The 243,793-nt window shown below is 38.7% G+C and overlaps 6 protein-coding genes, 1 long non-coding RNA gene and 1 other non-coding gene across 18 annotated transcripts; 5 read left to right on the forward strand and 3 right to left on the reverse strand.

Annotated features, from left to right (window-relative positions):
• The first annotated feature begins 4,872 nt into the window (after nucleotides 1-4,872).
• On the forward strand, nucleotides 4,873-6,338 carry LOC110840319 (uncharacterized). The gene is made up of 3 exons (XR_002546826.2): nucleotides 4,873-5,071; nucleotides 5,180-5,322; nucleotides 5,507-6,338. It is a non-coding gene; the product is annotated as an uncharacterized LOC110840319 (long non-coding RNA).
• A 1,642-nt stretch (nucleotides 6,339-7,980) lies between these two features.
• On the forward strand, nucleotides 7,981-8,062 carry TRNAS-GCU (transfer RNA serine (anticodon GCU)). The gene has a single exon. It is a non-coding gene; the product is annotated as a tRNA-Ser (tRNA).
• Nucleotides 8,063-12,197: 4,135 nt separating this feature from the next.
• Nucleotides 12,198-32,013, forward strand: LOC110840324 (uncharacterized). 2 transcript variants are annotated; one of them, XM_022085273.2, is made up of 16 exons: nucleotides 12,198-12,342; nucleotides 15,941-15,994; nucleotides 16,736-16,943; nucleotides 18,011-18,179; nucleotides 18,503-18,894; nucleotides 19,876-20,222; nucleotides 21,276-21,440; nucleotides 21,700-21,875; nucleotides 22,780-22,894; nucleotides 24,162-24,297; nucleotides 24,501-24,643; nucleotides 25,339-25,545; nucleotides 26,781-26,933; nucleotides 28,024-28,178; nucleotides 30,170-30,392; nucleotides 31,384-32,013. In XM_022085273.2, the coding sequence occupies exons 1-16, from the start codon at nucleotides 12,336-12,338 to the stop codon at nucleotides 31,533-31,535; spliced, it is 2,802 nt and encodes a 933-aa protein (XP_021940965.2). In that variant the 5' UTR covers nucleotides 12,198-12,335; the 3' UTR covers nucleotides 31,536-32,013. The 2 variants fall into 2 exon arrangements, with proteins under 2 accessions (XP_021940965.2, XP_087216437.1); XM_087360311.1 differs by having other exon boundaries at nucleotides 15,944-15,994.
• Nucleotides 32,014-34,080: 2,067 nt separating this feature from the next.
• LOC110840320 (uncharacterized) lies at nucleotides 34,081-47,197 on the forward strand. Its single transcript, XM_087360370.1, has 15 exons — nucleotides 34,081-34,407; nucleotides 35,284-35,482; nucleotides 35,704-35,872; nucleotides 37,076-37,185; nucleotides 38,490-38,773; nucleotides 39,318-39,488; nucleotides 39,690-39,871; nucleotides 40,003-40,117; nucleotides 40,669-40,780; nucleotides 41,635-41,786; nucleotides 42,758-42,958; nucleotides 44,059-44,211; nucleotides 44,518-44,666; nucleotides 44,952-45,147; nucleotides 46,589-47,197. The coding sequence occupies exons 1-15, from the start codon at nucleotides 34,353-34,355 to the stop codon at nucleotides 46,774-46,776; spliced, it is 2,436 nt and encodes an 811-aa protein (XP_087216496.1). The 5' UTR covers nucleotides 34,081-34,352; the 3' UTR covers nucleotides 46,777-47,197.
• A 649-nt stretch (nucleotides 47,198-47,846) lies between these two features.
• Nucleotides 47,847-121,581, reverse strand: Roc2 (Regulator of cullins 2). Its single transcript, XM_087360535.1, has 2 exons — nucleotides 121,397-121,581; nucleotides 47,847-48,235 (listed from the first exon to the last, which is right to left on the reverse strand). The coding sequence occupies exons 1-2, from the start codon at nucleotides 121,545-121,547 to the stop codon at nucleotides 48,051-48,053; spliced, it is 336 nt and encodes a 111-aa protein (XP_087216661.1). The 5' UTR covers nucleotides 121,548-121,581; the 3' UTR covers nucleotides 47,847-48,050.
• Nucleotides 84,514-120,052, forward strand: LOC110840322 (facilitated trehalose transporter Tret1). 3 transcript variants are annotated; one of them, XM_087360377.1, is made up of 9 exons: nucleotides 84,514-84,776; nucleotides 94,679-95,056; nucleotides 105,151-105,273; nucleotides 111,662-111,785; nucleotides 113,099-113,272; nucleotides 113,755-113,889; nucleotides 114,390-114,628; nucleotides 116,262-116,568; nucleotides 117,745-120,052. In XM_087360377.1, exons 1-9 carry the CDS (start codon nucleotides 84,711-84,713, stop codon nucleotides 118,020-118,022), a joined length of 1,824 nt encoding a protein of 607 aa, XP_087216503.1. In that variant the 5' UTR covers nucleotides 84,514-84,710; the 3' UTR covers nucleotides 118,023-120,052. The 3 variants fall into 3 exon arrangements, with proteins under 3 accessions (XP_087216503.1, XP_087216514.1, XP_087216521.1); XM_087360388.1 differs by lacking the exon at nucleotides 84,514-84,776 and adding an exon at nucleotides 91,718-91,879; XM_087360395.1 differs by lacking the exons at nucleotides 84,514-84,776; nucleotides 94,679-95,056 and adding an exon at nucleotides 101,596-102,090.
• A 1,130-nt stretch (nucleotides 121,582-122,711) lies between the features above and the next one.
• Khc-73 (Kinesin heavy chain 73) lies at nucleotides 122,712-223,427 on the reverse strand. 4 transcript variants are annotated; one of them, XM_087360344.1, is made up of 36 exons: nucleotides 223,018-223,412; nucleotides 218,916-218,985; nucleotides 189,790-189,953; nucleotides 177,664-177,818; nucleotides 177,394-177,507; nucleotides 175,875-176,122; nucleotides 174,757-174,871; nucleotides 173,467-173,700; nucleotides 171,281-171,371; nucleotides 170,330-170,478; nucleotides 169,249-169,495; nucleotides 166,921-167,067; nucleotides 166,512-166,686; nucleotides 166,052-166,214; nucleotides 165,636-165,782; nucleotides 164,484-164,648; nucleotides 163,875-164,003; nucleotides 162,805-163,027; nucleotides 162,430-162,544; nucleotides 161,534-161,776; nucleotides 160,989-161,122; nucleotides 160,181-160,363; nucleotides 158,530-158,721; nucleotides 158,144-158,346; nucleotides 156,660-156,750; nucleotides 156,020-156,162; nucleotides 155,386-155,575; nucleotides 152,855-152,869; nucleotides 142,916-142,984; nucleotides 139,683-139,942; nucleotides 138,912-139,033; nucleotides 137,364-138,204; nucleotides 135,054-135,252; nucleotides 134,615-134,812; nucleotides 134,164-134,331; nucleotides 122,712-133,093 (listed from the first exon to the last, which is right to left on the reverse strand). In XM_087360344.1, exons 1-36 carry the CDS (start codon nucleotides 223,070-223,072, stop codon nucleotides 133,005-133,007), a joined length of 6,246 nt encoding a protein of 2,081 aa, XP_087216470.1. In that variant the 5' UTR covers nucleotides 223,073-223,412; the 3' UTR covers nucleotides 122,712-133,004. The 4 variants fall into 4 exon arrangements, with proteins under 4 accessions (XP_087216470.1, XP_087216479.1, XP_087216484.1 ...); XM_087360353.1 differs by lacking the exon at nucleotides 152,855-152,869 and having other exon boundaries at nucleotides 223,018-223,411; XM_087360358.1 differs by lacking the exons at nucleotides 142,916-142,984; nucleotides 152,855-152,869 and having other exon boundaries at nucleotides 223,018-223,391.
• A 595-nt stretch (nucleotides 223,428-224,022) lies between these two features.
• LOC110834574 (thiol S-methyltransferase TMT1A) lies at nucleotides 224,023-236,616 on the reverse strand. Of its 5 annotated transcripts, XR_015538529.1 has the most exons (7): nucleotides 235,989-236,093; nucleotides 235,052-235,090; nucleotides 234,534-234,820; nucleotides 234,168-234,421; nucleotides 233,395-233,695; nucleotides 230,279-230,666; nucleotides 224,023-228,957 (listed from the first exon to the last, which is right to left on the reverse strand). XR_015538529.1 is itself a non-coding variant. In XM_087360506.1 (5 exons), exons 2-4 carry the CDS (start codon nucleotides 234,808-234,810, stop codon nucleotides 233,441-233,443), a joined length of 786 nt encoding a protein of 261 aa, XP_087216632.1. In that variant the 5' UTR covers nucleotides 234,811-234,820; nucleotides 235,989-236,105; the 3' UTR covers nucleotides 224,023-225,012; nucleotides 233,395-233,440. The 5 variants fall into 5 exon arrangements, 2 of the variants coding, with proteins under 2 accessions (XP_087216632.1, XP_087216628.1); XR_015538526.1 differs by lacking the exons at nucleotides 235,052-235,090; nucleotides 235,989-236,093 and adding an exon at nucleotides 236,100-236,616; XR_015538523.1 differs by lacking the exon at nucleotides 235,052-235,090 and having other exon boundaries at nucleotides 235,989-236,105.
• Nucleotides 236,617-243,793: the final 7,177 nt, after the last annotated feature.

Genomic DNA, 243,793 nt, shown 5'->3' on the forward strand with positions numbered 1-243,793 from the left:
AGGATATTTGGGCCTAGGAGAGAAGACGATGGGGCGTGGAGAAAACTGCATAATGAAGAGCTTAAAAATCTGTACTGCTCCCCCAGTATTGTCAGGGTGATTAAGTCGAGAAGAATGAGATGGGCTGGGCATGTAGCGCGCATGGATGGGACAAGAGGTGTGCACCGGGTGTTGGTTGGGAAGCCTGAGGGGAAGAGACCTCTGGGGAGACCTAGACGTAGATGGGAGGATAATGTCAGGCGGGATCTATGGGAGATAGGAGTTGAAGGAGACTGGATTTTGTTGGCCCAGGACAGGGTCCGGTGGAGGGCTTTGATTAATTCGGTGATGAACCTTCGGGTTCCCTAAGACATCTAGTTAGTTAGTTAATATATTTTATGATTTGAGTCGATCTGAGCTGGAGTGGTGTAAGTCAAGAAAAATACAGAAGGCATATTTATTGTTATATCAATCTTACGTCAATAAAAGTTATTACATAAAAATATATCTGAACTACAGATTAGCTTTTTTCAACAAAACCGTTTATGACAATGCAGTCTCTAATGTTAATATATCTTTATCAGTAATATAATTTAAGATTATACGCATTCATGCAAGTTTAAGCGTGCAATACAGTATCTTTACTGATGATAATAAATTCGCACAGGATGTCACAAAAATATGTATACATAATGCTGACGTATGTAATGATTGTGTGAATATATCTTTTTTGGGACACGCTGTATTTACTGCAAGTAAATTTCAAACTTGAGTAAGATACAAACTTCTCTTCTTTTGCGTGTCTTCGAGTCGCGTTTCGTGACGTGCTCAGGCACGTCTTTGGAGCATCTGAACCAGCACACGAGATAATTGTACTCAAGTCTCAAATAAGTGATCACGTCATTTAACAGGAATCTGTTAATGACTGCAATTTACAACACCCACATTATTAGCACAGTCGAAGGCTTTTGTGAATACGGTAATGAACCTTATATCATCTTCTCAGGGACCCACCGAAAGCTGTGGGCCGATCGCTTAGCACTCCTGTTTTGTTTTCCGAGGTCCCGGTTTCAAATTATAATCCAGCGACCGCCTAAATGGATGAAGATTTTTCGTTATTTTTCTCAGGCCCTCCAGGCAAATGCCAGTACGGTACTTACATTGAGTCATTTATACTTCCTTCAGTATTCATGTCAATTCATCATGCATTACTCATCTCTTTTCCTACTGCTCGACTCTGCTCCTAACTAAACCCTAAGCAAGTGTCCTCTAACTCCATCCATGTCTCAGAGCCTGTCTTACACGCAAGGTTACTACAAGGAACGAACAACAACAAAAAAAGCTTGTTTCCTGTTTATCGACATCGGCGAGCAGAATCAAAGCTGTTTCTTGTGGTCTTGAGTTCTGTTGTATCCAGACAAAATGAAACGGGTTTCTGACGTCATCTGTCCACTCCCGTCATCGTTTCAATGGTCGTTCACAGACCAGCAGGCCAACTTGAGGAAGGGCACACATCTCTGTAATTTTTTGGATGCGCGTTACTCATCAAGACACAGGCACGCATGCTGAAGTCCTGCATTCGAATCCTACATGTACGTTATTCGTGACAGTCGAGAGAACCCCTGTTTTGCAAGACTATTTCGTGTACAAAATACACGTCTGTAGCTAAGTTTGTACATGGTCTTCAGCTACGAGTACAAGCTCGACATTACGAATTTTCAATTTAGGGGTAATCAAGGTCACTTGCTTTCTGTAGCAATCTCAGGAAACTGAAAATCACTGAGAAGGAGACAAACAGGACTTCGAACTGTAACCGGATATTACGCTCCTGGGTTCATCTTCACTGTGCAACATGGCCCTGCTTACATCCTGTGTCGGCCCCTGCAAACGACAATTTATTGAGAAGAATTTGAGGTTTTCAGGGCGGTAAATACGAAGGCGACTGTCTTCTTATTCTCCTTTTTCCAAGTGTAAAAAAAAAAGAGTCACGAAATGTGACAAAGACCTCGGAATTGGGCAGATTCCGACTAAACCAACAAACCTGTTCACGATAGGATCCAACGGTAGGTTTTTTTTCTTCAATGCGGTAATCAAATTTGGGGATTGAAGCTAACCACTCACCTCCATCAAGTTCCAAGGTTAAAAAACACGTAAAGCTCCACTGCTCAATAATCTGCGACAACTTTACTTTACCATGCCCTAAAAAAATATGACACGAAAAGTTGGTTAGAGGTCACAGACCTCTTCAATTTACACTTTTCCCAAATTTACTCCTACCAGGCCTGCATCATTTTCGACTAAAATGTTCTCCCTTCGAAGTCAAAACTCTTCTACACAGTGTCACACCGATTCTACTCGTGTTTCACTGCTTTGTGTTCATTCATATCGTTTTTAGGGGTAATTCGGTTAGACGTATAAGTATCACCCATTCTCTTCTGTATCCCCCTCGAGCTACGTAACCCTCCTGTACCTTAACCACCCCGTTCCCTAGTCAGATTACCACGTGTTGCTTAGCACAGTAAGTATCAGCCCCTCTGTCAGGGGCACTCACCCTCAAACTGAGGGTTCATATTATCCGCTGTTCGACAGGAAGAACGCGAGGGCGAGGAATAGTTAACCAAACAACGAATCAACTAATTATACAACTAACCAGTTAGCTGACTACTGATACTTACTTAGAATCTTACTATATGCAGAAGATTTAGATTTTGCAACCAACACGAGGCGTCCTTGTACCTTTATTATTATTATTTTATTATTTAGTGTTCTGTCTGACGACAGGTCCATATGAACAGGATCCTTCCATCCTTTTGTCTTCTCGGACTGGGACCTGTTCATATACGTTCTTGGCAGATGATCCAGAAGTGGTTTGCCATTGCCTTCTTCTGTGTGTGAATGGAGTAATTGTTGGGATGCCACGGAGGAAAACTCCGTGTTGCCTAGACCACGGCCTTGCCCAACACAAGTTATAAATCTGAGCACCACCTGGAATTGAACCCGGGACCCCAGGATTACAAGGCTAGTGTTCTGACCGCCTTGTACCTACATGACGAAAATCGCCGATTTACAGCAAGAACCAAAAACATAGATGAAGGGAGTGGATCCCTAGTGAACGCATGACACGTCTTCAGGTTCGGACAGCGGAAACAGACTCCAGACATGCGAATATGCGGAATAAACACGAGTGGACCGTCCAAATGAAGTGTTCCTCCAGTTTAGGATTTGATGGTGGAAAATAAACCCTCCCGTTGTAGAACTAGTGAAATGAGAAAGATATTTATAGTCGGAATGCCTGAAGAGGCCACTTATGAAACCTAGATTTATCTAAATGCTTATTAAAATACATCATAATGAAATATGGTACGGAAGTTTTAACTGGATTAAACTAATTCCGGTTTTATTTTAGCCAACGACAGTAACTAATCACCGTTTACCCTAAAACAAATTATCAAATATATTATTTTATTTTCTATTTCTAATTTATTAATATTCATTTAGTATTTATATTATTTATTTTACAGGATGATACAAAAACAACATCAAAACATTCACCCACACAAAAATCATGTTAAACACGACGTACATATATACGAACAACTTCGAATACGATATTAAAAAATACATAAAAATCTGGAAGATAACATCATTTGAAATTTGAAATCTGATAAACATCTGACTAAAAGTTACATTTAAGAAATTATATTTAACTTTATATAATTTTATACACCTGAAGATGGTTCATTTAGAACTGAAACATGTCGTGTAAAAATTGATGTTCTAATGTAAATAGAACATTTCGATAGAGAACATCATTTAATATATTTTAAATGTTAATTATAGTAATATTTTAATATTTAATAGGAATTTTATTGTGATTAGACTGACAAGATTTAAACAAATATATATTTATCATCTCATAAAACACTCAATAAACTGAGTGACTATCAGCTTCTCAACAAGAACTCTTCTATGCAGTTATTTACGGACGGACAAACACGACCTATCCATCACGCGTTCACTTCCTGCAAGCTTACGTCGTCCACAGAACGTGGAAAATTGCTTCTAGTTTGTTACTTCAGAGCAGTAGCACGTGTTTCACATCAAATAGGTGAAGCGTGAAGTTCACGCCGTTCCTTCACTGTGAAGGATTGGAACGCGCATGCGTCTGACGTCTCTCGCAGCCCCAAGATACTGAAAAGTCTTCAGACTTCAGAAATGTAACTACATTTTCAGAATATTATGCCAGTTCGGACAAAGAATCCCCTTCCAGGTCAGTTTATTCCAACCACATATGCATCAATTCATCACACATCTATCCAAAGACCTACCAATTCATATAAGCCATATGTATGTACATATATATATATATATATATATATTTATTCTAGGTTGTGGGATTTCTTCAATAAACCAACCGAAAGACCTGGCTCAGGGATCGGAAACACTTTGTGGGAGAAAAGTAATTTTTTACAGTACTTTTACAAAAAACGCCTTTCCAAGAACCTCGTGAGAAAAAAAAAATCCTATTTCTTTCTAAATTCACGCCAGAGAGATTTTACACCATCGCCGTCTTAAAAGCTGATGCAACACGACACAGAAATACTGATATTTCCACTATTACCTGTAAAATATCCTGGCTTGAATTATAACAAAGTTATAATTCAAGCCAGGATCTCTCAGTGTATAGACAGACCGTCCTTACCAAATGCCATCGAAATCGGATACATTACATGGGCTGACAAGGAAATGGTCGAAATGTATTACTCCGCGAATGTCTCTCTCTCTCTCCTTACGACACATCGCTATCCACATCCGACTTCTACCTCATATAAATTTCGCCTTCGTGAGCCACGCTACGTGTTTATTGGCCAATACGTCACAGAATCAGTCATGGCATATTTATTATCAAGCTATAGTCAGCTTTACGTACAACTGGTCTTCGTTCCGCGGATGAAAAGAAATCCTTGTGCTAATTGGTCATTATACTGACTAGAAGAGGTCCTCGTGCTGCTATCTCTCGATCACAGCCGGTACTAATGTAATATCTCCGCAGCACTGGGGCATGTCACGTGACGTCAAGGCCGACAGCGCTGTAAGTAACTGGCCTTTTGTTGTGGTACCGTGATTTTCGCGTTTCCGCTTCCTGTCCTCTTCTAACATCTTACATTTATTTATATTAAACCGTAATCTGGTGTTCCAGGGCTGTGGGTCTGGGAACTCTGCCGAATTATGAAGTGGAACGACTGTTTGATTGTGCTAATGGAGTCTTGGCGTGATCTTTGCAGTTGTCGAGGACAAAATGAAGGAAAATGAAGGAGAGAAGAGAGGAAGGATACGAAAAAGGTGAAAATAATAAAGAAAGAGAATAAGACGACCTCAAAAGAGGCTATAAACAGCCAATGAATTTGCTCGGAGTGTTTTGAAGTCGATGTATTTTGCACAGGAAACGTCTTTCAAAGATTTTTTTTTTAAAAAAACATTCGATATTTTTGTATCACAAAACTGCACTGGTCCCGAAATGTTCTAGGTTTCACGCAAGTGCGTGAGTCACGTAATGGATGAGACGCAACATCATGGACCTTCAACGAGGAACGTCTGTCTGTCGACCCGAAACCATCAACGGATTTCAACGAAAATTCGATTTGGAGAGATTTACCATTAGAAATTGTAGTGAGAATATCTTATTTTGATTTAGATATATCGAAAACATTTCATCACAGAAAAATAGTCATACAACGTACACGAGGAGCATTCCAAAAGCAATTTCAATTAAGTTTCTGGTGTGTTAATAATATCTGAGTCCTTGACGAGAAGCTAATAGTCGCTCAGCTAGTCAAAGACTCCCACATTGCCTTACAGGAAACCTGAAGTTCATTACCGTATCCACTGGTCCCTATTTCGGAACAGATCAACTCAATTCACATCGTCACAATCTCATATATATCTCTAAGATCTATTTTAATATCATCCTATAATCTGCGTTTAGGTATCCTTCGGATTTTCCGACTAAATTTTTTTTTTTTGGAAAATTTTCCATCCCTCCCATGCCCTTATATCTCGCAGATTTTCTCATCTTACTGATAATTTGGTGAAACATTCATCTTATACGCTAATCGTTATGCAATCTTCTCCAGCCTCCTGTTACGTCTTCCTACTCAGGTTCACGTTCTTCTCAACAGCTTCGTGTTACGAAATGTTCTCGATACAGAACTTGCATGGCGTCCAAACAATATCAGAGGGCGACTACTGCTTAAAAATTAAGAACACAGGTAGAAAGATACGAGAGAAAAGAAAACTGTTCGTATTATGTAGAGCGTATTTGAAACTTATAAATACTTAATACACGAAAAACGAAAGCATTTCCTTCAACTTGTTTATTACTGTCAATAAAATTCACTATTGACTAAGAACTTTCTTTCTTAAGTCCCAAAGGTACTTAGTCGTTTCCCGAACAATTTTAAAACTTTCTTTCACTCACGTTCTTGTGGTGAATTCGATCGCTTTACCTTGAAGCACGTCTAAATATATGTTATATTTTATTGGTGCCAGACTAGGGACTAGTAACCCAAAGGTTCACAAAAAGACTACATGTATGTTACAGGTACGTATAAAAACAACTGTCCAACGTTTACGTAATTTATACTGGAGTAGAATCACACAGCTTCAACAAGAATGGAAAAGTGTAGTCGTTGGAACAAACCGATATTCCTGTAGTGGTCTTCACGTCGTTTGTAGCGGTACTGACACGAGCCAAGGTCACGCCATTATTGCACTGTCATACGAGGTCATGCATATTGAGTAGCTCGCGAAAAACTCAACAGATGACATACATGAACCGTAAGGTTTTCTTCGCTCACACCGGAGAGTGAACACACACAAAAGAAATTTACTTAGTCAACCTCAAATCCAATGGGAAAAGCCCCCATATTGATTCTGTTCTCCTTCCTACTACAACACCTGTTGATCAAAGTAAATTCGAATTCAACACCCCCCTACAAACAGAATGGTGTATATCAAAGAATGTGTTAAGATACACGGACACTATCTGACATCTGCGAACAGAATGTGTAACTATCACGAAACATGCAACGCAATCTGGAACCTTTAGTGTCATCTACAATCACTTTTCGGTATTACAAGAACGAAGTCCTTCACGGCATCCGTTGCTCACATATCAAATGTCTGACAAAGGATGAAAAATTCCTGCTTTGACTGCAAGGGACAACGATTAACCGTCCAAAAATATCCTCTGTTTGTAAATCAAATATGAACTGTTCAGTTATCATTTAATAATCTATACTTTTGCGCTCTAGCACGATCAAAGAACATCTTATGGGCCCGTCCATGTCTGCCAATCGCGTTTTCCCTAGGAGGTAAACAACCTGCATGACCCCGTGCCAATGTTGGATAACAAAAGCAACAATCTGAAATGGGGTCTTGTTGGAACACAAAGTTGGGCAACAATTACCGTGATCACATTTCGTTCAAGGTTGAGGTTGATTAATAAGGAAAGTATCAAGAACTGCCCTATTTTTTTTTTATAATTTACAGTTCTAACACTAAATATTATAATAATTTTGCAAATTAAAGGACAAGATATAACCTTCGCAGAAAACTTAATTCCGAAAGGAATTTGCATTCGTCTCGAAGTTCAGAAAAAATCACAAGGCCTAACAATACTTTGCCGTGATAAAACAAACATGCATGATGGTTAATATAACAATTGATCTGGCTGTAAGGCATGTGCAAATAACTATAACTAGGCCCGCGAGGAGCAGGGCAATCGCTCATTGATTGGAGAAGCCTCTCAAAATATTACGTCTTATGAAAGGGCTGATTTACCCTTCATCTTATCTCCAATCAGAAACAGAATCCGACATCCACGTAGACACGTATGGAAAATGGAGAAAGATACACAACAGAAATGTTAAACACAAATACGTAATTGAGGAACGTCAGTGATAATAATGACACTAGTCTTTGGCAAGGCAGCTTCGCGTCGACGAGGTGGCCGAGTGGTTAAGGCGTTGGACTGCTAATCCAATGTGCTCTGCACGCGTGGGTTCGAATCCCATCCTCGTCGTGTTTATTTTTACACGCAATTTTTTTAACTGTCAGTAGCTCAATATTGCAATTCGAGCGTATTATTTTTTAATACGAATAGGTGCCCATAAAAAAAATTTCACTCCACTAGGAGTGGGCTTCAATTCACGCGCCTTGTTTCTATAGTGAAACACCAACTGACGCTGATGTTTATCTTCAATTTACATGAAGATTTCTGTCTTCTGGGTTGTTGCGCTGTGTAGTCTGGTCGATGTTAACCAACGTATCAGGGGTCATACTGCCTCCATCATCAGGGCGATTCTTAGTATGAAGATTTCTGTCTTCTGGGTTGTTGCGCTGTGTAGTCTGGTCGATGTTAACCAACGTATCAGGGGTCATACTGCCTCCATCATCAGGGCGATTCTTAGTATGAAGATTTCTGTCTTCTGGGTTGTTGCGCTGTGTAGTCTGGTCGATGTTAACCAACGTATCAGGGGTCATACTGCCTCCATCATCAGGGCGGTGAGTATGAAGATTTCTGTCTTCTGGGTTGTTGCGCCGTGTAGTCTGGTGGATGTTAACCAACGTTTCAGAGGTCATACTGCCTCCATCATCAGGGCGATTCTTAGTATGAAGATTTCTGTCTTCTGGGTTGTTGCGCTGTGTAATATGGTCGATGTTAACCAACGTTTCAGAGGTCATACTGCCTCCATCATCAGGGCGATTCTTAGTATGAAGATTTCTGTCTTCTGGGTTATTGCGCTGTGTAGTATGGTCGATGTTAACCAACGTTTCAGAGGTCATACTGCCTCCGTCATCAGAGTATAAAGATTTCTGTCTTCTGGGTTGTTGCGCTGTGTAATATGGTCGATGTTAACCAACGTTTCAGAGGTCATACTGCCTCCATCATCAGGGCGATTCTTAGTATGAAGATTTCTGTCTTCTGGGTTGTTGCGCTGTGTAGTCTGGTCGATGTTAACCAACGTTTCAGAGGTCATACTGCCTCCATCATCAGGGCGATGAATTCATACTCACCGCTGTGAAAACCTAAAATCTTCCATTTACATATTGGTCACTTAGAGGTTTTCCTACCAAACGTTTCTTATTTTCTGTAAGTACGCTGTATGTCCTACCAATTTAATCATTTTGACTTAATCACTATAATGAGATAAATTATGCGAATAAACTGAATGAAAACTGTTTTGTACAGAGCTGTAATGACAAATGCAACATCGCAACCATAAATGTCAACTGCGTTATATGATAAACATATCTACATTTTTTGTGTGGAACATTTTCACTTTAAAATTACAAAAATGGCGACGAGACGGAACGACAACGATGGACGATGTAGGCTTTAACCTCATTGCTGCCCTCTTAAGGACAAGTCAGGAGAAAGTCACTCAACCCTGAAGGCGGAGGTGGAATGTTGCTCCGAAACGTCGGTAGCCTCCACCCCGACTACACGGTGTAGCAGTCCACAACACCACAATCTAACTGAAAGATCCAGTTTCTGTGGGACAACGGTTGTGGAAACAGAACTTGTACCAAAAAGACATTAAAAAGTGAAAATTCATTTGTTTTAAGCTAATTCTTCTAATATTCGTTCATGTCTTCCTCGGTTTCAATGTCGAAACTTGTGCAATCCAGTGTCAAAGGTTTAATGGAAAGGTTTTAAAGAAAAGTTAGTGGACATTAACGTGTTTAAAAAATATTATGATTGCATCTGCGCATTACAGTTCTGGACTTACGTTCCATCATTACTTTTACCAGGTAAATTTTATGGTTCCGATGGAAAAAGTAGAACGCTACGGCGAACATTTTTAATAAACCATTATTTCTAATGAGATGATAAAGTTGCGTCATATTGTGATAAATATATATTTGTTTAAATATTGTCAGTCTGATCACAATAAAATTCCTATTAAATATTAAAATATTACTATAATTAACATTTAAATATTTAAAATATATTAAAATGATGTTCTCTATCGAAATATATATTTGTTTAAATCTTGTCAGTCTGATCACAATAAAATTCCTATTAAATATTAAAATATTACTATAATTAACATTTAAATATTTAAAATATATTAAAATGATGTTCTCCATCGAAATGTTCGATGTAAATCGAACATTTCGATAGAGAACATCATTTAATATATTTTAAAATATTTAAATGTTAATTATAGTAATATTTTAATATTTAATAGGAATTTTATTGTGATTAGACTGACAAGTTTTAAACAAATATTATTTATAATGTTACGATGCAGTTTTCTAATTCGTCGACCACTTACCAGATAAGCTTTCGTGACGAGAAAGTATTTCTTGTAAATGTTACAAATTCATAGCGTACTAGATAAGACTGATAAAACGCTGAATTACGTATCACGCATGAATCAACTCCTGAAACTACGTCCTTACGATTTTTACTTGATTCTTGCCCAACGAATTACTCACGATGACCCCAAACACCAGACTTCCTAACAGGTAGTAGTCATGGTTTTACTCCGTTTCTCCAAACAAATTATAAGGGTATTACTTTGAAAGAAATAAATACCCGTTTCCGTCTATATATTTAATTAATCGTCATGTAATTTGTGCAGCTGAAGAAACATAGACACAAACTATTTTCCACACTGCAATTTTATTAATGGAGACAATTTGCAGAAGACCGTTTTATATAAAGTGATTCGCATTCAATTTTGTTTCCTTCAGATGCTTGTTAGGCAAACAAACAATGTTTTCAGTGTAGACGTCCTCTGAAGCTAACTATGTGGAGCATAATCTTTCTAGAACTGACAATGAAACAGAAGGAGTTCTGGAAATCATACACACGTCACATCTTTCAGAAAACCATCGTAAAATATTCCGCCACTCCTTTAACCGTTATATGGAATGTTCTGAGGATAAAAGCCAGGTATTGACATAAAATTCTCTACGCCAGTGAGAAAATTGTTTACATAAGATGATTAGATTGTGTTATCTCTCGTTAGATAACTAATTTTCGTACAGTCTACTCCAGAAACGGAAAGTTGTATGAATGTAATAGCTATAATTTTACAAGCTGCTTCATAATGGCTGTGAAAATTGGTCTCCAATCTTTGTACAAAAATACAGATGAACGGTGTCTGAGCACGTAGCAGCTTCAGACCTTGTACTCTTTACCGACTATAAACCATCGAATACGGGCAAAAAGAGTATAGATGTGATTTCTCCGATCAGTGGCGGGATACAAAGCATGCAAACACATTTCATAAATCTGGTTTAGGCAGATTACAGACTAACAGAAATATATATAGATGGACGGTATAGTTTTTCGCCAAAGGAAATCAAATTTAAAAATACGTACACGAGTAAGATTTGAGGTTTTCACAGCGGTGAGTATGAAGATTTCTGTCTTCCGGGTTGCTGCGCTGTGTAGTCTGGTCGATGTTTACCAACGTTTCGGAGGTCATACTGCCTCCATCATCAGGGCGGTGAGTCTGAAGATTTCTGTCTTCTGGGTTGTTGCGCTGTGTAGTCTGGTCGATGTTAACCAACGTTTCAGAGGTCATACTGCCTCCATCATCAGGGCGATGAGTATGAAGATTTCTGTCTTCTGGGTTGTTGCGCTGTGTAGTCTGGTCGATGTTAACCAACGTTTCAGAGGTCATACTGCCTCCATAATCAGGGCGATGAGTATGAAGATTTCTGTCTTCTGGGTTGTTACGCTGTGTAGTCTGGTTTACCTCTGACCTCGGAAACGTTGGTTAACATCGACCAGACTACACAGCGCAACAACCCAGAAGACAGAAATCTTCAAACGTACACAAGTCACAAAACCTGAAGAGAAAAGACCTCTAGGAACATCTAGACCTATCTGTTTGTTAACCAACCAGTCAGTCAGTGGGACAATTTTTCCGTCTGTCAGTTAGTTAGTCAATCAGCCTTTAAGTCAATTCGATAAGCAGACAGTATATTAGTCACTAATTAAACAATAAATCGAGTGAACAATTGTCAAACTTTTCAGGCAATTGGAGATCTACATTTTGAAATAAAACTCGAATAACTGCGTTAAATTAACCTGAAAAAGTTTGACGTTTTATCTATTCTGAAAAAAAAAATATGCCGAATCTCTTATCTGTCCCTTAAACTGATTAAGAACTGAAAGGATATTTCATCACCGAAGTGTACAAGCAAGGCGAGGCTCTGCTCAGCTCGGCAACATCCTAATCTCTTCTCTCTGGCGAAAGAGCTTCACGCTGAGTCGCGTGTTAAAGTGTGCTGTTGTAACGTACAGGTTCGTTCTGGAACAGTTTGGACTACTAATGGGAGGTAAGTTATAAAGTTACCTTTCAGTGTGAGTTTTGATAGATACCACTTTTTCCGTTCTTCGTATGAAGTGCCTAGAATAAATGTACACTGGGAAGGTCCATCTGTCCACGTGCTTATTCTCAGACGGATTGTAATACTGGGGGCTAATTTAGATGAACTCTGAAGTTTTCTGATGATGGTGCATTATAATCTGTAAAAATTGTTTTATTGGGGTTTTCAAGGCGGCCAGATTAACGCTGGGTTCCGTGGCCGTGTCGGTAGATTCCAACGTTACAGATAAATATTCTGTCTCCTGCACGGCGCCGAAACTCAGAATAACAGTAGAATTAAACTGTAATAGTGTTCAATGCGAATAAGATTCATTCCCGTCAACTTTACCGGATCATCATACGCTAGCTTATTGAAAATAATTTATAATTATGAAATGTGATCCTTTGGTAACAACACATTTGCAATAAATGAATATCAAAATGGCTGTCTTCTAGGTTGTAGCGTCCTGTAATCTGGCAGAAGTTTATCAACATATCAGAAGTCCCTACTGCCTCCATCATCACTCATCGCCCTGATAATGGAGGCAGTAAACGCCTGAAACGTCGGCAAACTTCTACCAGACTACACGGCGCTACAACCCAGAAGACAGAAATCTTCATCGCCCCGATGACGGAGGCAGTATGACCTCTGAAACGTTGGTAAACATCGACCAGACTACACAGCGCAACAACCCAGAAGACAGAAATCTTCATACTCTGATGACGGAGGCAGTATGACCTCCGAAACGTTGGTTAACATCGACCAGACTACACAGCGCAACAACCCAGAAGACAGAAATCTTCATACTCTGATGATGGAGGCAGTATGACCTCTGAAACGTTGGTAAACATCGACCAGACTAAACGGCGCAACAACCCAGAAGACAGAAATCTTCATACTCTGATGACGGAGGCAGTATGACCTCCGAAACGTTGGTTAACATCGACCAGACTACACAGCGCAACAACCCAGAAGATAGCCATCTTCTGACTGACAGCCGTGAAAACATCGAATCCTACCATCCTCAACATCAAGGCCAGGAAATATGCAAAATCGCATAGAAAGCATTCGACTAGCCAAAAGTTTTGTGGCTTCACATTTGTGTTGACTGTACCAGAAACCTGAACATAAAGATTGTACAAATACAATAAAGCTTATCAGACAGCGCGATTACGAAATATCTGATGTGTCATGTGGTTCTGAATCTTCCAGCGTTACGTATTTGAAGGAAAAAAACCTTATTTCGGGGCTGTGGCATTACTGTAAATGTTAAGGACTTTACAATGGTCTGATCGCCCATCTAGAGTCGTTTCGCTTGTTAAAAGGGACTGAAGAAAAAATAATCCGGATGCTGAACCGAAGAATAACAAAACGGCGATGATGATACGTAGTAAAGTACCCGGCAGAGAAGACAATTTTCATATATGACTAAATTCTGTTTCGTTCAGGAATGTGGCGGGCCGCGTCTCGAATACGTAACCCTTCAGATAACGCCATAAACATAATCGGGGGCTGTGAAGTTGGGAGATCTTGGCGGCCATTTTAAATCACGAAACCGTGAGATTATACGACGCGTTATCATTTCGTGCAACATGTGATGTGACGCCATCTTGTTGGAACCACAATGTCGCATGTGTGATCTCAACAAAACTCCTATGCGTCCTCTATGTACATATAGCTACTTCAGAAATCAAGACGCAAACTACAGGAATGCAAGGAAATGTTAGTGTTGAATAAGAATATTTTAAATATACAACATTACTGGACACTTTTCCATACATGGTCTAGCGGTCAGAACACTAGCCTTGTAAGCCTGGGGTCTCGGGTTCAATTCCCGGTGGTGCTCAAATTTATAACTTGTGTTGGGCAAGGCCGTGGTCTAGGAAACACGGAGTTTTCCTCCGGGGGCTTCCCCGGTTTCTCCGTGGCATCCCAACAATTACTCCACTCACACACAGAAGAAGGCAATGGCAAACCACTTCTGGATCATCTGCCAAGAACGTATATGAACAGGTCCCAGTCCGAGAAGAGAAAAGGATGGAAGGATCCTGTTCATATGGACCTGTCGTCAGACAGAACACTAAATAATAATAAGATGAGGTGGTCTAGCGGTTAGAACGCTGGCCTTGTAATCCTGGGGTCTCGGGTTCGAATTTATAACTTGTGTTGGGCAAGGCCGTGGTCTAGGCAACACGGAGTTTTCCTCCGTGGCATCCCAACAATTACTCCGTTCACACACAGAAGAAGGCAATGGCAAACCACTTCTGGATCATCTGCCAAGAACGTATATGAACAGGTCCCAGTCCGAGAAGAGAAAAGGATGGAAGGATCCTGTTCATATGGACCTGTCGTCAGACAGAACACTAAATAATAATAAGATGAGGTGGTCTAGCGGTTAGAACGCTGGCCTTGTAATCCTGGGGTCTCGGGTTCGAATTTATAACTTTTGTTGGGCAAGGCCGTGGTCTAGGCAACACGGAGTTTTCCTCCGTGGCATCCCAACAATTACTCCATTCACACACAGAAGAAGGCAATGGCAAACCACTTCTGAATCATCTGCCAAGAACGTATATGAACAGGTCCCAGTCCGAGAAGAGAAAAGGATCGAAGGATCCTGTTCATATGGACCTGTCGTCAGACAGAACATTACAAATAAAAAAAAGATATAAACTTCCTACTAAAGTTAATTAAGCTTTAGATAAAAGAATTATACTTGCATAATTGATTAAGCTGAGTAATTAAAAGGAATTTTCATACTAAAACACAGAAGACTACACAATGAGAGAAAGATTAACAACCGATAAGTAACAACTGAACAGATTATATTTCTTAAATAATCATGGAGGATAGTATGAGACAGATTACAAAATAAAGAATACCTAAAATGTCATACGCATAAGCTGTCAGAGAAAAAATAGTTAAGGAAAGACCCACAAACAGATTGCAAGACCAAATTAAATTCAGAATCTCAGAACAGGCTTCAAATTCCCCAGTACTTAAAGATGAATAATAAGATACACTATATCTCATGTTGTGTAATTTTGTCGTCATTTGTACCACTCTTTACATATTTTATAAATTACACTTTTATTATGATCCGTGGCGTAACAGCCCTCTGAGATCCAAAGCCGACTAGCTTGACTGCTGGCCTCACGTTCACATGCCTAAGCAGAGGTCGACGATCATCCAACCAGATACAGGGTGACGTGTGGTCAGCACGACGAACCCCCAGTCATTGCTAGTTTTCATGACCTGATTACGCTACTCATTGTAGCTCCCCAATTTCCTCACGATGCTGGGTTGGCACCGGTCCCATACACCGATCGAAAGCTCATGAAAAAATTTCTTCTCCCCCGAGACTCGAACCAGCGCGCATTCCGTATCGCCGGTCCGAAGCATACACAATTTAAAAGTGTGTTACACCTTGAAAAGAAGATGACAGAAAACAAGACACACACTAAAAAATCCTAGTGCTCTTTCATCTTTCCTTGTTTTATGTGTCAAAATACACTTAATGAGTGCTTTATTTGCAGAATTAATCGATTACTGATACTTGGTTCTGTTTCAGCAGGTCTCATTATGCAGCTGGATAAAAGCTTCTTCCTAGTGGTGATTGTCTCTGGTGAGAGTTCCTTTTGTATTTGTTTTTGTTATGAAGTGCTTTAACTACAAAACTGCTCAAAGAGGGAGAAATTAAAAGTAATATTTATGTATTACAATAAATATATATACGACACTGACCACTCCCATCCAATGCTGAGGTCAGGAATGAGCAGGAGCTATACCTCCGCTCTCCCAACCACCCCTATGGCATGTAGTTTGACTTTAAAGCTACCAATGTGTACATGTGTCAATGCAATTGTTCTCTGGAACTTCTGAAAATATTTTGAAGAAACCTGATATCACGACTCTACACTAAATGTCAGAAGAACTTGGCCTTTGGTGTGCAAAAAATAGCAGATTTAAATTCCTGTACCATGAGCTACTGGTCAGATTTTAAATCTGCGTCAGTTTAATTGTAATGGTACGCTACAGTAACACATTGTCAGCTGGATTGTGCATAAGAAATAATGCATGGCCAGTAAAGATAAGTACTGATACGTATCGGTCTAAGTGAATTCGATCCATCTTCTTAAAAAATTACACATTGGCGCATGATATTAAACACTACTAATACTAAGAACTATAAAGTTATTTAAGGCATTTTTAAATAAGAATAATTTTTCATCAAAATACATAAATAAAACTGTGTCTGAAATACATAAATATGTAGTCAAAGTTAATAGATCACAAAAGACCATATTTACAAAATATGTACTCTACTTCTCTACTCTTGTTAATAATGTTACTTCTCTGCCTCTAGTATGCGCACTTCTCGTTCATGGACAAGACAACGCGCAGACTCGAATACCCGATAACTTGATCGCGTGTTATCGGGATCAATCTCTTCGACATCCAGAAAACAGGCCTCCCATGTCCATCGAAACTTTTATTGATATTGTCAGAAAGGTTGAAAAATACCAGAGAGGGACAGTGGATATTAATACACTGGCAACATCAATGTTACACAGGTGAATGTTCTCAATATATATAATTTCAACTTATGTTCTAATTTAATATTTTCCATGCTATGTGGTCCTGACACTCTCAGACCATTTAATTTACAAGTTCTCTACACTAGGGGTTCTCAACCCGTGCCCTGTCAAATTGTTTTATGTTGCCCACATATATTTTTTATAATATGATGAAAAATAATCACTTAGTATTGGGAACCGTGCTATGTTTAATGCCTTCAGCAGTATCCTTTGTTACGAACTACTGTATGGGTTAAAGACGACCTTCAAATCAAGCAGTACTAAGTTGTGCTTTGCTGGTGAACACTTGAAGGAAAGATTTGGGGTTTTCACAGCGGTGAGTATGAAGATTTCTGCCTTCTGAGTTGTTGCGCTGTGTAGTCTGGTAGATGTTTACCAACGTTTCAGGGGTCATACTGCAGTATGACCCCTGAAACGTTGGTTAACATCGACCAGACTACACAGCGCAACAACCCAGAAGACAGAAATCTTCATACTCATCGCCCTGATGACGGAGGCAGTATGACCTCTGAAACGTTGGTTAACATCGACCAGACTACACAGCGCAACAACCCAGAAGACAGAAATCTTCATACTCTGATGACGGAGGCAGTATGACCTCTGAGCCGTTGGTTAACATCGACCAGATTACACAGCGCAACAACCCAGAAGACAGAAATCTTCACTTGAAGGAAACATGGGAATCATACCAACAAAAATTCAACATTATAGTGAAATATTAAAAGAATAAAACATTAGTCTCAAATATCTCAGTAATGACTGAATTTGTTAAAGAAAATGACTGAGTAAATTGTGAACATTTTTGCATTATCAAATTCATAGCGTGTTCATGAGTCAATAAGGGAGGATTAGTGTGGTCCTAGGTCTGGAAAAGGTTGAGAAGCCATGGAATATACAGTACATTACAGTTTCTCATTCTTATGTGTCATTTTCAGCAACTGGATGATCAATGGTGATATTCAATCTAGAACTTTCTTGTAGACTAAAGTTAAAATTGCATGGTAAGAGAATGTTTTTGATATGGTGGGCTTTCTGTTCTGCAGCTTTCGACTTGATGGCATTGAAAGAAGTCAGGATGTGTTGGAAATGGAAGGGGTGATACCATACGCAGTTAAGGGCATACCATTCTATAAGCATCGCCTTGTTTTGAGATACCTTGTTCCCAGCAATGAATACCAGTTTCCAAATGAGAGTCTGACACAAGTTGAATTGGTAAGAACCAAGGAATTTATAATACTCATGATTTTTATCAATTCTTACAAAATGCTAAATTCTATGCTTACTGCAAGGTATTTGCATGAAAGGAAACAAGAAAATAATTTAAATTTTTGCTCCTATAAAACAGAAAATTATCACTTAAAATTTTTGTTTTGGTACAAATGGGAAACCAATATTAAAAATGCACCTTACAGAAACATACTGTAAAGACGGTGATTTTGTATTATGCTATTTTATTGACTAACTTAAATTATATATTTATTCCCAAAACATGATAAATAAAATAACCTGTAGCTTTGAATTATTTCCTCTTTCAGTGCACATTACATTTTATGCTGTCCCATTCCATCGACAAAACACAACGTGGTGATGAATCAACAGTGTGTGGTAGACTGTCCAATTATGAATCAGGCCGTGGTAGTCGTAAACCACGAAACGCTAGATTCAGAAGACAGGAAGAGGCTGCCATCAACAAACAATCCTTGGGGCCTCAAGATGAAAACCAAAACTCGTCTCATTCAGAAGAGGGAACACAGAAAGTTGCAGATACGATAGTTCAGAGTTTAGCAGAGGACGCGTCAGAAGACACATTAAAACAAACTAATGAAGATGATCCACATCAAGGAGAAGAACCACCAGAAACATCACAAGAGGATGAAAATGCAAAGAAAAAAGAAGATGAAGTAGAAATGATAAAACAAACAACCACGTAAGTCCTTTTCCTTCCACACCTCTTAACAAAGGCGTGGGAGACAAAAATTACAATTTAATTTTATTTGGAGAGATAACATTAGAAAGAAAGAAACATATTAAAACAGCTAATTTCTTAAGTTATATTTGTAACTAATGCCCTGTGCAAACTGTTCATTTTGAAATGCTTCTGGTAAAATCCGCTGTAGTAAATGTTTGACATTTACAAACTATTACAAAATTAACTCCACTGTTTGTAAGTTCAGTCATTACTTCCCTTTTGCTCCACTTAGAGAAATACCAACATTTTTGAAAACATTCTTTATACGGCTTACGCTTAACGATACACATGGAAAGCTAATTTATGTCTGTATATAATGCAGTATCTGTGCTATTGATCTCCTCTGTCAATTTGCAATAAATGTATACAATATTTTTATTTTCCGTCTATACACAAACTTAAAATAATGTTGTTTAAAATTACTTAAAATTATAACATTCTCAGTAGATACTGCATCTTGTTACATTTTTTTTGTATTGACGACATGTTTCAATGTGTATTACATCATCATCAGGTCTATCAATTTTAAAAACTTAAAATCAAACAAATCAATATACGCAACGCAAGATGTACAACAGTTTTTAAAATTGATAGAACTGATGATGATGTAATACACATTGAAACATGTCGTCAATACAAAAAAAATGTAACAAGATGCAGTATCTACTGAGAATGTTATAATTTTAAGTAATTTTAAACAACATTATTTTAAGTTTGTGTATAGACGGAAAATAAAATATTGTATCGATAAAACACAAACATGACACAATTAAGATATAAAATAAATGTATATATATATATATATATCAAGGTTACACATATAAAGATGTAAAGACTTAAGAGATTGGAGGACATCTTGTATCTCTTTTAGCATCATCTTCATTAGTTCTCTCAAAACATTTAATTTCAGGTATTTGACAGTCATATGATATCTTACAGGGGAAGTGAGTTGAAGAATGGGAAGTTTATCTTTGACGATGATAAAGAGAGTAACAATTACCCACAACAAAGGGCAAAAAATATAATGGAACCAACAACAATCAAGAACCAACTGCCACGTGTTACCGTCTCTACCGTTGAGAGCGACTGCCCGGTGGAGAATGGTGTTGTGAGAACTGACTGGGGGACTGTTTCACTAGGAACTGTACTAAGTGGAATTGTTGCTGGACTATTTCCACAACAGATCAGAATTGCCGATCTTGTTCAGAAGGCGATGCATTCCAGAACTCTAACACCAGAACTAAGCTCTGCTGTTGTTGATAACAAATTTGCCGCTACTCTTGTAGGTATGAGCAGTTTTCCATTTGATTTCTTTTTCAACCAAATAAGTGAACTATATCAACTTCCATCCAGTGATTTTTCATAGCTGTGAAAGCAGCTAACATCACCCAGATAAGTGGACATCCCACAGCTGTCTAAACATGTCAGTAGTTTAAGATAACATCCTAGAATCTGGCTACATGGGTTGAGGAATATCCACAAAATATCAATATTCTTGGATCAAAAAATCACTACACAAGGAAAATGTGATTTCATATGCATTATATCTGTATATCTATTTGAGAGCACATTCATTTCTGAAACTACTCAATGATAATTTAAATTGTATATCTATATTAAAATGTTTACATTTAATTTAAATTTTATTCCTGGAAGTTCACTTTAATCCCACATTTTCATGAAGCTCAAATTCAACTTTATCACTGATTTCAAAAATGGCTGATCATATCATTAATTCTGGTTGCTCTTAAGATGGCATAGGCTTATCTAGAAATGTTATTATAATTTCATAAGATAGTGTAATTGCATCATATTGTGAATATTCTAAAAATTATTTATTTTAATCCGTCTTATCACAATATTTAAAATTTCTTATAATTAAGATAATAAAATATCATTGATGTTCCATATCGATTGATCGATTTACATTTTGGAACATCTTTTACACAACATGTTTCAGTTTTTATAAAACCATCATCAGGTGTAAAATATTTACGAACTTAAAACTCAAATATGATTCCATTTGGTGATGTTTCATGCCATTTGTTTTTCAATTTTGGGCGAGGTGTTGTCTTTTCTTAAATTTTATCAGATGTACATATCGGTCTGTAAGTAGAAGATTGAAAGAAACACTAAAGAATTTGAAAGAATTTATAAAAGAATTTAGAGAATAAAATGCAAAATATATAAATTATAGTTAGAAAGATAATATAAAATAAAAGTAAATCTAAAATAAAACATACCATAGATGTAGGAGTGATTGTTATTAAGCCAACTGCTTATACATTCTATTCCACTGTGTGTAATCAATTAAGAGTCTAACAAATTTTTATTTTAAGGTGATCTTTCGGAGGTTGCTTTGGAGCAGGGTCCCAAGAGACTTCAGGATATTAAAGTTGGAGTCTCTGGTGGATGGAACAGCACAATTTTTCCTCGTTGGTACTTTGACAAAGAGAAGGAAGGTCATGAATTAACTGATGCTGAGATCCGAGGTGGCCTCGATGGTAAGAGACTAACTGTCTGCAGCGGACTTCTGGCTTGAATTTGAATCAGTCCTTTCTCACAAATAATTATAATAAATATCAAAATAATATTCTAGCTCACACTGTTTGTGCATAGTCTTTCTGTAATAAATATAAATCAGATCAGATTATCACGTTGTAATGTATGAAGGAAATTTCAAGTAGAACAGATGAGATGAAAACTGATCCCTTGCCAATAAAATAGTGCAGCTAACTTTATTGGTCTGTTTTAATTCTGCAGGTTTAGTGATGGGAACTTACATCCAGAAGTGGAAACAATTTGCACCATCACTGAAACTTTCCCAACTATTATCCATGTATTATTCAGAAAATGGAGTGTTTGAAACTCAGTATCGTGCCTGCCAACGCAGGGACTTATATTCTGAAGTGGCCCCAAATACAGTAATGGAAGAACAGGTAAGAAAATTCACATATATATTTATTATTCAAGTCATATACACAAACTTTTAAATTTTGATGTTACAATTTAAAATTTAAAATTTAAAATTGATATTCTGCGCCATTCATCGTTATCTCGATGTTACAATATTGCGCTATATACTACTACATGTTTCGATGTCATAGCATCATCTTCAGGTTTTTATATTTAAAACTATTCTATATTTATTAATGCAAGCTTTTCGTTGATTGTAGATTGTAGTTTACTATTGTAGGTGTTTTCTTTGATCTTCTTATTATTTTGCATATTATGTTATCAAATATCAATTTTAAATTTTAAATTTTAACATCAATAATTTAAAAGTTTGTGTATATGACTTGAATAATAAATATATATGTGAATATTAAACACAAACATGACGCATCAAAACTATAAAGGTAAGAAAATGTTTTGATCTCTCAATAAACCACAGACCAAGGTAATTTGAGCAAAAACTGCTGAGAAGAACATTTGGACATAAGAGAGAGAAGAATAGAGAAAATAAAATGGGACATTTCATCTAATATTGTTAGGGTGACTACATCAAGAATAATATGATGGGCTGGACTTGCAACATGCATGGGTAGATGAGAAACACGTACAGAATTTTAGTTAAACAACTTTAAAAGCTCGATGGACCTACGTGTAGATGGACAGACAATATCAAAATAAATCTTAAAAAAAGATAAGGTGAGGGGAGGTACTGGATTAACTGATTCATGCTAGAGTTAAATATTATTTAATGTGAACATATTAATAAACATTTGAGTTCCATAAAAGAAGTGAATTTATTGCTCAAATAAAAGTTATCACCTGCACCAACGAATTAGTTGGTTGGTAAGTTCAGATCACATTTCTTTATTTACACTTTTATATTTTCAGACTTACCGGTTCACAATTGTTCTCGATCAGCAGTCGATAAGCTCGGCGAGTGTGGATAATGCCCGAGTCAAGACATTTGCAGAATCAGCTGTCAGAAGTCTGGGTAGCTATTTACGTAAGTATATGATTCTGAAGGTATGCTCACCCCCTGGAAATTAGTGTTTGTTGTGAATAAGGGTCAATATGTATGTTACCAGGTGTTACTACTTCAGTTGGGTGCAGTTTCTCTTGTGATAGTTTTGTGTATTCATTGTGGTTACCTTGATTTCTTCTGTCTTTGAGAACAAATGTTAAAAATATCTTCTTGTGGTGGGGGTTGTCTTTTATTTTGGACATGTTACGTTGAAAATAATGAGGCATGTTGTCATGAAACTTTTACCAAAATGAGTAGAATATGACTGACATAAACTACATCGTACCCAAGTGTAAGTATGAAGAATCAGAAAATGTGGCTGTGTATTAGTGACACTGTTGGAAGTAACAGCTCATGATAATTAATAGCATTTTCTAAATTATTGATTAGTCAAAAAACTCTAAGTGATTTTAAAATCTATAATGTCTAATCCTTGAGAACTGTAAATTGACCACACCGATATAAACACTTTCAATATGTGTCTGTTTATGTACTGTTAATATGAGGTTTATCATATAAATAAAGATAAGGTGCACAAAAATACATATGTGAACAACCATATAAATATTTTGCTTCATAAATCATTTTTATAATTAATGCTGCCATCAACTTCATTAAATGCATATATTTATTTTTCCAGTCTATACACAAAACTTGTTTTAAAATAATGTTGTTTAAAATTCTATAACATTTACAATATATAATAATATAATATATATATATAATATTACATCTTTCCAGCGCTTTTGATTTTTGACGACATGTTTCGATGTTTACCACATCATCTTCAGGCTTATCAATACATACATTTTAAAAACTATTGTACATTTTTGTGCATTGCATTTATTGATTTTTAGTTTTCTGTCTTCATCTTGATTTGGAGTATGCATTTAGATGTTCATTATCTGTGAAATTAATTTTTCTTTTTCAAGTTCGTGATTATGGATTTTGACATAGGAAATATAATAACAATTCAAAGAGTGTAAGATTGTAAGCGCTGGAAAGATGTAATATTATACGACACAGAAAAGCGCCACAAAATATAAAATATAACATAATTCAATTTATATTGTAAATGTTACAAAATTTTAAACAACATTATTTTAAAACAAGTTTTGTGTATAGACTGGAAAAATAAATATATGTATTGATATAACACAAACATGACGCAATGAAGATATAAATTCATTAAATGAATGAACCTTTAGCAGCTTCATGATAATACTGTGTTTCTGTTCTTCTATTTCAGCTGCAATGAATGAAAACTCTTGTACAAGAGCGGGCACTCCTCGTGAAATATCTCCTGCATCTTTGACACCGTATACCAATGTGACTGTTGTAATTGATAAAAACTGGGCATACAGTGACATCAAGAAGATTCTATCGTAAGTATGGGTCAGAGATTACAAAGCATACCGTGACCATCAAACAATAAACACTAACTTTAGACTGCAGGCAATGTAAAAACATAATAAGTGTAACTCTTCAACATAAGATTAATTTTTTAGTACTATGTTAGATTTTATCAAAATTCTTGATGGATAATTGTCTAGTTTTGTTAATAATAGTCTATACATTTTTTTTGTAGCTACTTGGTGAAGAAGCTTGAATTAGGAGAATATGGAAGTCGAATCACTGTGCTCGATGGAAAAAAGAGAATTCCATTCGTCACTGATGTAATGTATACAACTGATTTTGATGCAGAATTCAATGAGTCTGCTTACAACACTCGTAAGTTTCTTACTGTTTCCCAGTCATCACTAGAGCTTCAAAATAAAATAAAATAAATAAACTCATTATACATAACAAATGTGGTAAAAGAGAAATTTTTTAGATTATATAACTAAGTTCATATGACATGATCTTCCTTTAAAAAGTTAATAGAAAAACAAAGAAATTCCCTGCCTTCATGGAATCAAAAGTATTTGTCATTATGTTCACAAAAGCCAATCACTGGACCACATCCTAATCCACTGAACCCAGTCAACGCCCTCTAAGGTCCCTCATAGCTGAAACAAGAAGATGGGGCATCAGAGTATAATCTGTAACTACAATTCCTGAACTTCATATAAAATAATTTAACTTGTTATAATCCTTCACCAATTACTCAGAGTAATTAAATTTCTGATATAAATCTAAAGTTTAAACTCCACTAATAACAATGCCCACTACCACTACCAAACATGCTTCTGTAACATTTCTATCCACCTTACATCCTCACAGCCTGCCTCCCTAAGGTTCCTTTTAATATTATACTCTCGTCTCTTTCTCAGTCTTCCAAGAGGTTTCCCTGCTAGTAATTGCTTTAGTCGCTAATTTATTTTATGGATACAAGGGGTGTGACCCTCTTAATATCAGCACCGAACAAATGCACATCAGTTGACCCGTCTGGTTTTAAAATTCAATGTGAACTAAACTCTTTATAGATGAAGGCGGAATGGATATCCCAAGAGCACTTGAACAAGAGCTTCAGAAAAACATGGAGGATCTTCTCATAGCAGAGGAGAGGAGTAAAACAGCTGGAGGAAGATCAACAGTTATTGTGTTCATACCCCGAGAATCAGTCAACCTGAATAACAATGATTTAACAATTGCAAAGGAGCGAGTCAAGCATTTTAGAGAATACCTTCCAGGTTAGTACCTTAAAAACATTTTAGTGTGGTTAAGTGTCACAATCCATCTCATCTCTGTTGGCACTACTACCAAATTTAGGCCAAAATACATTTTCTAATCGTCGAGTTAGCGGACTCTGGTTCAAAGATCAGACCATCGCAAGACAACAATATTTAACAAGGTTAAACAACAGTAATGCTCTAGACTTGTATTCAAAAGGTACAAAGTTTGATTCTTGGCTGGGTTATGGATATCCTGAGGTATTTTGTGGTCTTCCTCAGTCTGTCAATGCAAATGCAAGGATAGCACCTTCAGACAGACTATAACTACCTACTTCCAAATCCCTACCTGCACATAAGTCAGAACTAACTTTCTGTTTCATTTAATGCTCTGTAACCTTTGCAGCTGAAAGAATATCACAAAATGAACCAGTGAACAATAATCGTAGGACAACATACAAAGAATTCAAACATCCCACTGTCTGAATAGCCTATAATAACATGCATTACCACTGAGAATGTTCACAATGTGTGATATTTTAGATTGCGTTTTAACAGAAATGTCAATATCCCCACGTGCTCACTGTTACGCCTTCTCTGCAACAAAATGCACAAATATTTGGAATTTCATGTTTGTCCTTCTGCATCTGTGAAATTAATAAATGAATTTTTATTAAATTTTGTATCGAAAGGTTCATAGTAAAATTTGCTGTACATATATTATTTTTTATCCATATCAGTCCAATACGTTATCCTTACATTACTTTGCATTAAGACTTTATGAAGTTTCTCAAACAGCCTACAGATCATAAAAAATGCTACATAATATAAAATACAATTTTTTTTAATTCTACAAGTTTTATATAAAATTTTTATCAATGTAAGGAATATTTAATAGAATATAATAAATGATTTCTGTGCATTGTGACATTTGTAGCGAGATAACTTTCCTACATTAAATTTGTGATTGCAGTGAATGGAGACGAAGGCTTCTCTTTTCTTTTACTTCACACAGAATATTGTAAAAAATATAAACATGTGATTTTAAAAGCTTTAGAAATAATGATATGCGAGCCATTGCAATAAAGAGTAATTAAAGATCATTTTCCTTTATCTCAACTACGTTAAAGTTTCTTAAGCTAAGATGAGGGAAGATGTCAATGAATAGTTATTAATTAACTGTACACCTTTATAAGAAACTTCCAGACTAAGCTACATTTACGTTAATTGAATGATTTGAATTTCATTTGTTTCAGATGTTAAATTCCTGTATCTGTCTCCTGGAAACAAGGACAATTACAAGGAGCTAGTAGACAATCCCTCAACTGACATCTTTACATTTATTTACCAGGGAACTGAAATTGAAATACCTGGCATTGTCGATCCACTTGTTGACAGAATTAAGAGGGGTAAGCTTACCTCACTTAAGTACGAATTTCAATTTACATAGTGAGCAGGTTGGTTTAAGGGTACTACTCTAGATTTGTACTGGAAGTTATGTGGTTTTAGTCTCAGCGAAAGTCACTTAATAATAAGAGACCCCAGGCAAATTTACATAGTACAAGCCTTGATGCACATTTTACCCAGAGAGATATTTTAACTTTGTTTTAGTTCTGAGCGGAAGCTGTGAACATTTCAGCATGCTAAAAAAAAAAAAATAACCATTGGTATTTGATTAATGAGCCCCAATAGTTCAGACACCAAAGCGAATGACTGGCCATGGGCTGTATGATCAAGGTTCAATTCCCTGCAGTGGCAGAGATATTTCTCTTCACAACCACAGATTAGCTCTGGGGAAACCTAGAACTCTCATCTGATTGGCCACCCTTTCCTTGGCGGTAAAGATGATGTAGCATGAAGCTGACCAGTCACCTTCATCTAGTATCAAAGTTAAAATGTGTAGATTTTACCTCCACCCCCTTATATCTTCATGGCATGGTGCTTATGCGCAGGAACTTTAACTTTTTTATGTTATGCGTCTGTGTCTTTATGGTGTATGGCATTTTGTATTTGACTTGTCAAAGACCACTGTCATAAAGAGGTGAATCTGGTATTAATTTTTTTCTAGGTGGTATTAATTTTTTTTTTTAAGTTAAGTACTTTAGGTTGGATTGTTTTGTAATTTATGAGTTGGTTGATTTTGAGTGGGATGTGTTGTTTTGTTGTGTCTTATTGTTTTTGTTGTGTCCTTTTTTTATTGTTTTGTTCTGTCTCTGTGTTGATGTATCTCATTGTTTGTTGTGTCTTATTGTTTTTTGTGTCCTTTTTTATTGTTTTGTTCTGTCTCTGTGTTGATGTATCTCATTGTTTGGTGTGTCTTATTGTTTTTGTTGTGTCCTTTTGTTTATTGTTTTGTTCTGTCTCATTGTGTTGATGTATCTCATTGTTCTGTTCTGTCTCATTGTTTTGTATCTTATTGTAGGTCACTGCCACCGGGTATAAACCCATTTGCAGTCAATAATAAATAATAATAAAAATGGTTATTGTTTATTTTACTAGTTCCACTGAGACTGCAAAACCCAACTTGTGGTGCTGATTGGAGTAGGGAAGATTATGGCACTGCTGAATACATACATTCTGTCAAGTCGAAGGGAGTGAAATATCATCGACTGCATCCCAACTACTTCTATGGGGTAGAATCAGCAAAAGTCACAGTAAGAATAATTCCTTCATTCAGATGATATGCAGTATCTGTATTCACTCTTACACAGCAGCAGTGGTGCTAGGTAATTGTCACACGAGAACTATGTCACAGTATAGTTTTCGTTACGGTCAATAAGAAAGAACAAATGTGGTACTAGTACTTCAAGACAGTCGGAACTCATCTACACCTCTCATCTCTGGCTGATATAAAAAAACATCAACAAAAACATTCACCAACCTAAAAGTTTATTTGAACACGACGCACATATATAGAACACCTTCAAATATATTAAAATGGAATCTGGAAGTGAACATCACTAATAACTGATAAACAACTACAAAAAAAGTTGCATATAAGAAATTATGATTAAGTTTTAAGTTTATATAATTGTAATTTTTACACACCTGAAGATGGTTCATCTAAGAACCGAAACATGTAGTGAGAAAGAGATGTTCTAAATGTAAATCGAATGTTTCGATAAGGAGCATCACATGGTATTTTAATTATCTTAATTTTAAATTGTGATTAGACGGACACGATTAATTAATTAAATATATATTTTCACGATATGACGCAACTCTATCATCGCAGGTCTTGAATTTGTCAGAAAACCTGTTTTAAACTGTTTATTAACCATACGACTGCTTTAGGCCATCATCTTGACATCTTGAGAGTATGTGTATTACACATAATTATCAGCCTTTCAAGCGACATGCATTTCAGTTTTATGTCAAATACAAAACCAAATACCCTTCCACAGAAAGTCTACCATTAAAAAAACAAAACAAAAAAACAATTATTCTTGATCACTGTGATGTTTCCAAGGGAAAGCAGAACCATTTATTGACAAATACCATAGCTCTATGTAAGACTTGAGGTTCTCATAGCGGTGAGTATGAAGATTCCTGTCTTCTGGGTTGTTGCGCTGTGTAGTTTGGTCGATGTTAAACAACGTTTCAGAGGTCATACTGCCTCCATCATCAGGGCGATGAGTATGAAGATTCCTGTCTTCTGGGTTGTTGCGCTGTGTAGTTTGGTCGATGTTAAACAACGTTTCAGAGGTCATACTGCCTCCATCATCAGGGCGATGAGTATGAAGATTCCTGTCTTCTGGGTTGTTGCGCTGTGTAGTCTGGTCGATGTTAACAAACGTTTCAGAGGTCATACTGCCTCCATCATCAGGGCGATGAGTATGAAGATTCCTGTCTTCTGGGTTGTTGCGCTGTGTAGTCTGGTCGATGTTAACCAACGTTTCAGAGGTCATACTGCCTCCATCATCAGAGTATGAAGATTTCTGTCTTCTGGGTTGTTGCGCTGTGTAGTCTGGTCGATGTTTACCAACGTTTCAGAGGTCATACTGCCTCCATCATCAGAGTATGAAGATTTCTGTCTTCTGGGTTGTTGCGCTGTGTAGTTTGGTCGATGTTAAACAACGTTTCAGAGGTCATACTGCCTCCGTCATCAGGGCGATGAATATGCCAATAGGGTGTGAGGTGCTGAAACGTTGGTTAACATCGACCAGACTACACAGCGCAACAACCCAGAAGACAGAAATCTTCATACTCATCGCCCTGATGATGGAGGCAGTATGACCTCTGAAACGTTGGTAAACATCGACCAGACTACACAGCACAACAACCCAGAAGACGGAAATCTTCACCATAGCTCTAGTTTGAAATATAACCAACGAGAAGAATGTTGAAATAATCTGCTGTAAATTATGCATCTGATAGAACCAAAAGAGTTTTCTAGTGTGACAGTCTGTCGTGCCATAACACTTGAGCATGTGAAACCCAGATGCAGAGCTTAGAGTCATCACTCTTTTAAGTTAACTCCCTATATCCAAATACTGATACACAAAATGCAAAGACAAACAGTTATTCCATGATTCAATCTTGACCTTTCTTGAGTACTGATTATTTAAATATGATTGCCAGTTCATACTTTGTGCCATTTAAATCAGAGCATGCAGAGTTAATTTTTATAATATGTCTGTTTCAGGTCATAAATTCCAATTCTGATGAAATTGACGTGTGCCATTCGAGAAAATTAGAGTACCCTGATAATGCTACAACTGACGTAACATGTAAAAAAATAAGAGGTGAAAACGTTGAAATACAGCTAGTCAATCCGTGCGATGGGTTTGAGTTCATCTCGCAGTGCCCCCCACTCTTCATTTCAGTAAAATCTACTGACACAGTCCTGCAGCCCAGTTGTAATTATGGTACGTAAAACTGAATTCAGTTGATAATAAAAAATCCTTCCATAGTCCTTAAAATAGTAACTTCTATTCCATGACAAAATCCTCTCGGACAACGAGTCATGTCAGTTCTGGAACAGAAGCCAAACATTTTTATAATCTTCTCTGCCTTCATCAACAAGGGAATGATCGTTCCTGACGTGGCTTGCTGCCCGAGAGTATTTTATCAAATTCAGTCACCATGAAAGTTTCAAGTTATATATTAATCTGTGCTTCAACACGTAGTCATAGAAATTTCCAAATCGACTAACCAGATATTTAAAAATTCAGTTCCTACCACAGAGAAACCATTGCAAAAATAAACTGGTTACTATGATTTAGGGAAATAATCACAATTTATTCTGAGTATCATATGAAGCCAATAACAAAATGCAGTTACTGAAGCTAAAATATGAAGGTACATAAGTACAAACATTTTACAGTTTAACACCATTTTAAGGGTATGTAATACACAGAAAAGTGTCAGAGTATTAAGTCTGAACAACTGCAAATTCTGAAATAATGAATTTAAAAGAACAATTCATTTTCATAAATTTCAGTATAACATCACATGATGTTTTTACACTTTGTAAATTGTCTAGAGACTCATTTGAATTCAAAATTTTATAATAAACTTTATGGTCAATTTTTATTGAGGTCCTGGGCTCAAACCTCAGCCCAAAGACTAGCTATCTGATCTAGCATTTTTCACAGTTTCCTCAGTACCTCCACGAAAATACTGGGGGCAGAACCTCAAATTAGACCACGAGTACTTCCTTCCGTATCCTTTCCAATTTATTATTCGTTGATCATCTTATCATTCAGTGCTGTACTGTCTCAGCGACTGACAGCATAATTAATAAACCATAAACAAATAAGTAAATATAAAAAAATTGTGGGACGCCAATTGAGAAAAGAGAGTTGGTTGAAACTGCTACTGGAGATTAGGTAAATATTTTTTTTTGTGTGATTCCAGATTGTGTATATCCTAACGATGTCCAGTATACAATTCGGAATGAAGGACTTGGCTGCACAGCAGGAATTGGTCGTTCCCTGAGCGACTCACAGCTGATTTCATTTGTATTCACCGTCATACTACTGCTGAAAAGTTTGAGTGCTGTTAGTTAGCATGTGAACTAGTAAGGTGTTTGCCTAGAATTATAGTCCTTATAACACAAATGACTTACAATTGTTCTCTCTTGTGCCATATAAGGTAATATTAATTTAAAGGTATTTGTATTGTTTAATTTAAAACTTTTAGGGATATAAATATACTTTGTATCTTAATATGTCATTAAATTGTATAGCGGACATACTTTCAGTTCATAAACTTATTACAGCTCTTATGCATTATATTTTGATAATATAAAAGAAAAAATAATTCTATATGTAATGGGATATGCCAAGACTGCTTTTGACTAATATGAAGGAATGGTAATACAATTTTAATAATTCCTCTGTGTACATATAGTATGTACACAAGACTACTGCAGCGAACTTCTGTATTAAATTTGTGTTTTTTAAAATTCACTGTAATATTTTCCTGCAATTTCTTGATTTATGTCTTTTACCAGTGTGTTCTGTGCAATAAACTCCATTACGTGTACTCTCCTACAACAATTTTTTGTCTTCAAGATGGCTGTCATCTGGGTTGACAGTGCTGTGTTGTTTGGTAGAAGAAATTGAAATCCTACAGTTCTGGCCACGTTTACATAATACTTTGAATGCAATGAAAAGCCCTGCCTGTTGGTTCCTATGTGTCAAGTCCACTAGTAGGCTCTGTGTGCAATCCTTCGCTGCAACACTGAAGTAGTGGTTATTCTAAACTGAGTTCCATAGTAGATCCTACCCGTTGAACATCTAGGCTGGATTTATGTTTGTTACCTCCGACTACAATGTAATGGCTATGATCTACAGAAAATCGACAATACTTTTTGGCCCTTTATCAGGATTTGTGTGTTATTTAGGTGATTATTTTTGCTGGTATTCATAACATTATGATAATGTATTCATATAAACGAATAAACTTTTTTCACCGCATCTAACCTATGCTGGTAACCCTTCTTATATTCATTTTATGTTTTCATATAGTCCAGATATTTTATTTCTTACTATTTAATTCAATATAAGTTATTTATAAGACAGTGTAGTTGCGTAATATTGTGATTTATTAAATTAAAATTAATTATTTGGTTTTCCGTCAAATCACAATGTATTTAAAATAAGATAATTAAAATATCATTCTGTGCTCCATATCGAATAATCGATAATCGATATGGAACACAGAATGATATTTTAATTATCTTATTTTAAATACATTGTGATTTGACGGAAAACCAAATAATTAATTTTAATAAGTTATTTATTTAAAGTAGTCCTCTTCTAATTCCTGAACTTTCAACAGGCTGTTCATTTAAAACTATCACAGGTTCATTCATTTACTGAAATTTTGCTTATTATACTGTAGTGTCATGAAGGCTGAACACGCATATTAGAAATTAAAAGTTAAGCATATAAGCGGTATATAATCATGTTTCAAGTCAGGTCTCGATAATATTCATTGTCAACACGAGGTCGTACATTGGTTTTTATCTGTTTGTTTTATTTATCTATGGATTATTTAATGATGCTGTTAGTATCTCAGACTATATATACTGTCAAATAATAGAATAATTAATAAATTGGAAAGGATATTGAGGAATGGTCATGTCCTAATTTAAGGCATGTGCCTGGAGTTAAAACATATAAATCCTCAGTTAGGATAATTGGTCTCTGGGCTGAGATAATAAGCTAGGACCTTCATAACATGAAGCAGGAGTACTAACCACATGACTGTGGCACTGGTGGTTTTATGAAAATAACATGAATAGTTTTTATTTACAATTTACACGAAGACATTATTAGTTCCGCACAACACAAAGCTCTCAGAATGCCTGTAATTCTGGCAGTGATACTTGCAATCCAATATATTTACTTTCAAACATATTCTTAACAATCTGCTGTCCTTTGTTTATAAGCACCTGACTATGTAAGAAGATTAAGTAACAAGGGGCAGGGCAGAAACAAAAATTTTAAAACTTCCTGCCAAAATGACAAAGTATGAACTACTTTTACTACCATGTTATGGAAGAAATGAAACTTCTTTCGACCTACTGACAGAAAATATATTAAAAATTAAACCTCATACCAGTGATACCATTTGAATCAAAACCAGATATTATAGCATATTTTGTCAAAACATGGTCAATGCTGCATAAACGTATTATATGCTCTACTTCTATCAGATAAAATTTGTACGTTATGACAGACAATTTGCAACATTAATGATAAATCAGCTACCTTTTTTACATTTACAAATTTTTTTCAAGAACACAGATCTATCTGAAATTTAAAGTGGCAAACTTTTTTAATGGCCAATCTCTGGTCCAAGGAGTTCTACCGGGTGTCAAAAAGACTTTGAAAGTTGGTGAAAGTTTGCAGAATGCTCATAGTGGGCTGTAGAGCCAATTATGATGATAATAACAACACTGTTTTACCTTTTGTATTAATCAGTTTTAAGTCTAGTTTCATTCTAGATCACTAAACAGTGGGGCCCATTCTGTCACGTGCAGCTAACAACTAACAAATGAACCAATCACTGCCTTAATTGAGTACCATATACATTTCATCCGAATTTATTCAAGTCATTGACAAAAAGAGAGAGTACCAAGAAATTCAAAAACCATTTCATTGGCCAGGTTAATCTTATCTCATGTGTCGACTCAGATTATACTATCTGAGGTTATGGGTGTAATCGACTGCACGTTTAGTAAAATCCACAGTCTGTGATGACTGAAGTGTCTGAAGACAATAAGTGACTAACTTTAGAACAATGAAACACAATTTTCTTATTATTTCTGTCCTTCATTACTGAAACCGGTACAAATCTGGGTTTAAAAGAACAACATGAACATCCATGAGCTGACAACATGGGTAATGATCTTCACATCACTACTGGCTGGTAAGCTGTGTTAGGCGTTGAAGTTACAGGTGAGCCATGAGTAACAATGTCCTGATCCGACTGGCAACTAAACTTATTCTCTCATTCCATGGGAACAGCACACCGAGGTTGTTACGATAGTTCCAAGAAGAATATTTGTATACAATATCAACTACGCCGATAACAATGATGGCACTGTGCAAAATGTTGGCTTCTGCAGCTCTGGGATCGTCGGTTCACTTTCCATTCGAGGCATGGATATGTTCCCGAGTTGTGAAGTGTTCTTTCAGGCTTTATCGTATGTGAATACCTTAACGTCTAGTTCGTGACTCCATATCGTAGCGTTAGTATACATCACAGAATCGTCAATAACAGTAACACCAACGTGACGGATGCTCAAAGTCGTGAGATCGGACAGTGACACCATGACCCATTAGCTATTTCACATGATGACGTCATTGTCCTTGTCAAGCTAATCTCTAGATAACGTTTAAATCGTGTGTGTGTGACACAAATAACACGTTTTGAATTTTCGTGTACTCCAAAGACGACACTTTCCCAATCTTTTTTTCCGTGTGGTGCTGTTCCTGTGTAGATGTGGGCTTTGTGAGAGGCCGAAACTCGCATTATCCCCCCCAACCCCATCCAAACAGTTCTAAGAAACATCGAAAAAGCTTTGAGCTGTCAAAAGATTCCCCAGAAAAGGGGCTACAGCGAATATGCAGTAGTTATGCCTGAAACTGAGCAACAGCCAATGACTTTTGCGACTGAGCCAAGTCGGACGAAACATAGTCAACATATAACTGACTCATAGTTATCGCTGACTAACCTCTGTAATTGATATACCATTGTTAAATAACCTACAAATTAATCCGCAAGTAATGTGTAACATTTTAGGGCACGCAGGTGGACAGGAGAACACAGGAATGACGATTCCGGCGTCGCTTAGAGATTGCTATGGGAACGAAGATCTTTATTCACGGAACAAACGACTGCCAATGACCATGGCAACACTCATCGAGTTGATACGCAAGGTGGAACTGTACAAAGGAGCATATTTCGATCTTCGGACTTTGTCAGTGACTTTACTGCACAGGTAAAATAATCATCACCTCTTTCACCGGGCTAAATGCTAAAAACGAGATTGATTTAACTCGTTTAGAAAAAATTAAACTTCTTACTTTTAAATGTTAACTCAATGAAACAAATCAGGAGAGGCGGTCTCAAAGATGATAATCGAACCTGGGACCCCCAGAATACCAAGCGGAGTACGAACCATGCGGTGGCGACCTTATAAAAGTTGTCTGTTCTTTAAAGGTTCCGGATGGACGGTATTGAAAGCATTCCGGGTGTTCCGGCATCACCCGGAGTCGTTCCATTCCGGCTGTCAGGACATCAGTTTTCAAAGCACAAGGTGCTGTTCGAGCAGCTCATTCCGGGCAATGCCTACACCTTCCCCAACGAAAGCCTCAGCAAACAAGAACTGGTGCGTATTTAACCCGAATTGCAGACCAACTCCTCTCTATTCTTGATTCAGTTTAGTTTATCAATTATAACACAATAGACTGTTTTAGTCAGTCAGTTAGTTAGTCAGTTAACTACCTGACTGCTTGTTAAGCTGAGTCTGTCAATCACATATCTGGTAAGTTAATTATTAAGTACGTAGGTGGGATTTTTCAGGTTCTCACGGTGACGAGATATTGACCGATGTTTCGGATGTGCTAACTACCTCTATCATCAGGGCCATAAGACAGTCATCCATGTTCATACTCGCCGTCTGAAATACCACCCGATATAAGAAGTTAACGCCACGGTGGTCTAGCGGTTAGAACGCTGGCCTTGTAATCCTGGGGTCTCGGGTTCGAATTTATAACTTGTGTTGGGCAAGGCCGTGGTCTAGGCAACACGGAGTTTTCCTCCGTGGCATCCCAACAATTACTCCATTCACACACAGAAGAAGGCAATGGCAAACCACTTCTGGATCATCTGCCAAGAACGTATATGAACAGGTCCCAGTCCGAGAAGAGAAAAGGATGGAAGGATCCTGTTCATATGGACCTGTCGTCAGACAGAACACTAAATAATAATAAGATGAGGTGGTCTAGCGGTTAGAACGCTGGCCTTGTAATCCTGGGGTCTCGGGTTCGAATTTATAACTTGTGTTGGGCAAGGCCGTGGTCTAGGCAACACGGAGTTTTCCTCCGTGGCATCCCAACAATTACTCCATTTACACACAGAAGAAGGCAATGGCAAACCACTTCTGGATCATCTGCCAAGAACGTATATGAACAGGTCCCAGTCCGAGAAGAGAAAATGATGGAAGGATCCTGTTCATATGGACCTGTCGTCAGACAGAACACTAAATAATAATAAGATGAGGTGGTCTAGCGGTTAGAACGCTGGCCTTGTAATCCTGGGGTCTCGGGTTCGAATTTATAACTTGTGTTGGGCAAGGCCGTGGTCTAGGCAACACGGAGTTTTCCTCCGTGGCATCCCAACAATTACTCCATTTACACACAGAAGAAGGCAATGGCAAACCACTTCTGGATCATCTGCCAAGAACGTATATGAACAGGTCCCAGTCCGAGAAGAGAAAAGGATGGAAGGATCCTGTTCATATGGACCTGTCGTCAGACAGAACACTAAATAAATAAAATAAAATAAGAAGTTATGTGCTTTGTGTTCACAGTGCACACTGCACTTCATGCTGTCCAGCACGGTGGAGCCGTGGGAACGAGGCGACGAAGACGATGTGTGTCCTCTGAATCTCTACGGGTTACCAACAGCCGGCAACTGGCTGTGAGTTCTCATACAAAAATCTGTCGATGCTGCACTCGAAACCTTTCAATTTTACTCATGAAATGATCGATGGTGTGATTTTACGCAATTATCAGGACTGCGTCTAATGCAGAGAAGACGTTCTATCCTTTGTACCTTTTCCAGAAGTCTTTTACTCAGTGCCAGAGACGAGCAGCTCCTACGTTGCTCAGACATTAATAACACGAACCTTAATACGCCTAAATGTTTACCATAGAAATAGTATTATGATAGCAGTACAAATGAATGCAAAAATTAACTGATGAAAATAACCAATTGTACGAGGTGCGATCGGAAAGTTTCAAGACTGTGTCAATAGCGGGCGAACCGGATGTAGTACGAGCTTCTGCCGCTAGGGGGTGCGGCCTACATTCATAGTGAATCAGTGTGCCAGCCGGCATCATCGAATTAGCATTTGTTTCTTAGTTACGGGCGTTTTGGTAGTGCATTACACCGACCCTCCTGCGATTTCCGGATGGCGTGTGCATCAAATTTTGCCAAAGACTCTCCAAAACGGCTACGGAAGCCTATGAAATGCTAAAGCAAGCATTTGGGGAGTCCGCAAACTTTTGTGTGGCATTCACGTTTTAAAAATGGCCGAACCTCTGTCGATGATGACGAGCGTTCTGGACGACCATCTTCGAGCACAACGCCCGAAAATGTTACGAAGATTCGGCAGGCCATTCACGAAGATCGACGTCGTACCATCAACGACTTGTGCGACATTGTTGGGATAGGCTATGGGACCTGTCAGCTGATTCTAAAGGAAGAACTCCACATGCGACGCATCCTGTCTGAGGACCAGAAGCAGAATCGACTTGACTTCTCGTTTGTCAGGAGCTCAAAGATCTTGCAAGAACCGACCCCAACTTCCTTTCTAAGCTCCGTGTGACTTCTTCCTCTTCCCAAAGATGAAAATTCAGCTAAAGGGAAGGAGATTTGAGACGATAGAAGAGATTCAGGCAGAATCGCAGATGGTGCTTGACAGGCTGACAAAGAAAGATTTCCAGGGATGCTTCCAGGCTTGGCAGCGGCGCTGGGATCGTTGTGTTCACTCCCAGGGGAACTACTTCGAGGGTGATGGATGAATTTAATACCTGAGATAAGTGTACGGGTTTTTATACGCGCAGTCTTGAAACTTTCCGATCGCACCTCGTATCAGCAATGTTTCAAGTAGAGAATGCCCTCTCGAGGTTCTACGGCCCGCGGTCACCCTCCCTTCCAGTAAAATCAAATTTCTTATCCGTGATCTATGAATTTTCGGATAATAAATTTGTGGTTTGCAGTATTCGAGGTCCTGACTACCAGAAGGCGAAACTTCAGGGCGCGAAACTGAGCCGCTGTCCTGTAGAAGACGGCGTGGTCCATACCTCGAAGTGGGGCACAGTGGGTCCCGGGGCTGTGTTAGCAGGGATAGCATCTGCGCTTGAGCCCCAGCAGGTTCAAATAACTCTCCTGCTGACCGAACCAATTGAAACCAGTGACACCGACAAATTGGAGAAGTTTGATCGTTACAGGACGATGTCTTCGTCCGCTCAACTACACAACACGTGGGCCGCTACTCTGGCAGGTAAAGTAAGCACTTTTCATTCCACGTACGCGTTTCTTGTCACTCCGACCGAGCTCGCTGTCTTATTATTATTATTATTATTATTATTATTATTATTATTATTATTAAGTGTTCTGTCTTACGACAGGTTCATTGCTCTGCCCAAACAGAGCTCTCCAGTTGTCCCTATTCTCGGCTTCTCGCTTTAATTCCTGGAACGTCATCTTCTTTCCTTGTTTAAGGTCGTCGGTTAGCTGTATCAATCTTCTTCCCAGTCCTCGCTTTCCTTCAACCTGGCCTTCGGTGATATCACTCAGTAATCCATTCCTTCTCATAATATGTCCCAGCCAGTTAGCTTTCCTTCGTGAATGTTTCTTTGCTCGTTGACTCTCCTCAATACTTCTTCGTTGGTCACTCGATCCGTCCACCTGATCTTCTCTATTCTTCTCCAACACCACATTTCAAAACTCTCCAGGTATTTCTGTTCCTTCTTCCTGAGTGTCCAAGTCTCTGCTCCATACGTCACACTTCACTAGTTAAACAATATAAAATTCCTCGTTGCTAGGCGACCTGGCAGAAGTGGCTGTGTACCAGGGACCACGACTCCAGGGCAATCTGTACATCGGGCCAGCTGGCAATTGGAACGACACGGAGATACCTCGTGTCCGGTACATGGACCAGAGGAACCAGGGTCTGTGGCAGATGACGGACGCTGAAGCCCTAGGAGACATTGATGGTACGCACTGCTGGTACATTCGAGAGCTTCGTAGCCCAGGGTTTAACATATATTTTCTTGGCGGTACGATTAGTATATTTCTGTTCTATATTCTGGGGATGCAGGATGACAGGTTTTTAACATGATTTCCCTCAGTCCCTCTAGGAAAATTCCTTAAATTAGACTACTTCATTATGTATAAATTACTTTATTGGACTGCAGGACTGATCCTGTCAGGGGCAGTGCAGAGTTGGAGAACGCAGCTGAGTAGCCTGCGTCTGTCTCAATTGCTCGATATGTACTACTCTCATCGCGGGGTCAACTTCGACCCCCAGTATAGTGCCTGCGAGCGGCAGGCCAGACTGAAGGAGCTCGAAGAAACGAGCGACTTGTTGCAGACAGAGGTAAATCGAGTCACAGGACCTATCAGTGCTTACAGAGCGTCCTTACGAACGCTCAGTTGGATTTATCTAATGCCCATCATGCATGCGGGTGAGAGAGGTCACGATGCCTACCATTCTCTTTTCTCTCGCAGACGACGAACTTCGCTCGGGTGTTGTCCTACAAGTCTCCGGAAGCCGTCCAGATCTCAGACGAGAAAATCCAGGAATTCAGCCTTAAAGCCGTTCAGGCTTACAACATTCATCTATGTAAGAGGAGTTAAAACTTGCTTAAACCTTTCCATACTCAGCTTTTAATAGAAATATATTCTTGTTCAATTTTTATCAGTCTAATAACAATAAAATATTATTATTAAATATTAAAATATTATTACAATTAACATTTAAATATTTAAGATATATTAAAATGAAATATAATGTAAATCGAACATTTCGATAGAGAGCATCATTTTAATATATTTAAATGTTAATTGTAATAATATTTTAATATTTAATAATAATATTTTATTGTTATTAGACTGATAAAAATTGAACAAGTATATATTCAACACAATATGACGTAACATTATCATCTCATAGAAATATATTATTTAGTTTTTATGTTCACGTAGCCTACAAAATCGCAGAAAACTGCTAAGGGTTGGAATAATTTTATCATGTTTTATCTGCACGACAGGCTTATTACATGTTAATAAAAATGTTTCCATTAAAACAGGGAATTTCTTGAGTGTCTGAGCAACTATCGACTGTCGATCTCTATTACTTGAGTCAATGTACTCGTATTCCACCCGTTGTTCCAGCCACTCTCTTGGGGGGCATCCGCTGTGACGACCAGTCGCCGCCCACGAGAGTCCACCTCAACGTGATCCTGGACGGCACCTGGACAACGTACGAAGCCACTCGAGTCCTGGCGTGAGTGGTTATGTGACTGCCAACTTCTCAACTCACAGCGGCAAATTAACTGCCCAGCAGGGCCGAAATCAGGGGTTCTCAGGCCCTTTCCAGAGCTGGGCTACATTCGTCCTTTCTTTTCTTCTCGCGAACCGCAAAGTTATACGACAATTTACTGAAACATCAAATTTCTCTCCTTTGTTTTTCGCGGCTGGATTGCTGGCATAGAATGTTGAAATTATCCATCGCTTCGACAAACATTACAGTTGCCATTTTCAGGATAAATAAGCAAAGTATTTTTTTGGGGGGGGGGGGCAGCCTTAAAAAGGCCAGACAGTTTTCTGATACCAGGTAAATATATTTCGGCATACTCACACAAGGTGACACAGTATAGAAAAGTGTACGCGGGCCTCATGCGGTCCGTGGGTTGAGAACACCTACTTTAAGGGTTCCATCCTCCACATTTAGAACCTTCCCTTGAAATGTCTAAGATGATACGTAATTTTATTCTGCTACACTGGCCGTAGATAGATAGAGCCCCATCTCCGAAACGTCGTTTTACGTATTATATTTTATTTACTAGGCGATGGATAATATCCAAGAAAATTTTTATTCAAATGACTCTTCACCATCGTCAAGAACTTTTAGATTTGATATAGTCTACAGGTCTTACGTCAACACATAATGGACTGAAATTCGCTCGCTCGTCATCTTTAAACGTGGAATTCTCATCGAAATCTACCGAGTAATTTCGTAGGCGAAACATGTATATGGTTTGAGACACTATCATTAACCCTTTGAAGACGCGAAATTCTGTTGACTTCAGGATCCGAGAATCGAGGTGAAAATTACATCATCGCTGTTCTCATTTTCAGACACCTGGCACACGAGGCCGATGTATCACATTATGGGAGCAGCATGGCAGTTATCAACGGGGAGGACGGGTCGTGGATTCTCCGAGAAACACGCGCTGCCTCGGACTTATTTAAGCTTCGAAATAGCACAGCCAACTCCTCTGCGGTAACATGTAAGCCTAGTGCTACAGACTATGCAAAGACTGGCATGACGTTCAATTACAGTGTAATAGTTATTATTATTATTATTTAGTGTTCTGTCTGACGACAGGTCCATATGAACAGGATCCTTCCATCCTTTTCTCTTCTCGGACTGGGACCTGTTCATATACGTTCTTGGCAGATGATCCAGAAGTGGTTTGCCATTGCCTTCTTCTGTGTGTGAATGGAGTAATTGTTGGGATGCCACGGAGGAAAACTCCGTGTTGCCTAGACCACGGCCTTGCCCAACACAAGTTATAAATTCGAACCCGAGACCCCAGGATTACAAGGCCAGCGTTCTAACCGCTAGACCACCTCATCTTATTATTATTTAGTGTTCTGTCTGACGAAAGGTCCATATGAACAGGATCCTTCCATCCTTTTCTCTTCTCGGACTGGGACCTGTTCGTATACGTTCTTGGCAGATGATCCAGAAGTGGTTTGCCATTGCCTTCTTCTGTGTGTGAATGGAGTAATTGTTGGGATGCCACGGAGGAAAACTCCGTGTTGCCTAGACCACGGCCTTGCCCAACACAAGTTTTAATTTCGAACCCGAGACCCCAGGATTACAAGGCCAGCGTTCTAACCGCTAGACCACCGTGGCTGTTAGTGTAATAGTATTTCGGATTTATTTCTGGCTCCCTCTTTCAGAACTACAAACTTAGTAGTATTTAAAGTAAAGAATTGAAGGCATAAGATTTGTAATAGCTACTGACGTATGCATTAGAAAAGTACGCTTTATGAGTTCTGTCCTCAACACGTTATCTTGTAAAGGCACGAACATTTTAAATACCCACTGTTATCACAAGACGCAACTGAGAAAAATCTATCACTGTGTGTGATAAAGGACACTTGGTCATGACCTGCCACGTTCTTGCAAAGTCCTTGATATTAAAAAATATTTGGTGAAAGAATCGTATTTAACTGATGCAATGTTCTCCAGGGCCAAGAAGCCTGGATCTGAAACTCTCACTGGCCACGTTCAGCAATTACTTAGCTGGGCGACTACAAGACGAGAGAACAACAAACGTCATCGGTGGCTCCAGTCACGTGATCCTCGTACTTGGCTACACAGCCACAATCAGTGACCGCGATTACACGGAAAGCTCCGAAATAATATCCACGTTCAAGCAACAAAATCCAGGTAACACGCTTTTCCACCGAAGCTAAATGTATTACGTCTGTGTACTTTACGGCGTAGGTTCCGTCTTCACTAGCCAATTCACCTTCTACGTCCAAAAATACGTCTGTAACTACGTTCACGCACGTTTAGGCAGAATGTCCTATTGCCACTCGAGAGGTTAGGATTTGACCCAGCCCAGAGATCGGTTCTCTTGACGTTTCTCGTCGTTTACCTAAGACCTTAAATTAAGTCAGACCTCTTCCTTCCAATTCATTGATCATTCTATCATTCGACGCTATACCAAGGTGATTCAAAAAGGACTTTACAACTTTGAAAGTGTATAGAAATTTATTCAGAAGGCTTACAGAATCGGTTGAGGTGTCATTTTGTAGCAAAACAATTAAAGTTTGACTCACGTTGTGCTGTAGTACCGAATTCCGTCACCGCGAGCTCAAGCGGCAGTGCATTTGAAAATGGCTCGAAAATTTTCTCACGCCACAGTTAGACGAAGATGACCAAGAAGGACGCATTCACTTCCAGCAAGACGGCGCACCACCTCACAGAAGTCCGGGATTTCCTCAATAACAGTTTCCCAGGTCGGTGGGTTGGTCGAACAGGGTCGATAGCATGGCCACCTCGTTCTCCAGATTTGACACCTCTCGATTTTTTCTTATGGGGTTTCATTAAAGATCGTGTGTATGTTCCACCCTTACCTGCCAATTAAGCTCGAATCACCGCCGCAGTTGCAGAAGTGACACCGGATATGTTGGATCGTGTTTGGCAAGAAATTGATTTCAGGTGGGATGTCTGCAGTATCACCAATGGCAATCACATCGAACCAAAATTACTGTTTGAGGTAAAACTTGATTTGTTTTGCTACAAAATGACACCTCAACCGATTCTGTAAGCCTTCTGAATAAATTTCTATACACTTTCAAAGTTGTTAAGTCCTTTTTGAATCACCCTGTATAGTCTGAACTACTGAAAGCGTCGTTAAACAAGCCAAGTATAAAGGCAAAAATTTCTTGTTTTAGTTTTCAAATGTAATTAACACATTACCTACAATATCATAGCCCACACTAATCACATAAAACTTCAAATAAATTATTCGTATTTTTCAGACGTGAGATTCGTTTATCTGGCATCAGAAGTCAACCATTATCGTTTCAAAGAACTGTCGATGATCGACCCTTCTTATCCTGACGTGGCAACTGCTTCTCCAGATAGTAAGGTTGAAACGGTGGTTTCAAAAATCATCAGCAGTATCTCGACAGGTAAGTTCATTTAAAATGGGAGAGAGGATTGATTACATATCTTATTTCAACATTTTCCGATACTACGGTGTATAATTAAAATATCAAGCATCTAAATAACATTTAATAATTATTTTCTTTCCTCAAAGAAAATACAAAGAGTGTTAATTGGTTTATTTTTTAAGACTACTTATAAAAATAATAGTCTACATTTGTAAATACAGAAAAAAATGTCTAAACTGTGCAATATAGAAGAAATAGAGCTGACCAGTATTTTTGTACGAAGATTCAGACTCGGTCACTTATATTTTATTCATCTAATTTCAGTTCCCGGGAGGATAACGGGCGCCTACTGCGACGACGATAAAAATCAGGATACACGAACGGGATTCGAAGGCTACGTCACACCTGGCTTCCCCACCAAGTACCGCATACACTCGCTCTTCCTCGAAAACACAGAGGAAGTCAGACTGAAGGTAGTAACTCCTTCCACGTTACACACAACGTCTGTCGTTTACGAACACGTAACTTCGGTCCCTTTTCGTCGACAAACTATCTGGCAAATCCCAAGATGTCGATATTGGGGTCTTCTGGGTTGTGATGCTGCGTGGAATTGTGTGACCAACGTTTCGGAAGAACATACATATCTGAAGATGTAAGCAGAACGTTCCTCCGAAACAATGCCATCCACCTACTAAGCCACACTGAGGAACAACCCAGACGACCATGACCCTTCGTATTCACACAAAAGTAATATTCAGTTTCAGGGAAGTGGTCACGGAAATCTACGCACGTGCGTGTCGCGTGACCAGGGAAGTATCGGGACGAACTGTATCGAGGTGAAGGACCTTGAAGAGGCGGTTCTCAAGATCCCCTCTCCTTGCGCTGGTTACCCCTACCAATGTCCACCAGCGTACCTGACCGTCACAGTAACAAGAACCTTGACGCGGTGTGCAGGTACGCACAATTCCACAACAACAGAATTCAGGTGTTCTGGAAAACTTTTTGAGCAAAGAGTCGCTGTTGTTAATAAACTGTGCATTCTTCATTCGTTCCTGCCTGTTGAAGGTGGGGAAAAGCTTCCCCCAATACACGATCAGTTACTTACTGCGAGCTGTACTGAGGACATGACAGCTGTTTTACTCAGTTTTAAATAAAATCAACCTTCTGACATGTTTCCCCAATCTTTCTACCGAAGTTATGACGTCACAAGTTAATTTGCACATTTTTTTAACTGATCGTGTATACATAACCTCTTAGGTAGGAATTGCAAATACGCGGGCACACGGAACTGCATGTTAATCCATACCACACATGATGAATGATTTGAGAAAAGTGATGTTTTCTGTACTCACCATCGACACCCCAGCCAGTATGAAGAACTCTGGAATAAGCCATCATTCTGTTTCTCCGGAAGAAATGAGTATCACTTTATGCACCAATTGAAAATCTTCACCATTTCCACACACTACACAACACTTATCAACAAACAACAACATCGAATTTTGTGTTCACGTAATTTGGTTACACGGAAATATCAGACCAATACTTATCAGCGAGAGATCGATTCGTAGTCACGCAGATGTCATTTGTTTTAAGTATGAGGCGGAGACATTTTAAGACTAACCCTACATGTTCACACTGTTGTCCCGAAAATAAACAAACCTGATTAGTCACACTGCCATTTTGTCACTGTGGGCTGGGATACAAAAGTGAAATCACGTATTATTTGTACACTGCACATAAAACTACGCGAGTCCGGCTAAAATCTGTTAAACAACCCCCATTCTTCCCCATATAACGTGGCGCTATCTGCATGTCATCGCTCCAAACAAAAACAACTGAAACACGACACCGCTCTGTGGCAGTCAATTGTTTCAGAGTGCGTTCACTTATTTATGGCAAGGTAAATGCGGTCATGTGAGGGTGGGTTCAACTTGGTTTCGACATATGTAATACAGATAACATTACACTCTGCAGCTACTAATATATCAATCATAACCAATTATAACACAAAATAAACAAAATTTTGGTTTCTGCCTCCAAATAAATACATTAAAATACCTTTACAAATATCAGTCTTTTAATGATGTTTTAAGAAGTTTTGAGACAGACTTTTTTAGATAAAATATTCTCGCCTGGATCGTAGAAAACATTCTCTTAATTTAATATATCTTCTTCGTGAAAGTAATTCTGGTTTGTCATTGCCATTTTAAAATAATTTATTAGCTATCTTATATTTAGACAAACCTCCTTTTAAACAGAGATGATCTGATTTATAAGCACGTGAAGTTAATACCAAGTGTTTGTATTGGGACTTTAAAATAAATGTCAGTTTCGTAAACTAAGTTTATTAATTATAAGGACTCTGACCAGAATTGTGTTTATTCCGTTTCAGAGGACGACTGCCGATATCCGGATCAAGTGAGATTTCTAATGCGTCACGAGGGCCTCAGATGCTTCAGGAGTCCAGATTTTACAGACAGCAGTACGGTTGTTGCATCTGGGAATTCAAACCTTTATCTGTACGTGGCTTTCCAAACTTTGTCACTCTACGTGGTTTCTAAGATAATCGGAACATTTTAATAAGGTTACATCACATCTGAACAATAAAATATTCATAATGACTTTTATAAAATGAGGTGTCTAAAAGAATTTCAAAAATACGTTAACTTATATTTTCAACACTGCCAGGTAAACAAAAAATCCAACGCTCTTGTACCTAAACGAAAACAAAACGTGCAACAATATTGTTTACAATTTTCTGAAGAAAATATTTGCACGCAAATCAATATTGCATGAAACATATCTGCGTGGTTATATGGGTACTGTTGTATAGTATATGATACGCCATTTTCAAAACACACAAATCAAGGTGTGACGAAGTCCATGGTAACAAAAAACTTGATGTATTCTATAAAATACCTTCACACAGTCCTTCAGTATTATGTAACACACTTATAAGAAAAATAAATTACACAGCTCGCTCCTTATCGCTCACGTAGGACATTGCCTTTAACTAAATTTCAATAGAATAAAAATTATCTTTTACGTTTTATATTTACTAGACGATGGATAATATCCAAGAAAATTTGTATTCAATTGACTCTTCACCATCGTCAAGAAGTTTTAGATTTGATATAAATTTCAATAATTTGCAGAAAGTGACCATCAAAGTTAATTTGATCAATATATAAATCGTACTTATTTATAATGTAATACAATATATTTCAGCTATTAGCTTGTTACATATTACAATAATTCACACACGTTTCATAACAAAATGACAAGAAACAGTTACATATATCAGGTGCAATGGTTCCTCGAACTTAAAAATTAATTTTTGTGTTCATTACATTCTACAGTTTGGTGTGCATTTTCATGACCGAACTGAACATAACATAGATCATAATATCAATATTTGTGCAATACGTGACTGAAATGCCTAAGAAATTCAATATCTGACAAAATGGTTTCACTACCATCTTCAGGCAATAATTGGTTGTCGTGTTGGAATCATTTTTATTTTTTTCCAAAATTCATCAGATACTGTCATCATTTCTGATTAATTGGCTTCGAAATAGTTTTGTTAAGTCAGAAAAGAGCGTTTTGTTTCGGGGGGGGGGGGGGAAATTAATCAAAATTTGAAGCTCAAAACTAGTTAAATATCGTTTAATGTGACCAAGAATTACAGGTACGTTAAATTAAGTGTTGTGAAATCTACCATTAAAGTATACATTTATACATTTTAATTATAAAAATAGTCTATTTTATTGGTTTCAATAACATGTTAAACAAATAAAGAAACTTGACTTCGTGAATTCTTCTGAACTTGGAAGCTGACCTCCAGATAACACGGGTTACTTGCCCATACGCTGAATAGACCACTCTTGCTGACACAGGGGGCATCGGTTGTTCTGTTTGACCCACAGCGACATACAACAGTAATGGAATGAGTGGTTACACTCACCCCAAACCACCACACAGTCCTGACGCCCATAGCGCGAGTCCTGTTTGCTCTCAGCCTGACATCTCAGGCAAGCATCTGTTGAACAAAATCAGATGATTTGAGGTTAGGACGCCATTCCAGAAAACAAAAATACCACGCATTCAAGCATCTAATGGGGCAGTCGTAAGTATTATCCACGTACTAACCTGTAGAAAAGGATCCCATTCAGAACACCTAGAAAATCAGCTTAGATTCTATCAAAATATCTTTCAAATACAAATCTAGAGCAACTTCCTGGATGCAGGGCTTTAACATTAATTCCTAGAGATGATAATGTTGCGTCATATTGTGATGAATTATAATTGTTTAATTTTAACCGTCAAATCACAATAAAATATTTTATTAACATTTAAATGTTAATTGTAGTAATAATATTTTAATGTTTTAATATTTAATAAAATATTTTATTGTGATTTGACGGTTAAAATTAAACAATTATTAATTCCTAGTGTGAAATGGCTATCCTGATTACAGTTTTTCGTGGTTTTATTCAATCCCTCCAAGGAACTGTCATAATAGCACCTAAAATTAATCCATGGCAATTTCCTCCGAAACTACACGATCTCGGATAGCTCTGACTGGGTTAGGATAGCACAGCAGACACGACTCAGTTCAGCACCAACACAGAATATGGGAATCAAATGGGGTTCGAGGATAAATTTGACCATACCTTAAACTACTGTTTCTGTTATGTGCTGCACTATGTTGTACTTACAGCTTTTACCTTCCAAACCAGATCATAACTTCATAATTTAATACAGTCTGAAAAATAAAACCCAAACACTAACAGTTTCACATGTGCTATCATGTGGAAGTCACATGGAATTTCACAGGGTGGGGACCCCAGCCAACTGCCGCCAGGATGATACGTAAGGTTTCACATGGAACAGAGAGATTGTAAGACTTTATACAGCAGGACACACTAATGAATGGAAATTTACTGTGAAAGTTGTCCTGAATTTGCAAGTTACCTCAAACACAAGATAAGGGCACAGACAGTACCAATTCTTAGTAGTGGGGGAACATAGGGCTGTCAGTTCTGGTATCGAAAAATATAATACAGTGAAAAGCTATTCAATATCGATTTGGATTCAGCAAGTCACGTAACTTATCGGTACCAAAATATTGCTAGTGTTACGTACTTAAAAAATCGTAACACCGTCCACTACATTACAGATATGACAACGTTGAAGGCAATTATAATATTTAAACTAATTAACAAGTTTAAATTAAAATTAAAAATAACTTTATAATTCATATGGAATAAACGACAATTCGTAACATAAATAAAGATAGTTCACAGTGTTTAAGGCTGATTAGTATTAGGTACTTGTCAATTTAAAAATTATCTAAACCGATAAGACGAGCTACTGACATCGTCGTTAAATAACCCCAAAATAAATAAAGACAAATTAATAAAATGTATAAAACAATTCGAATCGATACGCACGTCTTCGATATAAAATTCCATATCGACTGGAATTCAAAGTAAACATAAAAACAATGATGTCTGCGCGATTATGCACTACACCAGGGGTGGCCAACCCAAATGATCTTTCGGGCCACTTTGGAAATGCATCATAACTCCGCGGGCCACATATAAAATTATATATCCCCATATTAGATTTAGATACACTATAGACATTTTTTTGGAGTGAAAAATTGAAACATAATGAGTTATTATTATTGTGTTTACTATTATTCTTACATGTAAACATAGATAATATAATAATAATGATACTAAGCGTACATTGTAAAGAAATATATAGCACTAAAAATTAAATATAAAAAATATATAAATATAATTTTTGAATATATGGATGCACAAATAATGTATTTTTTAATACATTGATTTTCACTACTTTGGCCATTATAAAATAAATATATTTTGTAAAAGTGTGATGAATCTCGCGGGCCGGAAAAATGTTCAAGGCGGGCCACATGCGGCCCGCGGGTTGGCCACCCCTGCACTACACCATGAAGGAATATATTAAACATGGAAGGACGTGAAGCTTCACAAAACAAGATCTCACACACAGATTTCTTTATTCCTTGTAAACTGGGTGAGTCCGAGGCGTATAAATACATGCCCCTGTCCAAAATCTACTGCCCAGCCTGAAATAATGTAAATAAGGTCTCATCTTGTAGACCCTTAAAAAGATGAGCGTATAATACAGAAACTTCATACGCCCAGTAAATATGAGCTCGGTGAAGTTGGGTGAAGGATTGAGAGAAACATCGAAGACTGTACAGCGGTTTTGGAGATGAAACATATTAATGTATAGTTATGACCTCCAGATTACGCGTCAATTTTATGCAAACTTTGCACAGAACACACAAAAACACGCTTCGTATTATAATATGGTAAGATGCATAATTTAAGAAAATAATCTTTGTCACAAGGAAGTTTGTTCTGTGACGCAAATGACCTTATTATCAGCAATGAACTTTGACCGCTGTGGTGATTTTGTCCCGGAACAAGGAGCATTTTAGAACTGGAATCATCGTTTCCTTCAAATCCACTCATCCCCAGCTGGCCTTGTAATCCTGGGGTCTCGGGTTCGAATTTATAACTTGTGTTGGGCAAGGCCGTGGTCTAGGCAACACGGAGTTTTCCTCCGTGGCATCCCAACAATTACTCCATTCACACAAAGAAGAAGGCAATGGCAAACCACTTCTGGATCATCTGCCAAGAACGTATATGAACAGGTCCCAGTCCGAGAAGAGAAAAGGATGGAAGGATCCTGTTCATATGGACCTGTCGTCAGACAGAACACTAAATAATAATAAGATGAGGTGGTCTAGCGGTTAGAAGGCTGGCCTTGTAATCCTGGGGTCTCGGGTTCGAATTTATAACTTGTGTTGGGCAAGGCCGTGGTCTAGGCAACACGGAGTTTTCCTCCGTGGCATCCCAACAATTACTCCATTCACACACAGAAGAAGGCAATGGCAAACCACTTCTGGATCATCTGCCAAGAACGTATATGAACAGGTCCCAGTCCGAGAAGAGAAAAGGATGGAAGGATCCTGTTCATATGGACCTGTCGTCAGACAGAACACTAAATAAATAAATATGAAATACAGAAGCAGTAATTGTGATGCAATAATTTATTACTCATAACTGGATTTGAACTTATATAGTTGTCAATATATCCAGATGTTCAAATGTTGAAAGTACAGAGCTCAATGAACTTTATATGTTATGTCACGTGCCAATTTTGTACGATAAGTATCCATCGAATAAATTCATAAAACTACATTTGCTCCTCATGTGAAGTCGGATTTAAATTTTACCAACATTAATAAGTCCAATTCAATGTTCTAATATCGGTGTAGACCCCGCGAAAATAAATTTTATCCAAATTCGTTCCACAGCTTCTGAGAGGCGGTCATATAAACTTACTTCCTGCAAATAACAGATGAAATATACACCAATACAAAATTATTTGCAAAAAGATTATCGAAAACTGCGCCAGAGACCTCATTTAGAAGCGATAGCTGTATAAACAATTTAGATACAAAGCGTATCATGTGAGACACGTCTGATCGCCATGTCAAAACAGTATTAGATGAAGTGTTCTCGTAATGTGGACACTGACCTCTTCGTTTCTCCTGTATTGGATAGGTCGTGGACTTGTTATCTCTGAAAACATATTAACAGACAATACGCGTCTATAATGGTCGATTTCAATATTTAGGCTGTACCAGGACCATCAGTGTGTTCAGTCCTTCATTCTGAGACCGTGGGGTACGTCGTCTGAAAATAATTCAGAAACGCTGTCGTAAATAAACATTTTTGGACCTAAATATGCAATCAGTGGGCTAATTAGATTTGTGCTGTACAGTGCGAGACACACAGGGTACCAGGCTTCAGAAACCTAGCGTTGTTTCACCGATAAAATATATCAAAATTGACGGGAAAAGTTTAATTAAAATTTTGAAGCACTGTTCACAGCTTCGAATAAAATTACGGGATATGGAGTACCGAACGGTATTTTCTCTAGGACACCAGGTTGATGGAGTTACTTTTACCTGAGTATTTAAGCGACACCATTGACTTATTTGCTACATATATCATGATCCGTAAGTGTGTAGTTTGTACGGGTGTCGAGATCTGGACACAGTCTTCCTGATATCAAGAAACTGTCAACGAGATCTAACAATTAAAAGGTAAGAATACAGATGCCATTTCTTTAATTTACTCTTTATATATTAACGTTCAATATTTTCAGACTTGTCTGACGAGACAGTTGCTATAGTCAGGTGTTTCGACTAGCTTGCGGATATAAGGAAAATAAACGGATATACTACGTAAACCAAGGACATTACTGGCATAGGAACTGAGACAGCGAGCCACTGGGACAAATATTTACAGAATGGATAGTATATGCTCCCTTATCTAATACCCCTCTGATCTCCTTGCCATTTATTATTAACGGGCCTCGAGCGCACAGATTCGCCCCGACTACAATAAACCTAGATTTCACCTATTGAACTCCGGCTAAAATTTTCTGACGACAGTTAAACCAAGACTTCGCCTGTATCACAGATCTTCTTAAACACGACATGACAATCATAACGTAGTTCATGAAAACTGGCAAGTATATAGAAAAAAAATACTCATATCACCGTTGGGTGAAATTCATATAAAGTGCGGCAGAACATAAACCTAACCTAACCTAACCTAACCACAGCCGATTGTTAATAAAGTCCACTTCCGTGATTACCAAATGGCAATCGCCTCGAACTAATACCGTTGTTGTTGGGAAGAAGGCATCGAAGAGCCAGACAACGTAGTTCTCGCAATACTTCAGAGATGGCTCTGAAGATGAAACAAATCTGTGGCATTTTCCGCGCGCGACCAAGGTTCAAACTGCACGGTGCAGAATGGCCTTGAGTGGCACGCACTACGCTTCAGTGTTCATGAAATTCCCCGCCTCTGATGAAACAGCAAGGTATAACCGTCATCAGAAGAGCTCGCCACCGCCCCATATCCCGAGGGACAAAAATCCATTTCCAACATTATTTCATCACGATCCATGTTATTCCCATCTACGTCTAGGTCTTCCGAGTGGGGGTCTTTCCTTCAGATGTTGCTGTTATTCAATCCACCTCCCTTCTCGGGTGTAAGTTTCGCATGAAAATATTCCTCAAAAATAGCGAAATATGACCTAATTTGTTATGAAAAAATTTTTGCTAAAATTTAAAAAATCGTCTTGTATTTCAATCATGTTATTTATTCTGAGGAAATACTGACACTCAATAGATGAACTGAAATGCGGAAACACAACTTCATAGAGTCAGGCGGTACAATAATTATTGTCTGAGTTAATGAACTCAGTATTGCTTTCGTGGCAGACAGAGTTATCACCTGCAATCAGACTGACAGCTTAATCAACGAGAATAAAAGGGCATTTGAATTGTTTCATTTTAGGATACGACTGGTTGACCGTGAGATTCTTAAGAATGAAATAAAAAATAAGAAACACATTTCTAAAGGCAAGGTTATCTTGGGCGGAGCCACTCGATTATTCCGCGATTTATAATTCGGCAAAAGTGGTCTTACTTCGCGCACAAACGGATGTTGAAATTCGTTGATATCGGAAATCCTTATCTTTCCTGATAAGACAGTTTTAATGCGCTAATGCATTCTTGGAATAAATTGCATAAGGAAATAAATATTCGTCGCTTTGCCACGCAAAGTCGATACCATGTTGCCGCGCGTGGCAGAACGAACAATGCCGCTCTCGAACGTGCCGCGCGTCGAGCCAAATCGGAGCGGTTCTTTGTCCCGCGGCAAAGGGATTTCAGTGTGCTGTGTTCTCTCAGTTGAGACGGTCTTCCGTCGTAGCAAAAATGGAGAATGAAAAGTGTGTAGCTCTCATACAGATTTATAAATCTAAAGAGGTGTTGTAGAATTCAAAAATTGTTAATTACCATAACAAAAGTAAACTCTTCGCTCGATCAATGAGGTTATGTGTTCGAAATCCGATAATGACGTTCGAGTAAAATTTTTTAACTGTATCCTCCACTAATTCAAATGTCATATTTGCATATTGCATTCGCTGACGATACAATTCCTTAATCCACCAACGCACTTTTCGTTTCGGTTTTCTTATTTTCTTCCAAAATGTTGAACATCAACATAAAGGCAGCCGTTGCACGTGCTGTATTCGTGGTGATCTTGCGAGAACTGCCGAACAGCGTCGATCACAGCCGAACACGGCTGCCGCGCTCGATGTTGGTAACCACGAACACGGTTTTAAGGCTTTGACCGGGATGTTCTTTTGTTAAATCTTATGTGGTACCGCCTGATTCGACTTCTAATGGTTAAGTGAAGTGTTTTCTTCGCGGTACGGTCTGGATTCGTAAATAATATTCAGACGATCTTCGGCTTCAAAGGGTTAACCAGCTGATTTTCGTAATGGTGAGGTGTAGTGTTTTCTTCGCGGTACGGACTGAATTCATAAATAACATTCAGACGATCTTCGGCTTCAAAGGGTTAACAATAAACGAACGAACGAGTTTGCCGCGCATGAACAGCTGCGCGCGGCAGCTGCGCGCAGTCGATACACGGCTTAAACAGAGTGCTTACTTCATGTACGAGCCAAATTCCTTCGAATTCAAAGAAACAGTTAGATCACTAACTGCTGACGTATGTGTGATGAAAATCGATGTTGTGGTTGCGTCAAGAAGCTAGTACTATTTCACACTTACTACGTTTTCTGTGTGTTTATGGCGTAATCTGCAAATACGACTGGTGCCACCTGTACAATCACACTTCTCCTTAACATGTCAACACAGAATGAATACGACAGAACATTCATTTAACTCGGGACAGAATCGGGTGGCTCGTGAACATGACAATGAAATTTCGGATTTCATAAAATACTAGGAATTTCTTGACTAGCTGAGCGTAGGCTTACCAACAGCTTCTCAACGACTCTGCTCCATTCATGTGTTACGTATGACTGACAATGTTATCAGTAATGATGCTAGATGATAGAATGTCCTATTTTACAAGCGCTGTGACCATTAGGCAGCTTTTATAATCGCTTTTAATGGAAATAAAAGTACGAAATGAACAACAAAAACGTTTCAAAATAAATAATTCTCGTTGAATTTCATAAGGGATTTTCCAGCAGAGAATAATTAGACAGTGCCCAGCGCAAACAAATAATAGCATGGAACTTTTCCATTGTTTTTTTCCAGAACAATCTTTGATCGTATGATGATGACCACCGACAACTGCAATCATTTTAGCTGAGTTTCAAAATACTTCCCAGAGAAAGGACTGTGTATATATGCAGCTCCTTCACACGGAATATGCATTACAGAATTTCCGTTCCTCCTTACGGTCAATATTGAAACAATTTGACACATGTTAAGGATAAATTGACTTCAATAACTCTAGTCCCTCATAAAACATGACATATCTCCATTGAACCTTTGTGCTTCAAGATTTATAAATGATAATAAACACTTTGAAAGTTGGTTCTGTGACGTCAACAGTCTACGAATGATGGGCCTGCCTTACTAACAACCAATGGCGTACGTGTCTAAAGCCACACCTCCACAGACGTACAAAAATTCCTTGTTGACCTCTTTTGTTGCGTCAGCTGAGCGAACGTGGCTGACATCAGCTGCTCGTCTGGTGATTGCAGTTCGAGCAAGCACAATTACGATATAGAGCATGCTGAAGGAGCGATTACAGCGGAAATAGTCCACCAACACGTGATTATGAAAGTTATTAACGACAGAAACACACAGCACTGCCACGCAGGAAAAAACGCCTCACTCTTTTTGAATAAACATAGCCACGGTGGTCTAGCGGTTAGAACGCTGGCCTTGTAATCCTGGGGTCTCGGGTTCGAATTTATAACTTGTGTTGGGCAAGGCCGTGGTCTAGGCAACACGGAGTTTTCCTCCGTGGCATCCCAACAATTACTCCATTCACACACAGAAGAAGGCAATGGCAAACCACTTCTGGATCATCTGCCAAGAACGTATATGAACAGATCCCAGTCCGAGAAAAGGATGGAAGGATGCTGTTCATATGGACCTGTCCTCAGACAGAACACTAAATAATAATAAGATGAGGTGGTCTAGCGGTTAGAACGCTGGCCTTGTAATCCTGGGGTCTCGGGTTCGAATTTATAACTTGTGTTGGGCGAGGCGGTGGTCTAGGCAACACGGAGTTTTCCTCCGTGGCATCCCAACAATTACTCCATTCACACACAGAAGAAGGCAATGGCAAACCACTTCTGGATCATCTGCCAAGAACGTATATGAACAGGTCCCAGTCCGAGAAGAGAAAAGGATGGAAGGATCCTGTTCATATGGACCTGTCGTCAGACAGAACACTAAATAATAATAAGATGAGGTGGTCTAGCGGTTAGAAAGCTGGCCTTGTAATCCTGGGGTCTCGGGTTCGAATTTATAACTTGTGTTGGGCGAGGCGGTGGTCTAGGCAACACGGAGTTTTCCTCCGTGGCATCCCAACAATTACTCCATTCACACACAGAAGAAGGCAATGGCAAACCACTTCTGGATCATCTGCCAAGAACGTATATGAACAGGTCCCAGTCCGAGAAGAGAAAAGGATGGAAGGATCCTGTTCATATGGACCTGTCGTCAGACAGAACACTAAATAATAATAAGATGAGGTGGTCTAGCGGTTAGAACGCTGGCCTTGTAATCCTGGGGTCTCGGGTTCGAATTTATAACTTGTGTTGGGCGAGGCGGTGGTCTAGGCAACACGGAGTTTTCCTCCGTGGCATCCCAACAATTACTCCATTCACACACAGAAGAAGGCAATGGCAAACCACTTCTGGATCATCTGCCAAGAACGTATATGAACAGGTCCCAGTCCGAGAAGAGAAAAGGATGGAAGGATCCTGTTCATATGGACCTGTCGTCACACAGAACACTAAATAAACTAACTATGTAGCGATCATGAAGTTAGGTCACTTGTTAAATCGGTCCGACTCACCAGTCCATAAATGTCCGTCATTGTTTTCATAATTCACGTGGGTTCTAATGTTTCAATAATTTGGGAAGTCTATTTTTTCTGTCAAAATGTTGAATTTATATTTAAAAAATATTTTCTGTCTTTATTTATTTTAATGTCTTCGTTTCCTTTATGATATACTCAAGTCAATGTCACCTTTCCTTCTCATGAATTCCGTTTCAGAGGCTGTAATTTTCGTTTTATTTATTTTTTAAAATCTAATTCTCCAATCCATACAAAAGTGTCATTAAGGCTGTGGCATTATAAATCCTTGCTCTACGATGTTTCTGGATTTTGATAGCTTTAAAATCGATAATGCCTATAAAACTCTTAAAATTTTTACAATTTACCTTCTACACCTACTCTCCTTAGAGAACATAATAAATAATAGAAAGGATAATAATTTTCCTAAAATCGAAGGACACGTAAGAAATAGACCAAAATATATAAAAAAGGATCGAAACAATACAAATATTATGTAACATCCCCAGTTCGCAGTAAAAACAAACAGAAATGTGAGACTTCTCGACCTTGGAACAGAGGGTAAGAAATAAGCATCCTTGGCGCCCATTTGAACAACAGTGTCTTCAAGATGACATCTCATGCATCGGATTCAGACCAGGGTTACCGAGAGCCCTTAGAGCAGAGCTTCCTGAACGGTTTTGACATGAAAGGAGAGAGAAACCGCTAAATTATCAATAGACGATAGAGTTATCATAACAGGAAGATCATCTTTCGTGTTCCTGTCAATCATGTATTGCGTTCTCTGTATCCACCTATTTAGTATTAATGACGACACTGATTTTCCACCATATTTTATCAGCACTTCGAAATGATACTTACATATCGAGATATTCAAAATTATCACAGTGGTGAAGATAATATTCTAGATTAAATCACTGTGCCTCTGTGAGGTAATCTTAAAGCTGTACCCATCAGAACACATGAAAGCCTGTCGTCTGTTGTTCGTTCAGTGGTTGTGGAACGAATGCTTTTAGGATGGGTCGTCACTAACCGCGAAATCTTGCGCATGCGCGTATATCGAATTCCTAGCAGGGATTTTCTCCTGATCTGTGGACTGTACTTCTGTAAAGAATGCGCACCAAACTGTCCGATTCAAAGCTTTAGAAACGGCGACTGAATTTCTGGGAGCTGTCAACGGTGATAAGGAAATATCACGTCCTTACGAAGTATAAAAACATTTGCCGTAGGCAAGAATCGACATCGAAATATACTGAACAGAAGCCCAATGTTGTTCTGGAGACTTCCGGCTTCTTCAAGGAGCAAACAACATGCAAGTCATAAGGTAGTTTTATTAACACTTTCATTGTAGAGTCACAACTTTAATTTTACGATCAGGAAGACTGTTATAAATATCATCTGCGATGAAATACAGAATACGTTTATAATAAGAAGGCAGTTTTAATACATGAAACTCAGCATCGAGAGAGTTAAACATGTCATTTGATTCTGGAAGAATTTCGTACCCGCGCTGGACGAACACTGTCTACAATTATAAACAGATGGCGTTAATGCAAAACAGAGTTAACCCACAACTTGCACTTATCGGGGAAATAAGGTATGAATTTAATTAAGGCTTTGACCGGGATGTTCTTTTGTTAAATCTTATGTGGTACCGCCTGATTCGACTTCTAATGGTTAAGTGAAGTGTTTTCTTCGCGGTACGGTCTGGATTCGTAAATATTATGAAGACGAGCTTCACCTTCAAAGGGTTAACCAGCTGATTTTCGTAATGGTGAGGTGTAGTGTTTTCTTCGCGGTACGGACTGAATTCATAAATAATATTCAGACGATCTTCGGCTTCAAAGGGTTAATTACAGAAGATAGAAACAAAATTTAGTAACAGAAGAGGCTTTCGCCTACGTTAAAATATTTTCCCCGAGTAATTAAACGTCTTTTTAATTTTCTGAACCTTCAAACCTTATTTTTCCCCAAAACCGCAGATTGTGAATTAATTCCTTTTTTGTGTAAGAACATCCAGGAATAGTCTCACGTTACAATAATAATTAGTTTAACTCATCAGCACTGTCTGATTAATCGCTTACTTCTCACTTAACACTAATTAATTTACACTGTCAGCACCGTATTCGTACTTTACACTAATTAGTTTAGCGTGTCAGCACTGTATGATTAAATCGCATAGTAAAATCTGTGCTTCATGAACAAGGCCTCATATAAACTATCACCGGCGCCACAAATCTGCAACGCCTTTCACGACTATTAAATTAATCGGTCGAATTAACCATGGTCAATATGACATCATCACTAATAGCCGAAAGCCCTACCGCAATTGAACTACGCAGATCTAGAAAGTTCCTGCCTTGAAAGGACGATACAGACCTCTATCTATTAGACGCATAAACACTGTTCTTGAAAACAGCTTCCTACACTTAACACTATTCGCTGCCATAAAACACATTGAAAATGACACTTCCTACTATATTCTCCATGACGTTACACTGAAATTAATTAGCCCACATGGACACTGTCCATTTTCTTGTAATGAGCAGGATTATACCTGAGTATATAAATTATTTCACCGGATGCAATGTTTTGTTGAAACTTCAAGCTCTCAAAATCGTTAAGTAATACTCGCCACCTTGAGAACCAAGTACGAAGATAACTTCTCAAAAGATTACCGATGTTTCAGAGGCACCTGCTGCCTCCATCATCATGACAATGAGTGACTCAATGTTGTTCTATAGAGGTTATTAAAATTTAATTTTAAGGCAATGAAAGAAATGTCAGAATTACACTAAATTTAGTACACTGGCCAGTTATAAATTATAAATAAAAGAATCAACAAATACGTAAAATGGCATTCACATGCGATAATTTGAATTGTAACACAAACAAAACAACAAGATACAAATGACGTGAATGCTCCCATTTAGGACAGAAAGACAGACACACATACATATACCTGTATATTTCAAAATAAATTATGCGTGTGTAGAAACAGAACTGGTAAGCCTACGCTAAATAGATCATTTTATTGAAACGTTTAGATAACATTTATTCAAATTGGCTGTCACAGGCCGTCATACCAGCATCCGGTAGTCAAACATGACAAAAGGATTAAAGATTTTCAAGGCGGCGAGTACGAAGATTGCTGTCTTCTGGGTTGTAGCGCCGTGTAGTCTGGTAGAAAACCCCCCTCCTGCTGGCCACGTCCCCCAGCTCCTATTGGGTCCAGGCCCTCACGCGACCCTGACTCTGCTTCCCCATTGGTCCGGCCAAAGCTCAGCCTTGACCAAAAGTTTCCTATATTTCAACCAGATTCCACACTCGCGACTTACTCATCGCCCTGATAATGGAGGCTGCAAGGACCTCTTATTTTTGCTAATACTTATAACAGTCATAATATCCATTTAAAGTAAAAAACTGCATTTCTTCTGCATCATGTTTTTCTGCACTGTAAACGAGACGCGGATTCCGATGGAAAAGGGGTACTTACTAAAGGACCAACAGGACATTTCTCTCAGCGCCGATACGAAACGTGTTCTGGAACTTGAAAATGAGTTTCCTCCTTGAAGGACAAGTTGTTCGTGATGACCGTTGTTAGAAATAAACGTTATATAAAAAAAGACAAGTGTGCAACCTTTTCCAGAGACGGATTTCTGTCCAGGCACCAGTAAAGATTTTGTTCTTTGGGTACATGGGAAAGAGATGAAATGATTGTGCCTTAAGAGACAAGTAAATAAGTATCTGCGATGAAAATTGTACAGAAAGGTTTGTTCCTTTGTTCAAGTTCAAACGGAATTTTTGAAAAAACTTCCACTTTCCTCGTTGGAGAGGGGGACAGATGGGTGTGGAGCGAAACTGAATAACTCGGAGACAGACTTGTTACAGTAATCTTACCCGATCTCACCCGGAACTGAAACCAGACCTCCACGTTTAAGAAGCAAGTTTCTAGACAATATGGCCCAAGTTACGTTGATAATGATAAATCCTCAAGAATTCTACATTCTGATAAAACTCGGACCATCTACAACATTCACTTCATGATCCTATCCCGATAAGATTAATAATAAATATGTTAAAAATAAGTCAAAACTTATCGATTATGGAAGAATCAGCTGATAAGATATCATCACCTAGATATACAGATTGCATGTCATTATGTACTGATACATATTTCCTCTACTACGCAATGGGAGACGTACCACCATAGTCTATATTTTTCGTATATCAAATCTAAAACTTCTTGACGATGGTGAAGAGTCAATTGAATAAAAATTTCCTTGGATATTATCCATCGTCTAGTAAATATAAAACGTAAAAAACGACGTTTCGGAGATGGGACTCTATCTCCGTCTTCAGGTTCCTACACAGTTGGGCCCACTAGATAGAGCTAATCCCCATCTCCGGAGATATCTAGTGGGCCCAACTGTGTAGGAACCTGAAGACGGAGATAGAGTCCCATCTCCGAAACGTCGTTTTACGTTTTATATTTACTAGACGATCGATAATATCCAAGGAAATTTTTATTCTATATTCTTCGTGTTTTTCTCAGTCTCCCCAGGTAAATCCTAGGGGCAGTACATCAAAATAGGCCACGATCTCTTCCTTCCGCATCCTTCCCAATTCATACGTCATAAAGTGTCAGGGTAAAGAGCCGTAAGTCGTGAGAGGAAAAGAAACACAGTTTTCGCAGAAGTCATCATAAATCATATTTACTAATTTTACAAATATTTATAAGAAATATGATAATTCTATTAAACATGAACAAGGCTGAAACAATAGTTCAGCTTCATTACAGGAGTTCTAATATGAAATATGGGTCTTTACCCTGACACAGGCGATGACAAGCAGTTGATAAAAATACGCCACACAACAGAGAGCACAAACAACAGAAACTGGGTATGATGATTAAAAATAAACACCCATGAAAGTCAAGGTCTTGTGATCGTTGGTTCGAATCTCACTCGAAGTACGTGTGTTCGCAGAAGGCCTTGCAATGGGCATAAGCCCCTACAACTACCACGTAGTTCTACGAAGGACCTGTAAGGCCCCTACAACTACCACGTAGTTCTACGAAGGACCTGATAGGCCCATACAACTACCACGTAGTTCTACGAAGGACCTGATAGGCCCATACAACTACCACGTAGTTCTACGAAGGACCTGATAGGCCCATACAACTACCACGTAGTTCTACGAAGGACCTGTAAGGCCCCTACAACTACCACGTAGTTCTACGAAGGACCTGATAGGCCCCTACAACTACCACGTAGTTCTACGAAGGACCTGATAGGCCCATACAACTACCACGTAGTTCTACGAAGGACCTGATAGGCCCATACAACTACCACGTAGTTCTACGAAGGACCTGATAGGCCCATACAACTACCACGTAGTTCTACGAAGGACCTGATAGGCCCATACAACTACCACGTAGTTCTACGAAGGACCTGATAGGCCCATACAACTACCACGTAGTTCTACGAAGGACCTGATAGGCCCATACAACTACCACGTAGTTCTACGAAGGACCTGTAAGGCCCCTACAACTACCACGTAGTTCTACGAAGGACCTGTAAGGCCCCTACAACTACCACGTAGTTCTACGAAGGACCTGTAAGGCCCCTACAACTACCACGTAGTTCTACGAAGGACCTGATAGGCCCATACAACTACCACGTAGTTCTACGAAGGACCTGAAAGGCCCCTACAACTACCACGTAGTTCTACGAAGGACCTGATAGGCCCATACAACTACCACGTAGTTCTACGAAGGACCTGTAAGATTCACCTTCACGGTCACGTTCACTTAACACGCAAGCAATCAGCTGGTCAATACAAGGCAGGCCTTGCCGGTAATCGCATGATAAGACGAAGAACGCCCTCACGGGCGAGAAACGCAATTACATTATACATTAGGCAAGACAGAATGATGAGGCAGCAATGCACAGTGGCGTCAGAACACGGTTTATTACGTCAGTGCTTCTCAACATTTCTAGTAGCGCGGGTCCTCCACCCAGAATGATTTTCCCACATTGTGATAAAACACAATACAGACCAACTAAAACATGGCTGTCTTGTGAATTACATCCATAAAACAACACAATTAACTACCAATGGGCCATATAGAGTGAATGACCAATCCTCAGAATTTGTGTTACGCATTCCCACACAACAACCGTTACACACTCTTACTTGAAAACATAATTCGCCTTAATCTGTATCTTCATTTCTAAACGTTACTATTTAATTTAGTGTTCTGTCTGACGACAGGTCCATATGAACAGGATCCTTCCATCCTTTTCTCTTCTCGGACTGGGACCTGTTCATATACGTTCTTGGCAGATGATCCAGAAGTGGTTTGCCATTGCCTTCTTCTGTGTGTGAATGGAGTAATTGTTGGGATGCCACGGAGGAAAACTCCGTGTTGCCTAGACCACGGCCTTGCCCAACACAAGTTATAAATTCGAACCCGAGACCCCAGGATTACAAGGCCAGCGTTCTAACCGCTAGACCACCTCATCTTATTATTATTTAGTGTTCTGTCTGACGACAGGTCCATATGAACAGGATCCTTCCATCCTTTTCTCTTCTCGGACTGGGACCTGTTCATATACGTTCTTGGCAGATGATCCAGAAGTGGTTTGCCATTGCCTTCTTCTGTGTGTGAATGGAGTAATTGTTGGGATGGCACGGAGGAAAACTCCGTGTTGCCTAGACCACGGCCTTGCCCAACACAAGTTATAAATTCGGGCACCGCCGGGAAATCGAACCCGAGACCCCAGGATTACAAGGCCAGCGTTCTAATCGCTAGACCACCGTGGCTACTTTAAACGTTACTACTCCATCACAATGTTTTTACAAAAGGCTGTATACAATCAAACCGGCAACTAGCTCTTGACGGTTAATGCACAGTATACAGTGTAGTAGCGCTACGTTATAGTACGAAAGACTTGAAAGATTTGTGGACGTGAATGCGCACTACACCACGTAGATAAATAAAGAAAGTTCCCCAAGCCTGAGATTGAGAAAGCGTTTATCTTTAGTACAGATTAATGCAGGCGAACGGAAAACGTCGAGCACATCTGATGCAACCTCCACAAACATCCAGATCTAATAACGCTTATAATTCCAGTCTTTGAAGCCATGGTGACGATAATGATTGCGATGGATATGCAACAGCTTTGTCAATCAATGTCCTGTGTTATTTCAGTTGGCAGGAACAAATTTCGCAGAACCTTGAACAGCAGCTTGCAATTCATGTCGAAATCGAATCTCAAACATCCGCACCTTTAAACCTTGGGATGAAATAACAATCTGAGTAACATATGAAAGAATCACCTGTATTTAGAATCCAGCGCTCCAGATTGCACCTATCACAAATATAACTCGCGGGATATCTTGAGGTTTTCAGAGCGGGGAAGATTATAATGTTTCTCTATTTGGTTATGGGCTTTTTTGTGTGTTAGGCACATAGACAGCTTTACCTTGAGCCCCTAAACGTAACATACGCCAAAGAAATTCGTTTATACACACTAAGGAATGCATAATCCTGGGGTATCGGGTTCGATTCCCGGCGGTGCCCGAATTTATAACTTGTGTTGGGCAATGCCGTGGTCTAGGCAACACGGAGTTTTCCTCCGTGGCATCCCAACAATTACTCCATTCACACACAGAAGAAGGCAATGGCAAACCACTTCTGGATCATCTGCCAAGAACGTATATGAACAGGTCCCAGTCCGAGAAGAGAAAAGGATGGCAGGATCCTGTTCATATGGACCTGTCGTCAGACAGAACACTAAATAATAATAAGATGAGGTGGTCTAGCGGTTAGAACGCTGGCCTTGTAATCCTGGGGTCTCGGGTTCGAATTTATAACTTGTGTTGGGCAAGGCCGTGGTCTAGGCAACACGGAGTTTTCCTCCGGGGGCTTCCCAACAATTACTCCATTCACACACAGAAGAAGGCAATGGCAAACCACTTCTGGATCATCTGCCAAGAACGTATATGAACAGGTCCCAGTCCGAGAAGAGAAAAGGATGGAAGGATCCTGTTCATATGGACCTGTCGTCAGACAGAACACTAAATAAATAAATAAAGGAATGCATAATCCAACGATATTCACCAGGAACAAGGAAGTCTTAATGCAGTTTAGAATGTATTTACTCAATACATCGTAAGGTTCTCACATAAATAAACGTATGCTTCTAAAACGATGATCAAATAATTAACAGACCGGTTCCTCAACTAGATCAAACTAGACAAAATTACTATGACTTAAGGGCTAAATAATAAATTAAACAATTACTCAACAACAAAGCAACTAAACAAAAGACTAAATAACGACTTTGCCGAATAACTCACAAATTAACTAACTACATAACAATATTGGAAAAATATACTCTTTTGAGTACACTGCAAATCAAAATGTTTCCTTCAAACAATATCACGCGTCTTGATTCAAAGCCATTGTTTTGCGACAATGCGTTCAAACAATAACTTTAGTTACTTCCTTCATATTCTATGATGTAAGCGCAGGGATGTCCATGTCTGGTGGCCAAAGTACGGGGTTGGCGAAACCCAGCAATTGACACGATCACTGAACTTAAAGCGGTGTCCACAGACCAGGAGAAAATCCCTGCTAGGATTTCGATATACGCGCATGCGCGAGATTTCGCGGTGAATGACGACCGATCCTAAAAGCATTCGTTCCACAGCCACTGAACGAACAACAGACGAATGCTTTTAGGATGGGTCGTCACTCACCGCGAAATCTTGCGCATGCGCGTATATCGAATTCCTAGCAGGGATTTTCTCCTGGTCTGTGGACTGTGGGTGTTGCGATAATATTCTAGATTAAATCGCTGTGCCTCTGTGAGGTAATCTTAAAGCTGTACCCATCAGAACACATGAAAGCCTGTCGTCTGTTGTTCGTTCAGTGGTTGTGGAACGAATGCTTTTAGGATGGGCCGTCACTCACCGCGAAATCTTGCGCATGCGCGTATATCGAATTCCTAGCAGGGATTTTCTCCTGGTCTGTGGACTGTGGGTGTTGCGATAATATTCTAGATTAAATCGCTGTGCCTCTGTGAGGTAATCTTAAAGCTGTACCCATCAGAACACGTGAAAGCCTGTCGTCTGTTGTTCGTTCAGTGGTTGTGGAACGAATGTTTTTAGGATGGGTCGTCACTCACCGCGAAATCTTCGCGCATGCGCGTATATCGAAATTCTAGCAGGGATTTTGTAGCAACTATGGAAAGAACATACAAGTCGACCTTGTCAGCCAATCTTGCAAACTGCTTATGCACTTAAAAATAAAGTAAAATAAAGACTGAGACAAGCCCCCACGAGTACTGGTCTCTGATTGGCCAGAGACAGTAGGCTCGTCGGGGGTCATTATAAGGAGTAGTCGAACGTCATTGAAATACGTCAACGAGTGACAGGAAAAGGTAGCAGAAAAGTGTTTACCGGGCACACCTGACACGTAAGGTGTTTCATCAGCAGGCCGATATTTGCCACATTAATATCAATTAACAAATGTTAAATACTACCAAATACGTTTCCGTGTAAGAATTGGTTAAACTTTATAAGTTCAAATAATTTTGTACGCTTAAAATTCGTTCATATTATAATTATATTAAATTATAATTTAACAGTTTTTGGTGAAACACGTGGAGTGCATGATTTTCACTGAACATGAGCAAACTTCTTCACCATGTTACCTACAAGGTAAGTGTCCTCATTTTGCTTTGCTGTTTTTTTTTAAAGCACACCAGTAATTCTGCACATTACAAAGATACCAGACCGGTTAGCAATGGAAAAGTACTGGAATGCAGTATAAATACATTTGCAATAAAGTTCTCTCGAGCTACCAGCCGCGAAAAAAGTTGTCAGTGGAACCACGGTTCCGGAGAATTTGACGTAAATACGTCTATACAGAAAGGAAGTTTATATATTGGCTTTATTCTAAATATTTCCTTTATACATGCTTTAAAATTGAGTAAAGTTTGATTACGACATTGCTTATTTAAGTTGAATTAGTTACGCTTAAGATAGGTCTGTGGTAGCTGAATGTAATGTAATGTAAGGTGGTTACCTAGGAAACTTCGTCTGTTTTTTGTTGACAAATAAACAATGGTTAATTAGTATTACAAATGTTGAGGCCCTGTGGAACGATTCGTCACATGTTGGCATTCTTTGCGGTGGGGAGTTGTTAAACCCTTGCAAAACTAACAAACTGGAGGACCACCCCCTGTAGGCAGTCCGGGAGTTTTTTTTTAAAATATATTCGAAGGTGATGACATAATTATTACTGAATTTTAGCATCGTGAAAAACAAAAATCTCAAAAGGATAAATATACTTGATTTCTAATTTTCTCCCGGGTGATTAGATTTATACCAGTATACAGGCATACCTCGTTTTATTGCGCTTCGCAGATATTGCTCTTTTTTTTTTAAATCGAAGGTGTGTCGAGCAAATCTATCGGCGCCATTTTTCCAACATCACGTGCTCACTTCGTGTCTCTCCGTCACATTTCGGTAATTCTCGCGTTATTTTTAGACTTAATAGACTACAGTATAGAGTAAACATAACTTTTATATGCACTGGGAAACAAAACAAAAATTCGTGTGACTCGCTTTATTGCGGTGATCTGGAACCAAACCCGCAATATCACCGAGGTATGCATGTATTTGCATCTTTAACGTGAATATATTCAAAATTAAACTTCAATTAGATGAAATCAGCCTGTAAGAGGCTCGATTTGGGCTGTATGGAACTGACTACGGGGCTGGCGAGACAGTATTTGAAACGTCAAAGTTTTTCGGTCGATATAAATTATAGTCTGTACATATATTTTACACAAAAGACATATACCTCTGCCCCTTTCTTTCGTCAGCCATGTTTTAGATCCCCGTGATTATCTCAGGAACCTTCCGATAACTATGGCAACAGTTTCATCAGCTAAATTTTCTAGCGGGTTGATTACCTGAACGGCCGTACGTTTAATGGTATATATCAGTAACCACGTGCCTAGTTTTAATCTGATAACATATTCGGTAACCCCTGAGAAGAGTACTGACGTCCACTCGATATGCTTGCGTCATGTACTTATCATGCCCAAGCTACATAGGCAATATGGCATCATCTATCAGAATTACTTCGAATACATGTGGGCTTAATTGACTGTTAAGACACAAGGTCAAAGTCGTTTGATAATTCAATTGGATTTGCTGTATTAACCAATAGGATATTCGCGTTTTAATGAAGTTTCAGACACACCTCATTTTGTGGGCGTTTCCCTTTTACGTATCGCTCTTACGAGTTTTATCAAAGTATTGCACAACGCTAATTAAGCACACCAACATAATTGCTGTTAAGAATAATTAGACATGAGAAATAGGAAGTAACATTAGGATGGGAACAATTCCACGATGAGAATATTTATAATTTGTATTATTCACCTAACCGTGTCACAGCGATTAAAAAAGAGACAATTGAACGTCGCAGTCAAGTGGTTTGTCCTGGTTCGTATTCCGGAGGTTCCAAGTTCAAATACCGACAAGGCCACCAACTACGAGGTGCGATCGGAAGGTTTCCAGACTGCGCGTATAAAAACCAATACACTTATCTCAGGTATTAAATTCATCCATCACCCTCGAATTAGTTCCCCTGGGAGTGAACACAACGATCCCAGCGTCGCTGCCAAGCCTGGAAGCATCCCTGGAAATCTTTCTTTGTCAGCCTGTCAAGCATCTTCATACTCACCGCTGTGAAAACCTCAAATCATACAATATTTACGTAACTTCAATAAACATAAAATATTAAACTCAAATCGTATCATATTACTCGTATTTCGAAATCATTGCTTCAACAATCTGCCTGTTTCCACAACGTTTACCGGTGATTTTACTTGAAAGGTATGGGACAACAGTATTTTCACTTACTACGTGATCGAAGTGATTTGTTAGAATCGACTAAAGTTAAAGTCGATTAGGTGGTTATTCGGTGCAGAGGCAATTCTTCCATATTCAGAGTAATTAAAATACAGACGTGTCTTCTGTAATTAGAATGTGCCATTTCTTTTACACCACGTGTGATTTTTTTATACCACCATTAATTTGCATTCTGGAATTATATAGTGACGTTTGCTTCATTCCAGATGTAATGAATGAAATACCATAAACCTATATTCTCCAATTAGGTATTTAAGCAGTTCCTCTGCTCGAGATAAAACGAATATTAAGCGATAATAAGTTCATTCATTTGCGAAAGTGATGTTTAATAAATAGGGCATAATGCCTTATTTATTCAAAGCTGAACATTTAAATACTGAGACTTTTAGTATTCTGTGAGCTGTGAACTAAAGTTTTATATTTATTTCTATCACGACTATGGAGGCAGCATGTTTATCCAAAACTGCCTCCATCATAAGGCCACTTCTACCATGAAGGTCGAGGCAGCATGTTACGCTAAAACATCGATAACAAGTTAAGGTTGCTTTGAACAACAACCAATTACACCAAAATTCTAAATTTCACAGCATCGCCGTGTAAAACTCAAAATTTCATAAAGTTTTATGTTCTGTCTCCCCCCCTTCAGCTTTCATGAACTTGGTCTCCTCCGTTTCAGAATTAATACAATCTTGACATTACTCCACTGGACTGAAAGCAAGTAGTCTCTAAGACCACTTCACAGCAAATACGGAAAATAGGAATACTCTTTAAGACCACTTTCCCAGTCTTGCCACATTAATAATAAAATGAGCTCGTATTTTGTGTCCGTCACAGCGTAATCGCCTCCTTGAATGTCCTTCAGAACAAGTATGGACCAGGAACATTCAACAAAAGCCATGCCAGTTTATGGTTATCTAGTGTCACAAGAAACTGTTTATCTCAAATTACGTAAATCAGCCACGTGTAATGTTAGATGACATAATTAATCTGTCATGTCGATAAATAAATTCCGCTCTTTTAGTAAATATCCAGTTCTCCTCTTGTACTGTGAACATTCAGGCATCATAGGCTGATTGATCCTCAATCCAAAAATAAATGCGTGTCGATAAGATCCACTAACTCTGAATTAATTTTAATATGGACGCGGGGAGGGTACTTCTGACCTCACAACAGATATATTGTACTGCCAAGAAGTGATACTGTCTCCTTTAAACTAATTTTAATTCTTCTGACATATCTATTTTTCTTCCTGAGATCATCCTAACCGCTGTTAAATTTAATGTTTAATACTAAAACTTGAGATAGAAACTAAGTTTTCTTGAAGAATAAAACAGTCACGATATATAGCATTTCTACCAAGATAGATGCTAGAAAACACATACCGTGGGTATATATTAAATCTTGTCCGTCTAATCACAACAAATTCCTACTAAATATTAAAATATTACAATAATTAACATTTAAAATATTTTTAAAATATTAAATGATGTTCTTTATCGAAATATTCGATTTACATTAGACCATGATTTTTCATGTTTCACGACATGTTTCAGTTCCTAAAAGAATCATCCTCAGGTGTATATAATTATATAAAGCTTCAAAACGATAAATAATTCAAAATACAATTTTTCATACATTATGCCAGCGTACATTTTTATCAGATTTTTACCAGATATTAAACGATGTTCTTTTATCAGATTTTTATTCCATTTATTTTAATATTTAGTAGGAATTTGTTGTGATTAGACGGACAAGATTTAATATATACTTATTATATCACAATATAACGCAACTTTACCATCTTATAACATACCGTGGGGCTAAAATCCATCAGATGTAAATTAAGCTTAAGTGGTAAGAGCGAATCTCAAGCTTGAAAACTGCCACAATATTGGAACCAAACAGGTGAAGATTTGCTAAAGCAGCTGTCACCAAATTGCATGATTCAAGGCCACAAACAGACTTCAACCACCCCCCCCCCCCCAATACCGCGTAGCTCTAAGTCGCAAATACTGCGTTGCTAGCTTCGCTACGCTGCTAGTTCCGAGCAGTCTTCACTCACCTGGGCTCCGCTGTTCGTGTTGCAACGTTGTATGATCTTATTTCAGACGCAGCTTCATCAATATCACCATAATTGCCAAAGCCTTTATAATCCTTAAGTACAACGGCCTTTCATACGTATTTGAAACTAGTGTGACATCTGCATTCGCTCAATTCAACTATCGCATTGAAAAGGAAAAAAAGCTGTGTTCATAACCTTATTAAATAATATGCAAAGAGACTTCCGCACTTCAGAATAACAACACATTTCTTTTGTGTCGTTACTGCCTGATAAGTTATTGTTAGTAAACAATACAATCAATATACATGTGAATTAATATCCCGCTAATAAGGTCATTGCTCCAGGTGGGATAACAGAATCAGCTTGCGACATATGAAGTAAGACAGAGTAGAGAAAATTTCTCGAAGAACTTAAGATACCTACTTTTCTTTAAAATTTTCGTCTATACACACAGCTAGCAGCAGTTAAAACTTCACAGTTGCACAACTCACTAATCCATCTCTAGCAGTAATTTCTTCTAGGATAGAATCAGTCTGATAAACGTATTGTACATATTTTAATGACTTATCGTTATGAGATTAAAAAATAAAATAATCATGGCCCCAATTGTTCTCCTGCCCATCTCTTAAATTCGCACAACAACGTTCTTTATGTCCGTCATCAGGGCGATGAATTCATCGCCCTGATGACGGAGGCAGTATGACCTCTGAAACGTTGGTAAACATCTACCAGACTACACGGCGCAACAACCCAGAAGACAGAAATCTTCATACTCATCGCCCTGATGACGGAGGCAGTATGACCTCTTAAACGTTGGTAAACATCGACCAGACTACACAGAGCAACAACCCAGAAGACAGAAATCTTCATACTCATCGCCCTGATGATGGAGGCAGTATGACCTCCGAAACGTTGGTTAACATCGACCAGACTACACAGCGCAACAACACAGAAGACAGAAATCTTCATACTCATCGCCCTGATGATGGAGGCAGTATGACCTCTGAAACGTTGGTAAACATCTACCAGACTACACAGCGCAACGACCCAGAAGACAGAAATCTTCATACTCATCGCCCGGATGACGGAGGCAGTATGACCTCTGAAATGTTGGTGAACATCGACCAGACTGCACAGCGCAACAACCCAGAAGACAGAAATCTTCATACTCATCGCCCTGATGACGGAGGCAGTATGACCTCTGAAACGTTGGTAAACATCGACCAGACTACACAGCGCAACAACCCAGAAGACGGAAATCTTCATACTCATCGCCCTGATGATGGAGGCAGTATGACCTCCGAAACGTTGGTTAACATCGACCAGACTACACAGCGCAACAACACAGAAGACAGAAATCTTCATACTCATCGCCCTGATGATGGAGGCAGTATGACCTCCGAAACGTTGGTTAACATCGACCAGACTACACAGCGCAACAACCCAGAAGACAGAAATCTTCATACTCATCGCCCTGATGACGGAGGCAGTATGACCTCTTAAACGTTGGTAAACATCGACCAGACTACACAGAGCAACAACCCAGAAGACAGAAATCTTCATACTCATCGCCCTGATGATGGAGGCAGTATGACCTCCGAAACGTTGGTTAACATCGACCAGACTACACAGCGCAACAACACAGAAGACAGAAATCTTCATACTCATCGCCCTGATGATGGAGGCAGTATGACCTCCGAAACGTTGGTTAACATCGACCAGACTACACAGCGCAACAACCCAGAAGACAGAAATCTTCATACTCATCGCCCTGATGACGGAGGCAGTATGACCTCTTAAACGTTGGTAAACATCGACCAGACTACACAGAGCAACAACCCAGAAGACAGAAATCTTCATACTCATCGCCCTGATGATGGAGGCAGTATGACCTCCGAAACGTTGGTTAACATCGACCAGACTACACAGCGCAACAACACAGAAGACAGAAATCTTCATACTCATCGCCCTGATGATGGAGGCAGTATGACCTCCGAAACGTTGGTTAACATCGACCAGACTACACAGCGCAACAACCCAGAAGACAGAAATCTTCATACTCATCGCCCTGATGATGGAGGCAGTATGACCTCCGAAACGTTGGTTAACATCGACCAGACTACACAGCGCAACAACCCAGAAGACAGAAATCTTCATACTCATCGCCCTGATGATGGAGGCAGTATGACCTCCGAAACGTTGGTTAACATCGACCAGACTACACAGCGCAACAACACAGAAGACAGAAATCTTCATACTCATCGCCCTGATGATGGAGGCAGTATTACCTCTGAAACGTTGGTTAACATCGACCAGACTACACAGCGCAACAACCCAGAAGACAGAAATCTTCATACTCATCGCCCTGATGACGGAGGCAGTATGACCTCTGAAACGTCGGTTAACATCGACCAGACTACACAGCGCAACAACGCAGAAGACAGAAATCTTCATACTCTGATGATGGAGGCAGTATGACCTCTGAAACGTTGGTAAACATCGACCAGACTACACAGCGCAGCAACCCAGAAGACAGAAATCTTCATACTCTGATAACGGAGGCAGTATGACCGCTGAAACGTTGGTTAACATCGACCAGACTACACGGCGCAACAACCCAGAAGACAGAAATCTTCATACTCTGATAACGGAGGCAGTATGACCGCTGAAACGTTGGTTAACATCGACCAGACTACACAGCGCAACAACACAGAAGACAGAAATCTTCATACTCATCGCCCTGATGATGGAGGCAGTATGACCTCTGAAACGTCGGTAAACTTCTACCAGACTACACGGCGCAACAACCCAGAAGACAGAAATCTTCATACTCTGATGACGGAGGCAGTATGACCTCTGAAACGTCGGTAAACTTCTACCAGACTACACAGCGCAACAACCCAGAAGACAGAAATCTTCATACTCTGATAACGGAGGCAGTATGACCGCTGAAACGTTGGTAAACATCGACCAGACTACACGGCGCAACAACCCAGAAGACAGAAATCTTCATTTTAATATTAAGGATTCAATTTTTGGTGTTTTTATATGTGACAAAATGCAGCCTCTCTCTCTTCAAAGCAGTATTTACACTGAATGATTCGCTGGTTATTTGTTCGTGATTTGCGCGGTCTTAATTACGTGGGCTTTGACAAGAATATTTAATCTTATTACGAGGGGAGAAACTCGTCTGACGTTCCGAGTTATAAATTCTGCACTTGCTACATGAACAGCTAAGTCTGAAAACTTAATTCAGTACTTCGTGACTGTTTTGGATACGAGGGTGTTGACGGTCCGACATGGTTTCGCCATTTAATTTTCATAAAATGCAGGAAGAAATTATGGCCACGGAACGACTTTTAGATCGCGCTGGAATCCGTGCCGTTCAAAAGGTAGGATTACTTAAATTCTATCTGAAATAATGTAGATGATATTTAAGAAACATAACAAATTAAATTAAAACAAATTCCAGTATCTAATTAACAAATCAGAAGTAGAGAGCAGATTGAATCTGATTAAAATATATAATAAAATTCAGGTCAATACACAAAACAATACTTTATTTAGATGTTAAAATTTAAAATTTAAATGTTAAAATTTAAAATTTTAAATTTGCTCTATTCATCACTATAAGGATGTTACATTTGAGCGCTTTCAATGAAAATTTAAAATTTAAATGTTAAAATTTTAAATTTTAACATTTAAATTTTAAATTTTAACATTTAAATTTTAAATTTTAACATCTAAATAAAGTATTGTTTTGTGTATTGACCTGAATTTTATTATATATTTTAATCAAAAACACAAACATGACGCATGTAAACCTTAAAGATTGAATCTGGCAAATGCCTGTTACCATCCTGAAACAGAAATATGGGATGGCATACACCAAAAGTCCTCCAAGTGCAAAGGTAAACGGGAAATGAAGAAACATTATACTGCCTAAGGAACAGTCTTGAAACCGACATAAAACTTCAAGAGCTGAATAAACAGGCTATACGTTTCACCCGCAGGGCTTTTCGTGTAGATAAAAGATATCAAGGTTAGGTTAGGTTCCATGCAAGAATATTAATAGTTGCCTCAGGCTTCTTCAGAAACTCCGAACTGGGTTTATTACACGCCTGAATTGCTCCTACTTTAAATTCACTTTCGGGGAGAAGGTCTCGCGTATAGTCGGCTACTTAATTCGGTAAGTTTACCGAGGGCAAGAACATATATTGTTATTATTATTTATTACGAGCAAAGTAACATAAACTGCACAACCTACGGTCAATGTAGAGAAAAAGAATTAAAACAAACAAAAATCTATAATTAAAATATCAGTGTTTCAAAGTGTGTTCACATTTTGGTGTCTCCTTGGCGAAATGGTCCGGGTACGGTGGTACTCTAAACCAATTTCCGGCCGGATGGGAATGTTTGAATCTGTTTCGCTGTCAATTATCCTACAACGAAACTCTTTCAGTTCACAAAACCGATGCTAATTCTGTCAAATGTGGTCACTCGTCTGATCAAGACTGTTTACCTTTTATGGAACCCGAAGATTCATCACCGTTTCACTAGAACCCGCCAATGGTCCCATTTTGAGGCAGATAAATCAATTCCGAATTCTCAGGTCTCCCATAAAACATCAACCCTACAGGATCTCCAATTAAAATTTTGTATCATTATCTCATCAAGTACATGCCCCGCCCACCCCACCCTCGTTAATCGCCCTTAATCTCTGTTATTTTCTCAGGGTAAGAGATAAAAATTTCGTACCCAAACAAATGAACGGAAGACACGATTGATAACATGGTACAGGAATCATGTCACATGTACAACGGAGCTAAGCTCTGTAAACCACTGAAATGTGAGCAAAATTTGTCGTTGAGTCCAAAGTTTAACACTGGCAGAGTTCATCACTGCAGACATTCAAACACTGGAAATATACTGGAGCTATTTCGAGATTTATAAAACAATGTGCACTGTAATACAAACCAAACAAACATGTCTGCACTCACAGCCGACTTACACGGTATTACATACATTCCTAAAAACCGCTGAGTAAATTAATCAGACTCGTGGTTAAACATGGGGCCACGTTCCTTCATTTAACGATAATTTCTAAACTACACGTAACATTCCTACAGCTCAAAAGGATAATGGGGAATTGTGAGGTCGTGGCCTGTTGTAGGGTACTATCCCAGCATTTTACTGAAGGAACAAATAAAACAAGGACAAGCTCGAAACCTCACAGCGACAAGAATTACGACGGCTGTCTTGTTAGATGTTCCGCTGTGTAGTCTGGCCCTGATAATGAAAGTAGCAAGCACCTCTGAAACGTCGGTAAATTTCTACCAGACTACCCATAAGACAGCCATGTCCAAATCAAAACGTCTCGCTCACCCGTATTGCCAGCTTTTGCAAAAGAACATCAGTCCAATCACTTAAATGTCAGAGCTCGTAACGCGTGTGTACTGTCCGACAGACTTACGTAGGCGCCCCAGTTGTAAACCAACGCGCGCATGCGTAACTACACTATTCCTAAACGGAGAAAACTGGCCTCGGCACAAAGATATTTCTCACAAGTGTTTGTTCCTTTTCGTTGCTCCAACATTCGTAGTATCGTCAATATTTTATAATGGTTCCAGTGTTGTAAAGTATAACTCACAAAGTTTACATAAAATTGGAATAAGAACGACGTTTCTTCGGTCTGCCAGAAGTAATGTAGCACGTGACTTCCTAGTTCGCATTACGTCACAGGATTTTTATTTCACTCTCGTGAACAGTAGTGTGTACGAGGTGCGATCGGAAAGTTTGAAGGCTGTGTCAATAGAGGGCGAACCGGATGTAGTACGAGCTTCTGCCTTTAGGGGTGCGGCCTACATTCATAGTGAATCAGTGTGCCAGCCGGCATCATCGAATTAGCATTTGTTTCTTAGTTACGGGCGTTTTGGTAGTGCATTACACCGACCCTCCTGCGATTTCGGAATGGCGTGTGCATCAAATTTTGCCAAAGACTCGCCAAAACGGCTACGGAAACCTATGAAATGCTAAAGCAAGCATTTGGGGAGTCCGCAATGGGTCGTGCACAAACTTTTGTGGCATTCACGTTTTAAAAATGGCCGAACCTCTGTCGATGATGACGAGCGTTCTGGACGACCATCTTCGAGCACAACGCCCGAAAATGTTACGAAGATCGACGTCGTACCATCAACGACTTGTGCGACATTGTTGGGATAGGCTATGGGACCTGTCAGCTGATTCTAAAGGAAGAACTCCACATGCGACGCATCCTGTCTGAGGACCAGAAGCAGAATCGACTTCTCGTTTGTCAGGAGCTCAAAGATCTTGCAAGAACCGACCCCAACTTCCTTTCTAAGTTCCGTGTGACTTCTTCCTCTTCCCAAAGATGAAAATTCAGCTAAAGGGAAGGAGATTTGAGACGATAGAAGAGATTCAGGCAGAATCGCAGATGGTGCTTGACAGGCTGACAAAGAATGATTTCCAGGGATGCTTCCAGGCTTGGCAGCGGCGCTGGGATCGTTGTGTTCACTCCCAGGGGAACTACTTCGAGGGTGATGGATGAATTTAATACCTGAGATAAGTGTACGGGTTTTTATACGCGCAGTCTTGAAACTTTCCGATCGCACCTCGTATATGGCCAGAAAGCTACATAATGGAAACTCTCTAGCTCGTGAAAAGAAACACACAGCAGTTGCCTCATAACTAAGGACGAGCCCATTTCATGCAGTATACAGGCAAAGAAGTACAACGCACATGACGTGCCGAGTGACACGTACTTAAACAAGATCAGATTGTTCTGAAGGTTCAGGGACATTCCTTAGGATTCTCAGAAAATAAAATAAAACATTATATTGCAGAGTTTTACTATAATATTACAACTTTGGTTAAAATCCGACAATATTGGCAATTTGCATTTCTATAGCATGACTGGTCAGGGAATCCCCAAGCTCCCTTGTTATCAAAGTTACCTCAGCTAGCTTACTTAACTGGGGAATCATAAGCCAACAAGGCAATTTGCATGAGAGATCTTCCGAAATTATGTTATAACCCAGCCAAACCCTGCTCACCTAAAATTCCCCATTATAATAAATACAACGGGTTATTTTTTTAAGGAAATGATTCCCTGCTTTCACTCAATATACATAAATACAATATGAAAAGTTGTAGGTTACAGTTGATACTGAAAGATTAATCAATCAAAAACAGTGTCAAATATCCAAGTAGTACTGTCCACAGATCAAGAGAAAAACCCTGCTGAGGGAATGTTACTTATCAGCTGGACTAGAGGGCTGCTATTGGTGGGAAGCGTGATACGTAAGAGTTTTACGCTACTACACAGACTGAAAACATCAAACAGTTAAGAGTAGCGTGTAGTGAGTGCACCTCTAATGTGTTCTGATAATATTCTAGATTAAATCGCTGTGTCTCTGTGAGGTAATCTTAAAGCTGTACCCATCAGAACACATGAAAGCCTGTCGTCTGTTGTTCGTTCAGTGGTTGTGGAACGAATGCTTTTAGGATCGGTCGTCACTCACAGCGAAATCTTGCGCATGCGCGTATATCAAATTCCTAGCAGGGATTTTCTCCTGGTCTGTGGACTGTAGCTGATTCTCTTAAAGAAATTTATTGAAAGTACGTAAATGTGTAGGTCTAATTTAGTGGCATTTTAAATATACTGCCATGGCGTTGTAATAAACCGTCATTTTACTATAATCTTGCGGCCAGCAGTTTATGATAGCTTTTACGAGTACAGTTGGAAGAATTCACACACGTACCCAGTACGCCGAGGGTCTCCAGAGCATGTTTAGTCTATCACTTAGTCTATAAAATGACTGTAACAAGCCAGGTCTAGGGTTTCGTTCAGCGGTCCATATCAGACTTTGTGCTCGCTTATCATCTATGCACTGTCTGAAGACCACGATACTGTAGGATGTATTCAAGGTCAACACGTGCTTGGTAATTTCATTTTTGCAGTTTTTATAGACTTACAATGTTTACAAACTTCCGGCATGTCACGTCCTGTGACATTTTTTTATGCAAACGAGGCTTCGCGAAACGCAGTACAAATAACTTGCATTTACAGACATCTTCGAACTGTAATTTCCGATAAACAATAATTCCAACATGGAGGTGAAGCGAAACTTTTGACGTAAGAGTGATAGTAGCACTATTTCATGCAGGTTACTGAAATGTGTGTGGAAAAAGATGCAACTCCTTCAAGGATCGTCTCTAACAACAGCACAATGTCTGCATAAAATCTGTATTTAGCATTCAATTTGATGTCGGTGACTAATGAGCTGGGTTGTGAAACGTTGTATACGGATAAATCACGAACACGCAAATTCCGAATGAGACTTTGTTTATATGATAACAGTTATGAACATGGCAACGGTGAGTAACTTTGAAAGTTATGTTTCAGAAATTTAACGTAGTCGAAATCTGCATTGGTGGAATTTATTTATATTTATTTAGTGTTCTGTCTGACGACAGGTCCATATGAACAGGATCCTTCCATCCTTTTCTCTTCTCGGACTGGGACCTGTTCATATACGTTCTTGGCAGATGATCCAGAAGTGGTTTGCCATTGCCTTCTTCTGTGTGTGAATGGAGTAATTGTTGGGATGCCACGGAGGAAAACTCCGTGTTGCCTAGACCACGGCCTTGCCCAACAGAAGTTATAAATTCGGGCACCGCCGGGAATCTAACCCGAGACCCCCAGGATTACAAGGCCAGCGTTCTAACCGCTAGACCACCTCATCTTATTATTATTTAGTGTTCTGTCTGACGACAGGTCCATATGAACAGGATCCTTCCATCCTTTTCTCTTCTCGGACTGGGACCTGTTCATATACGTTCTTGGCAGATGATCCAGAAGTGGTTTGCCATTGCCTTCTTCTGTGTGTGAATGGAGTAATTGTTGGGATGCCACGGAGGAAAACTCCGTGTTGCCTAGACCACGGCCTTGCCCAACACAAGTTATAAATTCGGGCACCGCCGGGAATCTAACCCGAGACCCCCAGGATTACAAGGCCAGCGTTCTAACCGCTAGACCACCTCATCTTATTATTATTTAGTGTTCTGTCTGACGACAGGTCCATATGAACAGGATCCTTCCATCCTTTTCTCTTCTCGGACTGGGACCTGTTCATATACGTTCTTGGCAGATGATCCAGAAGTGGTTTGCCATTGCCTTCTTCTGTGTGTGAATGGAGTAATTGTTGGGATGCCACGGAGGAAAACTCCGTGTTGCCTAGACCACGGCCTTGCCCAACACAAGTTATAAATTCGAACCCGAGACCCCAGGATTACAAGGCCAGCGTTCTAACCGCTAGACCACCGTGGCTTATTGGTGGAAACGGACACAAAATTTTGCACACCTACGAGAAATATACAGAGTTTACACAAATTAACGAAAGGGGTTCGTGAACTTGCCATTAGTTCGCTACAGCTTCAGATGGATGTTGACTTAATACAATTCTCATTGACAGAATAGTTTCTATTTGCACGATTGTGCTGTGGACAGAAATCGATTATCGATATGATATGTGCCGTGCTGTTAATGGCTCACAAACTGAAGTTGAAGCTGACGTTCAATGTCGATACAAAACTTTTCGAGAGAAATATAATCAACAGTACCACGTAAAAAAAAAACTCTTTGAAATGACGAATCAAATAAAGAAAAGTATAATGTACAGTGAGGATCTTTATACCAATTCGCTTTAAAAACCCAATCATTCATTTGCGTAAACTCTAAATATTTTTTGCCATAAAATTTTCGTGGTGGGACGTATGTTTCCTGTCCATTACAGCAAACTTTGAATTTTGAAACATAAGACTCATCGTGATCAAATGTACGCCTAGCAAGCAGAATGACGGATTTCGGACTGAGAGCTCTGAGTTCGATTACCAGCAGAGACATAATCATCGTGGCCTAAGCCTGTTCTGTTGTGGCTTCAATTTAATCTAACGCGAATTAAACGGACGGCTTGGAGATCTACCTGTGGCTGTAATGTTAAAAGTCTGCAGCGTTGTGTAGTCTGGTAGAAGTTTACCGTCGCTTCAAAGGTCCTTCCTGCCTCCGTCATCAAAGCGACTCAAGGCCCCGATGATGGAAAAAGGACCTCTGAGACGTCGGCAAACTTCTACCAGACTACACGGCGATACAACCCAGAAGACAACTATCAATGGAAATTCTAGACCAGTTAATATGGAGCGCTCAATGTAAACACTGTACAACGTAGTTAATTAACAGGCTAGTCGGTTACTAAATGAGATTTACTTAATTGATTAAGTAGTTGAGTAGTGTGGTATAAAGTTTATCACTGAGCAAGAGAGTCGATCAGCCAGTTACATGTTAATTGAATAAAAATTTCCTTGGATATTATCCATCGTCTAGTAAATATAAAACGTAAAACGACGTTTCGGAGATGGGACTCTATCTCCGTCTTCAGGTTCCTACACAGTTGGGCCCACTAGATAGAGAAATCCCAACTGTGTAGGAACCTGAAGACGGAGATAGAGTCCCATCTCCGAAACGTCGTTTTACGTTTTATAGTTACTAGACGGTGGATAATATCCAAGGAAAAAGTCCGGAGATAGGGATTAGCTCTATCTAGTGGGCCCAACTGTGTAGGAACCTGAAGACGGAGATAGAGTCCCATCTCCGAAACGTCGTTTTACGTTTTATATTTACTAGACGGTGGATAATATCCAAGGAAAAAGTCCGGAGATAGGGATTAGCTCTATCTAGTGGGCCCAACTGTGTAGGAACCTGAAGACGGAGATAGAGTCCCATCTCCGAAACGTCGTTTTACGTTTTATATTTACTAGACGGTGGATAATATCCAAGGAAAAAGTCCGGAGATAGGGATTAGCTCTATCTAGTGGGCCCAACTGTGTAGGAACCTGAAGACGGAGATAGAGTCCCATCTCCGAAACGTCGTTTTACGTTTTATATTTACTAGACGGTGGATAATATCCAAGGAAAAAGTCCGGAGATAGGGATTAGCTCTATCTAGTGGGCCCAACTGTGTAGGAACCTGAAGACGGAGATAGAGTCTCATCTCCGAAACGTCGTTTTACGTTTTATATTTACTAGACGATGGATAATATCCAAGGAAAAAGTCCGGAGATAGGGATTAGCTCTATCTAGTGGGCCCAACTGTGTAGGAACCTGAAGACGGAGATAGAGTCCCATCTCCGAAACGTCGTTTTACGTTTTATATTTACTAGACGGTGGATAATATCCAAGGAAAAAGTCCGGAGATAGGGATTAGCTCTATCTAGTGGGCCCAACTGTGTAGGAACCTGAAGACGGAGATAGAGTCCCATCTCCGAAACGTCGTTTTACGTTTTATATTTACTAGACGGTGGATAATATCCAAGGAAAAAGTCCGGAGATAGGGATTAGCTCTATCTAGTGGGCCCAACTGTGTAGGAACCTGAAGACGGAGATAGAGTCTCATCTCCGAAACGTCGTTTTACGTTTTATATTTACTAGACGATGGATAATATCCAAGGAAAAAGTCCGGAGATAGGGATTAGCTCTATCTAGTGGGCCCAACTGTGTAGGAACCTGAAGACGGAGATAGAGTCCCATCTCCGAAACGTCGTTTTACGTTTTATATTTACTAGACGGTGGATAATATCCAAGGAAAAAGTCCGGAGATAGGGATTAGCTCTATCTAGTGGGCCCAACTGTGTAGGAACCTGAAGACGGAGATAGAGTCCCATCTCCGAAACGTCGTTTTACGTTTTATATTTACTAGACGATGGATAATATCCAAGGAAAAAGTCCGGAGATAGGGATTAGCTCTATCTAGTGGGCCCAACTGTGTCGGAACCTGAAGACGGAGATAGAGTCCCATCTCCGAAACGTCGTTTTACGTTTTATATTTACTAGACGGTGGATAATATCCAAGGAAAAAGTCCGGAGATAGGGATTAGCTCTATCTAGTGGGCCCAACTGTGTAGGAACCTGAAGACGGAGATAGAGTCCCATCTCCGAAACGTCGTTTTACGTTTTATATTTACTAGACGGTGGATAATATCCAAGGAAAAAGTCCGGAGATAAGGATTAGCTCTATCTAGTGGGCCCAACTGTGTAGGAACCTGAAGACGGAGATAGAGTCTCATCTCCGAAACGTCGTTTTACGTTTTATATTTACTAGACGATGGATAATATCCAAGGAAAAAGTCCGGAGATAGGGATTAGCTCTATCTAGTGGGCCCAACTGTGTAGGAACCTGAAGACGGAGATAGAGTCCCATCTCCGAAACGTCGTTTTACGTTTTATATTTACTAGACGGTGGATAATATCCAAGGAAAAAGTCCGGAGATAGGGATTAGCTCTATCTAGTGGGCCCAACTGTGTAGGAACCTGAAGACGGAGATAGAGTCCCATCTCCGAAACGTCGTTTTACGTTTTATATTTACTAGACGGTGGATAATATCCAAGGAAATTTTTATTCAATTGACTCTTCACCATCGTCAAGAATTTTTAGATTTGACAGTTACATGTTTATTATTAATTTGCCAAATGAGTGATTACTTAGTAAGAAGTCAATTAGGAAGTTTGTTACCCAATTAGTTATTGGTTAATTAGGGAGTTAGTTCCTTCCAATCAATGCTCCTATCAGAATTCATGGCGAGTGTACTTCACTTTCAGTCATGTATGGGTGTATTTAACTTGAATGAAAACTGGCACGTCGTATACTTTACACCTTTGAAGAAATACTTGATATCTTTACGTATACAGAGTTATTTGGTAGAGATTTATCAAAACTTTCCATACCTCCAGCTTCTTTACTCATACAATCACGACTGTTCTCACGTAAAACGTTTCGGTGCCCCCCTTCCATTATCCCCCCTCTCTACAAACATTGCCCCCCCCCCCTCGCAATACCTGTGTGCAACGCCTCTCCCCTCCGTCCTCGCTTCCACCATCCTCCACGCCGGTGCCTTTATAAAAGTACATTTCATTCAACAAAACTTACAAGATTCAGATACATTCGCGATATTGCTACAAGCGATGAATCCAAATAAAATATTTTCAGTGGCTATAAAGTGACTTACACGTATTCCATAAACATTAAATCTTAAATACATTCCGACACCTCTGACGTCATAGTGGTGGAGTGTAGTATAATACAAATCTGACAAGAGTTTAAAGTATTTTATAAACAGCTCGTGTGACACAGTTACTGTACACGATAAACAAAATACAATATATCGTCGCAAGAAATATTAGTGTTAGCGTATATTTAATTAAAACACATTTTTACAGTTCGTAGATTCAGAAACAAAAACCCACCAACAGGAACACATCAAGACAAGTGACACTGGTGACTAAGTGTGAAGTTATTACGTTCTGATATTGAAGCTGATACAGAATTAGCAGCTGCATTGATCATTGATCACTGTGGTTGTGGTTTCATAACCTCTCAAGGACGACAGTGGTTTTTGAGTTGACACGTGGTTGTCACACTAACAAAATGGGGAAAATTAAGTGGATACTAGGAAGGAGTCGAACCCCTGCCCTGGTGTTTCCAAGATGTGTGGTAAGCGAGACATTTATTTACCATGATCTCCCATTAATCTGCATGGGTTCATTTCTGACTTACTCCAACACAATTATTGAAAAAAAAAAAAAAAAAAAACTCTGAAACATGAAATTCGCATTTTGCATAACACATACAAACGTCTTGATATAATCTAAAGCTTGATTTGGTGACAGTCAATTGAATGAGTATGTTATTTTCGTATTGAAGAAGAATTATAGTTGAGTTACACACAGCCTAATGCACTACAGTGCTAATTATAAGTATTCCAAAAACATTTAAGCTCAGAAAAGTTAATTCCGTGGCTAATCTTGGATTTACATTCCACTCATTACTCTTAATGCCAGTTACATACTGAAATATAAGATTCACGTTTCACATAATGCACTCTGATTATAATCGGAATAATTTGAAGTCCGTATAATTCAAATATATTTTCGATTTAGTATTGCAGGGCGAAATATTTCCAAATAAAATATATTTTAAATAACGTGCTAAAATTCTGAATATGCCAAAATGTTTTAACACTTTACAGCGAAGAAGGTAGTTTACATGTATCACCTACTTTAATATAAAACGTTGTTGTCTTCCTATACAACATCAACCAAATGATCTTTGCAACTTGAACTCTTCAAGGTAGACACAGAATTTCTAAATATTATTTACAAGAACTTATTGTTTCCAACAGTTACAAAGAATGTTCCATGCTTACTAACATGACGTATAGAAGTAGTTACCTCGACGGCTCCTAGATAGCAGGAGTATCCATAGAGGACTAAATAGTCCAAGTTGGCTGGGCATTGTAATCAGATTCAACATATACCTATCAAAAACAAGTTTTAAAGGATGCATTCTACTCTGGAGTACATATATTTTCGAAATGAGTCCTTCGCCACTGTCCACTCTCCTTTTCAACGTCACCGAGGTTCATTTAATACATTTTCAATAACAAATTGTACTAACGTCACAGACTAATGGTTAGCATTCCTGCATCGGGTATGATTTCAGCGAGGTACCCGGTAATTGTGATTTATGATTTCATGGTTTTTTCAGTGGAACCAAATAGGGAAACAACATAACATTAATATTTAACATTATTAGTGAAATAAGATGATAGAGTTGCGTCATATTTTGAAAATATATATTTTAATTAATTAATCTTTGTCCGTCTAATCACAATTTAAAATTAATATAATTGAAATACCATGTGATGCTCCTTATCGAAACATTCGATTTACATTTTGGAACATCACTTTTCTCACTACATGTTTCGGTTCTTAGATGAACCATCTTCAGGTGTGTAAAAATTACAATTATATAAACTTAAAACTTAATCATAATTTCTTATATGAAACTTTTTTGTAGTTGTTTATAAGTTATTAGTGATGTTCACTTCCAGGTTCTAATTGTAATTTTTACACACCTGAAGATGGTTCATCTAAGAACCGAAACATGTAGTGAGAAAAGTGATGTTCCAAAATGTAAATCGAATGTTTCGATAAGGAGCATCACATGGTATTTTAATTATCTTAATTTTAAATTTTAAATTGTGATTAGACAAGACAAGATTAATTAATTAAAAGTTATTAGTGAAAATAACGCATAGGACGAAACCTATTAAACATAATGACTATCTTCTGGGTTGTTGCGCCGTGTTGTCTGGTAGAAGTTAACCGACATTTCAGAGGTCCTTGCCGCCTCAATCATCAGGGCGATGAGATCTCAACAACCCATAAGATAGCCATTCTCAGACTCACAGCCGTGAAAACTTCAAATCCTACATAATAAACAAAACACAGTACTACTGGCTTATAGGTAACTTATCACGACCAAGTCGAAACGATTTATAACGCAATTCTTACAACTGAAGAACTGCTATTATGTAAAATTCAATTCAGTTAACAATTAGGCCTGAATGAATGAGGACGCCAGCGCCAAGGAACACGAGGGAATGCCACACCACAGAATACGGACCTTTGAGAACAAGGTTCCAAGAAACACATTCACACCTACGCAAGACAGAAAACATCTGTAGAATTTTACAATATGAACTTAATTACTACTTTTCGCCTTATATTCTTAAGATGATATGTAGCGTGAATGGATGGGGTACTGGTTCGGAAGCCTGAGGAGAAGAGACCGCTGGGGAGACCTAGACGTAGATGGGAGGATAATCTCAGGCGGGATCTATGGGAGATAGGAGTTGAAGGAGACTGGATTTTGTTGGCCCAGGACAGGGTCCGGTGGAGGGCTTTGGTTAATTCGGTGATGAACCTTCGGGTTCCGTAAGCCATCTGGTTGGTTGGGTCCACTATTTGGGAAACCTGAAGGGAAGAGACCGCTGGGGAGACCTAGACATAGATGGGAGGATAATCTCAGACGGTATCTGTGGGAGATAGGAGTTGAAGGAGACTGGATTTTGTTGGCCCAGGACAGAGCTTTGGTTAATTCGGTGATGAACCTTCGGGTTCCGTAAGCCATTTAGTTAGTTATTTTGTTAGTTATTCTTAAGATGATTAAATCAAGGAGCATGAGATGGGGGAGTAATAAAGGTGTCCAGCGGATGCTGAGGTAAAGTTCCACGCTTCTTAATCTCAGCACCAGATAGAGGTGTGTCATTAGGTTCACGCACAGACCGCCTAACCTCCAGGGAATGCGCCCTCAGCGCCCATAAGATAAGAAACATTGTCGGCACCACAGCCAATATGGAAATGATGGCTAAGAGAGTGGTCGCCCAGTCCATAGTCGATTTACGGACTAAATCATCACGAGTTAGGACTTAACAGAAACATTTTGCAAAATTAAAAACTCAGTTTATCTGTCATATATAATATACTGTGTGCGTGCGTACGTATGAAATGTGTGTATTATGTCAGAGTTTGTGTCTTCGAATAGAAATACACACATTTTGATCTTCTGAAAAAAAAATAGACTACCATTTGCTTATTACAAAACTACCACAAACACATCACGTGGAGTTCATGTGACCAAGTAAATGAAATGTCCTTCATTCTCACTAATAAATAGGACTTCGTTATCTCTTTATGGTGTGTTCTTTTAGTCTTCGAGTTTATAGAATATACACAGCTGTTATTAAAATATGTGTAATATATCAACTGCCTTATCCATCCAATTAAATTATAATCCTCTTCCGGATGACCCTGGATTATCAATAACATCTGTTATGGCCAAACCATACAGCTCCATATATAGTACATCATTTAATTATAGTAAGAAATTAAAACGTGGTTAAAAGTTACAGGCAATAATAAAGATGAGAAAATTAAAATAAACTTTAAACACGTCATACGTTCGAGCATACAATATTTCCTCCTTAAAGTTTACAGCGCAATTTTACAATTTTCACGTGACTGCTTGAATTAATGTCGAGACGGTCACGTACACGGCCAAAGGATGAGATATTTAACTCACGACTAAAAATTCAGTAAAATAAAACATTAAAACTGACAAATACATAGCAGGGCAAACTACATGACGTCACTGGAACTGTACACTGTCTGATTTCTCCTATGAAGACGGGATATTTCAAAGTAGAAACGACTTAAGTTCGTGATAGAGTAACTGCAGTTTAATTCAGTTCAGTGATTCAAACTCACGTTTGAATCTCAATGTATTACTCTCACCTATACACGTTTTTGAAAGTATGATTCAGAGATATGAAGATAATCGCCATTATGATACAAATATACGAAGAAGGTCGCTGACAAAAATATATGTTCTTGTAAGATTTGAGGTTTTCACAGCGGTGAGTATGAAGATATCTGTCTTCTGGGTTGTTGCGCTGTGTAGTCTGGTCGATGTTAACCAACGTTTCAGAGGTCATACTGCCTCCATCATCAGAGTATGAAGATTTCTGTCTTCTGGGTTGTTGCGCTGTGTAGTCTGGTAGATGTTTACCAACGTTTCAGAGGTCATACTGCCTCCGTCATCAGGCAGTATGACCTCTGAAACGTTGGTTAACATCGACCAGACTACACAGCGCAAGAACCCAGAAGACAGAAATCTTCATACTCATCGCCCTGATGACGGAGGCAGTATGACCTCTGAAACGTTGGTTAACATCGACCAGACTACACAGCGCAACAACCCAGAAGACAGAAATCTTCATACTCATCGCCCTGATGACGGAGGCAGTATGACCTCCGAAACGTTGGTTAACATCTACCAGACTACACAGCGCAACAACCCAGAAGACAGAAATCTTCATACTCATCGCCCTGATGATGGAGGCAGTATGACCTCTGAAACGTTGGTTAACATCGACCAGACTACACAGCGCAACAACCCAGAAGACAGAAATCTTCATACTCATCGCCCTGATGATGGAGGCAGTATGACCCCTGAAACGTTGGTTAACATCGACCAGACTACACAGCGCAACAACCCAGAAGACAGAAATCTTCATACTAAGAATCGCCCTGATGACGGAGGCAGTATGACCTCTGAAACGTTGGTAAACATCGACCAGACTACACGGCGCAACAACCCAGAAGACAGAAATCTTCATACTAAGAATCGCCCTGATGACGGAGGCAGTATGACCTCTGAAACGTTGGTTAACATCGACCAGACTACACAGCGCAACAACCCAGAAGACAGAAATCTTCATACTAAGAATCGCCCTGATGACGGAGGCAGTATGACCTCTGAAACGTTGGCTAACATCGACCAGACTACACAGCGCAACAACCCAGAAGACAGAAATCTTCATACTCATCGCCCTGATGATGGAGGCAGTATGACCTCTGAAACGTTGGTTAACATCGACCAGACTACACAGCGCAACAACCCAGAAGACAGAAATCTTCATACTCATCGCCCTGATGATGGAGGCAGTATGACCCCTGAAACGTTGGTTAACATCGACCAGACTACACAGCGCAACAACCCAGAAGACAGAAATCTTCATACTAAGAATCGCCCTGATGACGGAGGCAGTATGACCTCTGAAACGTTGGCTAACATCGACCAGACTACACAGCGCAACAACCCAGAAGACAGAAATCTTCATACTAAGAATCGCCCTGATGACGGAGGCAGTATGACCTCTGAAACGTTGGCTAACATCGACCAGACTACACAGCGCAACAACCCAGAAGACAGAAATCTTCATACTAAGAATCGCCCTGATGACGGAGGCAGTATGACCTCTGAAACGTTGGCTAACATCGACCAGACTACACAGCGCAACAACCCAGAAGACAGAAATCTTCATACTCATCGCCCTGATGATGGAGGCAGTATGACCTCTGAAACGTTGGTTAACATCGACCAGACTACACAGCGCAACAACCCAGAAGACAGAAATCTTCATACTCTGATGACGGAGGCAGTATGACCTCTGAAACGTTGGTTAACATCGACCAGACTACACAGCGCAAGAACCCAGAAGACAGAAATCTTCATACTCATCGCCCTGATGATGGAGGCAGTATGATCTCTGAAACGTTGGTTAACATCGACCAGACTACACAGCGCAAGAACCCAGAAGACAGAAATCTTCATACTCATCGCCCTGATGATGGAGGCAGTATGACCTCTGAAACGTTGGTTAACATCGACCAGACTACACAGCGCAACAACCCAGAAGACAGAAATCTTCATACTCATCGCCCTGATGACGGAGGCAGTATGACCTCTGAAACGTCGGTAAACTTCTACCAGACTACACGGCGCAACAACCCAGAAGACAGAAATCTTCATCGCCCTGATGATGGAGGCAGTATGACCTCTGAAACGTTGGTAAACATCGACCAGACTACACAGCGCAACAACCCAGAAGACAGAAATCTTCATCGCCCTGATGATGGAGGCAGTATGACCTCAGAAACGTTGGTAAACATCGACCAGACTACACGGCGCAACAACCCAGAAGACAGAAATCTTCATACTCTGATGACGGAGGCAGTATGACCTCTGAAACGTTGGTTAACATCGACCAGACTACACAGCGCAACAACCCAGAAGACAGAAATCTTCATACTCTGATGACGGAGGCAGTATGACCTCTGAAACGTTGGTTAACATCGACCAGACTACACAGCGCAACAACCCAGAAGACAGAAATCTTCATACTCTGATGACGGAGGCAGTATGACCTCTGAAACGTTGGTTAACATCGACCAGACTACACAGCGCAAGAACCCAGAAGACAGAAATCTTCATATATGTTCTTGCACTCCAAGTTATGAGATGAATTGTAAGCTTATGGGGAGGGTAAACGAATGACATCTGTGACATCCGTCCTTCTTGTAATTAACGCTCCATGCTGAAGACGTACAAAACGCACAATTCCCTCTACCATGAGCTATTCTAAAATAAAACCCGTTGTCTCGGTTACCAATGCAAGTATCCAATCAGAATATTGGGTATTTCAACAACCAATAAGGGACTATTTCATTTGCTGACGTATGAATCAAACAACTTACAACAAAGTTTCAGAACCATCGAAGTTCTTCGGGTGAAAAAGGTACAGATAAACAGTGCAAGAATTACGACGGCGTGTCAGGGATCTTCAGCAAAAAAATTATGTGAAAAATTGTCTGCTTTTTGTTGCAGATATAAATCAAATTTAAACTTTTTAAACTTACTTTTTACTCAATGCAGAATTTTTTATGTTATCTTGTGCGAAAACTGTCCTATAGTTTTATATAGTTTAGATTACAGAACATTTTTTGAAAGTATGTTCGTAGGAAGTTAATTTTTATTATTTCAATTTTAGCTTCCAGAACTTGCGTGGTATGCTTTTGAAATTAAAAACAGAAAGAGAATTAATCTGAAATGACGTGTTACCAGGGATCAAAGTGTTAAAGTCGACCATTAACGCATCGCAAACACGATGAATCTAAATGTGTCATAAGGTTATCGTTGTAAGCTGGAAAGCGACCAATCAAAACTTTTCAATTTTTTGGGTTAAACTGGTTAAGAATTATGGTATTTATTTTAATGTTTGAAATGCGATGTGGTCCACTTTATTTATACATATTGTTGTTCGTGTCTATATTAATAACGCAATCCCTTCTGAGTGATTGAGCAGTCAACAGTCGTCTATAACAGAAGCGGACATCGAATCGTCTGTCAGTGTAAGTGTTAACCCTGCAAAGCCCGGTGGTAACTATGTGTACCACATGTTACAATAATAAATAACTGTATTTGTTTAGTAAGGTTCTCACTGTAATCAGCGATTATTTCCTTAAACAACAATAACCAGTTCATCTTTGTAATGGAGTGTGTTGTGTTTTCTTTGCGGTACGGACTTTAAAGGGTAAAAGTGAAATATGAAACCTGATAATTCTACATTTCAAAATCCAGCATTTTTAAAACTGAGTTTGAACCGATTGTCTGTATTAATCTTCTCATCTTTAAAATTAATTTTACGAAACATAAACTGATGATGGCTGTCTTCTGGGTAGTTGCGCCGTGCTGTCTAGTAGATTACCGACGTTTCAGAGGTCCTTCCTGCCTCCATCAGCAGGGCCTCTGAAACGCTGGTAAATGTCTACCAGACTACACGGCGCTACAATCCACAAGACAGCCATCATCGTTCTGACCGCCGTGAGAACCTCAAATTCTACTTAGAAATTGTTGAAATAAAAGTACGAGTTTACACGTTTTAATGTAGCTCCAGACCAAATGTGTACACATTTAAGTGTAAAGAAAATGCCAGTTCAAACACAAACTACAATTCATAAAAATCAAAGCATACAAAAACTATTAAACTATTAAATTATGCAACTATTCATGAGATGATAAAGTTGCGTCATATTGTGATAAATATATATTTGTTTAAATCTTATCAGTCTAATCACAATAAAATTCCTATTAAATATTAAAATATTACTATAATTAACATTTAAATATTTAAAATATATTATATGATGTTCTCTATCGAAATGTTCGATTTACATCGATGTAAATCGAACATTTCGATAGAGAACATCATATAATATATTTTAAATATTTAAATGTTAATTATAGTAATATTTTAATATTTAATAGGAATTTTATTGTGATTAGACTGATAAGATTTAAACAAATAAAGTATGCAAACACAATTTATCCAGAAGCATGCTCGAAAGAGTTCAAATTGAGCATCACGTAAAAGCAAACTCAGATACGGCCAGAACATTATTTAAACTCAAGAAACTAAAAATAATTACAGAATTTTGATAAAGATGTCACTTGAAACGGGGAAAATGTAGGACAATATTAAAAATATTAATTCATGAAACCTTCTTCGGTTAACTAAAAAGAAAACTATTACATGTAGCACGCGTGGAGATGACGAGAGGTACGTACACATTTTTCTTACGGAAAACTTGAGCGGAAGAGATCACTTGGTATTAATAGGTGCAAACTGGAGTATAATATTAAAGCTGAGGTTGTGCGGCGTGTGGACTGATCAACAGGCAAAGCATAGGATCCAATGTCCAAGACCGTAACGAACGCTGGGGTAACACAAATGCAACGGACTGTACTCCATGGTGCTCGTCAGACTGTGAGGTTGAGAGGTGAATGGAATTCGCTCCAGATAATGTCCAATGCTGTGTTCTCGCACTGGCGGTGTTGAACCTTGGATTATTAGCAGCTGGCAGCGGATAAAACCAAAACCATGCAGATTAGTTTGCAATCAAGCAGCGTATAATCTTGATATTGGATAACCACCGGTCATGTTGTCTTGTTAATTTAACAGTCTGTCGGAATACAAGCGGCCATAATTTGCCTCATTCTGGACGTTAAAGCAATGTCAACGCCGATCGGAAATCCTCACGGCGGTACCTCGTCGTCTGCTTATTACTTTATTTAATCCTGTTTTCTCAACTACTTAGTATGACGGATTATTCAAACGCAACATCCTCAAATTTACATTCATATTCGGTTGTATCGCTAGTAATTAGCTTTTAAAATCGATTAAAATATATAATAAAATACAGGTCAATACACAAAACTATATTTGGGTGTTAAAATTTAAAATTTAAATGTTAAAATTTTAAATTAGCGCTATTCATCACTATAAGGATGTTACATTTGAGCGCTAAATTTTAACACCCAAATATAGTTTTGTGTATTGACCTGTATTTTATTATATATTTTAATCCAAAACACAAACATGACGCATGTAAACCTTAAACTTTTAAAATCGGTTAAAAAAATTAATTATGTAAATTCACATACGTAACTCGAGTATTTTCGTCTATTTAATAATCGAATCCGACTATATTTTGTCAAAAACACGGCAGACATTTCAAGGGGGTCTGAAATCGTAATTCCCTAATATATATAAGACCTGACTTCGAGCTACGCTACCTTTATAAGAATGCAATTATTATCGAACGTAATGAACGATTAACATTCCTATCTCCTATTTGGGAGGTCATAGCTTAAAATATTGACTAGGATACCGGCTGTTTCTGAGGTCCTCGTGGTATGCCTCACACACACACACACAATCTTTATATCTCTATTAAACTCTTCTAAATAATCTTAAAGATTAAAGGTAAGCTGTTACTCAGATCCCAGAATAAATCATTATTTAAGACAGCTACTTCACTTCTATAATCTGAGAGCTACTTCACGATACAAAGCTATTTTACAAAATACCAATTTTTCTCCAGCTCTGTAGAGGAATTGGGGGCCGGTGAGGGCAGCTGCCCCACAAGGGGCACACATCAACCACAGTCGAGAAACACTTTCAAATTAACAAAAAACACAACTCGAATCGGACTACGAAATGCGATCGGAGCGAATGACTAACCTTCAATTTCTTATACAGACTTGAGGAAAAGGACGTTAAGACCCTAAATTTTCCTTAGGGCAAAAATTTTCATTTACGTCTAAGCCCGCGTCATCAAATTCAACAATTTCATCTTGTCTCATTTCAGCACACGCGCCAAAGCGACGAATTCTTCACCTCTTCAGAAGATTCTCTGCTGGGGCGTCACAGAAACAGAGATTCATCTACAGCAACAGTCAGCACTGGGTCTACCAGCACCGTCAACACCCACAAATACCACCAATACAAGTGCAGAGAAAACAGAATGTCATCCAGTACGCAAAAGGAGCTCAATCTCCTGATTACAACACCACAAGTGCCGGAGTTCAGTCCGAACGATGACAGTTTAAAATACAAAGTCACTGTTCAAGAACCATCGATACAGGACAATGATGTCTGTGATATTAAACCTCAGCCCCAACTCAAGGACACCGATTCATCTAAGAGCAAAATCGAACCAGAAGTTCAAATCAAATGGATACCTCAAGTAAGTTCCTTCCTCCTATGATCTTTTTTTTTACCCCAAAGTGTTGTTTTATGTATTCGTCAGACTTCATTCAATCCTGAAGAATTTACCAACACGCATGGTCACTGATATTGGGTTAGCTATTTAAGGACGCTGTTTCAACTTGCAGAGTTACGCCTATACCAAAATGGCACTATAACGCATTTGGTAATATTTCGACATTCAATTATTCGTGTTTCCCCCCCCCCCCGTCTAATCACAATTGTATATAAATAAAATTATACGTAAGATATTAAAATATCATTTACATATTTGGTACAACTTTTTACTACATGTTTCGGTTACATTGAACCATCTTCAGGTGTAAAGTTAAAAATTATAATCTTATATATCAACTTCTTGACGATGGTGAAGAGTCAATTGAATAAAAATTTACTTGGATATTATCCATCGTCTAGTAATAAAACGTAAAACGACGTTTCGGAGATGAGGCTCTATCTCCGTCTTCAGGTTCCTACTCAGTTGGGCCCACTAGATAGAGCTAATCCCTATCTCCGGACAAAGTAATGGATAATATGGATAATATCCAAGGAAAAAGTCCGGAGATAGGGATTAGCTCTATCTAGTGGGCCCAACTGTGTAGGAACCTGAAGACGGAGATAGAGTCCCATCTCCGAAACGTCGTTTTACGTTTTATATTTACTAGACGATGGATAATATCCAAGTAAATTTTTATTCAATTCAAGAAAAACGTATTTAGTATAGTTAGCTTACAATCGGGATTCGAACCTGGAACCTATGTAATAAGAACCAGGCGCGTTAACGTTGTGGCTCTTAGTTCCGTATATCAAATTTACAAAGAATACAAACATATGTAGGAACAAACAGTACCAGCTGACTGGAAGTCATGTGACGAACGCTTTCAAGACGTCGGGTCGCCTGAGACCACTTACAACGGACGTGACAGAGTGACAGACAGGTGGGACGACTAGATACCGGGCACATTTACCCCACAGCTGGCTCAAACATTAACAATAAAATGGGAAGTTTTCGTTCTTCCTGTGACGTAAGCAAGGAACTCAGAAATGTTGTGGCATTTTAAATGCAACCAAATTTGGTACACAATAAGACAATTATTTTTGAACGCAAAAGGTCAGGAGTAAGCAGCCACGATGTAAAGAAACGTTGTCTGGAGTAGCAGAACAGCGTAAGTGCGTATTTTATTCCAAGCGAAATGATGTTTTAGCCATCTTGTCTTGCGTCCACATTCAGGGATGATAAAACTCACACCCTCGCCTTTCCAAATAGCATTTTCGTTTCTGTTTCGAGGAATACGTTTATGCATTTATATGTATTTTAGCTTGAATACATTGAGCTCGAATTGCAAAATAAAGAAAAGAGAAAACTGTTCATGAAATTAGGAAAATAAATCAAACTTCAGTTGCAGAATAATAACGAACATAATAATGATAATGTAAGAATATCGGGAAAAATTATAATGCTAATTAACAAACATAATGAAATACATTTGTTTTAAATCTTGTCAGTCTAATCACAATAAAATTCCTATTAAATATTAAAATATTAATATAATTAACATTTAAATATTTTAAAATATATTAAATGATGTTCTCTATCGAAATGTTCGATTTACATTAGATCATCAATTTTTTCACGACATGTTTCAGTTCTAAAAGAACCATCTTCAGGTGTATAAAATTATATAAACTTAAATATAATTTCTTAAATGCAACTTTTAGTCAGATGTTTATCAGATTTCAAATTTCAAATGATGTTTTCTATTTATATTTTTATTTTATATTTAAATTTATATAATTTTATACACCTGAAGATGGTTCATTTAGAACCGAAACATGTCGTGTAAAAATTGATGATCTAATGTAAATCGAACATTTCGATAGAGAACATCATTTAATATATTTTAAATATTTAAATGTTAATTATGGTAATATTTTAATATTTAATAAGACTTTATTGTGATTATACTGACAAGATTAAAACAAATATATATTTATCACAATATGACGCAACTTTATCATCTCATAATGAAATACGTTTAAATGATTGTTATTTACAATTTACAATTGTTAATGTGATCGCTGATAGTGACTTCCTCCTACCACTTCGTTAGTTCTTAATAACTGAGGTCCAAAATGCTTCACAGCCTCTTGCAATCCACGGTACCCTCAAACGCCCCCCAATGAGGGGAGGCGAAATACGATATTTGATCCAAAGATTTTAAGCGGGCTTTCGAGTTTATTACATAACGAGAAACTCTCTGATTTACACATCTCACTTCCAATCATTTTTGATAGTCAAACTAAGGAGGTTACAATGAGATGTAAACGTAGCTATTAATAAAAGTTGCATCTTTGTCAAAATTCTCCACAAAATTTCAAAAAATCTACATTCGCACTACCGTCAAATATTTTACTGTTGAAGATATAGAGTAACAAATGAATGATATAGACAATATACAATGGCACGACAAGGCCTGTTGTTTATAAAATTCGTTACCACGGTTCCGAAAAAAAGAATTGTTTCTCTTCTAACCCCTAAAAACTGAATACGAAGCCATCGGGACCAGGCTCTCTCCGTTTCTACAATAATGTCCTGCCTTTTCGCAACATAATTCCCATAAGTACGAATTTGTATCTTACAACAGTTATGCCCCCAGAAAAAAAAAAAGACGTTAAGGGTTACGAACGCATGACCGGAATACACAGTACGTGCATTATACGTGCTACCATTCACTAATTATCTGACGTCATTAATTTATCGAAACTGACACGATACTACTAGGAACCTGAAAATTTGTTACTTAAATGGGCTTATCCTAATACTTGCGCCAGGAACCTACTCATCACATCCAAATTAAATTCAGTGTTACAAGTCCGAACGTTTTCCACGTCGCCTAATATTGTTCGGGATATTAAATAAAGGAAATTGGCGGGAAATGTATCACGCAAGAGACAAATTCGCGTACAATTTTAGTAGTAAAACTTCAAAGGCAGAGATAACTTTAGAGACCGAGGAGTAAATCAATGATAAACACGCAGCTTGTCGTTTATTGAATCAGTTTTTCCAGAATTTAAACTTCCTGCAAACACTACTTCACCATTATCAGCTAACTGCTTCGTCCTATTAAGATATTCTTCATGATTGTACCTATTTTAATTGGAGAATCTCGAAATGAATACCTCTGATATAAGGAGCGCCTATCTTCAACAGAAAAGTCAACAAATCGTAATAGAATTTTAAAGCGTTTAGAGAATAAATAGAAAAAAGACGATGAATGTCTTGAGGATTGTTACGCTGTGTAGTCTGGTATACGTTCACCGACGTTTCAGAGGTCCTTTCTGCCTCCACCGCCCTGAAGATGGAGGCAGTAAGAACTTCTGAACACGGCGCTACAACCCAGAAGACAAGTCACCTTCATACTCGCCGCCGTCAGAACCTGAAATATCAGACGTTTCAAAATTTGTGGGTATTCTCAAAACATGGAAGTATGTTTATATTTTTTAATGGCAAAGACTTTCTTTCACAACTTAGACGGGGTATGTCCGGTGGTCAATGCGGCAAGATATGTGATTACAGTCACGGCTGTAATTCGTCACAGGAATATTAAACGTCTTCTCATCTACAATGAATGAACTTAAGAATCAGGCAAACAATGTCACGTCGACTCAACCGGTTATATGGAATCAAACTACAAGACGGTTACGACTGACAAATTGAGGATGACGAAGAAATAGCCGTGGTCTATTTTAAGACATTATCTCAGAATTTACCTGTGATGACTGAAAAATCACGAAAATTTCAACCAGTCTCCAAATTCCCATGCCGATCACGAAGACCCCATTATAATTACAGTTCGCTACAGAAACAGAACGCCACGGTGGTCTAGCGGTTAGAACGCTGGCCTTGTAATCCTGGGGTCTCGGGTTCGAATTTATAACTTGTGTTGGGCAAGGCCGTGGTCTAGGCAACACGGAGTTTTCCTCCGTGGCATCCCAACAATTACTCCATTCACACACAGAAGAAGGCAATGGCAAACCACTTCTGGATCATCTGCCAAGAACGTATATGAACAGGTCCCAGTCCGAGAAGAGAAAAGGATGGAAGGATCCTGTTCATATGGACCTGTCGTCAGACAGAACACTAAATAATAATAAGATGAGGTGGTCTAGCGGTTAGAACGCTGGCCTTGTAATCCTGGGGTCTCGGGTTCGAATTTATAACTTGTGTTGGGCAAGGCCGTGGTCTAGGCAACACGGAGTTTTCCTCCGTGGCATCCCAACAATTACTCCATTCACACACAGAAGAAGGCAATGGCAAACCACTTCTGGATCATCTGCCAAGAACGTATATGAACAGGTCCCAGTCCGAGAAGAGAAAAGGATGGAAGGATCCTGTTCATATGGACCTGTCGTCAGACAGAACACTAAATAATAATAAGATGAGGTGGTCTAGCGGTTAGAACGCTGGCCTTGTAATCCTGGGGTCTCGGGTTCGAATTTATAACTTGTGTTGGGCAAGGCCGTGGTCTAGGCAACACGGAGTTTTCCTCCGTGGCATCCCAACAATTACTCCATTCACACACAGAAGAAGGCAATGGCAAACCACTTCTGGATCATCTGCCAAGAACGTATATGAACAGGTCCCAGTCCGAGAAGAGAAAAGGATGGAAGGATCCTGTTCATATGGACCTGTCCTCAGACAGAACACTACAAATAAAAAAACAGAAACAGAGCAAAAGAAAGGCTTTCGGCAGGTTTTGTAACAGCTTCAGCACGGCAATGCACTAGGTACAAAAATGGATGTCATGATCGTCTGATTTCACAGAAACTGGGTTAAGGACTCCTACATGTAGCTATACAGACCACGCTGCAGGCTTTCCTCGTCAATTTGACATATCGTAACAAGATATAGTTGGCTGATTTACCGACCAGTGTTGCAGTAAGTATACCGTAGTTCCAGACCAAATTTGTTGCAAGTAAATCTAACGGCAGCGACCACGACTTAATCGATAATCGATCTCGCAGTACCAAAGCCATGCACGGTATTGCGGGGGCCCAGGAGAAAACGAGACAGCAGACTAATCATTCCATGTAGACATTTGGGAAAGAAGAGATCACCCTGTAGGATATGGTGGCAGTTTTACGTACGATTATAGGTAACTCATCACGATTATTTCAAATGTGTTTTGCATTACATCCCTAGTAAACACTCCAGCGTGGAACTACTAACAGCTTATATCCTGAGGAAGATCGTACCGTAGCAATCAATTAATTCCAAACATATTTTCCACACGACATTACGCGATAAGCCTCAGGGTTAAGTAGTGACCATGGCCCATGGACAGATATCCGGTATCATGGTGCCAGATAATAATAATAATAATAATAATGCATTTGATTCCTCGGCTCCAAATTTAATTCTTAAGATTCTGTGTTGTTTTTAAAATGCAGCTTTAAAGATGCTAAACTTAATCTTATTTTAAAATGTTTATGCAAGTGTTAAAATTGATTTTCCACTGCATCTCCCGAAGTCCAAGGTCTATCTTACCTTCGACACTCATAAAGTATTCTTGGGATACTGGATTAAATACAATGTACAACCGACAAAGAGAATTCTCCCATAATGATTCAAGGATTATTACAAGGTCAATTTGAGATAAGACTGTTTTCTTTTAATAATATTAACGTTACCAAGACTTTAGTTGATAATGTTAACAATTACTTAAACAATACAGCATATATTTAAATATATTTAGAGGCCGCGCCGCAGACATTCCAAATTCGAAGACAGGAACCTGCATTATAAACATTAAGGTAGTATATTTGCGTCATATTGTGAATTAGGTTAATATTTTAATATTTTCCGTCAAATCACAATTTTAATAAGATAATAAAATATTTAAAATATCATTTCACGTTCCGCATCGAATGATATTTTAAATATTTTATATTTTATTATCTTATTAAAATTGTGATTTGACGGATAATATTAAAAAAATATTATAAACATTACAAAATTTCATATAATTTGGATATAATCGAGGGATTAAAATGTGATAATCTTTATATCTGGCGCGCAGCGGTGTTCCAAAGTAACATCAACATCCACAAACATCTTTATTTTGCACCATGTGTCATAGTTCAGACACCAAAGCGTAAAAATATACCAAATAACATTCCGTAATGGCAGAATTAACACGAACATGGCGATCGGCGACATTCTGACATATTCACAAATTCCGGACAAACGAATAAACAACGAGCAAAGAAAACGTGCCCCAGAGATGTCGCAAAGAAGGGCAAATGGCTTTGGCGTGCAATGAAAGAGTTTTAAGTGTCACAAGAAAAGTAATACGTATATGATACATCATAAGACCTTACTCGTACGACCTTTTAGGTCCTCAATAAAGGGGAATATTGGGGAGGGGATACAGAGAGAGGACGTACTTAACCCAGGCCCTTATAAGCAGCACGGAGAAGACTCCACAACACATACATATATAAGAGATACAAAACGCATAGCTCAACAGTACAAGAGTTTATTTAACATTCAGTGCGTGAGCGGATCTGTCTGTCTTCATAACTCAAATAAACTTGTGATTGCTAATTGCTGCTAATCCTCCTTTGGAACATTCAGTTAGAAATTTTTTTTTTACAGAAACACTCCCAGTATCAAGCAAGCATTTAAGCACTGAAGTAATTTGAATTGATTTGCTAAAAGTTAATACTCGATAATAATGCTTACGACACTACAAATTCTTTGAACTGTAGTTAAGACAGGACGACACCAGTACCAAGAACATTCGGTATAAACTTCGCTGTGTTATCTTAAAGACATCCTGTGTGTGGTCGGTTTCCGAGTTCGCCTGTAGGGAAAAAAATACCTCAGATTTTAACTGACGTGTGAGGAAAAATATCTTGGACAAGATGGTGAAGATTTTGATGAGAGCTGATACCCACATAAACATCACACTTCCAGGCACAGAACCAAAGGCAAAATGCACTTTCACTCAGGTATGTGATATTAAAGTTCTACAAGAACGAACAGAAAATGTTTATCCATTTCAAAAACAGGTTCAGTTGTTAATACGAAAACGTTGCTCTGGAAAAGAACTATTACATGTCGCAGTGTCATTCTGTGTAATAACATGAAAAGTGCAGTTATACATTTCATAATTCACTTCAAGCGTCTTTCGATATAAAATAACGTCAACAGCGGTTAGGCTGCATCAGACAGCCGAATGTCACTATCGAGATTCTAATACAATAAATTCCAGTGGCCACATTCAATTTTCGATAATACATATTTTGATCTGACTGTTCCAAAATTTATAAGACTAATTCTAACCACTGAAATTAGGAACAAACGTTCAAATCACCGAGTTCATTCAGGGTACGGGCTACGTCAAGGTACAGAAGACCGGGTATTGCTACGACAATTGATACAAATTTAAATCGAATTATTATTTTCATAAAAATAGTTGGCATAGTTTGGAATAATTCCATTACCGCTGAGAACAAGACGCTAAGGAGAATATTTGGATCTCACAGACAGTAACAGGAGGTTGGAAACAGATGAATAATAAGTTAGCAGCTTCTTTCCCGAACATTAACATAGTGTATCAAATCTAAAACTTCTTTACGATGGTGAAGAGTCAATTGAATAAAAATTTCCTTGGATATTATCCATCGTCTAGTAAATATAAAACGTAAAACGACGTTTCGGAGATGGGACTCTATCTCCGTCTTCAGGTTCCTACACAGTTGGGCCCACTAGATAGAGCTAATCCCTATCTCCGGACTTTTCCCTTGGATATTATCCATCGTCTAGTAAATATAAAACGTAAAACGACGTTTCGGAGATGGGACTCTATCTCCGTCTTTAGGCTCCTACACAGTTGGGCCCACTAGATAGAGCTAATCCCTATCTCCGGACTTTTCCCTTGGATATTATCCATCGTCTAGTAAATATAAAACGTAAAACGACGTTTCGGAGATGGGACTCTATCTCCGTCTTTAGGCTCCTACACAGTTGGGCCCACTAGATAGAGCTAATCCCTATCTCCGGACTTTTCCCTTGGATATTATCCATCGTCTAGTAAATATAAAACGTAAAACGACGTTTCGGAGATGGGACTCTATCTCCGCCTTCAGGTTCCTACACAGTTGGGCCCACTAGATAGAGCTAATCACTATCTCCGGACTTTTTCCTTGGATATTATCCATCGTCTAGTAAATATAAAACGTAAAACGACGTTTCGGAGATGGGACTCTATCTCCGTCTTCAGGTTCCTACACAGTTGGGCCCACTAGATAGAGCTAATCCCTATCTCCGGACCTCGTCCCATCTCCGAAACGTCGTTTTTCGTTTTATATTTACTAGACGATGGATAATATCCAAGGAAATTTTTATTCAATTGACATAGTGATTAAAAATTCTCATTCAAGAAAGGAAAAAACCCACAGCTTCTCTGTTTAGGAAAATTATATACCCTTACACTGAGAACAAAACGAAATTCACAATAAACACGAAATTAACGAGGGTGAAATGTTGAGTTTCTATGTTAAAGCGCTTTAGTGACGTAAGCCTCTTAACAGCTCGAAACGCGTGTTACTGTTAGAGGGACTAACCGGGAGGCATATGCCATAGAAAGAGCAATATTCTTCTCCAACTGGTGACAAAAGACGTGGTCAGTTGATTCAAATTGGCTTTAAATGAATGCATAGTGAATCGCTTGCTGCCTCAACCAAGAGAGCAAAGCATTTCTGATTACAAACACGTGCATAAACTGCGAAACCAAGTCATGCAAAGTTACTGAAAACAATTAACAAAAATTAAAAGTATAACTTCGACTATCGGGTGTGAGCCGCTTCGAATGTCGGGTATTATCAAACATTTCAGCAAACATTCACCCTGAAGATGGCAGCTGCAGTGTTTGCCGAAACGTTTGATAATACCCGACATTCGACGCGGCTCAAACCCGAAAGTCGAAGTTATACATTTATTTATTTAGGTCCATTCATACAGTAGCCTGCACAGCCGTAGAATCTGAACCAAATAAGTAATGAGCAAACCTCTGTTCACATACGCTAAAAAAAATCTCTCGAAACGTGGAAAACTTCAAGCAGCTAGAAACAGTGACAAATCTGAGCGTAATGCGTGAACTTTTACGTTTCACCTAATATTGTTTGGGAAATGCAATCAATGATGTGTCAGGCCCGGTAATACCCGGTTCGACTCTCGGTCGGGTTTTATCGGCTACTATGACTGGGCACTTCGGCGATTTTCCTCAGACTCTCTAAACGAGTGCCTTGGAAAAACTACGTTCTTCCAAATCTGTTCCTACTCGTCATTTATAATAATTTTCTCATATCATTCCCTTATTTTAATACATGTATATATTTTATTTATTTAGTGTTCTGTCTGAGGACAGGTCCATATGAACAGGATCCTTCCATTCTTTTCTCTTCTCGGACTGGGACCTCTTCATATACGTTCTTGGCAGATGATCCAGAAGTGGTTTGCCATTGCCTTCTTCTGTGTGTGAATGGAGTAATTGTTGGGATGCCACGGAGGAAAACTCCGTGTTGCCTAGACCACGGCCTTGCCCAACACAAGTTATAAATTCGAACCCGAGACCCCCAGGATTACAAGGCCAGCGTTCTAACCGCTAGACCACCGTGGCGGTACATATATATACATACACATAAATACATATAACATTTACAGCTAAAAGTCTTAAAATACACCAAGAATAAACCAACATTTTAGAAAGAAATACGAATTGAATTGAACAAGATCTTGCGAACACGGTAATGAACCTTCGGGTTCAATAAAAGGCGGCAATTTTCTTGGCCGGCTGAGCAACTATCAACTTCTCAACTACTTTGCTCCCATGGAGTTAGCTCTGGTTTCGGGGAAAGAATTTAAGTACCTCTGAAACGTCGGTCAATTTCTACCAAGCTATATAGGAGCAACATCCCAGAATCTTTGTATTTGCTGCCATGAGAATCTTAAATCCCACCGAACAAAATTTTGAGTTATTTACGATGGAATTGTTTTATCTGTTGCAGGTCTTGGCGGCTTTGTCTGTTTCCCTAGGATCCATGATAGTTGGTTTCGCTTCTGCATACACTTCACCAGCACTAGAGTCAATGGATGCAGCCAACAGCACAGTACATCCCGATATGCAAGAGGTAAGACCACTAACTTCGCGCCAGTCATGAGGAATTGAATCAGGTCACATTTTTAAGCAGCACGAATTACAATATCAGCAGTCACAGTTCAATTCCTTGGACGTGGCCACTGTAAACACGACGCGCAGTACATATCAACCCCCACCACTCTTCCCCTCACGCGCTGCTCAGCGGCCACATCTAAAAAATTGAACTGTAGCTGTTTTCAACATTTATAATGAAATTAAAGTAGATTATTAACAGCGTCAAATAGGAATTATACTCATGACGAAACTAGTATCAGATTAAATTCGGTGGATATTTGCTACCATTCATATAAGAATATTCTAATTACAATACCCTATCTTAAAACCAAAAATATTAAGATATAATCTGTCGATGGTGATATTCAGAGTTGTGAAATCATATGTCTCCATCATCAGACGATGGAGCAGATACGTTCGTGCCAAAACCACGCGGTTTCATAACCAATAAGCTCAGAATCCAACATCTTCACTGCCGAGAGAACCTCAAATCTCAGATATAATAATTTCACATATAGTTTTGTATGAGTGTGAATCTTGGCCCCACGACCTAATGGAATATAACAGCTTAAGGATATTCTGGAACAAAGCGCAGAGTTGTGGACCTAGGCAAGAAAACATTGTAGTATCTGACATGCTAAATAAGCTCCTTTTAGATTTCCGTCTTCTAGGTTGTTGCGCTGTGTAGTCTGGTCGATGTTAACCAACGTTTCAGAGGTCGTACTGCCTCCGTCATCAGGGCGATGAGTATGAAGATTTCTGTCTTCTGGGTTGTTGCGCTGTGTAGTCTGGTCGATGTTAACAAACGTTTCAGAGGTCATACTGCCTCCGTCATCAGGGCGATGAGTATGAAGATTTCTGTCTTCTGGGTTGTTGCGCTGTGTAGTCTGGTCGATGTTAACCAACGTTTCAGAGGTCGTACTGCCTCCGTCATCAGGGCGATGAGTATGAAGATTTCTGTCTTCTGGGTTATTGCGCTGTGTAGTCTGGTCGATGTCAACCAACGTTTCAGAGGTCATACTGCCTCCATCATCAGGGCGATGAGTATGAAGATTTCTGTCTTCTGGGTTGTTGCGCTGTGTAGTCTGGTCGATGTTAACAAACGTTTCAGAGGTCATACTGCCTCCGTCATCAGGGCGATGAATATGAAGATTTCTGTCTTCTGGGTTGTTGCGCTGTGTAGTCTGGTCGATGTTAACCAACGTTTCAGAGGTCGTACTGCCTCCGTCATCAGGGCGATGAGTATGAAGATTTCTGTCTTCTGGGTTATTGCGCTGTGTAGTCTGGTCGATGTCAACCAACGTTTCAGAGGTCATACTGCCTCCATCATCAGGGCGATGAGTATGAAGATTTCTGTCTTCTGGGTTGTTGCGCTGTGTAGTCTGGTCGATGTCAACCAACGTTTCAGAGGTCGTACTGCCTCCGTCATCAGGGCGATGAGTATGAAGATTTCTGTCTTCTGGGTTATTGCGCTGTGTAGTCTGGTCGATGTCAACCAACGTTTCAGAGGTCATACTGCCTCCATCATCAGGGCGATGAGTATGAAGATTTCTGTCTTCTGGGTTGTTGCGCTGTGTAGTCTGGTCGATGTTAACAAACGTTTCAGAGGTCATACTGCCTCCGTCATCAGGGCGATGAGTATGAAGATTTCTGTCTTCTGGGTTGTTGCGCTGTGTAGTCTGGTCGATGTTAACCAACGTTTCAGAGGTCGTACTGCCTCCGTCATCAGGGCGATGAGTATGAAGATTTCTGTCTTCTGGGTTATTGCGCTGTGTAGTCTGGTCGATGTCAACCAACGTTTCAGAGGTCATACTGCCTCCATCATCAGGGCGATGAGTATGAAGATTTCTGTCTTCTGGGTTGTTGCGCTGTGTAGTCTGGTCGATGTTAACCAACGTTTCAGAGGTCATACTGCCTCCATCATCAGGGCGATGAGTATGAAGATTTCTGTCTTCTGGGTTGTTGCGCTGTGTAGTCTGGTCGATGTTAACCAACGTTTCGGAGGTCATACTGCCTCCGTCATCAGGGCGGTGAGTATGAAGATTTCTGTCTTCTGGGTTGTTGCGCTGTGTAGTCTGGTCGATGTTTACCAACGTTTCGGAGGTCATACTGCCTCCGTCATCAGGGCGATGAGTATGAAGATTTCTGTCTTCTGGGTTGTTGCGCTCTGTAGTCTGGTCGATGTTAACAAACGTTTCAGAGGTCATACTGCCTCCGTCATCAGGGCGACGAGTATGAAGATTTCTGTCTTCTGGATCGCCCTGATGATGGAGGCAGTATGACCTCTGAAACGTTGGTAAACATCGACCAGACTACACAGCGCAACAACCCAGAAGACGGAAATCTTCATACTCACCGCTGTGAGAACCTTAAGTCTTACAAGCTCCTTTTAAATCGTAGCCTATGTTCTGTTCCTTGGAAAACCAATATTTTTTTCGGTGTTGAAATATAAGCATAACTCCTATCACGAGACAAAAGTTTGTGAATAGATCTACGATCTCTATTCCTTCAAAGTCCAGACACCAACACATCTCCTAAGTTTTTACCTCGCAGTCTGTCAGTAATCTTCCTGAAGAAGAGAGAGAATTTGTTTGGCTTCCTCACCCTCTCATAACAAAGACGTCAATCGATGTGACCCCACTCATCAATTTCCTTGTCCCTCGTAATTTCGTATGTCTGAGTTCGTTTGCTATGACGTATCAAGAGTAATTTAGAACTAAATTGACATCTGTAACCACAATAAATAAAAAAAATAGGCCTATTCAAGATTAATTTTATTAGTTCAAACACGCACGAATTAGACATTGGTGTTTAATATGGCCAACCAACCAATAACAAACGAATGGGCAATATACACTGATGTCACGAACAACATTTGAGATAAGCTGCTATAATTTCTTACCGGCATTTTGTACACGATCTACTTTCAAGTTTCCTCGTTCTTAAAATTATTCATTTGCAGTAGAAGTCTCATTATCCGACATTACGTTTTATCCGAAGCGCCGTGTCGAAACGCTCCATTTTATATAAACTCGACATGTAACGGAATCAATCACACCCCATTCCTTCAACAGTAGTATGACGTAAGTTTAAAGACGTTTCAGAGGTACTTGCTACCTCCATCATGAGGGCAGTGATGGGATATAGAGGCAGCAAACACCTCTGAAACGTCGGTAATATTCTATCAGACGACACGGCGAAACAACCCTTAAAAGACAACCATTTAAAATGCAAGGCGATATCCCAGTATCCTCCTGGAGGGACCGCTGGACCAATATGAACAAAAGATTAAATCATCTCGACAACTTTTGGTGTAAACCTTGTATACCAAATTTCATATAAATTCGCCAAGCAAGTCTCCGAGATAAATATACAGAGGGGCGGAGACACAACATCTCATCTCCATGCGTCCACTGGACAGCAGGAATAACATGTAAAGTCTATTTTACTAGAAAACATGTCAGGGCATTATAAAAGCCATACGTTCCAAGCAATTTCAAAGCACGTATAACGGCTTACGTAAAATGTACCGTTCCGACATAGAGAAAAGGAACATCTATTACACGTTTACATACCCTTCTCTCTAATTGGTGAATATAGGAAGGTCGAACACTGGGATTGGTCAGAAAGAGGAGGCTCGAATCACTCTGCTCGCTGCAGCAGACTAGTTCTGATTTGACCTTGTGACATAACAGCTACTTTGTTAAGAATTCTCCAGTGTTTCACAAAACTTTCCGCGCGTCTAAGAAAGTTGCTTCACGAACACTGTCTGATTTGTCAATCGGCGTCGGGGTTCTGAGCGTCTTATTCTGAAGACCCCCCCCCCCCCCCCGAGCTCAAATCTCAGCCCGGAGCCTGTGTCAAAACCAATTCTACAAGCTACGACGAGGTAGCACTCTGCCATCTGTTATTAAAAGCTGAAAACTATCTATATCATTTAATACAAATTCTTCCGTTCTTCGAATAGAAAACTTACAATCAAAAGTCTACAAATATAAGTAACAACGCGATGTTACACTACAGAATACTCCACTAGTTTTTTTTCTTTCAACAAAATTGCCGACACCTGTACAATTATCGACTTTCTGGGCAAATAAATGTAACACGAACAGAAACTTCGTGACTACACATCAAGCATTTTAATTACGGCAGTCAAATCAAGACGTTTAGAATAGACTTACACATGCAGCTCGGACGTTTGAAACAGGAAATTAATATAAGATGTCTGTGGGGGGGGGGGGGGGAACTACGTGGAACGCAGCGATTTATAATTGTTTTTAAGCAAACGGCCTACTGACGATGTTAATTGGACTGAACAGGAATTAAAAACTCAACCTACATTTTAGAAGTACAATTAATTTCTTCTACAATAAACGTAACAGTACCATGAACAATTCTTATGAAGTGAGTATAGACATTTGTTCCACAAACGAGTAGGAATCCTGAACCAATTACCAGTAGAAAAGACCCTTTTAAATTCAACGGGGAATGATTTCTTTTGTATTTTCATCTCTCTCTCTCCAACTTTATCTGATTTAGAATTGGTAAAAAGGTTCACATTTGTTCATGTCATTACTATTAATTATTCACTTAATATTACGTACATATTTCGCCATAAACATTTTCTCAGCATGCAGGATATACGATAATATGTCCGACCAATTTCATTCAGGGTTGCATACGTTGTTTAGAACAAGGGGATCAGTGCTAATTTTTATGTCTCGTCGTCTGCAACGCTCTGTCCCCCCCTCCCTAGTAAGAGCTATATCCTGAATATGACTGGCTTTCATTCCCCTACCACTATCTCCCCACACAGCATGCCAGTGACTACACTTCTACTTGAAGGTAGTGGAATTTTCCACGCGAATTAAGGTTTGTGCAAAGAAACCAGTCTGGCCAGAGAACGTTCGAGATATACTAAAAAGAAACAAAGAAAATGTACACGCTTGCCTTTAAATAAACTGTCAGGTGATTGCGATAAAAAAACAGCCAAACATCATCTGCTCCAAACTTTAAGCATGCCAGAATAATTAGAAAGTTAGTAACGGGCTTTCTGTGGCACGGATTTCAAATGCAGCACAATACTCATCACACGAAGTGCACCGTACAAGTGAAATGTGTACTCAAAACTGTCTGGAGTTTCTCCACTGACAGACTCAGTTCGATGACTGATCCGGAACCACAAAGTCCGTCCCCTGATTTATTTACAAAAAAAAACACAAAACTGTTTACGGATAAGGCAAATTCAATGCTTCCATCGAGCTCAAGATGTCTTCCTAGCATCTCCTTCGACGTCCATTTCACAAATTATTTAGATTATTTAACGACGCTGTCAGTAACTGAGACTAAAAGCGACAGGTCGTGGCCTAATTTAGGGTAGGGCCACCCCCCCCCCGATATTTACCTGTGGGGACTTAGGATACCTGCCTAAGTCAGGATAATGCTACAAATGTAGCCTATATTATCCTCCTTAATTTAAGTTAAACATCTCAATAATTAATTGCAGAGTGTAGTAATGATACAAATAACAAATCCAAACTATCATAAGAGACTTCCCGAAAAATTCGATATTTTGAGAAATTTGTATCAGTAACTACATTGACACCTGTGGTAGTAATTTCAGTTTACGATTATGACGCACGTGCATACAGTATTGTTTTATGTTCCCACACACGCTCCATAAACAGACTAACACTATCTTTCATTTTACTTTCGCATAATGAGCAGAGAGTTTCGATTCCACCTGTCGAGATCATTAGTCATGTTTCATAATCGGGAGATCCCGCACAGGAAACTATGATTTGTGTTGTTTCAAGCTTATGCTATGCAAATTTTTGAGATAACGTTCTTGAAACGAATATCATGAATGCTTACTCTCACGACTTTCCAAATCTGTAACTGTATAATCCTTCTATCATTCGAAATTACGTAACTTGCAAAGTTGATAAATTCACATTAAATATGTTCTATATGGTCTTCCAAGTGGCCGACTTGGAATAAATAGGTTTGACCACAAAAATTTGTAGGGGCCTTTTACCTCAAAAACGTCTTTATTTCTATGTCAGATAGTGGAAAACTTCGAAATAAAATATCCCTAAAAGGATACTAAAACATGGCCACAAACCTTCAGAAACCAAACCAAACCAAAATACTTATTTCTACGTTTCTATACTCCGCCCCCAATCCGAGTTATATTTCCAGCCCAAAAAATGACTTTAAGGCGTTGTGATTGTACCATTTATAAAATACAGAATTAACAAAATCAGGTACATACATTTTTATGCATTAATTATCTTACAATACCTTATCCTACTTATATAAAGTGTTTAAACTGTACTGACCTCGTCTATACATTTGACTTTCAGAAATCGTGGATTGGTAGTTTAATGCCACTGTCCGCCCTACTTGGAGGGCTTGCTGGAGGACCTCTGATCGAAACAATTGGCAGGAAGACTACAATCCTTGCGACAGCATTGCCATTCGTTATCTGTAAGTACGATGTACTTGGCAAAAGACATCTAGACAATGCACTGACCTTCGTTACATACTCTGGAGGTTTCCACCAGTGCGTGATTTGGCACAATATTTTAAGAAATGTGTTCTGAATTCTTAATAAAAATTTAAATGAAACAATAAGATCCAGGAAGAACATATTACGTTTACTTTCCTTCAACACTTCGAATCTATTCTGGCCGGCGTTAACAACAATTATAAATGAATAAGAATAAAACGTAGTGATTCACTACGTCAAAACTTGTCACAATTTCGCATCGTCTTCACATATGTACTTGTTAACATAAAAAAACGTTCCATTTATCATATATAAGCGAGCACAATTTCACAAAACTGCTTTCCGACGGCTTATTACAGAAACCGGAAGCGACAAGAATTTCGGGCGGCAGCCACGTTCTTTTGCATAACAAAAGAAAAACTACTCATCACATATAATTCATGGACTCTGAATTAGATGGAGTTAATGTCGCCTCAACATATAATTCACGGACTCTGAATTAGATGGCGTTAATGTCGCCTCAACATCGGAAGTTCGTACAGCCTTGCGTTGGACCAACCATTTACCTAAAGCCGGGGTTCTCAGCCTTTTTCGCTGGCGTACCACTAACCAAATGCGTTCAAGGGAAAACTTATTTATGTTAATATTATCTTTTAATTTTCTTACTTAGTTCGCGTACCATAGGTTGATAAAACGCTGATCTAAAGAATTCTAAAATGTGTAACGCAATGGAAAATCCAAATCTAATTGTCAGGTCATGATGAAATACTTCATTATCAAATGTTCCCAATAACAGCACCACAATGCTACGGTAAAACATTTATCTTATATTATCGCAAATTTTAGCGGCCAAACTACTACTAGTCAGACAGAGCATTTACAACCGGCGTCTAAGATTCGTTATCCCAGCCAAAACGTGTTGTAAACATTAACAGATAAAGTTGATTTTAATCGCACAACGAAACGACCATCAAAGAACAGACTACGATAATGCTCGCGGCGGACGTATACGGAACTATTACATACACATCGATAAAACTTGTCCATCGTTGTATATACGATGTATAAGAGATGAGGTTGTTGAACTTTCTACGTCATATGATGGATCACTGACGCAAAGCAGGGAAAGTAAGTGCCTACCAAAAGTACCATCATCGTCTCCAGTACGAAATCCGGTCAAGAATGAGATGAATATGTCAAAACGTATAATTTTTTATACAAACACTAACATGCCTTTCAATGTTCATAGCATAAACTTACTAAATACATAAAATATTTTTGTTTATTACAGCGTGGCTGTTGATTGCCTTGGCTGTAAATGTGCCTATGCTGTACGCTGGTAGAGTGGTCGCTGGGTTCTGTGTAGGCATGGCATCGCTGTGCTTTCCAGTGTATCTCGGAGAAACACTTCAACCAGAGGTTAGGGGGATGTTGGGACTTCTACCAACAACGTTTGGTAACGTAGGTAAGTTGTCAGACCAACTTCACAAATTGTCAGTTGCACTGGAAATATTTTAAACTTTCGTGCGAGTGAGTGAGGGGTAGAACTTCACGATCAGGTGATATTAAGTAAAGTAAAACTTGTCTAATGCATAGCCTGGATTAAACTTAAAACCCTCCTTTATTGGAAAATGTCAACAGTCCCAAGAATACAGAGCAGCAATCAACGAAAATTACGTCCCAAAAAAATGAAGACTTTAATGAAGGAACAGAAATGAAAATCAAGAACTTTATTGAAAACAATCTCTTGAGTATTTATTTATTCATGTTTGCTCTGTATTGTTTTACTGGAATTTATCTGAGAACCAAACATTCCAGTCACAAACTGGAAAAAAATGAAGCCTGATCCTTGACAAAGCGTTACACGCAGAAGACTGCTCTATATATGGATCGCCATAAAAGTCCATTTTGTTTCATCGTCTTCTAAATCTGTTTTTATTTAAACAGGAATCTTACTGTGTTACTCTGCTGGAAAATATCTGGACTGGTCTATGCTTGCAATTTTGGGAGCCTGCATTCCTGTACCATTCCTAATTTGCATGCTGTTCATCCCAGAGACACCGAGATGGTACTTTTCAAAGGGTAAGTATCTAGTACATAAAACATTCATATTCTAGTAATGCTTATTATTTCAAAATCATATTGCAGACTTAACAGACAGAAATTATTTTTCTTAAATTTAATTAAATATTAGCCATACCAAAATATGTTTCAAAGTAAAGTGGCAGATCTTAATAAGATATATATTTTAAACCACAAACCAAATTTATAAATGGAGAACGGTTTTTGAAAAAAGTGTAAAAGCTTGAATCGATCTTCATGTAAAATATATGACATTTTGAGAAGATATAAACCAAAATTGCCTGATATATTTTAATGTAGTCCCAGTACAAAATTCAATTTGAATTCATTACAACGTTTCAGAGACGAAGGTGCAGAGAGAAGGTTGGTTTACTTTGTGACCTTTGTGCAAAGAACACATTTACATTTAGGATGACCGCAGGCAGTCTTCTAATTTCTGTAACAGTATTTATTAAAATCACTACAAGAAAAATAAAGTGTCATCTTTTGTTTTTGTGCAGGTAAAGGAGAAGAAGCCAAGAAATCTCTCCAGTGGTTACGTGGAAAAGACACTGATATCTCACATGAACTAAGGGAAATTGAAAATTCTCATACTGAATCAAAGAAGAGCACTGGTTCATCATTTGAATTATTCAGCAAGAGCAACATCAAGCCTCTGCTTATCTCTCTTGGACTCATGTTCTTCCAGCAAATGAGTGGTATTAATGCTGTTGTCTTCTACACAGTAATGATTTTTGAGGTAAGGAAATTTAAATTAAATGTACTGTAAGATTTGAGGTTTTCACAGCGATGAGTATGAAGATTCCTGTCTTCTGGGTTCTTGCGCTGTGTAGTCTGGTCGATGTTAACCAACGTTTCAGAGGTCATACTGCCTCCGTCATCAGAGTATGAAGATTTCTGCCTTCTGGGTTGTTGCGCTGTGTAGTCTGGTCGATGTTAACCAACGTTTCAGAGGTCATACTGCCTCCATCATCAGGGCGATGAGTATGAAGATTTCTGTCTTCTGGGTTCTTGCGCTGTGTAGTCTGGTCGATGTTAACCAACGTTTCAGAGGTCATACTGCCTCCATCATCAGGGCGATGAGTATGAAGATTTCTGTCTTCTGGGTTCTTGCGCTGTGTAGTCTGGTCGATGTTAACCAACGTTTCAGAGGTCATACTGCCTCCATCATCAGGGCGATGAGTATGAAGATTTCTGTCTTCTGGGTTGTTGCGCTGTGTAGTCTGGTCGATGTTAACCAACGTTTCAGAGGTCATACTGCCTCCATCATCAGGGCGATGAGTATGAAGATTTCTGTCTTCTGGGTTGTTGCGCTGTGTAGTCTGGTCGATGTTTACCAACGTTTCAGAGGTCATACTGCCTCCATCATCAGGGCGATGAGTATGAAGATTTCTGTCTTCTGGGTTGTTGCGCTGTGTAGTCTGGTCGATGTTAACCAACGTTTCAGAGGTCATACTGCCTCCATCATCAGGGCGATGAGTATGAAGATTTCTGTCTTCTGGGTTGTTGCGCTGTGTAGTCTGGTCGATGTTAACCAACGTTTCAGAGGTCATACTGCCTCCATCATCAGAGTATGAAGATTTCTGTCTTCTGGGTTATTGCGCTGTGTAGTCTGGTCGATGTTTACCAACGTTTCAGAGGTCATACTGCCTCCATCATCAGGGCGATGAGTATGAAGATTTCTGTCTTCTGGGTTGTTGCTCTGTGTAGTCTGGTCGATGTTAACCAACGTTTCAGAGGTCATACTGCCTCCGTCATCAGGGCGATGAGTATGAAGATTTCTGTCTTCTGGGTTGTTGCGCTGTGTAGTCTGGTCGATGTTAACCAACGTTTCAGAGGTCATACTGCCTCCATCATCAGGGCGATGAGTATGAAGATTTCTGTCTTCTGGGTTGTTGCTCTGTGTAGTCTGGTCGATGTTAACCAACGTTTCAGAGGTCATACTGCCTCCGTCATCAGGGCGATGAGTATGAAGATTTCTGTCTTCTGGGTTGTTGCGCTGTGTAGTCTGGTCGATGTTAACCAACGTTTCAGAGGTCATACTGCCTCCGTCATCAGGGCGATGAGTATGAAGATTTCTGTCTTCTGGGTTGTTGCTCTGTGTAGTCTGGTCGATGTTAACCAACGTTTCAGAGGTCATACTGCCTCCGTCATCAGGAAGGTGAGTATGAAGATTTCTGTGTTCTGGGTTGTTGCGCTGTGTAGTCTGGTCGATGTTTACCAACGTTTCGGAGGTCATACTGCCTCCGTCATCAGGGCGATTCTTAGTATGAAGATTTCTGCCATCCTGTACATAACTGATCAAATTACAGGTTTCTCCCAGCTCCTTCCTCACAAAATGTGACTTAATTTAATCTTTTTCTTGTTTCCAGGCTGCTGGAAGCACGCTTGATGGCAACACGTCCACAATTATAGTTGGCGTTGTAAACTTTGGTTCAACGTTCTTGGCAACCATGCTGATTGATCGTTTTGGACGCAAAGTGTTGCTCTACATCTCTTCGGTAGCCATGGTACTCTCACTGATGGTTCTCGGCACATTCTTCTACATGAAGGACCACACCGATACTGATGTAGCTCCTTACGGCTTACTTCCACTAGTCAGCTCTGTTGTTTACGTTATTGGCTTCTCATTTGGTTTTGGTCCAATTCCCTGGCTAATGATGGGAGAGATCTTACCAGGTAAGTTCACTCAAACTTCATTAGCGTAGCTTTATTTTTAAATCCATTTAACACATATTCAGACCCATGATCAATCACACAACCAGTGTAACTTCTCCTCTCTTAAAATTTTACAACTGAAAATTTCTAATGCCATAAACAATATAGTATTTGTTTTTGAAGTTAATTTTGTAGTTACCAGAAAAACTCAAACATGCTTTGAATTGACAACAGTTATGCAACAAGTTAAATATCTCACTGAAATACTGATACTTCAAAGTGTGTTAAAGAATATAGTTATAATAACTTGATAGGATTAAAAATTATATTAAAATTGGCCGTCAATCACAATATAAGATAATTAAAAGATTAAAATATCATTTTTCGTTCCGTATCGAGTACTCGATTTACATATGGAACATTTACGACATGTTTCGGCTATCATAGAGCCGTCATCAGGTGTTATGTTATAAACTTTATAACTGAATTACTGATTTTTAGTTTTCATTTTTCTTATCATTTTCTCGTCCTTCATATTGTATCTTCGTCCGTTGTTGTGTCACATGTCACTAATATAATTGTATGTCGTAGTGATGCCAATGTTGTGTATATTGAACCGAGAAGTAATATCGTAGCAGTATTAGGAGAGATTGGAGGTATACTGTATCGGATTATATTTTATATATATATAATTTTTAATACTATTTAAATAAGTCACAATATGACGCACCTACAATATCTAATAACTTGATAGGAGTTGAAGAAGACTGGATTTTGTTGGCCTAGGACAGGGTCCGGTGAAGGGCTTTGATTAATTCGGTGATGAACCTTCAGGTTCCGTAAGCCACCCGGTTAGTTAGTTAGTTAGTTGTAATAACTTTCTGGCAAAATAGTTATGCTGTAAGGACACTGATGAATTTCCGATATCACAGTAACAGATCCATTAACAATAAAATAATTACTGTTAAATTGTTTTGGAATATTACTGATTATTTATGCATAGAACTGTTCCAAAACACTATGAAGTCAAGCGAACAGAAAAGAAAACTTACGTTAGTTTTATTTTACTAAAATATGTCGATATATTTCTGTCAAACATTTTCCACAATTTGTGAACAGATGGAAACATTTCAAGTATGAATTCTTGTGTTTCAGTATAAACAAAGTACATTATAAAGTATAATTTTAATTTTTCAGCTAAAATTCGTGGTTCAGCAGCTTCAATCGTCACCGTATTCAACTGGACCTGTACATTTGTCGTCACGAAGACCTTTGCGGACCTTATCACTAAACTGGGTGGTGCAACTACGTTTTGGATGTTTGGGGCCAACTGCCTGGCCGGGCTATTCTTCGTTATTATTTGGGTACCAGAAACACAAGGGAAGAGTCTTGAAGACATTGAAAAGAACCTGACTGGGCAAGTACGAAGAATGAGCTCTATCGCTAATCTCAGACCTCTACCCATGGCAGTCTAAGGTTCACGCAATAATACCATAATACTGCACCATGTACAATAATGGTCCTTGAAGAATGTGGAGCCTAGAGAAGTGAAAGACTCAAATACAGGACCAAGAAAATTCCAAGCAAGACTTGCATTATCTTCACTGTCATGTCTGATTCATCCAGTGCGGAATATGAGGTCAGCGGTGTTTTTTATGAAGGCTGTTCACAAGAATCTCCACAAAAGACACGTTAATTAAGCATATTTATAATTTTACTCGATGATGACGGTGATACTCAAATGCTGATTCCTCTATCGGTATATAGTACATATCACACATATCACTATGTAATACTTTAACCCTTTAAAGCCCAGTGGTACCACCTACTTTAACCTTCAGTAACTCTGTAATTTGCCCACAGAGTATATTTATGGCTTTTATATGAATCTAAGTGATTACTTCCTCAAAATAGCATTAGCTAACTGATTTTTGCGGTACAGAAGTATCATGTTTTCTTTGTCGTAGGAACTGAATCTTTAAATAATACTTTGATGAGCTTTGGCTTCAAAGGGTTACTGACGTGAAAGTCTGTTTTTATAAAACAAACTTTGTAAATATAGTATAGTCCAAAAAAAAGAATGGTCATGATTTTTATGATCATTAATATACATTATTATATAGCATCTATACCAAATATTAAAATACTGCATATTTTTCGTATTAGATTTTGTCATAATACATAGCGAATGCTGTAAATGACAACGAGAATTTACTCGTGTGACAGGCAAATTTTAAACAAATAATTTACCTTCCTGTTTGGAACTTTATTTTGTATAATGAATAATTAATAATATAGAACTAGAATTAGATATTTAATTAAAAAATATTGAATTAAGCTGAACATTCCAATTTTTATGGTTACTGTTACGTGAACATATAAGAAATATGTATTTTGACATACGATATTAGTGTGAGGTTTCATTCCATGTGAAGACTGTTTCAAAGTAAAGGCTTATAGAACAATAATTTTACATTTTAAATTTGTAAATATGCCACAAAAACATAAATATCTTTGACAAAATTCTGTACAGTAGTCAGTGGCTTTCAAATCAAGCATTCCACAAACAGGTATCATACCTTAACAACACACACATATTCTTGACCCCAATTTTCATATTAATTTGTTTCCTAACAACCTCAAAAGACATCTGAAGGACAGTTTTATGTGCTAATTTTTTTTTATTTGTAGTGTTCTGTCTGATGACAGGTCCATATATTATGAACAGGATCCTTCCATCCTTTTCTCGGACTGGGACCTGTTCATATACGTTCTTGGCAGATGATCCAGAAGTGGTTTGCCATTGCCTTCTTCTGTGTGTGAATGGAGTAATTGTTGGGATGCCACGGAGGAAAACTCCGTGATGCCTAGACCACGGCCTTGCCCAACACAAGTTATAAATTTGAGCACCACCGGGAATTGAACCCGGGACCCCAGGCTTACAAGGCTAGTGTTCTGACCGCTAGACCACCGTGGCAAACATTATTAATTTATGAGTATGGTTCCAGAAATTCAGCCTAATTTACCTGATAATTAACGCTCGCAATATTTTATACACAAATATCTTTATTCTGACAAAAGACACACAGCTCAGTACAAATCAGTTTCAGAACCAAGTTAAATTTGTGACACTATCAGACAGACTAAAAATGTATCTGCCACTGATTACTTTCAAATTGACTACAGCATAAATGAGACCTTGAGACCTTACTGGATATACTGACACCTTACACGGAGTCAAACATTCAAGCACAAAATTGTGATAATATTAATTAATTAAAGGAAAAGTGTCAGGTATGTGAATGAATAATGTTATTGTTTATGCCACATGAGAGGCTATGTGTATATTTAATGATGACTGAATGATATGACTGTTGATGTATGTGAGAGAAAATTTATTTATACAACTGGAATAATTTTAAAATATTTTATGAAACATGTTTCAGTACCTGTGTGACCATTTCATTGTGGTAATTGCTAACGAACATATAAAGACCTAAACATATATTAAAAGTTATATTAATTCCCACTTTACCCTTCACAATCATCACAAAAACTTTGGGCTGGAGAAGGGGATTATTGGTTGGTTAATAACTTTACAGTGGCTAAGACTGTCAATATTTTACACACTCAAACAGCAATGTGTGAAGAGCATATACGAACAAAAGATGAATGATGATATTACATTTCATCTGTAATTAAACTGTTGTCTTCTGCACAATGGCACTGGTGTATATGGCATACACTTTGAAACTAAGAGACGGATTAACAGACAGAAGGAAAACACCTGGAGAGCCATCGGTCTAGTAAACCAGCTTATGTTCAATAACTAGTTAACAGTGCTCACTCAACTAAAGCCAACAGTAGTTTGTGCTGAATCATATCGCTAAAGAAATCAATTAAATTGTAATCATAATGCAGTGGCTTTCTTGTCTTTAGGTATTTGTGGCAGGAGTTTCTTTAGGAAGCATCCCATAGAGCACTGCCAGTCCCACCTGGACCACTAAGCCACTATACTGCCCTTTTCAGGACACATCCGGCCCTGCCCAGACCTCATTTCTACTCCCCTGCTTCCTCCCCATCACATCCACCCACCTCCCGTATGTCCGGAGATCAATCGGCCGGACTCTGAGGGCCCGCTTTCTCAAACCTCTCTCTCTCATGCTGCAGAACGCTCCCAAGCCCTCGTCTGATTCTGACACCAGTCCCCACTGGATGGGCCAAGGCTCTTCCCCGACTGTCAGTTTCGTATAACTCTAACCGTTTCCACTCGCGTGGCTTACTCATCGCCCTGATGATGGAGGCAGCAAAGACCTCTGAAACGTCGGTAAACTACTACCAGACTACACGGCGCAACCCAGAAGACAGCCATCTTCGGAGTTTGTTTAGTTTAACGTATAACTTCAGCTTTTGAAAACAAGCAATGTTCATTATATAAGGTATTCTAATATTCTGGCAAACACTGCTCCTGTCATCTTCAGAGTGAATGTCTGGGGGAGGGGTGGGCTGTAAGCCCTTATAAAAATCTGGAAGAGACAGATGAAAAGATAACCTCTCATGGCATATGCCTGGAAAGATTTATTAACCTGTCAAGATCGTCAGTCTTCAGGCCAACATATGAATCCGGGACCTCCCAAGTGCTAATCACTCGTCCTTTAGTATACATTAATACCATCTCTTATAAACACCCGAACAGCAACAGAAACAAAACAATATTTCGTTCACACCATCAGTGGTTGCTTAATTCCCATTGTTACGAAAATATGATGTAAAATTGTTGCATACAGCCAACCACAAAGCAACCATAACCCTAAAATCCACATACACGATATAAAAATGGAACACTTACCCATGACTTGGACTCTGCAAATTGCGCATGTATCACATTCAACGTCCCAGCTCCACATAGCAACAGCATTCCACTTCTTTAGAGAAAACATTTTATCAGACTTTTGAGATTCTGTATCTGCACGGTCTAGAAGATCACCGTCGTCAGCCATTTTCGGTGTTCAAGTAAATTCCAACTAGTACCATACAGGCTTGCCAATACAACGTTCAGGAAACCGACTCAGGGAGACCAAGAACTATTTAGTTTTGAGGGTATAAAATATATCATGTAAGGATGACACTCTCACGATGTGAACACTGATAAAAGGAAATTAAAAGGCAAAAGTGGGGTAACCTCCAATAATCCCATAACATGTCATTTAAGAATGGTGCTCCAACTGTTATTACTGACTAGAAAATCAAAAACTGAATGCAAGAACCCAGTACCCAATGGATGGGCGTGCCCCAGAAGTGGCAAACAAAAAACCGTCTTGCCGGGAATCAAACGCTCAGGGTTCAGCCTACACCCCAGTCAGTACCAGTATCCCTCAAAAATATGCCCTTTTAATCCAAAATCCAGCATGTTTATAAAAGTTAACCAAACTTTTGTTTGTATTAGTATGTAAAATGAAAGCTTAAGGAGGCTATCTATGCACATTTAATCTTTGAAAGCATTCAGTACATTTGAAGGAAACTTGGTAATGGACAGCTAGACTAAAAACTATGGGAATTTTCATCTTGTTCATATTGGTTAAATATTATCCCTATATCACATGAAGCTCTAATGTATAGAAAATTAATCATTGAACAAAACAGTGGCCCATGACAAAAATGCAGGTTTCAGTATTTAATTTGATACATTTATAGATAATGTGAATATTTAATTAAATACAAAGAAAAGTAACATCAGTCTAACCAAAGTGGTATTTGTACTGTCATTAATTTTTCTATAATAGATTGAATAGTTATGTTTGTGTCATAAATGAATATCACCACAAGAACATGAAAATAATAAAAAAAATGCATTTAAAATGGTGTTGAGTCACCATACCAATGTTACTTTGCTAGAAGTAGAATTCTTGTTAACTGGCTGTTCATTATAGCTGAAAACTAGACAGTTATTTCTGAATAATGAATTTCAGAAAAGTAATGAAGGCATATGGTGGCAGTAAGAAACAGAAAGAATGGAGATGTTTATGCCATTGTAAATGATTCAAGATTGAGGATGAAGAGAAATTTATCAGAAATCAGAATAATATTAGAAAATGTGTGGATTCCCGTTAAAACCACAAACTGTTCTGTCAATCTTCTTCAAATAAACACACACACACACACAATTATATTTGGAACATGTATTTATATATATAACATATCGACATTCAAAAAATGTACATTTGGAATGGAGACATGCGACTTGTGTCTTCTTTAATATTTTCATTACCTACTTATAATAAAGTACACATGGCTAAGAATTATCTACCCTAATCAGTTGCAAGTATATTTTTGTTGTTTTGCTATTATCTGTTCCAACATTCTAAATAAAAAGTAAAAGCTTGTCTACAGATAAAACACAATACTGAAGAGGCCCTCATGAACAAACCACTCTTGACAAGTTCACCAGAAATATTCTATTATTTAAAATTCTGTAAACTACAGTATTCATTAAGCAGTGTCTTTCAGTATGTACTAAACAGAAACAAGTGAAGAGAAAAGAATGGTAAAAGCACATTACCAACAAAGCCAGTAATACTGTACAACTAAAAGAAGCAGGAATATGAGTTAAGTACAAACACAGAGAAATGCACATATACTTTAAAGACGAAATGTTCAGTTATGAGCTTAACATATATCAGTGAATAAGTATTTATGTAAAACTATTAGAAAACTTGATGTTTCTTTAACATGGATTAACACACAAAAAAAAAACAGCTTAAAAGTCATACTATTGCAACCAATGGGATTCCACGTTCATTTTTAATTAACTTTAGCACCATTATAATCCTATAATACCTGGAGAGTTTCGAAATGTGGTGTTGGAGAAGAATAGAGAAGATCAGGTGGACGGATCGAGTGACCAACGAAGAAGTATTGAGGAGAGTCAACGAGCAAAGAAACATTCTGCAGGCGATTACACGAAGGAAAGCTAACTGGCTGGGACATATTATGAGAAGGAATGGATTACTGAGTGATATCACCGAAGGCCAGGTTGAAGGAAAGCGAGGACTGGGAAGAAGACTGATACAGCTAACCGACGACCTTAAACAAGGAAAGAAGATGACGTTCCAGGAATTAAAGCGAGAAGCCGAGAATAGGGACAACTGGAGAGCTCTTTTTGGGCAGAGCAATGGACCTGTCGTAAGACAGAACACTTAATAATAATAATAATAATAAAGCAAGCAACAGCAGTTGATTGACAGATAAGTATCTTGTACTCATTGGATAGAAGGTTGGATGGGGTCCAGAAATGCTTCGGACATGGTGGCACAACTGCATCCATATTAGACCCTACGTCCATCTATTCTTCTATTCAACGCGTACTGGTGACACTGTCGCTGCGAATACAGCGGATGTGGTGTAAAGCTGACCATATGCCTCCATCTAACGCAGAAGTTAAAAATGCATACATCTTCATGAGACAACTATCATTTATAAAATATGAGTTAAACCAGCAGGGGTGAGCCACGGGAGTGTGGTATAGCTATGGACAAACTACTTGACGTGTAAGTGACCTTTACAGGTGGATCATATGGTTTTAGAGCAAATCCTGGCCATGCCTTGCTAAAAACATTTATCTCAGGTTTCAGTTCTTTGATGGCAGTTCAAGTCATGCAGTTGAATCCACAGTCAAGGCTATTATCTGGATTTTAGCTCCATGTAGTCTGGTAGAAGTTTACCAAGGTTTCACAGGTCTTTGCTGCCTCCATCACCAAGGTGATGATGATGTAGACAGCAAAGACCTCTGAAACGGTGGTATACGTCTACCAGACTACATGGAGCTACAACCCAGAAGACAGCCATCTTCATACTCACCGCCATGAGAATCTCACAGCCTACTTAAATGTGATTTCAATTACTAGCAGAATCACAATAAATCTCCTAGAATTTTGTCATCACCCACATGTCAAGTTGTCCGCTGATTACAATAACAGAGAAGAAAAGATGAATGGGAGGGATTATAATAAGAACATCCCTTAAGATGTGTTTAAGACATCCAGGGGAATGCAGCTAGCACAGTCATAGACTAACAAATTCACAAATACATGAAATACAGGAACACAGATCTTTGAAGTTTTTACAAGTTCCACTCTGTAGTCAAGTATGCTATGTGCTCTTATTATATATCATACTAATACTAATATCTGTGTCCTGATTCAAAAAACACAATACCACTAATTTACAAACAAATTTAACTATGAATGTGGAAATCCCATTAAATTGTTTGATTGCATTTATAAATCTGTTCATCCATATCAATGATGTAATCCAAACCCACAGCTCACCAGCTGTGGAAATTTTGTTCAAAATTTACAGTCCATGATGGAAGCTTTTCAGTTGTACCCATCAGTATCAACATCATCATTAACAAATATTTCTGAGGGCTTTGTAGCTGTCTAATTAAGTCACAAAAAAGCAGTTTTGACTTACTTATGTGGGGTAACAGAGAAGCCTAAAAGTAATATTTCTATGAAAACATGAATGGCAGAAAATAATTGACATTTATTCCTCAATTCAGAGTCTGATTTTTCTAACTAGGATTTTAGATTCTCACAGTAGCGACAAAGATGGCTGTCTTCTAGGTTGTAGAGGCACGTAATCTGGTAGAAGTTTACCAGTGTTTCAGAGGTCCTTGCAGCCTCTACCACTGCCCTGATGGTGGAGGCAGCAAGGACCTCCAAAACCAGATTACATGATGCTATAACCCAGAAGTCAGCCATTTTCTGATCGATCTATCTATCTTCTGTTCAGTTTTATATATCAACTGATAGCAAAACAATTGATATGAATCTCGATTACACAATTACAAATCCTCGAATTTAACTTCGTGGCATTATCTATGGTAAAATCAGAACTGCTTGGATGTGATTACAGATCTATTTGATGATAAATCCCAGTGTATTTAATGTTAGAAAGTTTATAAATAACGAATTACACCACTAAGAAAACCATCTTGAAAGTATGTAAAATAATTTCATTGAATATTGTCAAAGTTACAGAATTGTTGATTGACTGATAACAGAATCTTGCACTTTTAAGTACACATGCATTCAATAACAAATATTTTAACAATAAAATAAAAATAACAATATGTTTGGACTGACCTGAAAAAAAATTAACAGTATGTTCAGACTGACCTGAGCTATCAATTCCCAACTTTCTTTATTTAAAATTCACACAAATGTTAATATATATATATATATATATAAAAATATTATACATTGTAGATTACAAGACTTGGGCATTGCATTAAATAAAACCAATAAACATATTAAAGACAAGAAAGTATGAGCAAATTCAGTACAATAACATTTTCATGCCCAATCAGAAAATGTAACATATTTGAGCTCACTTTAGTATGATATTAATTATTAATAATTTATAATACTCCATAATCTTTGAAGAAATTATAACGGTGCTTCAAATTAATAAAATGATAAAACCACTGGTTGTAGAAGGTTTAGGTAAAGAGGATTTTCCTCCACAGTGATGGGAAAATGTTTTTAATTTTCATACGTCTGGATGGTCGACTACTGTCAGACTACCTACTTACTATATATGTATAAGAAAAACTGATAGCAATTCTATATATACAAATCAGAATTAACTTCATAACCACTATTGCATGTTTGATTGCTGTTGGAACTTTCTACACTGCAAAAACAAAAAAAAGATAAAAACAAATATTTTTCTTCTGCAATACAATAGATAATTAGTACTGATGTTCATCTGTCACCACTGCTTATAGCTATATATTCACTTTTCAATGCTTTGCAATCTAATGGGAAGAGGGGGTTTTTACTTCAACTGAAACATTTAACACACCAATACATACACCCAAGAATTATATTAATAATTACCTAATGTCTACTTTATGTATGGCAAATATTTTGGACTGAGAAGTTAAAAAATTCTTCTCTTGATTGAATAATAAATTTTTGGAATGGAATGACTTTATATTTTTTAACATTTATAGACTATTACTTTATGGTGATAATTCTAAAAGTGGAACGGTATGACTCACTTGGACAAAATTTCTAGGATGGATTATGGTTAAATATTATTGTTTTCCTTAGATACAGATAATATTCTTAATCTTAATATTAGAATTTTGGACAGTTTTACAATGTGACAAAATAAATACATAAAAAAATTCTGGATAGTTGGTTTGGAACTTGGCCATTTAAAAATATACACAAGTGAAAGCTAAAATACACAATTTTAAAAGTATTTATATTTTTCGGAGTTATTCAGATCAGATATGTAGACCTTTGAAAGCAAGTACAAACAATGTTTCCACTTCATTACAATCACAAAATTTATACCACTACATTGCATATTAAGAAGAAAAAGAATTGTTATGGTATACTATAATCACAACAATCTGCCTACACACACATCAATATTATATACACTCACAAAACTTCCAATCCCACAATCATCTATCATCTTGCAGTGAAACATATCAGTTACACAAATAAAGCACAATTATAGTAATTATTAAATAGTCATAAATGCCTTGTAAACTTAAATAAATCCACATTATATTTATACAAAGTCTAAGCAATGATCACGTGAACTGATAATGTTCACAAAGCAATGACGAATAAATACTGAATAATATCTATAATCATGTTTAATGATGTAATGAATCAAATAATTTCACAACTTTGGTATCTAAACATAGTAACAGTAATAAATAATAGTAATAATAATATAATGTGCATGCAGATGGATTGTGTACACCACTGAATGAGACCCTATACAAATGCGGGGGGGGGGGGGGAAGAGCACCAATAAAGTCGGTGCCATTTTTAATAATAGCAACACCATTATATTCCCGTAAGGCAATAAGAAAACTTGCATTTGCAAATGCATCACAAGACAATGCATCAAAAGAAGTGACATTATCCTACAAAAAAAATAAAGTAACATCTCCAATAGCCTGTGTGTGTGGAAAAGTGAAGTCTGCACGAGCTAGTTACTCGAAGAAAAACAATGAAGAAACTGTTTCATCACCTACACATTTGAACGTATCAATGGAATTTCTCGGCACTCCATTTGTAAGAATAATGATTCTACGATGCTTTTTAACTAACTGGTTCTCAGGTTATATACACCTTTCTAATGAGATTTAAGATGATAAGCAGGTAAGGCTGTGTTAAGGATGTGGTTGTGGCCTTTTTCAACATAGAGGTGGCTCTTGTAACCCATGTTTTCACATATCTGTGGTTTTATTTCAATGTCATGAGGAACATGAATATCCTATCTGCAGCCAAATTTGAAAGTCTATTACCTGCATCAAACCTTCTCCAGGCTTATCAGGGAATGTGATGCAGCTGATTATCTTAATATCAAAGAATTTTGGCACCAGTTTAACATCAAAATGATGATTGTCACATCTCCTCTTTTATGCCTTTTCAACATATGTAGCAATTTGTGGGAATTCAAACCCTGCGTATAATGACAGTCACTTGTACTTCAGTGGTATTTATCTTCAAAGGCAGAGGAAAACCATGAATAAAGTTGGACAAGATTCAAACTGGGTATGACCAAACAGAAGTCTACAGCAATACCATTACACCAACCCACTCAGTAATAATGATTTATTACAATGATAATTAAGAAATATTTTATCAATGTCCAGCGTTCTGAATTTCTGCTTGAGGAGACTTGACAAGACCATTAAAAAAAAATGATATAAGAGGTCAAAGTAATCTTTGACCCTCAAACAATTTCTGGTGAAACATCTTCCTGACTTTTGCCCCCATTTCTTTTTGTCCAGACGGACCACGTGCAAGATGTGACGCATGACCAGTAAAGCCAGGAAAAAAGGATGTCTGTTAAATGAGATCAGAAACATGTAACGTAAATAATTCAGCGTAACTGGCATACCACGTGCAATATTTTTCAATTTTCAACCCCGATTTTATAAGATTGCTGGGGTAAGTGAGATGAGATCATTATGATTAAAACGTCATGTATATATTTAAGTATGTATGGTCAATAAATGTTATGGAAAAAATTTCATGTGTCCTTTCCACAAGCAATCTTCTTTTTTCATGAATGCTGATATGTAATCTGCATATATATGTCATTTATGTGGCAGACAGGTTCACCTGTTTCTAAGCATAAAACATTTTTTTATGTGAAAATGTCCACTCAATATATTAACATTTTATATAAACAATACAAACCACTAAAATTAAGTATATGTAAGTAATTTAAAACTTGCTTTGACTAAAACTGTCACTGAAAACTGATTATAATGGCACTTTTCATAACCTGTAAAGTTGCATATAAAATTATTTTGCTGTTAATTTTTTGACAACTTTTTAGAACATTGCTAGAACTTGTAGTGTACACACGTTTGCCCTTGTCATGTTGATTACAGCGAACAGTGATACGTTCCCATGACTAGTCTGCCGTGATTATGGACACAAATAACACATAGAAATTATAACACAATCTTTTGAAAAGTTATGCAACAGCTGGATAATAATTTCAGTCAAAATCCATCACAAATGACTTTATATTACATCAACTCAATTTTATTGGTTTTGTACGTTAAACGTAAGATTTTAATTTAAAACATTAAACACAACTTGAAGCAGCAAGACCTAACTACAAACGCAATAATAATACTTCACATAAAGAAATTAGTTCTGTCACTTATAGAAATACGGAATGCCATTAATCTTAATTTTTGTTTTCCTTGGAACGATAAAACAATTTCTTCATAACATACGTGGAACTATAAGTAATGCTACAGGAATACTGGAGATATTATTTTTGGTTCCAGGGTGTCAGTAAGTTCTTTTAATCAATTACTCTTCAGTATCTATCTGTGAAACAAATATATTTCCTAGTATCAAACCATATTTCAGTGGTGCAAGCTTGTTATGTCACTATTTTAGCTTTCAATTGTATCTTTGTGGAATTCATAATTAAAACAAACGAATGCTAGAGGCAACGGTATTGTACTAACGTCATTACAAACTGTTCAAGTTGGAATACTCTAGTATGCCACCAACGCAAAATATATCTTTGGACAATACTTTTGCCCTTATACCGCATATGGGAAGTACCCAATTATCACAAATGTGTTCAGAACTCGAGTTCCCACAGACATTATGTAAACAGCAGTTAGGTTCCCACACAGCCCACAATTGGCCATACTATACCAAAGCCAAAATACAGTACATATGAATACAATTTTTTATTTTCCGTCTATACACAAACTTAAAATAATGTTGTTTAAAATTACTTAAAATTATAACATTCTCAGTAGATATGATTCTTTTACATGGTATTACGTTATATTGCGTAATAACTTTTTAAATTATTATATTTCCTATGTCAATATCCAAAATCACGATTTGAAAATTAATTTTACAGATATAAAACATCCAAGCACAACCTCCAAATTTAAAGGAAGAGACAAAAACTTAAAATTAAACAAATCAAATTAATCAATATACGCAACGCAAGATGTACAACAGTTTTTAAAATATATTAAAATTGATAGACCTGATGATGATGTAATACACATTGAAACATGTCGTCGATACAAGAAATGTAACAAGATGCAGTGTCTACTGAGAATGTTATAATTTTAAGTAATTTTAAACAACATTATTTTAAGTTTGTGTATAGACGGAAAATAAAAAATTGTATCAATAAAACACAAACATGACGCAATTAACATATAAAGTACATATAAAATTAGTAACAGAAAGTAATACTGTAATAATATGAGCAGTGAGATGAAGTATGAATAAAAAGGATGCATAGTAATGAAAAACTTATCTTTTGCCTCATTAGAAGTGATGTTTCTTGAGAGAATTTTCATTAGATGATGAGGGTGCGGGAGAGTGTAGATGTTATGTTCACCGGTCACAAGTAGCTGCCAAGAGTGACAGCTTATTTATATGATCAGGCACTCATATGACTGAACAATCAAAATATTAAGGTACCTAATAATGGAATATGTCATTATTTTAATGAATGTTTTAGGGGCAAAGAAATATGCATATCATTTATAACAGTTATCAAAGGGGAAGAATTCCTCTGTGCATTTATTCCTTTATCTTTATTCTCTTTCTGAAGAATAAATATCAAGCCATCAATACTTCGACATCCATTCTGTTGTATCATGAAGATGAAAGGGCTAATATGATCAGAAAATCAATCATATACCTTCACAGCTCTTTGCTAATTTGTAACAGAACACTTTCTTCACCCAGTCCATCTACGTATTTACATATCGATATACCCAGAATGATGAATATAATGTTACTCTGCTTATTTTGGTAATTATATAAAATTGTTTGAAATATAAAACTTAGTTTAAAAATGGAATGTATAAAATAAATGCACATACAAAGTATGCTGGTATGAAAAATTACTACGTGACTATTGACAGATCTGTATGACTTTGTAATACAAACATAACAGAATGTTCAATAAAATCTTCTCGGGCAATCAGCCACGTTAGCTGGTTACCGTAGTAAACCCAGGCCCTAGGAGCCAGGGGGCCTTGGGCCTGGGTCCGGACATGTGCGTGCACTGGTCCCGAGCAGGCAGTTACACAGGCGACTTCCGAGGATCCAGTCACATCAGAACCCTGAAGATGGGGACAGAGTTTGTTCCCGAAACGTCGGTTTACTACAGTAACCGGCTAACGCGGCTGATTGCCCGAGAAGATTTTATTGATTGTAATCGCCGCGAAAGTCTCAAATCCTATATAACAGAATGTTGTATGATTACCTTCTTAAAATCTTTACACTGTCAATCTACTGAACATCCACTTCACTATTAAAAATCAAGAAAGAATGAAGAAAATATTAATCAATTAAGCCACTGTGGAAAAAAAATCAATTATTATGTTTTTGTAAATCTGTCTTCACTCTGCGAATAGTATTCTCTCACTACACGTATAAATTTCTTCTCTGTTAGAGAGTTAAAAAAACTGCGATGATGAAATTAGAGATAAATACGTGTACAATCCTACATTACCATTCCATTTTAATAAATTGGTGCATTCACAAAATATCAAGATAAGACTAGACATTCAACTTGAAGTATTTATATAGTTTGCCTCTAACATTCATTTGGAAAAAAAAAATACTAAATTGCAATTTTCAATTTTTCACACTACCAGTAAGCTTCTGGCACTAATCAGTACTTTATAAACAAATGAAACACAAGACTAAAATTAATTTCACAACTGCTTTAGCACTGTGTCACTTATGCAGTAATAAAATTATCTGCAATAATTAAATCAATGCTCAACAACCTTCAAAAGATATTAGTCGAGCTAGTCCGATATTGCTGGTTGGTATGATAATGCATATAACCTTCTATACTGAATTGCAGAAATTATAGTGAAATACAGTGCCATGAGACAAATTACGATTATTGTTTAAACAATGAAGTTTCTGGTTTCAACAAAAACTATTTATGAACAAGACATTCTGATATTCACTGCACAAGAAAAATATAACAAATACAGAGGATCAATAAAATCTTCTTGGCCGCGAAAGTCTCAAATCCTAAATACATAGGATGTTCGCAATTTTTCGAGAAAAATAGTACATTCTTCCTAGAATGTAATAATGCAATATTTGAGGCTCATAATTTTTGTCATGTGAAAATATGACAAACTCACCATTAGCCTTCCTCATACGTATAAAAGCAACGTACTATAAAATGCCAATGGGCAAAATTGAAACCAACAATAATATCTTTCTTAGCTGCACAAATTTCATTTATGGAGGGAAAAATTACAATGACAACCATTTTGAGTTTACTTCTCGTTTTCTCTCATTCAAGACAAAATGACTGCCTTATTCTATGAAGAACTTTCATTATAAAATGTTGCCATTTGTATGAAGATGCAATTAATGGAAACTGATTCCATTTTCGAGAACATGAATAAAATAGAAATATATATTACATTTTCAATTAACCTACACACACACACACACACAAATAAGCATTTTGAGGTATCAGAAATAAATTCAATATGTACATAAAGTAATTTGAAAATAAATAAGCTTCATTACAGAAACACTAACATCTATTGATATTTAAACTTCCTGAAGTTCATAAAATATACACCCCTTAAAAGATGCAAATAAAGAAACAATACAGAGAAGAAGAAATACGCAAATACATTAATTTACCTCAAACTACTTAATCGTGATTTCTTTATGAAGCCTTCATCTATGTGACAATACTCAATCTATCCTAACCTAATCTGTGCATATGGCGGGTCTGACCAACAGGAGGTGACGGTGAGCTGGCTGCTGACTGGTTGGTAGGTTGCCCCCATCAGACTGAAGCAGTAAGGCCAGAGCCCAAGCAGGATCTGCTCATTAACTAGTAATAACACCTTCTCATCACACCAAATTTTATTTATTCCTTGGTAATGACTTTGTTCCGATAGAACTGATTCCCTCTCCTCGGCTGCGGGACCGATGAAGTGTAGACAGACCTTCCCCTAAAACAACAGCATTGAAGACTTCTTCAACTACTATTTTATTTAACAAATCTCTACAGGACTATAACAACGGTCGATTCACAACACTGCAAATATGTTCGACAATGTTTTATACTAGTGACACTGGTTGTGATCCAGAGGGCTAGTGGTCAATACAAGTTCAATATGGTTGTTTATTTGACATTTTTATTTGTAGTGTTCTGTCTGCCGACAGGTCCATATGAACAGGATCCTTCCATCCTTTTCTCGGATTGGGACCTGTTCATATACGTTCTTGGCAGATGATCCAGAAGTGGTTTGCCATTGCCTTCTTCTGTGTGTGATTGGAATAATTGTTTGGATGCCACGGAGGAAAACTCCGTGTTGCCTAGACCACGGCCTTGCCCAACACAAGTTATAAATTCGGGCACCGCCGGGAATCGAACCCGAGACCCCAGGATTACAAGGCCAGCCTTCTAACCGCTAGACCACCGTGGCACTATTTGACATATTCCTCTCTAAAGCTCTTAAAGAAAAAAAAAAATACTGTCATTCATGTCTAACAGGTGAATTTGTAATCAGCTTATTTTCTGTCCCATACGATAACATTCTTTCACACGGCTGTGTCAATTTTTCAAAATAATTTTATATCCATTGTCAACTTTCTGACCTTATTACAGCTTCACCATAGCCTCTTTAGCTACTTACTTTAGGGTCCCCTAACGGGTTTCCAAAGCTGCCACTGCAATACCAGAAACTACAAACCCATTTTACTTTGCATTGTCAGATATTCCTCTAATTCAGACATTACAGGCCACAGGCCTTGTGGTGGCAGCAGCAAGCAACTCGGAAACATCGGTAAACTTTTACCGGACTACGCGGCACAACCCAAAAGACAGTGACCTACATGTTCACTGCTGTGAGAACCTGGAATCTCTTGGATTTAAGTTGTATTTCTGGAACCCTGGTTGGAAGTCAGAACATGCCAGAGACCAATATACCATGAAGTACAGAGGAGGAGAAGACAGTGCATGCTCTAATATGTACAAATAACAAAGAACCTGCAAGAGAATAAATACTGCATTAATCACCTCTGCTACTGCTTCTCTTCATAGTGCCACCCTCTGATTGCCGACTGTTGCCAACACGCATGGCTCGACCCCGTCGGTCTTGAATCAGCTTATCTGCGCGCACAAAAATCCCACACTTGGGTCGGCATGTGAAGTAGCGTACACTCTGCACCGACCCATCATTTTTACCTGCAAAACAGTAAAAGAAATATCCCGTAACAAAAACAGACTTCCTGTCCACAAAATCATGAAAATATTTTTCATATAAAATGAACTGGTTTCAGAGTCAGCTAAAGCATTGATTCCCAAAATGTGTGAGGCAAGATCACAGGGGTTCTGCAGACTACATTACATTAATGATATATTTAATTTTGGTGGCTATTAAATTTTTCACATACCTCTGAATAATAGATCTATCCCCACACAATCCCTTAAAATCACCAAGTAATGGTACAGACACACATATGCTCACCTGTTGGTGCATCGAGCTCTACACCAACCCAGGTACCACCAGAAAAGTATGTGTCACCAATGTAGGCGACGACGCCGGATGAATTATATGGCCGGATAAGAACACTCTCACCAAGCACGACCCAGTCAGGAACAGGTGTGTCAGCCAGGCGGTGCAGATCTCGTCGAGAACCAAATAAATTATTGCTGTCTCCTTCATCTGTTTTATACAATAAACAATATTTTATATTATGCAGAGGACCAATTATAGCTAACAATGAACATACCCAGGGCCAACTACATGGCTGTCCATCCCATCTTTGGCTCCAAGCCAACTTTTAAGAAAAACATCAGTTTGTGTAAGGATGACACCATTTATAATTTTTCAGAATGTGTCTAGAAAGACAATGAAGCCACAGCCTGGTACTCCATAGTGATGCAGGATGGCTGGAAGTTCTTACCTCCATTGCCAAGCCTCTCACTGGATGAATCCTGAGAACTTGAAACTCCGTTATGTTCAATAAGGTTGGAGCTATGAATCCTCTGCTCCAACTTGAAAGCAGCTTTGCTCTCTGATACATGAGGTCGTGCCATTGGAAATGATGCCCGCTGTTGACTTGAAGTATGGCCCTTACTTGCAGCTTTACGCCGACGCACCACCTGTCAATTACACTGAATATTACAGTGATTCCCACAACTGCAAGAATCATAGTAAGAAAGAGTGTTTATGTGAAGTTTCTCTAGACCTGTGGGGATGGTGGAAGATGAAAACTGAAAACACAATGAAAATAAAGAAATAACACCATTCCTATGAAAGATTTCACAACAGCTCAACCAATGTGGTGACTATGTAATTAGCACTCCCGCTTTGATGTAGTAGAACCTCAAATTAGGTCATAACCGTTTCTTTCCATTTCCTTTCCAATTCGCGGCGAATTAATCATCCTATCATTTTACACTATACGAGGCGCGTCCTCAAAGTAAGTTTCCCACTCGTCCCACAGCTAGCAAACCTTATATTGAGCAAAGCGACTGTGCATACGTGATAGAGCAATGACGTAGCATGGCGCATGCACTAACGGCACTTCCCGCGTTCTCACAGTAGCATCATTGCAGCTGTTGAAGATGGAGGTTCTTATTCCAGCTCCCGCCGACTGTGAAGTGCGGTCAGTGATAACGCTAGGCCGCGCACGGCTCGACGGACAGCAAGTCTCCTGCAGGAGTTCAGCTGGGAGGTGTTTAATCATCCACCCTACAGCCCGGACCTCGCTCCCAGTGATTTCCATCTTTTCCTACACCTCAAGAAATTCCTGTCCGGTCAGCGTCAGCGTTTTGAGAATGACAGAGAGGCGGAGATGGTTGTCACACAGTGGTTCCAATCCCAGGCGGCAGACTTCTACGACACAGGTATTCAAAAGTTTGTCCCACGGTATGACCAATGTCTCAATTCCGGTGGCGAATATGTTGAAAAATAGCTGGACACTTGCTGTATCTGTTGCAATAAATATTTCCAAGAAATTGTGTTTTGTTTCTGTAAACGGCCCCAGGGAAACTTACTTTGAGGACGCGCCTCGTATAACAGATAAAACAGATCATGATTGTTAAATGCTAATGTGGATCCTGTTTTTGGGTGATGGCACAGTATAGATACAGGCTGAAATTCTGATGTTTCAGAGGTCTTTAGTGCCTCCATCTGCAAAGTGAAGCAGAGAGCGTAACAATCTCTGAAATGTCAGGAAAACAACCTACATCCATATGGTGCCTGCCGATCCGCATCAGTACACACTGCAATACAAATTCTTTACAAACCAACATTGCATTCAGTCTTTCAGCATGCCTAGTAGTACAAAATTTGAGGTATTCACAGCAGTTGAAATTCAGATCAGGGTTTTCTGGGTTTTGATGTTGTGCAGTCTTATAGGTGGTTCAAAGCAATCTGCAAACGCAAAAATTTCCAAATGAAATGCTGATGACAACCTAACCTACATTACACAGTGTCATAACATGCCAATGAACAAGAATTAAGAGTTAAAAATATATTAAAATTTATTTCCGTCAATCACAAATATAAAGTTGTTAAAAGATTAAAACATCAATTAACGTTCCTCTTCGATTACTCGATTACATAGGAACTTACATTACTAGTTTCGGCTATAATTTAGCCATCAACGGGTGTTATGTAGTTAAAACTTATTACTGAAAATACTGATTTTTATTGTTTTTCATAATTTATATTCTTCATTTTCTGATGATGTTCTTCTTGTTCTATATATTATTTCTTCGTTGCGTTGTACTATCACAGGTCACTGTTATTAGGTTTGTATTTTTGTATTTTGTAGTGTCGTCAATATTTTATGTAGGACCAAGAAGTAATATCGTAAGGTATATAGTAGAAACGGAGATGTATTGGACTGTAATGTATCGTGGCTGGTTACCGACTAGTAGTGTAAGTTCCTATGTAATCGAGTAATCGAAGAGGAACGTTAATTGATGTTTTAATCTTTTAACAACTTTATATTTGTGATTGACGAAAATAAATTTTAATATATTTTTAATACTTATAATCACAATATGACGCATTTACAATATCTTAAGAATTAAGAGATATTAAATTTTTTTTACAAGTAATGTATCAGATATGTACAGGAGGTGATGTGTAATATTATTTGAGGAGAAAGGGAGAATGTACTTACTTCAGTCCAACAAAGTAATGAACAGCTAAACTCAATTTCATAATAAATCAATTTTCCAATCTTAAGGATGTATCATACCTTGCCTGGAGGCAAGTGTGTGTGAACAACTGATGTTCCTTCACACGGTGACTCATCATCACCTGAGTTTATAACCGAAGTGCTGGCAAGCCCAGGGGATGAAATGACCTTGCTGTACATACTCGTAGGTTCAGTCTCTGCGAGGATCTGCGTCTCTTGAAATGGTGACATAACTGTGCTGTCATATGCAGCTATCCTGGAAGCTTCAGACTGACTGTCAGACACAGGACTCTCAGTCATGGAGATACCACAGTTTTGTCCAGCAGATGCATGTTGTAATGCATCTTCAACAGTCTGTTCTGCCTCATTACAATTGTCATTCATAGACTGTGGCATTGAGGAGTATTCCACAATGCGTATACTGTCATTCAGACTAGAATCATTTATATTTTCTAAATTGCCTGTATGACTATTTGTTAATTCCAAACTTAGAGAATTCTTGTCTAGCAAAGACAAAGCTGAATCTTCTTTTTTTTTTTTTTCTAATGTAGTGTTTTGCATAAGCAATGGCTGTCCTGTTATATCTAGATTCCTTTCCTTCTCCATCATCTCAATGGACTTTTGGGTTGCTGTTTCCTGAGCAACGCACTTGAGTCGGGTTTCATTCTTAACAGCTGCGCTCATCCCTTCGCTCTCTGAATGTTTCCGATCTGATTCATCTGTAGTATCGCTATCTTTTTCTCCCAAATAGTCACTTATTTCAGAAACTGGCTGGAGCTGTTCCACAAGCATCACTACCCGACTTTCTATATCTGGAGTTTCATCTACACTGATGCTTCGAATTGATATCGAATCTTCACTAGACAGATTTGTACTTGACACAGCCTGTGACCCATAACCACTGAAAAAAAATGAGATCACTCATTTTAATTGCAATAATAAAACCAAACTTACTACAATCTCAGAACTGGACTAAACTCAGGGTAGAAGCAATGAGACTTACCTTTGGAATAATATATTTGGCAAGGAAATCAAGGTCATTATTTAAAATCTGTATTGGTATAAAATAACTTAAAGTTATAAGGGTCAAAGCTGGGCATAAAAGGTGTATGTAAGTTCCACTACCACTAAATTCTCTAAAAATCCCTCAAAACCGCCAAAGTAAATTTATTCTGTTCTACAAACTTTGTCCACCTGCTGCATGCCCTAATTAGTCGGACAAGATGGCATGCCACAAATTTTGCTCCGCAAAAAGGGGAATGAAACTGTACATGGACACAAATATGTATTTACATATAAATCCTTGCACTATAATAACGCAGGAATTTGGAAACAAAACATAACGCATGTTGAATAAAACAACCAATGATGAAGCTGTGCGTGTATTATGAATTCTAATTATAAAATATTGAGACACTGGCTTTTTCTAACTATAACATGTGGAATTACAATTTTTTATAAAAATCTGGGGCACACCTGAAACCACTGGCGGAACATTGCACTTACTCAAGAATAATGCATCGGTGTGTCAGTATGACCAAGAAGTGGTGAAACATGCAGGAGATGGATAACATTATTGTAAATAAACTGAGAAATTTAATCAATTACCTTGAGGTTGTACTTGGAGTCCCCATCTTTGTCGCCTGAAGTTCACATAAAGAATCCAGAGTTCGTGAGCTTGGGAGCATTGTTTTCACCAACTGATTTTGCTTTGACTGGGAACATTCGCCCTGGAAACCAGTATTATCATACTTACAATGCTTATTTAAACCTTCAAGAATGGCGGCAGCCTCGATTGGTTGAAGTCAAATTTTACGTTCGTATTTCATTCAAGATTCTCAATGTGACATTTCATATTAATCCATTCATGGTGTCATTTCAACCAACACATGGACAACAAATGGAAGGACATAATCTACATATAAGATATTCAAGGTACGATATGAAATTCTTGAACACATTATTTTCTACACACATATTACAAGAAATGCTATATTCTGTTTCACATTCTTTCTAGATGACTTTCACATTTCTTTTTATAACAGAATGACAGGCTTATGGTACCACACACATCCAGTTTTCTTACTCTGCCATGTAAATTATATCAATTGACATTTTCATCAAACTCGGTATAAACATCACGCTACCAGACACCACCCCAAGTTGGCCACCTGATAAGATCTTATCCATTACCTCCACGACGATTTATTACAAGACGGCCAGTATGTTAAGATTTCAATTTGCCCAACAAGTAGCTATACGATAATTTCTTGTAACTTACCATCTGGTTAGATGTATCACATTTTAGTATTCATGCAAGTGGCCGACACACAAAAAATCCACAAAACAATTTTTTTTTTTATAAATAACTAAACAAACCTGATAGGACTCAAATTCAGAGAACTCTGGATCACTGTGGGTTCCATCAGCATCCACTTTACCAGAGGAGATATTATTGGTTCCATTTGATTTTACATTGCCCACTATTCCTGAAGGATGGTCCTCTCCATTATTGCATGGTTCCTTTTCTTGCATCAGGGGTGACATCTCAAGGCCAGAATGAGAACTACTGCTGCTCTGCTCTTCGTGCAGTGTTGTCATTCGCAGACCCAATTTTGAGACCGCAATGTTTGGAGATGCTGTCATAGGGAAAACATTGGCTCATATAACACTGATTAAAAACAGAATTCCAGAAAAAAAGTAATATTAATTACCTACTGCAGTAACATGCCATAAAATATTAAAATCTGTTAGGAGAGTTAGATGTATTTTATATCTGCAAATACACTATGGCGAATTTGTTTCGAAAAGTATTTCTAAACAGCACAGTAATATTTATTGCACACAACCATGAACTACACCATAAACAAGAGTGGAAAGATATTCTCTAGAAAAGTTTCCATCGAATTCAGCATATTTACCTTCCAATCTTTTACTACTCATAGGAAAAGAAAATTTCACGCTACTGTAAATATGTCTTAAACAGGAACAACACAGAAATAATACTATCACTGATTCCATGTAAAAGAAATGGCAGGAGGAAGTTATAAGAGAGACAGAGAGAGAAAAAGATGGGAACAAGTGTTAATCATGATTACTGGTGTAATTAAATTACGACTACAGACTGGCAGCACATCCAAACAGTGAAACTAAGAAAACAATTTCATGTGAAGTAAATTACAACTGTGAACAATTTCTAAAATGTCTACGTTGATCTTCTGGGTTGTAACCATGTAGACTTGTTTGTAGATACCAACGTTTCTGAAAAAAACATACTGGCTCCATCTTCAAGGTTAAAGAAAGACTGGATGTGTTCCCAGGCTGTTCTGAGCAGTACTGATGTGGAAGACCCACCAAGAATCACATCACTCATGCAGACCATGCCCCAGTCACTTTAATGAATTAAACTAGTTAATTATATAATATGCTGTTGTTTTGTATGGGTGCGAAACATGGTCTCTCACTCAGAGGGAGGAACACAGATTGCAGGTGTTTGAGAATTGGGTGTTGAGGAGGATATTTGGGCCTAAGAGGGAAGACGATGGGGCGTGGAGAAAACTGCACAATGACGAGCTTAAAAATCTGTACTCCTCCCCCAGTATTGTCAGGGTGATTAAGTCGAGAAGAATGAGATGGGCGGGACATGTAGCGCGCATGGATGGGACAAGAGGTGTGCACCGGGTACTGGTTGGGAAGCCTGAAGGGAAGAGACCGCTGGGGAGACCTAGACGTAGATGAGAGGATAATCTCAGGCGGGATCTATGGGAGATAGGAGTTGAAGGAGACTGGATTTTGTTGGCCCAGGACAGGGTCCGGTGGAGGGCTTTGATTAATTCGGTGATGAACTTTCGGGATCGGTAAGCCATCTGTTTGGTTGGGTCCACTATTTGGGAAGCCTGAAGGGAAGAGACCGCTGGGGAGACCTAGACGTAGATGGGAGGATAATCTCAGGCGGGATCTATGGGAGATAGGAGTTGAAGGAGACTGGATTTTGTTGGCCCAGGACAGAGCTTTGGTTAATTCGGTGATAAACCTTCGGGTTCGGTAAGCCATCTGTTTGGTTGGGTCCACTATTTGGGAAGCCTGAGGGGAAGAGACCGCTGGGGAGACCTAGACGTAGATGGGAGGATAATCTCAGGCGGGATCTATGGGAGATAGGAGTCGAAGGAGACAGGGTCCGGTGGAGGGCTTTGGTTAATTCGGTGATGAACCTTCGGGTTCGGTAAGCCATCTAGTTAGTTAGTTAGTTAGTTAATTATATAATATGACAAATTCTACGTAGCTCTCACGTGACAAGCAAACAGGAGTAAACGCTTGAGAAGTTGTAATGATTTTACCACAAATAATAAGATTCTTAGCAATAAACAAGAAAGTGAGTTGCTTTATAGCAAATTTTACAGTGTAAAAGCTAGAGATCTGTTGGCTAGTTGAGACATGAGCCTAATAAAATATTACATCAATGATAAATTTAGGATGCTTCAGAGAAAAGGGCAAAATCTGGATTAAATATTAGATATATGGTTTTTAGTTTCATTATGACAAACACGTAAGTCCAAAACCCACAGTACACCATATGATATTTGTAGTGGATAAGGTGGTAAGAGGGTAGATTTCACTCTGAGGTCTACAGTTCTCCTGACAGAATATAGTTCTCACTGTATTCTAAATCAGTGCACCCTTCTTAAACAAAATCCTCATCATTCTGCTTTTCCATCAGCCTTTAAGAAGAATTATTTTCAAATGAACAATTATCGTATTAATGTTACAGGCAAGCATCTCTCCACTCCTGTATTATGTCTATGAAGTATTGTAATTCTATTTGATTCTCATGTAATGCCTACCCAATTTATTAAAATTTATAAAACATTTTAAATGGTTAAATGAATACAACAGACTAAATCATCTCTCACTTCCTATTCTAGACCACTATACAATATGATCCACAGACGACTCAACAAATGTACCGTGAAGATGGCAACTATTCACCAACATGGACAGTCTTCAGCAAGTGGTGCACCTAAAGCCTAAGAACTGAGACTATTTAATAGACAGTGGACCAAAATGCCTGCAACCCAACAATTACACCAACTTTCTGTGTCCTTTACATAGTACACCAAAAAAAAAAAAAAAAAAAAAAGCATGATATGGAGGCCATATCCATCTATTCACATTTCATCTACAAAAAATTTCAACAAATTATAATGATTTTTGATACTACATCCTACAATAAAAACTGTTAAGTTAAAGTAATTTTGGCTTGTATCAGTCTAAAATAATCCCAACTGTACATAAAAATGATACTAAACGTTATATATAAAAGTTCAGTGAACAGAACTGACACATTGTTTATAAACATGAATAAAACAACTTTGATTTATTTTATATAACAAATATTTAAAAAAAAACAAAGAAAATTATTTCCGACTCTGCATATGCAATAAATGGACATGTATACATCACAAAGAATGATTTGGAAAATGTGTACTTCACTACTACACACATTTCCATACTTGTTCTATGAGAAAAGAAGTAGCAGAACGGAACAAACACATAAACACATAGCGTGATAAGTGAAGAGTGCAAACTGTGAAACAGGAAGAAGAAAAACCTACGTTTGGGCCCAGCTGGCTGCTGACGAAGTGAATTCAGATTCAAGTTCAGATTGAGGAAAGTAGGACGAGCTGAAACGATTCACACATTTATCGTCATCACATCAACATGACAATGAAAAAAAAAGAAAGCATGAAATGTGTTCATAACCACTGAGCAAATCCAACACAACAAATGAATCCAAGAGAAGACAATAAAATCATTATCACCGCCGCCACCACCATCACCGTTAATGCTATCGCTCCATCACAATGTCCTTTCCACTCAGCATATCTTAAACAGTGATTTTAATATTTTTGAAACAGTTTATGAAACAAAAAATATTAATCTGTTATACACATGACTTCACATTAAACTTTCTCTTCTAAAGAAACAATTAAGCTCACGAGGCAGATTTTACTACGTCAGGGACCAGCAACTACCAGCTTGCAAGCCACATGCATCTCTTAAATGCATGTATGGCTCTTTATTTGTAGCAGCCAAAATGAATGAGTTTGCACACGTGTGCTGATACATCCCAGAAACATGTGTCACATTATGGACAACACTTGAATTTAATTCATGAATAACATTAAAAATTAAATCCGTGGCGTAACAGCTCCAGAGAGCCAAAGCCGACTAGCTTGACTGCTGGCCTCACGTTCACATGCCTAAGTAGAGGTGAACGATCATCCAACCAGATACAGAGTGACGTGTGGTCAGCATGACGAACCCCCAGTCATTGCTAGTTTTCATGACCTGATTACGCTACTCATTGTAGCTCCCCAATTTCCTCACGATGCTGGGTTGGCACCGGTCCCATACACGATCGAAAGCTCATGAGAAAATTTCTTCTCCCCCGAGACTCGAACCAGCGCGAATTTCGTATCGCCGGTCCGAAGCACGATGCCTCAGACCGCGCGGCTACGGCGCGGGACTCATGTATAACATATCTTAATTAATTAGGTGATACTCTTGTTTACTGTATATGAAATATTAACTACTTTATCATCCCATTCATCACTTCATAATTCATTGTAATGGTTGTCGTCTTTCACTATTTATATTACAAAAATTATTTTCATGTGTTTTATCAACATGGAAAATATAAATAACACAAATTTTTTACAGACCTGTTACCTCATAATGGAAGAGACAGGTTTTCTTTTACACAGAGGTAGAAACCTTATTGTATTGTATGCACTTGTGTAATTTAAATAAAATAATTAAAATACATAAATCAGTAAGATGAGGTTGATTCAAAAATTCCTCTCTGGCATCAAATGGCAAATAATATAATGTGGTTCCATAAAAGGTTATTTTGAATAACATTAAAAAGAATGGTTCTTCGCCACTAAAAAGTAAATGACCCCTGGGACAGGCCTCCTGCGGTTAATGCTTACAGACCAGATTTATACTGCAAGTAATTCATATGCATTTTAAGAGATGGTACAATAATACAGAATACTGGAAGACTATTACCTACAATGTGCACAAAAGTCTGACTTGCTAGAATTATAACTGTTTTATTCAATATAAAAATATAAGCAATACTTTTAACACTGCCAGGTATTAAAATGCTAAATTAACATCTTAAGAAAGGAATTTATAACAAAAAGTTTATTTCCACAATTATGTATACTGAACTTCAGATACTTAAGCACAGTGCTTTTAAATTAATTGGCATGATGGCATCAGCGTACAGTGAGTTTAAGTGGTGTGACAAAAATGATAAATCATAGATATGCTACTGTAACATCAGTAGTGACTTATTTTAATCCTTCCCATGCTACAAATTAGTTACGTCACTTGGACACTGGCCCTTCTTTCCCTCATGTCTTCGGCATATAACATAAATCGACTAAAAAGCCAATATTCTACTGTCTCTCAACACTTTAGCTAACAAACTGCAGCTTTTTGAAATCTACATTTACAAACTGACATAAAACTATAAATGAAAGGCATGCATTTCTGCTAAAAAAATAACTTAGCATGGAAAGGGTTAAAGGGTCATTCCAGCTTGACATTTGACAAGAAACTGAACCACAAGTTTGAATATTAGAAAGAATGTCACATGGTAGATAAAACACGACTCACAAATTGTTGGATGTACCAGTACATAACATTTGAAACAAGTCTGCACAGTGCTTATGAACACACAGTTAAAGTATTCAATGTACAAGCAGAATAAGCTGCTTCATAACTTTATCCCACAAGAAACCAATACCTACAACAGAACACCTTTTACACATCAGCAAGAAGAATCAATCAATATGTATCAATTGTAGTATTTAAAAGAAATCAGAACATCCTACTCCCCCCTCCACCTCTACACAAGAAACATATGTGATCTACAGCGTTCACTGTAACTAAATTCAATTAAGTCCTCTTGGTCAATCAGCCATGCCATGTGGTCACAGAAAACAGACGTTTCGAGAACCATCTCGGACCTCATCATCAGAGATCTGATGTCTGCGGAGCCCAGGAAGTCACATATACCTGGACCAGTCGCTACCAAACTGGGTGTTTTCCTCATTTCCCCACACGTTTCATACCTCATACTCATCAGTTCAATCACTCTAACAATATTAGGTTAAATTACGAAGCACTTCCATATAATTATTCCCATTCTCCTGTTACTTTTCCTATATTCACTCCAAGAATCCCACTCAGCTCCATGTTCTCAAATACCCTCGGTAACTACAATATTAAATTATTTTTGTTACACATTTCAAATCCAGAAAATATTTGTTTTAACCTATGTCATCCATAAAAGCAGTATTATTCAATCTCGGTAATGGGATTACATGTGTGGGGAAATGAATAATACACTAAAGTAGCTCAATTAGTCTCTGGGCCAAGATTCAAACCTGAGAACCCCAAAATATTGAGCAGGAACTTTAGGACACCACCATTATGTTTAATCCCTGAGATAAATATGCATTCCTCCAAAAAATGATCTTGAGTGGATTCTACATGTCACAGTATCCATATGCTCACACATGCACACGACACACACATCACAGATGTACATGAAGTCTAACACTTTTCGCTATAGAACATATCTAATCAGCTTTTGTTTAAAGTCAGAGAGAAACTGAAGAAAAAAAAATAAGTGGAAATTTAAAATAACCTTCCACTTCCAATTTAAGTTAACTTTTACACAGACAGAGCATGCCATTAATCGTTAGACTGAATATCCGGCAGCTGACAAGGTTCGTTCGGAATCGACTGTTTCATTAAAGAAAGCCCAATTAACCTCTGCGTACCAACTGCACACCAATACCCAATTTTTAAATCATGCAATGGTACTTCATGAACAGCTTGAGGATTATCTGTGCTCTAGTATCTGTGTATGTAATCACTTCAAAATTTATTTTTGTCCAACACCGATACCATAGAACGTAATTCTCTTACAACATTGTACATCATTGCTTGACATGGTAATGCTATTAGGATACTGCCTACGAAACTCTACGGCATTTCCTACAATAAAAAAGCTGTATAAATGTATCGTCTATGAATAATATCTGTTCAACGATATACTTCATTTTCGAACTCTATATTTCACAACACTGCGAACTATACTTGTGCGTATCTCAAGGACAACAAACTATGCTAAACAAGTGACCCTATCGTGATATGCCAGCACATAACAAGCAACAGACAGACGGTTCCGCGGCCAGCAGTGGGCATATGTGGGCAAACAGTTTTCTAGCCGGTCGGTCTAAGGATAAATGGAATTCCCTGCATTTAAATATTTTTTTCTTTAACACTGAATACTTCATAGACCAATTTGCAACCAATCAAATGTGCCACACACTGTTCAGCCAATCAGTTTTCCATATTATTCCAACAAAAAATAAATGACTCAAAACTAACGGCAAATCATTAATTTGATGTTTATATAAACTTCAAAGAACAAATACAACAATAAGTTACTTCTTTCTTGCTGTTTTTAAGTTTTGTTCCTTTAGGTAGATTCCATACAATGTTTCACACTTTAAGATTTTAGTATGGGCATAAACGTGTCTTGCAGCGCACGTGCACAAAATCAGAATATTATAAAAACACACACAAATGTGGAGGTAATTTTTTAAATTATTATTCTTATGAAATGCTACAAGAAGGTAACAAAATTCGCAATGTTCCATCACATATAATATAACGGTACGTCTGGTTAGTAATGAATGTGCAGGGAACAACTTAGCTTGATTCCACAAAAATGAAAATTATGAAGACAATTATTAAAAAAAATCATCAAAAGATTCTAAACTGTACTGAGTAGCAAGAATATTAATTGCAAGACTTTCATAATAATTATTCAATCCAGGTCGCAAACATCTGCATCACAAATGCAAAGCTTAACAAAAAAACAGTATGTACAAAGCTGTTATCTATCTTATTATTTCAATAACACCAATTTATATGTAAAAACAAGTTATCACTTATATATTTATTATTCAAGTCATATACACAAACTTTTAAATTATTGATGTTAAAATTTAAAATTTTAAATTTAAAATTGATATTCTGCGCCATTCATCGTTAACTCGATGTTACAATGTTGCGCTTTAATATTTCTACATGTTTCGATGTCATAGCATCATCATCAGGTTTTTATATTTAAAACTATTCTATATTTATTAATGCAAGCTTTTCGTTGATTATAGATTGTAGTTTACTATTGTAGGTGTTTTCTTTGATCTTCTTATTATTTTGCATATTATGTTAGTTGTTCATTGTTCTGTGAAATTATTAACAATATAATTAACATTTGAGTTATAAATATTATTTATATGAAACTGAGTTTGGATATTGTGATAAAAATTCATGTAAAAGTAAGAATATATAAACATGACGCATCAAAACTATAAAGTTATCACTGTTGGGAATGACTGGTCTAAATAGAATCATCATATAACCTTTTTATTACTTCTGAATAAGTGATAAACACAAAGGAAACAATGAGTAAACATAATCTTACATTTTTGACAGATAATTCTTATTGAAACAGGATTCATTAAACTGAATATTATATAAGGAAATGTTCCCATTTTTTAATTCAATGCACTTTCTGTTGATAAAGGTCTCACATTTCTGCAGTATGGTTTAGGGAGAACACAGACATAAGGCTATGATGATGAAACATTCCAGCACTGACAAGAGACAAACTTTATTCGAACAAACAATGATGGAAACCAAGATCGATGTCACAGCTGAGGCCATTAGGTTGCAGATCGCTTCACACTTTAGACTGTTTTCATGACACTGTTTAAAGTTTTCTGTATCAACATCAACTATAAAAATTCAGTATTAAAATTAAGTTTCATGGCACTTACCAACATCTGTACTGTGTACGCTACTTTGCTAGTTTTATGCTGCAATTTCAATACTGCAATTATTATACAGAAACGTAACGCTATGGAAACCTATATGATATGATAAATGACCAGACACCAAACAACACGCTAAATTACTGTCTAAAACGATAGAAACATTATCATCCAGCCATACTAGAGTCTAAATGTGAAACATTCTATATTCATGCAGTTCAAGATGCAATTACACTTCCATTTTAGATCCAGTGTGAAACCCATCTCTCTTTTCAGAAGAACCAACTGAAGGTTCCTTTACCACGCTGAAATCGTCCTCTGTGACTTTAAACTAGCTACCAAAATACATTCACTAAACCTGTCATGGGCAACCTGCAGTCAGTGGGGACAGATCTAGTCCACCGTCACTTTTATGTGGACCACATTCAGTTTTACAATTTTTACTCATACTGTAGCTGATCTGTAATGTATCAAGGTATTTTATATGATGTGAAGCTTTCACGGCAGCTTTCATTAATTAAGTCTTCTCGGGCTATCAGCCGTGTTAGATGGCGATTAATCGCCATCTAACACGGTAAAGGTATTTTATGTTTAACAAAATTCTGAACTTATTTTTTTTCAACTACTGGTAATAACTTACTTGATAGGTAAAATCATGGCTTGTGGCCATGATGAGAAAACTAGATCAGGTTGCCCATGTCTGTACTAACTACATAAAACATATCTTTCTACTGCCCATTTTCTAGTATTTGTGTATTTCCTGACACAACAAAGGTATACTGCTCTCAACACATATATGGAATAAAAGGCATTTATAAATGCTCCACCATTCTATAGTTAAGTGGAATGAAAGTATATTAAATAATTTCAACTGTCGCTAAAAGCAAAAATATTATTTCTACTCATTCATATATTCTATTACTAAACTTGGATTAAAATAAAACAATATCTGTGACAATGAATTGTAAATCAAAATTTTGTCCAAATTTTTCCTCACATGAAACATTACTAACAATTCTGAACATGTTTTTTTCCCCCCCATATGTCATACGGAAATGCCAAGGTTAACTCCCATTATAATAAATTCCATACTTAAACATGATATGACCAAAGCTTGGTACATACACTACAGGTCTGAAATATTACACATGAAGTTTGAAGTACTGTATATGTTGAATATTATAATTATTAAGAATAAGTTACCGATTAATTTTTTTGTACAGCTCACACACAACAATCAAAATCATGCTCTTCTTTTCAACCTTTATCACACAGAAATAGGAGATTTAAACCACTGTAATGAAGGTCTGCCTACTGGACCAACTCCAGGGTTAAGGGTTCGGCAGTGTGTCATTATGACGCAAGGCCAGGCGAACTGTTAGTCACATTATTAATGGCTCATTTTCTCAAGTATATTTTGGAACATGCTTTATTGTATAATCATATTCAGAACGCAAATGAGAAAACGAAGATCAACATGGAAATAAAACATTCAGTTCAGACGTTCAGTTCCTGAAATCATAATAATCTTTGTCACAACCCACAGATAGACTGCAGATATTCAAAATGACTGATGTTTAATGGTAAGATTGGGATATGGCAATAGAAGCAGTGCTTGAAATATCTTTGACCATTTTCTGGATTTGCCACCTACTTTTCCGTGTTTTACGACTACTGTCCAGAAAAACATAATCATGCAACTGATGTACCTTTACCATCAATAACCATCATGATCAGCTAGTAATGAAATATGTTACCACACACAAAAAGAAGCACACTTCAAGCACTGTCTGAAAAGTCACTATACAAATTGGTGTTAATTTATTAATTAAGTACAATAACAAAAACTTAGCAGGATTCTGGAAAAATTCACATATTATTTTCATTGCTGCTTCAAATATGTATGTAATTTTAAAATATTTAACAATACACTAAAACCTAAAAAAATTTTATGCATACAAACTTGTCAATTTAGTTAAAAAATAAAAAAAAAAATTACAAGAACTTTATAAACAATGAAAATTGTATGCATATTTTAAGAAATCCTGTCACATAACACAGCAGTCCACCATTTAATTATCACATGGCCTACCTGAATACCCTGCAATAACAAGTAACGATAACCACTTCATACGACTGAGTTTGGTGAAAGAAAATAATAATAATAATAAAAAGAACACACATTCACACTTGAGGAGGAGATAAATGCGAAAACAGATCACAAGTCAGCATGTCTCTACAAATCTAAGCCGACACAACCATGCCACAAACCAGTAACGAACATAACGAAAGAAAATGTCGAGTACAACAATACTCCAGCAACAAAATTACTTTTGACCACTTCAAACTATCCAATATGGTTCACATCATAGCTCTAAGGCATTATCACAAGAGTAGAATAAAATAATGTTATTTAGGACAAAAAAATGATGTCTTAAAAATTTCAACTGGGGTATCAGTTTGTAAACTTCAGATATATCATTTCTAAATAGTAAAAGCACAGAAGAAACTCAGAAAAGACATTGAATACAATACTAGGTAGAAAAGAATCGTAACCTTATTTTCATTTATATAAAACTTTAGCAAACCAAAGCCTGCAAGTCAAACGTTGTCCAAGAAATGTTTTATACAGTACTACAAAACAGAGTTCCAAAAACGGAAAAAAAAATTGAGGAAAACGATTCTGATTCATCTGAAGCAATAATTTTTTAGAGAGACTGTAACTAGTAGATTTTACTGCAAATGTGGTGTTCAGTGATTTTGGTCTTTGATTACCTGGCTATAGTGAAGATTCAGTCATGTTTTAGACAGGTAGAACTTCCAACTTGGTCCCACTGATAAAGTTGTATGTAACTGTCACTTCCTGGCTCCCAGCAGGAACTGTTATAATATAGTTATGCTGATTTTATTTTTCTTGTGGGAAAACCTTATAGCACTTCAAGATGAGTCACACAGTTTCAGCTGTGAAGTGACAGTTATTCAACATTATTAGTGAACACAATGCTGAATGATAGTCGAGGTACAAATGATGGCCAGAAGTGGGGAGGAGGATCTGGTATACCACGCATAAATGTTTTGTTTTATTAAAGTTGAACGATCTAGACAGCATGTGGTTGGTCTCAAACTTGAGACCAAATGCATGGAAGACGAGCCCTTTACACCTAAGATTATAATATCTTAAATTTCGAGCACATGCCAACCAAATGCCTATAAGACTATACTTTAGTAAAGATGTAGTATGTTACGCTTCCAAGAGATACTACACATATAGTCTGTCTAACCGACAAGGGTATTTTTGTCACACTTTGTGTAGGCAACCTTGTGGAAGAAAATTCCTGACTTCGATGATACCTTCTGTATGGAGTTATACTTATAAGAGTGCCACGTTCAACAATTTCATACGAAACTTCACAGAACCAGAGACAATTATATTTGTAAAATAATATCGTTATAAACTGCCTTTCAACGAACAAACTCGCATATAAAGTAATTTGTTATAATTATTCACGATTGAAAACAGCAACGCATGTGATAATTCTGTTCATTTCTTATAGTATGAGAAACATGTTCTCACGTTTATAGTAGCAAGAGCACTGCAATGTCATCTGCCATATCCCCACGTGTAAAGCATGTCCACTTGACGAAGTAAGACCACCAAAGAGAATAGTTCCTTCCCTCATGTAAGTTTATGTGCTCTATACTCTTTAAAAGAAGCATTTCAGTATTTATCTAGTGCTGAGATTTTATGTTAAACGTTATTATTTACAGTGTGCAATTTATAATACAAATACCAAAGTCGAGAAAATATTTCGTCTGGCAGCCGTCCTAATTCATGAGATAGGATGACGATGAAGCTATTAGCCACAATCCTGTGCGCATGCGCGATGATATTGCTCTCAACATTATCGGTTTCTTTGGTCATCTCCCGTAATATACAGGAAATCAGGAACGGATATCCATGAATTTTATGGGCATCATGCCGTCTGACGAAAATACAAAATCCCACATTTTCTCCCCTACATTCAGAACACCTCAATGTATGGTCCTTTTAGATTCAACCGCTCACTATAGCAAATTCTATCAGCCTTCGCTGGCCCTTCATTATCGTCTTCTACATCGTTGTCGCCAGCATGATTCACAAGCGGTACTATGTCGTCACCAGTCAGCTGTTGCTCTTCGTCCTTGTGAACGAAAAAAAATAAAGCTTCGACCACCTTCTGCCACATGTCGAGTTGACTGCTAACAAAATGGAGGGTTCCGTCACGGCACGTCAGATAAAACAGAATGTTGAATAACCGAAGGCCAGAAAATTGGGGCTATACTTCACACATTTATGTTCCTGTGTAAGTGGCAGTTTTACTGTAGGAAACACAGAACTGACATCACTATTAAGTGTTTTTAAAAATAGTAATTAGAAGCCTGCATGGTACATATATGCAAGAATAGTTAACTAATATTCAAAAACAATATACACAAATCAAACTAGTATAATCAGAATACTGTGAACACAGCAAAGGGGAATGTGTTATAAGAGGTTTCTGTTCTGATTTAAGCGACAATGATGTTGCACTATTTTGGATAGTTTGAGTAGGAACAATCTAGCAGATGAAAAAAGCCCCATTTTACCTGAGAGAATGGAGCCTAGGTTGCAGAACAAAACAAAAGAAAATTGTCAGAGTAATAAAAGAGAACTTGCAGCCATATTTTATTTCCTACCTTTAGTTTCTATTTTCCCTTTCCAGTGTTTTATTTTGATTAAGCACAAGCTAGGATTCCCAGAATACAAATTTACTATTCTTTTTGTGATTGCTGATTACAGATATACACATTTTGCTTCCAAATATTCAAGGCTGTCTCTTCAGAATTCTTACTTTCTTCAAAATTAAATTATTTTATGTATTAAAAAGATCAGCACTACTTTTTATACCATAATGCATGTTGAATGGTACAAATATAATAACAATTAAGATATAAAAAGGGTAAGAAACAGCATACTTAAAGTCAATGTTCATCTTCATTTCTCAAAATAATTTTTTCTTTTTGGCTATAAAGTCCAAATGATTTACCATAAATTGGCAAAATATATTTCTAGTTCCTTTCCCAAAAGGTTTGTATCTTCACTAACCTTTGGAAAGAAAAGTTCTATTGGAAATTAATGCACTCTAAATAGCAAATTCACAAACAAAACTCGAAAACTAATACTGTTTACCTAGTACATTAACTGCACGTTTCAGGTGTAACAAATTACTGGGAATCCTGGATTGTTTTTATGGCAAAAAGATGACGTTAATTTAATTTAATAGTGCAGTAGATATGAATACTAAAATTTATAAAGTGAAGAAATGTCTAGTACTGGGAAATGTTGTTTTGTATTATGTGATGAACAATAGCAGTGCTAGAAAAAAATACACAGCCCAAAGTTAACATCAGACCTTCAGCAAGAACAACTTCACGTTCAGAGAACACAAAAAATATAAACAAAAGCAACAAGAAAGAGATGGTAAAGGAAACACTGAAGCAAGCGGCCAGATGGTCAATGAGTTCCTTTGCATCACAGAAAAAAAAGAAAAGAAAGGAAGACTTTGTGGAAAGAATGAATGAATGTCTGAAATATAAAATGTGCTTCACGATCAGTATGGCAATCAGCCAATCTCAACTCGGTAAGAAAGAAAATGTTTCTGAGGGATAAGAAATCTATTACATAACATAGAACCACTGAGACACATTAGATTTGAAAGGCATTGCAACTCGATGTCTCATCCCAGACAACATTTTCTTAAACATTACAAAACAAAGCAATAGTAAGAACACTGGAGCATATTTACCAGCACTCTCTGGTGGAAGTACTCACAAAACAGCAAAATATTAGAATAAAAATGTATAATACCCTAAAAAAACTAAGGAAATTAACCACTCGTCATCCAATGAATAATTACGATTTTACGCATGTATCACAGTATAACCTTCCATAAGAACATCACCTTTAGCAAATCTTGAAATGAAACAAATATTGCTATTAAAAACTGAAAGAATTTAAATTTCAGATACATGCCCATGTTTCTACTGTATCTATATTAATCATAATTCCAGCTTTCTTCCATTGGAACTAACAAAATTGAATGGTGCATTCCAATGCAATTCAGTAAAATTAATATCAGTATATTAAATTACACAAATAAGATAAAGAAAAAGGCTATAATTTTATTCTGTAAGACAAATGAAAACAATTGGATGACCTGAAGGCAAGCACATAAGCTAAATGAATCATTTATACCTTGTAAGCACAGAAGATATACAGACTGATGTACAGAGGGCAATAGTTTTTAGTGTTCTTTCCAGAGATGTAATGACAAATCATCCACCTGAACACCCAACACCATAAAGCTGAACAACAATTTCCAAATACGATATTCTTAACGAAACAACTGTAATTTGGTACATACATGAGAATAAAACTGTAATGTATATTATGACAGAAATTAACACAGAAACACTGCAATAATTCATGTTCAAAAACACATCTTAGAAACAAACATTTTGAAATCATAAATATTAATTTCAAAGGAGAATGAAATTCAAGTCATGATGGGCTTCCAATATGGATGACATGTCAAATACCTAATTACTCAGATATAATCAGTGACAAAGTGAATGACTGAGCAAGTTATATCGATACAAAAGCACAGAGGGGGTTCAAACCCAGGACATACATTTCTCACATGGACATCACATACATACCTTTTGGAATATGGTCAGTGAATAAGTTCACATCTACCATCTGTTCATGAAATTCAGCAATTCAAATTCTAATCCTGCTGTATATATGTCACCCAAAATTAAAAGCACTACATTTCTCATGATATGAAACACAGGTTTATTATCCAATTTTAAGTTTACTTATCAGATACTGTTACTTACAAAATTATAACATTTAATGTGAATATGGAACAAGGAGAAATAAATGGTAGAAACTTTCTGCGAACTTTACATAATCAGTTCAGAACAAAGAAAGGCAATTAACGGAAATGATTTGAAAATTCCCAAACAGGTGTACATGAGAGACCATGATGAGAAAGAATGAGAGTACATTCACAAAATAATAATGTGCCTTAACAAAGAATGAAGGAAGATACACCATTGGTTGTTTGTGTACTCACCGAGGCCAAATGGTTTTGGAGATGGTGAGATGTGGTCTCCGTCACCAGGAACTTTACAATAACCAGGTGCAGTTGACGGTCTGCTTCTTGATTCCCTCGATCCAGATCCACTCATCAACTCAGAATTAAGGTCTGTTGCGCTCTCTGACCGTACAACTCCTATATCAAGTGACGAGTCAAACCTCATAATCTACAAAGAATAAACCATAATCAACTCACAAACAAACTCAAATTACTCATGATTTCCCAAGTATCATGAAAACAGAACACAGAAACGGCTTAAAATGATTAAGCAAACAATTTTACACTACTTCAGAAAACTTGCAAAAGAAAAGCTTATAGTATTACCATGTCAATGTGTGGTAACAAGTCTTAAAAATGCTCAGCTCTTTCTAGTAATTTCAGTAGTTTCTCTTTAAAATGTTAAAATAATGTGAGACAACAGCATAAAATATATATTGTTCTGAGGTAAATTACGAAATGGAGCAGTTAGATACAAGAAATGTAACACGAAGAAGGATCACAGGCACATTTAAGAAATTCTGTGTGAACAATTTTATATACTAAACATTACAAACGTGGCAATGGTATACAACTATGAGGTTATGTCTGACAACTGGCTTGATTGATTTACCTGTGAGAAGTTCGGCACACTGGCTGTTTTCCGCATCAGAGGCTGTCCCTGAGCCTGTAAGAGTTCCTTCACGGCAACATTCTGCCTTAGTCGGTCTAGCGTCAAAATACTCTCTACAGCACTGACACCACGAGTATATTTCTCTGAAATACAAAACCCAACATTTAAACCTTAATATTTAAAAGCTTGAACAGTAAAATTCCACCTTTTCAACATTTGGAAGCTGTGTATTCTATTGCAGGACAAAATTCCAAATGTCTTCTCAACTATTTGCCTTTTAACTGTTGAAGATGAAGCTTTAAAAGTGCTATTTTCTTGGTATTCAATCTTCATTCTTATAACTAGAGCCTACCCATCCCTTCCTCCCTTCCATTTATATCTAACTCGATTACAAATATTTTCATACAGACCTTAATTCTACAGCATTAACATAACTTATTATTCCTTTATAATCTATATCTTTGTTAACAATAAGCCAATTTCTACTCAAGAACTGTTCACACTGCTTCCTCTCTCCAAACCTGTTTTATTCATTACGCAATCAATAAAGAATACATTTTCCTCTCATTTCTCTAACTGCGTGGAAGTCTGACTCATAATGAGCTCGCCATGTTAGTGAAATAAATCACATCAAACGTACCTATGTATGTTTCCCCATCGCTTAGCGACGAGTCAACTCCAGAAGCTGCAATCTGAGCCAATGACTCCCTGTCCTCAAGTTCTTCACTTGCCTACAGAAACAAAAATTACACGTCAAATTCTACATCACCTTGCCAATGACTACCACAAAAATACTGGACATATCTCACTTTTAATAGATTTATGGCAGAAAGACAGTTTCCTCTCCTAAAGGAGTGGAGGAAACTGATTTTAATGGTTAAGAGGATGTATAATTCTTGTTTAACTTTCACACAAATGTTTTCCTCATTCTTAACTTTTGTCAGATGGTGTACTCGGTGAAAAATATAGTAAATTTCAAATTTCCTACAAGATTTTCAAGGGAAACACAATGTCCCCAACTTCAGCATCTCTACTGTGATGCATATTCATAGGAAATTACTGCTTCCAGTTCAATTTCATTAGTACTCCAGGAAAACTGGTGCCTGGCCTTCATACACATTTTTATTTTTCTCGTACTGCTTTCAGTTCATAGCATCAGTGTACGAGGCGCGTCCACAAAGTAAGTTTCCCACTCGTCCCACAGCTAGCAAACCTTATATTGCGCGAAGCGACTGTGCGTACGTGATAGAGCAATGACGTAGCATGGCGCATGCACTAACGGCACCTCCCGCGTTCTCACTGTAGCATCGTTGCAGCTGTTGAAGATGGAGGTTCTTATTCCAGCTCCCGCCGACTGTGAAGTGCGGTCAGTGATAACGCTAGGCCGCACACGGCTCGACGGACAGCGAGTCTCCTGCAGGAGTTCAGATGGGAGGTGTTTAATCATCCACCCTACAGCCCGGACCTCGCTCCCAGTGATTTCCATCTTTTCCTACACCTCAAGAAATTCCTGTCCGGTCAGCGTCAGCGTTTTGAGAATGACAGAGAGGCGGAGATGGTTGTCACACAGTGGTTCCAATCCCAGGCGGCAGACTTCTATGACACAGGTATTCAAAAGTTGGTCCCACGGTATGACCAATGTCTCAATTCCGGTGGCGAATATGTTGAAAAATAGCTGGACACTTGCTGTATCTGTTGCAATAAATATTTCCATGAAATTGTGTTTTGTTTCTGTAAACGGCCCCAGGGAAACTTACTTTGTGGACGAGCCTCGTACTTCAGGCAAATTTGTGGTAGCTCATGTCTTTTAAGATCTCTTTCACTTGCTATACTTGCAGCACAATAGGATGGGAATGTTAGTATACAATGTATCTTAAAAACATCAATATATATTACACTTGAATTTTAGATGACCTGTCATTTTCAAATTTTTGAAATCAGAGGCAAATTCTCATCTTTCGATAAAAAACACCATATCAAACTTTGATGCTACACTGAAATAAAATTTCAGAATAAATAAACTGGCCACAAAAGGAATAAGTTCTATAATAATGATTTCTTTAATTTAAATATAGTCATAGCTTGTTTTTCATTACATTCAGTAATATAAAAGGATATGCAAACCTTTGGGATGTTGGACACAACCTCGTAAGTAACCCCACACTGATTCAGGCAGTCAGACTTAACGATCTTCCGGCGAATCCGATCTGCGATGCTCTGCCTCTTGTAGATGTTGAGACTTAAACGTTTTCTGAGTACAAGATCCATCGTTGCTGGATGGGAAAGATGAACTGTGGTCTTCAATATTAGGTACACACGTTCATTTGCTGCAATAAACATGTATATACATCACAAGGTACAAGACTCAACATAACATAACGGGAAAAAAATACAAGTCGGACACACAAAATGACAACCTGCGTTTCAGTTTTTGGCGAGAAACGATGGGGGAAATCACCGGCACCTTAAAAACGTAGCACAGAAAGGGTTAGAGAAAAATTTATACTGACCTTCTGTGACCCTGTTCAAGTAGATACTGTCATGTATTGAGGAGTCCCACGCAGCCACAGCACACACATCCTTCTCCAAGTGCCTAATAATAGGCAAATTGTAGAACTTATTACCGTGCTCTTTAGGCAAGATTGAATTGAGCCCTGTCACTGAAACTTCTTCACCAGATTGATGTGTTGACAGGTCATCAGCTGAAATACCAAGTTCATATTACATGTCACCTCTAAATGAACGTTATGACAACAATAAATTTGAAAACTTAACAATATTCACAGTTGTTCTGCAACCTGTACTAAGAAAACATTGCAACAGTCACTTCGTAAAGAATTCCATGCCTTTTATGGAACCTGAAAGTTTGTTACTTTATTCACATGAGGTTGCCACTGGTCCCTATCCTGAGCCAGATGAATGCAGTCCACACTCTACTCTAACATCATAATCTGTACATTTCACATAATATTATTTGTGAGAGTCAATCAGAACAAATTGTGAAGGAAAACAAAACCAGAACATGTAGCATGTATGGGGAGAATAAGAAAATCTAACATATCTGTAGCATTAGTCAGAAAGTCTAAAGGTGGCGACTGACTTGTAACATTTACTCGTAATGTAACATTCGCGGCGAGCATGTTACATTACACCACAGCTGGTGAGGCGCATCGAATGCTCGTTTTGAAAGCTCGGCTCGACTGTGCTCGTGTGTGCTCCATTCATTTCATTCAATATGTCGGACGTGGAGGTTGTGTTATCTTTGTTCCATTTAATACGCTACTCTTATCTAAAGAACTCGTGAATGCTCGTTACGATGCCGCTCGACTGACTGACTGACTTGTAATGTGACACTCAAAGGGATTCGCGAAAAAACCGACAACACGATGGAGCGCCCGCGAGCGTGAGCGGCTCGCATCGAGCGGCTCCGTTCGCTGTCTTCACTTGTGTAATGCTAGATTTGTAACACGTTACATTACAGGCAAATGTTACAAGTCAGTCGCCACCTTAATGGGAATGGACCACCAGGGAGACTTACGTATAGATGAGAGGATGAGAAAAAAAAGATGGATTTTATCTCTAACAAGGACATCAGGCAAGGTCTGAAGGTAGCAACAGCATAAGAGAGTTGAAGAATTAAGGACACAGACCACAGATGAGGTAGAGAGGCCAAGTAAAGAAAAATATTCAACAGAAAGGTACAGAAGAGCAGAGGTAGACACAAGGAAAAAAAAACTTGGTAAAGCAAAGAGAAGAGTAGAGAAACCTCTGTAATAAGAACTCGCCCTGCTGGAAATATCAGTGCATGATGACAATTAGCGAGAACTGGAATTAACTAAGTAGGATTTGAGGTTTTCGCTGTGGTGAATATGACGATGACTGTCTTCTGGGTTGTAACACCATGTAGTCTGGTAGAAGTTTACCAATGTTTCTGAGGTCATTGTTGCTCTTCCATCATCCAGATGATGGATCTCTGAAATGTTCGTAAACTTCTACCAGACTACATAGCATAGAAGACAATCCATTTTACCAACAAACTAGCAGGAGTAAGCTCAAGTAGATGTTTAGCAAATAAGGAAAATACAAGATTTAAGGACTAAAACATACCAGACAGAAGAATTAAATTATTCAAGTGTGAAACTACAAAAATGTTATAATTACCATTGAGATCAAGAAATAAAACTGGTACGTGCGGTTCCATTCCTGATGGGGGATCCCAGTCAGCAGGTGCTCCAGGGATGCCAGAGCCAGCAGATGGAACCAGAACAGCATTACGCTCCTCTGTAAGGCTCACCCACTGATCCACAAGGCTCTGTTCTCGCTCCAAATCTTGCTCCGACTTATCTGTACAAAAAAGACTACCAGTTAAAATTGTTCATTGTCATTCTGTCCGAACCAGCCTTCCAAATGTCGTGGTTTTAAAGAACAGGCGATAGAAAAAGTCCTGACAATGAATAATTTTTAAGTGTAAACTACCGTCGTCAAAACCCTTTAGAACTGAAGAATACTAGTGCTTGCTTCTTTAGTTCTGAAGGTCTGTTGCAACAGTTGAGTATTATCATTGTATACTGCCTGGATAATTTTAAACTACAGATATATTACACAAGATATGAGGGTTTCCAATTATCTTTTACAAACGTACAGCCAACGTTGTAACACTCTGTAAAGATGAAAAAATCATGAAATGTTTTTAGGAACCTATTGCCTACATCTTTAGGGTAGAAGTGACAATACCACCTTCTTGGGGGCCCTGAAAAGAGAGCACACAAATTAAGTGAAAGACGCAAGAAGCTTGCCAATACGATTCTAAAGAAATTCAGTTCTTTTGGAAAACTACAAACAAGATACACACTGTCATGGAGGATGACACATAGTAACTGACCAGTTTTAATAAGACCCAGAATTAAAATCATGCCACTGGATACCTCTGAAACTTTGCCACATTAATATAGCACCTATGTTGACCTACCTTGTTTGTTGATTAGCCTCTGTATCTGCTGATCAAGATACTGTCGTCGCCTCATCAATGCATCACTCCACTTTTCTCTCAGAACAGCCAAATCTTCCTCCTGGTAAGAATCCAGTGGTTTCTGTAATCTTGACCTACAAAAACGATTCCATAACCAACATCATAACAAAAATTAAACAAGGGCATTTTATGTTAATGGTTTATGAAATAATCACGTACTACATAAACTTCTGCATATGCCACATTTACACAAATATAAGATAATCCCCCTTCTCAACAATCCAAGGAAAAATAATGTTCTTTTCCAGTTCTTAATGAGGAATTAGTATTTTTTTGTCATGACTCGATATAATATTCAGTAACAATCCAATGCAACAAGTACAGCCAAGAACAAGTCCACTTGCACGAGATTTTTATGTACGATCAATCCATAGTGTTATATACAGGAATTCTTTTCTGCTTTCTGGTTATAACAAGATTGACAAGTATTTTTAATATGAAAATATGTATACAATAAAATAAACATATTATTATTCTAAACTTACCTCATGGACACACTGCCAACTGCAATACTAACGATGGATTGACATATAATGGGAAGAGTTCCTGAATTTTGTACTGGTTTCACTCGAACCTGAATTCTTCTCTGCTGACCTTGTCTCAACTGATAAATTCCTCCAGTAAGGATATCAGGTTTTGTCGTCACTTCCACGGCGGAATATTCGCCCTGCTCGTTAAGTTCTTGGATCTCTACCCACAGCTGAATTTTGCGAGTAAGCTCACTCCATCTGGTCAAGAATATAAACTGTCAATATGGCAAATTGTATCACACAATTAAATACGCTTCAGAATGTTCACAATATGATGATGAATAAATCACATAATGAAGAGCTTCTCAATTTAGATACAAAACCGAAAGTAAGAGATCTCTTGGAAGACTTAGGTATAAAATAAAACTTACTCTGCAAGCTTTTTTTTTAAAAAAAAAACACTGTGCCAAGCCACTTCAATGTAACAGTTGTAATATGCCCCAATTTACTTTTATACAGTAAAGATGTACAAGTCTGCAGTTCACAGTTTATTATTATTAGTGTTTTGTCTGACGACAGGTCCATATGAACAGGATCCTTCCATCCTTTTCTCTTCTCGGACTGGGACCTGTTCATATACGTTCTTGGCAGATGATCCAGAAGTGGTTTGCCATTGCCTTCTTCTGTGTGTGAATGGAGTAATTGTTGGGATGCCACGGAGGAAAACTCCGTGTTGCCTAGACCATGGCCTTGCCCAACACAAGTTATAAATTCGGGCACCACCGGGAATCGAACCCGAGACCCCAGGATTACAAGGCCAGCGTTCTAACCGCTAGACCACCGTGGCGGTCAGTTCACAGTATCATTAAATAATACACCATCTGTTATAAAATGGTTTCCATAATACCCACCTGTCTGCTAATGACCGAGCCTTGGCTAGTTGCTGTTGTTCAACTTCCCACCCTTCATTTAACCTGGTAAAACCTGCACAGCGATGACCCCACACTTCAATCGAGAGGGCTCCCTCTGAAAATAAAATATTTATAGACATTGTAACAAATGGTGTACACACTACATCAGGAAATAAAAGAAGGTTATGACAACTGATGTGAGTTGCATTAAAAGTATCTTTACATTAAAAACTATTTTAGATATTACAACACACAAAATTCTGGGAAGAACTCATGAAGCATACTGTGTTCAAACTGCTTCAATCTTTATACCGAGGCAATCAATTAAAAATTACACAATTCAATATTGTACTACCATAAATATTTACAACTCACCAGAACAGTGTTCCAAGAATTCCTCTGTTACAGGAACATCGAAGTCATGCGAGTGATCAAACTTGAAAGTCATAGAGTCACGTCCAGAAGAGCAAGTGACCGGGTACTCTGGATTAACCACAGGTGGCACTGCAATACTATCTGGATGGTTCCAGAATGAATACTGACAGAATACAAAGTTTGAGAGCGAGAGCGGTAAGCCTGTTGCTTGTTTAATTGTCACCTGTTAAAAGAAAAAAAAAATATCCTGATTTATTTAGTGACATGTTGTCAATGGAATTAGTTATAAATCATGACACAATGGAATGTGACAAGCACGATTATGGATTACAAACTGATAATAAAATTAAATAAAGTAATTACAACTGCTATCTGCTTTAAAATGTGCATAGTATGTACAAGATAATGGTTTAGTGTAAAATACTATCTGTTTGATGAAAAGCTCTAGCCACTCTATCAGGAATATGTTGCAGAATTCCGGTAGGGAAATATCCTGGAAAGCGGCCAATTAGAAGACTAAGAATCTGATGAAGCACAGTGATATGAAATGGACTGAACAGATGAGAAATCACATCCATTAGTAGATTTACTTTCAGCAGAGACCTGTATTTACTTTTATTTTTATTTGTAGTGTTCTGTCTGACGACAGGTCCATATGAACAGGATCCTTCCATCCTTTTCTCGGACTGGGACCTGTTCATATACGTTCTTGGCAGATGATCCAGAAGTGGTTTGCCATTGCCTTCTTCTGTGTGTGAATGGAGTAATTGTTGGGATGCCACGGAGAAACCGGAGAAGCCCCCGGAGGAAAACTCCGTGTTGCCTAGACCACGGCCTTGCCCAACACAAGTTATAAATTCGGGCACCGCCAGGAATCGAACCCGAGACCCCAGGATTACAAGGCCAGCGTTCTAACCGCTAGACCACCGTGGCATTGTATTTACTTTACACAACCATAATTATAAAATTTCAAAACATTAATGTTAACATGGGATATACTAAATCTATTCCATATGTCAGGGTATAATATCCATATTGCAGATTGATACTGGAAAAATACTCGTACAAACCCTGATTACAACTTGACTGGAACCTTGTGCTAATTCATCATCTTCTCGTCCACTGTCTCCTGAGCTATCAGATCCAGCCTCACACATCCTGTCCTGCGGAAAGCTGCCTGCCACCCGACTAAGCTCCACCTAGGAAAGATATGCACATTGTGGTAGTTTTTCTTGTGCACATGTCTTCAAAAATATCTATTACCTGATTACCAGTTACTGGTATTATTTACTTGGAAAAAACAAATTATTGTGAGACAATGACCGCCAAAATGCGATGAAACAAGGACAAAAAATATATTTAAATGCATTACCTGATTAACAACATAAATAATATTTTTCTGTAGAAGTATTTTGTCAATAAATCTGATTCTTTATTACATATCATTTTCAAGAAAAGCAGTGCACATTTTATTCAGGGATGCACTGTGCTTTGATAAATAAAATAATATAACAAAGAATGCATTTGGAAAATATGTATACGTCTACAAAGAGTTTTTCTTTCATCTGTTCGTGTTATAAAAATATTTTAAGTGATCTGAAAAAATACACCCTACTCTTCTTGTTGGAAATTCATGAAAGTAAAATTAAGGTCGTCAGCAAACTGTAACAGAAGCTCACCTGTAACCTTCCCGCTACCTCCCCCTGCTGGCTGATGATGGGTGTATGATAATCAAGCCGCACATCATGGAACAAAACTTCAAGGAATATGTTGGCAACACCAATGAGATTATGGTTCTCCTGAGACTCATAGAAGGGATCTACACTCTTCTGAGGGGCTTCATCCTATAAGAAAATAACAAACGTTTGTACCAGCCTGTGGACTAATAACATTAACCGAATGCTGAAACATTTAAAATCAATTAATTCTGATACTCTCTGACCAGATAATTTGAATGCCCTTTCACTATGTTAAGCTTGTCAGCAGACCCTTATAATTTTACTATGCTCTACTCCTACATGCACTGGAATATTAGACAGGGAGATATAAAATTACTAAAAATCGAAGAGAAACATTTTGTTTTACTCTAAGAAGTAAATTAATGTGAATGGTCCTGAATTCAGAGGACAAAAATGTTTATTCAGGCTCTTTTAATTAAAGTGTTTGATTTAATATAATTAATTTTGTGAGACTTCCGTTTCTCACAGTAGCAGAAAACCAGACTACATGGAACAACCACACAGAAGACGGGCATCTGCATAATTAATTTTTGTGGATTTCATATTTGTTCTGTACCAATGAACTGAGAGGATCTATTTTTCCTTAATATCAATTACAGAATACAGTTAGTTGGTGATTTACCATGTTAAAATCACACGGATGATTTTCAGTAATATCATCTCATATGGTAAAAAAGTAAAAGTAAAGTTTGTCCCACTATACACCATGTAGGCGCTTGGGAGGAGAGGAAGTATAGCTCCTCTCTTCCTTGACCTCGGCACTAGATGGGGGTGAGTGGTCAGCATCACGCCCCGGCCGGCTTTACCCCCGGGAAAGGACCCCGGTACCCATTGTAGAGGAGGCTGGGTGGGCCCCAGAGCCGGTCTGGACGCAGAGGCTAGAGGAAAAATCCTCTGCCCCCGTCGGGGATCGAACCCCGGTCGTCCAGCCCATAGCCAGTCACTATACTGACTGAGCTATCCCGGCTCCATCTCATATGGTAATTTATAGTATTAATAATATTTTTATATAATTAATGGCTTTTCATAATATGAAACACTATAATTCAGAAAGTAAGGTTCCCACTGGAACATGCAACATAAAACTCTCACCGTGAGCGGAACATTCTTCTCTTCCTTCTCTTCGTAGAGGTCACGCATGTCTATTAACTTGTTCTCCAGCTTTTCCATTGACCACACCTGACTTGCCAGACCCTTCCGTTTCACTAATATTGCAGGTTCACTCACAAATGCTCCACGCTAAAATACAAGAATAATCATAGGAGAACTGAGGGTTTCATAGCGACAAAGATGTCTGCCTTACCTGTCAAAAGCCATCAGTCAATTTCTACTGCACTACATCCCAGATGACAATCATCTTAAAGGCTCCAGACACTTTTCATCTCAGCAGCAGATAAGGATGAGTGTTCAGTTTCAAGGAGCAGCAGCTTAATGAGACTTGAGAGGACTCTAAAGCCAATATAGACATTAACGTTATGTATTCAGTTCACAAAATATTATACGCTCACCTTGCGATTGGGACTGAGGTTAGCAGGAGGTATTTGCAGCGTTACACTGAAAGTTGTTTGTCTTCCCATTTCTTCAGCCAAGAAGTTTGCTTCTTGAACTAAAGCATTCGCTCGAAGAATGTCAGCTTTCAACTGACCCAAACTCCTTTTGAACATCTCATCTCTGAAAATCAAGTATATTTTCTGCTATAGTAAGGATTAGAAATATTACATTTCATAAAATGTGTCTGTGACTGATAATTCAAAAATATCAAAAAGCTTTTACAAGCACTGTGGACTTTGCAATTGATTTAAGCTTTCTTACTTTCGATAAATGAACAAAGAAATAACTTCTTTATCATTGGTATAAATGGTATGATATTGGATTTTTCCTATTAGGTAACATAAACATTGTTAAAAGTTTTATTTTATCTTTTAACGAAGTTAACAAAATTTTCACTTTTAACAGCAATGTGCTCACCTCTCCTGAGCCCATTTCTCCACTCTCATCTGTGTGGTGGGTGTGCAGGGCGTAATCTTTCCCAGCCGAAATGGATCAAATGGCACATAGGGCGAGTAAGGTGTAGATGGCGAGAGAATATTACGCAACTGCTGGAACTGTCGCTCATATTCTTGACGTTGTTTCTCCAATGCAACTAGTCACCACAATGAAATTCCACATACATTTGTACAATGCACTGATAAAATTAACGCTTATCACTTTTTATGCTAGAGCATCAAATGTTTATCAACCTTGGTTGATAACTGTTATGTTCCTGGCACAGCAGTGAATCTCCACCATTTCAAATTAGCTAACAACTCTTAATCATCTACACAGCATCATACCTCGGATTACCATACTTCTAACAAGAGCCCAGTTTAGAACATACCTTGCTTGTCTTCCTCGTGTTGTTTTTCAAGTCGAGCGATGGCAGTCTGTATTGGGTCATTGCTAAGTTCATTCAGCATCAGTTCCTCACGGGCAAAGTTGTAGTCAATCGTCTGTGCAGGGGTCTGTGGTTCAGAAGCCATCGTTGCTAAAAAAAAAAAAAAAAGTGTAATATTAATGACCATTATTACAAACTTTATAATTATGACCATTGTATGCTGTGCCATGCTCAAGCAGTTAGATATGCTGGCTTTGCACCATGGAAGCTTAGGTTCAATCCTGAGTGACTTCAAATGAGATGAGTGGCAGATTACGTGACATTGGAGTAGGTTCTTCTCAAGAGTTCTTCGGTTATTCCGTTCTAATAATCGCTTCGTTGTTCCACCACACTCATACAACGTTGCCCAACATTCTACAAAATCTAAATAGTTCAAAATCTGTTGCAATAACACTGCCATCTTTTTCACCCATTTCATCATCTCATCAACATGTGTAAGACTTGAGGTTCTCACAGCGGTGAGTATGAAGATTTCCGTCTTCTGGGTTGTTAACCAACGTTTCAGAGGTCATACTGCCTCCATCATCAGGGCGATGAGTATGAAGATTTCCGTCTTCTGGGTTGTTGCGCTGTGTAGTCTGGTCGATGTTAACCAACGTTTCAGAGGTCATACTGCCTCCGTCATCAGAGCGATGAGTATGAAGATTTCCGTCTTCTGGGTTGTTGCGCTGTGTAGTCTGGTCGATGTTTACCAACGTTTCAGAGGTCATACTGCCTCCGTCATCAGAGCGATGAGTATGAAGATTTCCGTCTTCTGGGTTGTTGCGCTGTGTAGTCTGGTCGATGTTAACCAACGTTTCAGAGGTCATACTGCCTCCGTCATCAGAGCGATGAGTATGAAGATTTCCGTCTTCTGGGTTGTTGCGCTGTGTAGTCTGGTCGATGTTTACCAACGTTTCAGAGGTCATACTGCCTCCATCATCAGGGCGATAAGTATGAAGATTTCCGTCTTCTGGGTTGTTGCGCTGTGTAGTCTGGTCGATGTTAACCAACGTTTCAGAGGTCATACTGCCTCCGTCATCAGGGCGATGAGTATGAAGATTTCTGTCTTCTGGGTTGTTGCGCTGTGTAGTCTGGTCGATGTTAACCAACGTTTCGGAGGTCATACTGCCTCCGTCATCAGGGCGATCAGTATGAAGATTTCTGTCTTCTGGGTTGTTGCGCTGTGTAGTCTGGTCGATGTTTACCAACGTTTCGGAGGTCATACTGCCTCCGTCATCAGAGTATGAAGATTTCTGTCTTCTGGGTTGTTGCGCTGTGTAGTCTGGTCGATGTTTACCAACGTTTCAGAGGTCATACTGCCTCCATCATCAGGGCGATTAGTATAAAGATTTCTGTCTTCTGGGTTGTTGCGCTGTGTAGTCTGGTCGATGTTAACCAACGTTTCGGAGGTCATACTGCCTCCGTCATCAGGGCGATGAGTATGAAGATTTCTGTCTTCTGGGTTGTTGCGCTGTGTAGTCTGGTCGATGTTTACCAACGTTTCAGAGGTCATACTGCCTCCGTCATCAGAGTATGAAGATTTCTGTCTTCTGGGTTGTTGCGCTGTGTAGTCTGGTCGATGTTTACCAACGTTTCAGAGGTCATACTGCCTCCGTCATCAGAGTATGAAGATTTCTGTCTTCTGGGTTGTTGCGCTGTGTAGTCTGGTCGATGTTAACCAACGTTTCATCGCCCTGATGACGGAGGCAGTATGACCTCTGAAACGTTGGTTAACATCGACCAGACTACACAGCGCAACAACCCAGAAGACGGAAATCTTCATACTCATCGCCCTGATGATGGAGGCAGTATGACCTCTGAAACGTAGGTTAACATCGACCAGACTACACAGCGCAACAACCCAGAAGACGGAAATCTTCATCAACATGTGTTGTTCCTTTATTACACTGTTGCTGCATGAGTATTTTTCAGAGTTTATTATATTTGCTACATATGCCTCCCCCCCCCCCCCAACTCAAGAATATAAATTTGTTATCTTTCTACTTTGTTTGATACTACTACTATTTATTATTATTATCATCATCATCAAAATATTGCTAGTCTGCTAATTTTTTTCAATTAATACATAATTATATGAACAAAAGAACAACAAAGAATGGAGAAATCATATGAAACCAATTTATGGGCACACAACATTACATGATTCAGTAAGCCACAATATTGTAAACTACAGTTTAGAATGGTGCCAGGTGGAGAAGATTGAAAAATGTTAGTTACTTGCTACATGACTACTCATACAGAAGTGACAATTCCGACGTAAAATGCTACCTGCTGATTTGGGACAATTGACTCTGAAGAAGTGATGATTTCCCCAAAGTATTCTGTCTCCGTGATGCAGAGGAATCCTCTCAGTGACAGGCAGACCATTGACATATGACCGAGCATTTTGGAGGGGTTCCATGAATAGTCCACCATCCTCTATAGCTATAACACAATGCTCTGGCTGAATTCCAAGCCCTGAGAGCTGAATATCCTGCTCCATAGGCGCTTCTCGCCCTCCTACGAAAGTTCGTTCCTGTGCACACAAAAACAACAGAGTTTATGAGATGATAATGTTGCGTCATATTGTGTTGAATATATACTTGCTCAATTTTATTAGTCTAATCACAATAAAATATTATAATTAAATGTTAAAATATTATTACAATTAACATTTAAATATTTAAAATATATATATTAAAATGATGCTCTCATCGAAATGTTCGATTCACATTAGAGCATCACCTTTTACACTACATGTTTCAGTTCTAAATGAACCATCTTCAGGTGTATAATCCATATAAACTGAAATGTAATATCCTAAGTGCAATCCTTCGTCAGATGTCCATCAAATATCAGAAAGTTTTCCTCTTCCAGACCAGAGCAAGAACAGAGTTTATATTACTTGAGTGAAGTTTCAAATATCTTTCGGTAGCTACATAATTTCTTTCAGAGAGCAGAATGCACTGTAAAGAATATGATGAACTGAGTTAGAGTGTGTATGTCACGAAGTAAAATCCCAGGATCAAATCACAATATAACAATAGCCATAAATGCTTTTAAAGTGTATCAAAGTTCAATACTTCAGAATGACAGTAAAAAATAAAAACTGTATTACTAATTAAATTACCATTCATTTCAGAACCTTTCAGAACAATTCTACCCATGCTCTTACATGGATGTCAAAACCTTAAATCTTTCACTCTAACAGAAGAAGACATTGACAGTAATAACAAACAAATCCTGAGGAGAGGTATTCTAAATAAGAAAAGCGAAGATTTTATGTTCACAGCAAAAATCTATAACTACACAAATTAAGATGCAAATTCTGGAATCCCCCACAATACACTTTGAGAATTATGTTAAATACCTTAAGATAGTAGACTAGCAGTTCATTGAGTGATGGATCAGCATTTAGGTTAACCAGGTAGTACTTATTCTTCTCCACTTTTATGCCTGATGCTTGCACACTGATTCCCATCTTCTCAAGTGCCTGCTGTCTCTCGTGCTGGAGGCGTTCTGAACAAATAACAATATATTTTTTCCTCTAATAAAGGCTCCACAAATCCTTGCCCCTACACTGTCACGGCGGACCTTACACTATAAATGTCTTGTTTAAATCGTCTGAGTACCACAGGCAATTTAATTTAATGATCACCTCCTTCCAAATCCTTAAATGCTAACCGTTCATGGTCACCTTGCAGTCTCATTATATACTATATATTATAATAAATAACTTATGCGTATGAAATAGCATCATTAATAACCCAAAAATCAGTTTATGTATTTAATACACACACACACACATATGCATGATACAAAAAGTTCAGGTATCACTGATAACTTTTTATTTGCAACAGTAAACAAAACACAAACTAACTTTTAAGAATGATTTTTGCCTTGGAGTCTTAACTGAATGCTAATGTGAATAACAGTTCCTGCATAAACCAACTGGAAATTAAGAGGTAAAATATCCTGAACTTTGGTTGGTACTTTCAAGGAGTTAAGATATGCACTAAACCCAAATTGGGTTGGGTCATATTGATACTTCATAATACGCAGTTGTACAACGAATGAAAATTGTAAAGACACATTAATGGGTGCAAAACTTTTACTTGTGTCAAAATTTTAAGGGTTTAATTCGTTTTATTTTGGAGTTACTATGAATTATACATGCATTAAGAGAAAGTAAAAACTGTGCAAATAAAATTTTATTAATACTGTCAAATCACCAAATTCAAATTCTATATGGGCCATACTTTGCTCATCCCTCTTCCATAGGATAAGAAAAATTATATCACATTCATGTCAAACAACTCACCTGTTTTCTGAAGCTTCTCTTCCCACGTCTGTGACATCTCTTTCATCAACTTTTCACTTTCACTCAGCTTTTCTGTGAGATCCACCCGTTGCTGTAACATAGTCACATTGGCCCAGTATTACACAATGTGAGATTCTGCATTTAACACTTGCTGTGAGAGAAACTGGTAACCTTGAAAATAAGGCAAAAGACCAAGTTCGTCATGTACGAGGTGCGATCGGAAAGTTTCTATACTGCGTCTATAAAAACCCGTACACTTATCTCAGGTATTAAATTCATCCATCACCCTCGAAGTAGTTCCCCTGGGAGTGAACACAACGATCCCAGCGCTGCTGCCAAGCCTGGAAGCATCCCTGGAAATCTTTCTTTGTCAGCCTGTCAAGCACCATCTGCGATTCTGCCTGAACCTCTTCTATCGTCTCAAATCTCCTTCCCTTTAGCTGAATTTTCATCTTTGGGAAGAGGAAGAAGTCACACGGCGAATAAGGAGGGTGCGGGATGACGGCCATGGTGTTTGAGGCCAAAAACTGCCGAACTTTGAGGGCGGTGTGCGCTGGCGCGTTGTCATGATGCGTCGCATGTGGAGTTCTTCCTTTAGAATCAGCTGACAGGTCCCATAGCCTATCCCAACAATGTCGCACAAGTCGTTGATGGTACGACGCCGATCTTCGTGAATGGCCTGCCGAATCTTCGTAACATATTCGGGCGTTGTTCTCGAAGATGGTCGTCAAGAACGCTCGTCATCATCGACAGAGGTTCGGCCATTTTTAAAACGTGAATGCCACACAAAAGTTTGTGCACGACCCATTGCGGACTCCCCAAATGCTTGCTTTAGCATTTCATAGGTTTCCGTAGCTGTTTTGGCGAGTCTTTGGCAAAATTTGATGCACACGCCATTCCGAAATCGCAGGAGGGTCGGTGTAATGCACTACCAAAACGCCCGTAACTAAGAAACAAATGCTAATTCGATGATGCCGGCTGGCACACTGATTCACTATGAATCTAGGCCGCACCCCATAAAGGCAGAAGCTCGTACTACATCCGGTTCGCCCGCTATTCACACAGTCTGGAAACTTTCCGATCGCACCTCGTATATACTTCCAGATTTTTCAATAACATGTACTGTGTGAAGTCAGCCAGTCAGCCGCCTATAGAACCATCAGCTATTGACATTTAACAAGAAATAATGAGTAAGTTGATAGAGCATGCACTTGGAATATACCCAGTTCAAACCCCATCCACATTACTAACTTGACAAAAATTTCTCATTGTTTTCGTAACACTTTGAGCTGAATGCAGAAACATAACTCTGAAATTGACCATAACAGCCTCAAAATCTTCATCTATTTACCATTCATAATTACCTCCTGGAAGCATAATCACGACGGACGCTCTATGCACCAAGGAAGTAAAGGCAAGGAGAGCCATGGCCAAGGCAGCTTTCGTCAAGAAGAGGATACTTCTCACTAGCAAGTTGGGCTTGGAGATGAAGGAGAAACTAGTGAAGTGTTACGTATGGAGCAGAGACTTGGACACTCAGGAAGAAGGAACAGAAATACGTGGAGAGTTTTGAAATGTGGTGTTGGAGAAGAATAGAGAAGATCAGGTGGACGGATCGAGTGACCAACGAAGAAGTATTGAGTAGAGTCAACGAGCAAAGAAGCATTCTGCAGGCGATTACACGAAGGAAAGCTAACTGGCTGGGACATATTATGAGAAGGAATGGATTACTGAGTGATATCATCGAAGGCCAGGTTGAAGGAAAGCGAGGACTGGGAAGAAGATTGATACAGCTAACCGACGACCTTAAACAAGGAAAGAAGATGACGTTCCAGGAATTAAAGCGAGAAGCCGAGAATAGGGACAACTGGAGAGCTCTGTTTGGGCAGAGCAATGGACCTGTCGTAAGACAGAACACTGAATAATAATAATTACCTCCTTAACTCATTCAGTGCTATATGATTGCCATCACAACAGCTTTGATAAATAACCTAATATTAATGCAGTCTTAAAAAAAAAAAAAGGAGAGAATAACAAACACTCAAATTTGGTGTAGCACAAAGGTTGGTTCTTTGCACTTAAGGTGAGTAGTGCATAAACCACAGAAGTATGAAACTGCCTTCTTAATCGAACATGTTAACACAGATATACATAATTAAATTAACGTAACTCAGTACACTGCTCACCTCTTTATGACCTTCTGATGCTGTTGCATTTTTAAGCATCTCCTTCAGAGCTTCAACTTCTTGTCTAAGTTCTCTGATAATCCTTGCATTTGGATCTTCATTAACAACTGCATGGTTGACAATACGTTTGGCTCTGTCTGCATATCGTAAAGTAGATAAAGTTTCTTCATAGTTGTCCGCTGCAGGAGAAATTGTTGCTACCATCACAGTCTTGCTGTTACCTCCAAGATTGTCCTTTACGATGACAACATTAATAATTAGGTAAACACATGACATGAAAATTAAAAACATAAACAGCACAGAACATTCTCAAGCATAAATACAAATATCCTTCCTTGTTTCTTTCATTGCTCCACTTAATGGTACCTGCACCTTGTCGCGGTGGGGGGGGGCTTGAATACCTCAGTGACCCCAAGAGCTACTGGTAGGGCCTCCCTAGCCAGACTTGGTCGAGGGGGAGAGGTCAGACTAAGACAGGTACCCTGGGCATCCAGGTTGGGGGTTGGTCGCAAGGCTAACAACCTTTCACCGTAAAAAGGAAGATGTTTCGAAACCTCAATCAAAGCCTCGGACAGACGGACCTAACAGAGGACCGAATGGAAGAGGAGAATTGAGGAGGCCATGGACCGAATACGGACCAGAGAGCCATAGAAGAAGAAGAAGAATAAGTTTCTTTCATTGTAGAGAAATGTTTTTACAGCCAAGATTAACTAACGTTACACTCATACAATGTAGAGCCTTAACATTTCAAATATCAAACACAAAATCCATCTTCAGAAAAATAACTCTACCAAATTTAAAATCATGGAATCAAGTCATACAGATATCACCTTGGACTAACCCCTGGGAATTTTATTTGTATACATACAAAAAGTTTTTACTCATTACAAGTGTCCACATGGGGTAGTCACATTATTTCATCGACAGCTAAAAACTAAAAAATGTTAACCATACTTCCTGATTGTCCACTCTAAACTATTAATGTACCTTTAATTAAAACAGATATTCCTGATTGTTTATCAACTGACAATACATCATTTTAATCACTTATAAAAAGAGTGATAAAGTTAAACTTGAACTACACTACGGCACAGACAGAGACAAAATTTAAATTCACTCAACAATTTCCATTACATACTTCCCAATACCAAATATCATCAAATTCCATGAAATAATTCTGGTGGTGAAACACGTGGTAGACAGATATGATCTTCCAGTTATACATTCACATTACACACTTTCAGCAAAGAATACCTAAAAATCAAAGGTGGTAAAGTAGGAGATGCTGACCTTGAGAAGCCAGGTAAGTACAGAGTCTCGATATGGTACGAACTTGTCCTTATTCTTCCCACCTGATGACTGATCCGCCAGCTTCGATATCACAAGGCCAAGTGTGGTTAAGGACCTGCAGGAAAAAGACACATTCAATTAGTTCAGACATTCTCTGTTGTCATACGTAAATATCGTTCAGTAACTGTGGTCTAGTGAAGTGTTACGTATGGAGTGTCGCGCTGTATGGAGCAGAGACTTGGACACTCAGGAAGAAGGAACAGAAATACCTGGAGAGTTTTGAAATGTGGTGTTGGAGAAGAATAGAGAAGATCAGGTGGACGGATCGAGTGACCAACGAAGAAGTATTGAGGAGAGTCAACGAGCAAAGAAACATTCTGCAGGCGATTACACGAAGGAAAGCTAACTGGCTGGGACATATTATGAGAAGGAATGGATTAATGAGTGATATCATCGAAGGCCAGGTTGAAGGAAAGCGAGGACTGGGAAGAAGACTGATACAGCTAACCGACGATCTGAAACAAGGAAGGAAGATGACGTTCCAGGAATTAAAGCGAGAAGCCGAGAATAGGCACAACTGGAGAGCTCTTTTTGGGCAGAGCAATGGACCTGTCGTAAGACAGAACACTTAATAATAATAAAACTGTGGTCTACGATGCATACAGTCTTGGAGTGCACCAACACTGATGTAACAGCCAGCTCCTCTTCCTTGTAAGGAACTGTATCTGATTTTTTGTCTTTGTTGGTCTATTATGACAGACCGTTCCTCATCCAAGAGAAAAACGCAGGACAAACTGTGGGGTCTACAGATGCAAGATATAAACATCTTGGCATGTAAAATGTCTGAAATCCTGACAGTTCCAATTCTGTCAGAGCAGGAAATTGAGCGTCACTACAACGGTTACAAACTCTGATCAATCACATTTCAGTACTGACTGTAGTCAGGAATATTTCTAGCCATGCCCGAATCACTACTCCCACGTCGTCACAAATCCAGATCAAGGGGGTGAGGGATGGTTACATCGAGCTTAGCCTTATAACAGGAGACTATAATCAGCATACCCCAAGAGCGTTTGTGGAATTTGTTACTTCACACAGAATACATTTAACACACTTACTTGTTGATATTTGAGCCTTCTTTGAGCCTATCCCCAACAGCACCAGTCTTGACGGCCCTTTCGCTTCCCGCAAGATCAACGAGAGACATCCGACTCACTTTCTCGCCAGAAACACCCGACTTAGTGTCTGTCAGAGTCTGTGTCAGCACCACTGAAAATACTGCGTGAGAACGCGATGATTCGCTGTTCATGTTGGTTGCTGCCACGGTTCTTGACTTATTGCCTTCTGCCATCAAGTTGTCGATGTCCTGCACAATAATGTCAAAGGGTATTAATAGTTTGTGTCTGTCTGTAAGATTTATGAATAATGTTTTATTATAAATGTTATAGAAAGCAAAAGGTTAGCCTGGCTTGGCCATGTTGCAAGAATGGAAGGAAATAGGGTAACTAGAAGAGTGATGGAATGGAGACCGATGGGAAGAAGGATGAGAGGGAGGCCACGGAAACGATGGATAGACGACGTGGAGGAGGATGTGAGGACGATGGGAGTAAGGGGATGGAGAAGAATTGTGAATGATAGGACAGACTGGAAAAAATTCATCAAACAAGCTAAGACCCACACAGGGTTATAACGCTATAAGAAGAAGAAGAAGATAAATGTTGTAGACAGACAAAAACTATGTATCTACAAACATGTGTTTCAGCAGACATAACAGCATATAAAACAAGCACTTAATATATTTAACTAACAAGCAGGCACAGTCTGCACGCAATATTTTATTCTTAAATCAATTAAGTGATTAAATATAGTTAACTGGAATAAAATAAAATAAAAAATATATATTGTAGCAACTGAAGTAGTAACCATGAATATCACAAATCTGTCAGGCAATAAAGTTCATGAATACAAAATATTAAATACATAAAACTAGGTATATATAAAATTAAATTAATTACACATAAAAAAACTCCGGCAATTCTTTCCCATTCCGAACGTAACCAACAAGTTTGTAGTACTCGAAACTTAATACTTCTTTTGTTACCTGGCTCAAATCTGTCAGATTTTAATCAATACCTGAATACAACACTATTTTAAAATGTTTAAAATTCAGTCTCTAGAAAATGAATTTTTTGGTGTTTTCTTTATGTTGTACTTTCTCAGAAACACGATTACCACATAAAACAGTGCGTGCCTGAACATAAATATCCAAAACTCTTATCAAGTGTAAACAACCATATTACAATACTACTATTATCTACTATAAAAATTTCTGATTCCCCGTTGTCGTCAAGAAATGACGTCATCAAACAATGTTACGTTATATTTGTTTACTCGGCATTGTTGTACCAACACAACAATGACGAAGGGGGGATTAGTTTAGTGTCTTACTCAAGATTTTAAAACGCAACCAACTCCCCCGAAGTCAAGTGTTTTAACCCACCATTCGGGGGGGGTTGGTTTAGTTTCTTACTCAAGATTTTAAAACGCAACCAACCCCCCCCCCCGAGGAGCTCCAAAAGGAGCGCTCTGCTCCAGTTCTTGTAAAATATGAGTTAACTACTGTTAAGACCAATTTACCTGAAAAGATGTAACCGCCAGCTGTGACAGCCCATCCACGTAAGGGCCCATCACATTGTGTTCTCGTACCTTGAGTGACTGTTTGTTCGCTTTGGGGTCCAACAAATCATGCACCTAAAAAATTAAAAAGTACAAAATATACCGACTCAACTGCAACCCAACACTTTACTCAGTACCAACACAAAAAAATCTCCCAGGAAACCATCAACGCATTTAGTCACTGTGGAAATGTCTTGATTTCATAAAGGAAAACACTGAATAAATCCTCACCTTTTCATTATATATTTCCATGTAGCTGACTTCCACTTTGTACGTGAGCTCCAAACTCTGCTGCTTCGCTATTAGGTCAAAGAGCGAGTCGCACAGCCTAGGAATAATGCCCTTGTTGTCCTGACCGCCCATCATCGAGTAAGATTTTCCTGAACCTGTAACAAATAAGTCGAGAAGAATGAGATGGGCTGGGCATGTAGCGCGCATGGATGGGACAAGAGGTGTGCACCGGGAACTGGTTGGGAAGTCTGAGGGGAAGAGACCGCTGGGGAGACCTAGACGTAGATGGGAGGATAATCTCAGGCGGGATCTATGGGAGATAGGAGTTGAAGGAGACTGGATTTTGTTGGCCCAGGACAGGGTCCGGTGGAGGGCTTTGGTTGATTCGGTGATAAACCTTCGAGATCCGTAAGCCATCTGGTTGGTTGGGTCCACTATTTGGGAAGCCTGAGGGGAAGAGACCTCTGGGGGGATCAGGCGGGATCTATGGGAGATAGGAGCTGAATGAGACTGGATTTTGTTGGCCCAGGACAGGGTCTGATGGAGGGCATTGGTGAGTTTGGTGATGAACCTTCGGGTTCGGTAAGCCATCTAGTTAGCTAGTTAGTAACAAATTACATCACATTTTCAAGTAAACCTGTTGTAACTGGCAAAGGTAAAGCTGCTATCCAAACTGCCTAAATATAAATAAAGAATACATGGAGGTACAAAGACGTGAATTCTCTACAGCTCAATATTTGATACGAATGAATGCTCATCTCCTGTTATTTCGTGTTTTGTACAAAACTCCTGGAAAAGAGCCATGTTCACTCTCTGTGGTAAAGAGAGGAAAACAGACCACAACGAGCTATTTACAATCCCTTGAATGCTCGCAATTCACGACCATCTGCCATTTTTTTTAAATAATACCTCTGCTTTTGAAACTGTCAACAAATAACCTAAGACTCAATTATCAAATCCGTCGGATAGTTTTTGGGAGATAAAACACACGGCAGGACAACCTTGTCTTTATGCGTTCATGTCATGTATTCGATGCACAAACACACAAAACAAAATTCAAGGGCACTGTTATCTGTATTGTGCGGTATGACAAGGCTGTTACATCGACTGACGTATACAGACGCTTACGTGTTCAGTAGAATGAGGTTAAAGTTTAAGGCACTCCACCTCATAATTAAAACACCACGATACTGACGTCTTACCTTGAATACATATGACGAGGAATATTGGAATTCAACAACTTCTTTATAACGCTAGAGACCTTACAACGAAGTTGAAATTAAAACCGGAATTGAAAAGGAACTGTCTTTATAGCAAAATGCATCTGATCCATAAATACAGAACGAAACCGCCAACATCTGCGACGTAAACTGAGAGCAAAACTTGAATCTAACTGAATGTTTATCGTCTACTCTTCAATAACTGTTCCAGTATTCTGTTTCTTGGAATTTGTCAATGAAAGAATATTACAATCTCAAATAAGACAAAAGCAAAACCTCCCACATATGTGCAGAATACTTTACGATTATTAGTAAACCTGACCCAGATTTAAAATGGGTGTTTCCGATTAAAAATCAATAGCGTTGCCTTTACGCTATCCTGTCACGAAAAAACATACAGATAAAAACAATAACAACTGACAGTTGACCAAACTACTTCATTATAATCAATTATGGTCTTCACTAGGTCAGAATCCATCGATTTATCACCGCTAATCGAAACTGGGGCATAGCCTCAATTCCATCCTCTATGAGATATTTCGAACTGTGGGACGAATTAGTAGTAAACAGGACGACGGGACAACCCAATGCAGCAGGTGAGGAAACAGATGATGACAAAAGGGAAGGGAAGCTGGGCGTGGCCCGATTCTGTTAAAATACGATCACTGTGCCAGCCTCAACTTGGAAAATGATTCCATTTCACAATCATGGAAAGAAAAAGAACTATGAAGCTCATTATTTGTAAATGAAATAAAATACATAAACAAAAGTACATCTCACATCAAGACATTCAGGTAAAGTTGTACATTTATTTATTTATTTATTTAGTGTTCTGTCTGACGACAGGTCCATATGAACAGGATCCTTCCATCCTTTTCTCTTCTCGGACTGGGACCTGTTCATATACGTTCTTGGCAGATGATCCAGAAGTGGTTTGCCATTGCCTTCTTCTGTGTGTGAATGGAGTAATTGTTGGGATGCCACGGAGGAAAACTCCGTGTTGCCTACACCACGGCCTTGCCCAACACAAGTTATAAATTCGAACCCGAGACCCCAGGATTACAAGGCCAGCGTTCTAACCGCTAGACCACCTCACCTTATTATTATTTAGTGTTCTGTGTGACGACAGGTCCATATGAACAGGATCCTTCCATCCTTTTCTCTTCTCGGACTGGGACCTGTTCATATACGTTCTTGGCAGATGATCCAGAAGTGGTTTGCCATTGCCTTCTTCTGTGTGTGAATGGAGTAATTGTTGGGATGCCACGGAGGAAAACTCCGTGTTGCCTACACCACGGCCTTGCCCAACACAAGTTATAAATTCGAACCCGAGACCCCAGGATTACAAGGCCAGCGTTCTAACCGCTAGACCACCTCATCTTATTATTATTTAGTGTTCTGTCTGACGACAGGTCCATATGAACAGGATCCTTCCATCCTTTTCTCTTCTCGGACTGGGACCTGTTCATATACGTTCTTGGCAGATGATCCAGAAGTGGTTTGCCATTGCCTTCTTCTGTGTGTGAATGGAGTAATTGTTGGGAAGCCCCCGGAGGAAAACTCCGTGTTGCCTAGACCACGGCCTTTCCCCAAGACAAGTTATAAATTCGGGCACCGCCGGGAATCGAACCCGAGACCCCCAAAAAGTTGTACATATGTTGACGTTTTTGGAGCATGAACGTATGAGCTATGTTACGAGGACGATTAAGCCAGAATTGTATACGCGTGTACAAGTGGACACTACAATTATTTGTTTATTTATAGCTTAATTAACGTCATTATCTAAGGCTATTTCGAATCGAATGATAAGATTACTAAAGAATAACAAACTACAATCAACACGAATCGATTCTGAAGGTATCTGACGGTGTATTGAAATAGAGATTACAGAGATTCTGGACTACGTACAGCGGCCTGCATTCCAAACACACACAAACCCTTCCTTACACCTGAAGACAAGGCAGATCTGGTGTTCGGAACGCGTGTTTATAGAATGTCAGATGATCGACGGAGTCCAAAACCTCAGAAATCCAGACTGAAAAGGAAACGGGACTTAGCCTAAATTACGACATCCCAACATTTAACTGAGGAAAACCACGAAAAACGTCAGTCAGCACAACCTGTGTCTGAACAGAAATCTGACCTCGGGACCTCCGAACACGAACCACTCGGCCGCGATTTTCGGTAGTAGACAGTATAAAATGATTTAACCTTTTAAAGTCCAGTGGTAACTATGTGTACCAGCTGCTGTAACAGTAATTATGGGTGTCGTATGATTATCAATGTAAACATGGATTATTTATATATTTATTTTCACAGTCTAGCCACAAACGTTGTAATTAAATGATGTTGTTAAAATTATATAATATTAATTAATGTTTAATTATTATCATGAAAATGATCATCTTGGTATGTTTCGTTATATTTTACTTTTATATTTCTATTTATTTATTTCCTATGTCAATTCCATACTCATTTTCATAATAATTAAATATTAATTCCACGGAAAATAAACGTCTGACTATAAACTCATCATGAAATTGGAAAATCTACAAACAAACCAAAGATCAATATAATACATTGCATAAAAATATCTAATAATTTTAAAATATTATAAAATTGATACAAACCTGAAGATGATGTCTTATCCATCGAAACATGTCGTAAAAAAGCGCCAAAATATAATATTTTATACTACAAAATAATGTTTTAATATTATATAATTTTAACAACATCATTTAATTACAACGTTTGTGTATAGACTGTGAAAATAAATATATATTTAATCAACACAAACATGACGCATTTAAGCTACAAAATGGATTATTTAGTAGGATTTGAGGTTTTCACATCTGTGAGTCTTGTAGAATAAACGGGAAACACGAAAAAGTACAGAAATAAACACTGACGGCGATGCCTAAACAGACGGCAGGGTCATGAAGATCTTTGACCAAACCCCGAGGCTACAGAGATCAGCACACCAGATTTTACAGTTACAGGCCTACAAGAGTTGTAGGGTGTTCTGAAACAGGGCAAGTTCTCCTTTCAGTTTTTCCTACTGCTAAGAAAATTGTTGTTTTATAATACATTTTAGGGAATCCGGGTCACGATTAAGCACCATCTTTTTTTTTTTATACAGTTTGGTCCATGTTTGGAGAAAATAATCACGCAAGCAGCTGGAAGTTTTAATCTTTTTCTTATCACGTTTCTTTTCTCCTTCACATTAAAGTAAAAACACTACGAAAACGTACTTTCTGTCTATATTTCGTTAAATATTCACCACGCAGAGAAAATGTTTCAGATGAAAGTTGTGCACCTTAACAAAATATATTATTGTTTAAATCTTGTCCGTCTAATCACAATAAATTCTTATTAAATATTAAAATATTACAATAATTAACATTTAAAATATTTAAAATATTAAATGATGTTCTTTATCGAAATATTCGATTTTACATTAGACCATCATTTTTTCATGTTTCACGACATGTTTCAGTTCCTAAAAGAACTGTCTTCAGGTGAATATAATTATATAAAGATTCAAATCAATAATAACTTAAATACAATTTCTATATATTATTTTAGCGTACATTTTTTATCAGATATCAAACGATGTTCTTTTCCAGATTTTATTCCATTTTAATAACATATTCGATGTTGTTCTGTATATCATGCTCAATATGACTTTAGTGTGGGTCAAAGTTTTTGTTGTTTTTTTTGTATCAGCGTGTAATGTAAATAATATAAAGACTAAATGAATATTAATAAAATAGAAAATAATATACTGAAATAATGAAATATAATATATATTATGTGTAAAAACAACAATTAAATTCACCCCAAACATTTTTAGTGTAAAAGTCCCCTTAATAAAATTTCATCAAAATACATTCAGAAGTTCCTGGTATTAAGTGGACACAACACCCATACGATGTTAAACAGCAGTCATTATGGAATGAAGTTTCAAATTAAATACGTTCAACGAAAAAGTACGAACTATAAATCAAACAAGGCCACAAGACATACGATTCCTTGACACGCCTGCCTTGTTACGAGAACAGTTTCCTCTCAATATATAATACGACTCTGCTGTGCTCCACAGATACTCGTAATCCCACCCTTTCCTGTGCTAAGTTGGAGTTGACAATAACATGATCATCTTCCACGGTATGCATGTACGGATAACCCGATATTAATCATGACTTGAGGCTCTCAATGCGGTGAGTACGAAGATGACTGTCGTATCGGTTGTCGCATTACCCTGATGACGGAGGCAGTATGACCTCTTAAACGTTGGTTAACATCGACCAGACTACACAGCGCAACAACCCAGAAGACAGAAATCTTCATACTCATCGCCCTGATGACGGAGGCAGTATGACCTCTTAAACGTTGGTTAACATCGACCAGACTACACAGCGCAACAACCCAGAAGACAGAAATCTTCATACTCATCGCCCTGATGACGGAGGCAGTATGACCTCTTAAACGTTGGTTAACATCGACCAGACTACACAGCGCAACAACCCAGAAGACAGAAATCTTCATACTCATCGCCCTGATGACGGAGGCAGTATGACCTCTTAAACGTTGGTTAACATCGACCAGACTACACAGCGCAACAACCCAGAAGACAGAAATCTTCATACTCATCGCCCTGATGACGGAGGCAGTATGACCTCTTAAACGTTGGTTAACATCGACCAGACTACACAGCGCAACAACCCAGAAGACAGAAATCTTCATACTCATCGCCCTGATGACGGAGGCAGTATGACCTCTTAAACGTTGGTTAACATCGACCAGACTACACAGCGCAACAACCCAGAAGACAGAAATCTTCATACTCATCGCCCTGATGACGGAGGCAGTATGACCTCTTAAACGTTGGTTAACATCGACCAGACTACACAGCGCAACAACCCAGAAGACAGAAATCTTCATACTCATCGCCCTGATGACGGAGGCAGTATGACCTCTTAAACGTTGGTTAACATCGACCAGACTACACAGCGCAACAACCCAGAAGACAGAAATCTTCATACTCATCGCCCTGATGACGGAGGCAGTATGACCTCCGAAACGTTGGTTAACATCGACCAGACTACACAGCGCAATAACCCAGAAGACAGAAATCTTCATACTCATCGCCCTGATGATGGAGGCAGTATGACCTCCGAAACGTTGGTTAACATCGACCAGACTACACAGCGCAACAACCCAGAAGACAGAAATCTTCATACTCATCGCCCTGATGATGGAGGCAGTATGACCTCCGAAACGTTGGTTAACATCGACCAGACTACACAGCGCAATAACCCAGAAGACAGAAATCTTCATACTCATCGCCCTGATGACGGAGGCAGTATGACCTCTGAAACGTTGGTTAACATCGACCAGACTACACAGCGCAACAACCCAGAAGACAGAAATCTTCATACTCATCGCCCTGATGACGGAGGCAGTATGACCTCTGAAACGTTGGTTAACATCGACCAGACTACACAGCGCAACAACCCAGAAGACAGAAATCTTCATACTCATCGCCCTGATGACGGAGGCAGTATGACCTCTGAAACGTTGGTTAACATCGACCAGACTACACAGCGCAATAACCCAGAAGACAGAAATCTTCATACTCATCGCCCTGATGACGGAGGCAGTATGACCTCTGAAACGTTGGTTAACATCGACCAGACTACACAGCGCAACAACCCAGAAGACAGAAATCTTCATACTCATCGCCCTGATGACGGAGGCAGTATGACCTCTGAAACGTTGGTTAACATCGACCAGACTACACAGCGCAACAACCCAGAAGACAGAAATCTTCATACTCATCGCCCTGATGACGGAGGCAGTATGACCTCTGAAACGTTGGTTAACATCGACCAGACTACACAGCGCAACAACCCAGAAGACAGAAATCTTCATACTCATCGCCCTGATGACGGAGGCAGTATGACCTCAGAAACGTTGGTTAACATCGACCAGACTACACAGCGCAACAACCCAGAAGACAGAAATCTTCATACTCTGATGATGGAGGCAGTATGACCTCTGAAACGTTGGTAAACATCTACCAGACTACACAGCGCAACAACCCAGAAGACAGAAATCTTCATACTCATCGCCCTGATGATGGAGGCAGTATGACCTCTGAAACGTTGGTTAACATCGACCAGACTACACAGCGCAACAACCCAGAAGACAGAAATCTTCATACTCATCGCCCTGATGACGGAGGCAGTATGACCTCTGAAACGTTGGTTAACATCGACCAGACTACACAGCGCAACAACCCAGAAGACAGAAATCTTCATACTCATCGCCCTGATGACGGAGGCAGTATGACCTCAGAAACGTTGGTTAACATCGACCAGACTACACAGCGCAACAACCCAGAAGACAGAAATCTTCATACTCTGATGATGGAGGCAGTATGACCTCTGAAACGTTGGTAAACATCTACCAGACTACACAGCGCAACAACCCAGAAGACAGAAATCTTCATACTCATCGCCCTGATGATGGAGGCAGTATGACCTCTGAAACGTTGGTTAACATCGACCAGACTACACAGCGCAACAACCCAGAAGACAGAAATCTTCATACTCATCGCCCTGATGACGGAGGCAGTATGACCTCAGAAACGTTGGTTAACATCGACCAGACTACACAGCGCAACAACCCAGAAGACAGAAATCTTCATACTCTGATGATGGAGGCAGTATGACCTCTGAAACGTTGGTAAACATCTACCAGACTACACAGCGCAACAACCCAGAAGACAGAAATCTTCATACTCATCGCCCTGATGATGGAGGCAGTATGACCTCCGAAACGTTGGTTAACATCGACCAGACTACACGGCGCAACAACCCAGAAGACAGAAATCTTCATACTCTGATGATGGAGGCAGTATGACCTCTGAAACGTTGGTTAACATCGACCAGACTACACAGCGCAACAACCCAGAAGACAGAAATCTTCATACTCTGATGACGGAGACAGTATGACCTCTGAAACGTTGGTTAACATCGACCAGACTACACAGCGCAACAACCCAGAAGACAGAAATCTTCATACTCTGATGATGGAGGCAGTATGACCTATGAAACGTTGGTAAACTTCTACCAGACTACACAGCGCAACAACCCAGAAGACAGAAATCTTCATACTCTGATGATGGAGGCAGTATGACCTCTGAAACGTTGGTTAACATCGACCAGACTACACAGCGCAACAACCCAGAAGACAGAAATCTTCATACTCTGATGACGGAGACAGTATGACCTCTGAAACGTTGGTTAACATCGACCAGACTACACGGCGCAACAACCCAGAAGACAGAAATCTTCATACTCTGATGATGGAGGCAGTATGACCTATGAAACGTTGGTAAACTTCTACCAGACTACACGGCGCGACAACCCTTACGACATCCATCATCTATCACCCTACACGAAGCAACACTCCAAGATGAAAGTCATCTTCATGTATTTTTAAGATCAAAAATGAGTTCTGACTTCTGGGAACTTTGAAATAAATACGACACAGATAAGTGAAGCGAGAAACCAGGGGGGGAAAAAAGTAACTTTACGGTTTTCTTAATTCTATTTACGCTCCAACGGCTGAGAGAAATTTGGAAACGTATCTTTGCAAGCGACGCTGTTTGGTTGCACTGGAAACCATGGCGGCAGGAGAGAGGCTATCGATTGGATAGGGAAAGAACACGAGGGAGGGAGGGAGTGAGCGAGGAGACAGTTCGGAGAGAGAAACTCCACTACCACCTACTACAATATTCTAGAAGTCTCCAACAAAACTTTTCTTTTTTAACATTTTGGAGATCAAGTGTTACTGTGTAAAATATTTAAAGTCAGTTATCCAACTAATTCAACTAAGTAACATTTGAAGCTGCTCTGTGCCTGGAACCATGCCATGAAAACGGCAAAGCTGTACGCATCTCGATTGGTTAGCGGTCAGATCCGCCGTCCTGTCCCATTATCACCGGCGCAAATCAGACATAAGACTCAGCGAGCCGAACGTTGCAATGAACACAAAATCATGCGAGATTTCAGGTTCTCACAGCATCAAGTACGAGGTGCGATCGGAAAGTTTCAAGACTGTGTCAATAGAGGGCGAACCGGATGTAGTACGAGCTTCTGCCGCTAGGGGGTGCGGCCTACATTCATAGTGAATCAGTGTGCCAGGCGGCATCATCGAATTAGCATTTGTTTCTTAGTTACGGGCGTTTTGGTAGTGCATTACACCGACCCTCCTGCGATTTCGGAATGGCGTGTGCATCAAATTTTGCCAAAGACTCGCCAAAACGGCTACGGAAACCTATGAAATGCTAAAGCAAGCATTTGGGGAGTCCGCAAACTTTTGTGTGGCATTCACGTTTTAAAAATGGCCGAACCTCTGTCGATGATGACGAGCGTTCTGGACGACCATCTTCGAGCACAACGCCCGAAAATGTTACGAAGATCGACGTCGTACCATCAACGACTTGTGCGACATTGTTGGAATAGGCTATGGGACCTGTCAGCTGATTCTAAAGGAAGAACTCCACATGCGACGCATCCTGTCTGAGGACCAGAAGCAGAATCGACTTCTCGTTTGTCAGGAGCTCAAAGATCTTGCAAGAACCGACCCCAACTTCCTTTGTAAGCTCCGTGTGACTTCCTCCTCTTCCCAAAGATGAAAATTCAGCTAAAGGGAAGGAGATTTGAGACGATAGAAGAGATTCAGGCAGAATCGCAGATGGTGCTTGACAGGCTGACAAAGAAAGATTTCCAGGGATGCTTCCAGGCTTGGCAGCGGCGCTGGGATCGTTGTGTTCACTCCCAGGGGAACTACTTCGAGGGTGATGGATGAATTTAATACCTGAGATAAGTGTACGGGTTTTTTTTATAGGGATTAGCTCTATCTAGTGGGCCCAACTCTGTAGGAACCTGAAGACGGAGATTGAGTCCCATCTCCGAAACGTCGTTTTACGTTTTATATTTACTAGACGATGGATAATATCCAAGAAAATTTTTATTCAACTGAACAATGATTTTGCTAATCAAGATATTCTACGTCTTTTCCGAGACCCAGAGTGTCCGCTCGCTTGCTAAGCCAAATACAATACAGTACACACTCTCCAGCCTTATTTTAATATTATCCTCGCCTGCGTATTCCAACTGGTTCCTCTGATCACTAACGTCGACATGTATTTGCCATATCTTCGATCTATTTTCAAGTGAACACTCGGTTTCTGCAACTAATTACGGGGATAATTACCATTACAGACGCGACAACTTCTTTGACAATTAAGTGATGCGTGTACTCTACTCACTTGGTTGCAGGCGCACTACAGCGATGAACAAACTGGACAGACGTTTGGTTTGCACGGACGTCGACAACCACCTACATCCAAGTGGGGTCGCTCAAAAGATAAGTAGTTACTAGCAGCAGGTTCATAAATATATAAAGTGATGACGTCCTGAACACGGTGGTAAGAAATCGAAACCAGAGGCCTCTTTGTTAGGGGTTCCCAACCTCACAAGATATGGGGGCCACCGATTTATAAATGAAGACAATTTACTGAAACTGCATGGCAATTGATTGAAATGCTACTGAACAGGATTATAATATTCAAAACGTTGTCTCTAACAAAATCAGTCATCGGTGACGTATCTGACACTGTTTTTATTTAATTAATCTTTCAACATCAGGTTTAACTGTTCCTGTCCTAGTTTTTGATCTGACGTTCTACGTTAATCTGAACAGTTTTGCACAGTGCGAGCTGCTGACAATACTGACGTCATTAATAAAACGAATTCCCTGACATCAGGTACCTATTTTTCATCACGCGGTGTGACACGATACTTAAAAAACCGTCCATAACATCCGCGGGTAGAGAATTCTGAAATTAAAAGCTATACTGAAATTAAAAACACCTAAATTTCATTCTACTAAAGAGAAAAACTTAACTCTTGGGCACTAGAAGCGTTAACACAGTGTTACACGAGGTGCGATCGGAAAGTTTCGAGACTGTATCAATAGCGGGCGAACCGGATGTAGTACGAGCTTCTGCCGCTAGGGGGTGCGGAATACATTCATAGTGAATCAGTGTGCCAGCCGGCATCATCAAATTAGCATTTGTTTCTTAGTTACGGGCGTTTTGGTAGTGCATTACACCGACAATCCTGCGATTTCGGAATGGCGTGTGCATCAAATTTTGCCAAAGACTCGCCAAAACGGCTACGGAAACCTATGAAATGCTAAAGCAAGCATTTGGGGAGTCCGCAATGGGTCGTGCACAAACTTTTGTGTGGCATTCACGTTTTAAAAATGGCCGAACCTCTGTCGATGATGACGAGCGTTCTGGACGACCATCTTCGAGCACAACGCCCGAAAATGTTACGAAGATCGACGTCGTACCATCAACGACTTGTGCGACATTGTTGGGATAGGCTATGGGACCTGTCAGCTGATTCTAAAGGAAGAACTCCACATGCGACGCATCCTGTCTGAGGACCAGAAGCAGAATCGACTTCTCGTTTGTCAGGAGCTCAAAGATCTTGCAAGAACCGACCCCAACTTCCTTTGTAAGCTCCGTGTGACTTCTTCCTCTTCCCAAAGATGAAAATTCAGCTAAAGGGAAGGAGATTTGAGACGATAGAAGAGATTCAGGCAGAATCGCAGATGGTGCTTGACAGGCTGACAAAGAAAGATTTCCAGGGATGCTTCCAGGCTTGGCAGCGGCGCTGGGATCGTTGTGTTCACTCCCAGGGGAACTACTTCGAGGGTGATGGATGAATTTAATACCTGAGATAAGTGTACGGGTTTTTATAGGCGCAGTCTTGAAACTTTCCGATCGCACCTCGTACAACGAGAGGACAGCTGATCCACTCACCTGTCTGACCGTACGCAAAGATGCAAGCGTTGTAACCCTGGAAGGCATTGTCGAGTATGTCCCGTCCAAGGCAGTCGAACACGATTTCCTGACTTGCGAACTGTTCAGATGAAGGATCCAGAGAATAGAAACAGTGGTCGAAGGCGAAGGATTTTGGCTGTTTCCTGCAACACACAAAATAAAGTCTCAAGAAACCAGATGATTTACTCCGTGCAAAGAATACCCACCACATACGAGTGTCCAGCTATTAAGAAAGTTATCAGCGTAGTAAAATCTGAATAAAAATTAACCTTATGCTAAAAATTAATACAATTTATTGCAATATTATTATTTTAAATCGTATTCAAAGTAAAAAGAAATTGTTTACAAAGTAAATTAAATTTGAAAACATTTTTACAGCGACTAAAGCCAGATTTGTGACAAACGCACGAACAGAAATCAGATACCTGACTCCATCTTCAGTCCCACCACAAACACGTAAACATTTCTTACTGCATTTCAGATTGCATCATTAAGGTTTTGAGCGGGATGTTCTTTTGTTAAATCTTATGTGGTACCGCCTGATTCGACTTCTAATGGTGAGGTGTAGTGTTTTCTTCGCGGTACGGTCTGGATTCGTAAATATTATGAAGACGAGCTTCGGCTTCAAAGGGTTAACCAGCTGATTTTCGTAATGGTGAGGTGTAGTGTTTTCTTCGCGGTACGGACTGAATTCATAAATAATATTAAGACGATCTTCGGCTTCAAAGGGTTACGAGAAGCATCACACAGTCGATTCATTCAAGTACGTCCCTGTTGCACGAGGCATGAAAAATGTTGGGTGTCTAGCCAATTTATAAAACACCACACAAACATAAATATACGAGTAGTTCATTACATATTCAGTACTGCAGACGGATTGCGGTTTATTGCTGTTGCAGAATTACTTTTTCTCATTTCTGAGTTCTTAGTCGGGAAAAAGACGTTTATTTATAACTGTGAAATCAATGAATCTGCATGAGAAGGCTTTCTTATGAATTAAAGATGGGCTGTCGCCCGCGCATACATCAGGCACAACCATCCCACGGGTTCACCGTCTTCCTAGTTCTAGCAGCACAGGTGAGAACGGACTCGCGACTACTGTTCGCTGTTATCACCTGTGGAAACGGTTCACAGCCTTTTTTATGTCTGGTGTCTCATTTCAGACCGAAAATTCCAACGCCCACTCCATTTGACGCAAGACGTTCCTTTGTGCTATCAAGTTTATTGAAGATTTCTGTCTTCTGGGTTGTTAACCGACGTTTCAGAGGTCATACTGCCTCCATCATCAGAGTATGAAGATTTCTGTCTTCTGGGTTGTTGCGCCGTGTAGAATGGTCGATGTTAACCAACGTTTCAGAGGTCATACTGCCTCCATCATCAGAGTATGAAGATTTCTGTCTTCTGGGTTGTTGCGCCGTGTAGAATGGTCGATGTTAACCAACGTTTCAGAGGTCATACTGCCTCCATCATCAGAGTATGAAGATTTCTGTCTTCTGGGTTGTTGCGCTGTGTAGCTGGTCGATGTTAACCAACGTTTCAGAGGTCATACTGCCTCCATCATCAGAGTATGAAGATTTCTGTCTTCTGCGTTGTTGCGCTGTGTAGTCTGGTCGATGTTAACCAACGTTTCGGAGGTCATACTGCCTCCATCATCAGAGTATGAAGATTTCTGTCTTCTGGGTTGTTGCGCTGTGTAGCTGGTCGATGTTAACCAACGTTTCAGAGGTCATACTGCCTCCGTCATCAGGGCGATGAGTATGAAGATTTCTGTCTTCTGCGTTGTTGCGCTGTGTAGTCTGGTCGATGTTAACCAACGTTTCGGAGGTCATACTGCCTCCATCATCAGAGTATGAAGATTTCTGTCTTCTGGGTTGTTGCGCTGTGTAGTCTGGTCGATGTTAATCAACGTTTCGGAGGTCATACTGCCTCCATCATCAGGGCGATGAGTATGAAGATTTCTGTCTTCTGGGTTATTGCTGTGTAGTCTGGTCGATGTTAACCAACGTTTCAGAGGTCATACTGCCTCCGTCATCAGAGTATGAAGATTTCTGTCTTCTGGGTTTTTGCGCCGTGTAGTCTGGTCGATGTTAACCAACGTTTCAGAGGTCATACTGCCTCCTTCATCAGGGCGATGAGTATGAAGATTTCTGTCTTCTGGGTTATTGCTGTGTAGTCTGGTCGATGTTAACCAACGTTTCAGAGGTCATACTGCCTCCGTCATCAGAGTATGAAGATTTCTGTCTTCTGGGTTATTGCTGTGTAGTCTGGTCGATGTTAACCAACGTTTCAGAGGTCATACTGCCTCCGTCATCAGAGTATGAAGATTTCTGTCTTCTGGGTTTTTGCGCCGTGTAGTCTGGTCGATGTTAACCAACGTTTCAGAGGTCATACTGCCTCCTTCATCAGGGCGATGCTAAATTCATTCGCGAATACTTAGTCATTGTTTCGTGCAAATATTTTATACCGTAAATTTAAAAAACACCGCGTCAAATTTTCAGATCGGGAAACAAACGTTCCACGTTCTGTATTTTCCTTTCTGACCCTTGCATTTTTATCAGATTCTAATAAATTTAGACTGAGACTAAAATCGTGTGCGCCATCGGTTTCAGTTATCACACACGTGGCGAGGGCATTTCGTAAGCCCTATGTACAATAAATCCTTCCGATATCAACAAGGCCTTTTCCTACTATCGACTAAAAACAATAATTTAAAACACACGTTTTCACGAAAACAGAAATCCAATGGGCTGTTTGTTGACATGTTCAGCCGCTGTCGCCACGCCACAGTCCAAGTCTGCTGGATGGTTATCGATCTCCATGTAGCTAGCAGAGGAGGAAGGGGAGTGGGGAGAGGTTATGGTTCATGGAGTAGAAACGGTCTTGTCTTCCTCATCATCCAACGAAAGACGGAACTGTCATTCTCGTGTATCAGGCACTTTCAAAAAGTATACTTGACAAACAAACAGTTCCTACGAGGGGGGGGGGGGTGGGGATATTACAGAATGTCCCAAAAAGATGTACACAGCACCAACTTTCGTTGACAGCTGTCAACAGTGCCACAACTACGTTAGATTCGCCAGATCACCAGGTTCCAATCCTGGCGTACGTAATGGTAAAGTATATTAAAAATGTCTTCATTTCATTCATTGAATGTGGGTGTATATCTTTTGGGGGACAATGTGTTTGCGCGCGAGTGCACATAAAATGCTCAGTTTCCTTTAAACAGGTATCATTCTATCTACATAGCGAGGCTTGCAAGATACAGTAATAATTATTAAACCCAACTAACCACTTCTATGCATAATTCCCACTAGAAATAATACCCATTTCGTCAAACTCACCCGATTTAATCGCAAATATCTGAAGATGGTTGTTTCAGAGATCGGTAAACTTCGATGAGCCTCATCGCTCTAATGATGGATGCAGTATGACCTCTGAAACGTTGGCTAACATCGACCAGACTACACGGCGCAACAACGCAGAAGACAGAAATCTTCATACTCATCGCCCTGATGACGGAGGCAGTATGACCTCTGAAACGTTGGTAAACATCTACCAGACTACACAGAGCAACAACCCAGAAGACAGAAATCTTCATACTCATCGCCCTGATGACGGAGGCAGTATGACCTCTGAAACGTTGGTTAACATCGACCAGACTACACAGCGCAACAACCCAGAAGACAGAAATCTTCATACTAAGAATCACCCTGATGACGGAAGCAGTATGACCTCCGAAACGTTGGTAAACATCTACCAGACTACACAGCGCAACAACCCAGAAGACAGAAATCTTCATACTCATCGCCCTGAAGATGGAGGCAGTATGACCTCTGAAACGTTGGTAAACATCGACCAGACTACACAGCGCAACAACCCAGAAGACAGAAATCTTCATACTCATCGCCCTGATGATGGAGGCAGTATGACCTCCGAAACGTTGGTTAACATCGACCAGACTACACGGCGCAACAACCCAGAAGACAGAAATCTTCATACTCTGATGACGGAGGCAGTATGACCTCTGAAACGTCGGTTAACATCGACCAGACTACACAGCGCAACAACCCAGAGAATACAACCATCTTCAGACTCACGGCCGTGAAAACCTCAAATCTTACCCAAATATCTGTTAATAAATCAAATCAAATCTGTGCAATGTATGTGTATAGGCGGAACAATGTAAGCTGAAATCTTGCTTATATGCAAAAAAAAAAAAGCGAGTAGCCATACTCAATTATGTCAAGCTACATCGTGTCTGTTGCCCGCATCGATCCACAGTAAACGTAACATACTGGCCTGAGACTTCATCTTTGTCCTAGTCAGCAGCGGCCTTAATGACTTTTTGAAGTTGGAACCCGCAGAAATCTCTCGAATAACACGAGATCAGGACGCTAATCGAGCACGTTTTTCAGTCTGAAGGACGTAACTGTCTTAGGCAAGACAGAAGAACACAGATCGAAGGTGTTGGAGAACAACGAGACTCGTGCAATGAGATTCAAAATTCAAATAGTATTAAAAATATATTAAAATTGGCCGTCAATCACAATATAAGATAATTAAAAGATTAAAATATCATTTTACGTTCCGTATCGAGTACTCGATTTACATGTGGAACATTTACGACATGTTTCGGCTATATATAGCCATCATCAGATCTTATGTTATAAACTTTATAACTGAATTACTGATTTTTACTGATTTTTAGTTTTCATTTTTCTTATCATGTTCACGTCCTTCATATTGTATCTTCATCCGTTGTTGTGTCACATGTAACTAATTCAGTTAAAAAGTTTATAACATAACACCTGATGATGGCTATATATAGCCGAAACATGTCGTAAATGTTCCACATGTAAATCGAGTACTCGATACGGAACGTAAAATGATATTTTAATCTTTTAATTATCTTATATTGTGATTGACGGCCAATTTTAATATATTTTTAATACTATTTAAATAAATCACAATATGACGCACCTACAATATCTTACAAAATTCACAATTTATACTTCTCAAGTGATGCTGTTAAGGAGATTTTCTGGCCGGGACGAGAACGAGCAACTCGCGAAACTAACGAAGCCACATGGTTCAAGATCATTAAATTTGTAGCCTCTAATAATCCTAAAATTTACAGCAAGACTTTCCGGGGTATTAAGGACAAACGCTGGTACTTCGTCGAAGTCTCTGGTACATGATACAGCGCTGTTGCAGGAGAGGGCGTCACTCAGGTTTTAGAAAGCGGAGGCGTCGTTCGGGTTCTAAGCCGACGTCGTGTCTGCTGGCTAAGGATAGCGGAGGTCGATCTCTCTGCAGGCGACATCATGTCTGCAGCCACCATCGTCATAGGGAGTCGGAACTGAAGCCTTGATGTCGGTATCCGGGGGGCCTTTACACAATCGCAGGCTATTTATTCTACGTTTGGTTAGGTTTTTCGACAAATTGGAACATTTTATACGATTTATACAAAACTTCGTTAGTCTCAATTATTCTCGATATCATTCTTTTCAGTAATTGATAGTTAAAATTCAACAAACAATAAAACTTCAAGATCTTCGCCTTTTATGGTTAATTATCGTGCTTATAAGACCCCGCCACAGAAACTGTCCTAGTCTGTGACCGCTGTAACATTTCGTAACATCCTAATATTTTTACGAAAAATGTTGCGAACCTCTTGCCCGGATGATGGGACTGTTTATCTACTGAAGGTGACTGGCTCCTGGGATGTTTCATCGCGTAGGCTCGTAGAAATTGGCAGGTGTTTCAGTGGTGTCCACGCAACATCCCAGAAGACAGACACCTAAAATCTCATCTGCTATCCACGCCTGCTTATTCAGTGTTTCTGCACCGAAACCCTCACACGTGCAGACCGTCTCCTCCATCCGCATTGGAAATCTAGGAGTAAATTGGAGAATATTGGAACGAATCCACAAGAAACTGCGTGAGAGGACGTGAACTAGATTCATGATAATCCTGTGAAAAGTTTCTTGTCAACACATTAGAGAACCTTTGGGTTCCACAAAAGTTCGGCAATATCTTGATTAGCTAAACGAATATAAACTGTTCTATACATCAGTACAAACTGATAACGCTCCGCAGATGAAACGAACGTGCCTAAAAAACGTTCACGGGCCCATAGGTCGATAATCCCTCCTTTGGCGAATCTTGAGGACGAAGCTGTTCAGTCTGGCCACATCGATAACTGATAATGGGATCTTAGCTCGTGATAAAACTTACATAAAGGATTCTGCGACCGATAGCGTGTAGAAACCGAGCTGGGCCTGAAGTATCTTCTCGGAAATCATAAGCAATAAATTATTAAACCGCAATGAAACAACTTTTGGACACAGGCCATAACAGGCAGAAGCTACTTTTAGTAATTAAATGAGCAGAACCCCGGTCCGCGCATGTAATTTCTCGTTAGAAATTTATAAATTGCATGTTTCAACGATTCTTTTCATAGTTACTGCTAAGATAACACGTTTCAACACTCCAAGATGGATCTGTATCAACAGGGATCAGGCAATTTAGAGTACCCAAGAAAAAGTGTTTCTCCATCGGAATTCTTCGTCAGGGACTGTCTGTCTGCATCTTCGGACAACAATGTTACACACACACACACACCGAGTAACCGATTTTCATAAAACTCGGGGTGAACAGCATGACACTGGAGGAATGCCCATCTCGGTGATTCTATTTAATCAAAAATACCAACACGACTGTACTGGGGCAACATTTATATTTATTTATTATTATTTAGTGTTCTGTCTGACGACAGGTCCATATGAACAGGATCCTTCCATCCTTTTCTCTTCTCGGACTGGGACCTGTTCATATACGTTCTTGGCAGATGATCCAGAAGTGGTTTGCCATTGCCTTCTTCTGTGTGTGAATGGAGTAATTGTTGGGATGCCACGGAGGAAAACTCCGTGTTGCCTAGACCACGGCCTTGCCCAACACAAGTTATAAATTCGGGCACGCCGGGATTCGAACCCGAGACCCCAGGATTACAAGGCCAGCGTTCTAACCGCTAGACCACCACAGACAATTAAACTGCATAGGGAATTCATTCTATTTTAGAATCAATTCGGGTCTCGTTTGAGCTGTTACCACAGCATTTAACACAAAGTTCACGACATGACTGCAGAACTTCTGCCAAATACTACCACGTCTCCGAAATTAACGAACAGAATCAGGCAGAATTTGGTACTGCGTGGGGCGGGCGGGGGCGGGGGGGGTCGTGTTCATAACAGCCCGTCGCTGGACCCTATTCTCAGCTATTTGACTCCAGTTCTCTACCTTCACAAGTTAAATCTTTACGATCCGGTTCGATATCACAAGACTAGGTATGTCCCCAAAGTGATATAACCTTTAGGGGTTTCGTACTAAAGCTGTATTTGCGTCTCTCAACTTTGCTATGCGTGCTACGTGCTCCGTCCTTCTCAGCATCCTTGATTTAATTGCCGTTAATAATATCTGAGTACAAATTACGAACCTCATCATGTAATATTCTCCATTGTGCTGTTGCATCTTTTCTGGGGTCTGAATATTTTCAACAATTCCTTCTTGTTCTTTTATGGTAAGAGACCATTCCATTAAAGGTAAATCTATAGACCATTTTAGTTAGCCTTCAGATTTGTAAACAGAAATTAAAAATTTCATCGACTTTTCAAGCATCAAAGACGGTCAATTATACAGGAAACTGATGGCATAATACACACAGTATTCTATTTGTGTACCGCTGTCAGTATATCAGACTAAAAAGCTTCGAAATTATATGACGATTAATGAATTGTAAAGAATATGGAAGGGTTCGACTGTGATCTAATTTGTTGGATTTGAGGTTTTCACAGCGATGAGTCTTCTGGGTTGATGCGCCATGTAGTCTGGTAGAAGTTTACCGACGTTTCAGAGGTGCTTGCTGCCTCCATCATCAGGGCATCGCCCTGATAGGTAAACTTCTACCAGACTACACGGAGCATCAACCCAGAAGACAGTCATCTTCGTGAGCACTATCCCGGCACATGGTTGTTGGGACTGAGAAAAACCATAAAAGAACAGTAAGATAATAGGTCTCCGAACATAGACATGATCCCGGGACCTACCGAATATGATGCACGAGTACTACTCACATGGCAAAGAAGTTCCATCGCTCTCATCTTCAGAGAAACTCAACCACTCGTAAACAGGAATTTCTGCGAGATCTTCTGAACAAGATACGAGCATCTCAACTGTCAAAAATACAGCACACAGCATCCGAGTTCGATTCGGTCACAACGTACGCCTTCACAACTAGATTACTCCCGTTCTATGACGTCCTCGCTTCACTTCCGGCAAGATAGTTTCGGCCAACAGACGGCGTCCCATTTTCAACACACACATAAACTAATCGTATACCTCGGAGAGGAGACTCGCTGATTGAAGGCGTTTGAGAACGGCGTACTGTACAGAATACTAGAGGACATAACAAGGACTTGTGTTATTCATGTTGCGTTACTGAACTAGTATTAAATTCAACTGAGGAGCGTCGTAATTTGTACGATTTGCTTAATGCTGTACGGAGCAGAATCCTTCTTTGAGAAGCTTGACATTAGCTCTAAAGGCTAAAAGTGACTTCATTTTATGAACTTCGAAGGTTCGTTAGTGTGTAAAAAACTTACCAATGAATAATTAAACTAACACTATCCAAACCGACAAATAAAATCAAATGATGCTGTTAAGATGATTGCATTGAGAGGCAAAACCCAGGGCCCACAGTCACTTCTACGCGGTCCCACTTGTCGACGTTATATTTTCAGAATAAGACATGACCACAAACAGTCAGTTATAGGGCGTGGTATCCAGCTTAATGCAGAATATTATTCTATTAACGATGGTTTCTCACCGAATTTAAATTTAATACTTCTCGTTTTCTCCCCAAAATCCAAAACACAGTGGGGCGAAACCCCTCCCGCCAGTACCCACCCCTCTCCCCAAAGTGGTATTACAAAACCCACTACACCATCCGGGCAGCGCTATTTCAGACTGCTGATTAAGTGGCAGCGGAATGAACTCTGTTAGTGGTTGGTATCTGCAATGCAGGCTCCACCCTGTTGTGTTAACAGAGACGTAGGAAGCCTCGAAGCATCTATCCACGATATTCGCTACGCCATCCTATACTTTATTCGAGAAAAAACATGTCTGCCTCATAACGAGGGACATTTCCGTATTCACATAATGTTTTAGAACAAATAACTGACGAGAATATTTTGACCTAAAATACAAGAAATTATATCTACAGCTTCAAAATTTGTACTCTTGCGAAACAAATTATTAAGGCAGTTAAATTAAGGAAGATGAAATGGGAGGGGTATGTACGAGGTGCGATCGGAAAGTTTCCAGACTGCGCGTATAAAAACCCGTACACTTATCTCAGGTATTAAATTCATCCATCACCCTCGAAGTAGTTCCCCTGGGAGTGAACACAACGATCCCAGCGCCGCTGCCAAGCCTGGAAGCATCCCTGGAAATCTTTCTTTGTCAGCCTGTCAACTATGACGACGCAGACGTAATATTTTACAGTTAAAGGATGTGAAGGTGTGAGGACTAGATCCAGCATCCGTGCACGTTCCATGACGTCGAATCAGAGGACAGCTATAAATTATAAATCTAGAAGTCGAGAAAGTGGTTATGGGCGTGGCCTATTTAGAAGTTATACTATCCCGTAATTCGTTCGACAGGACTGAGAAAGACAACGAAAATCCTTGGTCACGATCGGTAAATCCTGGTACGAGAACCCAGCCCGGGGCCTTCCAAATACCAAACAGCAGTGCCAACCACTGAATTTGGCAAATTTTCTGCAGAAATCGGTTACGATGCATTATGTCTGAACGAAGACGGTGGCAACGGATTATACGAACAGCTCCGATGAACACAATAATCACATTTTGAAATGCGACGACGACTTTAGATACAAAAAATATGAAGCGATAATATTAAAATTTATGAGATTATAAAGTTGCGTCATATTGTGATAAATATATATTTGTTTAAATCTTGTCAGTCACAATCACAATAAAATTCTTATTAAATATTAAAATATTACTATAATTAGCATTTAAATATTTAAAATATATTAATCACAATCACAATAAAATTCTTATTAAATATTAAAATATTACTATAATTAGCATTTAAATATTTAAAATATATTAAATGATGTTCTCATCGAAATGTTCGAACATTTCGATGAGAACATCATTTAATATATTTTAAATATTTAAATGCTAATTATAGTAATATTTTAATATTTAATAAGAATTTTATTGTGATTGTAACTGACAAGATTTAAACAAATATTAAAATTTATCTTTATGGAATAAGTTGTGTGAATCCGAACTAGACTGTAATATTAAAAACAGTCGTACTACATAGCAGTATGTTACGAAAAGAACAACAGACAGTTCTAAAATCAATACAGTACAGAGATACCGTGTAAATATGTCATTATGACGACGACTGATAAATGTTAGTTGCGATGAGTAACGTTCAGAATTTCATCACACAGCTTCGTTACAATCGTCGGCTCATTGTGAACAAGGTATTCCACTTTCCACAACCTAAGTCTTCTTCTCTGTCTACGCTAACTCAACACAAATCATCGCCGAATTTTAATGTAAAATAAAATCAAGCGTTACTATCAACCCCGGAACTCGCCATCTTATTTTACTAAATCTCAGAAAACCGCAGAACATCGGAAAATGTGGCCAGAATTACAGCGTGACACTTCTCGAATGAATGACCATCGCAATTTCTTTCGAAACCCAAAGTTTCTTTCCTGCTTAAAATCAAAAATTAATGAGCGGGAAACAATCAAGTTATGAGAGAAAAATTTTTTAAACGGGTAAGCAAAATTTGTTTTCCAAAAAGTTCCAAAATCTCTTAAAACGCGTGTATTAGTCAGGCGACATCCACGGATTACACTATTACAGGGTAATCAACGAATGATTCGATTGGAAATAAGGGTTCTTCCGCTTTTGGGGTCTACTGGGGGGGGGGTTGAGTGGGTGGGAGGAAATCATAATGCGTACAGTCTGATGACTAAGGCTGTCAGATGATAAAACGACATAGAAATTACGAGGGTCGCTCATTAAGTAATGCCCCACATTTTTTTTCTCAGCCAATAATGAAGATAGAAAAGTGTACTTTTACATGCTTGAGATTTGATGTTTCCCGCGTTCGTGTACGGAGTTTCAAATGATTCCAACCGATAGCGGAGCTGTAGTGAACTGTTAAAATGGCGTCTGTGAACGACTCTCGTTACAAGCAACGAGCTGTAATTGAATTCTTTTTTGCTGAAAAAGAAACGGTGGTGAACATTCATAAACGTTTGTGTGCTGTGTATGAAAGCTGTGCAGTCGATAGGAGCACCGTTGGTCGCTGGGCTAAGAGAGTTAAAGCTTCAGGAAGTGAAGAAACCGAGCTCCGTGATCTGCCGCGCTCTGGGCGTCCTGCCACAGCCACCACTCCAGACATGTTGAACCGCGCGGATGCCATTATTCGTGAGGATCGGCGCATCACAACTCGACAATTGGCCCAACAGCTTTCAGTCAGGAATGGAAGTGTGATTGCAATTATCCAGGCTCTCGCATATTCGAAGGTGTGCGCAAGATGGGTTCCACGAAGTCTCACAGCAGACCACAGGATTCAAAGGAAAACGATTTCTTCTGAATTGTTGGAGCGTTTTGATGCTGAGGGAGAGGTCTTTCTGTCCCGGATCATTACAGGTGACGAAACCTGGATACACCACTTTGAGCCGGAGACAAAAAGGCAGTCAATGGAGTGGCAACATCCTCAATCACCGAGAAAGAAGAAATTCAAGACAACTCCCTCCGCCGGAAAAGTCATGATGACTGTCTTTTGGGACAGTGATGGGGTCATTCTTGTGGATGTGATGCCAAGAGGTGCGGCCATCAATTCAGACGCGTACATCAGGACCCTGAAAACCCTCAAGAAGCGTTTTCGACGAGTTCGGCCTCACAAGCATCCAGCAGAAATTTTGCTCCTGCACGACAATGCACGCCCTCACACAAGTCTGAGAACCCGGGAAGAAATCACCAAATTGGGTTGGACGGTGCTACCCCATCCACCCTCCGACTCCATCTCTTTGGGCCACTTAAAGATGCTATCCGCGGAACAAGATTTGAAGATGACGAGAGCGTGATTCAAGCAGTGAGGACATGGCTACGTGCACAGGACAAGAGCTGGTACCGGCAAGGCATGCATGCACTTGTTCCACGCTGGCGTAAAACCGTACAAGTTGATGGGGACTATGTGGAAAAATAGTATGTGTAAAGGAAACATTGATTTATATTGTCACTAAATTTGAGCCATCTTGAATAAATATGTTCTGAGGAAAAAAATGTGGGGCATTACTTAATGAGCGACCCTCGTATTATTCAAGCATCATCATCGATGTTATAAGTCACTATTATTGACTATACTGAATAAATGAAAGGATTATTAATAAAAATAACAGGCCTAATGAAGATTCTAACAACTTATATTTTTAATTTTATGGATTAAACGACTATTCATGAGATGGTAAAGTTGCGTCATATTGTGATATAATCTATATTATTTAAATCTTGTCCGTCTAATCACAATAAATTCTTATTAAATATTAAAATGGTCTAATGTAAATCGAATATTTCGATAAAGAACATCATTTAATATATTTTAAATATTTTAAATGTTAATTATTGTAATATTTTAATATTTAATAAGAATTTATTGTGATTAGACGGACAAGATTTAAATAATATAGATTAAACGACGTAAACTGCAAGTCTAGCCACCAACCTCTCAGCTTGTGGGTGTATTTGAAGCGGCGCGTGGATTACATTTCGCCCTGACGATGAAGGCAGCAAGCACATCTTAAATGTCGGTAAATCTCTACCAAACTACAGGGGCATCAATTCATTTCTTGCTCTGATATGTTCCTCATGTTTCTAATCAAACACGTTCGTCGTTGAAAACTGTCTGTGCCCACAAGACGCCGAGTTTATTATAAATTAAAGACTTGGCTGTAAGATGTATCACGTATAAACGCGTAGACACATTTCAGAACCCAGCATTAGGCGATGATAGTTACGTATTCACATACCAAGTTCACACGGCCGCCATTTTGATATTACTGACGGTAGAAAGTCATAAAATTAATGTAAAATAAGTGAGGGTGAGGGGAGGGGGGGGGGGGTAATATCTGTACCCAGTTTCGTCAAAATCTACTCTGAATGTTATTATGTGAGACAGAAACAAGGACTCGATACCTTAAGCCTATATTTCAATACAAGGCGCGGATATTATACTAAAAACTTGCGGAATTTCAACTGATTAAAGCAGGTTACTGGAGAGAGACGACGGTGGCGTGAACGGCCTAGATCTGCAGCAAGGCAAGCAAGCAGCTGGGACGGTGGGTTCACTACGACGACGACGACGACGACGAGGCTGACTGACTTTCTCTCCGGCGATGCACACTATTGATCGACAAAGCGGGGACGACTCTTTCCTTATCCCCCAAACGCACTGGAATGGGCAAGGTACTCGCTGGTTTCTTGAGCAACAAAAGCCCGTCTCTTCCTCAGAAGCTAAACTTTTCTTGATAACAACTACCGAGGCTTTTTCGCGGCGAATGACATTACAGCATTGGGGACGAAGCGGTCGTGGCTTATTTCAAGCTATACTATCCCGGCATTCGTCTCGAGAAACTGAGGTAAACCACGACACGACAGTTTTCTAGGCACTAACACTGCGTGACTTGCGCGTAAAAATAAACGTTTTCTTCATAATGCTCCTGCACGCCGTTGGTATCCACCTTCAAGTTCACACGATGTCTCTACCCAGAAGATCGAAATCTGTGAGAACCTCAGATACGAGGTATTACTGCTTGCAATAGATGCAAATAAACTGTCATAAACGTATAACAAATAACACAAGACGAGAACTCTCCGGGCAAAGCGGAGATGTACCCTTTCCAAGAACCGGAGATAGACGTAGACTCTTCATTTAAAGAGGAGACCTACACATTTTCAAAGTTCCTTCATCCCTCTACCAGTAAAACAATTGTCTTCACGAGTTTCTCGAACAAAAGTAGCCTATAGAAAACCATAAAAGTAAAGGAATAATCATTTAAAAAGAATTCAATGGGTTTATACACGTAAATTATTTGTTAGCTGTAATTTTCTTAAAGGTTGTTTCTCTCAGCTTCAGTCAATATTATGTATAAGAAAGATAAATTGGCACAATTTAGCACTGTATTTTTCCAGCGGATCGCAAACAACGCGTTATATCCTAGTTTACCTGATACAAATCTCTCAACTGAGCAGTTAGCAGTTACCAATCTTTCCCTGCACTATCTTAAATATGTAACCAAACAGACCCTCTGAGATCTAAGATTACAGGCATGAGGCCCTACTAATCGCCTTGAGACCAGTTAGTTGCGATCTCAAAAGAGAATCATTTCATACAATAGACAGCGCTGAGGGATATTTAACCAAAACTCAAAAGCACAGAATTTTCCTTCAGCAGTAAATAGTCTGATCGGGAAAGTTCCTATTGGCTCGGGGCAGGCTACACCTTTCACTTTCCGGCCTATAAACCTAGCACCTCACACCCTATTGGCATATTCATCGCCCTGATGACGGAGGCAGTATGACCTCCGAAACGTTGGTAAACATCGACCAGACTACACAGCGCAATAACCTAGAAGACGGAAATCTTCATACTCATCGCCCTGATGATGGAGGCAGTATGACCTCTGAAACGTTGGTTAACATCAACCAGACTACACAGCACAACAACCCAGAAGACAGAAATCTTCATACTCTGATGATGGAGGCAGTATGACCTCTGAAACGTTGGTTAACATCGACCAGACTACACAGCGTAACAACCCAGAAGACAGAAATCTTCATACTCATCACCCTGATGATGGAGGCAGTATGACCACTGAAACGTTGGTAAACATCGACCAGACTACACAGCGCAACAACCCAGAAGACAGAAATCTTCATACTCATCGCCCTGATGATGGAGGCAGTATGACCTCTGAAACGTTGGTTAACATCAACCAGACTACACAGCACAACAACCCAGAAGACAGAAATCTTCATACTCTGATGATGGAGGCAGTATGACCTCTGAAACGTTGGTTAACATCGACCAGACTACACAGCGTAACAACCCAGAAGACGGAAATCTTCATACTCATCACCCTGATGATGGAGGCAGTATGACCACTGAAACGTTGGTAAACACAGACCAGACTACACAGCGCAACAACCCAGAAGACGGAAATCTTCATACTCATCACCCTGATGATGGAGGCAGTATGACCACTGAAACGTTGGTAAACACAGACCAGACTACACAGCGCAACAACCCAGAAGACAGAAATCTTCATACTCATCGCCCTGATGATGGAGGCAGTATGACCTCTGAAACGTTGGTTAACATCGACCAGACTACACAGCGCAACAACCCAGAAGACAGAAATCTTCATACTCATCGCCCTGATGATGGAGGCAGTATGACCTCTGAAACGTTGGTTAACATCAACCAGACTACACAGCACAACAACCCAGAAGACAGAAATCTTCATACTCTGATGATGGAGGCAGTATGACCTCTGAAACGTTGGTTAACATCGACCAGACTACACAGCGCAACAACCCAGAAGACAGAAATCTTCATACTCATCGCCCTGATGATGGAGGCAGTATGACCTCTGAAACGTTGGTTAACATCAACCAGACTACACAGCGCAACAACCCAGAAGACAGAAATCTTCATACTCTGATGATGGAGGCAGTATGACCTCTGAAACGTTGGTTAACATCGACCAGACTACACAGCGTAACAACCCAGAAGACGGAAATCTTCATACTCATCGCCCTGATGATGGAGGCAGTATGACCTCTGAAACGTTGGTTAACATCGACCAGACTACACAGCGTAACAACCCAGAAGACGGAAATCTTCATACTCATCGCCCTGATGATGGAGGCAGTATGACCTCTGAAACGTTGGTTAACATCAACCAGACTACACAGCACAACAACCCAGAAGACAGAAATCTTCATACTCTGATGATGGAGGCAGTATGACCTCTGAAACGTTGGTTAACATCGACCAGACTACACAGCGCAACAACCCAGAAGACAGAAATCTTCATACTCATCGCCCTGATGATGGAGGCAGTATGACCTCTGAAACGTTGGTTAACATCAACCAGACTACACAGCGCAACAACCCAGAAGACAGAAATCTTCATACTCTGATGATGGAGGCAGTATGACCTCTGAAACGTTGGTTAACATCGACCAGACTACACAGCGCAACAACCCAGAAGACAGAAATCTTCATACTCATCGCCCTGATGATGGAGGCAGTATGACCTCTGAAACGTTGGTTAACATCAACCAGACTACACAGCGCAACAACCCAGAAGACAGAAATCTTCATACTCTGATGATGGAGGCAGTATGACCTCTGAAACGTTGGTTAACATCGACCAGACTACACAGCGTAACAACCCAGAAGACGGAAATCTTCATACTCATCGCCCTGATGATGGAGGCAGTATGACCTCTGAAACGTTGGTTAACATCAACCAGACTACACAGCGCAACAACCCAGAAGACAGAAATCTTCATACTCATCGCCCTGATGATGGAGGCAGTATGACCTCTGAAACGTTGGTTAACATCGACCAGACTACACAGCGCAACAACCCAGAAGACAGAAATCTTCATACTCATCGCCCTGATGATGGAGGCAGTATGACCTCTGAAACGTTGGTTAACATCAACCAGACTACACAGCACAACAACCCAGAAGACAGAAATCTTCATACTCTGATGATGGAGGCAGTATGACCTCTGAAACGTTGGTTAACATCGACCAGACTACACAGCGCAACAACCCAGAAGACAGAAATCTTCAGACTCATCGCCCTGATGATGGAGGCAGTATGACCTCTGAAACGTTGGTTAACATCGACCAGACTACACAGCGCAACAACCCAGAAGACAGAAATCTTCCTGTAGAGGCTTGCACGCAGGCAACGTTCTTACGCAATGCGTCCATTATCCAACTTTTCTGGGAAAAACTGTGGTATAAACTGGGTTCAATATAAAACATTAAGTCTAACCCTCCGAGCAACCTTATTCTTTACTATAATATTGATGTTCTGGTTTAAACTCCTGTCTGCAGATCGTGAAGCCTCAAAGACTGGATTTGATTTTCTTTTCCACAGGGATTGGTCCGGCCACTGATCGCATAGTCCCTAGCGAGCGTGTACGTCTTTAGCCGGACAAAATCCTCTCCCTTGAGGCTACACAAAACAGCCTCATACTATTCTCTTGCCTTACTCAGCTTGTACGGAGAATCACGCAAGGGGTTTCCGTCAACCTAGGAAATGGCGTGACGTGAATCTTTGTGAACGGTAAAAGTTTAAATTCCCCTCAACACCCACCTAACATGAATGACCATGAAAGAACCGGGAGACAGTCAATAGCTTAGAAGGTAATGTAGTCAATATCTCATCTGACCCTCACACTAACTCTATATTCCTTGGTACAGCAAATATTAAAGAAATTGTCCGCATAACTAATTACACATTTAGAAAATACGTATATTTCGTATCAATTTCGAATATTCTTGAATTTGAATTTAATTTATAACAACTGGAATCAAGTCCACGATATGTCTCGTCTTGTTTTCCTTCTTGCATCCATATCAACAAAGACTATATTCCTATAAATTACATATATTTTCCAAGTCCATTTTTATAATTGCTAATCCTTGTTCCTTTATTGCGAATATTTGACAGCAAAACAAGGGTGGAACGTTCACGTTAAACGTGTACGCCCAGTTAACACTCTGTAAAACTAAAACAACGCTGTCCCACGATACGCCATGTAGGCGTTTGGGGGGGGGGGGAGTGGAGTTATAGCTCCTACTCATTCATGACCTCGGCACTAGATGGGGTTAGTGGTCAGTATCACGCCCCGGCCACGTTTTACCCCTGGGAAAGGACCCCGGTACCCATTGGATACCAGTTAACACTCTGAAAAACGAAAAATAAAAGGTCTTATCACTCAAATGTGATCATGCTTCATTTAAGCATTTTAATAATATAAGACGCTTTTCATATGTAATTCTCCCCATCATCGTGTCACTTCTTTTTAGGTGCGAATAATCTCGTCGGCGTTTTGTTCCTGCCTGTACATATGTAACTATGCACACCAAATCGAGATAAACATCTGGGTAAAACAAAGGTAAAGTTACCTTTGGCGCTTAATTAATCACAACACCACAGACGGCAGCCACTTTCAGGCCCACCGCCGTCAAAACCTCAAATTTTCGGTAAAAAAAAACGTTCGATTGCATTAAAGATGTGGAATTTCTTTAACAGATATTAAACATCAATCATCTCTCGAAGGAATATGCTACAGAGAGAAAGTTTTAGCGTAGTTAAATAGACCAATAAATAATTACTTTCGTTTTGGGTGAGAGATACCTTCATCGGTCATAAGTGTCATCATCTGTTAACATCCGAAATTATAGGCCACTGACAAATCGATCTAATTACATTAGTGGTATAATTTGGTAAAATTGCTACCAGTCTGAAACAATACGTCAGAGAACTCGGCCTCCGTTCCCTGGGGCCCGCTCATGAACTATACTACCCGAGATCCAATTTAATCCTCGCAAAACAAACTTGGCGAATGCTCTAAGAGAAACGCTTGGTGGGTCCAAAATTGCGATACACTTCCAGGTTAATGTAATCTGTATACTTCGAAGTGAGATTCTAAACTCAGCGTCTCGTGCTATAATTCATCTTTATAAAAACAAATTACCAGACGTAAAACAATATCTACACTTCACCAGATGCTATGAAACTGAGAAATTAGGTCGCATTTCTCTTTTCGCCGAAATATTTCAACCGTGTTTGCATATCAAGTTTCTCCGCTAAAGACCTCGTAGTCTTCCAAATGTACCATCAATTAAATTTAAAACACTAAAATAGCTCACGTTTAACGCGGCAGCGTATACATCCACCATAACGCTGGAAGGTCACGTACGAGGTGCGATCGGAAAGTTTCAAGACTGTGTCAATAGAGGGCGAACCGGATGTAGTACGAGCTTCTGCCGCTAGGGGGTGCGGCCAACAATCATAGTGAATCAGTGTGCCAGCCGGCATCATCGAATTAGCATTTGTTTCTTAGTTACGGGCGTTTTGGTAGTGCATTACACCGACCCTCCTGCGATTTCGGAATGGCGTGTGCATCAAATTTTGCCAAAGACTCGCCAAAACGGCTACGGAAACCTATGAAATGCTAAAGCAAGCATTTGGGGAGTCCGCAATGGGTCGTGCACAAACTTTTGTGTGGCATTCACGTTTTAAAAATGGCCGAACCTCTGTCGATGATGACGAGCGTTCTGGACGACCATCTTCGAGCACAACGCCCGAAAATGTTACGAAGATCGACGTCGTACCATCAACGACTTGTGCGACATTGTTGGGATAGGCTATGGGACCTGCCAGCTGATTCTAAAGGAAGAACTCCACATGCGACGCATCCTGTCTGAGGACCAGAAGCAGAATCGACTTCTCGTTTGTCAGGAGCTCAAAGATCTTGCAAGAACCGACCCCAACTTCCTTTCTAAGCTCCGTGTGACTTCTTCCTCTTCCCAAAGATGAAAATTCAGCTAAAGGGAAGGAGATTTGAGACGATAGAAAATATTCAGGCAGAATCGCAGATGGTGCTTGACAGGCTGACAAAGAAAGATTTCCAGGGATGCTTCCAGGCTTGGCAGCGGCGCTGGGATCGTTGTGTTCACTCCCAGGGGAACTACTTCGAGGGTGATGGATGAATTTAATACCTGAGATAAGTGTACGGGATTTTATACGCGCAGTCTTGAAACTTTCCGATCGCACCTCGTATATACTCGGCTGCAGTACACTCTGTCCCTTGACCTATAACCACAAAAAAATTCCGGGGATTGCTGTAACATTGCCCACAATATGCACAATGACGAGAGTAAATGTAAACCACGTGTCAGTTGTGTAACTGTGAAAAGATCCTCATATAAGATTTGCACAGCTTAATAAAACCACCATGGTCAATATGAATGAATAGTGTTCACATACGAAGTGGCACTGCCAAGGAAATTAGGAATGCTACATAGTTCTTCGATAACACTACGTAGTGCACGTTTCTCTACAACAACATTCTTTGCACAGAGAACAAAAAAAAATGACACAATTGAGAGATCTGTCTGTACGCACATCTCTTCTAAGAAACCACTCGACGGATTGCGATAAAGTTTGCCTGGAGGAATTTTGGTCCACATCGATCTAATCCAGACATCTATTATACGGTTTACATCCAAAACCAGCTTCATTTATTTTTTATTTTTTTATGAAAAAGTGGCTCGTCGTTCACAAAGTTCGTAAAGAGCGTTTAATATAAAATTATGATCTCGCTGAGGTACACAGTTTTTAGTTTAATTTTTTCCAAATAATTAATATTTAAGTATTATTTATTATTTAGTATTCTGTCTGACGACAGGTCCATATGAACAGGATCCTTCCATCCTTTTCTCTTCTCGGACTGGGACCTGTTCATATACGTTCTTGGCAGATGATCCAGAAGTGGTTTGCCATTGCCTTCTTCTGTGTGTGAATGGAGTAATTGTTGGGATGCCACGGAGGAAAACTCTGTGTTGCCTAGACCACGGCCTTGCCCAACACAAGTTATAAATTCGGGCACCGACGGGAATCGAACCCGAGACCCCAGGATTACAAGGCCAGCGTTCTAACCGCTAGACCACCTCATCTTATTATTATTTAGTGTTCTGTCTGACGACAGGTCCATATGAACAGGATCCTTCCATCCTTTTCTCTTCTCGGACTGGGACCTGTTCATATACGTTCTTGGCAGATGATCCAGAAGTGGTTTGCCATTGCCTTCTTCTGTGTGTGAATGGAGTAATTGTTGGGATGCCACGGAGGAAAACTCCGTGTTGCCTAGACCACGGCCTCGCCCGACACAAGTTATAAATTCGAACCCGAGACCCCAGGATTACGAGACCAGCGTTCTAACCGATAGACCACCGTGGCTGGATTTAAAAACAATGTATGCATAGATCTACGTCCATTATCCGATGTGTAACTATGCATGGATTTATGACGTAGTACATTGTAATAGACACTGAATGGATGCAATCCTCAAGAGCTTTCCAATTTTGACGTGGCGTGTCTGTTAGAATATGTCTGTGTTTTCAACTGATACACAGTATTATTATAGGACATTTTCCTTTGTACAAAATCACAAAGTTTCGGGAGTTAAGTTAATCTCAGTTTGTCGTTCGTTTTCCTTCTGTGTTTGTGTACAGTAGAAATCAATTTTGGTCACCAAATAAATTCACAACTATCGATATTGCCGTTCTAAGATTTGATACCATAAGTACTTGTAAATAGATACCAGTTTTTTGTAGAAACTTACTGTCTCCATCTTCAGGGCTAAAAGTCAGATTCAACTGAGAAAACTTCGAAAATATTCCTCCTAGAATAATATAATTCAAGTTTCAATTAAATCAAAATATCCTTCAAATAAACATATTAAATCGGACAAAGAGTAATTAGGTAATAACGTTGTTATTAACGTCTGATTAGAACATACGTCACATTCAGCAGTAGAGGTAAGCTGTCTGACGGTTACATAATGGTCCCTAATTGTCGTAATAAAAAAAAAAATCATTGGTTAATTTGCAAAACATTTGCTACAGAATTATGTACTTGTCGACTGCAAAATCAAAGTCCACAACGTCAGAATTCGTAAGCACTCAAAATAAAGTTAACTTCTAAGTGCTGAGAGCAGCTTTACAGCAACAAATTATACACTGACTAATGTCAAAAGCTGAACCGAGTCCTAGCACAGATTTCGGTAATAATATCTTCAGATTTTAATTACATAATTCGTTAAGTAACTCTGTTAACTTCCCAGAGCTGCCGTCTGCGTGATGACATATTTCTACAGTCACAGATCCCTGTCAGTAATAAACAAACTTCGAAGCCAACAAAGTGTTTAAAATCGCAAAAGACGCAATTTGGATGAGTGCAGACAAATCTTTTTTGAGTAGAGTAACTATTTCAGTCTTACGCTTTTATCGTGGTCGAAACTCAACTCCTTAAATAAATACGTCCTTGATTCCTAAGCAGCTTAGTAATGCATAAACAACTACAGAGGTTCAGTTAACTGCTAATTAAATACATTAGGATTACCAGGTTCAAAAGCAGTCATGGGTTATTTTAAGATTGGTTATTCCGAACTCATGATGATGCTGGATCATTCTTGAAAAATTGAGAGTTATTCTTCTCATCACAGCCAACCAGAAGATTCATCAAAGTGTTCATAAAAGCCCGTAAGGTGAGTCAGTCCACTCCAATCCACCCCTTCACAAACTAATTTTAATATTATCTAATTTGTATCTTAATTGCGTCATGTTTGTGTTGAATCAATATATATATTTATTTTTCCAGTCTATACACAAACTTATTTAAAATAATGTTGTTAAAATATTATTACATTTACATAAATATAAATATATATATATATAAATATAACATAATACAATTTATACTGTAAATGTTATAATATTTTAACAACATTATTTTAAATAAGTTTGTGTATAGACTGGAAAAATAAATATATATACTAATTTTAATATTATCTTCCAACGTAAGCTGGATCTCCAAAGTAGTCTCTCTCCTTCAGGTCTTCAGATTAAAATTCTACTTCTCATCTCCCCTGCGTCTGTCCTATCCCTCGCAGCTGTAACAGAATTAAGTCGAGAGCACAAACTACGAAGTTCCTCTTTATATGACGTCTTCATCCTCCTGGCACAGCCATCCCTTTCTCAGGTCAGAACATTCTCATCAGCACTTTGCCTTACAGCGACAGAGTTCATGCAGATTTAGGGGAACGCCACAATGAAAGTTACATTTCTAGACAGGAAAAACAAAATATAAAATTACCAATATTAATATCAAATCTAAAACTTCTTGACGACGGTGAAGAGTCAATTGAATAAAATTTTTCTTGGAAATTATCCATCGTCTAGTATATATAAAACGTAAAAACGACGTTTCGGAGATGGGATTCTATCTCCGTCTTCAGGTTCCTACACAGTTGGACCCACTAGATAGAGCTAATCCCTATCTCCGGACTTTTTCCTTGGATATTATCCATCGTCTAGTAAATATAAAACGTAAAACGACGTTTCGGAGATGGGACTCTATCTCCGTCTTCAGGTTCCTACACAGTTGGACCCACTAGATAGAGCTAATCCCTATCTCCGGACTTTTTCCTTGGATATTATCCATCGTCTAGTAAATATAAAACGTAAAACGACGTTTCGGAGATGAGACTCTATCTCCGTCTTCAGGTTCCTACACAGTTGGGCCCACTAGATAGAGCTAATCCCTATCTCCGGACTTTTTCCTTGGATATTATCCATCGTCTAGTAAATATAAAACGTAAAACGACGTTTCGGAGATGGGACTCTATCTCCGTCTTCAGGTTCCTACACAGTTGGACCCACTAGATAGAGCTAATCCCTATCTCCGGACTTTTTCCTTGGATATTATCCATCGTCTAGTAAATATAAAACGTAAAACGACGTTTCGGAGATGGGACTCTATCTCCGTCTTCAGGTTCCTACACAGTTGGGCCCACTAGATAGAGCTAATCCCTATCTCCGGACTTTTTCCTTGGATATTATCCATCGTCTAGTAAATATAAAACGTAAAACGACGTTTCGGAGATGGGACTCTATCTCCGTCTTCAGGTTCCTACACAGTTGGGCCCACTAGATAGAGCTAATCCCTATCTCCGGACTTTTTCCTTGGATATTATCCATCGTCTAGTAAATATAAAATGTAAAACGACGTTTCGGAGATGGGACTCTATCTCCGTCTTCAGGTTCCTACACAGTTGGGCCCACTAGATAGAGCTAATCCCTATCTCCGGACTTTTTCCTTGGATATTATCCATCGTCTAGTAAATATAAAACGTAAAACGACGTTTCGGAGATGGGACTCTATCTCCGTCTTCAGGTTCCTACACAGTTGGGCCCACTAGATAGAGCTAATCCCTATCTCCGGACTTTTTCCTTGGATATTATCCATCGTCTAGTAAATATAAAACGTAAAACGACGTTTCGGAGATGGGACTCTATCTCCGTCTTCAGGTTCCTACACAGTTGGGCCCACTAGATAGAGCTAATCCCTATCTCCGGACTTTTTCCTTGGATATTATCCATCGTCTAGTAAATATAAAACGACGTTTTGGAGATGGGACTCTATCTCCGTCTTCAGGTTTCTACACAGTTGAGCCCACTAGATAGAGCTAATCCCTATCTCCGGACTTTTTCCTTGGATATTATCCATCGTCTAGTAAATATAAAACGTAAAACGACGTTTCGGAGATGGGACTCTATCTCCGTCTTCAGGTTCCTACACAGTTGGACCCACTAGATAGAGCTAATCCCTATCTCCGGACTTTTTCCTTGGATATTATCCATCGTCTAGTAAATATAAAACGTAAAACGACGTTTCGGAGATGGGACTCTATCTCCGTCTTCAGGTTCCTACACAGTTGGGCCCACTAGATAGAGCTAATCCCTATCTCCGGACTTTTTCCTTGGATATTATCCATCGTCTAGTAAATATAAAACGTAAAAACGACGTTTCGGAGATGGGACTCTATCTCCGTCTTCAGGTTCCTACACAGTTGGGCCCACTAGATAGAGCTAATCCCTATCTCCGGACTTTTTCCTTGGATATTATCCATCGTCTAGTAAATATAAAACGTAAAAACGACGTTTCGGAGATGGGACTCTATCTCCGTCTTCAGGTTCCTACTCAGTTGGGCCCACTAGATAGAGCTAATCCCTATCCGGAGATAGAGTCCCATCTCCGAAACGTCGTTTTACGTTTTATATTTACTAGACGATGGATAATATCCAAGAAAAATTTTATTCAATTTATCAATATTAAATAAAGAATCTCGTAATCACGGTATTTATTACTCAGACCTTCCCTCACGTTAGTGCGTAATTTTCATTCGAGTCTTATTTCAATCTGAAACTCTGGAATGGTTAACAGTGACAGAATATAACAACTTTTACATAAGAGCCTTTCCCAGATTCATTTTAAACCTCGAAATACCGCTTCTCAGGATTCTTATATCATGCCATATCTGCTCCGAGGGTCAGAGAGGTCAACATGGGCTGAAATTTTTAGAATTTCACCCGACCAGAAGTTTTATCTTCAAATATGTTACCCGCATCCCACCCACGTCATTTCATTCCAGCCCGATGTACTGAAAACCTGCTCAGACTATCGTGTGAATAATAATTTTATTTTAACGACACTCTAATAACATCCTAGGTTATCGTTGCGTTTGAGTGGCGAATTGTAAGATTTGTAGAGATAAAAAAAATACAACCATCTATTATCCTTAAGCGGGATTATAAATTCAAACCTTGATGTCTGATATACCGAAGACCCTGCCCTCCTTAAAGCTCACGGACTCCGGGGTCGGCAGGTAATGTTACCCACGGTAAAATTAGCAGAATTGCGATGATTTTTACAGTGGCAAAAGAGGCCGACCTTGGACTCACAGAAACCTTCCTTTCCTTAGCGCGTCTACAGTTTTTAAACAATAAATTGGTAAGGATGTGAAAGGAAGCGACGGTGACTAATTTTAAGTCACAACCCTTTGTACTCCTCGCCAAATATAATTAGACTTATCAAATCACGGAGGATGAGATGGGCATGGCGAGAATAGTAATGCATACAGAGTTTTGGTTGACAAACCAGAAAGAAAGAGACCACTAGGAAGACCTAGACGTAGCTGGAAGGACAATATTAAAACGAATCTTAGAGAAATATGATGGGGTGTTATAGATTGGATTCATCTGGCTCAGGATAGAGACCTGTGGAGGGCTGTTGTGAACACAATAACGAGCCTTCGAGTTAGATAAAATGGGAATTTCTTGAGTGGCTGAGGGGCTGTTGGTTTCTTAGGAAGGACTCGGCTCCATGAAATGAGTAACTCAACCCTGCATTACCCTTGGTCGGAGTAACCCCAGTCATCGGGGCCAGGAATCAAACCACTGACCACCGACATCAAGAAAGCGTAGTAGGAGAGCTAATCACTTAACCGCAACGATAAGCTACAGGTTAAGGATTTTTTGAGTCGTAGAATACGTCGGGTAATATGTATGAACTGATGTAAAGCCCCAATCTCTCAAACTTGTGACAGACTGAAATAAACATATACGCCATTCTTAAGTAATGGAGCTTCTAAACACTGACGATTACAAAACGAATCATTAGTCTAGACGATTTATTCAGTTTCCGCAGAGTACTCTCGACTAACCCGTTCGCATCGATGAATAATCGCCTCGACTTCTCTTATGTGAGAGGAAGTCGTAATTCTGCAACCCCGCAGACTTCCAGATCATCAACCTCTTTCCGTGGATTTCCATTTGTTGACCCAACTCCAAATCTTCTCGTTGGAAAATATCCAATATTCCATGATCACAGGAAACAATGCGGTATTCAAAATATATCAAATGATGTCTTACTTCAAATTTCGATAAAGCAGTTTTCGTCGCCGGTTAGGTACATCCCATTACGGGCAATATTCCTCAAACAAGGAGTTCTAGGAAGACTCATTTTCCTTCAAACATATTTTTGTGAATGACCTCAGTACCTGCTGTCCTCCCCGAAACAAACATTTTGTTGTAATAAAGTGAAGTTCTCGCGGAGAATGAAGTTGATAAAAGATTCCCGGGTTACAAGTCAGGTGGCTGAACGGTGAATAGACCATTTCTTCTGACAGCGTTTCGACAATAATCTCTGCTCTCATCCTCAGGGCTGCTGGGTAACAAATCTAATCCCTTGTTACGCGCTCGCTGATGCATTTTGTTCTCTGTATGGAAACGATCTTCACAGGGAATCGAAACCTGAACAGTTTTTCAGGTTTGCGACCTTTGTTTCTATAATCTCTTCTCGGAAACAAAAAATCTACTCTCGCAAGATCATAAGGTCATCATTGCACTAATATAGGGCTTTCAGCGGTATACTAGTAACTCGATAAAAATCACTTAAACATCTGTAGATTCTGAAAACATCTAGTCTCAATTACATGGGTCAATTTGTAAATATTTAAAAATTAATATCTTTTGGACCTAACAAAAACAAATCCATTAAATGCTGGCAAATTTTAGACTTACTGATCTATAAAGCAGATGGTACACATAATTATCACTAGATTTATATAAAAGTAGACAGCATGTATCCTGAGTTGGATGACAGCCACAACTGATGATAACGTAGTTTATGTTATCCTTACACAAACATCATAATTATCATCCATAAATAAATCTAGTATTCGCATATAAGTCTAGACTCTGCCTCGTCTGTCTAATGCAGTTTGGACAAGTTTACTCCTTCGGAAAAGGTAGCCAGGTGTTGTGGCAGCTATTTGGTGTTGAAGCCACGCACTAAACACGTGTATGGTTAGAAGTCTTCTTCCTTTAGAACCATCTAGTGCACCAACGGCTTTATTTACAAATATTAATTCATTATGGCGAAAAATCTTAATTCTTTACACTGAAAACGTCACCGAAGTTACCTAGAAGCAGTGACTCAGGTGCCGGGAACGATGCAGACTTCTGACAGGAAACTTCTTCATCGTCTCATAAATAGACGTGCACCAAAAGGTGCGCAATTGTTTTTGGTTGCGTGCCAATACAAGGTCATTTCGACGGGAGCGTCGTGGGAAAAAATGTGCTTATAAAGTCAGTTACACCAGCAGAGATCAAAAATGGCATCGACATTATGATTATTAATAATAATAATAATAATAAATGTCCTTAAATCTTAATGGTGTTGTCCAGGTGTTTGAACACGACTCAGACTTTACAGAATTAAATATATAATTAACTCTAAACATTGTATCAACGTGTTCTATTATGATAATAACAGTATTTTGCTCAGTCCTGGTCGATAAAAGAGGGCACTTCATTTTATTAGGTCATGTCACGACGTTACGTACACTGGACATGGACCGTACTCCCCAGGTTGATTAACCATCGTGAGACATCCCGAGCAAGAATTTCGTTGGAGTAGCTGTGCTGTCAAAAAGCTTCCATCCTACGCAATGAGGTGTCTATTTATCATTAACGAATTCCGTGCAGAGCTCAGGGACTGAAAATCAATACTGTGTGTGGTGAAGTAACATGTTCATAACAGCTGTATTTCGTAATTCCATATATATATGCAAATAGCAGAAGTTGTTGGCATTCAGACTTTGTGCCCAAGGGCCTCAGTGTTTTGAAACGTTGTGTTTCCAAGAAAGTAATAATTCACAAATATTCGCATCCCAGTCAAAATAATTATCGTCAAATCCTCGATACAGCAACTTCCTTGTCGATGATGCGATGAAGGTTATCTTAAGTTTGGTTTTGTGGATACTAATGTACAGAAGGCAGAGGTGGAAATGACTAGGTGGGGAAATCCCCACGCAGCCACAAAACCACTTTGGAGAATCTCCAGGGGTATCCTTCGTGATGATGACAAAACCAGGCAGGCAGGAAAGATGGGTAACTCTAACGTCACTGGCGCCGTTGTCAAAATGTTAAATTCTTGCAAATGCACTGGAATTCTCAGCATGATTTATAAATTATATTTAAAACACTAATTCTCATACCATATTTACATATTTAATGAAATTCTGTTTCTGTGTGCAATGTAATATCCGCATTGTGTATCGGCTGCGATAACAGAATTTAGGATCCTGTGTATGACGATCCCTACTACAGATTTGTTGTTGCCAACAGATACTGCAGTAAATAAATATCAAGAATGTAGAGCGATTCATAATAAAAAAGGATGCACTGAGAATCTGTGGATACTCCAAATTGAAGGACATGTTTCCAATCTTATTTGATAGTGAAGCAGTAAAGCAAGTTATTATTCTTACCTTTCCAAATGATGTAATATCGTCTGTCGAGCTTCCATCTGGACCACACATTGCGTACCAAGTTCCAATTCTATAAGGGAAATAAAATAAAGTCCAATCAGACTTCAGCAGTGACATTCCAAATATGTACAATTAGCCACACACCCAAGGAAAAAGAAGTTTGAGTATTTGAAATGAAATCAGCCCATATTAAACCAATTAAGTGCAGAATTAGTTTGTTAGTCGGTGAAGACTAGGAAATTCACAGGGTACGCCACCCACGCAAGCACAAATTTCCTGCTAGCAATTCAAATGTTAAATGTATAACAGAATTTGATGATCAGAAATTCTTAATTAACAAAGCTCTTATCTGGTAACCACTTTATGCCTAATAATAATGTAAACTTATTGACTAACTGGCTATATAATGACACATTTTCAACTGTAGATATTAGGTAGGGCCTCCCTAGCCAGATTGGTCGAGGGGGAGAGGTCAGATTAAGACAGGTACCCTGGTCCTCCAGGTTGGGAGTTGGTCGCAAGGCTAACAACCTTGCACCGTAAAAAGGAAGATGTGAATTGAGGAGGCCATGGACCAAATATGGACCGGAGAGCCATAGCAAAAGAAGAAGATATTATATAATGTTGAATGGTAGAATGACTGTGAATTACAAATTGGAAAGGCCTATTTTAACACACTATCTCAGCAGATTAATAGAGAGGCTGAGGAAAATAAAGAAAAATGTCATTCAACACAGCCAGTTCAACGAATAGATTAAAATCTGATACCTGCTAAATAAAAAGCACATGGGCTGACCCAAAACAAATTTGACTGCCATATAAAAATTAATAAACCTCTTCCACCTTATAATAGATTTTTTCATGACAGTGAACAATATAAGTGTTTGTTTAACATCAAATGACTTATGGCAACAAAATGGAAATAAAATGTTCATGGCTTATTTCAGGAACCACAGAAATCAATCAGGATAGCTTAACTCCCAGCTGAGTTCTGAACAGGTTCACGCATTACGTACATTACTTTCAAAAAGTGGTCATTTAGCGAGATATTTTACACTTTCACCTGAGTGATATTTCAACAGAAGTTTTAAATTCTGTTCTTACAATTCGCATGCACCCCTACAAGAGTCTATCAGTAAGAAATATTCTAGTTCATTATCTGACATTCTTTGGTAAGCTACACAGCTACTCACAGTAATATTTATTGCCAAATATTAATTACATTAAAAAATTCTGATATCAGGAAATTTGCATAATACACAGTGACATATTACAAATGATGTATGTGGGATGCACCAAACACATTGGTGGGCCACAGGTTCATAACCCCAGTTACAGAAGCTGTGAACAATGCCAAGTTTTTGTTTTGTTCTGTCAAAGAGACGTGTGCTTTTAGCTATTCTGAGACAGCACTAAACCAATAAGGACTCCATTGTGTGATTATATTAACAGACCTACACAAAGAAAACAAGATTACTTTAATGGAGTAACACATACAGTGTTACAATAGCACATATACTCAATTGGACTAGCATTTGTAACGATCACAAACAAACAAAGAGTAGAAAAGAGGTGATCAATAATTAGGTTATAACACCGCTATTTTGACTTTAAAGGTTGTATGAAATATGGACATGATAATGGTGAATAGGTAAGTTACTGTGACATATTTCAAGGTGATATCTTGGACTTTTATTTTTTTTATTTGTAGTGTTCTGTCTGACGACAGGTCCATATGAACAGGATCCTTCCATCCTTTTCTCTTCTCGGACTGGGACCTGTTCATATACGTTCTTGGCAGATGATCCAGAAGTGGTTTGCCATTGCCTTCTTCTGTGTGTGAATGGAGTAATTGTTGGGATGCCACGGAGGAAAACTCCGTGTTGCCTAGACCACGGCCTTGCCCAACACAAGTTATAAATTCGGGCACCGCCGGGAATCGAACCCGAGACCCCCAGGATTACAAGGCCAGTGTTCTAACCGCTAGACCACCGTGGCGGTATCTTGGACTTTACCAAGAAAGAATAGAGGAAATTATGAAAAATATCAGTCAGCATTTTTGGCAATGCTGTTGAGAATCAAAATGGGTACCTTATGAACAAGAGTCTGAAAGTTACCAAACACCAGATAACTTGGTCAGAAATGACGACTGTACTAAACAGTCATGAGGTTAAAAGGGCAAAAATTGTCAGTGACCAATGACAACATCCACTTTAATAATTAAAACTTCAAAATCAGCAGGTTTCAACCAGGTATACATTGTGATGCTATATTCTTACGTTAGTACTACAAAGCAGAGTAAGAATGTACCGGTCTTATGCCAGATCAGAAATCAAATCAGATGGTCTGAACCCCTGGCTAGGCTTCTTTTCAAATTAGGAAAATTATCAAATTTATATTCCAGATCAGTTTAAAGTATGTTAGGAATTACAAGCTGTTTTACAAGTAATTGTATTTGTGACCCAATATCAAGATTCACCTTTAAACATGTTATGAATAAGATAAACTAAGAAACAAATGCAACAGATTTAATTACAATGAATATATCCAAGATTAAGAAAAGTATGAGATATGCCTCAAGTGAGTTGAAAATGTTTGGAATGAGTTACTGACTTCACAAATAGGTGTTACAGTTTTCTCACGTGCCTAAGCTCACGAGGATCTATAGAGGAAATGGAAGTTAGTCTACATCTCCATTCTTAACCTGTCACTCCACATGAGTGATCAGAGTGGGGAACTGTATCACAAATAATACTTTCTAAAGAAAGTTTATCCTAATTTAACTTCTTCAACTACAACAGAATAACCACAAAATGAACACTGTACTGTATTCATGTAATATAACAGACTAACCAGAAAAAAAGCATGATAGATTTGAAAACAAATGTATGCATATCAACTATTAAAATGCCCTGCACTGTACATCATAATACTGCCTTTGATAACACTATACATTTAACGATGAGACACTTCACACATGTAAATAAAGCCAGCAACTTGTGAATGGGTATTCAATTACCACAGTGGTGACAAAGCAAAAGAAGAAGGGATCTACCACTTAAGTTCAATGTCCTAATAATGTGGTATCAATAATTCATGATGCAAATAATGTAAGCTTGTAGTAGTGGTTGTTCATTACTGGGTTTCTTAATGATTATATATAAACTAAGAGGTTATTTGTCATCAGGTGACACAAGAAGTCTGCAGGTAGTCTCTGTGTGCATTGGTTTTTGTCTGCCAGGTAATGGTGAAGGTAGAACTGATATTTTCCATACTATCAAAAAGGAGCGATTTCTACTTTGCCCCAAAAATAAGATAATGAAGGTGAAGACAGCTCAGAGGCAATCTACAGTTAAACACAGGACTGAAACAATGTTACAGTTACGCTTTGGTTGGAAAACTTGAGAGGAACAAACAATATGAGAGACCTAGACATACATAGACATAAAACATTAAAATGATCTTGAAGAAACAGAGTGTAAAGGTGTGGAATATATATATATAAAAAGAAATTTCTTAACTCGTTGCATGATTAGGTTATCAAGATGACTCCGCTCTTTGGAATTAGTCTTTATATACAAATCTACAGCTGCTATAAAACCTCTAAGTTCAAAATCTATTCATTCTAGAATTCAAACAAACAGCTGCTGTTATTTTTGTGAGAGCAAAGAATGTCAGGTGGTGTCATATCAACCAGTGGGCTTCAGTATGTTTTCGATACTACACTTGCTTTCTCTCAAAGCTTTCACAAGGTTTTTTTTTTAAAAAAAATAATGTAGTGGTTGTTCCGCGGTCTATCAAGTACAAACCTCGGGACGCGATTCCGGACCTCAAGAATACAAACCACCACATCAAAACATTCGTTGTTGATTCTAATCACTTGAAAACTTTCGGTGACAAAAATCTAATCATGAATGAAAACAAATTCGCTATGTATGTAAACAAATACAAATTAATCTTTGCTGCATGTAAATGTCACGACGGAGCGTGTACCTAAGATTTATTTATGACACGCTTTTAAATTTCACGTATGCAAAGTCTCTGAAAAAATCCGGAATACTTATATAAGACTTTGTAACCATGCAGTCTAGACAAGGCCTACCTCTTCTATTGAAAGGCCGGACTCGCACTGCAACTTTTATTTTATCAGTCGCCATTTCGTAGTACAGCAATAGAGTTCAGTAACTACAGTAAAAACATATACACCAATACATTAGCACTGTATTCTTGTTTGTTACGCGTATTCACCCCATCTCAGAATTGCACAATAACGTAACTTCAACAAACACAACCCATATTTCCAAACGCATCATCCACCATCTTCGTACTCTATGCGAAAAGTCGAAAGAGCATAGTCGGCTACGTCCACGAATCAAACCTTTACAGATGTCCAATTCAAGGCAATTGCTAGAAATACACTTTTCTGCGTCGATTGTACTACCATCTTTCAGTCGATGGGTACATTGTACTAAGGTCGGCGTCGGTAAACTTGATCAGTCGGTAACAAGTTTCGCCAGCTCATACCAACTGATGAATATTATAATTTACCTATTAGAACTATATGTTACCTGGATTAATCATTTTTCTTCCACAACATCAAAGCAATTAATCAACAAACATCAGAAGTTTCTTCACTATATTACACAAGATTTCATTATTTCAATATCAAAACACCCATGATGTAATGCAGTCATGAGGTGTGACAATTATGTTCCTGAAATGCCTCATAAAAGCTGTGTTTAATTACTTGCATAATAATAGTTGCTGTCACTTTTGAAGCAGTCTTACTGCATACCAATACACTTTGTGAACCGGTTTATCCTCTGCTGGAAATGTTTCTGTAACTCCTCTTTAGGAATGCTTTTCAAGATGGTCATTGCATGTCCCTGAAATGCTGTGGCCCTTCAAAGGACTGTTCCGTTTTGGGAATAGCCAAATAAATTTCTTTTCAATTTTTTTTATTTTTATAGGAGCACATTTTCTTAACATTTGATGCTGATCCAAAACGAGGCATTTTCAACTTAAAGCAACTGAGGTTTTTGATTAAAATTGCTAGGAAATCATGTAATGTAATAGTTGTACAAGGATATGTAAATAAATAACATGATTGAAATACAAAACGTTTTTTAATTTTAGCTAATATCTTTTTATAACAAATTAGGTCATATTTTGCCTCTTTTGGGTCATATTAAACTATTTTTGGGGCATATTTCTCAGTCTTTTAGGTAATGAACAATCACGTTAAACAAAAGACACGATAGAGTAAACTGGGAAACATGCAAGGGAAACCTTCTGTTTTAATTATCAGTGTATTAATATTTCTGGATGCAAGACTGTAATATTTATGTATAAGTTATGCAGTTGTGCAGGTATTTTGATTCTGGAACAGCCAGTCTAACCTGGTCAGCAGAACACAAGATCCTCTGTACAAGTGTTTGTCACAGAAAAAAATCGTTCTTTCTCTCTTATAACTTTATTTTTTCTCCAGGAATAATGACAAAAAAGAAGTTGCAGACCGAGCTGGGAAAAACCATAATGGTAGTAAAGCCCTGTGCGGAGTGGTCAGATGTGGCTGGTCTGGAAGGAGCTAAGAAAGTTTTGAAGCAGGGTGTCATTTTCCCAATAAAGTTTCCACACGTGTTCACTGGAGAACGAAAAACTTGGAAGGGAATATTATTTTTTTGGGTACGACTTTAAATGTGACCATCTACTACAAATTTTGATACAAACATGAGTCTACAATAAACGAACTTTACATCCAATTATGTATGCAAAATAGCAAAGAATGCAATTGGAACATAAATGTTCTCTAGTATGGTATACAATATTTTTGGTATTATAGTTTGTTAGCTTTGCTAAACATTCTGGTGTATTTACATTGCAAAGTACCTGGTGGTGTTCTTTGTATAGTTTACAAATACTAGAAAGTTTGTGCAGTCTGTCATGGCGAACTTTTATCACATTAATCTTTCTTCAGTCCCCAGGAACCGGAAAGTCGTACTTGGCGAAGGCAGTTGCAACAGAGCCAAAGGACTGCAAATTTTTCTCACTCTCATCTTCAGACCTTGTACCCAAATGGGATGGAGAATCTGCAAGACTAATAAGTAACTTGTTTGAACTGGCAAGAAAGCAGAAACCAAGCATAATTTTCATTGATGAAGTGGATTCAATTTTTCTTCACGCTCTGACAATTTCACGTCGCCCACGAATCCCTTGAGCGTCGACTTGTCGGCGTCACCTTACACCAGCAGACTGTCATCTACACTTTGCTGACATCAGACGGATGTCAAGCGTTAAGGATCCATTACGGCATGTGGCAAAGCAGAAACACCGCTGGGCAGGCCACGTCGTGAGGCGAGATGACGGGAGATGGAGTACCGCCACCATGACGTGGTACCCACGACACAGGAAGCATCCGCTGGTTCAGCCCCCTGCTCGTTGGGCAGACTCTCTTGCCATCAAGTATAACATCAGGAATTTATGTGGCTATTTGACAGGAAGGAAGATGTGGAGGAATTATTGAATGGTATGAATAGATTACTCAGTGAGCAATTCGGCTTAAGGATAAATAAAAGCAAGACAAAAGTTATAAGGAGCAGCAGAAATGAGAATAATGATCCATTAATTATCAAAATTGGGAAAGACACAGTAGAAGCAGTGAAGTTAATTCTGTTATTTATTAAGCAAAATCACAAAAGATGGACGAAGCAAGGAAGACATTAAAAGCAGATTAGCAAAAGCAAAAAGAGCCTTCTTCGAGAAGAGAAGTCTACTAGGGTCAAACATTGACCTGGAATTAAGAAAGATTTTTCTGAAGTTATATGTTTGGAGCACGGCGCTATACAGAAGAGAAACATGGTCAGTGGGAAGGCCAGAAAGAAGGAGGGTAGAAGCATTTGAAATGTTGAAAATTAAGTGGACTGATAAAGTACGAAATGAGCTGGTCTTAGGATAGGCGAAGGAAAAATCTTACGAGAAGAACAGATAGGATGGTGGGACACATTCTGAGGCACCCAGGATTGGTTAATTTGGTAATGGAAGGAACAGTCGAAGGGGGAGACAAAGATTGGAATATGTGACGCAGATTTGTGAGGATGTGGGCTGTAAAAATATGTGGAAATGAAGAGATTGGCGCAAGACAGGCGAAAATGGAGGACAGCATCAAACCAGTTGGAAGACTGATGACAAACAAACAACCACCATACACTGGTCTACCCGAGCGCGTGACAGAGAGGAACGCAGGAGATGCTGGGGCCCGCGCGCAAGCTGATGTATGGGTCGTTGAAGTGCTAAGTAAATGCTCTGACAATGAATCTGAAACAGCTAGAAGAATCAAAACTGAGTTTCAGGTTCAGATGGAAGGTACAATATTTTAAAACAATTGCTTGATATTCATATTGTTCACATTCACTGCCCATGCCTGTTACCTTCTGGGCCACCTGTAATTATGTTACCTTAATGTAAATTATTCTGTATTGTGACATTTGAAAGGTTTTACCTAATTTATTTCTTGATTAGATGTCAATAGCTGATGGCTGTTTAGAAAGCTGACACAGGATTAATAGAAAGGAAAATTTAAGAGACCAAAAGCTGCTTTACTTTTCAGAACAGCATTATGATTATTAGAGCAGAGCCAGAAAGAAGGAGGGTAGAAGCATTTGAAATGTTGAAAATTAACTGGATTGATAAAGTACGAATTGAGCTGGTCTTGGACAGGTTAGACGAAGGAAAAATCTTACGAGAAGAAGAGATAGGATGGTGAGACACATTCTGAGGCACCCAGTCATTTCAATAGCCCCAGTGCATCCTGGTGAGCAAGGTGTAAGGAGATCATCCACAGTGACATTACGATCTGTATGGGATGGCCCGCTGACACGACGAAAGTGAGTAGCAGTTTCAACTTCTGTTATAGGCTGCATCAACGCAACTTGTACAACAATACTGATATCAGCACCAGAATACCTGTGACGAAAAGATAAGTGTGTACAGTGGATTTCAAACAGGTACAAATATCTGGTTCTGAAATCATACGATAATGGGCCAAACAATACCAAGAGAGTATTTGTTTGCTTCGTGAATTACTGTTGAAAGCACATACAACTACAAGCACGGAACATGTTGGTGTTATGATGGATTTAACCTTGACCATTCAGTTGAGCTCATAAACCTCCAAACATTCTAGACCCTGACATTGGTAGAAGATGGAACCGAGTGATCAGTTAGCAGGGCAAAGAAAATACAGTAACAAATGGACCACAAATCAAATTTTCAGTAATCCATTTCACAGCAGCATTGATTTTGAGCACTAAAAATCAAGTTATTTTGTTATCAATTTGTTTTAAAAACTGCTTAACACAAGGAATTTCTTGCACTGATCAATATTGCACATTCTTTTGAAATTAACAGCAAGCCTTTGAAATGGTTGTAGGATTGCACTGCCATGCATGCAGGGAAGTTACTTTAATTAAAAATGTTATATTTTACCCAGACTTACATCCTCTTCAAGACAATCTATCAGGTGTCTGAACCCAATGGACCAATTGAAATTTCTAAAATATCATTTCATACCCTAATATTTATGTTACTCGTCTGTACTGAAACAAATGAGTTATTACATCTAACAAAAAAATTGGCAAACCAGAAAAGCAATTTCCATGCCTCAATGCTCATAAAATTCTTTAAAATTAAAAACTGAATTAAATAAACATTGTATTCCCACACCTGGTGTGGCTCAGTTAGTGTAGTGACGCTACGGACTGGACGACCGGGGTTCGATCCCCGACAGGGACAAAGGATTTTTCCTCTAGCCTTTGAGTCCAGACCGGCTCTGGGGCCTCCTCCTATCCAATGGGTACCGGGATCCTTTCCCTGGGGTAAAGCGCAGCTGGGGTGTGATGCTGACCACTCACCCCCATCTAGCGCAGAGATCAAGAATGAGTAGGAGCTATACCGCCTCTCCCCCCCCAAGCCCACATGGTACATAGTGGGACAGCTTTACTTTAACATTTCAACTCGTGCTTTGTACAGCCTCAATACACAGCCTGCGTCTAGAAGTGCCACACAAGACTGGAGCTTAGTATCAAACCTGAGTAAGAAATGTTCAGTGAACAGTGATCTGGAGTTGCTTCCATATAAAGTTACAAAGAGTAGCATGTCTGTCCATCTCCTTGTTTCATTTTCTAACCAAGTGAGTTTTTTTATTAAATATGATATGGTGGTTTATAGCTGATCGGCGAACTTCATTATGGTCCATTACTGAACATACATTAAACTGCCAAGAGACATAAACAATTCTTCTTGAATTTCATCAAATGTACATATTCAAAAACTGTTTCAAATTAAGGTAACTTTATAAAAAAAATTTTTTTGTAGTGTTCTGTCTGACGACAGGTCCATATGAACAGGATCCTTCCATCCTTTTCTCGGACTGGGACCTGTTCATGTACGTTCTTGGCAGATGATCCAGAAGTGGTTTGCCATTGCCTTCTTCTGTGTGTGAATGGAGTAATTGTTGGGATGCCACGGAGGAAAACTCCGTGTTGCCTAGACCACGGCCTTGCCCAACACAAGTTATAAATTTGAGCACCACCGGGAATTGAACCCGGGACCCCAGGCTTACAAGGCTAGTGTTCTGACCGCTAGACCACCGTGGAATTAGAGGTATACTTTATAAAGTACCATTTCTTTGTATGATGAGTTATTTTTGAGAAATCTCAAGTTCCTTTTGAGCTTCAAGTAGGAGTTAAGGAAGATTAACACAGACCATCTCACTCTGATGTGTCTTTGGTACTTGTAGTAATTATGCCACTTTATTCTCGAGTAATATACATACCCGTCCGTCTTCTTGGCCAGCTTTTTAGAGCCTCTTCTGTGAGTGTGTGTGATGTACTTCTCGAATGCAACTTGAACATCAGCAGTCTGGCTTGCTCTTCAGGAAGAGGAATATAAATTCTCTTTTGAAACCTTCTTCGAATAGCAGCATCTAATACTCAAGGGATATTAGCGCCTAAAACTAGTATGCCATCATTATCAAACGGAACACCTGAGAAGAATGGAAAAGAAATTGTTCCTTCATAAATCAATAAAAGTCCCCTTTAGAATATGAGTAATAAAGCAGGCGTGACCAAACTGCATGCTTCAAGGTCATGGAAGGATTTCATCACCTCCACTGTGTGGCTCTAAGTCACCAGTACAGTGTTGTTAGCGTCACTATGCTGCAAGTTCTAAGCTGTTTTATTTGCCTAGGCTCCACTGTTTGTGTTGAAATGTTGCATGACTGCTGTGTCTTTGAAGCATGAAATTTGGTAACATCTACTACAGTTCACTTCTCTTGAATTACTTACTGATGCAATCATCTGAAGAACCAAGGATCACCTGTTATTTACAAAGTAAATGAACGCTTTCTGATGTCTACACTTTTACCAAAAACACTCAAAACCTATTTATATCTTAATTGCGTCATGTTTGTGTTATATCAATACATATATTTATTTTTCCAGTCTATACACAAAACTTGTTTTAAAATAATGTTGTTAAAATTATTTATAACATTTACAATATAAATTGTGGCGCTTTTCTGTGTCGTATAATATTACATTTATCACAGCACTTTTGATTTCGACGACATGTTTCGATGTTTACCATGTTTCGATAAACGCAATGCACAAATGTACAATAGTTTTTAAAAATATATGAATTGATAAGCCTGATGATGATGTGGTAAACATCGAAACATGTCGTCAAAATCAAAAGCGCTGTGATAAATGTAATATTATACGACACAGAAAAGCGCCATAAAATATAACATAATGCAATTTATATTGTAAATGTTATAAATAATTTTAACAACATTATTTTAAAACAGTTTTGTGTATAGACTGGAAAAATAAATATATGTACTCAAAACCTAGTCGCTCAGTGTCTGCCTCAGCCAGCCACTTTGCTGTATTACACACATACTATTCAAACTAACATCACGTGCTATCTATCAAGGAGATTTTGTTCAAAACGTTGATGTTCATTTTGCAACGTGTCAAGCACCAATACACCACGTCAATGTCCCTTGTGTAAAGACAACTGCACTCCTAATCATAATGCTGTTCTGAAAAGTGAGGAAAATTTTGGTCTCTCTTAAATTTTCCTTTCTATTAATCCTGGTGAAGTTTAAATTAATTTTCGTATGTCATGGGAGGTTTCTAAAGAGCCATCAGCTATTGACATCTAATCAAGAAATAAATTAGGTAAACACAATACAGAATAATTTACATTAAGGTAACATAATTACAGGTGGCCCAGAAGGTAACAGGCATGGGAAGTGAATGTGAACAATATGAATATCAAGCAATTGTTTTAAAATATTGTACCTTCCATCTGAACCTGAAACTCAGTTTTGATTCTTCTAGCTGTTTCAGATTCATTGTCAGAGCATTTACTTAGCACTTCAACGACCCATACATCAGCTTGCGCGCGGGCCCCAGCATCTCCTGCGTTCCTCTCTGTCACGCGCTTGGGTAGACCAGCGTATGGTGGTTGTTTGTTTGTCATCAGTCTTCCAACTGGTTTGACGCTGTCCCTTCCAAGTTTTTCGTTCTCCAGTGAACACGCGTGGAAACTTTATTGGGAAAATGACACCCTGCTTCAAAACTTTCTTAGCTCCTTCCAGGCGGGCCACATCTGACCACTCCGCACAGGGCTTTTCTACCAATATGGCTTTTCCCAGCTCGGTCTGTAACTTCTTTTTTGTCATTATTCCTGGAGAAAAAATAAAGTTATAAGAGAGAAAGAACGATTTTTTTCTGTGACAAACACTTGTACAGAGGATCTTGTGTTCTGCTGACCGGGTTAGACTGGCTGTTCCAGAATCAAAATACCTGCACAACTGCATAACTTATACATAAATATTACAGTCTTGCATCCAGAAATATTAATACACTGATAATTACTGTGACTACCATAATGAAAAATTCATATAAAATAAAACAGTCAATGCAACAGGCTACGAGAGTAAGTGCAACGCAAGTGAGTTATAGCAGAAGTAAACTTTTAGAAAGAATGGAGAAATTACTATTGCTATGGGTGATCGAAAAAATATTCCCTTGACTGAAGTTGCTATCACGGATAAGGCGAAGTCAATTTTTGAGGAACTTAAGTCGTCAATGTTTGGGTGCTGGGAACGCATGTCAATTGACTTCCCACTGATTTACATTATAAAAAGAGTTTCGATTTACGCCGGTTCGTCCAGGAACGCATTCCCGGCGTAAATCAAGGTTTACGTGTACTTGTATTCAACATCATATAACATTTCTTCACTTGATCAAAACATAAAATAGTTTTCTATTCACTTAAGTGTATTAAAATGTATATTAGAAAATTACAGTCACTCACAATTATAATAATAAAATAATATTAAAAGGTTTAAAATATCATTTTAATACACTACTAGTTTCGGCTGTATTCAGCCATCGACGGGTGTATGCTGTATAAACCTATCACCATTTTACTGATTTTTAACGTTATTCATATTTTCACTGTCTTCATTCTTGATGGTATTCATGTTCTTTACCGTTTCTTGTTTTGTTGCACTATCATTAGTCCTTACAAGGTTTATATTTTGTATTTTGTGTTGGCATCATTTTGTGACTGTGAATTAAAGTTTTAATTCCATTAATGACAATTGAAAATAGAGAATATTGAATATAGAAAACAAAATAATTGGTAAAAATAAATAGTAATATAATAAAAAATATAATAAAAAACCAAACATAAAAATAAACATGTAAACTCACCCAAGAAGCAATATCCCACTCGTAGTATGTGAACGGAGAATACTGGACTGTACAGGATTGGGGCTGGTAACTGTGAGTGACTGTAATTTTCTAATATACATTTTAATATACGGATCACAATATGACGCAATTACAATATTTTAATATTTCACTTAAGTGTATTATACAGGTAATCCATGATAATGTAATTCACATACTTACCACCTTCACACAACAGAACATAATTTATATCTGTGTTAGCAAAAATAAAATTGTTTGTAAGGATATGAACTGGATTCATGAAACATAGAACAGGGTCTAATGACAACTTCTTGCAGACACTGAAATAAACATCTAAGTTCCATAAAATGACTAGGTCAATGACAAAAAGCTTCTCAAGTACTCTGCTCCATGCAGCTACTTGGATATCTGTCAATAAGTATAACATCGTTGTACTTTTTACCGTCCACAAACCGAATACGGTGCATTCACAAGTAAAGACGAATAATTCCTGTTCAATTAGGTCCTTGAAAATTTCCTCAGCCTAGTGGTTCAGATCTGGAAGTGCAGGGATGTATTCACTTTAGTAGGCCCACTAAACATTACAGTTGAATAGTTAGTACTGCCCCCCCGCCCCCCTTAAAGGGGATTGCCAGAATTACTTTACTGAGGCCACGATCGTCCCAGGCCGGGGAGGTGGTACGGCTTCGGGGAGGCTAAAGCGGTGAAAAGTCAAAAGAAAACCAAATGAAACTACTTCGAATTATTATTATTAAGTGTTCTGTCTTACGACAGGTCCATTGCTCTGCCCAAAAAGAGCTCTCCAGTTGTCCCTATTCTCGGCTTCTCACTTTAATTCCTGGAACGTCATCTTCTTTCCTTGTTTAAGGTCGTCGGTTAGCTGTATCAGTCTTCTTCCCAGTCCTCGCTTTCCTTCAACCTGGCCTTCGATGATATCACTCAGTATACTTCGAATAATCGAAGTATATTATTTAATGAAAAATATTTAAATATAAGATAAACAGAACCAAGACACCTTTCAGGGCACACACTCCGGCTGGGTATGCGACTCCAGATGCCCAACTCAACCCCCACACACACCCTGACTTGCCTTCCGACTTTCTCCTCGAGTCGTTCTCTCTCTCCGGCGGACACACACAGGCTGTTCTTCTGCCCTGCTGTCTGATCAGGGTTTCGAAGCCGCCGACTCCAAAGAACACGGAGAGGGGAGACAAGCCACTTCGAGCCATGAGGCATGGCTCGGTACTAGTGCTTCATACTCAAGATGTTCAAGTTAAAATATGGCTCCAGATGTCTTGAGGTTTTCCATGCTTTTTTCTCAGCTTCTCCAGGTAAATACTAGGATTGTACCTTAAAATAATCCATGACCATTTCTTTCCATATCCTTTGCATTTCATCACCCTCAATCCTACCTAACCACTCGGAAACCCAAAAGAATTCTACGGTGAAATAAACTGGGGAATCAATGGCTAATCTTGCCTGTAGGATGACTTGTATTATCCAACTAAACGTCACCTTAAAACCAACGATCTAACATGTCATATAAGCCGCAGGATTATTATCACTTGCCTGAATAGGAAGTACGAAACCTCACAATAGTGAATGCCGACACATGAAGCAGGCTATAGTACCAAAAGTAGTAATTCTGTTTACGCCAAATTACAAGTCAGAATGACAGAAAAGTAAGCCCCTACCTGATATGTGTTGCAATTTCCAACACACCGACTGTAGATTCTGTTTTTATTTTACTGCTGTTCCAATGAAATGAGTTCTCATGAGTTTTGAGAATTTATTGTGCCCATTGTTTACTGTAATATACTGATAATCTAAATCGGAAAATTTGGCAAATTTTATGTCTTGTAGTGTGTTTCTGTTTAAGTGGCAGCCATCAAATAACATAGGCCACAATTTTGTGACTGTTAGAAAGTTCTGAATTTTGTACAGAAATGTGTCCAGTGGCTCAGAACAATGCTCCAAGAATAAGTAGAGTCCGCCCTGAAAAGAATCAAACATCCTCCTTTACACCTCAAATTAAGTCACATTAAAACTAACCCTTGTTGCAATCCATTAATACAGCTGCTTTCGCAGTGTGTTCAACGACTCACTTCTAAATATTATTTTTTTAACATGGTTACTTACACAGAGAAATAGTGATCTATCTATTCAGTGTCATATTCAACAGTTGGCACTGTGTTGCGGTAAAACTAACCTCACAGTTTGTCAATAATATTTTGTTTACTATGGCTACTGACCAAGTAAGAGACAGCATTATACCATTAAAATTCACTGCATTCTAACTTCAAGAGTCCTGTAAATTTCAGTTATCTTTATATACTACATTTTGATACATTGAGTTGGACAGGGGATATTTTAATTTTACCAAATCAGATGTGGTACAGGGTTTGAGAAAGGCATGGATGATAAATTATTCTTAACACTTCTATAACCATTTCCAATTTCTGCTCACCGGAACTAGGATCCTTTTAATCTCGCTAAGAACTAGATTCACTCTGTCTGCAGAGCAGAGGATGAACGTTCCCACCACTGCATCCACACTGTTGTCAGCAATGGGTTCTAGATTCCATTCCGAGGATACAAAGAGATCTTCTATGCTCACATTATTTGTAAGACCAGGGTTTGAATCCAAATATGAATGAATGTACAAGTTGCGATCAACCACAATGACATGACTGTTTTTAGGGTAGTACTTGAGATTTTCTCCTGAAAAAAAAACACTCATGATCACTTCAAATTTGAAAATATTCCACAACAAATAGGTGAATTACTAATTAAATTAAGAAAGTCTTGTGGATATGATTATGTTACGACTAACCTGTCCGAAAACCAATCTCCACAATTCGGATCAGTCCTTTGTTCTTGAGTTTCCAGTCTGATGACACAACATCATGAAGGGGCAGAAAGAGATTCTTCTTGTGAACAACCATAATTCTCTCATATGATGTATCAAAGCTTGACACAAGTCTTGAGAGCAGTTTGTTCCTCATAGTAGAGAAATGTTTTGTTATGCAGAGGATCAAACTTACAACACTGATCACTGGCAAGCCATATGCCATAAGGTACTGAAGCACTGTGATATCAAATGCACTCATTCTTGCACTTCTGAAATTAAATGAAAATTTATAAATGCGCTTTGCTGCTGTTGTTGGACCCTCAGTCAGTAAAGATAAGAAACTCAAGGTGAACTATCTGTTATTTATTTGTCTTAATAAATTATTTTAATTAAAAATTCTTCTTGATTAACAACATCCATTGACAATTTCCATCTTGAAAACTCAAAGTCCTCACAACTTTCAAACAGTTTAAAATAGCAACTACATCTGTATTATGTACCTGAGAGGTGATATACTTCTCCAAAACACTGGTGACCACCTACAAGAATACAGGTTATCAAAATACCTAGGACCATAATCTACATTTATATTATTATAGCTTCCATAATAATGACAACAGAATACCACAACACTTTCAATTTAATAACTGTGACAAGTCATAACAGCCAAGACCGTAAGTGATAAAAGCACAGAATACAATAAGGAATAAATTAGGTTAGACTAAGCTAAGCCAATCCAACCCCATCTAACTGCTTATGTTTGTGGAACCGGAAGGTTCACTACAAAATCAACCACTGATAAATATCTACAGCCACCATATTCCAGTTTGCCAAATTTCCCTTAAGATCCAATTCAATATTATCTGGAGACCTGTAAAATGCTTTTCCTTTAGTTTTTCTGACAAGACTTTTCTTATGCATTTCCCATTTATAATACATGTATGCCATGTGCCTTGTTCACCTATCTTCCACTTTAACACTATATAAACTAAACAAATTACAAAACTCCTCACTGTGTAATTTTCTGTTCTTCTATTACTTCCACTTTCTTGGGTTCAAATATTTCCCTCAACACTTGTATTTAAAAACTTTCAAATAGACTGCAGACCTAAATTCAGACTATAGAAAATGTAAAGTTATCCCTGATGGTTAATTAGGCAATATGCAATTAAGATTTAATGGCAATTCGTAGTTGTAAGATTCCCACTTCGAATCTCGAACTGGAAACGGACGATCTAAAGGATAAACAACGAGCCCTCCGACTAACATTCCAAACATCCATAAGATTTCCCGCTCATGGTATTATACACGCCATTAAACAAATAAGAAATGGCATGGCACAGTGATACAGTTTACAAGGTTACAAAGAATGTCCTACAGGAAGAGTTAAAACAAACATGCATTATAAATTTCATGAAATTCCTGATTGTTATTTACCCAGTTAATTCCACATACAAGCATGCATGCGTCCAAGGAGTTACTTTAACGAAGAAAACTGTATGTTACATTCGTTAATACCTCCATTACATTACCGCTACGATTACTTACGGTCATAGATGACACTCTGCCGCAGATATACCATACAATCAGACTTCACTATGTAGAAGTTTTGAAATTAGTTCCTTGGAATTTCTTAGAGGAACTATTTAGACACCATTAGTCTTTCTTGCTAGTGGTTTAGTAAGCACACGACCAATACGTGTAAAGTTTATATAATTTGTGGGAAACTTTACTACTACAGTAAATAGTTTGAAGGTATTCCAACTTTTACAAACATAACCTCTCGTATTTAGCCTTATGATTTTCCATTTCATGGCTTTGTGAATGGTAGATTTTGAAGTGCTTGAACCGGTTGTATGAAACGCTTTAACAAATACATAAAGTTGTTGTGATGTCACATGAAATAGGTTAAGAACACTATTATGGCGTTTGTGAGATTTGAAACACAGCTAGGAAGCTTTCCTTTGAATATGATGGCCAATCTTCATCTACAACAGATACCGGCAATCCATATTGCCACACTTGCTTTATTTATTTTCACTTCAAAGAGTAGCTAATGTACCGCCCCCGCGGCCCCAACCCCCCACACACACACACACAGGTAAGCAGTATCGTCAGGTGCTGCCATCTTCAAGCGAATCATGAGTTCTATAGAAACAAACTTCGATTGCTCGATTGCTTTCGTTGTCCTGTATTAAAAAATGACGCTGAGTCCTAAGAAGGATCTGTGGAATGTACATAAACTCTACTCTAATCTATACCGTCTTTGTTCTTGAAAGATTAGCTGAAACCAGCATTTACATGCATTTATCAGTCTGTCCCAATTAAGAGCTTTTGAATCAAGTCATGCACGTGATACCATTCGTTAAATAGTACGAGGTGTAAAGGACAACTTTGGAACGTCTGTGTTCTCCAGAAAGAACTCCTTTTAAATTTTATTTACGTTTTCGTAAACTACAGAGTTGTAGAAAATATTAAAATGGCAGCAAAAATAAAAAATCGAGCACTCAGATATAAAAATTAAGATTTTAAGTGAGTGCAAGTTTTGGGCTCGGTATTAAAGTTATTTAATTAAACTTATATATATATATATATGAAATAATTATTAACGATGTTATTTTAATACATGTTCTTATGAGATGATAAAGATGCGTAATATTGTGATAAATATATATTTGTTTAAATCTTGTCAGTCTAATCACAATAAAATTCCTATTAAATATTAAAATATTACTATAATTAACATTTAAATATTTAAAATATATTAAAATGTATTAAAATGATGTTCTCTATCGAAATATTTGATTTACATTAGAACATCACTTTTCACACGACATGTTTCAGTTCCAAATGAACTATCTTCAGGTTTATAAATGCATTTAAAAAATTATATTTAAGTTTATATAATTTATACACCTGAAGATGGTTCTTTTAGAACTGAAAAATGTCGTGTGAAAAGTGATGTTCTAATGTAAATCGAACATTTCGATGAGAACATCATTTAATATATTTTAAATATTTAAATGTTAATTTTAGTAATATTTTAATATTTAATAGGAATTTTATTGTGATTAGACTGACAAGATTTAAACAAATACATGTTCTTATGTCTATAATATATTCTATTAGTGCACATAAACTATTTAACATCTTTTGAATTAAACAACTTTTCTCGGGAAGCATTCCGGTCCACTGTCTCTTCGAAATATCTCCATTTGGCTCTAGAGTGAAATTAATCCTCTGCCCCTGACATGAATTTGAAAGCTTGGTTTGTTAATAATACTGATCCTTAACCCGATATTCGTCTGTACATTTTCAGTACGTAGTTTGTTACAGAAGCATTCCGTCACTAGGATGCTTCTTAGCACCGTGAACAGGTTATGAGATTCGGTAAGAGCACATTTGTAAGATGCGAAACACATAAGAAAGCTCGAACGTAAACCGCATCGGACAGGATTAGTTTCCTGTTTCATCTCATTTACATTTGAAACAGGAACCAGACAGATTAGCGCCTGGCGTGTTCTTTTGTTTGTTGCTGCTGGAGATATTCGAAGACGAAGTGTGAATTGGCTACGACTTATTTTAATGTATTTATCTCAATCTCTGCTTGGTGTAAGCACATCTCTAAATGTCCTCTTTCGAGTTGAATAGAAAAAAAATACCATGTTAGGTTTCTGAAATACACAGGAAGACACGATGGGAAAGTTTTATGGACCACTAACGGCTTTCATAAAAGTCATTCATTGGATGTTATTCTGAGCCAGCTGGATCCAGTCAACATCTCCACACTAAATCTCTCTCAGATTATGTCCAGGTCTTCTTAGTAGGTAGACTCTTCTTTTGCAGTTTTCCGACAAAATTTTTTACATATCTGATATACATTTCTTCGTATGTAAATTACCCACCAGGCTCATCCATTCAAATTTATTTTCAACAATAATTTAATTAGGTACGTGAAGAACAGAAATTGTGATGATTTTTGTGTCTCTCTTGTGTGAAACTCGGTAAATTACTGCCTATAGGCCTACAGACTGCGGTTTTATAGCTTTCATCAGTCTCTCTCTATATGAATGTCAACCTTTCCAAACATTCACTTACTATTTGTCATCTTCCCAGGACATTCGAAGCTAAATAACCTCTACATTTATGGCATTTCCCACGTGTTCTAAAACCCCTGCCTAACCATTCAAAGTATCGCAAATAGATTTCACATAATATAATTGACAAATATTTTGAGAAAGCTATCATATCTTTTTGCACAATGCAGTCCATGGTTTTCGGCTAATTTCATCTTCAGCGTAAGACCGTAAGGACAAAACTTAATAAGATTAAATCCGGTAACTTCTAGCCGAATAACCTCGCACGCATAAATTAATCAAACTTTCGCTGTTCTGTATTGTGACGCCGTCTGGTTACCATGGTTATCGACGTTCTGGAGAAAAATGTCGCTTTCAATTTCCCCGAAATATTGGTAACCATCTGCAAGACCATACGACGTCATAACCCAGAAGACAACGAGCTACATCTCCAAAGGCGTAACAATATAAAATCTCAGATTCATGAAAGAGGTTTTAAATATTAAATTCTGTAGACAGATAGAACATCACAATCACGCTTTCACTGCATAAATCTCCTTTCTGGGCGCTCTGATTTGACAGAGAGGATTGTTTTTACAGATGTGCGGTTTCTTTGTCTCTGATCCAGACAGGAGAATCCTTACACACGTAATTGACAGCCAACACAGCGAGCTACGTAACAAAACCGACATAATTCATTAAGGGAATCAATATAACAGCCACTGCTTCAGAACTTGAGGGTTCAGTGGTCATCGGACTGACTGACCTAACGGCTGACCGACGGACCGACAAAAGATCAATGGGTTTTCAAAACAAACGTCTTCTGTCATTCAGTAAGAGGCGAGATTTTCAAGGTTTCTACGGTGGCAAAAATGAGATGTTGAGCTCTGTAGTCTGGTAGAAGTTTGCCGACGTTTCAGAGATGTTTGCTGGCTCCACCATCAGGGCGAAGGCTCTGATGATGGAAGCATCAAGCTCCATTTCAACCTTAGCAAGTAGATAGAGTGAGTGGATAACTTCAGGCTCCAGCTACTTTAAGACGATATCCTTTGGCTGGGAGGCTGGTCTAGACACGGTGAGTTCGAAGATGGATGTCTTCTGGGTTGCAGCGCCGTGTAGTCTGATAGAAATTTACCAACGTTTCAGAGGTCTTTGCTGCCTCCATCATCATGGCACTCAGATTATACGGCTTACTCAATCTTCTTGTAATTAAAAAGCCTTCCTTTCACCATCTGGGTATTCTTCAAGATACAACTTAAGAGCCTAAGAATACGAAAGCGTGAACCTAGGTCCGAATTGCGGTAAGCCGCGGACTTCAGTTGCTACATTGGGACAGGATCCTCTTTACTTCGATGGCTTCCTGTCACCAGTTGCCAGGTTTACCGGTCAGATTAAATTCTTGAGGTTCGTATCGTACATATTAACATAAATATTTTCGTGTTGGGATTATAGAAACCTGTCAGGCAGCCGGATTACTGGACTCCTTGTCCTCAAAACTCACTCACCCGCATCGCATTTCCATGGTTCGTCCTAGTCGCTACAAGCATGAATCCAAAGATGGCTGTCTTCTGGGTTGTGCCGGAAAGACCATATTCCATCATAGCGTTATAGACGCATCAAACCACAGAACTAAAACAACCTGGAAGACCACCTAAAGTGGAAAAAGTTGTACACAAAATTTAGAAAGACCCTTTTTCCGTTACAATATTTATGATCGTTTATTGCAGGTACTGATGTCAAAGCTAGAAAACATATATACAACAGTCCGTACAAGACTTTTTTTCATTTATTGAACATTTTGCTTACTTCATGTGGAAAGAAAAGGCTTCAGTTCCCTGAGTCTGTCTTCGCTGACATAACCAACGAGAAATCTGAGAGAGGACAGCCTTTATCCGGATCGAGTTTCGAGCCCAGGAACTTCAGGATACGAAGTATACAGGGACATTCGGCCACGTTCACAAACATGACTCAAGTAATTGACATATACAACACTTACAAGAAAGAAGGTAATAATTTGCCGCGTTATAAAAATCGTCCCGAGAGCATTCATCAATACAAATATTTGCAGTTATTACACTACGTTTTCAAAGTAAATCTGATCTGGTAGTCTACGTTGATAATGAACAGCTCCACTGTCATAGAACGGGGTGTCTAGTATGAAGCTGAGACTGTGGAGTTGGTATTAAAATAGTATAAAGTTGAAGAGATCCATTCTACCGTTTACGTATTTATTTTATTTAGTTTTCTGTCTGACGACAGGTCCACATGAACAGGATCCTTCCATCCTTTTCTCTTCTCGGACTGGGACCTGTTCATATACGTTCTTGGCAGATGATCCAGAAGTGGTTTGCCATTGCCTTCTTCTGTGTGTGAATGGAGTAATTGTTGGGATGCCACGGAGGAAAACTCCGTGTTGCCTAGACCACGGCCTTGCCCAACACAAGTTATAAATTCGAACCCGAGACCCCAGGATTACAAGGCCAGCGTTCTAACCGCTAGACCACCTCATCTTATTATTATTTAGTGTTCTGTCTGACGACAGGTCCATATGAACAGGATCCTTCCATCCTTTTCTCTTCTCGGACTGGGACCTGTTCATATACGTTCTTGGCAGATGATCCAGAAGTGGTTTGCCATTGCCTTCTTCTGTGTGTGAATGGAGTAATTGTTGGGATGCCACGGAGGAAAACTCCGTGTTGCCTAGACCACGGCCTTGCCCACCACAAGTTATAAATTCGAACCCGAGACCCCAGGATTACAAGGCCAGCGTTCTAACCGCTAGACCACCTCATCTTATTATTATTTAGTGTTCTGTCTGACGACAGGTCCATATGAACAGGATCCTTCCATCCTTTTCTCTTCTCGGACTGGGACCTGTTCATATACGTTCTTGGCAGATGATCCAGAAGTGGTTTGCCATTGCCTTCTTCTGTGTGTGAATGGAGTAATTGTTGGGATGCCACGGAGGAAAACTCCGTGTTGCCTAGACCACGGCCTTGCCCACCACAAGTTATAAATTCGAACCCGAGACCCCAGGATTACAAGGCCAGCGTTCTAACCGCTAGACCGCCGTGGCTACCGTTTACGTACTCGTTATCAATGAGAGTACCTGTTGGACTTGAGAACTGACCTCCAGTTTCCAATATTTTCTTTTACTTACGTAATCCTAATGTTTAATCGAATGCTTAGGTGGTATGTACGTGTCTGAAAACGCAGAATGACAGAAAAGAACATTTCATAGTTTTCAAGGTTGGCAGCTATGGATATAATAGGTCGGATCCGGTGCAACGGTTGAATTCCTTTGTGACTTGGCTTGTAGCTGTGATGTTGATCAAATAGAACACGGCTCGGGTTGCGCGGCGAGTCTCAAAGCATTGTGGGTACGAATAGAGAAGTACAACACCCCCATTAATTTGGAAGTACCGCTCTGTCAGTCGCTTCCTCTGCACAATATTTTCAAAGAGTTGAATTACAGATACAAAGACGTCGGATTCTGTGTACGCCATAAAGGTTTATAGGTAGATGCTGCTTAATATAACAGGAGTCAGAAAAGGGTACTCCATTATTTTTTTACATACGGAAAGATTACATGGAACTAAGAGGAAGTAGGAGGACGGAGGACACAGCGTAATGAGGAGCTTCATAATATGTACTCTTCATTTGATACGATTACAATGATTAAATCAAGGAGGGTAAGATAGGTGAAGAATGTAGCACGTATAGGAAACACCAGAATTAGATATAAGGTACTAGTTCTGACCACCTTAAACAAATAGTCCATTTAGGGACGAGGGTGCAGATGAAAGGATAGCATTTAAGTAAATCTTTGATAAAATAAGGTACTAAGGTTAAAACTTCATCCAACTGGATCAGGATATTGTCTACGGGTTCTTACAAATACGGTAATGAACCTTCGGTTTCCATAAAAACTACGAATTTATTGATCAGATGAGTAGATCCTAAAAATCAAAGGCCCTGCTAGCATAAAGTTAACTCTTGCGTCTGCATAATTGGTTTTTAAATTAACATATTGCGGACACAAACATATTCTTAACGAAGGTAAATAACAACACAGCATAAGCATAATTATTACGCTAAAATGACTAATCACTAATAAAGGAACTAAGTATATTGGTGTAGCATTAAAACCACTGATTTTTGTCCGAGATGTTACAGGTTCGATTGTGGGCTATTCTGATTGAGAAATCTCATTTTCTTCTGATTTCAAGTCGGTTATGACAGCCTCCTTTCAAGTCCTTAACTATTCATCATTCACTATCATATTTGCAACTGACCTCAGCAGATGAATAATCCAAATATCGTCTTTCATATCGGCTACGTAACTATATTTTATTACGTTTTCAAAGAGGTTGTTATTATCATTAATATCCATCGTCCTCCCTTAATCACTAATGTACTGTTGCCAAAAAATCTGATTTTTCACAATCAAGGACCTTCTTATAGCCAATAATGTTTAAATCGGTCAGTACGTAATTATAGTACTTTCATGTTTCTGTTATTTTATTTTCTTATGCTGAGTAAAAAACTGGCTACAGCAGCGAGTATACACGTTAAAATAATGAACTGACATGTTGTTGTTGTTGTTGTTATTAAAGAGCGGGCCTGTTTACTGGCAGTCTGTCATATTCACTTCCACAGTGGATGATAATGACACAAATTTTTAAAGAGAAATAATATTCTAATAGCTCTTAATAGCAGTCATATTTGGTCCGATGTATGGGTGAGTTGAACGCGTGATAAAGACACGATCCTCACCAAAACGCTGAATTCTCAGTGAATCAGGTCTTTATAGACAGGTACATAGCAGTTCATTGGTCACTCTACGGTTTCGTGTAGACCTGTCTGTAAAGTGGGGTAACACTGCAAGGAGAAATCAAGCAACTTCAGGCCTAGCTCCGGGAAGGCTCAGTCAATATGTGGGAAGTTACCACTCGGCTCTGCGGCGCTCCTTAATTCGATCACTAAAAGAATATTAGGTGACTAGTACTGTAAGTTATGAGGTTCATCACTAGGCAGCTTTGGGACACAAAGTCTTGAATTGAAATTAAATAATAAAGCCGTTTCAGAAATATGAGGTAATTAAATGATATACTGAAGAGATAAGAAATGCACACAAATTTTAGTAGGAAAATTGAAGAGAAGAGA

Source organism: Zootermopsis nevadensis, unplaced genomic scaffold (genome assembly GCF_977971745.1).
Source record: "Zootermopsis nevadensis isolate Lab colony 2312 unplaced genomic scaffold, Znev_1.0 Znev_ptg000003l, whole genome shotgun sequence".
NCBI classification, from domain to species: Eukaryota; Metazoa; Arthropoda; class Insecta; order Blattodea; family Termopsidae; genus Zootermopsis; species Zootermopsis nevadensis.

What these genes read in the sequence shown, in the direction of transcription:
- Roc2 (XM_087360535.1), bottom strand. Translation starts at nt 121,547, where the DNA reads ATGGCTGACGACGGTGATCTTCTAGACCGTGCAGATACAGAATCTCAA. An exon ending in TTGCAGAGTCCAAGTCATGG is followed by an intron (nt 48,236 to 121,396) that starts GTAAGTGTTCCA and finishes TTTGTTCAACAG; the next exon opens with ATGCTTGCCTGAGATGTCAG.
- LOC110840324 (XM_022085273.2), top strand. An exon ending in AAGTCTGGGTAGCTATTTAC is followed by an intron (nt 22,895 to 24,161) that starts GTAAGTATATGA and finishes CTTCTATTTCAG; the next exon opens with CTGCAATGAATGAAAACTCT. An exon ending in TTTTAGAGAATACCTTCCAG is followed by an intron (nt 25,546 to 26,780) that starts GTTAGTACCTTA and finishes CATTTGTTTCAG; the next exon opens with ATGTTAAATTCCTGTATCTG.
- LOC110840322 (XM_087360377.1), top strand. Translation starts at nt 84,711, where the DNA reads ATGGGGAAAATTAAGTGGATACTAGGAAGGAGTCGAACCCCTGCCCTG. An exon ending in AAATCAAATGGATACCTCAA is followed by an intron (nt 95,057 to 105,150) that starts GTAAGTTCCTTC and finishes TATCTGTTGCAG; the next exon opens with GTCTTGGCGGCTTTGTCTGT. An exon ending in AGCATTGCCATTCGTTATCT is followed by an intron (nt 111,786 to 113,098) that starts GTAAGTACGATG and finishes TGTTTATTACAG; the next exon opens with CGTGGCTGTTGATTGCCTTG.
- LOC110840320 (XM_087360370.1), top strand. Translation starts at nt 34,353, where the DNA reads ATGAACATCCATGAGCTGACAACATGGGTAATGATCTTCACATCACTA. An exon ending in GCGACTTGTTGCAGACAGAG is followed by an intron (nt 39,872 to 40,002) that starts GTAAATCGAGTC and finishes TTTCTCTCGCAG; the next exon opens with ACGACGAACTTCGCTCGGGT. An exon ending in CATCAGCAGTATCTCGACAG is followed by an intron (nt 44,212 to 44,517) that starts GTAAGTTCATTT and finishes ATCTAATTTCAG; the next exon opens with TTCCCGGGAGGATAACGGGC.
- Khc-73 (XM_087360344.1), bottom strand. Translation starts at nt 223,072, where the DNA reads ATGGCGACTGATAAAATAAAAGTTGCAGTGCGAGTCCGGCCTTTCAAT. An exon ending in AGGTAGCGGGAAGGTTACAG is followed by an intron (nt 164,004 to 164,483) that starts GTGAGCTTCTGT and finishes TATCTTTCCTAG; the next exon opens with GTGGAGCTTAGTCGGGTGGC. An exon ending in GAGGCTAATCAACAAACAAG is followed by an intron (nt 160,364 to 160,988) that starts GTAGGTCAACAT and finishes TTTTTTGTACAG; the next exon opens with ATAAGTCGGAGCAAGATTTG.
- LOC110834574 (XM_087360506.1), bottom strand. Translation starts at nt 234,810, where the DNA reads ATGAGTGCATTTGATATCACAGTGCTTCAGTACCTTATGGCATATGGC. An exon ending in GGAGATTGGTTTTCGGACAG is followed by an intron (nt 234,422 to 234,533) that starts GTTAGTCGTAAC and finishes TTTTTTTTTCAG; the next exon opens with GAGAAAATCTCAAGTACTAC. An exon ending in TTAAAAGGATCCTAGTTCCG is followed by an intron (nt 233,696 to 234,167) that starts GTGAGCAGAAAT and finishes GATTCTTTTCAG; the next exon opens with GGCGGACTCTACTTATTCTT.